The 288,358-nt window shown below is 38.6% G+C and overlaps 4 protein-coding genes across 12 annotated transcripts in view; 2 read left to right on the plus strand and 2 right to left on the minus strand.

The window, feature by feature from the left end:
- USP9X (ubiquitin specific peptidase 9 X-linked) overlaps positions 1 to 41,068 on the minus strand; it is a 165,222-nt gene extending 124,154 nt beyond the window's left edge. The window contains exon 1 of the mRNA XM_087967535.1: positions 39,988 to 41,068. The gene's annotated coding sequence lies outside the window, so the exon portion shown is untranslated. The remainder of the gene's footprint in view (positions 1 to 39,987) is intronic.
- Positions 41,069 to 88,590: 47,522 nt separating this feature from the next.
- On the plus strand, positions 88,591 to 195,041 carry MED14 (mediator complex subunit 14). 9 transcript variants are annotated; one of them, XR_015749830.1, is made up of 31 exons: positions 88,591 to 88,961; positions 89,718 to 89,744; positions 98,780 to 98,885; positions 102,103 to 102,276; positions 103,160 to 103,289; positions 104,041 to 104,169; positions 104,459 to 104,566; positions 106,329 to 106,461; positions 107,939 to 108,089; positions 108,606 to 108,717; positions 111,071 to 111,196; positions 129,182 to 129,260; positions 133,217 to 133,376; positions 135,858 to 136,052; positions 137,004 to 137,138; positions 138,814 to 138,890; positions 140,677 to 140,837; positions 140,921 to 141,067; positions 143,924 to 144,015; positions 146,885 to 147,037; positions 147,713 to 147,982; positions 150,260 to 150,394; positions 160,836 to 160,947; positions 161,265 to 161,396; positions 163,803 to 163,985; positions 189,344 to 189,579; positions 190,690 to 190,869; positions 191,228 to 191,348; positions 191,447 to 191,560; positions 192,182 to 192,371; positions 194,478 to 195,041. XR_015749830.1 is itself a non-coding variant. In XM_026674060.2 (31 exons), exons 1-31 carry the CDS (start codon positions 88,780 to 88,782, stop codon positions 194,549 to 194,551), a joined length of 4,323 nt encoding a protein of 1,440 aa, XP_026529845.1. In that variant the 5' UTR covers positions 88,591 to 88,779; the 3' UTR covers positions 194,552 to 195,041. The 9 variants fall into 9 exon arrangements, 7 of the variants coding, with proteins under 7 accessions (XP_026529845.1, XP_087822944.1, XP_026529846.1 ...); XM_026674060.2 differs by having other exon boundaries at positions 191,228 to 191,335; positions 191,435 to 191,560; XM_087966818.1 differs by having other exon boundaries at positions 191,228 to 191,335.
- Positions 195,042 to 195,899: 858 nt separating this feature from the next.
- C5HXorf38 (chromosome 5 CXorf38 homolog) lies at positions 195,900 to 205,097 on the plus strand. Its single transcript, XM_087967536.1, is given in 7 exon segments — positions 195,900 to 195,944; positions 196,471 to 196,701; positions 196,703 to 196,765; positions 198,314 to 198,358; positions 198,360 to 198,449; positions 201,105 to 201,263; positions 204,846 to 205,097. Coding segments are annotated over 7 exon segments (885 nt in total).
- A 6,990-nt stretch (positions 205,098 to 212,087) lies between these two features.
- ATP6AP2 (ATPase H+ transporting accessory protein 2) lies at positions 212,088 to 231,627 on the minus strand. Its single transcript, XM_026674062.2, has 9 exons — positions 231,503 to 231,627; positions 229,319 to 229,449; positions 228,879 to 229,007; positions 225,535 to 225,630; positions 225,239 to 225,376; positions 224,871 to 224,924; positions 215,623 to 215,772; positions 214,377 to 214,493; positions 212,088 to 213,007 (listed from the first exon to the last, which is right to left on the minus strand). Exons 1-9 carry the CDS (start codon positions 231,549 to 231,551, stop codon positions 212,813 to 212,815), a joined length of 1,059 nt encoding a protein of 352 aa, XP_026529847.1. The 5' UTR covers positions 231,552 to 231,627; the 3' UTR covers positions 212,088 to 212,812.
- Positions 231,628 to 288,358: the final 56,731 nt, after the last annotated feature.

The following is a 288,358-nucleotide window of genomic DNA, read 5'->3' on the forward strand; positions in this document are numbered from 1 at the left end:
ATTTATCTAAGATTAGAACAGGAAGAAAGCAAATGGCACAGACTTTGTCAAATACATCATTAGTGACCTCAAGTCAAGAGGTCGATAAAAGAACTATTACAAAGAGATAGGTCCAATTCGTTCAAAGACTTACAGGCTATGATGCAGTCAATGAAGGAACCCATGGAAACCATGAAGAAATGAAGAGAGAGATTGGGGAGGTACAAAATGACACTGGCGAACTTAAAGAAAAGATACAAATGATAGATGGGAGATTGGAAATGATGAGAGATTGGAATCCTTTCAATAACAAATTATGAAAAATGAACATAAATTACAGGAAATGAAAGGAAAAATGGAAAGAGAAGAAAAAAGAATGGAAGAAATCAACGAGAAACTGACCAGGACAAATAAAGAATTAGAAGCAATGGTTATGGTCTTAGAATCCGAAAAAGCAGCCCACTATTTACATTTTCAAAACATAAAAGAAGAAAAAGGAGAGGATTTACCTCTCCTTTAATGGTGGAACTATTGGCGAAAGCTTTGAGAATAGGAAAGGACAAAATGCTGATCAAAATGGACAAAGTTTATTGAATGCAGACTAATTATGGAAGATGCCACAACCTACCAAAAGAAATTCATGTAAAATTCATCAAAAAATCAATCTGAGACAAGATCCTCCATAGAACAAGAGATTATCTGAGTACAGAGGGAAACAGCTAATAGTATTGAAACAAGTGCCAAAAAGAATCAGGGACCTTCAGAAACCATACCAATTTTTGACATCTAAACTGACTAGGCACAATATTAACTTCAGATGGTTGACCCCAGAGGGAATAATGATTTTTTTGGCAGGAAAAGAGGATTAGAATAGGTACCCTGGAGAAGACGGGGGAGTTTTATAAAGACATTTTTAGCAATGAAGAAGTAAAAGAGAAGCAGAAGGAGAAAGAGAACAAGAATTAAGAACACTGGCCAGAGAAGAGAAAGAATTACAAGTGAGAGAAAGGGAAAAGGGAAAAAACTGAAAATAAAGAGAAAGAAAAGACAACTGAGAGAAGTACCAAGAGAAACCAGAACAACAAGGGGTATTAAAACTAGATGCAAGAAAATGCAGGAAGAAATACGGATGTTGTCCTTGAACATAAATGGATTGAATTCCCCTCAAAAAAGGGAAAAAAACTTTTAACAAACTTAATAAAATGAATTTGGATATAACAGGGATCCAAGAAGTACACATAAAAGAACAGCACAAATACCTATTGAACTACCCCCAAATTGGGGAATGTGTTTACATCATTAGCGCAAAATAAAAGAGGGGTAGTAATATAATCAAAAAAGCAATCTCAGCTAGGCAAATTTACAAAGATAACGAAGGCAAGATACTGATTGTAGAAACAATATTAAATAAAAAATGTGTGATGCTAGTAGGAATATACGCCCCAAACAGTGGGTTAGAACAATTTTATAAGAAACTATATAACATCATTCAAGAGATAGAACGTGACAATATCTGTATTATGGAAGATTTTAATGTGATTACTAACCAAAAGGAAGACTACAAAAGTAACAAAGAAAGAAAAAGGGATTAGAAGAACATTACCTAAAATATTTTTTAAGATGGCAGAGGAATTGGGAATCCGAGATAGAGGAATCAAAAGAGGAATCAGTACACATACTATTCAAGCAGGCACTAGTCACGGTCCAGAATTGACATGATTTGGATGTCGATGGAATTGCAACAAGAGGTAGAGGTGCCGGAAAAAGATACCGATCTATGGGCCGATCATAACCCATTAAAAATTATATGGAAGGGAAAGAAAAAGAGAGGTAGATAGACCCTGAAAAGATCGATCCTAAATCATACTAAATCAAACTGAAAATGGAAGAACAATTGAGTTTGTTCTTCCAATAAAATAAAAAAGATAGGGAACTTCCGGTTGCAAGGCTTCGGCGGCGGCAGGATTTCCGCCTTTCTGTGTGTCCCTGCTGCGCTCGCCGCTGAGGTACCCCCGATCCAACTGGATTTGGGGGTTGTCGCTACCCCGGAGGGGCAGCGGAAGATAGAGGAGATCCGGGCAGGGGTCTGGGGATATCGCAACTCCTTTCCCCAGCCGGCTAGACTCCTTTTTCCTGAGGCGGTGGAGCAGCTGTCAGAAATGGCAGCCACAAAGGACTCTTCAACTGGATAAGATTTGTGCAGGAGGAAGAATCAGAAGAAGTTTTCTTGGCTGAACCGGGACATTAAGATACTTTTAAGTTGTTAAAACGGCAAAAGTGCTGAAAGTTCACTCCCCTTCCCTACGGAGAATGGGCGTTGGTTCTTACCTGACACGCCATTTCTCTGGAGCCGTGAGGATCATCCAGAGAGTGGGAGGTGCTTCAGTCTACGTCGTTGATGGCTGAGCTCAATCACTGAGGAACGCTCCGCCCTCCATCACGTGGCTCTCTTGCGTTCCCCAGTTTGCGTGAAGACGAAGGTGAAGAGAAGGACGTTGCTCTGCTCTCCCTATGCTAAATAGGTCATTGGCCGAAACAAGGCCCCACCAGACGGCAATTGCAGGGGGGGCTGGATGATCCTCACGGCTCCAGAGAAATGGCGTGTCAGGTAAGAACCAACGCCCATTCTCCTGAGAGCCGCTCGGATCATCCAGAGAGTGGGACATACCAAAGCTTGGCTGTCCTACGGGAGGGACCCCGTCTGGTCCTGCAATCTCCGAGGTTCCCTGAAGACTCGCTGGAGGACTCGCCTACCAAACGAAGCCTCCGCCGAGGCAAAGGTGTCAATCTTATAGTGTCTAATGAAAGGAGAGGGGGATGCCCAAGTGGCTGCCCGACAAATATCAGAAATTGGAGCCTGGGTGGCCCAAGCCGCCGAGGTGGCTGCACTTCTGGTGGAGTGTGCTGTGATCCCCTGGGTACCGGCAGTGCCTGGGACAAATAAGCCTTGAAATGGTAGCCCTAATCCAGCGGCCGATGGTTGACGGGGACACTTTGTGGCCTAAGGATTTGGGCTGGAAGGAAAGGAAGAGAGATTCTGACCTCCGGAAGGGTTGGGTACGCTTAATGTAAATGCGTAGGGCCCGTCTTACGTCCAGTGAGTGCCAAAGCTTCTCCCTTTCCGGCGAGGGATTGGGACAGAAGTTCGGGAGTATGAGTTCTTGAGCCCTGTGAAAGGTCGAGTTAACCTTGGGCAGGAAGGTAGGGTCCGGTCGGAGGACCACCCTATCGGCATGAAATATGCAAAGGTCCTTCCTTACCGACAAGGCTGCTAACTCCGATATGCGGCGCGCCGAAGTAATAGCTACCAGGAATACCACTTTGAATGTGAGGAATTGGAGAGAGGTTTCCCTGAGAGGCTCAAAGGGTTGCTTAGTCAGAGACACCAGGACCTTGTTAAGGTCCCAGGTAGGGTATCGGTGTATGGTTGGGGGACACAGGTTGGTGGCCCCCCTGAGGAATGCCCGAATACGGGGTGGTGGGAAAGGGAACACAGGTTATCACAGTCAATGACTGTGGATAGCGCTGCGACCTGACGCCTTAGGGTGTTGGGGAAAGCCCTTTCCTCAGGCCCTCTTGGAGGAACTCCAAGACCTGAGCTATGGAAGGTGACAGCGGGTTGATCTGAGACCATGACACCACTCGCAGAATCCCTTCCAAGTGGCGTTGTATATGCGGGTTGTTGAAGGCCGCCTGGCGGCTAAAATGGTCTCAATAACTTGGTCGGAAAACCGTTCTTTCCTTAAGCGCTCCCGCTCAACCTCCAAACGGCTAACTGGAGCCACTGAGGGTCTGGGTGTTGAAGGGGCCCCTGGGAGAGGGATATCCTGGTCGGGGGATTCTCCAGGGAGGGGCCACCGATAAGTTGCGGAGGTCCGCAAACCAGGGGCGCCTGGGCCAGAAGGGTGCTACTAGAATCAGCTCTGCCCTCTCGGAGATGAGCTTCTGGAGAACTCTGGGAACCAGGGCTAGAGGCGGGAAGGCATAGAGGAGCCCTGTGGGCCAGGGGCAACGGAGGGCGTCGTGATTCTCGGCCCCGTGGGAGGGGTACCTGGAGAAAAACCTGGGGAGTTGCGTGTTGAGTGGGGAGGCGAAGAGGTCTACTAACGGGAGACCGAACATTCTGGTCGCTTCCCTGAATAGTGACGGGTGGATGCGCCATTCGGACTGGTCCACCGTGGTCCTGCTTAGCCAATCCGCTTGGGTGTTTGAGTCCCCTGAGATGTGTTCGGCTCTGAGGGAGAGGAGATTGCGCTCTGCCCAACGGCAGAGGCGTTCGGCCTCCCTCATCAAGCGGATGGACTGTGTGCCCCCTGACGGTTGACGTGAGCCTTGGCGGTGACGTTGTCCGTGAGTATGAGGACATGCCGCCCGCGTACTTGGGGAGGAAACTGCGCAGGGCCAGGAAGATGGCGTGGAGCTCCAGCCAGTTTATACTGCACCCCGTTCTACCTGAGACCATGTGCCCTGAGTTGAGAGCGAGAGGATGTGAGCGTCCCATCCGGACAGGCTGGCATCTGTGGTAAGGGTGAGGCGATGCGGCTCCTTGATGAAGTGACCCTTGTTGATGGTGGGGCTGGTCCACCAGAGGAGAGATGTAAGGACTTTTGGAGGTACCTTGACTGTGGCCTTTGAGTTGCTTCTGCCGGTCCGCTGGAATGGGAGCAGGAACCATTGTAGGGTCTAGCGTGTAAACGGGCCCATGGAACAATGGAGATACAAGAAACCATTTTACCCAGTAATTTGGACAATTCTAAAATTGTAACCTTCCTGGAGCGTCTGATATGCCTGACGGCTTCCTGGATACTAAGGAATCTCTCGGGGGAGAGGAACACCTTACCCTGCACTGAGTCAATGACAGCCCCCAAGTGGGAGATCCTTGTAGATGGGGATAGTTGGCTCTTTTGCCAATTAACTAGGAAACCATGGTCTTGGAGGGCCGAGATAGTAACCCTGATGTCCCTCTCTGCTTGGGGTCTGGAGGGAGAGAGGATGAGGATGTCATCCAGGTAGCAATGGAGGCGGACCGGGAGATTCCTGAGATGAGCCGCCAGGGCCGCGAGGACCTTAGTGAAGGTCCTCGGGGCAGAGGCTAGCCCAAAGGGAAGGGCGACATATTGGAAGTGGCGGTGGTTGTAGCAGAACCTGAGGAATTTGAAATGGGAGGGTCGGATTGGAATGTGGAGGTAGGCCTCGGAGAGGTCTATGGAGGATAGCCAGTCCCCTTGGCGGATGCTGAGGAGGATGGACTGCAGGGTGTGCATCTTGAACCTGCGATAGACCAGATAACGGTTAAGGCGTTTAAGGTCCAAGATGGCCCTCCATCCTCCGGAGGATTTGGGGACTACAAAAAGGTGGGAGTAGAACCCCTGCCCCCGCTGGGAGGGTGGGACGGGTTGAATGGCCTGTATTTGGAGAAGATGATGGATTGCTGAATCCATTAGGTTGCGTTTGATGGGGTCCCTTGAGGGGGACGCCAGAAAGAAGTCAGGGGGCGCTCTTGAATTCGAGCGTGAGGCCGAGTCTGATGGTATCACGGACCCAGGTATCAGAGGTGGAAGAGTCCCATCGGTCGGCAAAGTGCTTGAGGCGTCCGCCGATGGGAGGGGAGGGACGGGATCTATCTACGCCGGAAGGGCCTCCCTCCTGAGCCCGAAAGGGCGCCTGTAGCCGCTGCCCCTCCTGTTCCTATCGGCCGGATCGGTTCGATCCTGGGGCTGGAACGGTCGGGAGGAGGGGGTCTCGAGTGCCTTGGCGGGAAGGGAGACTGGTAGAAAGGGCGGGAGGAGCCTCTCCGAAATGGCTGGGGGCCTCTAGACTCTGACCTCCGAAACAGAGGAGGGAGAAATTTTCTCTTGCTCCGGGTTTCAGATAGCAAGGGGTCCAGAGCCGTGCCAAATAGTTTGTCCCCTTTTATGGGGGCAGTAGCCAGCTTAACTTTGTTTTTAACGTCCGCCTGCCAGTGTTTAAGCCAGAGCAGGCGGCGAGCAGTGACATGGGACGTTATTGCCCGGGCAGAGAACTTGACCGCATGGAAGGTGGCGTCAGCGGAAAATTCCGCCGCGGCCGTCAGTTTTGCTATGTCCTGGTGAGCCCTTGTGTTGGAGGGGGAACATGTTGCTTCAGTTGCCAAAGCCACCGGATCGAGGATCTGGTGAAGAAAGAAGCCGCAGTGGCTGATCTAATGGCCCAGGAGTCCGCTTGGTGAGCTCTCACGTAGGGCGAGCTCGGACCTCTTGTCCTCGGGTTTCAGAGCCTCTAGGGGGTCACTGGGGAGGACGAGGAGGCCAACCCAACAATGGGCTCATCCACCTCGGGGTGTTGAGTAAGTCACAGAAACTCGACTCGAGGTTAAAGAACCTCCTGTCCAGGCTGGATGGGGCGGGAGGGCCCTAGTAGAATTCAGTTGATTTGAGACCAGGTCATGAAATAGGGGTGGAGCCGGGATTACCTCCGCCTCCACCACGGGTTGACTAAAGATGGCGTCCTCCTGACCTTCTGCCGGGGAGGGGAGAGCTGAGGAGGTTTGCACCGACAGGCCAGAGATGTTCCTGGCTTTGAATAAAAGGGATTTAAACATGTGGGGCTTGAACAGGCCCGCAACAGTGGGTTGGTCCGGGTGAGACCCTCATCCTCGGACATGTCCCCTCCATAGGATCTACCTCCGATAGGGGCTCCTCTTGTTGCATAGACCCCCATTCCATTTCCTCTTCCCCCCAAATTGGTCTAGATACTCTATATCCTCCTCCGGGTCCCTTTCTGGGAGAGGACTGCCCCCTTGAGAAGGTACCTGACCACGAGAAGGGTCTGATCTAGGCGAGGACCTCATTGATGGTGGGTCGTGTTCGGGCGCCAGTGAGGGGGGAGTAGACCTGGACATCTGTTGAAGGCCCTCTGCTATCCCCTGGCGAATGGCCCGTTCCATCAATGCCTGTATGTGCGCAGGGATCTCGGATGAGGGGGCCTCCTCCTGGCGAAGACCAGCGGCCGTGGGCGTGAAAGTAGCTTCAGGAGGTTGTCTGGTTGATGGGCCGGGAGCCTGGTGTCCCTGGGATGGGCTGCGCCTGGAGACGGAAAAACAATCTGGAGGAGGGGGGGGTCTGGAGGTAGAAGGAGCGGAGGGTGCTGGAAGTACCGGTTGTGTCTCTGTGGACCGCCTGTCAAATTCCCTCTCGAGAGCCCTGTGACGTCGTAGGGCGTCTCTCTGAGAAGACTTAGAGGTCTCTTTAGGTGTTTCCTTAGGAGTTTCCTTAGGAGTTTCCTTAGCCTGTTTGCGCAGGTGGTAGGATTTGGATTTGGCCTTCAAAGAAGGGCCTTTGGTGGGAATGTCATCTGCCATTGTACAAGAAAGGACAGTAATACAGTTAAAGGCGGTTGGCTCGCCAAGGGTTCGACCTACAACAAAGGTCGGGTGTCCTTTCAGCTGGCCCACACCCCCTTTTGGAATTTAGATGTATAAATTCTGTAATATAGATGTTGAAATAATTCTTAATACTTATCTGCACAAGCAGGATAACAATCCAATGAGACTTGGAATGCTAAGGTACAATATCAATAAGAAAAAAATTACAGGAATAAACTCACTCAGGTCTATCTATATGTGAGTATAAATATAAACCTATATATGAGGAAATATCTAGACCTGCATACAGGCAGATATTCCAATGTCTATTAGAATTAGAACTATTGTTAATATTCTTGTTCTAATATTATTATTAGTAATATATGATTATTATTAATATTATTATTATAATTATTATAATTGTAATTATTAATATTATTATTATTACTCTATTAATGAAAGATTGCCAATTATCCGAATTAAACGCCTGAGGCTGGAAGAGAGGCCTCTGGCAGCTGGAGCTCCCAGGCAACAACCGGGAGGGATAGGCTGCAATCACTTGCCCTGAGCGTGCTGCGGGAAGCCAACAATTACTAAATTGTACCAATTAGCAAAGGCCCTACAGGCTGAGAGGCCTGTGCTAGGGCCGGTTACTTCGCAGCGCTATGAGGCCTCAATCTTTTTATTTTATTTTTTTAAAGATGGCGCCCGCCACGTGGGGCGCCCTAGAGGCGATCGCCCACGTTGCTAAAGTCCCGGGCTGCTCAGGGCAATGGAGTTTTTACTTCTCCGGCCTTAAAAGAGGCCGAGGAAGCCAAGCAGTAAGTTTTCGCCCCTTCTTAGGGCGAGCGGCGTTTGCGGTGGGGGGGAATACCAGCAGCACTTATCAGTGCGATCAGTAAAGCTGCTGCAAGCGCAGCGAGAGAAACGGCAGGCAAGAGATCAAATTGGGGGAATTAGCGCCGAAGCGCGAAAGTCGCCTGCTCTACAACCCCTGGGGGCGAAAGAAACGCGCTCCCCTTAAATCCCCAGTCCTGCGCCAGAAGGCTAAGGAAAATAACTTGTTTTTCTCTATAAATATTTCCAAACCTGAGAGCAAGTCTTGGATCGGCCAAGGAGTGAGAAATGCACAGCCTAACTTGACGACGGCTGAGCGCAAACTGGGGAACGCAAGAGAGCCACGTGATGGAGGGCGGAGCGTTCCTCAGTGATTGAGCTCAGCCATCAATGACGTAGACTGAAGCACCTCCCACTCTCTGGATGATCCGAACGGCTCTCAGGAGAATGGAAATTTAACTATATTATAAATTTATTATTATTTTTATTTTAAAATGCAACATGTAGAATGTACTAAGCAGAATCAGAACGGAAATTATGTATTACTTTAAGTGTTACTTTAGGGGAAAGATAGAAAGGCGTCACACTTTAAAAGTGATTACAGGGGAATTTTTTTTGTTAAAGAGAAGAGATAAATAGATAATTGGAAAAGAACGGACAAAAGATACAAGTATAATGATTTTAAAATAAGACGAAATAAACAAAATATAATTAAGAGAGTGAAAAGAAGGGAGAAGTTATATAGAAAATATAGAATGGTAAATAAGATAAGAATGGTATATAAGGTGAGCATGAATTTGATTTAGGTCTGTAAAAAAAGATGTAACCCGGGGCTAAGCCACTTTTCAAAAGAAGTTTTATGTTTTATGTTTTGGTTAGCTATGTTTGATTGAGAATTAATAAAACCTTGGAGGAATAGAACTAAAGGGAGAAATAATGAGAAATTTGGAAAAGACATGTATAAATGATAATTAAGGTTTTATGTTTTATGTCTTGTTTTATGTTTTGTATTTTGTGTGTTCATGTATGATTGAGAATTAATAAAACCTTGATAGAAAGAAATATAATTGAATAAAAGTGAAGGGAGAAACAATGAGAAATTCAGAAAAGATATATAGGTGTTTAAATGGAAATGTGATAATTTGGAACTATGCTGTATAAATGTTTATATTTGATTGAGAATTAATAAAACCTTGATAGAAAGAAATATAATTGAATAAAAGTGAAGGGAGAAATAATGAGAAATTTGGAAAATATATATATGTGCTTAAATGGAAATGTGATAATATGGAACTATGCCTTAAAAAATAATGTTTTATCTGCCTTGTTAAAACTTATAAGTAATTTTTTTAGAAAGGAGGTTTTATACCTTTATGTCCTATGTTTTGTTTGTCTTTAAAAAATCAATAAAATTTGTTTAAAAAAAAAGAAAATAAAAAATACAAATATACAAAACCTATGGGACACTACAAAAGCATACATGAAGGGAGTGGCTATAGTGTATATGGTGAAAGAAAATAAAAAGAAAAAACAAAAAAATAATTTAGAAGATGAATTTAGAAGATAAGGAGAAAAATTACAATGAGAACCACAGAGAGGCAGCCTAAAACAACAAATGGAACTAGTCAAGCATAAAATGAACATTCTTGAAAAAGGAGAGTTGGCACAACAAATAAAATAGGCGTTGGCTTACTTGAACGCGATTTCTCAGCATGCCTTGGGAGAATCCACACATATGGGCTGAATCTGACTTTTTGCCCAGAGACTGAGTCATCAATCTTTGCCATGCCTCTTCCTGTCAGGCCAGGAAGTCCCCAGTCACAACGAAGGCGCAGCCACCTGATGATCTTCTTTAGTGGCATTGACTCTGCCTCCCACCTGGACACTGGACCATATGGTTGCCAGGGTGGGAGTGGATTCTTCCAAGGCATGCTGAAAAATCGCCAATGCCTACTCTCCAGCATGCCTATGGGAGAATCCACACATATGGGACATACTAAAGCTGGCAGTCCCTATGGGTGGGAAGAAGTCTGGTCCTGTGAACCCCCGTCTGTATGTACTCATTGTAGCATTCTTCTGCCGAAGGCCACCTTTGCTGAGACATAAGCGTCCAGTTTGTAGTGCCTTACAAAAGGGGATGGGGAGGACCACGTCGCCACCCTGCAGATGTCATCAAATGAGGCTTGTGTTGCCCAGGCCGCTATGGTAGCTACACTTCTTGTTGAATGGGCGGTTACTCGTCTGGGTACAGGAAGAGCTTGAGTCTCATAGGACTTGGCTATACACGCCCTTATCCAACGGCCTATGGACAATGATGAGATCTTGGAAGACAGTTGAAATGAAACAAACAGGGCTTCAGACCCGTAATACAATGATGTATTTAATGTACCTGCGGAGTGACCACCTTACGTCCAATGTGTGCCATCTGTGCTCCAAGTCATGAGATGGAGTAAGGCAAAAATGTGGTAGGATAATCTCGAGCCCTGCAGAAGCGGGAGTTAATTTTAGAGACGAAGGAGGAATCCAGGCACAGAACAACCCTGTTTGAGTGGAAGGTGCAGAGGTCTTCTCTGACCAAAAGAGCTGCCAGTTCTGATATGCACCTGGCCGAAGTGATGGCTACTTAGAAGGCAACTTTCAATGTTAAGTAGCGCAGACTGGTACTGCAGAGGTTCAAATGGTACCAAAGTGAGAGCTTGCAGGACTTTAAGATAGGTCCCAGGTGGGGTACCTATGAATTGTAGGTGGTGTGAGATTGACTGCTCCCTTGATGAAGGTGCGAACCACCAGATGGTGGGCTAAGCAGTCTAGGTCTCCATAATTCAGCACCGTGGACAGGGTGGCTACCTATCTGCGTAGGGTGCTGGGTGAGAAGCCTTTATTGAGTCCATCCTGCAAGAAGTCTAAGATCTGCAGAATTGAGACCATTGTGGGATCCATTTCTTTTCTGGCACACCACCTCCAGAGCGCTTTCCAGGTAGCATTATATAATCTATTGGTGGAAGGTCTCCTGAAAGCTTGGGTGGTCTGTATCATTTTTCGTGAGAAGTTGTCCTTCCTCAGGATCTTCCTCTCAAGTGCCAGGCAGTCAATTGGAGCCACTGTGGCTCCGGATGTTCCAAGACCCCCTGGCTGAGGGAGATCCTGTCCTGTGGAATCCTCCAAGGATGGGACACTGACAATCTTACCAGATCTGTGTACCATGATTGTCTGGGCCAATGGGGAGCGATGAGCAAATGCCTGTTCTATTATTATTACCTTTACTATCAGTGTACAACATGTATACAATGAGATTGGCTGAGCCTCCCTTCATACACCCCCCCCAACACAACTCACAGTGAGAACAGAAGTCCCTAACTTCTCACTCATTCATTCACTCACACTAGTAATACTATTGCTAAATTTGCAGATGATACAACAGTGGTGGGACTTATCTCTGGGGGGGGTGAGTCTGCCTACCAAGATGAGGTGGACCAGTTGCTTTCGTGGTGTGGAGACAATAACTTGGTCCTCAACACCAATAAGACCAAGGAGCTTATAGTGGATTATAGAAGGAACAGTTCAGACATCCAGCCCTTGCTTATCAATGGAGACTGAGTGGAGCAAGTGGTCAGTTTTAAGTTTATGGGTGTTACCCTAAAAGAGGACCTGACCTGGGGTGCCCACATTGCAGCCCTGGTCAAAAGAGCCTAGCAGAGATTATACTACCTGAGACTTCTCAGAAAACAACTGAATGAAAACTGCTGGTGACCACCTACTGCTGCACCATAGAGAGCATTTTAACATACTGCACCTCTGTATGGTTTGCCAATTGCAGTGGCAGATAGGAAAGCACTCCAGAGGGTTAATGTCGTTGCCCAGAAGATAATTGGTTGCCCTCTCCCCTCTTTGGAAGAGTTTTATAGCTCCCGCTGCCTTAAAGTTCAAAACATTCTCAAAGATCCATCTCATCCTGGGAACCCTTTTTTTTTAACTATTACCATATGGCAGACGGTACAGAATAATAAAAACCAAGGACTAATAGGCTGAAAAACAGCTTCTATCCCAGGGCAGTAGCTCTTTTGAATTCTGTTGTATAGTGCAGTGATGTAGTGTTGGGGATTTTCGGTTCAATGTGTGAAGGGTGAAGGATGTGTGTTTGTGTTTATTTTCATGGTCATGGTCATGATGTGCACTGAAGATGGTGTTTGATTTCGTTGTATGACGTGCAATGACAATAAAAAGTAAACTTAACTTAATCCTGTCCCAATCTTATTACAATATGTGACTTTGTTGCACAATGCGCCAGCCCCGGAAGTCTGTTATTTTCCATTCAGAAGTCTGACAGCCCATGGGCAGAAACTGTTCTTCAGCCTGTTGGTACAGCTGGCTATGCTTCTATATTTCCTACCCAATGGTAGGAGAGTGAAGAAGTGCTAACTGGGATGCAAGTCATCCTTGAGAATTTTCCTCACTCTTCTAACATAGCAAGCCCTAGCGATGTCATCCAGTGGTATCAGGGAACAGCCCATGATGTTTTGTGCTGTGTTCACCACCCTCTGTAATGTCTTTCAAAAGACCTTGCGCTTTTCCTTATTTTCTATCAGGAATGGATTTAATGCATCTCCAAGGAGAGAAGTACTCAAATAAGGAGTGGAGGCAAGTCTCCATTTTGTTCTGGCATCCGCCTGCCACTGCCTGAGCCATAGCAGGCGGTGAGAGGTAATGTTGGAGACCAGTGCCCTGGAAGAAAAACGGGCTGCATGCAAGGAGGAATCCGCTGTGAATTCAGCAGCTGCTACCAATTTATTAATGTCCTGGTGCATCCGAATCTGCTACGGAGCAACCCTGGCCTGTAATTGTTGAAACCAAAGAAGGGACATTCAGGTAAAGAAAGAAGTGGCCACTGCTTTTACAGCCCATGCATTGGCCTGGTGAATCCTGTGGAAGTTTAGTTCCGCCTTCCTATCCTCTGTCTTGTGGGCCTCTGCTGTCTCCTGATAAAGCAGTGGGAGAGACCAAGGAGGCCAATGGCTCATCTAATGTGGGTAATTGAAGTTCCTCTGCAAGAAGGGGAGCCGTGCCTGGTTGTAACCATGGTCTTTGCACCACGTTTAGGAACAGCTTGGGGCAAGGTATGTCTTGTTCTATAGGAGTGGACTCAGAGAACACTTTATTGTTCGGGCCCTGGTTGTCGGGTGACACTGCTGAAGGAGAAGGTTCTGTGCCTATCTGAGCAGTGGTTCTCAATTTATGTAATAAGGACTTAAAGAGGGCTGGGCTAAAAAGTCCAGTAAATTGGGGAGGGTCAAGGGTCATCTTCTGAGAACCCCTGTTCTCTTTGATCTTCCTTCTCTAGCACACATGCCCTGTCCCTAACAGAGCGGGCGGGAGACTCTTCTCTTTGGTGTCTAAGGGGCCTCCATAGGAACCCGGTATTGCATTGCCTGCAATGGAAGCTCAGATCCCAAGGAAGGGGGGTGGCTTCTCCCCTGTAGGCCACCCCATGGGAAATGGCCTGGGCTATGAACCTTAATTCCTCAGATAAACCAGGTCCCACTGAGTCAGGTGATCGAAGACCCACAGCAATAGGGGTATAAGTGGCCTCTGGAACTCTATTTCTCTCCCTTGACTGTGATTCTGCAGGATCAGGGGTTAAACATGCAAAGGGAAAAGATTCAGTTTGAATCTCCCCTGCTGAGGGTAGATAAACCTGCTCACTATCCCCCTCTGATGATCAAGCTCCTTGCATTGCAGGCAAGGCTTGTAGCTTCTGGCTGGAGAGAGGGGGAATACCTCTCCTGCATAGCTTGCTTCTCAGCTCTGGAAAACTGCTTTTCAAGAGCTTTTTGTCTTCTGTTTGCATCCCTTTCTTCTGCCCTGGTAGGTTTTCTGGAGTAGTTAGCTTTTGCCCTTATTTTGTCTGCTTGCAGATCTAGCCTTCCTGGAAGATTTCTTAGCATGCTTGGGCTACACGCTATCTGCTGAGTTATCAGCCATTGTGTAGCTTGACCCCTGAGACTGCCTTGGGAGGAGAGGCTAATGGTTCAATCCTCCTTAATCCTCCAACTGGAGGCAGTCCTTGTCCCAGGTCTTTTCCCCTGGGTTGTGGCAGTGGTGGCAAGACCAGTCTCCTGGGGTAACCTGCACAACTCACAATGCGGTCGCTTCCAAAATAGTGGCCACTAGCCCTGACAATCAGCTGTGGGGCGGTAAAAGTGAAAATGGCCCTACTGGAGTTACCTGGGCAAGCCTAGGCACACAATGGGCGTGCAGGAGGATTTTGCGGCTGTGGCTCTTCAGTGCACCCCGTAAGAAATAGAAATTAGTGAAGAGCTGTCCCCTCTATGCCTGGCTGTTGGGCCCTTATTGGTGATGCAGGGGAAGTTGCGCAATAAACGGGGCGAAGAACAGGCTTTGAATCCAATTGTTGCCTGCCTTCTGTATTTCAAATCTTTTGAAGAATCCACACAATGAAGAATGCTGCTTTTCCAAGATATCACTGGAGACTGGGGACTTCCTGGCCCAACAGGAAGAGGCATGGCAAAGATTGATGACAGAAAGGTAGATTCAACCCATATGTGTGGATTCTCCCATAGGCATGCTCGAGAAAGAAACAATCAAAACTTCTTTGAAAATGCCAACAAAGCAGGCTAGCATATAAATTAAAAGAAAAACAAAAAGGCTGGATTAGTAAATTACAGAATGAGAAAGCAACTATGTGTTTTCAAAGTGAAGAGAAAAACAAAATAGTTCAAGAGTATTTTGAAAAGCTATACGATAACGACAAATGCCCCATAGAGGAAAAGCTAATACAATATCTAGAGAAAGCAGAGCTGTCAAGAATCACAGAATAAATAAATATATTAAATGCAGAAATAAAAATGTTGGAACTAATTGAAACATTGAAAAAACAGAAGAATAAAACGACAAGCCCTGACAGACTACTGGTTGAAATATATAAAGAATTCCAGGAACCATTAGGCCAAATATTATTAGAACTGTTTAATGCAGTTTAAAAGAATTAAAAACACCAGCATCATGGACCGAAGCAAACATAGCATTAATACCAAAAGAAAGTGTGGATGGTTAAAAATTACAGATCCATATCATTATTGAATTCAGATTATAAAATATTTATGGCAATAATTGCTGAAAGACTTAAAAGACTCCTAAACGAATTTATACGTGTAGATCAAAATGGGTTTCTCCCAAAAAGATAAATATGTAATAACTTGAGAATGATATTGGACATTTTAGAATATTATGAGGTTCACTGTGAAAAACAAGTAGCATTGATATTCCTCGATGCACAGAAAGACTTCAATAACGCAAATTGGAATTTCATGTTAGAACAATTGAACTATATGGATTTTGGTGAAAATTTTATTAATGTAATTAGGGCTATATACAGTAAACAAGAGGCGAGTAAATGGAGAAGTTACACAAAGTTTTAAAATCAGGAAAGGCACAAGACAAGGATGTCCATTATCACCATTATTTATATTGTCATTGGACGTGTTAACAAGAATTATTCGAAAAGACAAGCAAATTAGAGGACTAAATATTAAGAAACTTACAAATTACAGGCATTTGCAGATGACCTTGTATTCATTATAGAGGAACCATTGCAATAAGACACAAGGCTTATGGAAGTACTGGAGGAGTACGGGGAAGTAGCGGGACTAAAAATAAAGATAAAACTAAAATGATAACAAAAATGGAGATGCAAAAGATGTCTTGATATTGATAACAATGTATAAAGTTTTATTCTATGTTTTTAAAGTTTGAAAACTTAATAAAATTTATTATAAAAAAATAAAAATAAAAAAAATAAAATGATAACAAAAACATGACAAATTCACAGAAAAAAGATTTGGCTGAGAAGATAAATATTCTAATAGTGAAGAGAGTAAAATATTTGGGAATACAGCAAACAGCAAGGTGTACATCAATTAAAGAGGATAATTATACTAATTTGACAAGTTAAATAAAAAAAGAATTAGAAAAATGGGGAAATCTGCAACTCTCCTTTATGGGGAGAATTGCAGCAATAAAAATGAATATCCTACCTAAAATACTTTTTCCTTTCCAAAATATACCAATAAAATTAGAGAAAAAAATACTTTTAAGATTTGAATAAAACAATATTGAAATTTATTTGGCAGGAGAGGAAACCGAGAACTAAATTAAAATTATTACAAGATGCCAAAGAAAGAGGGGAATTTGGTTTACCTGATTGGGAGCTGTATTACCAAGCCGCTGCATTAAATTTGGTGCGAGAGTGGATAAAATTAAAAAATAAGAGGCTACTAACATTGGAGGGACATGACCTACAATCAAGATGGCACGCTTTTTTATGGGATGAAAGACATACAGTCCACTTTCAAAGGCATTATGTTAGACATGCTCTACTTAAAGTACGGATAAAAACTAAACAGCAAAATTACATAAAGACTCTGGTATGGCATGTGAAATGGGGGGGGGGGGGACTTGCCATTAGGAAAGTGCCCCGAGGCTGACATCCAGGCCGCCACCGCACACCCGCTGACCCGGCAGGCCAGCACCATACCCAGGTCTGCAGCAAAGGCACTTTGTGGGGGTAGGGAGCCCTCCGCGCTCCACTATGATTGACCATTAGGAGCAGCTGGTGTCGAGGCGTGGCTGCCCACGGGGCGCTCTTGGCAAGGATGTGGGGGGGAGAAATTAAGTCAACCCCGAAAAGATGGCCTAGTCGTTTTTTTGGCGGTCAAAAGAAAATAATGCCCGGCCTTATTTTCTCAGAAACACGGTAGAACAGTGGTTCCCAAAGAGGGTGGTACCACCCCCTGGGGGGCGGTGGGATGACTTGGGGAGGATAAGAGGCAATGGGGGTGGCAGAGGGGTGTTGGAGGTGGGCCTCTCACAGGGCGCAATTCAGCTTCCCCCCACCCCGCTTGCCTGGCTTGCTAGTGGCCGAGAGGAAGGCGAGCCAGTGCTGACGCTTTGCCGTTTGGGTCCCACCTGGATTCTCTGCAGCTTCTGGGCCTTGCCTGCTAGGAGCGGGGGGGGGGCGACCAGGGAGCACAATGCTATGCCTCCCACATCAGCCCTTGCCTGCTCCCCCTCCCCTCTGCTGTCCACCAGCCTGCGCGCTGTGGCTGAATGTGGGCCGCCGCTGTGAGAATGATGTGAGTCAAGCCTTGCGAGAGCGGATCTTCTACCCACAAAGCTTGCATAGTGGCGGCCTGCACTCGGCTAAAACGCTCGGGGGGGGGCTGGCAGAGGGGCGATTCAGGCAGCGTAAGCCTCGTGCTTCCTGGTTGCCTCCTGCACTCCCCCTCAGTAGCCGCAACCCGCGAGCCCCAGCAGTTGATGAGATGCAGGCTGGCGGGGAGCAGAGTAGTGAGCCCAAACCGCTGACTACCTACAAACTTACCTTCCTCCCATGACTGGTGGTAGAGGGAAAGGTGAGCCAGTCAGGGTAGACTGGTTCACCTTTCTTGCAGCTCAATTCTCCCACAGCTCCTGTGGTGGGTGAGGCTGCAGCCTCACTTGAAGTTCCCAGTCCTTTCCCCAAAAGAGGGAGGGGTGGAAGTCCCACCTGTGGCCCCTTTGTTGGACCCGGAAGCCTTGCCTGCTGGCTTTTCCGGGCAACATGGGACTGGACGTAAATGGACAATCGCGCCCGGTCCCTGGGAGACTTGTCACAAGTGACGCTGCCGGGTGACTACCTTGTTGGGAGAGAGAGAAAGAGAGAGAGAGATTCAGGTGGGTCTTCTAGCTTAGGAGGAGAGAGTGAAGGAGGAAGGGAAGGGATGGAGAGAGAGAAAGAGAGAAAGAAAAAGAAAGAGAGAGAAGAGGCAAGAAAATAAAGAAAAGGGAAAGAAAGAAAAAGGGAAAAAGAGAAAGGGATAGACAAAGAAAGAGGGGGGATGGATGGAAGGGACAGAGGGAGGAAGGAAGGGAGGGAGGGAGGGAGGGAAAGAAAGAAGAATGGGATACATGGAGGGAGGGAGGGAGGGAGAGAAAGAGATGGAAGAGAAGAAAAGAAAGAGAAAAGGGAAAGAAAAATGGAGAAAGGAAGAGAAAGGAAGAAAAGGGATAGACAAAGAAAGGGGGATGGAAGGAAGGGACAGAAAGAAAGAGAAAAAGAAAAGAAAAGAAATGGAGGGAGGAGAAAGTGAATGAAATATCTAGTCCAACCACCTGCTTCAGCAGGGTTAGAAGGGTGTGTGTGTGTGTGTGTGTGTGTGTGTGCGTGTGTGTGTGCATACATGGCTGGCAAAACTCCAAAAACAGGTCAAGTAGCTCTGGGGAGGTCAGTCATAAATTAGAACACGTGCTAAGCAATCGGCCATTAAGCGAGGACCACTTGTATTTGATTTGCCAGTCACATGGCCACTTGGCCCCGCCCACCCAGTCACATGACCACCAAGTCACGTCCACCCAGTCACATGACCAACAAGCCACACCCACAAATTAGGCCACACCCACAGAACCAGTTGTTAAGAAATTTGAATCCCACCCCTGGGTGGGGGGCACTGAGGATGAGTTTGTAGCACTAAAGGGGCAGTGGACTGAAAATGTTTGGGAACCACTGTACTAGAATATAAAATGGAGGAGAAAGAAATAGTGATAAAATTGGCTCAAAATTTCGGTTACAAAATTGAGTTAGACAATTGGCAAAAGTTATGAGAAAGAAATAGAAAATTAACATTGGCAACTTCGTATAAAGAGAACCAATATAAAATGTTTTACAGGTAGCATCTTCCTCCAAGTAGATTGGCCAAAATTAGTAAAAGTATATAACCACATTGTTGGAAATGTAACACAGAGATAGGGACCAATTATCATATGTGGTGGAAATGTATAAAAGCAAAAAAAAATACTGATGGAAAATAAAGGTTTGTATTGAAGAGATGGTTAACCAGAAAGTAAGAGTTCATACCAGAAACGTTCTTACTGGGAATTATTAATGAGAAATACAGTAAAGGAACAATATATTTAATGATACATATAATAACAATTGCGAGATTGGTGTATGCCCAAAACTGGAAGAATGACGATACCCTTACAGAAAGTGAAATAATAAGGAAAATATTAGTCTGTGCAGAGATGGACAGACTAACTTTAGAAATCAAAGATAAGGGTGAAACAAGAGTATTATGATGTCTGGAGTAAAATGTATCAATGGCTAGAGTCAAGGAAAAAGAAAGAAAGATTTGATGTTTTATAGGAATGAAAGTTAAAGTTTTGTAAACCAAAGAAAATATAATGGACAAATATGAGATGATGCAAATGCAGTATAAAAGATGGTTGTAAATATGTATATAATTGCATATAAATGTAGATAAATGTAAATAGAAATATGCAGCTAGCACTATACTAATAACATAAGGGAAAAAGGAAATTAACTATTATGTGTATCTCTATACCAGTGGTGGCTAACCTTTTTGGGCTCCTGTGCCAAAAATTGTGTGCATGCTTGCACGCTCGCGCTCGCATGCCAGCACCCAGAAGGCAATGTGCACCCCCCCACCATGCATACGCAATCCCCACCCACCTGCCACCCCCTTACCTGCACTGTGCTTCACAGCTGATTTTTGGCTGGTTTGAGGCATTTTTCGGCCTCCCAGAGGTTTGAGAAAGGCTTCTGCAGGCCGAAAACTAGGCCCGTTTTGTCACTTCTGGTGTTTCCGGGAAAACAGGAAGTGATGAAATGGGCCTAGTTTTCAGCCTGCAAAGCCTGCAGAAACCTTCCTCAAGCCTCTGGAAGGCCAAAAAAGGCCTCAAACAGGCTGAAAATCAGCTGTGAGGTGCATGCATGCGCAGTGAGGTAAATTTGCCTGCAGCTCCTGTGCTGATACAAATGGCTCTGCATTGCCACCTGTGGCACGCGTGCCATAGGTTCGCCATCACGGCTCTATATTATAATTTGTTCATGGAAGAAACACATTTGCATACATAATTTTTAAAAATGTCTATTTAACACATTGTTATAAGTTACAAATGCAGTTATGATGTTAAATTAAATATTAATAGCTTTTAAACTTTTAATTTAAAAGTTAACTTTAAAATGTTAGTTATCAACCCTGCCTTGCATAAAAACCTGAACAAAACTTAGGATTTTTATGTATAAAGCAGACACACATACAGTACAATGAAAAATAAGGTTGAGAAACACCATTTTAACATTTCTTCAATAACTTCAGTTATATCTGCTATCTTACAATATTTTAGCCTTCTCAAGCCATTTTTACTTCCTTTCCAACATTTTTTTTCCTTGGAGATTATTTATAGCATTCACAACAATTCTGCCCTTCAACGCTATTATTCTACAAACATTAAATGTCTCATTTTCTTGGAGTCCTTTAATACTCTTTGACTTCACTCAATAACCTTTTCTCCCCATACTGATAGTATCTTTCAATCTAATTTTTTGCAGCGATCGTTATTGTACCATATATTTTTACTCCATTTCCAGCAGTTTCAATACATACAAACCACATTCATTTTCATTCACTTTGTTAGGAAATCAATCTCTATTCTAATACTTTTTCATAAGACTTAAACTTTCTCTTCCTATAGTTATCTAATGTTACTTTAGTTTTTAATGACTTCTTTTTCTTCAGTGAGCACTTTTTTCTTATTCATTTCTGACACTAAGAAAAAAGGGTAAATCTCACATTTAAAACCTCATCACTCCTGTATCATTCACGAATTCTCTCAATCTTTGATCGTAATATTATTTGTTTTAGATTTAGTTTTTTATCCCTTTGCCGTGTGCTCAGACTTTCGTTAAACCATGTATTTGAAACATGTATCTCCTTGATAAAATTGCAAATGTCTAAGATAAAGGTAATATGGGAAATGAACATAGAAATAAGATGAGAATCCTAGGTAACATTGTAAAATAAGATATGAGAATATCCTAAGAAAAATGAAATAAGTTATAATATGAATTGGATAAGATACTTTTAATATCTAATGCTAATAGGGATAATGTGATATGAAATTGAATAAATAAAATGAATAAGTAACTATGGTCATGTTGTATTGAGATGTGACATCTGGAACCACACTGCTTGCCAAATGAGAATTTTTTATTTAAAAAAACAAAACAAATTGGAGAGGAAATTGAATAATGAAATTACTACCCTGTTTCTCCAACAATACGGCCTCCCCCAATAGGAAGTCCCAGCGTGTTTTATAGGCATGAAATGAAATTAAGCCCTTCCCCCCAAATTAAGCCCTATATTAAAACATGTGAAATGGGGGGGAAATGGCGGGGGGGCTTGCTGATAGGAAGTACTTTTGTTGCACACCTGGATATGGTGCTGCCTGCGTTGACCCTGATACGAAGTGCCCCACCAACGCCGAGGTCAACATCCAAGCCGTCACCGCCCGCCCGAAGATGCAAGGGGGGGGGGAATTAAGTCACCCCCGAAAAGATGGCCTAGCCATTTTTTCGGGGCTCAAAAAAAAATAAGACCCAGTCTTATTATATGAGAAACACGGTAGGTATGTTTAACTGATAGGTTGGCATTAGGAGAGAGTATTGAAATGTTATAAATAAGCAATGAAGGATTATTTAATGTGTATATGTGTATTAAGAGATATGATTGGTATTATTAATTTTGTCTATAGTAAAATGTATGATATATTGATGCCACACTGTTAATGTATTGTTGTGTATACGCACAATACATATATGTGTATATGTGCATATGTTGTGTATAAAAAAACTTGATTACAAAAAAAGAAAATTAACACATATCTCCTTTTCTATTCAGGTACTCACCATTTATTTTGTTTGTTCTGATTCATTCATTTTTGAAACAGCAAAGTAATTCTGCCCTAGACTACATTAATTCAGAAAGCTGAACAATTATTCCTCAAACTCTTATATAGTTATTTTATTGTCATGCTCACCAGAACTAACATGTAGCAATCACCAAACTAGAAACTTTTTTACAGTCTTGATGCCCATTAATTCTAACACACAATTGTTTTCATTTTTAATTAAACCAATTATTTTCACATTTTTCTACATATTCATTGACTCTACTCAAAATCAGGTCACCTTCATTCAGATCTATTATGTTCTTTTAGTTTCATATACCTATCTTTTTTAATTAACCCCAACATTTACCATTTATTCCTTTTGTAACACAAATTGCAATTTTTCATATACCAGTTATCACCAGACCAGCATCTATCTATCTATCTATCTATCTATCTATCTATCTATCTATCTATCTATCTGTCTGTCTGTCTGTCTGTCTGTCTGTCTGTCTGTCTGCCTGCCTGCCTGCCTGCCTGCCTGCCTACCCACCCTAACCATCACAATTCTAATCAATCATACTTTCACAGAAACATTTTTGAAATATTGAGAAGCTATAGATTATTTCACCAGCCTTAATCACATATGTTCTACACATACAACTCTGTATTAACAATAAGGATAACAGTAATAAATGTTGGGCAGTATGCCACAAGCATAATTAAAGACCAATATTACCCTAAGCAAATGCTCACTGTGTTATCAAATAGGAAATCTATCTCTTTTTACGCCAGCATATTGTTCCCTATATTCCACCAACCAGTATATAGTGGGAATGGGTGTCTTAAACAGGGTATGTAATAAAGGGGGTGTGTGTGTCAATAAGTGATGGATAAACATGCACTGAATATAAAAATGACTGACTAGTTTGTTGAGGTAATTTGATTATATAGAATCAGAATCAATCCACAAAACAAATATATGAAAAAAATAGCTGGATGGATAATGTTCATGAGAACCTCAGAAAGGGAGCAATGAAAATTTTTAAAAACAAAAGGTAGTGTAGGTAGTCATGGTCAATTTAAGGCGAAGAACCTTATCTGCTGTGGCCCCTGCCCTCTGCAATATCCTTCTGTTGAAGATATGATCCACCCCCTCACACTTCTGGCCTTCTGGCGGAGCCTGAAAATCAGCGCAGAGTCACAGTGAGAAGGGTGACATAAAAATTTAATAAATTTTCAAAAATAGAACGGTATGAAGAGATACAGTAAATTATATATCACAGTGGTGGCTAACCTTTTTGGGCTCCTGTGCCGAAAATTGTTGATACATACATGTTGTTCCTTGATCTTTCAGTGATTTCAATACTATTCAATACCTGATTCTAGACTGGTGCACTATTTGTGTGTCCTCCTGGACTTGCAGCTTCTGCTCAATGAGCAACAGCAATGGCCAGAAGGACTTTTCCACAGATTGTATGCCAGTTCTGTCCTTCTCTTTACCAGGAGGCCTTCAGACAGTCTCTCATGCTCTGGTTAGCATGTAACTGGAATATTGCAATGCTCTCTATATGGGGCTATCTTTGAAGACCACCTGAAAAATACAGCTGGTCCAAAACACAGCACAAGCAATAACAGGTGCTTTATATTATATTAACACAGCATAAACGTTTTTCCACTATTTAAAAAGAAATCAAAATGTTAGGCTTTATATAACTGCAAATTAAAATGTAACTGATATTACACTCATCGAATTTGATGATTTCATAGTTCTTTAAAATGTTTATAATTTTAGGCATACTCAGGATGTAGATATAGAACTTCAAAATGGATCCATGTTTTCCCTTTAAATTAAAATAGAATGCATGAACAATATATACAGAATTCTAATATAGGAACAAAAAATTATCAATTTTAATATTAACTGTATTGTTACATTTAAATCACTTTAAGTATGCTTTGTTTTTGAGAAAAAGAAAAACAGCTAAAGCATTTTCTATAAACAGTTCTCACTGCTCATCATATAGTAATGCATAACACAGCACATCTCAAATCCTAACTTTTAATTAAAATCAGGAACAATACTAAAAATATAAAGGAAAAGGGGGCATTAGTATATTTACCTGAGAATGGCCTTTCTGTACATGCTGTGAGAGTCCAGGAATGGGTAAGACTCCTCCCTCTGACGTCATCGAGCTGCCAAAGTACAAAAGCCAGCCCCTGCTGCTGGCCCAAGCTTTTTCGGCAAAGAAACTTGATAGATATAGCGTGTCTCTGGAAAATAAAACAGTGAGAAGAACCCTCCCCAACCAAGACCAATACAGGGTGGGGCTGGATTCTCTCACAGCATGTATAGAAAGGGCATTCTCAGGTAAATATACCAATGCCCATTCTCCTCCACGCTGCTACGAGAGTCCAGGAATGGGACATAACAAAGCCTATATGTTCAAGGGAGGGTCATCGTCTGGTCTGCTCAGCCCGACATTGGAAGAACCTTCTGAAGCCCCCTTCTGCCAAATGACACTTCTGCAGAGGCAAAGGAGTCCAGACGATAGTGCCGGATAAATGGAGAAGGCAACGCCCAGGTAGCCCCCCTTGTAGATCTCCTCAATGGATACCTGGGTAACCCAGGCTGCCGAGGTTGCTGCATTCCTAGTAGAGTGGGCTGTGAGCTTCTTGGGAACCGGGAGAGATAAGGTCTTCTAGGCAGTGGAAATACAAGCCCTAATCCATGTGCCCATCATGAATGGGAAAGCCTTGCTCCCCAAGGAAGCCAGTTAGAAGGACACGGACATCACTTCTGTCTTGTGAAAGGTAGCAGCACGTTTAACATAGATACGAAGGGCTCTCCACACATCCAATATATGCCACTTGTGTTCCAACTCATGTTGAGGCTTAGGGCAGAAATCCGGTAGGACTATGTCTTCCTAGTAGCTGGGACAGAAGAGACAGAGGAACTGTGTGCTGCTGTCGAATCAAGTTGCATCAAGTTGCATCAAGTTGTTCAGACTCTCTCAGCGATCCGGGGAAAGAAAAATCTCGCAGAGGTTCGTGTCGATGATCGCCCCGAGATGGAGACAAGTCGTCGGATGCAGATGATTTTTTTTTTTTTTGAAGTTTATGGAAAATCCGTGGTCCTGCAGGAGCCACATCGTGGTCAGAAGATTGTGATTGGCAGAGAGGGTTAAAGATGACTAGATCAGGACATCGTCTAGATAGCATTGGACCCTCACAGGTAGAGCTCGAAGGGACTCTGCCAATGCTGCCAAGACCTTGGTAAACACCCTGGGGGCCGATGAGAGGCCAAACGGAAAGGCCCGGTAGCAGTAGTGCCTGTTGTTGTAACAGAAGCGCAGGAACTGGTGATAAGGGGGCCAGATCGGGATATGGAGGTATGCCTCCGTGAGGTCTATGGATCAGAGGTCACCCTCCTGAACACTCTCCAGAATAGAGTGGGGGGGACTGCATCTTGAAGCACCTGTAGGGAATGAACTTGTTCAAAGACTTGAGGTCGAAAATTGCTCTCCCCGAGGCTTTTGGGATCACAAATAGCCGGGAGTACAACACTAACCCCCGTTAATCCACTGGAACCGCCTGTATGGCTCTTATGTTCACCAGATATTGAATGGCCAATTCCATGAGGGCCTGTCTGGACCTGTCCTGAGATACTGGACAGCAAACAAAAAACCTTAAGGGAGAGGAGAGGAACTCGAGTTGGAGACCCGACCTCACAGTCCTGAGAACCCAGGGGTCTGACGTTGACTCCTCCCATCTTGAGGCAAAGAAAGCCAGACAGCCTCCGATGGGAGGGGAAGGAAGGCAGTCACTTGGAGTGTCAGAACGAACAGCCTCCTCCTCCTTGAAAGGGCCATTTACCAGAAAACTGCTGTTGTCTGCCCACTCGTTCAGGTTGCTGCTCCTGGCGAGGAGGGAACACCCTCTGGCCCCGAGAGAAATGAGTGATGGACTCCGGGTGAAAGGAGGAGGGTCAGAAGCATGGAGCCTGATGAAAATCTGACCTCTTGCCTGCCAATGAAAGGATCTTTCTTTTGTCCCTGGTCTCTACCAGGTAAGGTTCCAGGGCCTACCCAAACAGACTCTTGCCTAAGCTAGTTTCCATTTGCGACGGGAGTCTGTCTGCCAATTACGCAGCCACAGGAGACGTCTCACCGCCACCGAGGACGCCATCACCCTTGAGGCAAATTTTGCCAAGTTTAATGTGGCGTCAGCTGTAAATTCTGCTGCAGCGATGATCTTATTCAAGTCTTGGTGAGACCTGGAATCACTGGTTGGCAAATGATCCTGCAGCTGATGCAGCCGGCACAGTGACGACCTTGTAAAGAAGGAAGCTGTGGTAGAAGCCTGGACCGCCCAAGCTGCGGCCTGATGAGTATGCTTGAGGGTCTGTTCAGACCTCTTGTCCTCAGCTTTGAACACATCTTCCGGCTCTGTTGGAGTGCCAGATGTGGAATAGGAGGCAACCACCGGGGCGTCTACTGGAGGCACTAGAAGGGCATTGGCCAAGGGCCCACATTATAAAAATGCCTGTCCTGAGCTCAGGGGCGTGGCCCCGAACCTGGAGAAGCGCACTGGTTGCACACAAGATCTAGGAATAATAGAGGAGATGGAAACACCTCAGTTTAGACAATTGGTTTTGAAAATAAGGAATCATTCTGGACAGAAGATTCCGCCTGAGGTTCTGGTGCCACCTCCTCAGGTCCTAATTGAGCGGTGACTAAAGCCTTGTGCAGGAGGGGTTTGAACAAGGATGAAAACAGCAGCAGAGGTGGGATGCTCAGGCCTCAATCTTTCCTCTTCTAACAGATTAGAATCCCTAATCTCGCCTTCCTCCTCCTCATGGAGTGATTATGTTCTGAAGGATTCATAGAGCCCCTGTCCTCATATTCCCCCCATTCAGAATGAGTGGAAGGAAAACTACATTCATGGGGCCTAAAAAGCCCCCTCCGGACAGGAGGGACTACCTGAGAGAAGGCTGGGAATAAACCTTGGCCCCCTCCAGAGGGGCATAGGAGTTGTTGAAAACCCTCAGCAAACCCCTGCCTAATGGCCACCAAAACCATGTCCAAAGCCCAGGCTGATCAGATTGGGTCAGATCGCTCTCCATGCTGCAAAGGACTCGACACAAGAGGCACTTGCAAGCATCCCCTGTAACATGTTGCCCTAATGTGAGGGCCAGGTGAGCTGGTTTCCCACTGTGAGGCCCTAAGGCTCGACACAAGAGGCGCTGCAAGCGTCCCCTGTAATGTGTTGCCCTAATGCGAAGGCCAGGTAAGCTGGTTTCCTGCTATGAGGCCCTAACCAGCCACGCAACTCTGAGGCCTGTACAAAATGGCTGCCCGCCACATGCTCTGGGCCTTGGATCAAAATGGCCACCTACCTAATGAAACCACTCTGCAGGCCCAGCAAAGGAGAGTGAATCTCCGCACAGATTCACAGAGTGAATCTGGCACAGCTCCACTGGATCCCCGGGAACTGGGCTGATGTTATTTTTTGTTTGCTTTCTCCTTTCGATTTTGAGATAGTTGCTGCTAAGTAGCAAAAACTCCAGAGACACTTGCTCTTGACGCTCAAGGAGCTGAGTCAAAAAGCTGGGGGGCCAGCAGCAAGGGCTGGCTTTTATACTTTGGCAGACTCAGCTCGATGACGTCAGAGGGAGGAGTCTTACCCATTTCTGGACTCTCATAGCAGCATGGAGGAAATTAAATAAGTCTGTGGAGGGGAGCAACAAGAAATTGAATTACAATGACCACTGATATATTTCATGAATGAGTGCAATGAGAATACTGGAAATTGCATATGTAGAAACCTTACTAATCAATTTATTTTTATCTAAGTTTTTCTACACTTTAACCAAATGAAATTCAAGTTACAACATAATATATATTTAAGAGTTTATTCCCGTGCCAACATTAATAAATTGATATTTAGGTAACTTTGAAACAAAACTGTTATCTTACTATACAGGTAGTCCTCAATTTATGACAGCTGAGCCCAAAATGTATGTTGCTAAAGTGAAACATTTGTTAAGTGAATTTTGCCCCATTTTACAACCTTTCTTGCCCCAGTTGTTAAGTGAATCACTGCAGATGTTAAGTTAGTAACATGGATGTTAAGTGAATCTGGCTTCCCCATTGACTTTGCTTGTCAGAAGGTCACAAAATGTGATCACATGACCCTGGGACACTGCAATTGTTATAAATATGAGTCAGTTACCAAGCATCTTAAGTTTGATCATGTGATCATACGGATGCTGCAACGGTCATAAGTGTGAAAAAGTAGTAACTTTTTTCAGTGCTGTTGTAACTTTGAACAGTCACTAAATGAACTGTTAAGTCGACTATTAGAAATAGATGCAATTTTAGCAGATACACAATTATATAGCATCTAATATAATAAAACAAAAATGTCATTTGAACTTTTTTACTAATCCAAAAGTAAAGGCCTTTAAAAGTAGTTTGCTCCCTCCAGTGGCAGTCTAATAATAAACAATATAACATTTGGCTTAAAATGTTTTGTAATAATTTTTCTTTTAACAGAAAAGCTGACTGATCCCTATTAATTTCATTGTTATAATATCAACAACATATCTGAATTACAGAATTGTGTTATGTTATTGTAACACTGTAGCACAAAGGGTGTCAAATTCAATTTCATTGAGGGCCAGAGATGGAGGGTGTGGCCATGGTGGTCACAGCCAACTGAGCATAGCCCAGGGGCCAGCTTGTAGTCTTTGGATCTGAAGTACCCCTGTCCGCGCACAGGAGCCTCTTTACAGAGCGATGGTTTGTTGGGTGAAGTCTCTGCCACCACCCCCTGTGCCACCTCCTCCAGGCTTGTAGGGGAAGGTCTCTGTGGGAGAGATGTGGTGGGTGGGACCTGTCATTGGGGGTTGGTCTGCCTCACAGGGTTGTTGGAAGCAGGACCTATGCAGCTCTGGAGGGCGATGGATGTGGGTCCCAGGCTCCTCTCACCTCTGCTTTGCCCTCCCAGGCCTCCCGCAACGGCACTTGACACAGCTGAGCTATACTTTCTGGGAACGCCAGCCGAGCGGGGAATTTGCCTGCAACCCTCAACTCGGAATGGAGATGGGGGGGGGGGGAGCTGCAAGACAATAGACTGCCTTCATACAAATTACAAGCCTTCCTTGCCTGGCAGGGATGTGGACAAGCCCTCCCTGTGTTGCCTTTGCGAGCCCCTGTGATTGACAAGGCAGCGGGAGCTGGATGGAAGCTGCTGCTGTGGGCAAGCCAATGGGAAAGTGAAAGCAGAGGAGAGCGTGAAGCCCTCCTGAAGCCTGCCTAGCCCTCGTTCTCTGGCCAGGTCAAGCACAGCCACTCCAGCCACAGCCTCAGGGCTCCCCAGCAGCTGCAGCACACCCCAACTCACCCTCTCCCTGAACTGGGGGCTGCCGCTCCTGCCGGGCGTGGAACAGCTGGGTGAGCATGAAGATTGCAGGGCAGCGGCTGGAGGGGCAGACCGGCCACCTAGGTGGAGGGCTGGCACAGTGGCAGTAAGGTGTTGGCTGCGGGCCTCCTCCTCCTCCAGGGGGAGTGGGCCGCTGACAGCAGGGGTGGCAACGGCTGCATCCCCCTCATCCGCGAGGAAGTGGTCGCGGTGGAAGAGTGAGTGATGGATGAGGTAATGCTGGACCGCCGCCTCCTGTGCACATGCCAGGATGGCGTGGGCCAGGCTAAAGCGACACAGACTGCCCCCTACAACAGTTTACGTTATTTTGAGGGGACAGCACATTTACACTGTTATACAAGCTGCATCCTCACTACTTTATATTGTAGCCAAGTGTCATTTTTTCAGTATTGTCACATGAAAAGATATACTTAAATATTTACAAAATGTAAGGGGTATACTCACTTCTATGATATACTATATTATAGAAATCTGCAACAGCACTCAAGCAAATCTTTATTCGGGCTTTTGAAAAACTGTAACTGATGCAACATGGAATAGAATAAGCTATGGTCATAAAAAATTCAAAACTGGAAAAATTGGACTTTGGACATTTAGTCACTCTTTTTGGGTATCCTGCTGGCATCAGATGGCCAATATGGAAACAATGCTGGACTGTATAGACCTGGCCCAATCCACCAAGATTCTTACATTCTTTTTATTAATCTTAAACAGCAACCAACGGACCCAGATCTCTGCTACAATTATGGCATTCTATATAGAAAAGAACTGGTACTTTCTATCCTTTTGCAAGCAATTATTCATATAGTAAGATGTAGAGCATATATCAATAGTTGCACAGAACTTAAGAGCAGGATTCTTATATATAATCTACACCTAACAAGAAAAGGTGCACAACCTTGTTAAAAGCAATTACAGGTCTAATGATCACTCATTCAGTTATAGTGGTACTTAAATAAATGATAGCTATGTCTGATCCATAGTTATAGTCCTTGCAGCACCCCTGCGACCACATTTTCAAAATTCAAATGCTTGCAAGACTTCCTGCACTCCTGACCATAGGGAGAATTTAATTCCCCTCATACCTTTATCTGTTCCCCATTTTGCCCTTTTGTCCCGTAATCTGCCACCCACAGCTAGCCTTTGTCATGTTCTTTTTCTTGCTACTGACAAGGCATTGCCAGCCTAACCCTTTGCAAAGGAGCTGCTGGCCACATCAATTCTTCTTCCTGAAGCTACATGTCATTTGGACAAAGCACAGCCATATGCAGCTTTTTCACAGGTTCTGAAACCTTCCAAAGCCTCGTGAAAAGGCTACGCACCATTTGAACAAGACAGAAAAATAGCCTGGTGCAGCTAGCAACTGCCTTGTGAAGGGCCAGATCAGGCATACCTTGTCAGCTGCAAAAGAAGTGGCAGAGTGCATGGTGGCCAAATGGCACAGGTTGGGGGGGGGAGACAAACAGTAGGGAGAATTGAAGAGAAGGTAGTCCCTTACCTTACCAAGGTTCAGGAATGGAAGGGACCAAGCCATCAATGACTTGGATCTGAGTGTTGCCTAATGATCAGGTAAGTTTTAGTTAAGTCAGCAATGGGGACTGCCAGGATTGCCATCACTAAGTGATGCACTCATGTGACAGTACACTTTACATCTGTGTAGTTGAACACAAATTCTCATCCTGATTACTGTTGTTAACCAAAGGTCACCTGTATGAATAAACATATTCTAAAATAATATAGAAACTGGGAAATACTCTATTTTCAAGTTCTTGCCATCGTAAAACTCCTAGAGTCACAAATATTTACCAATCTTTTAAAAAGTTACCAATAGACTTAAGAATAAATCAGGATGAAACACTAGTTTTGGAATTTTGCTTTTCACTAATTACATTAAACAGACACAACTGTAGTATGTTACACATTATGGTACCAGAAAGTAATGACATTTAATGCCACTGAAATAGCATATTATATATTTAATCTGGTTTTGAATTAAAACTTATTATAAGTAGAAATACTACTATGCATATTGCAAGCTTTGTAGATTAAAAATGCAAGTTACAATTTGTATGGTTTTAGGAGATATAAACAAACAAGCCTTTCACAATATTAATTGCAAAACTAACTTTTCTGCATACCTATCTATAAATAAAATGTTCAAGAAATGTTCTTGCTATAAATTGATTTAATATTTCAAGACATCAAGGAACCAATTAAATATGCAACAAGATGAAATAAATACATTTTATATCTATTCTCAATTGCCAAAAGATGAGTTTTGCCTTGTTTGTTAAATGCATTTATAGTGCCAGCTATATGGAAATCCACATCTAAAATTATAAGCATAAAACTTGTTTTTCTTGCAGGAATACAATTATTAAAAGTGATCAAATAAAACTTACTGAGGTTCTCATATTTGGATCTTGTTTCTGATTTATCATCTGTGCAATTGTTGTAGTTGTTACAAATACTGTATTAAATAGTAATGAAACTGTTTTGGAAGCATGATTAAATGTCACTGTCAATAATAAATTAGCAAATATGCATCACCTTGGCATTACTACTTAGTGCTTTTGAACATTATATTGAAATAACTTAATGTTTTATTTAAAATATCCAGTTTTGATAAGATATAAAACAATATTATTAAATAACAAAATTTTAAAAATATTACAATAATGTGACAAACAACAGTTCATTTCTGAATAAGAAATTAGAAACCTAGTATGAAACATTTGACTTATAATATCTAGGATCAACTAACAATTCAGTATACTTTACATTGTGCTTTCAGAACGCTTTAGGAAATGCCAGTATATTTTTGTTTTTTTCCAGAGAATATTACAGAAACAGATCAAAAGGCAATGGGCATTCCCTGTACTTAAATGACAAAAATATTAAACATCCAAATAAGGCTTACATTAATTTATGCTGGCACTCTAAGAAAGCAAACTGCCATTCAGAGTGGATGCATGATTCTCTATGCTGCTTATTAAATCTTTCAATATTTTTACTGATTTTAAACATTGAATTTTAAAACATTCAACCTTTTACACGTTATTATGCATAAAAAGCAGGAAATTTTGCATAACAAATGGCATTATTTCACATGAATTACAGGCAGCTTCCATAAGATTCAAATGAGCAAATTTTCAGCCATTACTACTATTCTTCTTCCCACATGGAAGAAAAGATAGTTCTGATCATTATTTAAAAAATATCTGTCAGCTCACTAGAATGCCAAACATTAAACACATCTCTGTTTTCCATATTTCCAACAAAGTCAAAATATTACGGTCTCAAAAAATTTCAAGAATATAATGGAAAATATTCCATTTGTTGTCAAGGTTGACCTCTAACTAAAAAGAAATTAATTTTCTTATAACACGTACATAAGATTACTAAGAAAATAGCAGCTCTGGAATTGGGCCTGATTGGATATGCCATACTCTAAACAAAAGAACAAACCCGCTTGGAAGATAATGTAGCATTGTGCTAGTACAAAATTATGAAGGATCTTTCAATCTGAATAATTCTCTAAAGTAAATGACACAATCAATTCACAGTAAGATTCCAATGGACAAGTATCAGGAAGGGAGAAAGCAAATGAACCATCATATTAAAATTATAATCTGGAGAGTAAGAACAACAATAAATTGTATGGAATAGTATTTAAAGTGTGGGACTATAATCAGAAGACCCAAGTTCAAGTTTGTCCTCTGATATAGAATAGAATTCTTTATTGGCCAAGTGTGATTGGACACACAAGGAATGTGAGAATATGAAAGCTCACTATACAACAATGTGCCAAACATTGAGTTTAGAGAGTTGTTATGGGGAAAATTTTGTAGGAGGAAAGCTATTAGAGCTTCTGGAAGAATCAGGAAATATAGAGTTTTAAAACTGAATGGCAATTTAACCCCTGGTCAGTTTTTTGCCTGTATGTTTTGTCTAAAATCTGAAAACAATTTTTTTTTAAGTTTAAAAAATATTTTACAAACTTCTATCATGATTGAAATATAGAGCACTAGTATAGCATTCACTGGTATCTAGAATATGTTACCACAAAATGAAACAAAAATATGTGCATATGAATCAAAACTACTCATAACTCTTTATATTTGAGTAGCGCAATCCTATTTTCAGGGCAAGTCACTTGTACAGCAGGAGTACTTGGCCCAAAATTATGTTCAAGAGGTTTTTTTTAACCATTTCGCATCTCTTCCAGCATAAGAACAAAATCTAACACCATCTAAATCAGTAGTACAAACATTACAACTTAGACCAGTAGGGGCTGACATTCATGCGCAGCTTGACGTGCATAAGTAGTGGACCAGTGCACATGCAGCTCGACTTGCGCAGGTTGAATTGCATGCATGCTGGCCAACTACTTGCAAAAGTTAAGCTGCATCTGCGAGAGTATACACCAGCCTACCACTTGCAGGGCCCAGTTCCGAATAGGCCACTAATCTGTTTAACAGAGGCAACATATATATCATATATATCAGATATCTACACTATCTTTATGAACTCTGCATATAACATATAGGCTTGGACTTCTGCAGACAGCTAACAATAAAGTTAACAAAGCATGTAAATATCTGAAAAAAAATCTAAACACAAATCAATACCTGCATTATTAAAGGCAGATAAAATTAATAATTAAATATTTCATGAAATTTGACCAAAATATCTTGAGTACAGACTGAAACAAGTTTTGGAACCACAGGGAAAAAAAACTATAGATTTGAAAGATAAATATAACATCAATGCTTCAGATGATGCAAAGCAGAGCCTCTTCCACTATATATAAATGGAGATTGTGTGGAAAGAGTTCATAGTTTTAAATTTCTAGGATCTCATATTTCCGACAACCTTACTTGGTCGGTCCACACTATGGCCACTGCAAAGAAGGCCCAACAGCGCCTGCACTTTCTGAGGGTGCTGAAAAAGAGTGGTCTGGGTGAGAAGTTGCTGTTTACTTTTTACCATTCTACCATCGAGAGCATTTTGGCATATTGTGTAACGGTGTGGTATGCTGGATGCTCTATAGTGGATAAGATGATGCTCCAGAGAGTTATAAACACAGCACAAAAAAATAATCGGTTGCTCTTCTTCTTTGGAAGAGATTGTGAAGACCAGACTCCTCTCTAGAGCAGAAAAAAATCTCCAGACTGTTCTCATCCTGGTCATTCATATTTCGAATTGTTACCATCAGGGAGACATTATAGATGTCTTAAAATGAGGACTAATAGACTGAGAAAGTTTCTTTTCCAAGGCAATAATTGTCTTGAATGAAACAGTACATTTGTTATTTAGTTCTATGTATAAAGTGGCATTTTTAAACTATCTAACTTAATATATGTTTTAAATAGGTTTTAGACTAGGTTTTTAATTATTATTATTATTACTTTAATTATTTTACTTTTCAAATACTGTGTAGTGTGATTGTGATGTGGTGTTTGGGGCACTATGCTGGAGTAGCTTTCAAATTTCATTGTATTTTGAATACAATGACAATGAAGGTATTCTATTCTATTCTATTACCAGACTTTTTCACCAACTGTCTGTACAAGTAGTCCTTGACTTATGATCACAATTGAGCCCAAAATTTCTCTTGATATACAAGAGAGTTAAGTGAATTTTGCCCCATTTCATAACTTTTCTTGCCAGAATTGTCAAGTGAATCATTGCAGTTTTTAAATTGAATCTGATTTCCCATTTAGCTTCACTTGTCAGGTCACAAAAGGTGATCATATGATCCAATGACACTGAAACAGTCATAAATATATGCCAGTTGCCAAGCGTCTGAATTTTAATCACATGACCACGGGGATGCTGCAGTGGTCATAAGTGTGAAAAATGGCCATAAGTCACTTTTTTCAGTGCCACTGTAACTTGTAACAGTAATTAAATGAATGGTTGTAATCAAGGATTATCCCTACTACCTGTAACATTGCAACAATAGAGCAATGGCAGTTTGTTCTATTATGGCTTAACGTATTCTAGGAACCCTATGATTATAGTCTGTATTCTAGTAGTACAAAAATAGCCATGAGTCCTAGAAACAATTTTTAAGGTAAATAACTTAGTACAATATGTGAACCTCTAAAAAAAAAGAGTTGGTAATAGAAAAGGTTAAGTAAACATTACTCAAGCAGACAAATCTTTGCCAAGATGGGATATAAATCTAATAATAATTTCTCAAATAATCATAGCATGAAAAAAAAAAGATCTCTCAATTTTTTCATCATCAAAGGAGGTATTTATTTGGAGACATTTATTTTAACTTTTTAAACACAGGCCATTCCCAATATTGCTAGATAATAGGTAGAAATAGTAAAAACACAAGTCTGGTATACAGCAAATAATATTGAATTAAAAAGAATTTATTATGCCAAAAATTAAATCTGGTTCCTATGCTTAGCAACAGAAGTTCCAGCCCCAACTGTAGTCGTGAGTTGAAGATTACTTGTACATTGCTAGATATATTATAATTCTATATCACTTATAAAAGATGGTTCAGAAGTCAAAAACTGGGAAAGAAAGGCCATGGCAGAAGGAGAATATTTTGCACTACCCTATGCACATCAATAGCACTATTACCCTTACAATGATTAAACAATATAACCAAAATGTGTGTATTTCAAACTCTAGGTGCAAGCTCCTGTAGAACACAGGCAATATGAAGTTATTTACATTTATATAACTATGGATCACAATATAGATAATTGCAAAATAAATGTACAGACAGAACACTAGATCATAAAGTATAGTTCAGCAATTTTTATCTGCTGCCATTTACCATAAAAGAAATATAAAAGCAGCATAATCAGTTTTACTTTAATGTTATAGAACAAATAATATGATTATTGTTAAAGATAAGCAATTACTAATATACATGCAACTTCAATTCTTCATAAATTCAGATCTGCATGCAGTAGTAGGTACTTCATAATTTTAGAAATACAGGTAGTCCTCAACTTACAGCAGTTCATTTAATGACTGTTAAAAAGTTACAACAGCATTGAAGAAAGTTTTCACACTTACAACCATTGTATAAATGACTTGATAATCCCTACCATCACGTGATCAGAATTCAGATGCTTGGCAGCTAATTCATATTTATGATGGTTGCAGTGCCCTGCACCTTTTGCAACCTTCTAAGAACCAAAGTCAATGAGGAAGCCAGATTCACTGAAGAACTGTATTACTAACTTAACAAGTGCAGTGATTCACTTAACAACTGTGGCACGTAAGTTGTAAAATAAGGCAAAGCTCATTTAACAAATGTCTCACTTAGCAACAGAAATTTTGGGTCCAATTGTGATCATAAGTCAGGGATTAGGTTGAGGACTACCTGTACTAGGTAACTATTTACTAAGTAGTTACTATTATTTCATGCAGATCTGAAATTATAAAAAATTCCTTGCCCAAAGCAATAACATTTATTCAGAGAGAGTGGGAAAGAGAAAATATTGATGGGTTTGATGTTGTTCTATTACCAAAAGAATGGCTTAATTTAAACAGTGTATATTGCCCCAATCCAAACTTAATATATAGCATTAAAAAACTTACTTTCAGCTAGTGGTGTTTTGGATCCATGTCTCAATTAGCCTGAGTCCCACTGTTCTCAACTAGAGAAATTGCAAAAACTGAATACATAATACTCAACTGCAATAATAGAACAAAACAGATAAATACAAGAAAAATCAAACTGATATATGGTAAATAATGCAGACATACTATTTTTATAAAGAGGGTTGTTTTTGGAAAACACTAAGACTACATGGATTCCAGAATTTTACATCTAAACCTATATATGAACTAATTATATGAATTTGACAAGCACTCCAAAGACAAAAATACAAAAGAAAACAAAACATTCATCACTATGAAGTGTTATGCTTGAAAAAATATATATATTTTCAATATATATATAATAAATATATATACATATATAAGAATATATATTATATATAATATATATATATATATAAAATATATATAAATATATATATATACATATATAAGAATTTTTACGAAGGCACTTCAAACACAGTAAATTATTTCAAGAACAGGTTTTAATATATCTGTATCCAGTGTATTTTCTATTACCAGTGAAGTGCTTTTAATTCAAATAATTTCAATTTAGTGTTACTTTTTTGAAACAAAATCTGCTACATTTTTAAACTTTAAATGCTACCAGCTCACACAAAAGAACAATTGCTATATACTCTTGACTATAAATACCATAATAATCACCTGACACAATTTTTTTCCCTAATTACGTTTGGTATAATAGCCTTGTTATATCTGTTTTCCTATGAATATTTAAGCTAATTAACACATTTACCTAAAAGTAACATGACCCTAATTTAAGATATTTCTTGTCCTCAAATAGCAGAATCTTCCTCCACATTTTTTGTTTGTTTTTCAGTGAATCCAAGATGATCCTGTTTCAAAGGTAAATTAGTTTTGGTAAACTAGTTTTGGTAATTTTCTTTCAGTTAAATAAAGTGAAAATCTATAACTTTTCCCCTTAGGATCTCTATCTCATCCTTCCTTTTCATAGAGCATTACTGTAAAATGATTGCTTTTGTAAAAGTAGCTCAAGAAACTTATTTTAAAACTTTTTTTATTTCTTTTCAAAAAGTAAATTATAGATTCATTAAGAAATATTCAAACACACTGAATGTGAGAAAGCTAAAAGTGAACTAATGACAGAGTCACTTGAAATTTTGTGTTTGCTTTATGACCTATATTTATGAAAGGCACGGGGAAGGAAATCAAGTGAACCAAGACACTATAATCTTGCTTTTATAGTACATCCTAGGCAATATTATAAGCAACTGAAATACATCCTATGCAATACTATAAGCTATAATTGATTTCAATGATATACTTCTAAGCAAACATACACAGTATTATGGGAAAAAACACTAGTCTTAGATCAATGTGGTTTCCATGTTTGAATAGAAAACTTGCTAGTAATTTGTTTTATAAATAAATGAAAAAATAGGATGGCATCTTATTTCAGATTTTATATTAATAACTGCATTAAAAGCAATTCATAACTTTCAGTGATATGCCATTCTTAGGTCCAGATTTGGTATGAGAGTATTTGTATTTGTCCAATTTTCTTTTCCATTATTAAAAAAATAAAAACACAATATATACCTCAACAATGTAAGGGATTATTAAAAGTGTCACAATCTATTTCCAAATCATTCATTTTCTGAAATGGAAAACGTTTTAATATCCCTACAACTTTTATAGTACTGATGAATTCAATACTGACAAAAGATTTTTTGTAGCACATAACTCAGTATAATATAGGAAAACAGAAAACCAATTAATGCATATATGCTAACATACATTGCACTAAGACATGTAACTAGGCCATGGCTGATTATGCACTAAATAAAAGAAACCACACCCCCTGATTTCACATTTCTATCAACACAAAAGTCCACCCAAACAATCTGTACCAGAAGCATAGTTTAAAATATGTTGTGCAAAATTAGGATACTGACAGAATAGCCCAGCACTGAGATTTCAAAGTACCTTAGAAATATGAGAATAATGTACCATTACTATAATCTACCACATACATATTAGAGCTTCACTGTCATTACTTGACTTAGCAGTCTTCACAGAATTACAGCTGTTTTTTCTATTCATACTTAATACCTATTCTGCACTGTATATCAAACTTATTAGTTTGTTAACATTAGTTTGTTATAGCCATAAGCAGACTGTGTTAAAATCAATGGGAGTTCTTCCACCAATTCTTTAGAAGATAAAATTCCACTTTACAAATTTCAAGTGTCTTACAAAAGAACTCTGTGTGCTCAGGAAAGTTAATTTTAAAGCCCATACCTATCTTGTACCTAGATTCATCAGTTTCATATATAAAAAATTCCAGACAATACTTACAACGTAAACTCTGTCCAATATAAAAATGATAAAACTCACATATTCAAAGAAGCAAACTACGCTCAATGTTAAACTTAACGGAGAAGAGATACTGGTAAATCCTATAATATCGCAGCTTTACTGGAAACAGTGCGTCCAGCCATGACACAGCCCACCTGCACCCATGACAATAATGTTTACAACGAACCGCTGGGCCGCAACATCCGAGACCGGATTTAGAAAGAAAGAAAAAAGCTTGTGTAGAGCCTTATTTCCTGGGTTGGACTAGGCCCACACGATTCCAATCACTCCACCTCAATAATGGCGTTTGCTGAAGTGGAACGAAAATCAAAAGGAAGTAAACGCCGAAGGTCTACCGGGTACTCCTTGTACTGTCTTCTTCGCCAGTTTTCTTCGCTATTTAAGGAATGGCCAGACCAATAGCCGGCCAGCTCTGCAGGTTGTCTCTCTTTCTTCCCGGGACTGCGGACAAGGGGTGTGCGCGCCCCATTCTCCTGCAAGGCCCAGTTCAGGCCGGGCAGAAAGAATGAGGACTGAGTCGTCAGCCATTTTCCCTCCACGACACTGACACACGCACGAACAGACAAGATACGCTAACTCACGAAGAGATGAGATACCCAGCGAAAGTCCCCCCTCCTGGAATTTACCCCTTTGTTTGCCCACAGAATGACCTTTTCTTTCCCCTATCCCGACTCGCTTACCCCCACACAGCGTCGCCTTTTCCTGCTGCTACTCTTGGTTCTAATGCCGAGGCCCGCTCTGCTCCCGAGCGCCGCTGCCAATGGCGATGCAGAGAGGAGGCGGCTGCGGCGGGTGTGGCCGAAGACTTTCTCATCCCAGGCGGCACAAGCCGCCGCCGCAGCAACCAACAGGACTGCGTCTCATCCCTAGGAAAATCCGAGTGGCGGTGGCTGCTAGAAAAGCCGGCTTTCCTACGCCGGGTTTTGCCCGAAGGGGTCCCGTGTCGCTTTCCTGACTGAACTTCCTTTGCGTGCCACCTTTTCTTGTATTCTCCTTTTAGTTTTGCGTCACCAGCTTTTCGGCGACCGCGACAGTGCCAGCGTTGCGTTGCGAGGCCCAAGCGGGCCGACGCTCTTTCTCGTCCTGTAGCTCCGTTAGGCTGAGCTAGGCCTCCGGGCTGTTCTACCTCATCCGGGGAAATCGGATACCTTCAATCCCTGGAGAAGGGAATAGAAGAAGAGATAGGAAGGAGGGGCTGGGCTGACAAGGCCAGCAGCGAGAAACCTACGAGAATGCCGCTAGGAAAGGAAAAAGAAACCCGTGCTGCGTCTAGGAGCAAAGTCGCGTCGGAGACGGCAGCACCAGCAAAGACTGAGAGTCTGAGTCCCGGGCAATATGGCGGCTATAGGAGGGCTCGGCTCACAGCTTATGCAGCGCAGACTCCGACTCAACGTAGCGGCGCCGGCCAGCCACCCAAACAGCGTTCCCGGCGGCCAGCGTGACTCCCTCCCTTTCCTGATTGTCAGACAGTCAATCACTCCCACAGCCCAGTTCCGTGCCCAAAGCAGCAGCACCCACTCACGCCTTGCTTTTTGTGAGGCTAGGGTCGCCGCCGCGCAGTGGCAGGGTCTGCTTGGTGTGCCGTGTGTAGCCGGTGGGGGAGGGGCCAAGGCCTGACAGCGTTGGTGACTGGGCTGGATGTCGACGGCGGCCGAGCGGGGCCCTAGTTAACGAGGCCAGGCTGCGATCATTGAGGCGGGTGACTGGCCGGCCGTTTCGTTTCGGTTGAGCTCCGTTTCGACTCCATTGTTGACCCGCAATGAGAAGAGCCCGGATAATGACGTCATCTTTCGTCTTTGGGAGGGGAGAAGAGGAGAATTGATCCTCCCCTTCCTTTCCCCTCCATCCCAGGGGCCAGCCAAAGGCTGACGTACGGGTGGGGCGGGAACGAGGACTCGGCAGCCAAGCTGCTGAAGAACAAGGCAGATAGCGTTGGCTTCCAGGGTTTCATAGAAAGGCCTTAGCCTATTTTCCCTTGAAACTTTGGCTTTGTGTCAGTTTGAGAAGTATGCATTGTGCATTGTTACTATCACGAGACGAACTTTATCTTATACTCCTCTTTGATTTGGAATAAGCCTGCATTACTATTAATCTTCTCATCACTCCTTATCGCCCATCCCCTCCCACTTGTGACTGTACGACTAACTTCGTTGCTTGTATCCTAACTATTTTTATTTAAATCTAGTATGATTTGATAGTTTATTGTACCCTATGACTATTATTAGTACTTCAGTACTTCAAGGTCAAGGTTGACTCAACCTTCCATCCTTCCGAGGTGGGTAAAATAACCCAGATTGTTGGGGGAAATATGCTGACTGTAAAACGCTTAGAGAGAGGTCTGTGAAGAGCACTGTGAAGCAGGTCTAAGTCCTTATTGCAGTAGAATGACAAGTTTCAGTTTATATCTATTCTGTAATTTTTTTTCATCGTTTCATATGACTATCATTTCATTTGTTGGCTTCCTGAAATAAAAGATCATAAACTGATAGAAGGGTGGTAACTTAACAGACATGCACAAAGCCTAGCGTTTATAGTCAGTAATTTTATCCCAGTTTCAATTCAAACTATTAAAAAAATACAAATCATAATTAAACATAAATGTGCACGTTCCAATATTTGATGATTGTTATTGAAAGTACTTATGGTTTTCCAGATGATAATATTACATTAAAAACTAAGCAGCATCAGGTTTGGGCTGGACCAAACCAATTGTTGGCTAACTTGGGAAGTTGCAAAAACATCCCACAGGAAGGCAGAAGCAAATCATTTTAATGCTGCTATAAAGAAAACTGCATTGACATATCCATGAAGCATCTAGGAGCAAAGACTGAGAATGGAACACCTTTTAGACAAATGTACATCAAAAAAGATTAGGGGGAAAAAATTATTTTGGTTTTTGCTTAGAATTATATTCTTATTGTCACAGGAAAGTAATTCCTCACTAAAATACTGTGCATGTTTTACATTATTTCTTGCAGATCCTGTACCATTAAAATGAACATTTTTTTTCAAAAACTTTCCTTCTTGATAAACTTTTTTGTGATTATGAAAAATATGAAATTTACTTTTAGTGACTATAATATCACGTTTTCAACACACTGCGTGCATTTAATAGGAGCTGATTTTCATTTGTAGTCCATGTTTAATGCATCTCACTGCAGTGTCTAACAATAGTCAGCCAGCACTGATGGATTCCAGTTGCCCTGATACCATTTTTCCAGTGTGGCAATGTCCTGGTGAAATTTTCACGTTTGTCACTAACTACACCTAGAGTTTCATGAAAAAAGTCACAAGTGTGAATGCAGAAAATGAATCTTCAGTAACATTTTTTTTTATTTTTTTATTTATTTATTTATTTGATTTGTCAATTGTTTACAAGATAATAAGTACAAGTGTATACATAGTTGTGAATATATGAAATGGGTACATATAAGAAAAATAAGAGAATAAGAGAAACAATAGGACAGGGACGGTAGGCACGTTGGTGCGCTTATGCACGCCCCTACAGACCTCTTAGGAAAGGGGTGAGGTCAATAGTAGACAGTCTAAGGTTAAAGTTTTTGGGGTTTGGGGAAGAGACTACAGAGTCGGGTAGAGTATTCCAGACATTGACCACTCTATTGCTGAAGTCGTATTTCCTGCAATCAAGTTTGGTGCGGTTTACTTTGAGTTTGTATCTGTTGTGTGCTCTTGTGTTGTTATGGTTAAAGCTGAAGTATTCATTGACAGGGTAGGACATTGCAATGTATGATTTTATATACCATGCTTAAGTCGGACCGAAGACGGCGTAATTCAAGGTTTTCTAGTTTTAGAATTTCGATTGTTGCACTTCATGGTTTGTTTGTTGCACTTCATGGATTGTTGCACTCCATGTTGCACTTCATGGTCTTGTATGCTGTAACAAGTTTGTCAATAGCTGAACTTAAGTTTGATGGTCTGTGGTTGCCAAGAACATTCTCAACAATATCCTTGAATGTTTTCCAGTGATTTTCTCTGGCCCCAGTAACCGACTTTTCCACTTTTTGTCATTGACATATCTGATCTGATCTACAGATCAACAAAAATGCCTTCCTTAATCTTGGCATCAGCTTTTCTTGGAAATAGCTATCTCAAATGAAGAAAACCTCCTCCTCCTTCATCACTTCCACAAAATTTTTCACCTGTCTTGAGTTTTATGTGAAGTGGAGACAAAAATATGGGTCAACAAATTGTTCATGTGCCATGTTTGTCTGTCCTGGAATCAAATTCTTTCATGGTGGCCATTTCTTTTTAAGTATAATGTGACTGGCTATCCTTTTCACATATGAGTAAGGACAATATTTGGTATATCCAAGCTGCATTGCAAGTAGCAGATCCACTACTTTTAGATATATTCCAGTTGTAGTGGATGGGCTTGAATAACAGTTCCATGTTTCTGTATATTTTTTAATGTGTGCAGCATAGCCAACAGGTATTGAAAAGTATACATTGCCATTATGTGAAAACAGAAGATTTCTCTAAAATGGTACATGATAGGTTACGTTACAAATGTTTGTGATTAGCAGCCAAAAATCTATAAAATACATTCAAAAGTGTTCAGAAAACAAAGTCTTTGTTGTCCAGTGTTATTGAATGCTTCTTTCCTTATCCATATCCTAAAATCCTAAGTTCATTTTAGATAAAAATTATATGTTTGGTTTATTCAAAATATTCAAAATAATCAGACAACCTTTTTTTTAGAATAGAATAGAACAGGAATAGAATAGAATAAAATATAGAATTCTTTTTTAAAAAAATTTATTGAACAAAAAACGTTTAAAAACAGTGAATGTGGTGTAATCATCCTGACACACCTAATTGTCTTACATAGCTATTTTGGATAATAAATGATACATATTTATATAATATGTACATCAATATCAACAATTTTTTATACTCCTAGTCTGTCATCTTAGCATCCTTATCTCATTTTAATTTTAATTTTAAATCCTTCCTTTCTCCCAACCAGTGGTAACTTTTCCCATACTTTATAATATTCAGATTCATCTATTTTTTAATTCCAATGTTAGTTTATCCATTTCTGCACATGTCCATATCTTTTTAATTATCTTTTTTTGCCTCTCCAACTGAGTCTAATATAACAATGGTCCAGCCATAAATTTGTCTCTTTTTCAATTTCTATTGTTCTTTTGAGATCCATTCCAGTGGTGGGATTCAAATATTTTTACCACCGGTTCGGTGGGCGTGGCTTGGTGTGCACGCTTTGCGTGTGCACGCACACCAAACGCAGTTTGTGCAGGCACAGAGGTGTTTGCGCAAGCGCAGAGGCGTTCTAACTCACCTGCAAGCCTGCACAATCCCAGTTACTTAAAAAGCTGCTGCACAGCACTCTTCTGTGCCGTGCAAAGCAGTTGCGCTTCAAATTCAGAGGATAAATGTGAGTATGGGAGCCTGGGTAGGTGGGCCCAACAGCAGAGCAGTTTGGTCTCTGCTGCTGATCGCTGCTACCGCCTCAGCAGAACCGGGCTGAACCAGTAGATTACCACTACTGATCCATACCATGTCTAACCTCAACCATGATCGGTGTCTATTACAGTACAAAGTCTATTGCTTTTTCCCTTTGTGTCTTTCTTTCCAAGTATCTCACCAAGTACTTACATCCTTAACCAAGTCATGAAAAGTTTTGGGTAGTGTTTTTTTCCCTTATGTTATTACTTTTATAGTCTAATATTTTGTCAATAATTGCATTGAAGGCAAATTTCCTCATATTGTATATCTTTAATTTTATTATGTAATTTTTGGAAGAACTGTGCCTGTGGTCCATTTGGTGCATAAATTTCAACCGATAATATTTTTCTATCTTTTAATTCAATTTCCACCATCAATATCCTACCTTTGTCTTTATATATTTCTTTAGCTGGAATCCAATCTTATATATATAATACCACACCTCTTTTTTTTTTTGCTCATCTAATGAAGAAAATATTTTCCCTAGCTTTTTATTATCTAGCAATTATTTCTGTTTTTCTTTTATATGTACTTCTTGTAAAGCTATTATATCTGCATTTAAATGTCGTAAATTACTAAAAAAATATTTCTTTTAACTGGGGAGTTTAGTCCATTTATATTCATCATTACCATCTCACATCTTTCTCTTCTCTTACCTATTTCTTTGTCTGGTACTTCTTGTCGGTCTAATTTCTTTAGGTTCTTTATCTTTTCTTTCACATTCTTCCATTTTTCCACATCTTCCATATCGTCTATCTTTAATATTTAGTGAACTTCCTTCTATGTCCGTTGTTTCTATTTCTCTTTCTTCTATTGTTTCTTTTTCTTCTACTGCTTCTTCCGACTCTTCTTCATTGGTGAAACATTGATCATGAAAGTCTTCTGCTTTATCAACTGTATCTAATCAATATCTTTTCTCCTGCCAGGTAACCATAATGCCCTCCGGCGTCAGCCATCGAAAGTTCACATATTTTATCAATTTCGACGTTAAAAAGTGATAGGGTCTTCTTAAATCTCTTATCCTCCTTGGTACCTGTTTCAAGATAATAATCTTTTTTCCTCCGTAATCTATTGGGTCGTCTCTTGTTCTATGTAATATTTCATCGCAAATTGATTTTTTAACAAATCAGACATGTACTTCTTTGGGGAGATTATGTCTCCTTGCGTAGTTAGTCTGCACCTTATACAGTTTGTCCATCTCTGTCAGCATTTCTTTTTCTGTCCCCAATGCTTTTGCGATCAGATTAGCCATCATGTCCCCTTTTCTTCCTTCACGTTTTGAAATCTCAAATAGTAAGCTGCTTTTTCACCCTCTAAAAAGATCACAATTGTTTCTAGCTCTTTATTTGCTTGTGTCAATTTTCTGGTTAGCTCATCGACCCTTTTTTCCTCCTTATCCATTCTTGTCTCCATTTCTACTCATTTCTGTTGATTTTTCCACCTCTTGTTGAAAATTCTCAAACTTTTTGTTCATTGTTTGTATTTTTTCTTTTAATTCACTACTCACTACACCTATCTCTTTTTTCATGTCTTCATGATTTTTCAGCATCATTTCTTGCATATTCAATATTAAACTCTGCAGATCTTTTATGGAATTTGCTCTCTCTTGTGGTAACATTTCATCAATAGATTTCTATATGGAGGAACTTGCCAATATTGCCATTGTCATCGTTTGTGTGGGGATTTTCTTTCCCGTTCCTATCTTACTCAAGTTAGTGGTGCGAGTCATATTTAACAATCTTGTCACAATATTACTTTTAGTCCACCACTCCCACTTCTTTTCTCCTTTTCTTAAACCCTCCACTTCTATAAGTCTTCAATTTCCCTTAGTTTTATAGTACAATATATATCTTCTTTCTATTTTAAAACAACAATAAAGAGGATAGGTTTAACCTTCTCAATCACACCTTTTCTTATATTAATTTTCTAATAATAATGAGTTTCCAATAATTCTCTTGATTTTTCCAATAGTTAATAATCAATAATCTCTATTTGTTCAGGTATTTTCCCACGTCATTATAGTTGTGCTTTTAAAGTTGTAGCAACGTTTCGGCAGAATCTCATCTGCCATCATCAGGCTTCATATATATATAAGTTACTCCGAGAAGCACAAAGCCGAAGACACAAGCCTGAAGATGATGAATGAGACTTCATCGAAACGTCACCTAGATACTTCCAATTTTACGCAGGAGAAAACCCGAATAACCAAAGATAGATCTATCTATCTATCTATCTATCTATAAAAATTTATATTATCATATGATCCTTACTCAAAAATTATTAATCAAAACTAGAGTAACAGTAATATATATTAAGTATACTAGCAAAGTTAGATAAAAAATAATCTATGATAATATGATATAATATATAATAATATAATAGTACCAATTTTGAGTATCAGGAACCTTAATATCAAATATATAAATCTAGAAACAAAAATAGTACAACAGTATCTTAAAGGGCATAAATAACTTTCTCCTCCCCCCCCACCCATCACCTTTACTTTTTTTTTTAGATTGTTACTTTTTAATTTCAAACCAATGTTCTTTCTTTCGGTGACCAGCAGATGTCTCTCAAACTCCTCCACTGCGTCTCTTTCTCTGATCTTAAACATGCTGTGTCACTGTATCTGTAACATCCATTTTAAATCCAAAGTCCCACAGTTTAAGTATTGTCAGTTTTCAATTCAAAAGAATGTCCAGTCCAAGTCTGTTGCAATTATCAGCTCTCCAAGTTTACTATTCCAAATCTTCTCTCTGCTCCAGTTCTATATTTCTTTCCAGTAGTCTATCTCCTTGGCTTCTTTTCTATCTTCCTTCCAATCTTTTCCGCCTGCAGTTTGTCTCGCTGCTCCTTTCGCTGCTAGCTAGGGATGGCTCAATCTGCCGAGCTTCACTCTGTTACCCCTCTGATCGCACTCCGATCTATCTCATTTTACTCACTTTAAAGTTGGATGTTAAATTCATCAGTTCTGACTTCACCTTTGTTCTGCTATATCACCGCTAACGTGTCCTGCTGTCAGCCTTCATGGACGGCCATTGCTGGTCCTTCCTCCATCTGCTCGCTCTGGGTTATCTTCCAATCTCCAACACGAACTGCTGTCTGCATAGGGTCTTCGGAACCCCCACAATTTCTGAAAGCCCTACAGGTCTCCCTTTGACTCCGAAGAGTCCCCTGAATGGAGGTAGAGGGTCGTACTCTGCAGAGAACTCTCGCTTGCACATCCACTCTCCCTGACAGCCAGCTCTGCCCTTAGAATAGAATTCTTTATTGGCCAAGTGTGATTGGACACACAATGAAGCAATTTTAAGATTTCTGCTATCTATTTAAAAGCAAAATAAAGTCTGATTTTGTCTGAATTGAGTGGGAAAATATAGAAACAGTTACATGCAACATTAAACAATATGAAATGTGTGGATGTCAGAAAATCTAGTTTGCACCCCTGCAAACTGTAAAACATGTCAATAAATCTAGAAATATCCAAAGTCAAACTAATGCCAATATTTTTCAAATGAAATATAGAGTCTGTATATAAAGTGCTATATATGTAAAAAGTACTTTGTATGCATGAACATTCTATATAATTTCTTCATAATGTATTTATTTGATTTAGATGTTTTACAAAAATTGGAAAAATTTCAAAATGAAGGATGTTGGTATATACAAAATTATTTAAGAGTAGAAGTACTGCAGTTCAAGTTCTTATGCAAATGCCTTCAAACATTCAATGCATTTTTTTTACATTTAATTTCTTATTTCTATCCATCTATAGTATAAGAATTCTGCTAGATCAGATTGAAGTCCTACATAATCCAGAGATAATTAAGGACCCACTTATTGCTGTGTTCTCCCTATTAACTGGTATGGAGAGGAACACTGATTCTAATTACATTAAATAAACATGTGAAAATGAATGTCCCAAATCTTTATTTCAATCATTGACCAGTATAACATTGCATAAAATGAATGCCCCGTTTTAAATACTATATTCAATATATGAAAAAAAATGTTTTGTATACCGCTGATCATTTAATTGGATCCACAATCTGGAATTATGACAGAAGAAATAACTTTTTCCTTTATTTCCCCCCCATAACTCTGCCTATTTACTAACTGTTCCTAACTTTTATTAAGAACAAAAGTTTTTAATTCTTATCACAACCCTTTCCACCCTTTTTCCAAAGGAAAGTGTCTCATATGTCCACCACAACTTGTTTTGAAATAGTTATCTTTTGCCTACAACCTTGCTGCAAAGCAAGAAACAATCTCATAATATTTATCCAATTTATTTTTTTCATATTTCCCATTGCAAAAGTACTCAGAAGAGTTAAAAATTGGAGTTTGTTTATTTATGGGCTATACTTCACCTTTCTATGTATTTGGTAGTACATAAGGTTACAGTAGCAATAATACAAAATGTAGACCAAACAATATGACCAAAAGATAAATAAATTACAAATGTTAAAATTAATGCTGTAAAAGCTCAATGAAAAATGCTAGGCATTACAATATCACCAGACTGGTCTCTTTAACTAGAAGTGGGTAATTAATTTTCCCAAGGGGCCATATGAGAAACTGGGACTGTTGGGGAGGGCAGAGCTAATAGGCTGAAGCTAATTCTGCTCAATATTTTATCACTTTATAAAAAGCAGTAAATTATATGGTTTTGATTAGCTGCTACTGGTAAGAATATGTGTTACATCTTATTTGCATTTGAATTCTAATTTCTGACTGACCTCTCACAGGCCAGACAGGGACAGCCAAAGGGCCAGAAGTAGTGAGGGGGGTGGGACAGTAAAATGCCCAGGTCTGCTTTAGACATAATGGGTATTGCCTTCAGTATCATAAAGAGAATGGGTCTGAAAAGAAGCCTCATTCCATGTTTAAACATGGAAGTTGAATCAACAAGAGAGTTCATGCTCTCTTATCATACATGCCATTGTTTTCAGTTCCCTATTAAATCAAGGGATTTACTAGAGCAGGGGTATCAAACTTTATTTCATTGAGGGCTGCATCAGGGTTGTGTTTGACCTCAGGGGGATGGGTGGGTGTAGCTAGGGTGGGTGTGGCCACCTCAAAGTCACTCGTGTTGGGGTGCCTGTGGTGGCCTGAGTGCCAGCGAAAACTGAGCTTGGGAGGGCCACATGTGGCCAAATCTAAGCACCCCGCAGGCTGTATGCGGCCCGCAGGCCTTGAGTTTAACACTTCTGTATTCGAGGGAAAAGGCATTTTCAAATAATATTGTGAAGTCTGTAGGCCACCTCAGTATTCCATAGATTGACCGGAGTTTCAATAGATTATTGAATTATCAAAAGGCAGGAATTTCTCCAAGCATATTCAGAAAATTATCTGAATCCATTAGGGGTCTAGGTCAGACCATTTTAGCTGATCCTCTATCTATATAACCACTAGTTTAAAATCTTCTAGTGAGTGATCTCTCCATGAAAACAGAGTTACAAACAATTTCTCCATTTTCTTATCCCCAGCTCCAGCCAAAGAAAATACCAAGTCCAATGCATGGCCTGCCAAATAAATGAGGGTAGATAACATTTGGTGCAGATTGTCATAGCAAATATGAAGTCTTCAGCCATTCCTGATTAGGCAACCTCAGCATGAATGGTAAATTCCCAGGATAAGAAATTTTGAATATTATTGTGTCATGCAAGAGATTACTCCCAACTACTTTAGGAGGAGTCATATATAGCAGGGCATATAGTACACGAAACTCCCTGCTAGTCCTGGCCCTGAAACGTTGCAAATAGTAAAAACTAGCAAGGTAGTTTCTGCTCAGTAACATAGATGCTAATTAAATTTTATCTTAATTTTTCTAAGAAGTCTACAACTAATAATGAAAAATGAGCATATACATATTGTTCTGCTGCATGTTATTCTTTATGAATAATATGCTACATGAAAATATGATAGTAACAGTATAATATAAACTATGATTCCTGTATGTAGAACAATAGCTATGAAAACAAGGAAAAATTAATGGATCTTTTACATATATAAATTTTGAATATAAATTTATAAATGAAGATGGCATGCTATAATACTTTCTCTTGGATCTGTTTCCTTTAATCAGCTTATAGTTACAATGTATACCCTTTACTCATCTAAAGATGAAATGTTCTTTGAGATGAGTTCTAGTGATTTTATGGATATGTTCATGTAGGGTTTTTGGCAAAAATGAAGAACTAGTTTGCCATTGTTTTTTCTGCAATATTTGTTGACTTCCCAATCTAGATTACACATGTAGAATTTCCTAATGATCACCCAACCAAATACTAACCAGATGTAATTCTACTTACCCGTATATGTACAAAATTGACCAAAGCGTTACCGACCTGACCATGCTCCCTACTTCCCTTGTTCCAACTGGTTAACAGGCAGGGCAAAAATGGCAGCCAGCAAACATACTATTCACATGGCATCATTCTTCCCTCGCATTTGCTTTCTGCAACAAGAAAAAGAAAACAAAAGCCAACCACTGTGTGAAGGACCAGCAAAATGGTTCGTCAAAACAATCAAAGATAGGAACTGCTGCTTGACTTTGGGAAAGAAGAACCATAAAGACACTGCTGCTGAGAGGGAGGTGGATTTGGTGGGAATTTATCTGTGCTGTAGATCCAGAGAGAACACTACAGAACTATTGGAATTGGCTATTTTCTAAAGTATGCAATAAAATCAGTATAGAGAGAAGTGTATCCCTGAATTGTTGCCTGCAGGATTTATTGTAGTAGTATCAGAGAGGAATAGCTCTTCCCTGCAAAACACTACTTTGCTATTTTCATTTTCATGTCCATATTCCTAGTTATATCATACAATTGATCTGTAAAGATTTTCTGTGATTGATTCTGGAACTAAAAGCCTTAAAGGCAGTAATTCAAGGGCATAGCTTTTTGATAAGTTAGGTTTATAGCAAAGAGTGGAAAACAGTTACTGAAGAAATCTGATAACTGCAGACTGCAAGACGCAACTTAATCTCTCAGAATCTAACTTCAAAATTTATACATTCGCAGGCAGAATGGGCTGAGTGTATATGACATTTAGGTTGATGCAATAATTGACAGCAGTGTATTATCAATAAAAATAATTGGTCTGGTCCCAGACTCTAGCAATAGCCAATAAGATAGCATCATATGAATATTAATTATATGTACATTATTGACCTCAGAATGTCATGAAAAGCATTTATTGAACCATTTTTTATATTTGTAAATTAATAATCAAGGAAATCACATAATCTTACTCTTTACTGATGTTGAACTAGTTGCTAAACATTCCATTTATGCATACATACATTGTTCTACCATATAATTCTTCTTCTTGTTAGTTGCAAAGTCGTGTCCGACCCATCGCGACCCTGTGGAAAACATTCCTCCAGGCCTTCCTGTCCTCTACCATCTTCTGGAGTCCATTTAAGCTCACGCCTACTGCTTCAGTGTCTCCATCCAGCCACCTCATTCTCTGTCGTCCCCTTCTTCTATTGCCCTCAATCTTTCCTAGCATTATGCTCTTCTCCAGTGAGTCTTTCCTTCTCATTAGGTGGCCAAAGTATTTGAGTTTCATCTTCAGGATCTGGCCTTTCGAACAGCAGTCAGGGTTGATTGCCCTGCAGTCCAAGGAACTTGCAGGAGTCTTCTCCAGCACCTTAGTTCAAAGGCCTCAATTCTTTGGCGCTCAGCCTTTCTTATGGTCCAACTTTCACAGCCATACATTGCAACTGGGAAAGCCATAGCCTTGACTATACGCACTTTTGTTGGCAGGGTGATATATAATTCTAATCACATTCAAAATCCAACTTTAAACTCCATACTAATGCAAATTTTCCATAAATCAATAATTGAACAGTCTATTCAGCATCAGATACATTCTTTAAATCAGCAAATATGAATAAACTTTACATTCATGCATTTCTCAATGAGCTGCCAAAGAACAAAAAGAAAAATCTAATCTGCATATATCTCCTTTATTTTTATTTTTTATTTGTTTGTCAAACATGTACAAGATAACAAGTACAGGTATGAACATAAACATGAACAAAGGAAGTAAATACAGATAAATGGGGACAGTAAGACAGGGACAATAGGCATGCTGGTGCGCTTACGCACGCCCCCTTTAACAACAGAGTCGGGTAGAGCATTACAAGTGTTAACCACTCTGTTGCTGAAGTCATATTTTCTGCACTTGAGTTTGAAGCGGTTTACCTTGAGTTTGTATTGATTGTTTGCCTGTGTATTATTGGGTTGAAGCTGAAGAAGTCATTGACAGGCAAGATGTTATAGCAGACAATTTTGTGAACTATGCTTAGATCGGACCGCAGGTGGCACAGTTCCAGATTGTCTTAGATCATTTAAGATAAGTACTTTTAGGTCCTTGACGGAGTGAGGGTCATCTACGAGATCACTTCCGCCTAACTTGTATTTGGTGTTCAGATTTTTTTTTGCCAATGTGTAAGGACAGAGCATTTGTTAGTTGAAATTTGGAGTTGCCAATTGTGCGACCATTCTGACACATAGTCAAGGTCACTTTGTAGGGCAGCAGCATTGTCGGTGGTGTTAAATAATTTTACATTATCGGCAAAGAGGATGCAGTTGCTTTTAATGTTGTCAGGTCATTGATGTAAAGCAGAAAGAGTGTGGGTCCTAAGATACTGCCTTGGGGGATACCACTATTAACTGGTGCTGGATTTGATAGGGCCTTCCCTATGTTGACTGTTTGTTGCCTGTTTGACAGGAATGTGGCTATCCACTTGTGCAGGAGTCCAAAGATGCCGTAAGAACTAAGTTCCAGCAATAGTTTGTCACGCACCACTGAATCAAAGGCTTTGCAGAGTCTATGTAAATTGTGTCTATTGCTTTACCCTGGTCTAGATATGTGTGCCAGGTGCTTCTGGAGTGTAGGAGTTGCAGATTACAGGACAAATTTTTCCTGAAACCAAACTGCTTGTTAGAAAGTAGGTTGTTTGTTTTTAAGTGTAGGGTGATGGATTGGTTTATAATTGATTCCATTACTTTACAGGTGATACAACACAGTGAGATTGGCTTGTAATTTTCTGCTAGACCAGGGTCTCCCTTTTAAAAAATAGGTATGACTGTTTTTGGAACTAACTCAAAGCCAACAAAAAAAAAACCTTGGATCATTGAAAACAAAGAGGATTTATTAAAAAGAAATAACAGATGGATTGCAAAGCGCCAGTGGTCTTTAGAACCTCAACAAACAGGTTTAAATCAAAAGCCACACCTCTGAATTCCAAAACATACTTTATATACAGTTTCATCTCATCACCCAAGTTCCCGCTTTCTTGAGACTCATTTCTTCCCAACTTCAAACTCATTGGATTTGCTCTCAGGTGTTGCAGCTAATACTAGGATGTCTCCAGGGAAAATTAACTCCTTCCGTTATGTTCTCATCCATACCCCTCTGTACCTCTTACTTTGGCTGCCCACGTGGCATCTTCCTTAGCGTTAAGAAATGTAGCATCCCCTCATCAGGACCTCTTTCTAACTTCTGAAGATACAATTTTTAAAAGCTTATCATATACCATTTTTCCAAAGAGATTATACCCCCCCCCCAAAAAAAAACCATAATAATATAAAAAGAGATATTATACATAAGATAAAAATATAAAAAGGCTTAACAATGGAGCATGTCAAAAGTATAAAAGCAAAGTGGCTGCCTTGAAGACGGGAAGCTATCCAGGACTTAAGTGTGTGCTGGAGTAGTGAAGTGGTGAGCGGCGTGTGACCAGGCAAAATATTTTTTTTCAAGACAACCCTGAGAAATAGAAGGAAAGAGTCTTTGTTTAAGATTGTGGCAGTGGCAAATGGAAGGAGGAAATTATAAGGTAAATAAAACTAGACTATAAAAGGACTATAACGGAATCACAGACTAAATTTGGAACAAGATACAGAAATTAGCATCAATTAGGCATTGGCTAGAATGCTGGACTTCTTGGAATTGACTATATTTCAAAGATATAATAGCTAATGATTGAAAATTAGCGGAATTAATACAAGCAAAAAGGAAAGAAAGAAAAAGCGCCACCTCATGGTTAAAGGTACTTTTTTTTCTTATGATTTTATAGAAAACTGGTCTTGCAAATGCATGAAAGGGAAATGAAATGAATTAAAAGACTATAATTAACAATAACCCTGGAAGCACGCACACACACACACACACACACACACACACAAACGAAAGGATCACAGCAAAGGGACAAGCAAAGATAATATCTTGGGACTGTTTGGTGGACTGGGACTGGGATAAGGAAACAGAAGGATAAATAAGAGAAATTGAGATAAATGGATATTTCTGGTAAATATTAAAATAGAAGACATTGGCTTTTAATAAAATAGAGAATAACTCAATTGATTAAGTAAAATGAATGAAATGTGCGAAGAACTCAGATTGGAACTGGAAAATGTGAGGGGAATGATAAAAGAAAGTATGGAACTATGGGATACATTGGCAGAAAAATTAGACATGGCAATGCAGTTCACAGAAGAACAAAGAAAGTCCAAAGAGGAGGAGTTAAAGAAAGAGGAAATTAGCTCAAGAGAGCAAAAAGACCAATGGACATTGCAAAAAGACACGAAAGGAATTAAAATTAAGACATTGATGATAGATGTGATAAACAAACAGGGAAATACTTCCAAGATTAAACAAAAGAAGAAGAAGCTGTACAAGGAGAAATTGCAAAAGAGAGATCAGGAAAAGGAAGGGGAAAAAAACAAGTGAATGGGAGATGAAAATAAAAATAATATTAGGAGAAAAAAGAGGAGCTAAGAGAAAGGACCGGAAAAACTTAGAAAATGGAAAAATAGCTAAAATGAGAAGAAACTATACGGCCTAGAGATTTAGAGATGATGGTTAAAGATAAAGTAACATGGAAATGTACTTTGTTTTTTGTTTTTTTTAGAAATATAGACGGGGGAGTTTTGAAGTGTAAAGTTTCTTGGGAATTATTTTTTTAAAAATAAAGAAATGTCTAATTGGAATTAAAGGTAAATAAAACCTCACTGTAAGATTACTACATAATTATATACGAGAAAAATGATAAGAGTATGCAAAATTAAGATTGGTTTTATTGTTATTAAATCCTTTTTTACGTGTATTGTATTAAATGAAAAATGTAATTGATTATATAAATGATATTAGAAAAACAAAATGTAAAACTAGAAATGATTATGCTATAAAGTATTTGCAATGATATTGTTATATTATGATTAATATGATTTTTTTCTCATTTTTATTTTATACATATTATATTAGACATTAAATAGAAAATGCAATTGATTATACAAAGGATATTAGAAAAACAGAAAATATGCTAAACGAGAAATGATTATACTGTAAAGTAAAGTATTTGCAATGAGATTATTATATTATGATTAAAAAGGTGCGGAATGAAAACTTAATAAAATTCCATAGGTAAAATTTGATTAAACGGAAACAAAGAGGAAATATGAAATGGTTATATTAATATCTCTGGAATAAATAATATTCATTGTAGATTGGGGGAAAATACCATGTGGATTCTGAATATATTAGTTTTATTTTATTCTTGTTTGTTGTTGTTGTCTACTATACATCAGCTTTGAGAAAGTTAAAGAAGATAATACGTAAAATAAAATAGGTGGTAAGCTGGAAATGAAAATAATAGGGGATAAAGAGTCAAAAATATGTTTGAGGATGAAATGTTTTTGTTACTGAATTAATGAATGGAAAATATGAAGCGAAAATTTATTTAAAGATTATTTGAATAGATAATGATTTGATATGAAACTAGATAAGAAAGCTAGAAATGTAACTATGACTATATATGTATGTAACCTGGAACCACATTGCTCACTTGAAGAGATGTATACAAAATAAAAAAAATTCTTTAAAAAGTATAAAAGTAAAGCATATATATACAGGGAGATATATTTCATTTGATAACAGATTAACAAAGAAGGTCATCTAGTCCAACCCCCATATGTGAAACCTTTAAGCATCTTATGTACCATTTTATTTTTGAATTTACTTATTTCTTGCAAATCCACCCTTTCTATTTTTCATACACTTCATAAAACATTACTTCTGTAATTCTTTTTCACTTCTACAAACCCTCCTTTTCCATCAATAGCCATACTAAACCTTCCATCTTCTTTTCTCATTCTAATCCTCCACAGGCTCTTTTTTATTTAAATTTATATATATTTAAATTTATAGCTTGGCATGCATCAAATGTAAGATTTATCGGTTCCAAGTCCTTTACTAAACTGGCTGTTATAATCGATGTTCTGGTGTAATGGAATAACTGATACCTATAGTTTGTTTGGCCTTTGACATTAGGATCAAAACACAGAGTTAAACCCGCTATAGTACAGGTAGAATAACTTGTCTTATTACGTGCACAGCTACCCTTATAATATGTATGGTACTTTAAAGTCTGTGTGATCTTAGAACCCGTTTGGTAGTAGTTATAAAGAAATTGCAACTTTCCTCTTATGCATTAGTCTCTTAAAACCGGTAAATGTTCTCCCTGCAAAATATCTTTTAACATTTTCTCCAGTTTCTCACTGCTCACATTACATTGGTAACAAATATCAGCATGAAAATTTCTTAAGAGAGAGATGATTTAAAAAAGTATTTTTCCCAACCTCTATTTCTGCTTAATAAGATTTCCTCATCACCATATGTCCTGATAGTTTTATAAATCTTATTTTTAATTTTTAACACCATGTATATGGGTTTCCACTCCTGGTCCCAGCTCCGGGCTTTACTTCTTCCCTGGATTTGGACTCACCACCTCTTTTCCACTCGAGTTTGGAACCTATAGGGGCAAATCTCATCAGTTATTAAACTTGTATAGTTTATTGTTTCTGCAAGGTTAACTTCAGTGGGTTCCCATGAGGAATACTGGCCTTGGTGGTCAGTGAAGACAAAGGGCCTTTTATGCGGGTGTAGTGCGTTAAACCTCGGCTGTCCGGATTGTGGTTTCGGAGGTGAGTAGTACTTGGAATGGTCCTTCCCACTTCGGGGTCAACTTCTCCTTCTAGCTCCAGATCAGCACCCAGTCACCGTGGTGGAATTTATGGACTGGAAATTCCAAAGGTGGTGTTTGAGCCAAAAGTCCTTGTTTCCTGAGGAAATAAAAATATCTGGACACTTTATCTACATATTGCTTCCAATGTCTTTTCCAGATTGGTTCTGTATTCTCAATAAGGCTAAAGGAAGACATTTAGTCTTCCTTTAGCATATGTGTTTCCAATATTAATTTGATCTAACAGTACTCTTGATCCCACTGTTCTTGTAGCATTATTACTGCAGGGAAAAGCTTCCACCCACCCTGTGAGGTGGTCTACTATGACCAATAAATATTTTACCCTCCCCACTTTTGGCAACTGTAAAATCCACTTGAATACACTGAAAGGGTCTTAGCGCTGGTGGCCTTCCAACCATCTGTTGTTTTCTGACAGCTTATCCGTTTACCTTTTTACAAATTAAACATTTATCTATAACTGATTTTGCCACAGGGTATAATCCAATACAACCATAACATTTCAAAAGTTCATCTACAATGGCTTCAATTTCCCCATGACTTCCTTCGTGTAGCTTTTCCAGCAATTCTCATGTAATTGGTTTGCTTATTATTTCTCTTCCATCTGGGAGAAACCACTTTCCCTTCTCCCCTTCCTGTCCTCCTATTTTTTGTAACTCTTTCTGTTCTTTCTCAGTGATCACATGAATTTCTCTTTTTTTAAAATAAACTTTATTGATCTTTTATAACTTTAAAAAAACAAAAATAAGTAAAACAAGTAAAAAGTAAAAGTATCTTAAATTTGACAAGTTGTGACAATTTTTGCATACTACTATTTTGTGCATTATTTACAGATATATGCAGTTTATGCGACTATAAACATTTAACGTATATATTGCTTATCCTTAATTCATCAACCATTTAACTATCTTTGTTCAGTCCAGTCATACCATTTACCCCAAATTTTATAGTATTCGGTCTCCTCTCTCTAACATCAAAGTTAATTTAAGTATCTTTTTAAATTAATTTATTCATACTGATCAAAATGGATTTCTGCCAAAGAGACAAATCAAAGACAATGTGAGAATTATTTTGGATACTCTGGAATATTATGAAGCACACCCTGAGAAGCAAATGGCCTTGATGTTTCTAGATGCACAAAAAGCCTTTGACAATGTGAGTTGGTGATTTATTTTACTGCAATTGATACAAATGGGCTTTGGTAAAAATTTTCTCCAAGCCATTGAAACAATATACCATGAACAAACTGCAAAGGTGATGGAGAATGGAGAATTAACAGAATCTATAGATATAAGAAAAGGGACACGGCAAGGCTGTCCATTGTCGCCTCTGCTGTTTGTGTTAACATTGGAAGTGTTGAACAGGAATATTAAAGAAGAAAGAGAAATAAAAGGAATGAAAATTAAAAAGGAGGAATATAAATTGCAAACTTTTGCAGACGACCTGGTATTTATATTAGAAGACCCTCTCTTTTTTTTGCATTTCCAGCAATTTGGACTCATATTGGGGTGCATCTTCGCTAATCTCGAAGGAGGAAGGTGCCATCTATAAAACATTTTATAGGCGTTTTCTTTGTATGCTACCGATTTTGTAATTTTATTATTTCTACCCCAGACCTTTTCCCATTCTGTTATGGTGATGCTACGTCCTATATTCCTACTCCAGGCTATCATGTTCCCTTTTATAATTTCTTCTTCTAATTCTACTTCTAATAAATAATTATAAAATTTTGTTATATTTTTTTTGCCTGATCCTAATAAAATTTTATCTAATTGCTGGAGTTTATTGTTAATTCCAAATTCTTTCTTGTCCTGTTTATATCTACTTTGAATTTGAAGATATGCCCATTGATCAATTTTTAGTCTCTGCTCTTGAAGTTCTTGCCGCGATTTCAAATTTCCTTGTGTATCTAATAGGTCCTTATATTTAATCATTTTAGTGATATCCAGATTATTTGGGTGAATCATCGCCTCCATTGTTGAAATCCAAATTGGTATTTTTAAATAGTGTTTTTTTCCGTATTTTCTTCCAATTAGTTAATAATGAGTCTCTGATTAGGTGTCTGTGAAAATATTTCTGGCTAGTTTTCCCTACATCCCATAAAAAAGCATGCCACCCCCTCTGCAAGTCATGGCCTTCTAAGAATAATATTCTCTTATTGGTTAAATTCACCCATTCCTTCAACCATACTAAAGAGGCTGCACTATAATACAACTCCCAATTTGGAAGTGCCAGCCCTCCCCTGCTCTTCATATCCTGCATTGCCTTTAAATTTATTCTAGGTTTTTTCCCTTGCCAGATAAATTTTACAGTTATTTTATTAAGTTCTTCAAAAAAAAAAATTGTGTACTTTGATTGGGATTGTCTGAAATATATATAGGAATTTTGGAAGAATATTCATTTTAATAGCAGCAATCCTGCCTAATAATGAAAGTTGCAGCTTGCCCCATGTTTCTAAATCCTTCTTTACCTGTTGCATCAATTTATCATAATTATTTTCCTTAAGTGTCTTACAATGTGCTGTCAACCATATTCCTAAGTATTTAACTTTCTTTATCACTTGTATTCCCATAACTTCTTCTAGTTCTATTTTCTGTTTTTCTGTTAAATTTTTAATCATTAATTTTGTTTTCTTCCTATTAATTTTAAGTCCTGCTAATGCTCCAAATTCATCAATTTTTGTCCTCTTTCTATTGGTTCCTCAATGAAAAAAATCATATCATCCGCAAACGCTTGCAACTTATATTCTTCTTTCTTAACCTTTAATCCTTTTATGTCTGGGTTCTGTCTAATTTGCATTAGTAATGCTTCTAATGATAATATGAAGAGCAGGGGTAAGAGTGGGCACCCCTGTCTGACTCCTTTTTCTATTTTTATTGGGCAGGTATATTCCCCGTTTATTATAATATTAGCCTGTTGTGTATCATAAATGGTTGTTATAATATTTTCAAATTTGGTGCCTAAATTCATATTATAAATTTTTTGGATTAAAAATTGCCAATTTAAATTATTGAAGGCCTTCTCTGCATCTAAAAACATAAGTGCAATTTGTTTTTCGGGGTGGGCTTCGTAAAATTCTAAGACATCTGGTATTATTCTTAAGTTGTTCCTGATTTGTCTGGTCAGGAGAAATCCATTTTGATCTTCATATATATGCTCATTTAACATTCTTTTTAGTCTACTTGCTATAATAGAAGTGAATATTTTGTAATCAGTATTTAACAGTGAAATTGGCCTATAATTATGTATATATCGGGGATCCGAATCCTCCTTCGGGATCAGCGAAATCAATGCCCCCCTCCATGAGTCCGGCATCCTGGCTGCCAATAAGACATCATTAAAAACTTCCACCATAAGAGGTCCTATTTGTTCTGCTATTGCCTTGTACAGCTCCCCTGGAATCCCATCTGGTCCCAGGGATTTATTGTTTTTCTGGTTCTCTATTGCTGATTTCAATTCAAACCAAGTAATATCTTTGTTTAATAATTCTTCCATTTCTTCCCCAATTGCTTTATCCTTCATTTCATCTAAATAGTTTCTTATTCTATCTTCGTTAACTTCTTCCTTTTTATATAACTCTTCAAAATACTTATGGGCAATTTCTTTTTTCTGTTCTATCTCCTGTTGTATATCCCCCTTTCCATCTATTAGCTGGTATATCAATCTCTTTCCTTTCCTTTTTTTTAGTCTATATGATAGCCATCTCCCTGGCTTATTAGCATGCTCAAAATAAGTTTGTCTAGTTGTATTCAAATTTATAATCATTCTCTCTTGTTCAATTAAATTCAATTTATGTTTAGTTATTATTATCTGATTTTGCAATATTGAATCCTTTGGGGTACTCTGTAATTGAGTTTCTAATTCCTTAATTTTTTGTTGTAATTTGTTTTGCTGGGCGTATTTTTCCTTATTCCTCTTGGCGTTATAAGAGATTGTTATACCTCTTATTACTGCCTTCATTGTATCCCAATTGTTTTGTTTCGTAGTTGCTCCATTATCATTTTCCTTTAAGAAATAATTTAATTCCTCCTTGAGTTTGTTGGTGTATTCTTTTTCTCTTATTAACTGAGTATTTAACGTCCATCTTTTCTTGGGTTTTTCCCTATCCTTCCATATTACCTGAATTGGATTGTGATCTGCCCATTCATTAGGTAAAATTTCAATCCCTTTTATCTCATTTGCTATTTCCCCATTCATCCATGCCATATCAATTCGTGTCCATATTTTATGAGGATTTGAATAGAATGTAAATTGTTTTTTCTCGAGATGTAATATTCTCCATATATCAATCAAATTTAACTCCTTCATCATTTCCATACATATCTTGGGAAGCTCTCTTTTCCCCCCCTTTGTTCTTCCCCCCATTACTGTGGTCTTTTTGATAATCAGCAATAGAATTAAAGTCTCCTACGATACAAATATTTCTTTTTTCCAATCCTACTATTTTTCCATAACGATGCTTAAAAAACTCTGTTTGATGTCCGTTCGGGACATAGATTACCACTAAGAGAATTGGGATGGCATTAATCCAGATCTGCAAAACTAGAGTTCTTCCCTCAGAATCCGACCATATTAAATCTGCTTTCAAATCCTCTTTAACATATACTGCAATCCCTTTCTTTTTCCCCATGTCTGCTGGTGCGGTAAATAGCTTCCCTAATTTCGGACATTCTAGGTATTTTTCATCTGTTTTCTTTATATGAGTTTCTTGTAGGCATATTATATCAGCATTTTGTTTGATTAGTTTAGCTATTATCCTTTTCCTTTTTATTGAATTTAAACCATTTATATTAATTGATAGTAGTTTCTTTTCTTCTTCCATTTAATTAATTCTGTTTCGCTCTTTGTCTTGTAATGGCTCCGGTCTCTCCTTGTTCCTGAAGATGTGTCCTACTTTCTTCTCTCTCCTGTTGTAGATGAGTATTTCCTTGATTTCCTAAAGTTCCATCTCTGTTCTTATGATAGCCTTGATCTTCCTGGGAGTTTGTTTCCAGTTCATCCTTACTGCTCTGGTCTTCCAGACCTACCAATCGCTCATAAAATTCCTGGGCCTTTTCCATGGAGTCTATTTTAATTTTCCTTTCGTTCCAAAAAACTAACATCCTCTCTGGGATTAGCCATTTAAATACGATTCTTTTCTGATTTAGGTAAGCTGCTAAGAACTTGTAGTCTCGTCTTTGTTGTCTTACTCTTCTTGGTATTTGTTTGAGAATCAAGACTTCTTTGTCTTTATATGTGATTGTTTCATCTCTTGACATCCTATATATGATATCCCGGACACTCCTTCTCGCAAATCGTATATAGACTTCTCTTGGGCATTTGTGGTGTTTCGCATAATTAGTGCTAATCCTGTAAACTTCATCAAACTCCCTTAAGATGTCATATGTGGTGGTCCTGTACAGAAGCTCAAAAATATTGGCAGAAAATTAGAAATTGGCTGGAAGAAATGACAAGAGAACAGATCGAATTCAAACCAGAGTCCTTTCTGTTAGGGATCTTTGATAAACAAATATCAAAAAAGTGAAATATATAATAATACACATTTTGACAGCAGCCAGATTGGCTTTTGCACAATGTTGGAAGCAGCCTCATGTTCCATCAGAGGAGATGATCATTCAAAAAATTTCAAGTTGTGCAGAAATGGACAAATTAACTTTGGCATTAAAAAATAAAGACACTTCAATATACTAAAACAGTTGGAACTGCTGGTACAAATGGATAGACCAAAGATAGACTTCACACTAAAAGGCAAAAGAGGATAGGATAAATCCATAGTAGTGATACACAGATATATGTAAGGATTAGGTGTGTGTATATGGCATAAAATAAGGATAAAAAAAGGTCTTACAAACTGTTGAAGATGAGAATGTTTTTAATTGTTTTCTATTTTTTTCTTTCTATTTTCTTCTCCCTTTCTTCTTTTTCTCTTTCATTTATGTATGTGTTGTTGGTTTGTTTTAAGTGTAAAATCAATAAAATTTATTTTAAAAAATATATTAGAAGACCCATTGGAAACAGCACCCAAATTAATAGAAAAAATAGAAGAATATGGAAAAGTAGCAGGTTTGAGAATAAATAAAGACAAAACAAAGATATTAACAAAGAATATGTTAGCAAGACGAAAGAAAGAGTTGGAAGAAATTTAAAAAATACAGGTCACGAACAAGGTTAAATATGTATTTAGGGATACATATTACACGAAGATGTAGTACACTGAAGGAAGATAACTATGTTAAACTCAAACAGCAGATTGCGACAGATTTGATAAAATGGGAAAAACTGCAACTATCATTGATTGGGAGAATATCTACAATTAAGAAGAATATATTGCCTAGAGTTTTATATTTATTCCAGACAATTCCTATTCGACTAGGGAAAGAGTTTTTTGAAGATTTAAATAGAATTGTGTTGAAATATATTTGGCAGGGTAAAAAAGCAAGAATAAAATTAAAACTGTTACAAGATGCAAGAATAAGAGGAGGGTTTGCGTTGCCCAATTGGGAGTTATATTACCAGGCGCCAAGTTTGATGTGGGTAAAGGAATGGATAACACTAAGGAACAGTAGATTACTGACTTTAGAAGGCCATGACTTGCTGTTGGGATGGCATGCCTTTCTCTGGTATAAGGGAACTAAAACACAGGGGTATTTTAGAAGACATTATATTCGAGAGGCATTGTTTTTGAACTGGGAGAAGATAAAAAGACAATATTACTTAAAAATTCCAACATGGATATCAACTATTGAAGCTTTTTCTTATCCAATAATATATAAGAAGGAACAAACAATTAGATATGGTGAGATATTGAATGAAAATGGTGAATTTAAATCTATGCAAGCATTGGAAGAACAAGGTGTAAAAATGAATTTCATATTTGCAAATACAATCTAGGTTTGATAAAGACTCTAAAGCAGAAGGTATTTATGATAAGTTGATTGATTTAGATAAAATTTTGATGGGTACTGATGAAAAGGTAATTAAAAAACTTTATGGACATCTATTAGAATTTAAATTGGAGGAGGAACAAGTTAAAGAAACGATGATTGCTTGGGGGAAAAATTTTGGATATGAGATTGATTTAGAAAAATGGCAAAAATTGTGGTCTCAAAATTATAAAATGACAATGTCAACTGCATATAAAGAAAATTTGTATAAGATGTTTTACAGGTGGCACTTACCCCCGACAAGACTTGTGAGAATGTTTAAGAATACATTGGATAAATGCTGAAAATGTCATCAGATACCTGGTTCATATTACGATATGTGATGGACATGTTTGGACGCAAAGAAATATTGGACTAAAATCCACATATGGTTGGAAAAAATGATAAAACAACATATAGACTTTAAACCAAAGATCTTTTTATTGGGAATCATATCAGACATATACAATGAAGAATTGAAATATTTGATTGTAAATGTTTTAACATCGGCTAGAATTGTATTTGCAAAGAACTGGAAAAATGACAAAATACCTATGCAGTAGGAAGTTATTAAAAAAATTATGGACTGTGCTGAAATGAGTAAACTGACATTTGAAATTAGAGAACAAGAAGACAAGCAATTTTATATGATATGGGATTTGTTTTATCAATGATTGGATAAAAAGACATGGTAAGGTAACAGAATAAATAATTTTGTTATAGAAGTTTAATAGACTGATACAAAATATAATGTAGACATATATAACCATTGGATGACAGCATAATATAATATTGATGGAATAAATAGCAGGATAATTAATAATTGATAAATAGATAAGCATATGTTAGTTTGACAATGTGAGATTGATATAAATTGTGAACAATGATTATGAAAGGATCGCACAAAAGATTCTAAACCAACTGACACACTGTATGTACAAAATGGAAGATGGTTTTATGTTTTTTTTAGGCAAACACATATTGTGTATGTTTGTCTTAAAATAAAAAAATAAAAAAATGTATATATAAAAAAGTTAATTTATCCATCTCGGCACATGACATTATTTTCTGAATAACCAGTTCATCTGGAGGTATAGATGAGTGTTTCCAGCATTGGGTGTAGACAATTCTGGCTGCTGTCAGGATATGTAATATTATATATTTTATATTTCTCCTGTATTTCTTCTTAAATATCGCCAATAAAAATAATTCTGGTTCTAATTCTATTTGGACTTTAGTAATCTCTTGCAACCATTTTTTGATTTTTAGCCAATATTTTTGAGTCTCTGGGCATGAACACCACATATGATAGAATGTACCTTTCTTTTTCTTGCACTTCCAACATATCAGATTCATATTAGGATGCATCTTCGCTAATCTTGAAGGAGGCAAATACCATCTGTAAAACATTTTGTAGGCATTTTCTTTGTATGCGGCCAATTACGTTAACTTATAATTTCAATTCCACATGCTTTCCCATTCTATCAAATTTATATTATACCCTATGTACTGAGCCCAAGCTATCATGCATCCCTTCACAATCTCTTCCTCTAATCCACCTCCAGCAAGTACTTATAAATTTTTGTAATATTTTTTTTGTCTGGGCCTATTAAAATTTTATCTAATCGTTGCGGTTTCAAATATATTCCAAAATCCTTAATATCTTTTTTGTATCTTTTTTTTTTAACAGACTTTATTCAGTTTTCCACATTAAAAACAAAAATCTCTTTTTAGTGGACAACATATTTCCGGGTCATCATCTTTACATATAAATATGACAGAAATTATACATTGATATATGCATACTTAATTCTATTATTACCTTTTCCATTCCAAATTTTCAGTAAGGAGAGAAACAAACACATTAATTCTAGCCTCTTTCATTAATCTCAATCAATTTTGTTTCATTTCAATTATTTCAAATATAATCCTTTAGTATTTGTTTTTAAACATAAAGATAAACAATATGTGTTTGCCTAATAAATAATAATAAAGTTTAATTCTAAATTCTTTCATTAATCTCAATCTAAACATCTTTTTATTTCATTTCAATTATTTCAAATATAATCCTTAATATTTATTTTAAAAATAAAAATAAACAATATATATTTGCCTAATAGTGGTAATAATGAAGTTACCAATGCCTCTCCTTGCTTTTAATAATCTATATTAAACTTATTAATTTAGCTGGTTCTTTAGTCTGTCATATTCCCTTTCCATTACACATTTTTTATGAATTCTAAATTAATACAGATCTTAACACACCCACACAAAAAGAAAAAAGAACAAGTATAAGTTTCCCCTCTTTTACTATTTTGAGTGTGACACCTTAATGATTAGAATATACCTTTATTCCCTCATCTTAATTCCCAATAAACCATTAGTCATTACATCTTTTCAATTGGATTCCACAGCATATTCCCCCCCCCTTTAATAAGAGTTATCAGTATCTATATTACCCTATTTTCTAAATATTTTTAATTGCAGAGATATTCTTATTACCCCTTGTCACCCTGCAGAATCCCCTTTTTCATTCATCAACCATTATCTCTGAAAAAGCAATTTCTTTTCAGTATTTTACTAGTTCTGTGTTTCTTTCTTTCACATGCCTGTTCCTTACTGCTTCTCCTCCCCCTCTTTTCCCCATGTCTTTTCTCATTCCAATTTATCTCTTTCTTAATATCTTCCTTTCCCCTTTTCTGCTGAGTCTTTCTGCATTTCCTGACTCCACAAGTATTCCTTCTTTTAATTGTAAAGAAACGATTTCCTTTCAACATTTTACTAGTTCTGTGTTTCTTTCTTTCACATGCCTATTTCTTACTGCTTCTCCTCCCCCTTTTCCCCATAACTTTCTCGTTCCAATTTATCCCTTTCTTAATATCTTCCTTTCCCCTTTTCTGCTGAATCTTCCTGCCTTTTCTGACTTCACAAGTATTCCCTCTTTTAATTGCTTTCTTGAAACTCAACTTTTTAACCTTCCTTCTTTCCCCACTTCTTTGTAGCGTTCTTTGTGTTAATTGTCTATTTAAAATGTCTTCTCCTTGAGTCGATTCCTCCTCCTCTGAGAATCTTTCTTCTTGTTCTTCAATCGCCATTTGCATTTTTTCTAGCACAGAGCAAAGTGATTCGCCTCTTTCCTGTAGTAATTCTCTCATATTTTTAAGTTCCATTTTTAATTCCCGAAGAGATATCATCATTCTTATATTTTATGATCGTTAAAGTCCACAAAAAGAAACCACTTTTACTTTCCTTCTTTCTTCTTTCAGTTTTTTAAAGTTCTCAGCTATTCCAGTCCAGGGTTTATACCAAAAACATCAATCAGTCCCACAAACAATCTTTCCTTCCTTGCTTTTTCCTTTATTCTGGTTCTGCTTTCACTTTCAAAAATTCTTACTTTGTTTCACTATTTCTGTAATGTTATACCCACACCAGTTCATTCAAAAACAAGATGCTTTCCCTTTTATTTGAACTAAATTTTTATCAAAAGGTGACACTCTCCATTATACAAAGTCTTCACTTTTCCCCCCTATATTTTTATTTAAGGTTTTTCGAACCTCAATATGCCAACACAATCCAGTCTCCAATTTGTAAACTTTGTTATTATTATTCTTTGACAATCTTAAGTCCAGCTTTAGTTTTATACTTGTTTATTCCCAAATTATTTTAGTCCAATTTCATTAAATCTTTAATTCCAGCTTCTTCCTTTCCCGGTTCGAAGCCCCATTTAGCTGTCAAAAATATTTTTCTTTTTTTCTCTGTCCCTTTGTAATTTCGCCGCTCACTTTTCTTTTCTTAAAAATTCTATGTTACCTTAATCCCGGGGTACTTTTATTTGGTTATATTGCCCAGTTGTCCCGGTTCAGATGTTATCCACCTCTTTCTTCCCTCCTGCACAAATCTTAGTCAAGCTGAGTCATCCTCTTCGGGATGGCCATTTTAGACCATCGCTGCAGTCGTCTTCAGGAGGAAAAAAAAAACCAAGCCGAGGGGGGAGGAGATGCGGCTCCCCACAATCAGGCTTGCTGCTTCCTCTTACTCCGCTGCCCCTCCAAGGCAGTTTCAGCCCCTAATCAGGATGATTGGGGCTCTCCGACGAAAGAACACGAACGATAGCCGCAGAGGGTTGCGATCTACCGTCCGTCGGTGAGGAGGCTCCGCCTTCTTTCCCTTTTTTGTATCTATTTTGTAGCTGAACAAATGCCCACCAGTCAATATGTATCCCTTGCTTTTGGAGATCTTGCATAAATTTCAAGTTTCCTTCAACGTCTAATACATCTTTATATTATATCATCTTAGCTAAGTCTAAATTGTTTGGGTGGATCATAGCCTCCATTGTAGATAACCAAATTGCTATCTTCATATAGTGTCTTTTTTTTATTTTAGTCCAATTTTGTAACAGGGAGTCATTAATTAGATGTCTATGAAAATACTGTTGTTTCTTAGTTCCTGTTTCCCACAAAAAGGCATATCATCCTCTTTGCAGGTCATGGCCTTCCAGATTTAGTATTCTTTTATTGATTAAATTGACCTAATTTTTCGTCCAGATTAACGCTGCTGCGCTGTAATATAACTCCCAATTCAGAAGACCCAATCCTCCTCTGCTTTTTACATCCTGTAATGATTTTATTTTTATTCTAAGTTTTTTGCTTAACCAGTTAAATTTCAGTGTGAGTTCATTAAAAAAGGATTTATCTAGTCTAGTAGGGTTCGTTTGAAATAAATATAAAAATTTGGGTAAGATGACATTTTTATAGATGCTACTCTTCCTAGTAAAGATAATTGCAATTTAGCCCATAATTCAAAATCTTTTTTTGTTTGTTTTAATAATTTATCATAATCTCCTTTATTGTTTTACATTTTGCGGTCAGCCATATACCTAGATATTTAATTTTCTTTATTGTTTGTAGTCCCATTATTCTTTCTAATTCTATTTGTTGTGATTCCGTTAAATTTTTAGACAAGGGTTTCGTTTTCTGTCTATTAATTTTCAGACCTGCTATTTCCCCATATCTTTCTAATTCGCTAATTAGCTCCTTTCCTGTTTCTATTGGGTCTTCAATAAAGAAGACCATATCATCTGCGAAAGCTTGTAATTTGTATTCTTCTTTCCTGACTTTTAGTCTTTTTATTTCCGGATTTTGCCTAATTCGTCTAAGTAGAGTCTCAAGTGATAATATAAAAAGCAGAGGAGAGAGTGGGCAACCTTGTCTAACTCCTTTTCTTATTTCTAAGCTCTGGGTAATTTCACCATTCACTATAACTTTTGCCTTCTGATTGGAGTATATTGTTATCATGTGCTCAAATTTAGTTCCTAAATTCATATTATAAATTTGCTGTATCATGAATTGCCAGTTCAAATTGTCGAATGCTTTCTGAGCATCCAGAAAGACAAGTGATATTTGTTTCTCCGGGTGGGCATCATAATATTCTAAAATATCTATTACTGTCCTCAAATTGTTCCTAATTTGTCTGCCTGGCAGAAATCCATTTTTGTCTGAGTGAATGTATTCATTCAGAAGTCTCTTCAGTCTATTCGCTATGATGGTTGTAAATATTTTATAGTCGATGTTTAATAACGATATTGGTCTATAATTTTGGATTTGTCTTGTGTCCGTGCCCTCCTTCGGAATTAGCGAAATAAGTGCATCCCTCCATGTATCTGGCATCTTAGCATCTATCATAACCTCATTTTCTTTCTTTCTATTGTATGATGGTATTCTCCATTTTCATCTTGTGGTTGGTGGATGATTCTTTTTCTCTTTCTTTCTTAAGTTTATGAGAGACCCACCTTCCCAGTTTGTTAGCTTGTTCAAAGAATGTTTGTCTAGCTATTTTTAGATTTTTCACCATTTCTTCTTGGTCTACTAGATTAAGTTTGTGTTTAGTTAAATTCAATTGTTCTTTTAATTTAATATTTTGTGGAGCATCTTGTAATTTAGTCTCTAATTTCTTAATTATTTCCTGCAACTTATTTTGTTGAGCAAATTTTTCTTTGTTTCTTTTTGTTGTATATATTATGATCCCCTGAGTAACTGCTTTCATGGTATCCCATAAATTCTGTGTTGACATGTGTTGTCTATTATTTTCCTTAAAGAAATATGTTAGTTCTTCTCTCAGTTTCTGAACAAATTCGGTCTCTTTTAATATTTGAGTGTTTAGAGTCCACCTACGTCTTGTTTTCTTTCTACCTCTCCAGCTTATTTTAAGTGGGTTATGGTCGGCCCAACAATTTGGTAAAATTTCTATGTCTTCCACTTTCTCTCCTATTTCTCCTCCCATCCAGGCCATATCAATATGTGACCATGATTGGTGTGGATTGGAATAAAAAGTGAATTGTTTTTTTTTCTTGGTGTAGTTTTCTCCAAACATCTACCAAATTAAATTCTGTAAACATTTGAAGACATGCTTTTGGTAGTTCTCTTCTTTTCTTTCCCTTTTTCTTTTCACCTTTAGTCTGTTTTGTGGTCTACTATTGCATTGTAGTCTCCTATGGTACAGATATTTCTTTGTTCTAATTCAATAATTTTTTAATGTAAATTTTGTAAAATTCTTGTTGGTTTTCATTGGGTGCATAGATTACTACTAATAATACTGATTTGAGAGCTATCCACACTTCCATCATCAAAATTCTTCCATTGGGATCTGCAAAAATTAATTTCGCTTTTATCTCCTCTTTAATATATACAGCTATTCCCTTCTTTGTTCCTTTATCTGCTGGAGCAGTGTATAATTTCCCTAATTTGGGATACTCTAAATATTTTTCATCCATTTTTTGAATATGTGTCTCTTGTAAGCATATTATATCTACTTTTTGTTTACGTAATTTTGCTAATGTACTTTTCCTCTTTATTGCTGAATTTAAGCCATTTATATTAATTGATAATAGATTTATTTCTTCTCCCATTCTCTTAATTGTACCTAATTCCTTGTGTTCTGATTGCCCATATCTCTCTTTGTGTTCTGGTTGTTGTTTTTTGGTCTTCTTGTTCCTGTTGTTGATGATCTGTCGTTCTCGTTCTTTGTTCTTCCTCTTTATTCTCTTGTTGCTGATATTCCTCTTAGGTATTTGATTCAAGTTCCTCCTTGTTGCTCTGATCTTCCAGGCCGACTAGCTGGTCATAAAAGTCCTGTGCCTTCTCTGGGGTATCAATTTTAATTCGCTTTTCTTCCCACGTAATAAGCATCCCTTCGGGAATCAACCACCGAAAGAGAATGTCCCTTTTGTTCAATTGAGCAGCAAGAAATCTATAGTCCTGTCTCTGCTCCCTCACCCTTCTCAGGACCTGTTTCAATATCTGAATCTCCTTTCCTTTATAGACAGCAGGTTCATCTGTCGATATTCTATAAACAATGTCTCGTACCTTTCTTCTTGTAAACCTTATGTGTACTTCTTTTGGGAGTTTATGTCACCTAGCATAACTCGTGCTTACCCTATACACATCATCTAATTCGTTCAGTATTTCATTTTTGTCTCTTCCTAATGTATCTGCTAAGATTTCGGCCATCACCATTTCCAGGTCTTCTTCCTTGGTTTTCACCACATTTTGGAATCTAAGATACGATGCTGCCTGGTCCATCTCAATATGAATCAAAGAGTCTTCCATTTCTTTGTTTATTATTTTCAATTGTTGATCAACCCTTTCTAATCCTTTTTCAGTTTGTTCCATTTGTTTTTCAACTTCTTTTATTATGTGTTCATTCTTTTCTAAGGCTTGTTGGATTGAGCCAACTTTCTCATCAAGTTTAGATATGTCCGATTTCATTTCATTTTTTTAGTTTTCCCATTTCATTTATATCTGCTCTCTTTTCTGTATGATTCTTCATCATTGTTTCCTGAAGCTTTAGCATCGTTTCCTGTAATGTAAATAATGTAGATTGTATGCTGATGCTAGAAGCAGTGTTCTGTTTTTCAGCCATTAGCATCTCATCAATTTTTTTTTTGTATCGCAGGTGAAGCTACTGTCATTGAAGTTGTTGCCACTGGTATAGTTTTTTTTCCCCAGTCTTCAATGTTGTAGTAGTGATGCTTGTCATTTCTTTTAGTATCTCAGTCTGCTTTCCTAAAATACTATACACATTATCCCAAATTGGCATTAACTAATATGGATTGTTAAAATTATTATTAGTATTTATAAAGTTACCAATATAATTTTCCCAATTCTTGAATGCTTATTTGAGTGATTATAGATTTTCCAGTTCTTTCACAATCAGCAACCCTCTATTAATAACTTAAATACACAATTTATCTTATCCCTATATATATATCTAAATGAATCAGTATATAGATATATAAAAATATACATAATGTATCAACTATAAGTATGATATGATAGATATATAACAATCCCCCCTTTTTAATTAAGTAATCTATCTGTTCAAATATATCTATGTTCAAATATATATATATAAAATCTATATATATTTATATATAAAATATTAAAAAATATAATATATATATATAAAAAATATAAAATCTATCTGTTCAAATATATATAATAATATATGTCAATAGGTATTAATTATAACTCTACTAGATAGGAGTACAATCTCCTAAGTGTTAATAAATATGCTATATTGGATACAATTAAATACAATTAAATACAATTAAATGAATACAATCTAAATTAATATAGAAGTTTATATACAAGTATAATCAAGTCTTACTAAATTTATCTACTCTTAATTTCTCTAGGATAACTTATAAAAACCATTCTCCTAGAAATTTGTATAAATATAAACACTTATTTCATTAAATCTCCTGGTTAAATCTCTTAGGTTTTTATAATCAGAAGAAAGAAAAAGAGAAAAAGAAAAAGAAAAACATATGCGGACAAAAAAATGTGTTAATAATCCAACAATTCACCAGATAAGAGTCAAAATGCTGACTAATAGTTGTTCTTTTCAATGGACGTCTGCTGTCTCTTCAACTCCAGCCTCTTCTTTTAAGTTCGTCACTTCCTTAGCAGGGTTCAATTATTACTGTCCAGATTAACACAATCACATTCTTTTGTTCTTTTAGGTTGAAGAAATTTCCTCAGATCTTCACTTTCCCTTTTCTTTGCCCCTTTTTGGTTCATCACAATTTTTTTTAATACCTCTCTCGGGCAGTCTGTTGCTCTGTTTCTCTCTGATCGCTCTCACCTCTGCTTGTTCGCTGCCTCTGGAGCTCCAATTCTTCTTTTCTTGTCTCCTTCACCCTCTGCAATTTATGAACTTTCTTCCAAACTATTCCAGTTCTCCGCGTACTCTCTGTGCTGTCCAAATCAATCTCAGCCGCAGCCTGTCTCCTATATTCCGTCTTCCTTACAGCTGGGCTGTTAGGACCTCAGGACTGTCATTCACACACACTCTATTGCATGCTGGGCTCGAAGGTTTCCTCTTCGTCGCGAGGGCTGTCGCCCACCACCGCTTCGCTCCTAGAGTGTCCCCACACCATCACGATTCTCTCCAGGATTCGTGTTCCCCACAGGATCGCTCCAGCAACAAGGAAAGGGGATGAAGGAATGAGCCCATTCTTTGTCTCCTCTCTTTGCCCCGATGTCACCACCAGAAGACCTAACACATTAATTTCTTCTACTGATTCTCCTTTTTGGTGTGCATTCACGTGTCACTGCTATTTTTCTAGGTTTTTGTAAGGAATTCATTATTTTGTTTATCAGAGTTTCTAGTATGTTCTTCTAGTGTGTTCTCACCAGAACCACATGTTCTTACTTGAACAGAACTACTAACCCCTAGGTCCATGCATGGAGTTGTACTAGTTGTTTTCCCTTGCTATTTATCATTCCTCTTTCCACCCAAATCCGCCAAAAGTATGCACTATCCCATAAGCATATTTGGAATCTGTGTATATTGTCCCTATTTTTCCTTCCAAAATGCATAGAGCTTGATTTAGTGTATACAATTCACAAGTCTGAGCAGACCAGCTTCGAGGCAGACCCCCTGCTTCCAGGATCTCTTTACTATGTCCATTTATAATAGCATACCCATTTTTTCCGTGCTCCCCCTCCCCCTAGAAGAACCATCTATAAAAATTGCTTCAAAAGGCAGTGTTCCTCCAAATCAAATCTTACTTCAGTTTGTCAGTCTATTACTTCAGAACAATAAGGTTCTAATCCATATTGATCCTCTGATCTAGTGTTAGCTAAGAACATTCAAATTATAAAACCAAATCTGTCCTGCTGCATCAAAATCGCAGCAGCAATCGCTTGAATTCATAATGGCCATCCTCTTATAACTGGATCCATTATTTTTGACAGGAATGCTACGGCTTCCTTTGTCCTGCCCAGTCCTGAGCCAACACGCCTTGTGCAATTCCATTCTCTGTGTTTACAAAGAGATGGAATGGCTTTTCCAAATTTGGCAAACTTAATACAGGAGTTTTGGTTAAAGCTTGTTTCAAATTTTCAAAGCTTCCCCTTTCATTTCCCTCCCATTTCAAATTCCAAGGTTCAGATTCCATTAGCTTTGCATACAGAGGTTTGGTAAGATCAGAATACCCATCAATCCAGAGCCTGCAGTATCCCAGCAAGCCTAAGAATTTCCTTAGTTCTTGCTTGTTTTGGGGTAAGGGGTGGAGTGCCACCCCTTCTATTTTTCTATAGAAATTGAGTACTGTTTTTGCTTAACTACTCAGTTTGGATTCTTGAGTGTTATTTTAAGTAGATTTCAAAACCCTCATAGGAATCGTCTTTACTGGCCCAAGTTCAAATTTCAATTGAAGATCTGCCAGGGAATCCCTTCCCAGTAGATTAACACCTGCTTCTGGTGTGTATGTATGTATGTATGTATGTATGTATGTGTGTGTGTGTGTATATGTGTGTGTATGTATGTATGTATGTATGTATGTATGTATGTATGTATGTATGTATTTATATATATATATATATACACATATATAAAATTTCTATCTCTTTCTTTTTATTTTGTCCTTTTACTCCTAATTGGAGGGGCATTAATTTGGATATTTCAAGTCCTTCCCTTTTACTTCAGATACTCTAATACTTTGTCCACTTAATTTCATCTCTTCAGTTAATACTGATATTGAAGTTCTCGCTGCTCCAGTGTCAATTAAAAACACCACTTTTTCTTCCTTAGATCCCACTACTAAATTTATCAAGGGGTCTCCCTTTTGATTCTCAAAAGGGAATCGCCCCTGACACCCCTAGTATTGACTTTCATCTTATTATACACTTTCACCTCCCTTCTTTGGATATGGCAGTCTTTCCTGAAATGTCCAGGCTGGTTATACCCAAAACATCTCCTCACTCTGTCCTCCCTGCCCATACCACCACGTCCTCTTCCCCTTATCACTTGGTTCCACCCTCTCTTTCTCTCATTTCTATTGACCCATTTTCTCTAACTCCTTCTTTAATCCTTGATAGATAGGGTCTAGCATTTTGGACAAAAATGCCACTGGCTGTTTAAAAGCCATTCCTTTATCTGTGTAGCACTAGGCTTTTCTTCTAGTAGTTTTGCATACAAGTCTTTCACAGCCTACAATATCCAGGCAATCCTAAAAATTTTCTCTCTCTTTCTACATATTGTAATTTCTAATTCATCTCTGTAACAATTCCTAAAAGGGCAACAATTTGTGTTGTGAACAAACAAACAAATGAGGTATTTTGAGTCAACCCTCTGAAATATATTTGGGTCAAACATTAGTGCCAATTTTCTGCTTTGAGCAAAATATGGATTAAGAGCATATACAGAGTGCGCCTGGTTTGACTTTTGATTCCCTTGCTGAGCTGAGCTCCATTGTAACTAAACTGGGAGCTGACTCAGTGCAAGGATCTTCTCTAGTTAGTCTCAATTTGGTAATTAATCTTCTATAGCAGGGGTCCCCAACCGCCGGTCCGCGGACCGGTACCGGGCCGCGGAACAAGCCTTACCGGGCCGCTGGTTGCTGGGCGCCGCCATCTTTTTGGTAAAAGTGCTTCCGGTGAGCTTTTCCGGTAGAAAGCCATTTCTACCCGAAAAGCTCACGAGCGCTGGCGCCACCATCTTTTTGACGAAAAGTGCTTCCGGTGACATCACCGGAAGCACTTTTTCGTCAAAAAAAGATGGCGGCGCCCAGCTGATGCCCGGAACCGGGCCGCGGCGCTCTAAAAGGTTGGGGATCCCTGTTCTGTAGAGTGGTTTTCCCCATCCTTCAAGTAATTGCCCTAGGGGACTTGAAGTCTCAATTTTTAACTTCAGGTTTTTCTGAATCTTCTTTACACACTTCTTTTGGGACCCATTTGAATTGTCCATGGCTAGTTACCAGACTGGAATAATCCTTACCAACTTGTTCCAGTGAGACCTTCACAGTTGGCACTGGGCCAGGGCAAAAGACACCCTTTACTGCCACTAAAGTTTTGATCTGTCTTTGCCCTGGAGAATCTGAATCTCCCAGCAGACGCTGGCTTATTTTAAAGATCCAAATTCTTTTCTATCAACTTAGAATCTCCCAGCAAACGCTGGTTTATATTTAAAGATCAAGATTTATAGAGAAAATCAAAAGTCAGTTCCACACACTTCTCACACAAGTCTCAGATTCTCATAGCTCTACCTAACCTTCCCAACTGCCTAAGGGCAGTGTGTTCTTGCCAGAACCACGTATTCTTACTTGACCAGAACTACTTACCCCTAGGTCCATGCATGGAATTGCCCAGTTGTTCTGGCAATCTAATCAACCTGGTCCTTCCTTCTCTTTTTCAGTTTTCAACCGATCTCTATTTAAAGCAAGGATCTGTGTCTTGTTCTGTGCTCCTGAACAGCTGACCCGACTGTGGACCTTTGTAAATCAACAGGGCATGCCTTCCTCACCCGACTCTGCTGACCAGGACCTCAGAAGAGAAAAACAGATTGCCTGCATTCTCCAGCAATTGTTGGAACTAACTCAAAGTCAACAAAAAAAAAAACTTGGATCATTGAAAACAAAGAGGATTTATTAAAAAGAAATAAAAGACAGTTTGCAAAGTGCCGGTGGTCTTTAGAACCTCAACAAACAGATTACTAATGGTGGAAATAATGGACAATAATATGAAAACACTCATGATTGCAATCTATGCCCCGAATGACAATCAAGAAGAATTTTATAAAAAATTACATATGAAAATAATTGAACTGGACTATGATAATATAGTTATGATGGGAGACTTTAATGGAATTGTAGATAATAAATTGGACTATACAGCACAGAAGACAACAAAGCAAAACAGAAAGACTCTCCCTAAATCTTTTTAAAAAATGATAGATGAAATAAATTTAAAAGATACATGGAGAGAAAAAAATGCTAAGACTAAACAATACACCTTCTATTCAAATAGACATTTATCATGGTCCAGAATAGATATGATATGGATGTCAACAGAATTGCTAGCTAATATTCAAGAAATAAATATTGAAACAAGTACTTGGGCAGACCACAATCCAATGACAATTAAATGGAAAGGACAAAGAAGAAGATCTAGATGGACGTTAAATAATACTATATTAAAGGAAAAAGACTTCACACAGTGGATGGAGAAAGAACTGGCTTTCTTCTTTAGAGAAAACAAAAAAGAAGATACATCAATGCAGAACGCATGGGATACAATGAAGGCATATGCCAGAGGCTTGATAATAGACTATACGAGGAAAAGAAAGACCAAGAAAAGACTAGCCTCTAAGGCATTAGAGGATGAGTATAAAGGACTTGAAAAAGAGCTACAGAAAATGCCACAGAAAAAGGACATTAAGTTAAAAATGGATATAATTAAACATAAAATGAGACTAATAGAAAAAGAACTAGCACAGAAAATCAGAGGTGCTAAACAGAACTACTTTGAAGATGCAAATAAACCAGGTAGGTGGTTAGCATATAAATTGAGAAAGGAGAAAGAATCAAGGAAAATATTGCAATTAATAGATGATCAAGGCAAGTCTGCTATGGTAGTAAAGAGAAGAAGGAAATTATATGAGACTATTATGGGAAACTATACACACAAGAGAATATTGATGAGGAAAGAGTTAAACAGTACTTACAGAATGCTAATCTACCCCAGATACCTAATGAGATTGAAACAATGTTAGAAAGCAATATAACAATGATGGAGTTAATTGAAGCACTCAAGAAGCAAAACAATGGAAAGGCACCAGGCCCAGATGGACTTCCGGCAGAATTTTATAAAACACTACAAGAATCGTTGAACCTTCCATTGCTAGAAGTTATGAATGAAGTTATGTTAAAGAAGAAGATACCCAAATCATGGTCAGAAGCTTATATTACACTTATCCCAAAAGAGGAGGCCGATCCATTACAAATCAAGAACTATAGACCTATTTCCTTACTAAACACAGATTATAAAATTTTTGCTTCAATATTGGCAGAAAGACGTAAAAAATACTTAAACAATTTTATCCATCCTGATCAAACTGGATTTCTGCCAAAGAGACAAATTAAAGACAATATGAGAGTAATCTTGGACACTTTGGAAACTACGAGGCACACTCTGAAAAACAAATGGCTTTGATATTTTTAGATGCACAGAAGGCATTTGATAATGTGAATTGGTGATTCATGTTAGTACAGCTGGAACATATGAGCTTTGGTAAAAAATTTATTCAAGCAATAGAAGCCATATATCATAACCAAACGGCAAAGGTAATGATAGAGGGAGAACTGACAGACTCTACTGATATAAGAAAAAGAACAAGACAAGGGTGCCCACTATCACCTCTGTTGTTTGTGTTAACCTTGGAAGTGTTAAACAGAAATATTAGAGAAGAAAAGGATAAAAAAGGGATGAAAATTAAAAAGGAAGAATTTAAGTTGCAAGCATTCGCAGATGATCTGGTTTTCATTTTAGAAGATCCACTTGAAACAGCATCAAAATTGATAGAAAAGATAGAGTTATATGGCTGGTTTGAAAATAAATAAAGATAAAACAAAGATCTTGACAAAGAATAGACTATCAAGACAAAAGGAAAAACTAGCGGATGTATTGAAAATTCAGGTCACGAATAAGATCAAGTACTTGGGGATACATTTGACAACAAGATGTAGTACACTAAAAGATAATAATTATATCAAACTTAAGCAGCAGATAGCGCTAGATTTGGCAAAACGGGAAAGTTTACAACTGTCATTAATAGGGAGGATATCAACAATCAAGATGAATATACTACCCAGAATTTTATATTTGTTCCAAACAATTCCAGTTAGGCTTGGAAAAGATTATTTTGAAGATTTAAATAAAATTGTGTTGAAATATATATGGCAAGGTAAGAAAGCGAGAATAAAGTTAAAACTTTTGCAAGATGCCAGAATAAGAGGAAGATCTGGTTTGCCTAATTGGGAGTTGTATTACCAAGCTACAAATTTGATGTGGGTTAAGAAATGGATAACATTAAGAAATACTAGATTGTTGACATTAGAAGGACATGATCTATTGTTGGGGTGGCATGCTTTTCTATGGTATAAAGCAGTGATCCCCAACCTTTTTGACGCTGCGGCCCGGTACCGGCATCAGCTGGCGCCGCGCCCGGTGCCGGCATCAGCTGGGTGCCGCCATCTTTTTGATGAAAAAGTGCTTCCGGTGACCTCACCGGAAGCACGCTTTTCATCAAAAAGATGGCGGACCAGCCTCGATGAGCTTTTCCGGGTAGAAATGGCTTTCACCCGGAAAAGCTCACCGAGCGCTGGCGCCGCTATCTTTTTGATGAAACGTGCTTCCGGTGAGCTTTCTACCCGGAAAAGCTCACCGGAAGCACTTTTTCATGAAAAAGATGGCGGCGCCAGCAAGCCGCGCCCGGTAGGAGTTGTTCCATGGACTGCACGGTCCGCGGACCGGTGGTTGGGGACCCCTGGTATAAAGGAACTAAAACACAGGGGTATTTTAGAAGACATTATATACGGAAGTCTCTGTGGTTAAACTGGGAGAAGACTAAAAGGCAATGTTATTTGAAAATTCCAGTCTGGCTATCGACTATTGAAGCATTTTCGTATCCTATAATATATAAAAAGGAACGAACAGTTAGATATGGTGAAATATTCAATGAAAATAGTGAACTTAAATCTATGGAAAAATTAGAGGAACAAGGTATAAAGATGAATTGGTTTTCATATACGCAAATACATTCAAAGTATGACAAAGATTCTAAAACAGAAGGTTTCTATGATAAACTGACTGACTTAGATAAGACTTTGACAGGTACTGATGAAAAGGTGATAAAAAATTGTATGGATATTTATTAGAAATTAAACTAGAAGAATAACAAGTTAAAGAAACTATGATTGCTTGGGGGAAGAATTTTGGATATGGGATTGATCTAGAGAAATGGCAAAAACTGTGGTCTCAAAATTATAAAATGACAATGTCAACAGCATGTAAAGAAAATTTGTATAAGATGTTTTACAAGTGGCATTTTCCCCCAACAAGAATAGCAAGAATGTTCAAGAACAAATCTGAAAAATGTTGGAAATGTCATCAGATACCTGGTTCATATTACCACATGTGGTGGACTTGTGCGGATGCTAAAAAATATTGGACTAAAATCCACACGTGGTTGGAAAAAATGACAAAAAAGCATATAGACTTGAAATCAGAAATATTTTTCTTGGGAATTTTACCTGAAGTATATAGTAAAGAATTGAAATACCTGATTGTAAATGTATTAACAGTGGCTAGGATTGTATTTGCCAAAAACTGGAAAAATGAAAAAATACCATTACAGGAGGAAATAATTAAGAAAATATTGGAATGTGCTGAAATGAGTAGATTGACATTTGAAATCAGAGAACAAGATGATAAACAATTTTATAAAATTTGGCGGACTTCCGGTTTGAGCTTCTTCAGCGACAGACCAAAACCTCGTCTCTGCGAGGCTTTGATCCGTGCTCACCACTGGAGGGCCCCGAGCCGGCTGGTTTCGGGGCTAAGCCACCCCGTAGAGGTGGTGAAGAAGGGGGAGAATGCCTGCAGGGTTGAGGAGAGCTGCATCTCTCCTCCCCAGCTGGCCATTACTCCCTTTCCCGAAGGCGGTTGTAGCGGTGGTCAGAAATGGCCACCACAAAGAAGAACTCGACCGGAAAAGAATGTGCAGGAGGAAGATAAGAAGAGAAAGTTTTGGTTGACCAGGTCAAACAGCAAAAGCACCAAATAAGGTACCCTGGAATTGAAACTATTAAAAAAAAACAATAACATTGTTTCCTAAGAAGATTTTTAAGCTGCGAAGGAGAGAGAAAAGGGAAAAGATTTGGGTTTTTTTTCTCCTTTTCCTATACTGACAGCTAAGAGACTTAAGCATTTAATGCTGAAAATAAAAAGTCAAAGGGATAATAAAGATTTCTGGATAATCAAAAGCTTTTGAAAACAGGAAAGGAGAGAAAAAGAATAAAAGGGCAGGATCTGGAAGGGAGGAGACTGCCTGGAATTAAAAAGAACTTAAGCAAAATCTCAACAAGACTTCCAAAAGATACATTTTAACTGAAATATCGCAACAAAAACCCCAGGAAGAGAAAGTCGAAAAAGAAATAAGAAGATATAACTTGGGACTATTTGGATTACTTGATGATTTCTGGATTTTTGGTTATTGTATTTGAATGACTAAAATCAATCGGGTGGTTGTTTAAAACTGTTTAAAATGGCTCCACTTTTAGAAGAACTGAAAATGGAACTTAAAAAATACAAAGAAGATGCACAAGAAGGGAGAGGTTCTTTTGGCTTCGTATTTCAGTTTTTAGAAATGGAGATTTGGAATTATGAGAAACAACAAGAAATGCCTGCAGAACAAGAAGATTGCGACAAAGAAGAAGCCATCTTTAATGAACAAGTAATCTTAGGTGGGGGAAAAAAAGGAAAGGGGGGAAAGAGAATGGAAAGTTTAAGATTGGGAAAAACAACTCCAAAAAAAAATATAGAGTGGAAAATAAGTATAAAATCAGAAAGCAACAGAAGAGGGAAATGCAGGAGAGAATTAGAAGTAGAGAGACAAGGGGGTAAAAAGGGGAGGGAGAAGATGAGAGGGAAGAAAGAAAGGAAAAGACGTTATAAAGGACAGAAACAAAATATAGAGAAACAGGGCCTATTTAGAGATAATGGGTGAAAATTTAATGGAAAAGGGGATTCTGCAAAGGTACATAAGATAGTATTGTTATATTAGAAACAGAAATTATTTTAGAAAATATGAAACAATGATTAAAATGTTTGATAAAATAGCTATTGTAATTCAGTGGAATGCTTGTCAATAAACAAATGTAACAAAATGAATATTTAATGATTTACAAAACATATGTGAAGAGAAATAAAGGAAAAATTAATTATGGAGATTATATGTGTCTTTAAAGAAGTATGATATTTAATTGAAAAGAAGTGTTAAAGATGTTAAGATTTTAATGATTATTAATGATAGAACTGAATTGGAATGGAATGAGGCTTTATAATTACATATATTTATAATCTTTTTTAAAAAAGAATATAGTGTGTATTATAAGAATGTACCAAGCAGAATTTGATTGGAAGTTATGTATTATGTATTATATTGAAGGTCATAACCTTAAGGTATATATTGAAGTTTAAATAAGAGTTGAATGGATGTAATTAAAAGATATAAAGGTGTCATACTCCAATTAGTAACTATAGGAGAAAATTTGTTTAATGAGAAAAGATGAAATTGAAACAGAACAGACAAAAGTATAAATATAATGATTTGAATTGAGATGAGATAATCAAAATAAAATTGAGAAAATTAAAAGAGGGGAAAAACTATATAGAAAATGTAGAATAGTATAAGATATGGAATAGAACACAAAAAGGAGCATGAAATTGAGTTTTGTTTCTGTATAAAGAAGTTCAACCCGGGACCATGCTATTTTCAAAAAAGATATTTTACTTGTATTTTGTATGTGTGAAAACCCAAATAAAACTTTATTTTTAAAAAAACAATTTTATAAAATTTGGGATCTATTCTATCAATGGTGAGACAATAAAACATGGTAATGAAATATGTAGATTCTTAGAAAATAATAAATATATAAAAATGTATTCTTTTTCTTATTATATCTACAAAATGTTTGTAGGATAGATTTGAGATGATAATATGAACTGTCATAAAACAAATTAAGTAAAATATGGATTATTTACTAAAACATGAATGCATAAAAGTATAGTCAAATGATTAACAATGATATTAATGTATTTAATATTTGATTGAAAATATGAGAATATACAATGTAATTGTAATTGAAGACTACGAAATGGAAGCACAAAACAATTTTTAAACCAACCGACACACTGCATGTATATATATGGATGATGGCTTGATGATTTTATGTTTTGTTTGTCTATGTTTGTCTTAAAAACCAATAAAAATTTAATAAAAAAGAAAAAGAAAAAAAGAAATGGTACAGGGTATCCTGCTTGAGCACGGGGTTTGGACTAGAAGAACTCCAAGGTCCTTCCAGATCTTGTTTCTGTATGACTGTAACTTTGTTGCTTGTATCCTTATGATTTATATTGACTGTTTCCTAGTATGATTTGAATGCTTATTTGTACTCTATGACTATTATTAAGTGATGTACCTTATGATTCTTAATGAATGTATCTTTTCTTTTTATGTACACTGAGAGCATATGCACCAAAACAACATTCCTTGTGTATCTGATCCAAGGGTCTTCAAGCTTGGCAAGTTTGGGACGTGTGAACTTCAACTCCCAGAATTCCTGAGCTAACATGACTGGAGGAGGAGTTCTGGGAGTTGAAGTCCACAGGTCTTGAAACTGTTAAGTTTGAAGACCCCTAGTCTAATCACACTTGGCCAATAAAGAATTCATTCATTCATTCTGTTCTGTTCTGTTAAAAAAAAAACAGATTCAAATCAAAAGCCACACCTCTGAATTCCAAAACATACTTTATATAAAGTTTCATCTCGTCACCCAAGTTCCTTCCTTGAGGCTTATTCCCTTCCAACTTCAAACTCATTGGATTTGCCCTCAGGTGTTGCAGCTAATCCTAGGTTGTCTCCATGGAAAATTATCTCCTTCCGTTATGTTCTCATCCATACCCCTCTATACCTCTTTGGTTGCCCACGTGGCATCTTTCCTTAGCGTTCAGAAATGTAGCATCCCCTTATCAGGGCCTCTTTCTAACTTCTGAAGATACACTTTTTAAAAGCTCATCATATACTACCATTTTTCAAAAGAGATTATAACACCCCCCCAAAACATAATAATAATATAAAAGAGATATTATATATAAGATAAAAATATTAAAAGGCTTAACAATAGAGCATGTCAAAAGTATAAAAGCAAAGCATGTATATACAGGGAGATATATTTCATTTAATAACAGAGTAACAAAGAAGGAAGGGACCCTGCAGGTCATCTAGTCCAACCCCCATTTGTGAAACTTTTAAGCATCTTATATACCTTATATATACTGGTTCTGAAAGATACCTCATAGATTGTGCTTAGAGGTTTGGCTGGGGCAGTGGCAAGCTTTTTCAAAAAGTAGGCACATAATCCATCAGGGTCAATAGATAGGGATGGCTTTAGGTTATGTAGTGCTGTTTCAACGTGAACTGCTGCAAAGTCAATATGCAGTAAATCGTTACAATTTGTTGTGTTGTCCTTCCTACATTATGTCAAATTTTGTTCTTGACATCCATCATAATCAGAATTCTGTCACTTTCACAGATATACTTATCAAATTAATCTCTCTTGGTTTCTTTTATTGCTATTTTTTGTATTGATCAATTACTGAACTTATTAATGAGTTTTATTTACCAGTGCAATCCAAAAATATTCTAGGTAGTATAAAGGCACAAACAATAATAAAAACCACAATACAACATTATTAACAATCAGTTAATAACCAAATCCATTCATGTGTCAATGATTTCACATGGCGCTTTTCCAATTGTGAAGCACACGTCTTTACATAGACATTAAGTTGCAAAGCAAGCCACTTGCATATTTTAACATTTACATTATGTACAATTGCAGTCTTACCATTCTCGCAGAATATATTACTTCTTTTTCATTATTTTTCTTGCATTACAATTTATAGCATTGAGTTCCAGTCTTCCAATATATCTCTATCACATAATAATATCTAAAATATATTTACAATTCTTTGTAACTGTATTTTTCTCTCTATGTGCATTAAACAATAGCTTCCTCTGATCCAATTTTTTTGCAGAAATCATTCTTAGCTATGCATTTTTTCTCCCCCACCGTTCAATGGCATTTTCTATGCCTGAGAATGGGAATGATAGTTTACAAAATACTTCATTTCAGGGTCAGAGCATTTAAGTTCCTTATCAGATAAATGGATAGCAGAATCTTCTGTGTGAAGACACAGGTACAAACCTAGGTCAGAGGAATCAAAGGGGCTCCACCTTTGCAGTTTTGTTTGATAAACGGGTGCTAAAATATCCATAATCAGTTTTCAAGATTCTGCAATTTTCTTTTTAATAAATCTGATTGAGACAGTGAGAATCAAGCTTTCTTTATTGTGAGCAACTTTAGGAGCTTGTCAAACACCCTTTCCCACTTTGTTATACCACCATGTATCTTTTTATACTTCCTATTAATGTAATGTCCACAATGTTCTGTGGTACTTTCTAACATTGTTATGGCTGTGATCAGTTTGAGACTTTAAGATAGTTCAATGAGTTTATCTGCATATCTTGCAGCTGTTGATCATGGTACAATCTGCTCCTTTAACCATTTTTAGAGGACATTTAAAGTTGATTTTGGCTTCAATGCATCCCCAACATGCTGGAGGTAACTCAAAATCATAGACAGCTATTTGAGTTTTAAGTAAAGGTTTTGGTATTCTTATAGAGGTTATCAGTGGTGGGATTCAATTTTTTTTTTACTACCAGTTCTGTGGGCGTTGCTTGATGGCCGTGGCAGGGGAAGGATAGTATAAAATCTCCAGTCAGAGGTGGTATTTGCTGGTTCTCCAAACTACTCAAAATTTCCGCTACCGATTCTCAATAACTGGTCAGAATCTGCTGAATATCACCTCAGCAGGTTATGCCATATAAATGATCTATAGTGCATCACTGCTAATGCTGCTGATGAAATAGCCAGGGGCTGGAATCAGTCTTGCTCTAACTAGTTACTTAGATTGTGATTGGCATGTCCTTTCCCACCCAGTTATTATGTATTGCCTTTCATGCATTCTTAAGATTCTACTACTGGAATAATACCTGACCCAAATCCCCAAGTTGCAAAAGTTCTACTATGAATTTTGTATGGCCTCTGCAGGCTTCAGGAATAGGCAGTTTTGCCTATTACTGTTATGCCTCACCAATGTCCTCCTCTTGCTCCTGGGATGATCAATATAGGTGTCCTTCCATCAGGCTTCAAGCACCTTAGCAAGCAATAGTCAGTTGCTTGGTTGTTCTTTCAGTAGCAAACATCAAAGGGACAAGATAAAGACAGGGAGACAGCATGATGCTATCTGGCAGTAATATCTTTTATTTTTTGCATTTTTTTCATGTTATTTATGAGAAGTGTTTGTTAGTTCAAACTTGAGTTTTTAAGATTCCTATGTGGAACAACTAGACTATTCTGATTCTTATTTTTGTGGCTGAGGACAACAAAAAGTGTGTGGGCATTCATGCTTTTCTTTTTATATATATTATTTTAAAGGTGTTACATCCTCAGTTTTTTTGGAGTCATACAGCCTTCAATCAATCAATCAAATTAAGTAAGATGAGTGAAAACTACCAATGTGGAAGTGCCCCAAGTCTTCCAATACTGTACTACCAGTACAGTACTGATCAAGCCAAGGAAGTAAATCTACTTCTTACTTCCTTCACTTAGTATGCTGTATACCATAGGCCACCATGATAGTTTGTTTTACAAACCATAATATAGAGTGATATGTAAACTAAGTCAATAACTTTTAGGTTGTTACTACTTAGTTTAATTGCTTTGGGGAATAATTATAGGAACTTTATGAATACCATCTTCAGTTCTAGATGAAAGGTGGGATATTAAACTAGTAAATTAAACAAGCAAATAATTCAGTTAGACAAACAAGTCTAAAACCAGTAAGTTTAATTAGACTGAGTTTGTTGTAAATGGAACGAAAGAGACATTTCCAGAAGTTACATTTGCTTAAGGCTGCTACATCTGGCTAGCAGACACTGAACTGACCAATATGTAAAGCAGATTTAGAATTTTCTGTATTTCTGCTATTATTTATTGATAGACCAGATTTAGCAGCCTCAGGCAAGATTACTTTCTGAAAGATTTTATCTTAACTTTATTTCACTTGAGACATTTTTAAAACAAGTAAGCTCTAGCACACTCTATTTCTTACAGTAAATTAATGTGATACTGACACAATATACTGCTCCTCGTAATGTTTAATTTACTATAACAGCAGAAAACACCACCTTGCAAAATTCCAAACGATAACTAGTTCACCACAAAGAGTTACAGTACTCTAGTTCTTTGCTGTCCTCTAGTGAACGTTTGGAGTTTTGCAAGTCTTGTTTGCTAGTCGTACGGACGGATGCCTTCATGAAGTCTGAAATCGAATTCGAGTCGAGGGGGGTCTTTACAGCTTATATAATGCAATAAGTTAAAACTGAATTATGACATCTACGGTCTTATGATAATACAACATTACGAGTTTTTTTTCTACCTTAAAATGGATTTGTTTTTGTTCTTGCTCCCACTTCTTGCCCCTGAATATCAAAACCAAAGATTTTGAACCCGGAAGCTTGGAATTATTGTTGAAACAAGACAAAAGAAAAAAAAGAGAAACGATCTATGATACATAATAGAATCCCAGACGGGATTATTGCCTGTGCGTCACTTTCCCCGGATAACTTCCGGCGCAGTGTTCAACCCCGCCCCTTTTAGCAAATGGCGGTGTCACTGTCGCCAACTATGGCGCTGGCTGGGCAACGGAGTGCGCTGTGAGCACTTTTCTACACTTGAAGCTTTGCCAGCGGGTGCCTATCTCTGGGGTGCGAAAGGGCTCTGGCAGCGCGAGGGGAATTGGTTGGTTTCTTCTCGTTTTGCAGCAATGGCGCCAGTACAATTGGAGAGCCATCAGCTGGTCCCGGTGGGCGGTGGGCACGCTTCGGCTCCGGCCCCACCGCCCCCAGGGACTGCGACTGCGGCGGCTAGTCCTGGATACCGACTCAGCACTCTCATCGATTTTCTGTTGCATCGGACATACGCCGAGCTCACTGTCCTGGCCGATCTGTAAGTCTTGTATCATTCTCCGGCTTTGCTTGGGAAAATCCTTGCTGCTAAGACAGTTCTTGTTCTTTTTGGAGGAGGGTGGTGATCTATATTAACTGAAAGTTAGGGAGAAAAGAGCAGAAATTAGTGATGCGTAAGCTTTCGAGTCTGCTAACGAAACTGATGAGTTTAGCTGCCTAACAGACCCAGTCCATTATGCTATAATGTAAATTTAAGTGTGACAGTAAAAGTTTATATTATGTGAAGCAATTATTGGGAGACTAGGAATAGGAATTAGAAGCATTTAAATTGCAGCTCCCATACTGGGATTATATTTCATCAGTTTAAATTTGTATAAATTTGGTAAGAATGTCCTTTTGCATAGTATAAACATTTTAGATTCAATAAACATGTATAAATGTGTTTTCTAATGTGATTGGATGCTGCATGTTTTTAGCTAAAGATGTGCAGTGTACCTTTTTCAGTTTTATATATTCTGTATAGAGATTATCATAAGAAAATGAGTCATTTATTGTTGAAGCTTTAACAATTATGCTTATCTGATTGTATATGTATTTATTGTTTGTATACTTGAGATTTCTTTTATAAACAATTTAAATGTCAAGCTTCAAATGTAGGCTCATAATACATTGGCATTTTCATATATTCTGGAATGTAAGGCAATATACCGAGAGGCTACTTTTCATAGTCTAAAATTTAATATTCTTATAATTATTTATGACATAGTATTTGTTTTGTTTTTCTTTTTAAAACCAGATTACCTAGAAAAACTGATATGGAAAGGTGAGTAATGATCGTTATGATGGTTGTACAAGTCAATGAGAAATGGTTGAACTTTGTTGAGCTATAGAAATGTTGCTATAGAGCAATATTTTAATACAAAGTTTGAAAATCAAAATACATTTGACTGCTTTACACATATGACAGCTTGATTCTGTGGAAATAATCTGCTTACAGTGCAAATCCAAACTACAGTTTGGTATTGCCTATAGATCATAACATTGGTTTGTGCTTATACTCTATTTAAAGATTATTATGTTTAAAAAGTTTCTGCGGCTATCGAGGTAAAAATTTACTGATAAATTACTATTTTAAAAGAATCACATTTGATGAAGACTTTGCGGATTTACAAGAATTTATCTGATGGGTGGCATAACATTTCTTTTTGATAACAGCATAAGTTGCTAGTTTTATTTACAGGAAGTTCAAGTATCATTTCATTAAATAAGACTTTTTCCCACTCTTTTGCTTCTCTACAACTTTTTTCATAAGCAATATAAAAACAACAAACAATTATTTATGTGGCTAGGCAAACATTTGAAAATTAATGATTTCCTTATATAGGTAGTCTTCGACTTAAGACCAAAATCAAAAAAATTATTTTGCTAAGCAAAGCAGTTAAGTGATTTTTGCCCCATTTTACAACCTTTCTTGTTACTACTGTTAAGTGAATCACTGCAGTTGCTAAGGTAATAACACGGTTGATAAGTGAATCTGGCTTCCATGTTGCCAGAAGGTCACAAAACGTGATCATATGACCCTGGGACTCTGCAACCATCAGAAATATGAACTAGTTGCCAAGCATCCAAATTTTGATTGTGATCATGTGGATGCTGCAGTAAGTCATAATTGTGAAAAATGGTCATAAGTCATTTTTTTCATTGCTGTTATAACTTTGAACAGTGACTAAATGGTTGTAAGTAGAGAACTACCTGTACTAGATATTTGTTCAGTCTACCATGTTGACTAAGTGCATGCAGTGCTTTCTAAATTCCATTTGTACTTAAGAGTTAAATAACAGGGTTAATTCTGCAGATTGGCAATCTCTTTTTTTTTAAACAACTTTTATTCAGTTTTCCACATTTTAAAAACATCTTTTCGTGAACAGCATGATTACAGGTTTCACATACAAATATGACCATAGTTACATATTCAGTTTTTGTATTCAACTTCTTATCTTAACAATGCTTTTATATGTTTTCTATTTTATTATATTATTCCAAATGTTTGCCTCTTATTTAATTCATCTATGTTAATTTTATAATTATTATACTTTGATACTTTTAACTGTCACATTTATATATTCCATCTTAAATTCTAATTAGATACACTCCTAATAGTTTCCCCCCTGAATTATCAATTTAAGTGCGCCACCTCTAAGTACTACATATTCATTAATTCTTCCCTTTTAAATCCCATTAAACATTTAACTTTTTATTACCTAAAACATTAAAATTAACCCCTTTAAAACTACATAGCACATATAAATCAGATTCTGCATGGTTTTTCCCATCTTAATTCCATAAGATTTGTTTACAATTTCAAAAAAGAAGACATATTAATCTACTCATTTGATCCTGAACCCTAATGTTAATTCCATTTCAGCTCTCCTATATAATTTCATTTATTTTAGTATCTTTAATACACATATTTCTTAAAATTATTTCAATACATTTAATAAACATATTCCGTTAGTTATTGCAGTTATCTCTATACATGAAAGAAGAGCTTAAATTCCAATATCAAAGAGTAACAGTTCTATTTCCCATCTTGTCAGTCAATATGTCCCTATTTCATAACTTTAAATTTGTTTATGCTACCCCATCACCTTGCAGAATGCCTTTTTTAAATATTAATCAGCCATTAACTCTGTGTTTTTTAATTAAGCAGTTTTTTCCATTTTTTTTCAATTTCCATATTTCTTTGTTTCCAAATCCTGTTTCTTATCCCTTCTTTCCCCTTCCATTTTCCCCTTTATTCTTTCTCTCCAGTTTTTATCCCCCTCTCTATTTATAACTTCCTTCCGCCCTTCAACTTTCTGCTGATTCTTTTTACCTTTTTAAATTTTCCAGATATTCCCCTCTTTATTTAACTTCTTACATCTATACTTATTTCCCACTCTTTTCCTCCTCCTTTCCAGAATTCTTTGTTCTCGGTGGTAATTAAAAATGGCCTCTTCTGTAGTCCGCTCCACTTCCTCTTCTGTCTTTTGTCTTTGTTGTTCATATTCTGCAATCACGTTTTCCATAAATTTTAAAGCAAAGCCCAATGATTCATCTCGCTCTTGTAATGTTTTTTTCATGTTTCTAAGTTTCGTTTTTAATTCCAGAAGAGATATTGCCATTTTACACCTTTCTGGCTAACAAATTAATCCAAATAGATTATTTTCCAACAGTCAGCTTTTGTTTTATTCCTCTTGGGTTTTAGTCCTCAGCTAATCCAATACCAGATCCATGCCAGATTCAACAGTTAGTCCAAGAATCTTCCTGTTTCTTTGTTTCAGTGTTTCAGTTTTTCAAAGTTCTTGTTTTATTGTTTCAATTTTCCTTACAATTTTTAAGAAACAGTCTTTTAGAAAAAAAACAAGTTAGATTTAACCATTAGATGGCACTCTGTGTTATAACAGATCTTCATCCCACTTTTTTTCCCAACTATTCAGAGCTTTTTAAACCACAATTCCATAGTCTTCCAAGAAAAAAATCAAATCCAATTGGTATTAAATTTCCTTTGACAATCTCTAGTTCATCTTAATTAGTGCCTATATAGAATCAGAATATACTTATCCAAATTAATTAGATGCTTTCTTCTAGCTACTACCTTTCATGGTTCAAAGCCCCGCTGCTGTCAAAAGCAATTCACACCTTTTTTTTCTCCTTTCTCTTTACTGCTTTAAACCCTTTCTTAAAAATTAATCCTGGAGTTCTTTCCATTTAATTATAGCGTCCCATTCCTCCTGCTGTCAGCTTCTTTTCTCTCTCCTGCACAATCTTATTCCAGCTTAATCTTCCTCTTCAGGGTGGCCATTTTAGACCACTGCTTCAGACGTCTTTGGAAGGGAGCAATTGCCAAGCTAGGGAGGGGATTTGTGACTCCCCTCTACCTGGCTGATGGTCTCCCCTTCCTCTGCCGCCCCTACGAGGCGGCTTCTGCCCCAAATCTAACCGATCAGGGCTCTCCGACGAAGGACGGACCAAACCCACAGACAATCGCGGTCAGCGGTCCGTCTTCGGGGACGTTCAAAACTGGATGCCAGCAATCTCTTGAGCTAGTATAATGTGCTCCTCCTCGGTGTCTTTCATTTTCCATGAAGCTGTCTATATTAGGAATTCTTAGCTTCGATTTATCAGAGTTTTTGGTCCATCTATCTTGTTTCAGTTTTTTCAAAACTCAGCCTGCAACAGGCTAATCTTCAGCAGCGTAACTTGCACACACCATCTAAAAGTTGCTAGTCAACTTTTCTCCTTTCCAGATGTTCATTTAACTATTTCAAGTTTGACTAATTCCTCCCTCCCCTTTGTCAGGATAGCAACAATTCCTCCTGTCATTTTCTGTTTTCCCATATCTGAACAAACAACATTCAGACTAATTTGCATCACATAAAAAGGTATTTAAAGGCCAATGTTATGACAGATGAGCACAATTCAGAGTGCACTGACGATGTCTCCTTGAATAGTGATGAAACATTTGCAACCAAATTGCCAAGCTCAGGTAACAACCCGAGCTACTAATAGTCAAACACATTTCAACCATTGGAAAATATTCTCAGCAAGGCCTTGCCCCTTTCATTGCACATAACTGACAGATTATTAATAGATGTTGGTAGTTTATGATAACTAAGTAAGCTGGATCTTTAGCTACATCAACAACTGGATGTTCTTTCTAACCCAACCATATCAGTGTTGCTACTGTACCCAACATCTGCTCTTTATTAATGGTTCAGAGAGCTTTTTACATGGGATGGCTTATATAGCTTATGTGGACATTTTAATTGCTGTCAATATCTATTTAGCTTCCTTAAGAGAATACTCAGTTTCCATTTAATTCTCCAATGAATTCTATTTATCTACATTATAGAATGTAGCAGTCACATGACTTCATTTCAGGCACTTGGCAACCGATTCATCTTTATGGCTGGTTGCTGCAATTTGTGGTAATGAGGTGAAATTTACAAACAATTTTTGCTGGTTTCTGCCCTTTTTGGCTGGTTTCCAACAAAAAAAATTCACAGGAAGACAGTCATTTGATTAACAACCACTTAATGTTCCTAGTGTTTGCTTAATGTCTGCTGCAAAAATAGTCGTTAAACCAGGTTCAGTCATGCAGGTGCCTCATCTTACAACCATCATGACTTACTATAGAAATTTGGAGCTCCATTATGATCATAAGTCAAGGCCTACCTAAATGGTAACATGCCTTGAACAGTGTTTTATTTAATCATTTGTGATCAAGTATTGTAGCTCATTCCAATCCATTTGACATTACTCATTCCTGACAAGTTAATATTTCTGCTTTGACGATTTCAAGTTCTCTTTTATTTATGCTTTTCATGATTGGATATTTCTGATTCCATAATACATTTTCATAATTTAATATGAAATCCTTGTTTAAGCAGCCCATATATTTTGAATGTATATATGTTAGTGGCATTTTTTATTTTTTGAATGTATAGGTTTTTAGCTAATACCTTTATGGGTATAATTAGAATGTGCTTTTTGTCAACTGATGAAGCTTCCCTGACCTGCTTCCGAGTTGCCATAGGCAGGGGGATGGGAAATCATGCCTTGTAGCTGCACCAAGGAATTTACTTCTCGGTCATAACAAGATGCAGTCTGGCCAAGCAAGTCAAGGCCATCTCCATGGATACCAGCAATGGCTGGAGGGAGGGGCTTCTACAACCAGTGAAATTACCTCATTGAGGAATGTGATGGGTGACATACTTTAGAGGGGGAAACAGGGTCAGAGGCAAGGCGCGAAAGGGGTGAAGTCAAAGTTGTCTTCACCTAGGTAATGCTGATATGGTGCTCCTAATAAAACACTTATTGCCAGATGGCTTGAGACTCTTAATTGAGTTAGAGCACTGGTCGGAATCCTGACACTTTTTTACATCAGCAGCAGGAGTTTCTATGTACAGTACCTATATTGTGCTGAAATTGCACTAGGGTTGTCCATATCAGTATATAGATAAAGTTGTTTTTAATTTAAAAAAAACTATTGAACATATTTTCATAATTAAAAACACATTTCCACTCATTACAGCATGTTCATAATGGTGCTCACTCATATGGACATATTTCTGGATGTGTAGATTATTTCTAAGTATTATTACAATTATTTCTACATTAAATTTAAGGCATATATTCACATATTTATTTACATAATTATTTATACAGTTATACAGTGTTATTTCATCTTACCATAATTCCTACCTTTCTTTCATCTATCTACTTTACATCTACCTTCTAACCAGTTATACCATAGGTTCCAAATCTCATGGTATTTTGTTTCCTCTCTTTCAATTCCATCGATAACCTATCCACTCTGCGCATTCTAGAATCTTTTTTATTATCATGGTGTTAGAAGGAGTATTATCACATTTCCAATTCTGGGTGTAGGCAATTCTTGCCGCAGTTATTATGTGAAGTATGATATATTGAAATTTTTTGGCCATTTTATCTCTTAGTATACCCAATAAAAATATCTCTGGTTTCAATTCAATTTTTTGTTTTGCAATTTCTTCTAGCCAATTCTTAATTTCAAGCCAATATTTCTTAGGTTTAGGGCAAGTTCACCACCTATGGAAAAAAATTCCCTGTTCATGATCATACTTCCAACAATTTGCCCATCTATTAGGGAACAGCCTTGCCGGAGGTAGGTGCGAGCAATAGAACATTTTATACAAGTTCTCTTTATAGGCTGCTTATAGTATTAATTTGTAATTTATTTCCCATAATTTTTCCCAATCTTCCAAATCAATGCTATAGCCAAAGTTTTTCACCCAAATTATCATGGTCTCCTTTACTGTTTCTTCCATTCGAAATCTTGAGAGATAGTTGTACATTTTAGTAATCATTTTTTCCTCTGTCCCCTGTAATATTTTATCTAATTCCTGTTGATCTTTGTATATCCCATATTGCTCTATATCTTTCTTATACCTTGTTTGGATTTGTAGATATGGCCATCAATCTATCTTTATTCCTTGTACCTTCAATTCTTAGTTTGATTTTAATTCTCCTTGCTCATCTAACAATAATTTATATCTAACTATTTTATTTAGGTCTAACACATTAGGATATACCATTGCCTCCATAGTTGATAATGGAATTTTCATATAATGATTCTCTTGATTTTGTCCCAAACGGCTAACAAGGTGTCCCTAACTTGGTGTCTCTGAAAGTATGAATGCAATTTGTTTTTCTCCTCCCAAATGAACAAGTGCCATCCAATCTGTTAGTCGTGTCCCTCTATTGTTAACACTCTTTTATTATTTAAATTTACCCAATCCTTAAGTCACGTCACGGCTGCGGCCTGATAATAAAGTTCCCAACCCAGGAGACCAAACCCTCCCTTGCTTCTACTATCTTACAAAAGTTTCAATTTTATTCGGGCTTTCTTCCTTAGTCAAATAAATTTTATTATTGTTTTGTTTAGTTGTTCAAAAAAAAAAATCCCTAATTTTATTGGAATTGTTTGGAGAATAAACAGTATTTTAGGCAGTATGGTCCAGGTGTTTTATTGCTTTTTTGTTTCTTAATTGCCTTTTTCATCTCATTGTAATTTTGGCATTTGGCATTTCCCTTGTAAGATCTGGAATTGTGGGTACACCTCTGTCATTTAACTATTGCTTAATATTTTCTTCTGGTATATCGTCCTGTTTATATAATGTGAAAAAAATTTGGGGAATGGTTTTCTTCTATCAAATGATGTGGAATCCCATTCTCATCCTGTAACTTTTGTATTAATTTTTTTCTTTCCCTTTTTTTAACTTATACGCCAGCCATCTTCCTGGTTTGTTTGCGTGCTCAAAGTAATTTTGTTTCACCATTCTAAGGTTTCACACCATTTCTTCTTGTAAAGTTAAATTTATTTTATGTTTGACCACATCCCTCTCTCCTTTGATTTCCTCATTTTGGGGGTCTTTTTCATTCTAAATTCCAATTTTAAAGTTTTTGCTGTAATTCTATTTGTTGTTTCATCTTATCTTTGTTCCTTCTCGCTCTGTATGTTATTGTTAATCCTCAAATATAAGCTTTGGTTGTATCCCATAAGTTTTGTAGCATTGTTTGTTTGTTTGCGTTGTCTTTGAAACACAATTTAAGTTCTTTTTCTAACATTTGCACATAATTTTTATCTTTCAAAATTCTCTGATTTAAAGTGCACCTCCCTTTCCTTTTTTCCCCTTTCCATTTCAGTTTTAATGGGTTATGGTCTGCCCAAGTATTCAGCTTTATTTCTATTTCCTCTATGTCTTTTCCTATTTCGGGGTCCATCCACGCCATATCGATCCTTGACCAGGAGCTATGTGGATTCGAGAAAAATGTATACATTTCTCCTGCATGTTTAATTCTCTCCATATATCTTTTAAATTTAATTCTTGCACCATTTTGTGGAATGTAATTGGTGGTGTTTTCCTCCTCTTATTTTTTTTTGCTGTTTGTATAATCTTTTTCTGTATCTACCACGGCATTGAAGTCACCTATTATACATACATTTTCCTGTTCCAATTCTGTTATTTTCCGATGTAATTTACAATAAAATTCTGTTTGGTCTGTATTTGGTGCATATATTACTATCAACAACATTTTTTAAAATTTGACGTTATTTCTACTATTAAGATTCTTCCTTCTTCATCTGCAAAAATCTGATTTGGTCTCAGCCAATCCTTAATGTATACTGCTGTACCCCTTTTCTTTTTATGTGACAGGGCAAGGTGTAGTTTATGTGATTCTAAGATATTACCATATTGTTTTTTAATATGCACTTCTTGCAAAGATAAAGTTGTTAATGACATGTCACTATGAATACTTGATGTTAAGAAAATTCAGTTGGTGCCTACATTTCAGTTTAGTACTTTGGGGCATATTTTAATTAAATAGTAAATGTCATTTGGTGTATACAATGCTGTAGGAGCATTGATTAGTCACTTATGCCAAAAATTCTTTAGAATATAAATATTATTATAAAATATTATACATTTATTATTTCTATTTAAAATCAAGATGAGGAGGAGTTAAACTTTACAATAGTATTATCAAGAAAATGGAAAAATGCAGCTTAAAGTTTAAACTATTTATATCTTGGCAAAAGAAAACATGTTTGTTTTCTACTACAGTACTAATAATGAAATGTTCAGCAATTCTCTTGGGGAACTAGTTTAAGAGATGTGGTGTCACTATGGAAAAAGCTTTGTCTTAAGCCCTGAAGATTTTACTTCAGAGAAACGAGAAACATCAATTCCAGTTATACACAGAAACTGTTCAGAGAAACAGGCATAGCTAATGCAATAGTGGTAATGGATTTTATGTGCTTATTTTCTTGATACTTGTGCTGTTATGTAGGAGAATTGTTTATGTTAAAATTTGAACAAACGATATGATGCAGCTAACTTTTTGATGTTAGCGGCAAATAGTTCTTGGTCTGATTTATTACGAATACATGACAAACTGATATTACTTTTGAAAGCAGTTTACTAAACCCATCTTTACAATAAAGTTGTAGATAAAGAGATAGATTGAAGATAAAATAAAAAAGAGATATTTTTAACTATATATAATAGATCTTTTGGGACAATTTATTAATAATTCAGTCTTTGAATTGAATTAATCCAGTAATGCATTTACTTAAAATGCTTATTGTATTTTACTCCAACTACATTCACAGTCCAATGATGAGCATTAATTTTATCTGGTCATAGTTATTTTCTAATATGTTCTTCTAGAGCTGTTGTAACTGATTTTGATCTTATTTGATCTTTATTGTTTTTCAAACTAATTTAACTACATAGCTTCTAAATGAATTTTTGTGTGTCTTTTTTTTTACAGGAAAATAGAAATAGTGCAGTTTGCAAGTCGTACACGGCAGCTGTTTGTCCGATTATTAGCCTTGGTAAAATGGGCAAATAATGCTGGGAAAGTTGAAAAATGTGCGGTAAGTTTGAATGTCCATTAATAATGGCCAATGAAATAATGGAAGCAAGATATTTTCTACAATTCTTCTACTTAAGGTAGTTGTAGTATATTGGTTACCAATATTTCAAATGCTAAAATACTCTGAACATTATTACTTTAAAAAGATTTTAGCTGGTGTCACAGATAGATAGGAAAATACTATTTCCTACAGAAGTTTTGGATTTCAGCTAATGTTTGAGGAGGTCTTGAAAGGTGTATGCTGTCATTCCAAACACTTTTTCAGAGGTCCAAGTGTTGCATATCCTGTAATTGTATGTGAGATTGACCTTCGGAGACAGGGCAACAAGATGTAGCCAAGGGAATGGTCAGATAAAAGGCAACTTAGTCCACAGCAGGAATGTGGGTGGAGCAAGAAACTAAGAAAACCTCCCAATTTTCTTGGGCTGCAAAAGAAGGGGGAGAAGATAAATACTTTCAGAATTGCAAGATTTTATTAAAGTAACCTTAGTTCATTTGGTAGTGTTTCCTGTCTGGTCTAACCTACTAATGCTGACACATCCCTACTTATTTCCAACCCTTGAAATGCTTAGGCTGACCTGATTATTTTTTAAAATCAGTTACAAAATCAGTTATTTAAATAAACCTTCTGGAAATGTCAAATCCAAATTTCCCAGGGCAATGCTTCAGATTCCTAAGATTTATCAAACACCTTCCTGAAATTGGGTCCCCATGTAAGTTTGGCTTCTCTAACAATCTTAGATAAATTTCATTCATCCTGTAACTAGACTATTTGGGTTAATCGCAGATCTCTGGTTTTGCTTCAGACTGTTTGCTTTCTGTAGATTATGACTAAATTAGAATGCTTCTTAAAGAGAAAAGCATGGCTTTCACATGGGGAATTAGTTGAATCTGGCTCCTGTCAGCTTCTAGTCTAATCTGTGGCTCGCCAAATGTTGCCACCCTAGTACTATATTGCTTACAACATTGCAGTGGCATTTCTTACTAGTATCCTCCAATTATTTCTGCTAGAAGGCAGATTTAGTAAGATGACCTATATATAAAGAATGTGTCTAAAATTGTGCTTAAGGGGTGGTTGAAACATGGGAGCGGGTTCTGCTATTTTATGAGTTTGGTAGTCATCTGAACAATAAACTTCTTTTTTCCTGTTGGTAAACTTTCCAGGCCATCCAATGATGAATTCTTGCTTGTGTGTTTACTATTACCTGTAAGGTGGCAAAATTTTGTATAGCATAGAGTGTGCCAACAGATAAGCAACAGTTGCCAAAATTGGTTATCCATCACCCTTAGCGTTTGTAGCAATTAATCTCTCATTGCTTTTTTATAACTATTTGTTCTACTATATATATTATTCTTATATTGTCTGGATGTTTTACACATTATTTTAAGTTACTGGTTTTTGACTGTAAAATAAATATTCATTGTTCCCAAGTGATCTATGCCTCTATGATTTTTTTCTCAGGATTTTCGCTTCTAGTTTTAGACTAATAACATAGGTGTTGGCAGAGGAACTGAGCACTGTAATATTATGATGCAAACTCTTCCTCTTGGATATGTTTGTCACAGGCTTTCAAACAAGCACATAAGACCAGGAACTTTAGTTATGTTTGTTTTATCATGATAATCAGATTCTGCAGACACATCTTGTAGTTTGTATCTATTCTTAAATTGTATACATGTTTGTCTATAATTGCACTTTAAATAAGTTCTAGGGTAATAGAATTCTATGTGCAATAATTAAAGCTGCAAAATAATACATACAGGTAGTCCTCGACTTACAACAATTCATTTAGTCACCATTCAAAGTTACAGTAGCACTGAAAATGTGATTTACGACTGTTTTTTCACACTTACAATCATTGTACCATCCCTACAGTCACATGATCAAACTTCAGATGCTTGGCAACTGAGTCATACTCATAACAATTGCAGTGTCCCAGGGTCATGTGATCAGATTTTTTAACCTTCTGACAAGCAAAGTCAGTGGGGAGGCCAGATTCACTTAACAACCGTTAAGTTACTAACATAACTGCAGTGATTCACTTAACAATTGTGGCAAGAAAGGTCATAAAATTGGGCAAAATTCATTTAACAAATGTTTCACCTGCCGTAGCAGCAGAAATTTTGGGCTCAATTGTGATTGTAAGTTGAGGACTACCCGTACTATAAATAAAGATACCACAATAGCATTGGTTTATCTACCGTGTTTCTCATACAATAAGGCCGAGTCTTTTTTTTTTTTTTGAGCCCCCCAAAAATGGCTAGGTCGTCTTTTCGGGGGTGACTTAATTCCCCCCCCCCTTGCATCTTCGGGCGGGCGGGCGGTGACAGCTTGGATGTTGACCTCAACGTTGGTGGGGCACTTCATATCGGGGTCAATGCAGGCAGCACCATATCCGGGTGTGCAACAAAAGTACTTCCTAACGGCAAGCCCCCCCACCATTCCCCCCCATTTCGCATGTTTTAATATAGGCCTTAATTTCGGGGAGGGGCTTAATTTCATTTCATGCCTATAAAACATGCTGGGACTTCCTATTGGGGGAGTCCGTATTGTTGGAGAAACAGGGTAGGCTTTTGTTTTTGATTTCAGCTTCAGTGCCCACTTTCTAGACACACTTTTTCTTTCTTTCCACGCTTTGGCAAACTCATATATTCCTGGTTTGACTGTCTGTTTTGCTAGAAGCCAAGGTTTTCTCAGTATGGAGTTCTCTATACTTCTCAGTTTAAGCAGTGAGCTTGTCACCTGTCACAATTCTGTGCCACTGCTTCCTTGATTTCTTAGACAAGTCAACCCATACATGAATAGTAGTAGTAGTACTGCTTGGACAAGCTGTACTGCCAGATAACTATACAGGTATTTCTTTAATAAGTTGTTATTTCTCCTTTTTCCATTGTTGTTCAATAACTAATTCCCAAATTGTCTTGCAAATGCATGATCTTGTGCATCCAACTACTGCACTTTCTTAATATGATTTATATAATATGTAAGATTAACATTAATTGTAATGTATTTTCTTATAATGATTCCAATATTTATTTCACCATAAATATTGGCTTTTGGAATAGGTGACTTATAAGTAGTTGTGTTTCATAGGAACTTTAGAGATAAGTTAAGAATAAATAATTAGAGAAATATTTCTCTCTCTCCCTCCCTCTCTCTCTCCCTCTCCCTCTCCCTCCCTCCCTCCCTCCCTCCTCCCCTCTACACACACACACAGATGATATCAAGCTTTTTAGATCAACAAGCTATTCTGTTTGTGGACACAGCTGATCGGTTAGCCTCACTAGCCCGAGATGCTTTGGTTCATGCCCGTCTGCCAAACTTTGCTATCCCATATGCTATCGATGTGCTGACAACTGGGTCATATCCACGATTGCCAACATGTATACGGGTAAATTCTGCAATTTTAAATGATTTTAAATGCCCTTCCCAAGTTATTGCAAATGCAGTTTTCTTCATAGCTTTGTGTCATTTTAGGTATAGCCTTTTTGAATTAGTTTTATTAGAATGTACACTAATTGAAAAATGTAGGCCAAATATTTCTCACTGATTTTAAGACACCTTGCTGGAATACATGATAATTGCCCACTATCAAATACAACATTAATATTGTTATTAGGCCAACTTAAAAATAAGTTTTTAATTTTTAAAAACTATTTTAATGTTGTAAGTTGCCCAGACTTACTATATATAAGTTGGGCAGCCATATAAATTGTTTAACCTATAAATAAAATAGTAGTTTTTAAATTTCTCCAGAACTTTGTATTAGGCTAGATTTAACAACATATTCTAGTTATTGTGGATGAATAGTTTAAGGTAGCTTCATTTCTAATTATGAAAGCATTTGAATAAGATTATTGCTTTGAGCATATTAGTATTCTTCTATTAAATAATCATTCTATTATTATTTAGTTGTTAATTATGTTGATTGTGATTAGTTAATTTCTAATTAAATGATTCAGTTTTATGATATGATGTGCTTTGTACCAGCTTAGATGGGTTTACAGTTCTGTAAACTCTCAGGCTCAGTATATCCTAATTTCTGTATTTACTGGGTCTAATAACAGTTCACTGAATTTCTCTTGTTCATTTCAAAATTGCATGAAATTGTAAATATTTTAGCTAAGCCTAGAATTAAACTCATGGAATTAAACTCATAGTAGCCAATAATATGAATGCCAAGGTTTGTCCTTGAAGTTTTATCATATGTGTTTTCTAATGAAATGCAGAGTAAGTTAAATTGGTATGATTTTAAATTCTCTTATCTGCAACAGGATAAAATAATTCCTCCTGATCCAATAACAAAAATTGAGAAACAAACAACCTTGCATCAGTTAAATCAGATTCTCCGGCACCGACTAGTAACCACAGATCTTCCACCACAGCTGGCTAATCTTACAGTAGGTAAGAACTGAAGTTACTGATTTATGGCTATACAGGACAATCTCTGAAAAATGCGAAGGTTCAGGAGAATGAACCATGACTAAAGGATATGTGAACCTTTATTGATATCTGTCTCCCAAATTTAATGTCAAAAATAATTTGTTTCTTTCTGAGTTGATTGATTGCTGACTGATGAGTTTTATGAAAATAAAAAATAGACAAATTGGATATAATAAATAATGCTTGAGGATGAATGGCCTTTGTAGTCTTGGAAAAGTAGCAATATATGCATCTAGCAGAATCTGTTTACTGCCTCTGTAGGTTTTTGGATCCAAACTTGGTCTAACTTGACCAAGTAGTGGGTGTGGATATGTGTCTCAAGTATTGACTATAATCTTGGAGAACAACATTATTCCACTCTTAATTATTAGGACCTTTGCTTTGGCTAACTTTCCTTTTAATTTCAAAACAAGTTGGAAGTGGGTTAAAGGGAAGCAATATCTATAGTGGTAAGGAAATTAAAAGGGAACAAAATTAGATAGAAGTTAGATAAAGAAAGACGGGAACTCAACAGGAAAAGAAGATCTATTTAGACATTATGAAAGAATTACATTGTCCCCAGCCTGCAGTATGATGTTGGCAATCTTGCTTTTTAGCAGCCTCTTCTGTTAACCTTTCTCAATTTAGAGAAAACTGTTCTTAGGACTTTTTAATCTTTTTTTCTTTTTTTGCTTTTTATCTTGTTATTTACTTTATTGAATTTTGTTTTTAGCTAATGGTCGTGTAAAGTTTCGTGTGGAGGGTGAATTTGAGGCCACCTTAACTGTGATGGGAGATGATCCTGATGTCCCATGGCGCCTTCTTAAATTGGAAATTCTGGTTGAAGATAAAGAAACTGGAGGTAATGCCAGAAGACATTTCCTGATCAAAAGCTTATTTCTGAACATTTGTCCTTCATTAATCTTTCAATAAAAATAAAATTTGATGATTCCACAATCATCTCAAATGCTTCTGTCTCTGAATGTTCACTCTTAGTTTTCTTGAAGGGTGTGCTGTATTAGTAGCCACTTTTCAAACACTAATGAAATTGTTTTATATTCCTATAAAATATAGGACTTAAACCAACATTTTAAGTAATATAAGGTCATATTTTAAGAATATTTAGCTTTTTTATTTTATTTTAATGATAGATGGCCGTGCCTTGGTTCATAGTATGCAGATCAATTTCATCCATCAGTTGGTCCAGTCCCGGCTGTTTGCTGATGAGAAACCTCTGCAGGACATGTACAGCTGCCTACGTATCCTTTCAAGAGACTTGTTCCAAATTGATATGGATCCTGAAATATTTTTAGTGGAAAAATATACTTTAAACACACAATTTAATGTTAAACAAAGAAAAAAGGTGTCCATTAAAACAAAATGTCCATTCAAGCCCAAAAGGGATTTCAAATATTTTATTTTGTCATTCATAAAATGGGAATGCAATTTTATATGTGTGTAAACTGAATGACCAGAAGTGCTTAATATGTAGGCAGATTTTACCAATTGCACCTGAATCCACTACATCAAGATCTGTAAAATGGAGGGATTTGTCTATTATTTTGTAGTGAAAAATTGTATTGGTTAAGAACAGGTAGTAAAATTAAATGAAAAAAGAGCAATTCAGATATTTAATGTACAATGTCTTTATATGAAAGTTAAAGACATGAAAACCACAGAATTATGGTTCAGTAAAAAGAAAATATATTTCTGTGAAATTAATGAAAGAAGTACAACTTTCTTTCTAGTTATTCATTTGTTTAGACTCCATACATATTGAGGTTTCCACATGGGCAAAGACCTGCAAAAATCAAGATAATCTGAAAAGGATGTTTATTTCACAGTTTTAGTTATATTTAGGATTCTCAAAATATTTTAAACCAGTTATTATGAAGCATATTCCTCTATGTAGATTTTTAATATGCTATAACATTCTTCTTAATAACAACTTTCTATTCTGTTGATCAAGAATAGTATAATGGTTTAGAACAGGGGTTGCCAATCTTTTGGATCTCAGGGACCACCAAACTCATAATTTTAAATCCCAGGGACCACTAATATGAATTCAAATTTCTTAACAACCAGTTCTGTGGGTGTGGCCTGATTTGTGGGTATGGCTTGGTCATGTGACTGGCTGGGCATGGCTTGTATGTAAATATAAAAAATTATGAAAATATTGAATTTTTTATTAAAAAAGAGCAACTTTTATCTAAAATCAGGCAAAGCAGGCAGGCAGATTGAGTTGCTCATTAGAGATCTATGATTCTGCAATCGGCTATCTGGGTCTGTCACATAAAATTTACTTGCAAGCAAACCCTTAAAATTTGCTATCAAGCAAACTCACAAAATTAACTCACACCACACCATGTATGTAAATATTGATTTTTTTTATTAAAAAAGAGCAACTTTTACCCCAAATCAGGCAAAGCAGGCAGACAGATTGAGTTGCTCACAGAATCACAGATTCACTTAGAGATCTATGATTCTGCCATCAGCTACCTGCACTGAATAATAGAACATTCATTCCTAAGGAAGGGAGGTTTGGCTGTGCTTAAAAGCCTAGCCAAAGATCTAAAGATTAGCTAGAAAGTAAGAAATCCAACAATTACCTGCTTTCTAGCTAATCTAAATCTCCCGGCACAGCAGAACAGCTGATGGTTGGACAAAGAAAAATAGCAACTTAGCAGGCAAGTTTGCCAGGTAAGGAGTGAGTGGGCGGGGAGGATTCCCATGGGCCATATGGGCGGTGCAGACTTGTGTTCCCGCGCAGCCTGGATTAATTGCTTTGGGTGGTGCTCTGGGGGTGACATTTCTCTGTGGACCACCAAAATTTTCTCACGGACCATCAATGCTGCCCACCGGTTGGCAATCACTGGTTTAGAAGGGATAGCAAGTTTTAGCTATAATGTAAGATTGAATTTTTTAGCAAATTTGTAGCAATGCATTTTATTTATGCATTTTTACTTTGATAATATTCTCTCTTAAGAAACTCAAAATATTTACTTAATCAGACCACTTTAGATTCCTTCTGCCTATCCCTGCAGTTGGAAGTTTTACATTCACAGACTCTAATGCTGATCCGAGAACGCTGGGGTGACCTTGTACAAGTGGAACGCTACCATGCAGGCAAATGCCTGTCCCTCTCTGTTTGGAAGTAAATAAAATCACTATTATCTGTAGATATTCTTAGAATCAATGCATACACAATTCTACTTATAATTATTATTTGTTAAGCAATTTGTATCTTTCCATGTAACAATATTATATTGTTGGAAACAAATATAATGAAAACTCTTGTATTACGATAATTTGATATATAGTATGTAGTTTGTAATTTAGGTTGTATGGACTTCAAGGGAAGTACACTTTTTCTTAAATAAATTATATACAATTGATTTCTGGAATGAAGACAAATAGTTAACAAAATGAGAGCAAATATCCTGACCTGAAATTAATATATTAAGTTATATTAATGGGGATACTTTAGAGTCACAACTTCTAAAACAGATGCAAGGGTAGTTACAATAGTCAAGTTCTCTTCCATAGGCAAAGATTTCACAGTACAGTATTATTGCTTTTGGAAATGCATGCCCTAGAAAAGCTAGACTATATAATTAAATAAATATAAAAAATAAAAGCTAGATTATATAATTAAATAGGCACACATTTGAAATCTACAAAATCTTCCTAATCTTTGCAGTTGGTGCAATTTTATGAGTCAAATTTCTTGTCATTGAGGTCTGTGTGTGTGTATGTGTGTATGTATGTTCAGTGTAGATCAAAGTGAGAAGTTGCAACTATCTGTATTGGTGAAATGGAAATGCAGTTTCTGTTTCTGTGCATTTATTTAATGGTTGGCTTTTATTTAAGAAGTTAGGACCACTAATCACAGCTACTTGAATATATAAACGTGAATATTTAATGGTATTATATACAATGAGAAGTTGTCTTTAGAGATGTATGAATATGGTATGGTATTTCCAGGGCAGCATACATATCTGAAATTTAAAAAAGACATTAATGCTTTCCATCTATTATATTTGTTCTTCGTGTTTTGTGTTGAATGTAAAATATTGGTATTGGCTTCGTCCCTTGTTTAGGGCTTAGAGGACAGATAACATTTTTTTAAAACCCATGTAGCCTAGCTCATGATCTGAGATTAATCTTGGAGTTCAGGCTGCTTGTTCACTTGCCAGTAAGAATACATGAGAGTTTTAGGCCACAAACCTAAACAGTAATAAACAGTAACACATAGTCATAGGACTTTAAATGACTTTTACAACTTATTTGACTCAAACCATTCCTTTAGTCAATGCTTTTGTGATACTGATCCCTGAGGTAGTTAAATGAGCCTTATATACTGTTACAGTGGGTCTATTAGTGGAAAGCAATGAGCAAAAGTGAACAGCAAAGCTGAACATGGTATATTAGGCACAATTGTCAAGAATTTGAAACAACAAAGAATTTTTAAGGTTGTGATTGTGTGCCTGTTAGAAAAGTTTGAAAGAGTTTCTTGAACTTTATACAGAAAACAGTTACATTCTTGTTTAATATAGAAATAATATTTTTACTAATTGATCTGAATGTTCTACAAAAATAGATTTTTATTTAACATAGTATTTCTTTATTAGCCAACAAATTGTTGGGAGAAAAACTGGAACAGCATCTCTTCATAAAGTTACCATTAAGATTGATGAGAATGATGTATCAAAGCCTTTGCAAATTTTTCATGAACCTCCCCTTCCAGCATGTGATTCTAAACTAATTGAGAGAGCTATGAAGGTAAATCTCTTCAGTTTAAGTTGTCTCAGTTTAAAAAGATATTTTTTAACCCATATGTTTATTGTTAAAATATTGGGATATAAAGAAAATAGAAAAAAGTAAATATTGAAATACAAAAAAGGTGTTACAACCCCCCCCCCCTTAAAGGCTTTTAAATGGTGGCAATATAGAAATGTAAAATTATTTTGCAAAATGGTTTGCAGGACTGGAAATATTTATACATTGTAAAATTTATAGCATGAAATATAAAAATTTACATAAAATATATAAAAAGAGTCCTGACATGGACAGATACTCTTGTTCCATTACCTGCATTGTATCAGTAATTATATTTAAAAAAACTTGCTTGATTTAAGCTAAGATTTTAAAAGACATTTACAATGGACCTGCTACTTAATTTAGATGAAACTAAATCATAATACCAATGCTTGAACTGCTGCACAATAGTCCCTTATAACTGCAAACTTTTCAGAAAGTTTTGTTTTTTAATAACTGATTTTACTTTGATTTTTGTAGATAGACCATTTGTCAGTAGAGAAGCTTCTAATAGACAGTGTCCATGCAAGAGCACATCAGAAACTCCAGGAATTGAAGGCCATTCTTAAGAACTACAACACCAGTGACAATTGTATGTGGCTGTATCTCTATAATCCTTTCTTATCTTACTTCAAGATAAAAGACTAGATCCTGAAGTAAATGAAATTACTCTGCCAATTTGCCTCTGGCTCAAATGATAATACAGTAATAATAACCATAATAATTTTAATTATTTAATTAAATTATTTTAATTAAAAATAATTTAAAAATGTCTGAAAGCTTTTTTTGGCAATCTTTGCCTTGAATAATAGAGAAGCAATTAAAGAATTTTAAAATTGGGATTTTGATATTTTAACAAATTGTCGGCATTTTAATGAGAAAAATGAAATGATATGAATATTGTTTAGTATTTTTATGCTAGAGGTTATTTCTTATATCTTTTTGAATTGGTTTTGAGTATTTTCCAAAATTTTATCACCTAACACACATTTTCAGGGTTTAAAATATTTTTAGCGATTGTTATATTTATTTTAATGTGCTTATTCAAGAGGGGCATACATTAAATTATTGTACTAAAAGTTACCTAAATCTGAGTTTGGGTGATCCCTTCAGGCTCATACATCCAAGTCCTTTCCATTTAGGCAAGTTTGCTAACCTTTTCAGAGGTGTTTTGGGATGGATTATAGAGAATAAGAGAGATTACTTTATTATTATAACTCATGTAATGCTTTTTTTCTTTAAAATGAAGTATTTTGATTAAAATCTATTACTGGAATCAGGGTTTGTGCTTACTTGTTTTATACAACAAGCTGTTTCTATGCTCCCTCCTGCACCTAGTTATCTAGATGGTTTGGGTCACTAATATTCATTTATGGACCTATAACATATAGTTTAAGCTGTTTTAATCATTTAATCTATGTTAAGGAACAAAAATATTCCAGAAGGATTGAATGAAAAATAATGCCTCAGATATTATAAATAACTAGATGGCAACATTGATGCACTAGAAGCTGATACGTTCTTTATTATCTTATATTTCACTTCAATTGAGGGGAATTTGCTGTGGAAGAAGTTTGTGTTACTGATTATGAAATTGTAGCCTACGATGCAAACTTGTTTCTTGAAAATACTTTAAGCAGCACACCAGATTGAATTTCTAATTGCCAAAGGACTTGCTGCAGTTGAAATTCACTGTGGAATTCATGTTGCTTATGGTAATGTTTGTGTTGAAATGTATATTGTGCATTGCTGGGCCAAAACATGTAAGGATGCTGATCCAGTAAGAACTGGCTTATGTGATCAAGACTAAAGTTGATGACCTGTAATACAGTAACAACTTTCATGTGAGAACAGTTGGGGAAATGATTAACAGTTGGGTGATCTTAAAAGATAAATTGCTGTCAAGCTTGGCATTTCATAGGACTGTTTATGCAAGGTGGGTTCCTCACATGCCAATGGCAAAGGTGAAAATTTCAAGAGTTGATATTTGCCAGCACTACTTGTTACACTACAAAAATGAAGGTGAGTAATTTTTTTTCATAGTATTGGGATGGATAGTGAAGCATAGGGTCATTGTTATGATGCAGAAACGAACTGTTAGCCACTGGAATATCATTACAAGACTTTGCCTATGTGGTGGTGGTGGGGAGATTCAATTTTCTAGCTTTGGCAGCAAAACTCATGGTTGTACGTTGGGGATGAAGTTTGTGTTAGTCACATGATTCCTTTGAATCTGATATCACTATTCAGTGGTACATTGTAATACTCAAAACTTTGAAACAATGATTCAGCAGACTTCAGAAGCAAAGAAGGAAATTATGCGCAATAGAATAGGCGTTACAGCTATCAAGCCACCGAAGAGTCAACTTCAAAGTTGAATCTCATCATCTTACTCCCTCTTCCATACAGTTCATACTTGGTATCATGAAATTACTACTTTTTCCGAACATGAAAGTATACCTTTGCAGCTATATCTGACTCAGATGACAAAGAAGAGGAGTGTCAGGACATGATTGAATAGAGAAGATGTAAAGTTCTTTCATGATGGGTTTAAGAAGCTTGCCAATCTTTGGCAGAAGTATATAGCAAATGGTTGCAATTATATGGAGAAGTAAATATCGGTAACATTTTAAGGATTGTTCTTAAGATTTGTTTATTAAAATACCCTCACTTAGACTAAAGTTATGGATGGAGGCATTATTTTCCATTCAATTTTTATATGTAGAAACTAAAAGAAATGTTGGTAGCAAAATAACATTCTTTGAAAATACAATTTTATTGATGCTCTAAATTGAATGTAATTTTACTAAAATAGTTCTATTGAAACAGGATTTGTTTTGATTATTTTCTTGTGATTGAAGCTTGAAGATGTCCAAAGTTGCATTTAATCTAGAAATTTCTATAGTCAAAGCTCCATCTCATCTCATGAATTCTCAATTCTTTAGCTTTTATAGAAACAGCTCTCCCCACACTTGTTATTCCTATTCTGGAGCCTTGCGGGCGATCTGAATGCTTACACATATTTGTAGACCTTCATTCTGGGATGTTTCAGTTAATGCTTTATGGAATCGGTAAGTTAACAAGAGCTCTCTCCTCATTTAAAATTCACTTCTAATGATTATATTACAACTTGCAGAATTCAACTGTTTTTCTTTGGACTGGAAATTAAAAGTAAAGGTTTTTATCATAAAATTTGCCAGTGTATTAAAAAAAGTATTCTGGTGTAAAATATAGATCTATAGGTCATTTTGTCAGTTAGCATATAGTAACTTGCAACACAATGCAGTGAAAATTGAAAAAATTATTTGTCAGAGAAAATAAGGATTATTGATACTAAAAGGAATGGGGAAATTCTGTTTAACAAATGAAATGGCTTGATCATTATCATAGTTTGGCATAATACACAAAGCTTTTCCTCCTAATAATATTTAAAATAATTTTCTTAAAAGTTACATCTCAAAATAAAAAACATAAAACTTATGAATACAGTTCAAACAAATTTATCTGTAAAAGTCTAAATAATACAAATTAGCAACTAGCATGAAATCTTTATGCAGATCTGTCTCTGTCATCTACCCACCCACCTACCTACCTACCTATCTATTTTATACATAGCCCATCTCACTTTTGAAATGGCTCCGAATAGATTAAAAATATATTGTCCAGTACAACGATTGGAGAATCCATAGCTGGGTTGACACATGCCATTCTGCCTGGAGACTGAGTCCATAATTTTAGCCACACCCCTTGTCAACTGTCACTTTCCCAGTTCACGACTCAGTCTTGCCTGAGGAGGTTGTGGCTTGATTGGCTCCTCAATCTCCAGACAGAAGTGTGGATTCTTCAATTCGTTCATTCTGTGCTATCAAGTTAGGTTTTGTAGCGCTTTAAAATGCTAAAAGGCTTTTTTTTCCTTTTTTGTTGTTCCTTAGAGTTCCTGTAGCTTTCCTTCCTTGAAGCTGCTTTCTCTCAGGAGGGCGCTGCTTTGCTAATGAGCTGTTTTCTCACCTTTTAAAAGTTTTTTTCTTTTTTCGGCTTAGCGGCTTTAACGGCTTTAGCGATCTTTGTGGTTTGTCTTTTTAGCACCGCTTATGTTAAGGAGACTAGTCTGGAAGCTTCCTTTGGCTTGGCCATCCTCTGCTGTCAGTTTTGCCTTTTTCCTGACAGCTTCAGACTTAGAGCTACAGGGACAGTGTGCTGGCTTGCTGCCACAGCCCAGCCTTCTTTAGCCCCATTTAGCAGCAGTCAACGAAGGGGCTAAAGTGCTGTCAAGAGAATCAGTTTCTGACGGCCAACAGCATGGCTGGGCAGGAAGCCTTTTCTTCTTCACCTCCCAGCAAAAGAGCCAGCTCCAGAAGAGGCAAATCAGCCAGCCAGGAGGCTGTTGGAAAACTCAAGGCGAAAGCCCTTCACTCCAGAAAACCTTCCAGAGCTGAAGAAAAAAGATGCAGACAGGAGAATGAGAGCTCTGGAGAAACAAATTTCCAGAGAACAGCAGGAAAGTATGCCAGCTGTTTCCTTGCCTGAAGCAGTTCCCCCTCCCCCACAGCCAGTTTGCAGACTAGTGTTGCAGTTCCTATGAGCTGGTCACCAGAGGGTGATAGGGAACATTTTTCTATATTTTCAACAGAAACTTTGATTCAAACTGAGCAGTTTCCCTTAGACTGTAGGGCAACTGTAGGCCTTGATCCCCAGTTTAGGCAGAGATCTTTAGCCTCTGAAGCTAACTTTACTCCAACTTCGGCAGGTCTCCCCCAGCTGAGAGGCATGAGCCCAGACTATCTGAGGAACTTAAGGTCCTCATTTCATGTGCTATCTCCCAAGGTGTGGCCAATACCCTGCATCTGGGGAGCAGGGCTGCTTCTGTCTCTTCTGAGACACATTCCCAGCAACCTCACCATTATTTGTATGCTAGAGAGGCTGAGCAATCACATAGGTCTGCATCCCCAGTCACTTGTTCAGGGATAGAGCCTCTGTATTAGGGGAGGTGGAGTTGAGTCAAGGTTTCTCTGATGATGAGCTTGAGATGGTTCTTGATGCGCCTCCTTTTACTGGACTCTTCTGTCCAGCGCTGTTCAGGTCCCTCCTTCATAAAGCCAAGGCCACTGCCCAAATTGGGACCTTTTTATCCACACCTGTGGAACGTTCGGGTCCTCAGGTGTTAGACAAGGCTGAGTTCTCTGAACCAGTCATTTCACAGGAGAACATCCCCTGTCCCAGGTTTTTTCTTGAGGTTGTTCAAAGGCAGTGGAGCCAGAAAGAAAGGCCAGAGGATCATCCACTGAGGGTAACTCCAAGGTATCTGACAAGGAAGGAGCCATATTAAAGTGCCTCCTATCATTACTGCCTAGTTTGGGAAAAGTCCCAGGCTGGCTCCACTGCCTTTGAACACCTCCTGGAGATCCAGGCCATTGAGCTAGTCCCAGAAGATCAACGGGGGCACGGATTCTACTCAATTGTCTTCCTCGTTCCGAAGGCCTCGGGGGGATGGAGACCAATTCTGGATCTCAAAAGGTTAAAGGTCCACTTGACGTACAAGAGGTTCAAGATGCACTCTCTGCAGTCAATCTTGGACGGCATCAGAGAGGGTGACCTTCTGTCATCAGTCGATTTGACGGAGGCTTATCTCCACATCCCCATCCATCCCCGGCACCTACAGTACCTCAGGTTCTGTTACTCGGATCTTCACTTCCAGTACAGAGCTCTACCGTTCGGTTTAGCCTCAGCTCCCAGGTCATTCACAAAGATCCTGGCGGCACTGCGGCGCACCTCAGGTCCATCCCGGTGCGTCTCTAGTGCTACCTGGACGATATTCTCATCCAATCGTCCTCATCGCAGCTTGCCCAGCAGGATCGAGAGACTACAATCCGTGTTCTTCAGGAACACGAATTCTCCATAAACTTTCAGAAAAGTCACCTGGTTCCAACCACTCGACTGCTCCATTTAGGAGCAGTGATAGACACCAGGCTGTGCAAGGTCTATTTTTCCCAGGAGCGACAGGACAGTATCAAGTCCTTGGTCACTCAAATCAGGACGGAATGCTTGGTTCCATTGTTAGTTCTCTCTCAACTCCTGAGAAAGATGGTCTCTTGCATAGCCATTGTTCCAGGGGCCAGATCGCACCCAAGGACTCTGCAATGGTCCCTCCTACAATTCCAGAGGAAAGGGAGCAGCAATTCCAGAGCCAAGGTCAGGGTTCCCATTAGAGACTCTCAGGTCCCTCAGGTGGTGGATGTCCCCAGCGATAGCCAGGGGAACATTATTCAAGGAGCCCAGCCACCTGACCTTCACCACAGATGCCAGCCTTTTTGGATGGGGGTCCATCTCCAACAGCATTTGGCTCAAGGACAATGGTCTCAGGCAGACCTGAACAACAACATCAACTGGCCGGAGCTCCAAGCCATCCACCTTGCCCTTCGTCACTTCAAAGCCACAGTAGAGGGACAACACCTATTGATTTTGACAGACAATGTGGCTGCAAAGCGCATATTAACCACCAGGGGGGCACCCATTCGAGGTCTCTCATGCGCAAGGTGGACCAATTATTTCTCTGGGCAGAGACTCACCTGAGTTCCATCAAGGCGGAACACATCTCGGGGTTGGCAAACGTGCAGGCAGACTTTCTCAGCCGGAGCACAGTGGACCACTCGAGTGGCGACTGCACCCGAACATCTTCCAGGAACTCTGTCAGAGGTTTGGCTGTCCAGTCTTGGACTTACTTGCCACCTCGATGAACTCACAACTGCCCAGATACTTCACGAAATTTCCAACCCCGGGTGCAGAGGGGGCCAACGCCCTCAGCTGTCCTTGGCCCAGGGACTTGTATGCCTTCCCTCTTCTTCCCATCATACAGGGAGTAATCCAGAAACTTCTCGTGGAGCAGGCGGAGCTCTTGCTGATGTCACCCCATTGGTCCAGACAGCCATGGTTTGCAGACTTGTCAGTCTCTCAGTATCCCAGACTTGGAGAATCCCTCAATACAGGATCTCTCAGCCAGGGTGTCTTGGTCCATCCGGAGCCTCAGTGGCTCCAACTGACCGCCTGGCACTTGAGAGGTGGCTCTTGACAAGGGACAACTTCTCAAGAAGGGTGATTCAGTCGATACAGGCTTCCAGGAGGCATTCCACCAACAGAATTTACAATTCTACTTGGAAGGCCCTCTGTAGTTGGTGTGTTAAGTCAGGTCTGGATCCCACAGCAGTCTCCATCCCTCAGATTCTGGACTTCTTGCAAGAGGGTCTGGATAAAGGGTTAGCCCCAATACTATCCTAAGACAAGTAGCAGCCTTCTTCAGTATTGACTTATGGGGATTTAGACTCCATAGGGCACCATCCTATCCTTCTTTTTTAGGGGGGCGGCTAATTTAAAGCCACCTGTTGTTCACAGGTATCCAACCTGGGACTTAGCTAAGGTTTTACATGGCCTTACCTTACCACCCTTCGAACCTCTCAGGTCTACAAGTCTGCGGTTTTTGTCCTTTAAAGTCGCCCTTTTAGTCACCATCACATCAGCCAGGTGAATTTCAGAACTAGCTGCTCTCTCTGTAAGAGAGGAACTCTGCACCTTCCACGCAGACAGGGTGGTTCTACGTCTGGACTCCTCCTTCATCCCTATGATCAACTCCTGGTTCCACCAGGCCCAGGAGATAGTCTTGCCCAATTTCTGTCCAGTTCCTTCACATCCGCTGGAATGGAGGTGGCACACTCTGGATGGGCCTTACGCAGGTACATAAGACAGACTTTGCCTCACCAAAAATCCGAATCACTGTTTGTCTCATTTCAACCTTCCTCTGGGTTCAAAGGTCACTCCATTGACCATAGGCCATTGGATAAGAGCGTGTATTGCAAAGGCCTATGAGACACAGTCGATTCCAGCCTCCAGATGATTGACTGCTCACTCGACTCGAAGTGCTGCCAGCACAGCTGCATGTGCGACACAGGCTTCAATCGAGGAAATCTGTAGGACAGCGACATGGTCCTCACCATCTCTCTTTCTACGCCACTATAAGTTGGACACCTTTGCCTCTGCTGAGGCTGTCTTTGGGAGGAGGGTACTTCAGCGAATACATGAAGCTGGGGGGACTCAGGACCACAATCCCTGCCCATAGGGACACCAGGCTTTGGTATGTCCTAGCTATGGATTCTCCAATCATCATGCTGGAGAAAGAGTGTTGTCTTACCTGAATGCTTCTTCGCATCACGACGATGGAGAATCCATTCCCTCCCTAGGAGGCAGTCCTTCATCCAGCATAGTAACACTGGAGGAGCCAGCGCCTTCGTTGTGAACTGGGAAAGTGACAGTTGACAAGGGGTGTGGCTAAAATTATGGACTCGGTCTCCAGGCAGAATGGCATGTGTCAACCCAGCTATGGATTCTCCCATCATCATGATGAGAAGAAGCGTTCAGGTAAGACAAAGCTCTGTTCATACAAAAGACAAAATTTAAAGGCAGAATTAAAAAGACACAGTTAGAAGGACAAGTTAAAAAGATGGAGGGTGTTATGTCTCACCTTTCTCCTTTCCAAGAAAGATGAAGAGTCCAAACTCGAACAAACACAGCCAGGCAAGAAGACTCGGTCTTTACAGAGTTAATTCCTTTATACAGATTTATACTTTATACACACGCTGCCTGCCAAGTCCGAAATGATAACCAAAAGAATTAATCACTAAAGCTTCCAACGCAGACCACAAGAAACAATCACACCGAAGCCTGAAAGAAAAGTAAAACTTTGTCCCATACAAAGTCTCCAGAGAAAACACACCCACTTTTATCCCCTGTGGGGTGTGTCTCAATGACTCAGCTCACTCTCTGATTCGCCCACGCCTCCTACGTTGCAGCTCACACTTCTTCCTACGACGCTGCCTAGGCTCAAGCCAACATTCGTCTACTTGATTCCCTGTCAGAGGCTGCTCCGATATGCACCCCTCCTCCTGATTAATCTCAGGCTGTTCCTCTCGGTTATCTGCTGAAACCTGAGGTATTATCAGGGAGGAAGGCATTGCCAAAGAGGAAGGTCCTGGGGAGGAAGGCATTCCCAATTCCTCTTCCTCATCTTCCGAGTCCTCTTCCTCTAACAACGCAGGCTCAGGAATCGGAGCCACAACAGAGGGAATGCCCACAAGTCATCTGTTACACCAATGATTGCAAATTCTTGGTTAAGAGACATGTCTTAACACTTTTCCAGAAAAATAGAAGGGTGGAGTATCGTCTCACCTCAGGCAGAAAAATTACTACAACTTAAACAAGAAACCGAATCTTGGTTATTTGGAAGTATATTGCCTGGTCTTTCCTGTCTCCAAAAAAATAACTATTCAAAACATGAAATATTCCAGCTCTTAACAATTCAACTTTTAGAACTTAGCAGGCACACAAATTTTCAGGATCGCACAATCATCATTTTTTTTATATAGTCCTCAACTTACAATGTAATGGAGCTTGGGATTTCCATCAAGAACAACCTGATTGTCAACTTCTAATTGAACCTGGCCTCAGCCATCTTTCTGTTCCTCAGTTGCCGCACAGAGGGGAAAGTGGGGGGAAGGAGGTTGGAATGTTTTACTAGACACAACAAAGAGCTATCTCATGAAAACCAAGGTCATCTCTACCGGCAACAGATAAGGTTGGGGAAGAAGTGCCTGAAGAGTCCGTCAATTAACCTAATTGGCCAACATGACCTGTGACACTGGGGGATGAGTTTTTTCCCTAGTTTAATTATACTTTAACCATGGGAAAGATTTAGATTTGGTTTTCCATTGAAGCTGTGCCAATATGACCTTTGAGAAGGAGCCAAGTCTCAGAGTTCTGATTTGTTTGAGTTCATTAGTCAGAGCCTTGACATTAAACCAAATCTCATAAACCTGTCCTGGGGTCTTGATCCCTGACCGCCCTTCCGACAACACCAGAGGGGTGGAAAAGTCTCAGGGAAGTTCAGAAAGGGAGAACACAGGGGAAGTCACAACTAAACCTAGTGCTGCTCTGGCCGGGGTCACACTGCATGCAAGTCGCTCTGGTGAGAAGCCCCTCTCACTGGCGGCCAGACCGAAGGTCCATGTGGAAAAGACTGAGAAGCCAGCAATGTGGGAGGAAGCCATAGCCACTGAGGACCTTTACCAAGCAGAGGTGGGTGCCAGGCACAAGTGTGCCAAAGGGCGTTGAAGTGGAATTTCCCTTGAGGTTTCCTCAGTTGCTGGTCACATTCTCGAGTTGGGAAGCAAAGAGGACCGTTGAGTGAGACGAACACAGGAATGGAAGTACCTGACCGCCCTTCACAGCCCATTGGTAGAACTGCTGAAGGAGAGGTTCAACTATATGGAGATCCAAGGAGTGGAACCAATCTGCCGAATGGATCATCTGTGGTGACAGCAGCTTGGCCAGCTCAGCCGCTGCTGATCTGCCAGGGCCAGAGCCCAACACTGGTGGCACGAGCGGCCAGCCCACCTCCCCAACCAGCCGGGGCAGCAAGTCCAAGCCAAAGGCAGAACTCCCAAGGTAGCAACCTGCAGCAGGTTCGGTGGGGCAAGCTCAGCCTCCTGGATGGTACGGGTATCCACTGTGGCCTTACTATCTAGGGCCAGGCTATTACCCTGGCCCTTGGGCAGCCCTTCCTCCACTGCCAGCAGATCTGCCACCCATGAATGTCACATTTGACAGAGACCCAGAGAAATTGGGGTTCTTCCTCAACCAGGTGTGGACCCACCTGGACTGCTATGCCCCAGCCTACCAATCAGATGTGGCGATGGTGAATGCCGTAACCGTCAACCCCTAGAGGGGGAAGCTGAAGAATGGGTGATGAAACTCCATGATGCGCCAGAGTTGGGGAACGTCAAAGCCTTCATGGTGGGGCTGAGAGCCAGATTTGAGGATGAGTCCCAAGCCTTGTAAGCAGAAGCCAAAATCTGAGATCTAAAGCAGAAGGGCCGACTGGTGAAGGAATATATGTGGGAATTCTGGCATGCTGAGAGATTAGCCAGACCAACTATTGGTCTACTACTTTAAGGAGGGCCTGGACTGAGAATTACTACAGGTCTGCATTTGCCAAAGGGTCCCTGAGCGAATTCATGACTGGTACCGGATGGCGATAGCAATGGATCTTGAGCTCAAGCATTGCAAGAAGCGCAGCATACCTGAACTGAAGCACAAGAGAATCACCAGTTCAGTTGCTGACCTGTAGCCACTCCGCCCACTGACTAGCCCGAACCCCTGTCAAGTGATTCAGATTGACCAGCAGAGTCATTGAGCTGCTAAGTGCCTTGAACCAACACCCCAGCCAAAAGTGACCCTGGCTGCATCGTCTACGCCGAAAAAGTTGCTGTGGAAGGGTCGGGAAAAGTCGAGCTTGGTGCTCCAAGCCATCGAGGTCTCTCCCCCCCTTCAAGTGAGGCAGAGGGAACTCTGACCCCAAGGGACCAACAATCTGCCCCCTATGACAGCGACAATGAGGGGGAAAACAACCTGAATGGTAGGTGAAGCCATCGGCCCCTTAGCCATCCTGCAAAAATCGTGGTGCCAAAGTCAGGAATCCAGGGAGAGGTGGACACCCTAATAGAGTAAGGCTGCACCAGGTACATAATTATCCTACCAACAGTGCTGAAGCTAGGGATCAGAGCGAGGAGACTGCTCCGAGTCATGAGGTTCGAGCAAGTCGATGGATCACTGATAGGAGGTTCCCCCGCAACACTTCACTGAGCCGGTGCGGCTAGAGATGGGCTAACATTGGGAGATCATCTGATTCATAATAGTCCCGAAGATGACAGAAACAGTGATTCTGGGACTTTCCTGACTAGACAAGTGGGGCCTGACAATCTGATGGGAAGAGGGAGAGAAAAATGAGGCTAGGAAGAGGCCCTCTCCTTACTCAAGGCAGCCAGAAGGGAGGAGCTGTCAAGCACTAGGCAGAAATTGAAGAAATGAGCTCCTTAAAGCCACTTCTGAACAACTACCAGGAACCCAGCTAATCCCCAAAGAATTGTGAGACCTAGTGGGGGTGTTCAGCGAGAAAGAATATGACATACTACCTCCTATCATCCCATCGACTGTGCAGTTGAGATCCTACCAGGTACAAAGCTCCCTAAACCAAAAATGTACTCCATGATCCCAAAGGAAATTAAGGAGCTAAGGGAGTACAGCAATAAAAACCTAGTCAGTGGCTTCATCCAGCTGGCAAAATTCTGGGTGGCTGCTTCCATGCTATTCAAAGAGAAAAAAGACAGGACGATGAGACTGCATGGATTTTAGAGGGATAAATGGTGTGTTTGTGGGAAACATGGACCCCCTCACCCTAATGAAAGACATGCTGGCCGATCTAGCAAACGGGAAGATCTTTGCCAAGCTAGACCTGAGAGAGGCATACTACGTGGTGAGGATCAAAGAGGGGGATGAGTGGAAGACTGCTTTTAACTTCCCACTAGGCAGTTTCCAATTCAAAGTAATGCCATTTGGACTCCAAGGGGCCCCTGCGATCTTCATGCATCTCATAAATGAAGTGCTGCATGAGCACCTGTACAGGGGGGTTGTCTCAAAGGGCTATTTGTGGAGAAACTGGTCCTAAAGCACTCAAACTCCAAGGAGCCATTCATAATTCAGGCAGATGCCAGTGATGTGGCCGCAGTCCTCCTGTGGAATAACGAGGAGAACCTCCAACCATGCACCTACACCTCCAGAAAACTCAACAACACTGAACAAAGGTGGGCTATGTGGACAAAGAGGCTTTTGTGGTCCATTGGACACTATTAACTTGGCACTTCCTAGAAGGGACCCAAGTGCTCTTGTGGAATATGGACTGGTCACAAAAATCTGAAGGCTCTTAGGACCACTTGGAAACTCTCTCCCAAACAAGTTCCCAAACAAAATTCTGGATTCTAGATTGTAGAAGTGGAGGTTACAGTATTTAGTAAAGGCTTTCAGAAGCCACTTGGGTGAAGTGTCAAAACGTAAGAGCAGACAGGCTGATCAGAAAATTCCCTGAGAAAATTCACCAGAAGCCAGAAGGTCAGCCGGATGGTGGCAGGGGTGGATAAGGAAAAATTAAAGTCTGCATTTATTTTCCACATACTCCTCATTAACTAGGGTTGAGAGCGGCTGTCTTCTAATTGAACCTGGCCTCAGCCATCTTTCTGTTCCTCAGCTGCCACACAGAGGGGAAAAGGTGGAAAGGAGATTGGAATGCATTACTAGACACAACAAAGCACTTTCTCATGAAAACCAAGGTTATCTCTACTGGCAACAGATAAAGTTGGGGAAGGAGTGCCTGAAGAGCCCAATTGGCCAAGGGCACCTGTGACACTTGGGGATGGGGTTATTTCCTAGTTTAATTATACTTTAACAGTGGGAAAGATTTAGATTTGGTTTTCCATTCAAGCTGTGTTGATATGATATACTTGTTAAATGAGACCTTTGAGAATGAGCCAAGTCTCAAAGTTCTGATTTACTTGAGTTCTTTAGTTGGAGTCTTGACACTAATGTTATGATTTTTTGGGTGGTGGTTAAATGCAGTGGTCATAAAATGAATCCATTGTCCACAATAGCTATTCTTTGCCAGAAGCTGGAAGTAAAAACCCATTTCAAGCAAAAAATGTTCTAAATCATGGTTACATGACTGCAGGATACTACATATAGTCGTAAATGCAGGCCAGTTGCAGAGAGCCCAAAATACAATCACATAACCTTGGGGAGGGGGGCAGTAACTAGAACTTCGAATCTAGGTTATGTGTCTTTTTGGGGCCCTGTTTTACTTGACCAGTTGCTACGGTAATTCTAAATTTAAGGGCTATTGCCATTTTGTAATACAGTAAAGGATACCTAAATTCTCTTACAAATTTGTATATTCTTTAAAAATGGTTGATATTGTTATGTTAATTTAGCCTCTATAAAAGCATTCAAAGTTACTGGAGCCTCAGTGGTTAGTAAAGCATCTGAATCTTACAGGTCCCCATTCACAGAATAACTTCATTAGCTAAGTGGTGGCTTAGACAAATTATTGTAACTAACTGGGTTCTTAAGTCCTATTTTATAAAATAATTGAAGGAGAAAGATGGAAGGTTGAAGAACAGGGAATACTGTGTTCTGCACAGCAATCAGTGAGAAGTCCTTGCAGTTACTAAGGTTTTGAAATACTGGACCATGAATTCTTAGCAAAATAATTATTTCTTCCCATGGAGTGTTTTAAAATCTGTTAGTAGATTTTATGGTTGGTGCACATTTTTTTATAAACTTTATTAATCTTTTATAACTTTTTAAAAAATAAAGAGTACAAATATCTTAACTTCAACAGTTTGTGGCATTCGTCTTATACTACTATTTTGTGGGTTATTTACAAATATATATAATGTATGTGAATGTAAACATCAGCTTATATGTTGCTTATCATTAATTTTTTCATCATCCATTTATCTGTCTTTGCTCAATGCAGTCATACCATTTTCCCAAGTCTTATAATGCTCGGTCTCCTCTTTCTCTTGTAACATCAGAGTTAATTTATCCATCTCATCACAAGTCATTATTTTTTGAATAATCAATTCATCTGGCAGTATACATGTATGTTTCCAGCACTGGGCGTAAGCAATTCGGGCTACAGTTAGAATATGTAATACTATATATTTTATATTTCTCCCAAAATTCTTTTTGGGACAAATAATTCCAGTTCTAGTTCTATTGGCTCATTAATAATCTCTTGCAACCATTGTTTAATTTTTAACCAATATTTTTGGGTCTCCGGGCAGCACATGTGATAGAATGTACCTTTTTTCTTTTTGCACTTCCAACATGCCGGATTCATGTTGGGATACATCTTCGCTAATCTCGAGGGAGGCAGATACCATCTGTAAAACATCTTGTAAGCATTCTCTTTATATGCAGCTGATTTCGTTAATTTATAATTTCAATTCCACATGCTTTCACATTCTGTCAAATTGATGTAATGACCAATATTTTGGGCCCAGGCTTTCATGCATCCTTTAACAATCTCTTCTTCCAATTCTACCTCCAACAGATACTTATAAATTTTTGTAATGTTTTTTTTTGTCTGGGCCTATTAAGATTTTATCTAACTGTTGTGGTTTCAAATATATTCCAAAATCTTTTATGTCTTTTTTGTATCTATTTTGTAACTGAAGAAATGCCCACCAGTCAATATGTATCTTTGTCTTTGGAGGTATTGCATTGATTTCAAATTTCCTTCTGCATCTAATACATGTTTATATTTTGTCATCTTACCGAAATCTAGATTATTTGGGTGAATCATGGCCTCCATCGTAGATAGCCAGATTGGGATCTTCATATAATGTCTATTTTTAATTTTGGTCCAATTTTGTAATATAGAGTCCCTAATTAAATGCCTATGTAAATACTGTTGCTTTTTAGTTCCTGTTTCCTACAAAAAGGCATGCTATCCTCTTTGCAGGTCATGATCTTCCAAGTTTAATATTCTTTTATTGGTTAAATTAATCCATTCTTTCGTCCAGATTAATGCTGCCACCCTATAGTATAATTCCCAATTTGGAAGCCCAAATCCTCCACTGCTTTTTATATCTTGTAGTGATTTTATCTTTATTCTGGGTTTTTTACCTAACCAAATAAATTTCACCATAATTTTATTGAGTTCATTAAAAAAATATCTCTAGTCTGATAGGGATTGTTTGGAATTAATATAAAAATTTCAGTAAAATAGACATTTTTATGGCTGCTATTCTTCCCAGTAATGATAATTGCAGTTTGGCCCATAGTTCTAAATCTTTTTTTGTTTGTTGTAGTAATTTGTTGTAATTATTCTCCTTTATTGTTTTGCATTGTGCAGTCAGCCATATACCTAAATATTTAATTTTCTTTATTGTTTGTAGTCCCATAACCCTTTCTAATTCTATTTTTTGTAATTCTGTTAAATTTTTGGCTAAAAGTTTCATTTTCTGTCTATTAATTTTCAGACCTGCCACTTACCCATATCTTTCTAGTTCGCTAATTATCTCCTTCCCTGTCTCTATTGGATCTTCAATAAAAAACACCATATCATCCGCGAAAGCTTGCAATTTGTATTCTTCCTTTCTAACTCTTGGTCCTTTTATTCCAGGATTTTGCCTAATTTGTCTTAATAGGGTCTCAAGTGACAATATAAAAAGCAGAGGAGAAAGAGGACAGCCTTGTCTAACTCCTTTTCTTATTTCTAAGCCCTGGGAATTTTCACCATTAACTATAATATTTGCCTTTTGGGTAGAGTATATTGTTGTTATTATGTTCTCAAATTTAGTTCCTAGGTTCATATTGTAAATTTGTTGTGTCCTAAATTGCTAGTTCAAGTTGTCAAATGCTTTCTGAGCGTCCAAAAAGACAAGGGATACTTGTTTCTCCGGGTGGGCATCCTAATATTCCAAAATATCCATTACTATCCGTACGTTGTTCCTAATTTGTCTATTTGGTAAAAATCCATTTTGGTCTGAATGAATATATTCATTCAGGAATCTGTCCAATCTATTCGCTATTATAGTAGTAAATATTTTATAATCGGCATTCAGTAGAGATATTGGTCTATAATTTTGGATTAGTCTGATGTCTGTGCACTCCTTCGGGATCAGCGAAATAAGTGTATCCCTCCATGACTCCGGCATCCTGGCTTCTATCAAAACCTCATTATATATATCTAACATCAGTGGCCCTAGTTGTTCTTCCATCACCTTATAGAATTCTCCTGGGAGACTATCTGGTCCTGGTGTTTTATTACTTTTGTGGTTCCTAATTGCCTGATTCAATTCTACTATGGTTATATCTTTGGTTAAGTTTTCCTTCAGATCTGCTATTAATGGGCCTCCTTCCTCTCTCAGATATTCTCTTATCTGTTCTTCATCTACCTCCTCTTTTTTATACAAATTTGCAAAGTATTGATGTACAGTCTTTTTCTTTCTTTCTATTGTGTGATGGAATTCTCCGTTTTCAACCTGTAGTTGATAAATTGTTCTTTTTACTCTCTCTTAAGCCTATAGGAGAGCCATCTTCCCAGTTTATTTGCTTGTTCAAAGAATGTTTAACTGTCTTTAATTTTTTCACCATTTCTTCCTGCTCTATTAAATTAAGTTTATGTTTAGTTAAAGTCAATTGTTCTTTTAATTTGATATTTTGTGGGGTATTTTGTAGTTGAATCTCTAATTTTTTAATTGTTTCCTGCAGATTATTTTGTTGAGCCCATCTTTCCTTGTTCTTTTTTGCTGTATAGGATATTATGATCCCACAGGTAAATGCCTTCATAGTGTCCCATAAGTCCTGTGTCGATGTATGTTGTCTATTATTTTCCTTAAAGAATAATGTTAATTCTTCTCTAAGTTTCTGGACAAATTATATATCTTTTAGTATTTGGTTATTTAATGTCCACCTTTGTCTTGTTTTTTTCCTACCTTTCCAACTTATTTTGAGTGGATTGTGGTCCACCCAGGAATTTGGTAATATTTCTATATCCTCCACTTCTCCTCCTATTTCTTCATCCATCCAGGCCATATTGATGCATGACCACGATTGATGTGGATTGGAGTAGAAAGTGAATTGTCTTTTTTCTGGATTCAAATTTCTCCCGACATCTATCAAATTAAATTCTGTAATCATTTAAAGACATGATTTTGGTAACTCTCTTCTTTTCTTTCCTTTTTTCTTTTCGCCCCTATAATCTTTTTTGTGGTCTGCTATTGCATTATAGTCTCCTATGATACAAATATTTCTTTGTTCTAATTCAATAATTTTCTTATGCAATATTTTATAAAATTCATGTTGATTTTCATAAGGTGCATAGATTACTAATAATAATACCAGTTTGAGGGCTATCCATACTTCCATCATCAAAATTCTTCCATAGGGATCTGCAAAAATTACAATCGTTTTTGTTTCCTCTTTGATGTATACAGCTATTCCTTTCTTTTTGTTTAAATCCACTGGAGCAGTATATAATTTCCCTACGTTGGGACATTCTAAATGGTTTTCATCTACTTTTTGGATATGTGTCTCTTGTAGGTTGGTGCACATTTGAGGATCTCACAAAGTAGAACGGAAAAAATGGAAGGTCAATTATAGTGGATATTGGATAGAGTCCATTGAATTGGATTAGAGTCAGATTTAGTCTTCCTTATTATTTTTTCTGACATTAATGAGAATTAAAGTAGATATAATTGATTTTCCATGTGTCAGTTTGAAGCATAATAATATCTAATTCTAGACTTCTGACAATAGATGGCTTGGGACCAAATTACCTGAGGGATTTCTTTATGTCCATCTTGATCTAGAAAAATAGGCATGCTTCAGATCTTATCAGCCAAACAGTTCACTGTCAAGAGATTGGAAGACGGTCTTTTTCCGCAGTGGCCCCTGTTCTACTAAACATCCTCCCTTTGGAGATCAGAACACCAATCCTGTTAGCCTTTTGTAAGGCCCTAAAAATCTGGCTGTGTTCCCAAGCCTGGGATGCTGAATTGCATCAAGGGCCCTGTTTCCTAGCTGTATTACTAAGTGGCCAAGTATCTCAGCTGCTATGTAATATTTTTGATGTTTTTAATCATTGTTATTTATTTTAAAATGTTTTACTATCTTAATTGTAGTGTATTTTTTAGATTGTAAGCTGCCCAGAATCATAGACTGAGATGGGTGGCTATAGAAATTGAATATCAATTTACTCAGTGGTGGGATTCAAATAATTTAACAACTACTTTTCTGCAGGCATGGCTTGGTGGTCATGTGTGGCTTGATGGTCATGTGACTGGGCAGGCGTGGCTTGGTGGTCATGTGACTGGGTGAGCATGGCCAATTCAACATCACTCACATTGAGGGGCGTATCACTTCTCCCAGCCTTTCCTTCCCATGCCTGGCCCCGCCTCAACCTCCAATCCCAGCCAGTCCTTGTCACACCCGGCCTTGTGTCTCCCTGACTTACAATTGAGCCCAAAATTTATGTTGTTAAGTGATGACTTTTCTTGCCACATTTGTTAAGTGAATCACTGCATTTAAGTTCGTAACATAGCTGTTAAGTGAATCTGGCCTCCCCATTGATTTTGCTCATCAGAAGTTTGCAAAAGGGGATCACATGACCCTACAACCATCATAAATGTGAGACAGTTGTCAACTATCTTAATTTTTATCGCATGACATGGGAATGCTGCAATGGTCATCAGTGTGAAAAATGGTCATAAGTCACTTTTTCAGTGCCATTGTCACTAAATGAACAGTTGTAAGTCAAGGATTACCTATAAAAAAATAAAAAAGCTGCTTTGCTTGCAAAAAGCTGCCCTAAATACCAATCATTAGGTTAAAATGGGGGAATACACACTGAAGTTCAATGAGTCACAGTCATCATGGAAAGCTAAACCATTCAGTCTGAATACTTTACTTTTTATTAGCAATACCTGCAGCTTGGAGTTACAAATCAAGCTGGTGCCAGAGCACCTTGAGGAATTAAAATAGTTAAAATGCAATGATAACTATCAGTAGCCAACTCTTGCTCATAAAGAGTTTAGCAGGGGCTGCCACAAAGAGGAGGGAGTCAAGCTATTCTCCAAAGCACATGAGGCTAGGACAAGAAGCAATGGGTGGAAACTAATCAAGGAGAGAAGCCACTTAGAACTAAGGAGAAATTTCCTGACAGAACAATTAATCAGTGGAACAACTTGCCTCCAGAAATTGTGGGATTGCCCCCTCCCACCCTTAATTGGGGATGGAGGAGGCAAGGAGCAGTTTCAGCCATGATGCCACTTGGGAGGGGATTCAGCCATGTTGGAAGTACATACCAAAAGGACAGTGCCAGGAACCACTAAAGCAGTGTAAAAAGCTTTAAAAAACCCATCCCCTTTTAAAAAAGTCAAGCCCCTGAATAAAGGGGGGAAAAAACTAGGGAATCCGCTCAGGCTACAGAAAGTCCAAGACTTTGCCAAGAACCATTAACAGATGTTACAATGTAACAGCTGTAACTGCAGAGGCAGTTTCTGAAAACAAGCAATAAAGAGAAGCAGGATTAGACTAGAAACAGTGCACAGAGGCAGACTAGAATGCCTCCTTCCTGACAGGATTAACTCCTTAAGGTGGGGGAAAACAAAAGGCTGCTGGAAAGAGATTTCTTCCAACAGCTGGTTCTCCGAACTGCTCAGAAAATTAACAACTGGTTCTCCCAAACTGGTGAGAACCTGCTGAATCCCACCACTGAATTTATTTCATATAAAGCAGATGAATGCAAAACATTTGGTTAAGAACCACACAGAATCTTTGTGTTATATTTTGTAGTATTATAGGAGTCTGAATATAATACAAATGAAACAATCATATTTTGTTTTAATTGGATTATAATAAAAATAGGATATAATTGATATTTTTACGTCCATAGAGAAAATACTCTCCTTGAGTGGGATGGGGGGGGGGGGGGCTTTAAAGAGGTCCACGCAGTCCTAAGGCTATAGAATTCCAGTACAGTTTACAAAGGAATAGCCTTCACTGATTTCTATGGCAAACTTTTGCCTCCTGTGATAGGATGACTGTGTCATGGTAATCCTCTCTTTAGTAACCTTCAGATTGGATTCCAGGAGGATGCTGTTAATTTAGAGGTTTTCAATTCGTGACCATTTTGTCCTGGTAAAACAAGGCTACTATAGACCTTAAAATACAGGCTTCTTCTTTACTCCCACGCCCAATGAAAAATTCTGCATTTTAACATCCTCAATAGATTTGAAGAAGTGCTGCTTCTTGCATTATGCTACATTCATTAAATCTTCATAAGATTCATAAGATTTCTCCATGTACAATCCAATAGGAAAAATTCACTATTAGTTTACCAAATGATATTTCCCATTATTGTCACAAATATACTGTAATGATTGAATTGAATAAATTTGTATAGTTTTTATACTACTACTGTTGTTTGATTAAAAAGTATTTGTCTTTTTATAATATATGCATTACTCTGGAATCCCTTCTGTATGGAGATTGATTTATGGGTTGTTTAAAATAACAGGGTCAACAAAAATCTATTTTGACTTAAAATCATGTATTTTATTCAAATATATGTAAAAATTATATTGTAAATAATAACTAATACCTTTTCTTTGTAGATCAGCAGATCCTGGATGATATAGAGAAGTCCATCAATGATGATATGAAGCGTATTATTCCTTGGCTTCAGCAGCTCAAGTTAGTAAAAAGCAATACCAGGAAATGCACTTTTTTGTCATTGTAAAAACAATTTCACTTTTAGAATAATTTTCTATGATCTCTACTTTGGCTGCCTGTTAGTAACTGCAACAGGGGAGCTTTGTTGTTTATTTGAAAGGATTAGATCTATAACTCCTAACATGTTGAACAGCATAGATTTTTATTAGCAAAGATCTAGAAAAGTCACTTTTCTTTTGTTTAATATACAGGTGAAACTCAAAAAATTAGAATATCATGCAAAAGTTCATTTATTTCAGTAATGCAACTTAAAAGGTGAAACTAATATATGAGATAGACTCATTACATGCAAAGCAAGATAGTTCAAGCCGTGATGTGTCATAATTGAGATTATTATGGTTTATAGCTCATGAAAACCCAAAATCCACAATCTCAGAAAATTAGAATATTGTGAAAAGGTTCAATAGTCTAGGCTCAAAGTGTCCCACTCTAATCAACTAATTAAGCCATAACACTTGCAAAGGGTTCCTGAGCCTTTAAATGGTCTCTCAGTCTGGTTCAGTAGGAATTACAATCATGGGAAAGACTGCTGACCTGACAGTTGTGCAGAAAACCATCATTGGCACCCTCCATAAGGAGGGAAAGCCTCAAGAGGTAATTGCAAAAAGAAGTTGGATGTTCCCAAAGTGCTGTATCAAAGCACATTAATAGAAAGTTATGTGGAAGGGAAAAGTATGGAAGAAAAAGGTGCACAAGCAGCAGGGATGACCGCAGCCTGGAGAGGATTGTCAGGAAAAGACCACTCAAAAGTGTTGGGGACTTTCACAAGGAGTGGACTGGGGCTGGAGTCAGTGCATCAAGAGCCACCACACATAGACGGATCCTGGACATGGGCTTCAAATGTTATATTCCTCTTGTCAAGCCGCTCCTGAACAACAAGCAACGTCAGAAGCGTCTTACCTGGGCTAAAGAAAAACAGAACTGGTCTGTTGCTCAGTGGTCCAAAGTCCTCTTTTCTGGTGAGAGCAACTTTTGCATCTCATTTGGAAACCAAGAACCCAGAGTCTGGAGGAAGAATGGAGAGGCACACACTGCAAGATACTTGAAGTCCAGTGTGAAGTTTCCACAGTCTGTGTTGATTTGGGGAGCCATGTCATCTGCTGGTGTTGGTCCACTCTGCTTCATTAAGTCCAGGGTCAATGCAGCCCTCTACCAGGAGATTTTGGAGCACTTCATGCTTCCTTCCGCAGACAAGCTTTATGGGGATGCTGACTTCATTTTCCAGCAGGACTTGGCACCTGCCCACACTGCCAAAAGCACCAAAACCTGATTCAATGACCATGGGATTACTGTGCTTGATTGGCCAGCAAACTCGCCTGACCTGAACCTCATAGAGAATCTGTGGGGCATTGCCAAGAGAAAGATGAGAGACATGAGACCGAACAATGCAGAAGAGCTGAAGGCCGCTATGGAAGCATCCTGGTCTTCCATAACACCTCAGCAGTGCCATGGGCTGATAGCTTCCATGCCACACTGCATTGAGGCAGTAATTGCTGCAAAAGGGGTCCAAACCAAGTACGCTTATACTTTTCAGAGGTCCGATATTGTTCTAAAACAAATCCTTGTTTTATTGATTGCATGTAATGTTCTAATTTTCTGAGATTGTGGATTTGGGGTTTTCATGAGCTGTAAGCTATAATCATCACAATTATGACAAATCATGGCTTGAACTAGCTTTGCATGTAATGAGTCTATCCCATATATTAGTTTCACCTTTTAAGTTGCATTACTGAAATAAAAACTTTTGCACAATATTCTAATTTTTCGAGTTTCACCTGTAATCTTGATTGGTCAACATGAATTGTGGTTAAAGACTTCTTGATTCCTGAACACTATTGGGATCAGTTAAATATTGCCATACGTGTATCTGAAATGCAAAGTTGAGTATTTAATAATAATGTGGAGTATTTAATAATGCACATTCATTTGCCAGTTTCAGGCTGCTAATCTAGTAATTACTAGTGTAATAATAATTCTGCTTATGGATCAAAACTCGTTAAGAAACAAAAGAATAAATAAACTGATCTTAAAGTAGAAAAGAGAGTTCCAAATTTCATCACAACTATAAACAAGTTTGGTAGCTTTTCACCCTGTATAAGGTTACAGACAAATATATCTTATTCTCACAACCCACCACTTATCTATAAACAAATTGATATGACTTTTCAATCCTGGTGTCAGCAAAAAGTCCATAAAGAATTGCCAGAACTTTACAAAATTTTACATTTTTATTTTAACCTTGATCAAATAAACCAACTTTATATTTCTTCCTTTTACTTCTGAAAATCTTAATCTTTAATTCATTCAAATATTGTTGTAGAATTTGATCCATTGCTAGGGTTTCTTCAAGTCCCTTTTGTAACTCTAGTAAAAGGACACTATCCCGGTCATTGTCTTGGTATCATTTGTATTTTTCCTTTGATTTTTAAAACCTCAGCTAGCTTTTTTTCCAATATTCCGTAAAAAGTCCTTATCCAGATCGTTATCTTGACCTTCCACTTTTATTTGCACTTTAAATGCCTTCTCTATCTTGTAATCTACACTTTTAAAAATCCATTATTTCTGATTTTACAGTTTCACATCTGTTATCTCTTCATTAACATCTTTGGACAGTCTGTCCATACAAGCAATCATCATTACTGATGTTGATATTGTAGTTACTAAATTCTGGCCTCATTTTTCAAAGATCTTTAATATTTCAAATATTACAGCATTTTGTTTCATTTTGTAATTTCCAGTACTAATAAAATGCATGTTTACACTTTTTTCTTTTTTCTTTCTTTTGTTCCCTCTAGTATTCAATTGAAATAACAAAGTCTCTAATCTTTGTTATGACCTACCTACAAAAAATAATTTTGGTTCCTACTATATTTTATATAGTTAGTTCCAAAATCCAAAAAGATTTTTTTTCAATATTCCAAATTTGTCCGGCCCTTAATTTGTTTATAACTTTCTTAGTTCAAAATCTTATTTAACTTTCTGCCATTTATTTCAAATTCTTTAAGTTCTTAAACTTACAGTTAATTTTTATTTTGTTCAGAAATAAACATAGATGCACCAGGTGGCTTTTCAGAACTGCTGTTTCAAAGACTATAGTAACTTTAAGATACTTAGATAAATAATTTCTGAAGGTGATCAGAAAGCCAGATTAGTAAACTCAGTGTTCTTTAAAAGGCTTTGCTGCAATTGTGAGCTTGATGACTGATTCTCTCATCTCTCAGTGTTCAGATCCATAGAAGATTGTTGTCCTGCAATATCCTTACAAAGATCTCCCACCTGGAGCACATGTGAGCGATCTCCTTTCCTCTCTTTGTCCAGAGAAGTTAAAAAGAACTGGTTCTTTGGAACTTTGCCCAAGTTGCCATCTCCACTGTCCTGGAGATATGTTTAGGTCACCATGCCTCACAAGTTGCAGCCAGACTTCATTAACAAATTAACTTATTAATTTACTCTTACATGTATTTTTATGTACATGTGTACACATACCCACATACATGAGTATATGTATACTCTGTGTGTGTATGTAGGCCAGTTTGATATACTGGCTAGAGTGACGCCCTAGAACTCAGGAGAATGTGAGTTCTAGGCCTCCCTTAGGCATGAAAGCCAGCTGGGGACTTGATCTGGTCACGCCATCTCAGCCCAACTTACCTCACAGAGTTGTAGTGGGGAAAATGGGAGGCAAATATACAGGTATGTTTGCCATCTTGAGTTACATATAAAAAGATGGGATAAAAACACTATCAGTGTTTTCTTGGATGTGTATCTAAATACAGGAATTTGTTCAGTGGCTTTTGAAAATGTTGCTTTTTAGTTGGAAGCTCTTATCCTCATAGTTGAAGCCAACACTATACAGTAAATAAACTTTGTTCCAATGAATACTACTATTCTTGCATGTTCTGTTGTGTTCACTTTAGGTTTTGGCTTGGGCAGCAGCGTTGCAAACAATCAATAAAACATTTGCCTACAGTTAGCTGTGAAACATTACAGCTAGTTAACCATGCTACTCATCCTGTGGGAAATCTTTCCAGCCACAAGCTTTTCATTAAGCTTACCCGACTTCCACAGTATTACATTGTAAGTAAATGAGATTTCATCATAAGAATGTGGTCCTCTGAATAAAAAAACATAAGTTTTTGTAATGTGAAGAATGCATTAAGATAGGATCAGTGTGATGGCTTAATATGATGAAATAGTTGCTCCATTAAAATGCAGACAGAAAGTTAACTGGCCACTTACATGGAAGGAAGGCAACTAGTAAAGAGAACTTGGAGAGGTTTAGTGAAAAGAGAAAGATTGCACAAATGGAGATGGTAAAAAGGAAAGAAAAATGATGTAACGCGGTGCTTCCCAAACCTGGATAAATTACTCAAAATTGGGTAAAAATGATTTTTCTTTGAGTAACGACATATAAACCCATTATCCAATCATAATAGGATCATTTAAATTGATTTAAATATTTTACCTTTTTTGCTAAGCAGTTGTGGGGTAACGAACGAAAATGTTTAAGAAGCATTGATGTAACTAGTAAATACAGGTAACCCCCGGGTTATGATGGGTCCCTTAGTGAACCTTCGAATTTACATGATAAGCGTCCCCTACCGTTTGCGAACAAGGCACAAAACTACGAATCTTGCAGCACCACAGCAATTGTGTGACCTTACGAACAACCGCAGAGTGTCTGCAACATTTGTCCTGCACGTTGTCGGCCAAATGGAGCTTCTGAGGGGCGGACCCATCCCTCAGAAGCCCCTATGGGCATCCAGAGGCCTTCCCTGGCCAGTTGCTTCTGAGGGGCAAATCCAGCACCTGGAGACTCCATTTCAGCCTGCAACAGCCTGGGGGAGACCCACAGAGGGCCAAACGGAGCCTCAGAGGGCTGAATCCAGCTCCCAAAGGCTTCATTTTGGCCAGCAATCTATGAGGAGACTGCTTGATAGATCTTCACAAGGTAAGTGATCTGGCGTGGCAGGTTGGGGGGAAGCAATTGTGGGGAGCATGTGGTATTCGATTAGCGAATGCATAGGCGAAAGGAGGGAGTGATCTCGTTCAAGGTACAAGATTCACTTCCATAAATCCTTGGGTTATGAATGGAATGGGCAGGCTGCATTACATTTGTAAATTGAGAACTACCTGTATAAAGCAAAAGAAAGGTAATAACGTGGCACCCTTTGTGACAATCATTAAAGAGTTAAACAATCATTCTGTAATAAAACCATAAGATGTTTTGAGGGTATATCTATTTGACAGAACCCAACTTACATCCTATGCTTCCTGTTCATGAAGTGTTATTTTAAATAAAACCTTAATTGCCAGTGATTACTTTCTGTAAATAAATGAGAGACAGTATATCGTAATCCTTTTCTACATCTAAGATACTAAAGTATCATAACAAATAACAAAGGTATTAATATAACATTGAATCTCAATATAAGTCATTAATTTACTTCTTTGGGTGGAAATGAGATTTTGAAAAATATTTATATCCCAAATTTTCTAATTGTTGCCCAGTTAAATTCAGGTTTCATCATGCTTATTGCTTTAATATAAAGGTGTTTGCAGCTTTTAATTAATTGTGTCTTTGAGCCACTGGATTTCTACAATAAAAAAGGTTGTAGCAGTCTATAAGACCAGGAGCCAGCAGATGTCTATGTTCTTTGTTGAATGACAGGAGGATTTCATGGAAACCTAAATATATATATTTTGAGTAGAATACAAAGTGTTACACAATTTAAATATTGCATAATCATTTTAAAAGATGCTTGTGTGAAAACTGAAAAAGGAAAATATATGCAGTTGTGGAATACACCAAAAGTTACTTCAGTAAGAGTTTTCATGATTCTTATAATACTTTGATTACGTTTTATAGCATCATTAGGGACCAGAATTGGCAGAAATTAAACTTGCTTCAAGGATATTAATTGGCCAAGTAAATATGATGCTCAGTGAATGATATCTTGACTAAGCCTTAAGAAGGTTATTTTAATGACATTGGTTTTTATGTGTATGATTCTAGATTTTTAAATTTGTATTTTTTTTAATTAGCAGTAAATCTTACATTTTAGAATGCTCACTCATGTCAGTTTCAAAGTGTATTAATATAAAACATTGGAATAGAATACATATTGAGTACTGTTGAAGAATTTACAATCTTAAGCCCAAATATTTTTAATACAATCTGCTTCATTGATTTGAAGCAAAAACAATTGATTTGCTTTTTCTTCAGTTATGTAAAAAAGATTTCAAAAAATAATTGCTGACTACATTGTAAACATATCATTTGATATGGTATGTAGTTTGCTCTATTTGTGATAATATTCATATATTGAAATTTAAATTTAGTTTTATTTGGATGCATTGATATCAGTAAAACTCAACTTAGTCTTAACCTAACTTAAATCTAATTTATTTCAGTATGATTTGCTCTGAGTAAATTAAATCCAAATTTCTCTGATGTTGGTTTAGAAAATCTGGATTTCTTTGAGGTTTGTATTAATTATGATGATATATTAACTTGGAGTATATTTCCAAGCTTAGTGTGACTTTTCAACATTCTAGGTAGTGGAAATGTTTGATGTTCCCAATAATCCCACACAAGTAGAATACAAATACTACTTTCTTTCTGTGAGTTATGCTGAAGGAGATGATAGCCCTGCTACTGCAGTTTTACTCCAACAATATAAGCCAAATATTGAAGAATTGGTTTTGGACACAAAAAGTAGCAAGCAAGCAAAAAGTGGCGCAAAACGCAAGGTATGGATTTGATCACTAGCATTTACTACTTTCAGTGGATAAGAGATAATTTATTTCTCTTAGCTGAAAATAAAAGGCTGAATAGTGCAACATTTTGCTTAATTAGATAAATGAGTAGTTTATGATGACAAAGAATAAATCTGCTAAACTGTATATTTCTTGTACTGAGACAAAATAGAAAATGTGTTTGAAGCAGCATCTCATGTAATTATTATATGAGATAATATTTAAGATGCTGCTTCAAACACATTTTCTATTTATTGTTGACTATATTTCTAGTGTCTGCCATTTTGCACTTTTTAAACAGAAGTTAATACTTTCTTTATAAACATGTACTTTCAGGTTATTTTTAGCACTATATGCATCTATAAAAACTTATAATTGATTAGAACAGTTTACACTCTAAGTGCTGCAAGCTTACTTGTAAAGTTCTTTCTAATATACTCAAATTCAAAATGAGCACAATTGAATCGACATTTAAATTAATGTTTAATATTTGTTTCCAAATACAGTGGAACCTTGGGTCACAACTGTAATCCGTTACAGGACTTTGATCGCAACCTGATTTGGTCATGACCGGAAGCACTACTGACTGCGTATGCGCAGACAAAAAAAAAAGGCGCCAAAGGGGAAATTGCCACAATAAGGAAAATTGCTGCGGCTGTGTTTGGTTGCCACCTGAAGATGTCTTTGTGATCAGAAGCAATTTTTTTAAAAATTTTTGGTCGTCACTTGATTTGGTCGTGGACAGAAGCATTCATGACCCGAGGTTCCACTGTAGCTGCACATATAGAAGTAGAGTCTAAATATAGTGGGCGTGAATTCTGAATAGTTTATATGAAACAGGTGAATTTCCTACTATGATGTCTACTACTTATGGTTTAGATTTTGTTTTTCCTTTGTGTTTGAACGAATGCGTATCTTTTAAAATATTTTTCTGCTCTTTCGTAGTTGTCTGATGAACTGGGTCCCACAGAATCCAAAAAACCCAAACAGTCTGGAGAAATATGTGCATTCAATAAAGTTTTAGCTCATATTGTAGCAATGTGTGATACAAATATGCCCTTTATAGGACTCCGTATGGAGGTAAGTAACAAATAGTTTTTGCTGAATTGGAACATTTACAACAGGGATTGTCTATGAAGTACCTAACTTAAAAAATAGGAAGAAATAAGATTGGCCTGTCATTTATTATTAAACCATAATATAATTTAACTGTTTGATATAGTATAATATGGAATCCAAACTTGACAGTAAATCAGGCCATAGTGGCTTGATAAACAAAAAATCTTTGTTCAGTATTATACGTCAATAAGGTTACAGCAGTTGTGACATGAGATGAAAGAGACCCTTGACCTACACTTCTTAAATATGCTATCTATTGGTTTAAGCAAAGATTTAGGTTTTGATAAGAATGTGAAGTAATTAAACACAGACTAAGGACATGTGTTTGTGTGTGAGAGAGAAAGAGTAGATAATTGATTACAACATGATTGAAAAAGGAATCTAACTTCTGCCCAACCTTTATCAGCTGTTGCCATTGGAAACAGTTGTGCTTTCTTCTGTGTAATGAAGTAACATGCTGTATCTACCTATCTATCTATCTATCTATCTATCTATCTATCTATCTATCTATCTATCTATCTATCTATCTATCTATCTATCTATCTATTGTATTTTTGTTCTCACCTATTGCTGCATCCATGTGTGTATGTGTGCATACAGGAAAGCCTACCCTGAGTCATAGGATTGAGATTTTGGGCCTTCGAATGGAGGAGTCACCAGTATTCCAAACTATTGCCCAATTACTTCTCCCATAGGGAACTGTTGAGAGAACAGGGGGAGGGATTTCTTCTTAACCCCCAGTCTGACCTAGCCTATTTTTTTAACTCTGTCATGGTGGTTTGTCCCTCCACACACTGAATATACCCTATCACAATTCAATAACCACTGTTCCTTTTCATTGTGCCTTTGTTTAGGTGCCCATCTGACTACATTAGCCTTCTTTGATATAATATTGTCTCATATTATAAATATTGTAGATGTTAAATGTTAGGTAACTATTTTATCCTATAGAGCAGGGGTCCCCAACCGCCGGTCCGCGGACCGGTACCGGGCCGCGGAACAACCCTTACCGGGCCGCTGGTTGCTGGGCGCCGCCATCTTTTTTGGTAAAAAGCGCTTCTGGTGAGCTTTTCCGGGTAGAAAGCTCACCGGAAGCGCTGTTTCATCATAAAAGATGGCGGCGCCAGCGCTTCGATGAGCTTTTCCGGTAAAGCCATTTCTACCCGAAAAAGCTCACCAGAAGCGTAAGCGCCATCTTTTTATGACGAACAGCGCTCGTGACGTCACCGGAAGCGCCTTTTCGTCATAAAAGATGGCGGCGCCCAGTTGACGCCGGTACCGGGCCGCGGCGCCCAGCTGATGTCGGAACCGGGCCGCGGCGTCGAAAAGGTTGGGGATCCCTGCTATAGAGAATAAAATACAAAATTTAACATTGTCCCTTATGTGCATTATTTATGGTTTTATGTGATTTTAGTATTGGTTAATTAATGTGCTGTAACAGAAGCAATTGCTTCACTCATTTTATGTGTAAAAACGATTATGCGTTCTCTGGTTAGGTTTTATTTCTTTCTGTACTTACTATTAACCAAGCTGAAAGATTCATATATAATGTGACAAGTGATACTGTGTAGCTTGAATTTTAATTTGCTATGAAAATATAAACCTAAATATACTAAGTTTTTTTTTTTAATTTCAGTTATCCAGTTTGGAGATCCCACATCAAGGTGTCCAAATTGAAGGAGATGGTTTCAGTCATGCTATTCGTTTATTAAAGTAAAAAAATTAATGTAAAATTCCACTAATGCTTAGAATATTATATATGGATCAAAAGGAAATATTATATTTCAAAGAATCATTTTGGCATTATTTCCACATTAGTATTTATATTGTGAATTTGTTCCAATGATAATTGTACAGCAAAAAGCCCCATAAGAATGAAAGAGAGGAAAAAGAGAGGGAAACAAATGAGAGAGGGAGAAGGAAGAGAAAGAAAGAAAGAAAGAAACAAACAAAGAAAGAGGAAAGGAAAAAGAGGGAGACAAAGAGAAATGAGAGAAAAGGGAAGAAAAAGAGAAATGGGAAAATGATGGAGGGAGAGAATGAAAGAGAGGAAAAAGAGAAAAATAAGAGAGAGAAGGGGGAGAAGGAGAGAAATGAGAGAACTGGAGGGAGAGAAGGGGGAAAGAAAGGAAGAAAGAAAAAGAAACGAGAGGGAGAGAGGGTGGAAAAAGAGAAAAACAGAAATGGGAGGGAGAGAGGAAGGGGGACAGAGAGAGAGAGAGAGAGACCCATTTCCCACAGAAAACCAGGAGCAACAAAACCGTGGGTAGGCATGTCTGGGGGGGGGGGGTCATGTGACTGGGTAGGAGTGGTGTTGAGTTGGCCACGCCCACCCAGCCACGCCCACCCAGGCAGTCATTAGGGCACAGAACCCCTTACTAAAAAATTTGAAGCCCACCCCTGAGTAATACCTATACCTAAGTGCCAAGCTTGTATGCATGTTCTGTTTTCCTCAGGAAAAAAGAACAATATTCTTATTCTCTCCCTCCAGCTCTCTCTCATTTCTGTGTCCCTCTCCCTCTCCCCCTTCTCTCTCTCCCCCTTCTCTCTCTCTCTCTCATATTTCTCTCTCTTCCTCTCATTCTCTCCTTCCATCATTTTCTCCTTTCTTTCTCTCGCCTGAGCCGACACGAAGGGGACCATGACTGGCACTGAGCTGCCCACAAAGGATGCGGAATCGCAAATTTAATGTCGGCTCAGGAAGGAAGAGCAGCTGCCCCCGCTGCCGAATGCAATGAAGGAAGAGCTCTGGCTCTCCTGCGGAGCGCAGCCAGCTACTCACATGAGCGTGCAGTCGTGGCAGTGGGAGGAGGAGTCACCATTGCCGCTGCCACAATCCCGGGCCAGGAGGGTATCCTGCTTGTGTGTTTGTGCGCACGCACAAAAGAGAGAGAGAGAGAAGGGGAGAATTCTCTCTCTCCTCCCCCCTTGTGTGTTGGGAAGCGAAGGCTGCCTTACGCATAAACAGGGCCGCTTCACTCCTGCACTAAGGCTCTGGGGTGGGACGGGGTGGGTGGGGTCAGCCAGGAGAAGGATTTAGGGGCTCACCGAGCCCCAGAGTCTTAGCTAGGGGATCGCCAGAGCCCCTGCGAGCTCCCAGCAGCCCACCCCTGGTATTACTCAAAGGTATTATTAAGCCTAATGACTTTCAAATTTTAGCTGGCCATTTTGACAGGTTTTCATTTTTATATAAACACTACACAGGAAAGCTAATCTGAAGCTTTTCAAAATGTTCCCAGAATTTAATTTTGTTTAGTAGGCTGCAAATTCTGTGTAAATTTATTCTACTGTATATTGTAAGCATTAAAAAAAACAACCAGCTTGCATTAAAACTTCCAATTCTACCATACCTTATATATTAGTAGTCATAAATGCATTATTTAGATTGAAAAAAAACTAACTTGAATACTTGCATTTCTTAAATTGCATGCTTTCTTTCAGAGTTTGAAAGAATTAAATAAATCTCAATAAATTGTTGTATCTTGAACTTTTTGCACAGAATTCCTCCATATAAGGGTATTTGTGAAGAGACCCAGAAGGCTCTGGATCGTTCTCTTCTTGATTGTACTTTCCGATTGCAAGGTAGAAATAACCGTACATGGGTGGCTGAATTGGTGTTTGCAAACTGCCCGCTTATCAGCACTTCTTCCAGGGAACAAGGTTAATTTCTCAATTGTTCTGCATATTGCCATTCCTCTTATACTTTCTGAGTATCAAATTGGCCTCTTCCTTTCATTTTGCAGGACCAACTCGTCATGTTTATCTGACATATGAAAACCAGTTGTCTGAACCAGTTGGTGGCCGAAAAGTAGTTGATATGTTTCTAAATGACTGGAATAGCATTGCCCAATTATATGAATGTATGTTGGAGTTTGCTCGATCTTTACCAGGTATATAATGTCTTATATACATTATATTCTTGTTCATTCTTGTATTGATATAAAAAAAAAGCAGGCCACTTTCTGTTGACCTATTAGCATATTTAGAATGAGAGTGTCCTGTGAGCAGTCACACAGCCATGAAGCAACTAATATATTCATAAAATGACTGCCATAGAAGATGTGGTCAGTTAGCAATACTTGATTTTTCAAAGACAGCCCAGTACATTTTTAGCCCAGTGAAAATTTCTTTAACAATTTAAGTTATCTTGGTTGTTTTTATGAGAAGCAGATACTGTATGGGCAGACTTCCAAACAAAACACCACACTATAGTGATTAACTGCTTTTATTTTCTGAAAATGCATTTGAGGTCCTCGTGAATCTTGAAGGTGTCCTTGAAAATAAAAAATTGTTTAGAAGCTGTTAGTTGTAGCAGGAGGTAACATCATTCCTTTTCTGAATTTGGAAGCTAAGCATAATCATACCTGGCTAATACTCAAAAGGGACATGTCTGAGGTATAGGCTAGACCACAGGTGTCAAGCTTGTGGTGTCACATTGCTGTCACGGGTTGGGTGGGGCCTGTGCGTGACGCATCCAGCCTTCAGGCCTCCAGTTTGACATCCCTGGGCTAGACTAAGAAAGTGAAAAGCTAAACAACTTATTTCATTGTCCTGCTGCCTAGAAAACTTAATCAATGTGCCTTTGAGTCATTGGGAATTTTACTGTACAGGAAGGGGATTATAACCTCTAGGAACTACTGTTTCGTTTTAAATTAAAAGAAACTAAATATCATTTAAAGGGCATCTACATTTTATTATTTTTCAGGAATCATTCCATTCAGGTTTTCAGATAGTTAATTGTTTTGATCACTACTGTTAAAAACTTGGATCATTGTTTTATATGCTTAGAGTTCATTGTTTCAGATAGGATTATTTATTTATTTGTTTGTTTAATTTATATTGCTGCCTATTTGCCCATGGCAACTCGAGGTGACTTACACAATGTAAAACCATATTTAAAACAAAAAATAAAAATAAAAAACAATAAAAACTAACAAAAAGAATCAAATAAATTAGTAAAGTATAGTAGAATAAAATTTGGGGGGCGGGAACCAACTCCATCCCCCACCCCGACGACAGCAGATCACACTAGCCATTTAATGGGCTCCATCCCTCTCTGGGTTCCCCAGGCCCGCTGGCAAATCCAGGTCTTCAGTGCCTTTCGGAAGAGTGCTAGAGTGGGGGCCATTCTAATCTCTGGGGGAATAATATTCCAGAGAGAGCCACCACGGAGAAGGCCCTTGTTCTGGGTCCCACCAGGTGTATCTCCCTCAGTGGTGGGACCTGCAACATTCCCTGCCTCTTCGCTCTAATGGGTCAGGTAGATGTGACTGGCAAGAGTCGTTCCCTCAGATAACCCAGACCCAAGCCATGAAGGGCTTTAAAGGTGACAACCAGCACCTTGAATTGCACCTGGAAGCAAATTGGCAACCAATGCAGCTCCTGTAGGAGAGGTGACACATGTGCACACCAGGGTCTGTACAAAACCATGTGGCCACTGCATTTTGTACCAACTGGAGCTTCCGGATGCTCTTCAAGGGAAGCCCTATGTAGAGCGCGTTGCAATAATCAAGATAGGAAGTGACCAGGGCATGAGTGACTGTGAGTAGGGACCATTGATCCAGGAAAGGGCATAACTGTTGCACAACCCGCAGTTGCGCAAAGGCCCTCCTGGCCACGACTGCCACCTGCTCTTCGAACAGGAGTTGTGAGTCCAGGAGAACCCCTAGATTATGCACAGGGTCTATTTGCGATAGTGCCACCCCATCCAAGACTAAAGGTGGTAATTCTCCCTGAGCCAACGAACCCCAAACCCAGAGCCACTTGGTCTTGCAAGGGTTTAGTTTCAACCCGTTGCTCCCCATCCAGCCCCTAACAGCCTCCATGCACTGCGAGATGGAGGACACAGCAACACTTAACTCACCACGGGCCGAGACATACGGCTGAGTATCATCAGCATATTAGTGATACCTCAGTCCATTATGCATTTCAGAAGCCAGATGTACAGCCTGGAAATACTTTCGACCTTCAGGTCTCAGTGAAATTACATGCGGCAGTTCTGGTAAAGAACACCTTTGAATAATTATCCCAGCTGCAACACATCCTGACTTGATCAGAACAGATCCAGTCAAGATATAGCAATGGCTACCCACACTGTGGTCACTGCAGTGCACTCCATATGAGAAGTGCCTGGAGTTGTAATTGATGCAAAATGCAGCAGCCAAAACAGCTGAAAGATCTGCTCCATTTTAAAATTGCTTACCAGGCACAATTTAAGAAGTTGGTATTGACTTAAAGCCATAAATGGCATAGAAACCTAACCATTTAAGGGCCCTTCTCTTCCTTTATAAAACTATTCAATTCTTTAACAATCCCTTATGAAGATGTTTCTGCTGTCAGAAGCTCTTCTTCTGGCATGTTGAAGAAGACTGTTTTCTCCTTTGCTACCGATCACTTAGGACATGCATTTAACTCTTTCACTGTTTAGAAAATCTGTATACATATATCATTTTCACCAGGATTTTAATTATTGCTAAATAGTTTAGGGGCCTATTTGATTATTACTTTTAACCTGCATTTTTAATTAATTTAATTTGATTTGGTTTTTTAAAAAGTTAGTATCCTTAAGTGATTACCAGATTAGAAAATAAGGAAAAAAGTTTTTGGATGCCGAAGAAATGTTCTTAGAAATATTACTTTCCAGGAGTGATAGAAACTGTACTAAGTTTAATACTTTTTCTCTTTTAAATATATATATATATATATATATATATATATTGTCTCTCCTCCCCCTTTATATTGTTAAGAAATACCAAGCCATCTAAATGTTTTCTCAGAAGTTCGGATCTATAATTATAGGAAACTAATTCTTTGTTATGGGACTACCAAGGGAAGTTCTGTAAGTATCTTTGATCTTTCTCTTAAAGGTATGTTAATACTGTATACTTATTATCTTTAAGTATAGTGTATATTTATATTTATAGTGTATATTTTAAACACAGTTATTAAGTGGCTACCATCTATGCTAACTGTGGTCTTGTCTATATTGTAGTAGTAATTTTCTTTTTTTCCTCCTTTAGCTTAGTGTTAAGATGTTTTCCCATATTAATGTTTGATGATAGCTAACTATGTACGTTCAATTCGAACAGGGGTGTGCTGTCAAACTTGATTACATTGAGGGCTGCATCAGGCAGGGTTGTGTTTGACCTCGGAGAGCTGGGGGTGGGGCATGTCTGGGTGCATGGGCGTGATTGGGGTGGGTGTGGCACAGGGCTTGTGGGGGAACCACCTGTGGTGGCCAAGTGCTAAGGCAGGACTTCCCTGAGACCCTCCCTCACTCTCATTATACAGGTAGTTGAGTAACAAATGTAATAGAGCCTGCCAATTACATTTGTAACCTGAGGATTCGTTTGATTGAATCATGTTAAATGAACGTAATCACTCCCTGCTTTCCCCAATGCATTTGTTAATTGAATGTGCAGGTCATTAAATGCACATGTTATATCTCACAGTAGGAAAGAGCATGCAGGACCTAGTGCTGGAGCAGGCCATCCAAGGCCTCCTGCAATCGACTGAGATACCTCATGCTCCCCTGGAGTCCCCACAATTTCTCCCCCCCCATCCTGCCTCGCTGACTCTCCACAGACTGGGCCTGCTTTGCTAGCATCCAGAATTCCACTTACTCCTCCCCACCCCATTTCCCATGGAAATTTTTGAAGAAGCTGTAAGGACATGAAATCTAAGGAAACCATTTTCACCAGCTTCTGCTGGTGCATCAGGGTTGTGTTTGATTTGGGGCCATGTGGCCAGCAGGCCTCTGGTAGTTGAAGAGGCCTGGACTGTGCCACAGCAGCCTCCTGCTTCAGGATTGAGGCAACAGTAGCAGCCAATCAATGAAGAGTTTTCTTCCTTTGTCTCATCGGGCTGAACTGTAAGTTCTTTGTTGATTGGCTGCCATGCGGCTCATGGAGATTCCATTTCGGCCTGTAACAGACCGGGGGAGGCCCGAATAGAACCTCAAAGAGCCGGATGCGGCCCACGGTGACTACATTTTGGGTTAGTGAGGCCCTGCGTGGCCCATTTTTGGCTGGCAGAGTTCTACTGGAGGCCAGGGAGGCCAAAAATGGGCTGCGGGGGGCCACGTGTGGCTTCACCGTCCCTGTTTTGGACGGCAAAGGCACCGCAGGCCGAACCTTTGATATTTCCATGCCAGCCCTGCGAGCCAGATTTAAGCACCCTGTGGGCCGAATACAGCCCGCAGGCCTTGAGTTTGACACCCCTGAATTAGAATCCCAAATCTTCACTACTGTATTTCCTTTAATAATATTATTAAGGTCAGGGGGTTGTAAAGAAAAGGTGTGAGTTATGAACATGACTAGTCAGAAAAGAAAGGACAGAAGTGGATAATAGTTTGTGTGTTTATGAATAAACTTCAGTCTCTAACCTCATTTTACATATTCTTCTCTATTAAGTTTATGCCACAGGTTATCTTTTAATCAAATCAGAAAACTGCTGTGCAACAGACCAGATATAGCTTACCATGCAAAGCATGGGAGGAAAGGAGTTTAGAGCTCATTCCTATAGTTCAGGGGTGTCAAATTCAATTTCATTGAGGGACACATCAGGGCTGTGGTTGATCTCAGGAGGCTGGGTGGGCATGGCTGACTGGCTGGGTGTGGCCAACTGGGTGGGCGTGGCTAGCTTGATACCACTCCCCAAACTGCTGGCAGATTTCCTCTTCGCATTGATTAGACCAGGCCGAAGCTACAGTAGCCTGATCTTTCCTCTTCACATTGGGTAGACCATGACGGCCCCATGGGCCAAATCCGACTGCCCGCGGGCCTTGAATTTGAAACCGCTGCTATAGTTCCATAATGATGTTCCATAACTTCTGTACTACTTAAGAACCTCTGATACATTAGGAGTTTTATTTTTCTGGCACTTTCCAAAAATATGTCATGATTTGCTTAAAACCTTTTTTGTGTTAAAATAGTTAGATTTTCACTGACGTATAAGAACTAATCATTGATACATTGATACATTCACCAGCCCAGTGAATTCTTAGTACTCAGGTAGCAAATATTATAACAAATTAGAGGTAGCCTTGCAAAGAATAAAAATATATTTCCTTACCTTGGTTATATTCAGTTTTAAATAAACATGGAAATATTCATTTCTTAAATTTTAATATTTCATTCAATTCTCAAACTTAAGCTAGAGAAAGACATGGTGTCTATAAGATACTGTTTTATCTCCTATGTCCTCCCTATCTCTCTGTAAAGAGGAAAACATTAGAACTATGGTGTCCAAATTTTTCCCAACTACAATTCCTTCACCTTGAATGGAAGAAGTGTGTTTTCCTTTCTGCAACTTTGGTTTTCCTGGAGTGTGCAGCACGTAAAGGCTAGGATCACTAACCGCCTGAGTAGAAACACACAGTATTGACTGATTCAAACTGTTTTGTCTAGTCCAGTCTTGTCCATTTTGACTAATGTAGTTCTCCAGGATCCTCTAATAAGGAGCTTTATTAAGCGAGATCCTTTTTGTAACAGAGATTGAGCTCACTACAAAATCTGTAGTGCGGCACTGAGCTGATTACATTAAGTTAAATATTTACTAGCTAGAAAATAATTTGATTGGAATATAGAAAATAGATACATCTCTGTATCTTCTCTCTGTCTCTACACATATACACACATACACACTTACTTAAAAACAATGTTCCTTGCTATCATTGCATAATTTTCTGAAGCTTTTTGTATTTATAGATCAGCATTCAATGGAACTCTGTGCACCAAAAATTCCACATATCTCTTGGAACCGTTGGACCAAGCTCAGGTTGCAGTAATTGTCACAATACTATTCTGCATCAGCTACAAGAGATGTTCAATAAATCACCAAATGTTGTCCAACTATTACAGGTAACTTCTTTTGTCAAAAGAGAGGTTTGAAATAAGGAAAGCATTGAAAGGATGATGCTTTTGCATATGAGATCATAATACTTTATATGGGAAATACTGTAGGAAGAACCTTACTAGCAATTATACTTCTGTTTAGTTCTACATTGTTACTATTATAATATAGGTAGCCTTCAACTTACGACTACAGTAGAGCCCAAAATTTATGTTACTAAGGTTAAGTGAGTTTTGCCTCATTTTACAATTTTTCTTCCCACATTTATTAAGTGAATCACCACAGTTCTTAAATTAGTAGCACGGTTAAGTGAATCTTGTTTCCCCATTGACTTTGCTTGTCGGAAGGTCACCAAAGGGAATCACATGACTCCAGGACATAGCAACTGTCATAAACGTGAATCAGTTTCAAACATTCAAATGTAAATCGTGTGATCATGAGGATGCTACAATCATAAGTGTGAAAAATGGTCATAAGTCATTATTTTCAGTGCTGTTGTAACTTTGAATGGTCATGAAATGAATTGCTGTAAGTTGAGGACTACCTGTAATGCCATTTCTTCATTTGGTTGGTATGAATAGAAGCATAAAAGCAACCAATAATATTCTTTATTTCTGGAGGGTCAATACATGTGCCTACCTGTCATACAGTTATAACTAAACAACTGTTGCTTTTACTTGCAGGTTTTGTATGATACTCAGGCTCCATTAAATGCTATCAATAAACTTCCCACTGTGCCAATGCTAGGACTGACACAGCGTACTAACACTGCTTACCAGTGCTTCTCAATTCTGCCTCAGTCGCCCACACACATCAGGCTGGCCTTTAGGAATATGTATTGCATAGACATTTATTGCCAGAGCCGTGGAGTGGTGGCAATTCGTGATGGAGCATATAGTCTTTTTGACAACAGTAAAATTGTTGAAGGCTTTTATCCTGCACCAGGATTGAAGGTGACTGTTCTTTATGTATTTATTTTGTAGTTCAATTAGAATATTGACTGGGCTCATTAATATTTCAGATAGCTTCTATAAGTGGTGAAATTATTTGAAGGTGCTTTCAAATACATGTTTAATGTTGAAGCTTCTAACACATTCAGTGGTAAGGAAATAAAGATAATATTCACTTATTATCTATTGGTCTTTGGTGGTTCAGAATTGTGTTCTGGCTTTCTAGAACCTTTGCCTGAGTAGATTATAGTTCAGTAGTTTCTGGCTTCACAATTTAAACATTCTGGTAACAGGATTAGACAAGACAGATGCCAGAAATTTTGAAGAAATGTTTTCAGGCACAGCACAAGGTTGAATGAATCTGTGATTAGAATTTTTATTAATCATTTTATTAAAACTTTGTTTTTAAAAACTTCAAACAAATGTGAGTTCTGATAATGCAGCTAACATCACAATATTTTCAGTAACCTGGGTTAAGTCATACTTTTGAAATGGTAGAATGGTTTATTTCAATGGATCTTCATAAATGAAAAAGATTATTGATCCTCGTGGTGAAAATCAACAATCACAGTAATATGTCTTTTCTGATTATTTGTAACATACGATTCACATATTAACCTTTGGAAACCTAGCAAGACACTGCTGTAGATATGTGAAATATTAATAATTTAAAACTGTAGCATATTGCTATTGAGATTAATGTATCTTGAAAGTTTTAATGACAATATACATTGTTTTATTATGATATTGTAAACCTCTCAGAGTCACTCATGAGATGGGCAGTGCAGAAATTTAATAAATAATTAAATAAATGTTGTCACAAGGTCCTTTTGTCTATACCCCATTCAGTGGGCTCCCACATCCCAGAAGGCCCCCTCCAGCCTCCCTTGCCTTTAGGCAACCTACACACCAGCAGATCCTTGTCTAATAATCCCAGTTTGTTTTCACACCCCTCTCAGGTCTACCACTGCATTTTACTATCAGGAGTAAGCTACAGTTCTCCTAATCTGACGTTTCCTATATAGAATAGTGAAACCCACAACCCTTCTCACTCCCAAAACTCTTCAACACCAACTACTCCACCATAGCAACTACAAATACCATCACACTACTACCACACCCAGCTGCTTTGCTGCTGATCTTCTATAACTGCTCTCTGCTAAGTAGCTGGACTGGCTGGGGAGAGGTCTTAAAGAGGCAGGGCACCATCAGCCCCATGGAGCTAGCTAATCTCAGGCAGCCTGTCCTCCCACATACACACCCCTTTTAATAAGGTAAAGGTAAAGGTTCCCCTCACACATATGTGTTAGTTATTTCCGGCTCTAGGGGGTGGTGCTCATCTTCGTTTCAAAGCTGAAGAGCCAGCGCTGTCTGAAGATGTCTCTGTGGTCATGTGGCTGGCATGACTAAATGCTGAAGGCGCACGGAACGCTGTTACCTTCCCACCGAGGTGGTCCCTATTTTTCTACTTGCATTTTTACATGCTTTCGAACAGCTAGGTTGGCAGAAGCTGGGACAAGTAACGGGAGCTCACTCCGTTACGCAGTGCTAGGGATTTGAACCACCAAACTGCCAACCTTTTTGATCGACAAGCTCAGCGTCTTAGCCACTGAGCCCCCCCCCCACATATACATACATACATACATACATACATAAATCAGACATGTGTTTGTGTCCCTCATCTTCTGTAACCATGGTCGTTGGCAATTACTATGAATTCCCAAACCCTCATCTTCTGTAAGCTGGTCGTTGGCAATTACTATGAATTCCCAAACCCAGATGTACCCACACAGAGCATTGATCACCCATTTCAATGCATACACCTCTTTCTTTATGATACTATAGTTCTGTTCTCATGGAATGAGTTTTTTCGATAAATAAATTACAGAATGCCTGTACCTTCGTGATTTTGCATCAGTGCTGCACCTAAACCGACATTGGATGTGTCTATTTGTACAACAAGAGGTTGGGTAAAATTCAGTCCTCTCAGCACCGATTTTCCACATAGACCATCCTTTATCCTTTCAAATGACCCCTGGTATTCTTCTGTTCACCTTATCTTGGAGGGCTCTGTTTTCCTGATTAGGTTCATTAAGGACTGGTAATTGTGGAGAAAGTGGGGGATAAAGGGTTCATAATATCCTGCCAACCTCAGGAAAGAATGTACTTCTTTCTTTGTTTTGAGAGTTTTTACTTGTCTCAGGGTCTCCACCTTCCATGTTTGTAACTTCAGCCTCTTATACACGTCTTCTCATAAATTCAAAAACTTTGAATTCACAGACCTTCCTGAACATGTTCGTTGACAGCAATCAAGATGCACGAAGACGATCAGTCAATGAAGATGATAATCCACCATCTCCTATTGGAGGGGACATGATGGATTCATTGATATCACAACTGCAGCCACAGCAGCAGGTAGCAAATATGCATGCACAAATTTAGTATTTGAGACAAAATATTGTTAAATTGATCATTTGGGACAAATGTCTATTCTTACTCTAATCTGGTAAGATAATAAAATGGAGAAACAATAAGAGGAAAATCTTAGCTTGGTAACTATCAAATACCATTAGTACCATTCTCAAGAAGAGGATATATTAGATTTCTGTCTAAAATCCTCGAAAGATGACATTCAGTTTAGATAACAGAATTGGTGATGGATCATTGCTGCAATGAGACAGGAGGAAAAGCTACTTGTTTTTTTTTCCAAGTTTTTTATTTTTTATTTTACATATACATATCAGTGAGTGAACAGTGTGGCACCTGGGTATCATACATTTTAGTACAAATAGAAATAGTAATATTAATCATATTTGTTACATTCATCAAGCTTATATTGTATCTTTTCTTTTATGTACACTGAGAGCATTTGCATCAAGACAAATTCCTTGTGTGCCCAATCACACTTGGCCAATAAAGAATTCTATTCTATTTTTTTCTATTCTATATGATTCTAATGGTGATAGACATTTATATTAAGCTATAGTCTTACACTATTTAATTATTCCATGTTTTAATGTATTATTTTAATGCCAATCACAATGCTATTTAAACATACCTAATAATACCATCATTTAATTTCTAAGCTTTCCTCTTGTTACTTTTATCTTGTTACTAGCTCAATACCCGTGCTTCACTATAAAACTATATGGTTGGGCTTAGTTTTTGGGGAGGAAAATAAGGGGGGGGGGAATTCTGCCTCTGCCTACCAGTATCCATTGGTATTCATCTGGCTAGCTTCCTGTCAGTGTGTGAGAATTGAGGGCTTTTTGGAAACTGAAACAGTATTTGCTAAGTGAGCAAGAAGGAGACAGAAAGGAGCCTGGGCGTGGCTTACCTCAAGTGTTCTCAACTAAAGCTTCTTGGTGCTGTGAAACTAAAACTGAAACTCCTCTCTTCTGCTTGTGTTTTGCATTTGCAGCAGATTTGTTTTCAGGTGGGGAGGGGAACTCCTTAGCATCAGAGCATGTTAATAATAATATAAGAAATACTAATGCTCTGATGGTCATTTTGAAAAATCCTTTCTTAGTGAGCACCTAGAAGTCAAGAGGAACATACGTGCCAAATTTCAAGTTTGTAGGCTTTACGGTTCTGGAGATTTTGTGATGATGCATGAGTGGTATTTCACTTTTATAGAGAGAGATATAGAAATGTGTATACTAATATCCCCCCTTTATTTCTGTTTCTATTCTGACTTTTATTCATGCCATCATTATATTAAAAGACATTTCTTTTCTATCCACTGTCTCTTATTCACTTTAATACTTTAATTCTTGTTCGATTTTTAACTTATCTCTCGTATTTCTCTCTTACATCTATTTGTCTTGAGATGCAATTATTCATTATTTAATTATTCAATGTTTCAATATACAATTCTAATGCCAGTCATAATACTCTTTAAACAGACATAATAATATTAATCGTATTTGTAACGTTCATTAAGCCTATATGGAAACCATTATTTAAACATACATAATAATACCATAATTCAATCTCATTTTTCCCTTTTATTATTGCTTTTATTTTATTATATAAAAGTGTATATACTAATATTCTTTTATTCTCTTATTTCTACCTCTATTCTAGTTTTTAACGATGCCACCTTTATATTTTTTTAAAAAAACCTTTCCTTTGCATCCATCGTGTCTTGTCCACTTCAGTGCTTTGATTTTTTTTTTTTTAAACTTGCCTCCCATATTCATCTCTCAGATCTTTATCTCTATCTGTGTCTGTATCCTGGCTATTCAATCTAGGTATATCTCCCATCTCTACTCTTATCCACTGCCTAGGCTTCAAAATATCTGCCCAGACCCCTATCTCCCTTTCAAAAGTACCTTCCTGCAGTTCTCTTTTTAACTCTCTTTGAGTATTTTCCCTCTGGTTTAATTCATCAGTCATTGTTATTTTTATTGTTGTAGCCTTATTTTCTTTTGATTGCTGGTTTATCGGTTCTATTTTTCCCTTCCTTCCTTCTGTTAGCTCCTCCCTTTTCTGGGCACCTTGATCTTTTCTCATTGTCCCTTGTATAATATTTTCAATTTTTTCCTCTATGCCATGCATTAGTTCCATAATCTCCTTGTGGTTTGTTTCCATAATGTCCTTTATGCTTTGAAACATCAATGCCATCCCTTTCAAAGTTCTACTCATTTCCCCCTTATGGAGCATCTTGTCCTGTTTTAGTAGATCCAACTCTTATCCAATAGTCCAAGAACCCTGTATTCGAGCTTAAAGTTGCTCTTCAGAAAATACACTGATCATAATTATTTATGTCCCATAATTAATCAGTCCATTCCATTTAAATAGTCCAGGGAGTTATCCAAAGGCTCTTTAACTCGGCTTTGTAAATTCAATCATATATCATAGCATTCAGGGGGCACTTTAATTAGATATCTTCCTTGTTCTTGAGTTTAAATCTCCAATAGTCCTGGGATAGATGCATATAGTACAATAGGTATTGTCACAATCCTTCAAATGGAAATTCCCAAAGTTGTAAAAAATATATTGTATCTTCTTTTCTTCAGCAGGTGGTGCTTTCAGCTTAAATTTCAATGTTATCACGAGTCAATCTGGCTTTGATTGCTTTAAATGTAATTCAGTTATACAAGCAAAGTTAACTTTTTAGGTAAATAATTCCAGCATTTTAAAAATGCCTTCCCAATACAACGCCTTTTCAATTTAAGAGTCCAATTTCCTGTATTTTTTTAAAAAAAATGTTTTATTTTTCTCCCCTTGATTCTTTTCTTTCAGTTCTTTCCTCAAGGTGCCTAGTCGTTGCTTTAGCAAATAGTTGTGAGCCTCTCTTTTCCTGGTTTCTTCTTTTTGGGGTTAGGTTTTAAATAAAAAGGAATCCTCTCACCCAGTTCCAAACACTGTTCACCAAACTCCGCTCCAGCATTAGTCTTAGCCCTGGGTCAGGCAGGAGAGTCGCGGCTCTCCACGACCTCACAAGGCACCCTTCTTTGCTTCACTGCCCCTACAGGACAGTTTTGGCACCTTTCGGAGCGCACCTCCTCGTGTCTGATCTCGCCGTGATGTCAGCTAGAAGTCTGAACAGCTACTTGTTATGCTGCTCTAGGTTGATGCAAATTTGTCTCAGCTATTACGTTATTTGTATCATGGTATTCTGCAAATTGATAACTTGTACAGCAACTTACTGCTAGTGTTGCAATAACACTGCTGGCTGTTTGAAGAATTCCCCGAGGATCAGAAGCCATTTCCAAAATTCCTAGGGAGATGTTCTGCCAGTGCTTGGAAGAGAGTAGGATATTTGCAAGATTAATGACAGCCTTGTGAGGTAGTCCATACACGAAGCACACCCAGAAGTACTAGTAAAATTTTTTTTGGTAAAGTTACATTAACAGAATCTTTGCAATCTTGCTTTTACAGTCCCTAAGGAGGGTCCTTTCTGAGATGTTACTATGCCTCCATTCTTTTTGTGGATTCCTTGTCTAACCATTGTCTAGTTTGAGTTCTTCCTCCTTTCTCCCCCACATACCATTACAGTTGGGTCTGATGGCTTGGTATAAGACAGTTGCCTTACACCTGAGCTGGTACTTATGTGGTATATCCAAAAAGAGTTGTTTTTAGAATACATTTGAAGGGATGTTAATTTTCAATGTTTAAGCAGTATGTTTATTACTGGATGAAATGGAAAAGGACATGGCATATTAATTTGGAAATTAAAAGAAAAAATGACTAAGAAGCAAAAGCTGATGGGACTTGAAGAATGGTAGACATGATAAAGTACAGGATATGATAAAATCATTTATATTAAAAAATGAGGAAAGTGCTATTCTATAGAAATAGACATGCATGTTTTATTTATTCAGCTGACTGTCAAAGTCTGTCAGTGGTTTATGTAAAAATAAATTTCATATCAAGCCATTACTTGTGTGTAACAATTTTGTCATTGGGTTCAAAAATGTTTGCCTATCAACCAAAACTGAAGAAAAGCATTTTGTTACTTTACTTTTTTTTAAAAATAATTTTTATTGTACTTTTCCACAATTATAAGTCTTTCTACATTCATACAACACTATGATATCAACATTTTCACTTATATCTATATACATACATATATACTTTTAATTCTTATTTCTTTTGTCTAACCAATTATACTACTTATCCCATAATATTCTGATTCCTCCCTATCTTGCAGTTCCAGTGTAAATTTAACCATCTCTGCACAGTCCAACGCTTTCTTTATTACCATACCTTTGGAAGGGGTACTGTCCAATTTCCAATGTTATGCATAGGCAATTCTTGCTGCTGTCACTATATGTACTGTATTTGGCTTTTTTTAGTAAATTCTCCTCTAATTATTCCTAATAAAACATTTCAGGTTTGAGTTCAATTTGAAGACCTATAATTTTCTGTAGCCAATTTTATAATTTTTACCCAATATTTCCTTGCTTCGGGACACAACCACCACATAAGAAAGAAGGTACCATGTTTTTGTTTACACTTCCAGCAATCTGGACTCATGTTTGGATATATCTTTGCCAATCTTGCTGGTGCTAAATGCCAGCGATAAAACATTTTGTAAATATTTAATTTATAAGCAGCGGACATTGTTAGTTTTTTTGTCTGATCTGCGATAATAAAATTTCTATTGAAAGGATGAAAAGTAGAGGTGACATCGGACATCCCTGTCTCACTCCTTTAGTTATATTGAATCTCCCTGTTATGTCTCCATTTAGTATCACACTAGCCTTTTTTGTGGAATATATTGCAGATATCATTCTCTCAAAGTTTGGTCCAAAGTTTATATCCTTTATTTGTTGAATAAAGAATTCCCAATTTAAATTATCAAAGGCCTTTTGTGCATCCAGAAAGATCAATGCACTTTGTCTCTCCGAGTGGGCTTCATAGTATTCTAACACATTTATTATTATCCTAGTATTGTTTTTAATCTGCCTTTTGGGTAAAAATCCATTTTGGCCAAATGTATAATTTCGTTTAATAACTTTTTCATTCTTTCAGCTATTATAGTAGTAAATATTTTATAATCTGCATTCAACAACAAGAGGTCTATAATTTTTAATTTGTTGATGGTCTATACCCTCCTTTGGTATTAAGATAATATAGGCCTCAGCCCACGATTCCAGCATTTTAGCCTCTATCAATGCCCCATTGTATACTTCCAATATTAATGATTCCATTGATTCATACATAGTCTTATGAAATTCCCCTGGAATTCAGTCTGGTCCCGGGGTTTTATTACTTTTCTGTTTATACACTGCCTTTTCAATTCTGTCTGAGTTACTTCTTTATTTAGCATTTCTCTTTTTTTTCATCTGATATTGGGGGTAGGCCTTTATCTTTTAAATATTGGTATATACTGTCATTTACGATTTCTTCCTGTTTATACGGCCCTTCAAAATATTTTTATGCAATATTTTTCCCCCTTCCATATGGTATTGAAGAGCTCCGTTTTCATCTTATGGTTGCTGTATTAGTCTTTTTTCTTTCTCTTTTTTAAATTTATATGACAACCATCTTCCTGGTTTGTTAGCCTGTTTGAAGAAATTTTGTTTTATTAATTTTAAATTTTGTACCCTTTCTTCCTGTGTCAACAAATTTAGTTTATGTCTGATTAAATCCCTTTCACTTTTAATTTTATTGTTTTGTGGATCTTTTTGTAGTGCAGATTCTGATTTTTTAAGATTTTCCTGTAATATGCTGTTTCCGTTTTTCTTTATTTCTTCAGGCAATGTACACTATCGTAAATATTCCACGTAATATTCCACGTAAATATTCCACGTAAATATTCTTTGGTGGTATCCCATAGATTCTGTAACGTTGTATATTGATTCATATTTTCTTTAAGGAATAACTCCAGTTCTTTTTTAATCAGTTGGGCATATTCTTTTTCCTTTAGAATCTGTGGGTTTAGTGTCCATCTTTTTTTTTTCTTGTGGCCTTTCTAAATTAGTCTCAAGGGATTATGGTCCGCCCATGTATTTGGCATAATATCTATTGATTCTATATTATTTCCCGATTCATCCATACTATGTCAGTACTCGACCATGATTTGTGAGGATTGGAATAGAAAGTATACTTATTCTCTTTTGGATTTAATTCTCTCCAACTGTCCTGTAAATTTAGTTCATGTGACATCTCAAAAAATGGTTTTGGTAATATTTTCCTCCTCTTCTTATTTTTTTAATTACTTATGTAATCTTTTTTAATGTCTGCTACTGCGTTAAAATCCCTCAGTAGGCAGATATTTTCCTGTCTTGTTTGTATTATTTTTCATACAATTTGCTATAAAATTCCTTCTGATTATCATTTGGGGCATAAATTACCACCAATAACATTTGCTTTTGCTGCATTTTTATTTCAATCATTAATATTCTTCTGTTTTCATTGGAATAAATTTGTTTTGCTTTTAATCCTTCTTTAATATATACTGCTATTCCTCTTTGATCGGCCAATGATACATATAATTTCCTAGCCTTGCATGTTCTAGGCAGTTCTTATATTGCTTCTTAATATGGACTTCTTGAAGACATATTATATCCATCTTTTGCTTCCATAAATTTGTAAATATTTGTTTCCTTTTTACAGGAGAATTTAATCCATTAATATTCATTGTTATTAACTTAATCTCTTCTTACATTTTATTGTTTATAAATTTGTTTCTGTCTTCTGTTTACCCTTGTGTCTCTCTCTGCTCTTGCGTTTATCTCCTCTCTTTCACATTGGTCAATTTCCTCCTTGTTTTTTTCTCTTCCTGTTCTGTCTCTTTTTCCTCAGGTTATTGCTCTTCTTGACTTCTGCTTTCTAGTTCTTCTTTACTGCTGTATTCTTCATCAGTTGCCATGAAGTGATCGTAAAATTCTTGTGCCTTGTCTAAGTTATCAATTTTTAATCTTCTTATCCTGCCAGGTGATCAACATTCCTTCAGATATAAGCCATCTAAATAATATATTGTGTTTAACCAGTTGTGTCGCCAAGAAACGATAATCTCTCCTCTGCTCTCTAACTCTTCTTGGCACTTGCTTTAATGTTTGTATTTCTTTACCCTTATATATCATTGGTTCATCTCTGGTTAGTTTGTAAATATTGTCTCTTGTTCTTTTTCTTGCAAATCGGACATACACCTCTTTTGATAGTTGACTAACTGGTGTTTTTAGTGTGAACTCTGTATACCTCGTCTATTTCACTCTGGATTTCCTGTCTATCTCTTTGTAGGGCTTCCACTATCAATTCTGACATGATATTTCCCAAGCCCTCTTCTTTATTTTCTACCACATTTTGAAATCTCAGGTAAAATGCAGCTCCTTCCATTTCCAGATAGATACACAATTGATTCCTCTAAATCTTTGTTTACCGCTATCAGTTTTTGGTTCACCAATTCCAATTTCTTTTCCATTTGCTCTATTCTGGTTTCCACCATTTTTATTTTTTGTTCTTTTTTTTTGATCGCCTGTTATATCATTCCTATTTTATCGTCAGATTTGTGTATATCGCCTTTCATCTCCCCGATTCTCATTTTTTATTTCTTCAGGGTTTTTTGACATTGTTTCTTGCATCCTCATCATTGTTTCTTGTATTGCTAGCAGTCGTCTGCATCGTCTGCATATTCGATGTGTTATTTGATTTTTTGGCGCTAAGCATGCCTTCTATTGATTATTGGCCTGATGGTGATGGTATCGTCAGTGATGGATTGGACGGTGTTTTTCCCCCCACTTTTAGGATTGACGTCGTACTTGTCATCTTTAAAATTTTATAAATATCTTCCCACGCTACCATCCACTGTATATTGTTCTATTATTTTAATATTCTAATCACTACCTATAAGTTGATTCTAATCAGCCCTTAATTCATTAAGGTTTATAAATTCTACTCTAAATCAGTTTGTCTCCCAAATCAATTTACATAATCACCTCTTCCTTCCACTGTTATTATCTATCCTAAATATAATCTATATGATAATTGTCAGTATAATAAATGTATAATAAATAAATATCTAATAACTCCTTTCTATTACCACAATACTAGACCAGTGGGACAAGTTAGGGTAATAACGTATTATAATAATATGGTATTATCTATAAAGTATTACTTGGCACAACTAATAAACTATATACTTTAAGGTAAGAGGAACAAGCAAAAGAGAAGAAAACAAGCTCTAATAGGAAGCAGCAATTCAGATTAACAATTAAAGAATAAATAACATAGATATATTTTAACTATAATTCAATTTCATATGAGATATTATAAATTAATTTCAGAGTATATAATCGGTAATCAACTCCTTAATAAATATCCCCTCTTATCTATATTCTAATTTTATATACAAATATTCTTAATAAATCTATACGCAAATCTCTATAGTTATAACATATAATATGTTAACGCTTAATAAAATTACACCTATTTCAGTCTACACACCACCTGTTGCATCAGCCAGCAAATTCCTTTTTTTTACTTCCTTTTTCTTTTCTTTTATTTCCTCTTGCTATTCACTATAGTCCTGTAACAAAGTCCTGTCTTCACACTGAATAATTTTCTCTCACAAAGATGTTTAAACGTCCGAATTCCTCTATCCAATATCAATTCAGTGCAGCTCTAATCCTGATTCAGCAGCCATGCATGTCTTCCTTATCTTTAGATTTTGTCTTAGATGTATATTTTATCATCTTCCCTTCTTCCACTTCTCTCGTTTGGTTACAATCTTTTTACTGTCTCAAAATGCTCCTCTCACCGCCAAATCACTGCTAGCACTGAGGTTTCCACCACCTTCAGTTAGAGAGCCACTTTTAAACCATAAGTATATCGGGACCTTCTCTCCACCACTGAATAATTTCTTCTTTCTAAGGCACTAGGTTCCTCTGCTTTTGTTGATGTCTTAATCTGTTGTCTCAATTCTTCCTTCCTTGTCTGTGTCTGGCTATCACAACCACGAGTCAGCCATCTTCGAGATGACTGTGCTATTCCACATTGGGCTTGTGGGGTATTCTCTTCGTCACTGCGAGTGGTTGCCTTCCGCCTCACTGCTCCCTGAGCTTCCCCATTTGTGAATCCCTCCAGGATCAATGTGCCCTCGGAGGGCCTCCAGATGTGAAAAAATGGATCAAGGGACCAGAATTCCATTCTCCTTTCTCGGTACCGTTGTGACATCACCACCGGAAGTCATTTTACCTTTACCTTTACCTTTACTGTCATTGCACCTTGTACAATGAAATTAAATGCCACCTTCAGTGTACATTATATAACTATCAACATAAAACACAAACACACATCTTTCACATTCTATACAATTGAATTGAAAACCTGATATTGCATTAATATTGCACAATCAGAGTAAAATTTAAGTTCAGATACATCCCCAAACTCTTCTTTATAGAATGGTGCAATTCCATTCAGATTAGGCAGATTTACCAACTTTCTGGGATTATGATTCCTCATAATAAAAACCATCATTTCATCTGAATTCTGTTCCAAGTTTATTAGGATGAAGATTAGCCAATTAATAACTGCAGAAATGTATTCAGGATAACTTCCATTATTGACAACATACTGGTAACACCCAGGTTCAAATCTCCTGATGATTTCCTACATATAAAAAGCACTGGAGACAGAATGAAACCCTGAAAGACATGTATAATAATTTCTGTTTTGAGGGTCCCTGTTCTGGAGGCCATACTATCCAAACAATAGAAATAGAAGATTACAAAAGCATTCTCCCTTTTCCCAAATCTCTCAAGCAATCCGGAAAGATAGCATGGTTGATGGTATTGAAAGCTGCCAGGAGGTGAAAAATAACAGTGGAGTCACACTCTCTCTAGCAGTCCCCAGATGTCATCAATAGGACCAACCAATACCATGGTCTACCCTTAAACCTACTTTGAAATAAATCAAGATAATCTGTTTCCTTGAGACTCAGCAGTTGAAAAACTCCCATTTTCTCTTTTGAATAATTTTTATTAAAGATGTTGGTTACACTACTAAAAACAAATACAAATTAAATTGAAAGAAACCACCTTATCCAAACATGTTAGTTAATTGTAATAAAAAGTATGGATGATCATGGGGGACTAGGGAAAGAAATGCAGTCTAGAGAACAATTAGACAAGATCTCACAGTTGCTTAATAGTCAGAGAAAACAACCCACCCAAACTGATCAGATAGCTAATTTTTTCAATGGGAGGTTTGGAAGAGCCTGTTAATGTTACAGTAAAGCAGATTTAGTTCATCTAATTGTGTTTCCTTTCAGGATTACTGACAATAATTATCTTTCCTTGAGAAAGAATAATTGCGAGGAACAAATTGTTTCAAATATTAGATGTTGAGGAAGAAAATATTGAATCTGTATTTTATTATATATCTAATAATATGTTTATATCAGCAGTCTTCAAAACAGACAGGAGCACCAGCAGCCTATCCTTTGACCTCTCCTCCCACATCCTATCACAACACTGTTACTCCTTCACCTTCAATGATGCTTACCCAGTCACCAGGTAAAATGGCTTTTTGGGTTGGCTGGATTGGTGTGGTTGCAGCTTTGTTAATTTAAACAGGATCAGTGAACAAAGAAATTGTAGTTACTAAAAATGTTTTAGTTGTTTGTTCAATATATTTTAACTTATTAGACAGAGTTATGATTATCCTATCACAGCTTTTGGCAACAGTATTGAGTGACTATTTCCCTTCTTAACAGTCTTAGTTAATGAAAAATGCCATATATAAATTATTATCTCTTCACATATTTGTATCCTTAAAGTTTAAAAGGAATGTTTATAAAAAAAATTGCTTGTTATTTGTATATTATATTTAGGAACTTTACATGCTGCAAATTCTCCGAGTGGAGCATTAAGAGCACCATCACCAGCATCATTTGGCCCAACTCCTTCTCCTTCATCTCTTGGAATCACAATGGGACAAAATGCAAACTTTGCTAGCCCCCACGGTAAGCCCATTATCTCTTTGGATATATATTGATCAAAAGTTGACACTTCAGATGTCACCAAATGAACTACATTATTCTTTGTTGGCTGGAATTCAGATCTTGAAAATATACCAATGTATTCTCCATCATATTTGCCCAGGTTGCCCTGAGTAAAAAAAAGGTTTTACCCAACTGTAAACATAAGCAAGGCAGAAATTCCAGAAGAAGTAGACTTTTCAAGGAGTTAGTTTCCAAATCTCTTGATTTAATATGTGTTCCTATCAAACTAAAGAACACTTACTACTTATATTACTGATGATTATATTGCTTCCAACACGTTGCATGTGAATACCTTTGAAAGGGGAACTATCCCTCCCTCAGAATACAACAGCAATTTGCTGGAGTGGACAGGCTGTGCCAGTAATAAAAGAACACCTATGGTTTTTACAGGAATAAAGGTAAAGGTTTCCTCTGTCTATATTCTAGGGGGTAGTGTTTATCTCCATTTTTTAGCCAAGGCAGCCAGTGTTATCTGAAGACATTGCTGTGGTCATGTGGCCAGCATGACTATGCTGAGGTGTACGTAATGCTGTTACCTTCCCATTGAAGTAGTACCTATTTATCTACTCGCATTTTCATGCCTTCGAATTTCTAGGCGGGCAGGAGCTAGGGCAAGTAACAGGAGCTCACACTGTTGTGTGGTGCTCAGATCTTGAAGCCAGTCAGTCAGCTTTCCAGCTGACAAGCTCAGTGTTTAACTGCTGAGCCATCATGCCCCCTACCTCTTATGGGAATAGACCTTATCAAAACTTTCCCCTTGCCCCATCTTCTGACAAAGTTACAAGGAGATAGAAGATTAGTGTATACTAAGTTCAATTTGTCTGGCTTTTTTAATGTTATCTACAAAATCCTGTTGTTTTTTTCTAGTCAACAAAGATAAGATTGAAAGCATCTGCTTCTGTTTTCATTTGTATGCAGTTTATTGTTACAGCCAACATTTATGACTAGAACAGGTAGTCCTCAACTTACAATCGTTCATTTAGTGACAGTTCAGAGTTACAACAGCACTGAAAAAAAGGGACTTATGACTGTTTTTCACACTTAACGACCATTGCAGCATCCTTAAGATCACACGATCAAAATTCAGGTGCTTGGCAACTGTTTCATATTTATGATGGTTGCAGTGTCCTGGCATCATGTAATCCACTTTTGTGACCTTCTGACAAGCAATGGGGAAGTCAGATTCACTTAATAACTGTGTTCCTAACTTAACAACTTCAGTGATTCATTTAACAACGGTGGCAAAAAAAGTAATAAAATGGGGCAAAATTCACTTAACAAATGTTTCACTTAGCAACAGGAATTTGGGGCTCAAGTGTAGTCATAAGTTGAGGACTATCTATAAACAATTCCTGTGGCTTGCCTTCAGTGACATATTGCATTTCATGGCCTTGTATGCTGTAAAATGTTCAACCAGCTGAACTTAGTTTGGTGGTCTGTAGTTGCCAAGAAAATTCTAAATGACATACTTGGAATGTTTTCCGGGTGATTTTCCCTGACCCCACTAACAGATAAATCTTTGAACTGCTTGTCATTGATGATGTATTTGATTTGTAGGCCAACAAAAATACCTTAATCTTAGCATCAATTATTCTTGGAAACATCTGTCTCAAATAATGAAAACCTTCACTTTCCTTGATCATTGCTTTCACAAAATTTTTCATCAGTCTGAGTTCATGTGAAGCAGAAGCAAAAATAACTTTGCTGGGTCAACAAGTGGTTCATGTGCCATATTTTTCTGTCCTGGAACCAAATTCTTTTGGAGTGGCCATTTCTTTTTAATGTAATGTGTGTCTCATGCATGGCTGTCCCATTTGCATATGTAACAATGGTACTTGGTATATCTGAAATGCATTCCAAGCAGCAGAACCACTACTTTTATATCTCCCCAAATATTTCAGTTGTTCTTGGTGTACTGGATGTACTTCAAGAACAGTTCCATGTTTTTGTATATTTTTTTCATGTCTACAGCATAGCCAGCAGGTACTGTTGTTGTGTTGGAAGCATCCAGGAGTTTCTTGGGTGAAAGGATTAGCTGGTGACATTGCCATCGCCCAGAATACACCCAGTTGTAGGTTATTTTTCTCCTTGCTTGTTTCAGTAAACCATGGTTTAAACAAACCTGAATTCCTAATTCATATGTAATGTGTGACAAATTGTAGTTAATTGAAGGAAGTGGGTCCTTCCAATTTCTTCCTCTTGATTATGATAGAGTGAAAACAAGTAAGGCAGGAGGTTTTATTGTATTTTGGTATCCAGGTTCAGATAGACTGTGGCTGTACCATTCTGATATTCTTGTAGCTTCTCAATTCTTTTACCATATTACTCTCTGAGAAAACTGTTTTCAAGATGTTGGAATTTTCACAGGCACAATAGATTCTAGTTCACCATACACAATGATGTCACCCAGTCAACGTGCCGGGAATTGGCCAGGTTCACCTCAGGTTTCGGGTCCCTCTACAGCATCACGTATGCCTGGAATGTCACCAGCCAATCCTTCCTTACATTCTCCAATACCAGATGTATCTCATTCACCACGAGCAGGAACAAGTAAGTATGAGCAATAGCTGGTTGCATAAGCTGCTATCTGTTGCGTTAAAAGAAGTAACAATTCAATCGTACTCAGTATTTCTTTACAATCCATATCAGTTCCCTTGCTGATGTCCATAGTAATAGAATTAATAAAAGGCTGGTGGAATTTTATTTATTGACTTGTTAGCCAATTCCAAATAACTTAGCCTAGTGCAGTCATCAATCTTCTATTGAAATATAAGTAAGTTCCAAGGTATGTGTTTCTCATGATGTACCCATCTCTCACTTCCAGTGGGCAGAAGCATGCTCTTACAATCATTTTCACTTCCTTTGACAAACATTGATTCATTGCAGTAGACCACATAATTCCCAAAGCTTTTCTATATCATTTTCCCTGAAATTTCTTTGTCCATTTTCCCATCTTCAGTAAAGATTCTATCAAATTACACTATCTATTTGCTCTAGTTTTTTGCCATTTATATATAGCTTGTATTTTGTTATTCAATTTTCTCTGTCAAATACAATTTCCTTTGACTTTTATAAGTCATTTTCAGATCCATGTTTGAGCCATATTTATTTTTGAAAATATTTTATTTTATACATACAATAATTCCCTCTTTTATTTCAAACTGTGTGTCGACTGGGTACATATATCTTGTGCTTACAATTATATTTAATACTTTTCTTACCAATATAACAATGATCACATTTTCTATTTCTAGATAATATTTGATATATCTGTTATTATTTAACAATCTTAACTTATTTCTCTATATATTCATCTAATCCATTTTAATTTGTTCTATTTTCCAACCATTGATAAAATAAATCCCAAACCATGTAATATTCCGTTTCTTCTTTTTCTTTGATTACCGATGTTAACCTATTCATCTCTGCACATTCAAATATTTTCTCAATTACTTTTCCTTCTATTGGTATCTTATCGCTTTTCCAATTCTGAGCAAATACAATTCTAGCTGCTGTTAATACATGTATAATTAAATATGTTTTTTCTTTACTGTAACCTTCAGGTACCATTCCTAATAAAAATATTTCAGGTTTCAAATCTATGTGTTGCTTTATCGTTTTTTTCCAACCATCTGGTTTTTTTGTCCAGTATCTTTTAGCTTCTGTACAAGTCCACCACATATGATAATATGTTCCAGGTGTCTGGTGGCACTTCCAGCATTTGGCTGATTTATCTTTGAACATTTTAGCTAATTTTGCCGGTGCAAAGTGCCATCTATAAAACATCTTGTACAAGTTTTATTTATATGCTGTCAATATCGTTAATTTATAATTCCTGTCCCATAACTTCTGCCACTTACCTAATTCTATAGCATATCCAAAGTTCTTTGCCCATGCTATCATTGTTTCCTTAACTTGTTCTTCTATTTGAACACCTAATAAATAGCAATACAATCAACTTATCTTCTGTTCCTGTTAGTATTTTATCCAATTCTGTCAATCCCTTCAGCTTTAATATCTTTTTCATATCTTGATTGTATTTGCGTATATGAATATCAATGCATTTCCAACCCTTGTTCTTTCAATTCTTGTTTTGTTTTGAACTCACCCTTTAAATTTAAAATATCTTTGTATCTAGCAATAATTCCCATTTTACAAACATTTGGATGTATAAGTGCTTCCATTGTTAATAGCCAGACTGGGATCTTCATATAATGTTGTTCTCTGGTTTTTTCCCATGCTAATAACAATGTGTTCCTGACCATAGGTCTTTAGAAATACCCATGCATTTTACTTCTCCCGTACCATAGAAATGCATGCCACCCCAATTGCAAATAATGCCCCTCTAATGTCAACAACCTTCTATTTCTCAATGTAATCCATTCTTTCATCCAGGTTAGTACCGTGGCCTGATAATATATTTCCCAATTAGGTAGCCCAAACCCTCCTAGTTCCCGCATCCTGTAATATTTTTACATTAATTCTTGCTTTCTTCCTATACCATATATATTTCAGTACTATTTTGTTAATGTCCTCAGAATATTTTCCCCCCAATTTTATCGGAATTGTTTGAAATAAATACAACACTTTTGGTAATGTATTCATCTTAATTGTTGAAATTCTTCCTGTTAATGATAGCTGCATATTGCCCCATTTTCCCAAGTCTATCTTAATTTGTTGTTTAAGTTTATAATAACTGTCTTTTTTTTAAAAATTTTTAATGATTTTTAAGACAAACATAGACAAACAAACATAAAAACATCAAGCCATCTTCCATATATATACATACAGTGTGTCGGTTGGTTTACAAATTGTTTTGTGCTTCCACTTCGTAGTCTTCAATTACAATTACATTGTATATATTCTCATATTGTCAATCAAATAAAATACATTAATATCATTGTTAATCATTTGACGATACTATTATTTATTCATGATTTACAAGATAATCCATATTTTACTTAATTTGTTTTATGACAGTTCATATTATCATCTCAAATCTATCCTACAATCATTTTGTAGATATAATAAAAAGAAAAAAATACATCTTTATATATTCATTATGTTCTAAAAATCTACATATTTCATTGCCATGTTTTATTGTCTAACCATTGATAGAATAGATCCCAAATTTTATAAAATTGTTTATCATCTTGTTCTCTGATTTCAAATGTCAATCTACTCATTTCAGCAAATTCCAGTATTTTCTTAATAATTTCCTCCTGTGATGGTATTTTCTCATTTTTCCAGTTTTTAGCAAATACAATCCTAGCCGCTGTTAACACATTTACAATCAGATATTCCAATTCTTTACTGTATATTTCAGGTAAAATTCCCAATAAAAATATCTCTGGTTTCAAGTCTATATGCTTTTTTGTCATTTTTTCCAACCACGTGTGGATTTTAGTCCAATATTTTTTGGCATCCGCACAAGTCCACCACGTATGGTAATATGAGCCAGGTATCTGATGACATTTCCAACATTTTTCAGATTTGTTCTTGAACATTCTTGCTATTCTTGTTGGGGGAAAATGCCACCTGTAAAACATCTTATACAATTTTTTTTAATATGCTGTTGACATTGTCATTTTATAATTTTGAGACCACAATTTTGGCCATTTCTCTAGATCAATCCCATATCCAAAATTCTTCCCCCAAGCAATCATTGTTTCTTTAACTTGTTCTTCTTTTAGTTTAATTTCTAATAAATATCCATACAATTTTTTAATCACCTTTTCATCAGTACCTATCAAAATCTTATCTAAATCAGTCAGTTTATCATAGAAACCTTCTGTTTTAGAATCTTTATCATACCTTGAATGTATTTGCTCATATGAAAACCAATTCATCTTTATACCTTGTTCCTCTAATTTTTGCATTGATTTAAGTTCACCCTTTTCATTCAATATTTCACCATATCTGTTTGTTCCTTTTTATATATTATAGGATAGGAAAACGCTTCAATAGTCGATAGCCAGACTGGAATTTTCAAATAACATTGCCTTTTAGTCTTCTCCCAGTTTAACCACAGAGACTCCCGTATATAATGTCTTCTAAAATACCCCTTGTGTTTTAGTTCCTTTATACCATAAAAAAGCATGCCACCCCAGCAACAGATCATGTCCTTCTAATGTCAACAATCTAGCTTTTCTTAATGTTATCCATTAACATTAACATACCCACATCAAATCAGGACCACAATCTCCTTTTCTTTATATTTCAATGTTTTCTCTCTTGCCACTTGCAATATTTGCGTTTTAATGGCTTTCTTTGTAAATCTAATGTGAACTTCTCTTGGTAAGCTATTTCTCATTGCATATCTTGTGAAGACTCGATAAACCTCGTCTATTCCATCCATCACCATCTCTTTGGTTATTTCCAAAGCTTCAGCCAAGATTTCTTTCATTATCTCAGCTAGGTTTTGTCCCTTTTCTTCCTCTGTGTTTTGGAATCTGAGATAAAATTCTGATCTGTCCACCTCCCATCTTAGCATCCCACTTTTATCTTGTTCAACCACAGTTAACCTGCTATCAATACCTCCAATCTTCTTATCTCTTTGTTTATCTTCTTCAATTTTTTGGAATCTCTCATCATACTTCATCATCATTTGTTGAATGTTCTCCACCTTTTCACCAGTTTTTCCTGTTCTTTGTTCAATGTTCTCTGTTCTCTTTTCAATATTCTCTGTTCTTTTTTGTATATTTTCAATTCCTTGCATAATCATCTGCAGCATCACCCTTTCCTGTTCTTTTTCTTATTGTAACATCGTCTGTATTGAGCGTTGTCCTCCAGATGGTGAAGAGGAAGAAGTAGAAGTTGAAGAACCAGCCGCTGTTAGTTTCCTACTCATTTCAGACAATTCAAAATCTTCAGGTTCTTCTAGACCAGGGGTGGGCAAACTTTTTGGCTCGGGGGCCGCATTGACTTTTAAAATTTGACAGACGGGCCGGGTCAGCACAAGATTTTTTGGGAATCGCCCCCCCTTCCCCCCCTTTTCTCCTCCTTCCCCTCCCCTCGGAGGCCCCCTGAGTCAGGAGTTGCTACCGCCGGCGCGGCTCCACGCGGCTCCAGTCCCGCGTTGCCTCGGGAAGGGAAAGGCAAAAAGGAAGAGCCGCGGCGGTGCTTTGCAATGGCAGCAGCGGCACCGGAGGCTCAGGCTCAGCGGCTCCTGGTTTTGCCTTTTCCTTCCCAAGGCAACGAAGGACTGGAGCCGCGCGGAGCTGCGCCGGCAGTAGCAACTCCTGACAGCCCCAGCCGGACACCTGAGCGGAGCCCGGGCGGAACTGCCTGTTGCTGCTGCCAGAGCACCGCCCGGTCGCCTCCTCCAAGCAGCCCGCCCGCCCGCCGGGCTTCCCCTCCACCACGCGGCTCGGGGCCAGGCGCGAGCGCCCGCGAGTTAAAACGAAGCCGAAAGTTGCTGGGAAGTTGCTCGGGTGCTGGGAGCAGGCTTTTAAAGTGCCACCCGAGCAGGACCGCCGAGCCGGGAAACGGGGCACCAAGGCAAGGCAAGGCTCCACCAGCAGCGGCCTAGCTTTAGATGGCTCCAAGCAGCCCACTCCAAGCAGCCCACCAGGCGGAACCCTTCCCGCTCCTCGGCGGGAAGACGCTCCAGCCTGCAAGCTTTGCCTTTGCAAAGTTTAAGCCTGGAAGCCCCGGAAAAAAAAGGGGGATCGGCGGGGACTCACCTTCGGAGAGGTCGCACTCGAAGGTGATTTCGAACTCCCAGCCGAGGCCTTTGCAAATTTCTTTTCTTTCCTACCCCTAGATCGCTCCGCACTGTTTTGCATCTTTGGGGGCCACACGGCACAGGGCAATACGCCACGCCCAGCGATTTTTTTTCAGGGGCGGGCCGGATTGGACAGACCAATGGCAGCGATTTTTTTTTCAGGGGCGGGCCGGATTGGACAGACCAACGGGCCGGATGTGGCCCGCGGGCCGTAGTTTGCCCACCCCTGTTCTAGACCTTAATCCACTAGTGAAATAGCCAATTGTAATTCCAAGTAAAAATAGTGGGGAAAAAAGAAGCCAAATAATAGTAATAATAAAAAGAAAATTTCTTCAGGTTCTTGTATACCTTAATCCAATCAATTGGTTAGATAGCAGAAAAAGCTCAAAAAAGGAAGAAAAGACCATAAACAGAAAAAGGAAAAAATTGTTAAATCCTGGAGGAGGCGGAAAAATAGAAAATAAAAAACTAAAGAAGAAAAAAAGAAGTTCTTCAGGTTCTTCAACACCTTAATCCAATTAAGAAGTCTCAGGTATAAAAAGATGTACAAAAAAAAGGAAGCCACAAAAAAATAACCAATATGGAAAGTAATAAAAAATACAGGGGAGGGAGAGAGAAAAAAGAAAAGAGACTACTCTCTTAAAAGAAAAAAAAGAACAAAAACATTAATACTAAAGCTTTTCCTTTAAAATAAAATGCAAACGTAAAAATTAGACTTCAAAAAAAAAAAAAAAAAAGGACTAAAACAAGTTCCAGAAGGCCAAAGATCCAAATAGCTATTACAAAAAGTAAGCTAGTGAGGAGGAGGTTTGTTAAAGTAAGAAATAGCCCAGCTTAAAAAAAAGTAGAAAGAGCACACTGCACCTTATTTAGTTATCCAAGGCTTTTGTTAAAATTTATAACTCTCTTCTCTCAAGTCTTATCATCTTTTTTTCCTGTAAACTTCAACACCAGACTTCAGCTACTGATAGAAATCCAGAAGAGCACCTTCAATAATACTCTCCCATGCTTTTCCCTCTATCTTATCAAACAGGCTCAAAGTCCTTGAGAAGAAGTCTCAGATCTTTCTCAGCTTTGTCTGGTCAAGAGAAAAAAAAAAGAGATACAATGTTTCCAAGCCTCTAGTTGGCAGTGTTGCAAAGTTTCTTCTGCTTTCACTTTCCCCCTCCTTTTCCAAACAAGATATAATAAAAATTAATTAAAAAGGGAAAAAGATATTTAAAAAGATGACTAGAAGGGAGTCTCTAGCCTAAAATGTTATAAAGTCAAAAAGGAGAGAAAAAATAGGTAGAAAAAACCTAGTCCAGAGGGAGGGCGGAGCTGGCATCGCGACGATAGGGCATGCGATCTTGGCGGTCTGAGATTGCTGCCGATATCTTTGCTCCTGGATGGTCCAAATGGATCTAAACCATCCCGAAGAGACGGTGAACGTAAAGAGTGCATCCTGTCGATCCCAGGGATATCGCAAAGTCCCTGGTAGATCCAGGAGAAGCTCTTTTTGCCAGCAGCAAAGAGGCAGCCATTAAAGCTGCTGATGTTGGGACAGCTCCCAAATGGAAGGGAATGGAAAGAGAAAGTGTGCTGCTTTGGTGAGATTTTTTTTTTTTTACTTTAAGATTTGAAAGGACACCCTAAGGAAAAGAAAGAATCTGTAAAATTTTAGACAGAAGTGATTAAGCGGCGATTTTAAACAGAAAGTCAAAGTAATTTTTCTTTTCTTTGCTGGACTTTTTACATATGATTTTATATTTTGAAACTGGAATAATTGTCTTTTTTAATTGTTCCACATCTTGTTGTTAACTGAATTCCCAAGTATTTAACTTTCTTTGCTATCTGAATATCTAAACTCTTCATCAATTCTTTTTTTCTGTTTCTCTGTCATATTTTTTAGCAATATCTTAGTTTTCCCTTTATTTATTTTCAATCCTGTCATTTCCCATATTCCTCTATTTTATTTATTAACTTGGGTCCTGTTCCTAGACTTTCTTCTAATATAAAAACAAAATCATCTGCAAAAGACTGCAATTTATACTCTTTTTTTCTTATTTCCATCCTTTTTATCTCCTTATCTTTCCTAATATTTCTATTTAGCACTTCTAATGTTAATACAAAATATAATGGCGACAAGGGACACCTTTGTCTTGTTCCTTTCTCAATATGATTTTTTTCCCGTCAATTCTCCATTTATCTTCACCTTTGCATATATTGTAATATATTGTCTTAATCATTTTAATAAACCTTTCCCCGAATTCTATTTCTTCCATTTGTGTCAACATAATTTGCTAGTTCACATTATCAAAGGCCTTTTGTGCATCCAAGAATATCAACACTATCTGTTTTTCGGGATTTGCTTCATAATATTCCAAAGTGTTTAAAATTATTCTCATATTGTCCTTTATTTGTCTCTTAGGTAAAAACCTGTTTTGGTCTGAATGTATACATTGATTTAAACATCTCTTTAATCTTTTAGCCATTATTGAAGCAAATATTTTTTAGTCAGAGTTCAGCAGTGATATTGGTCTATAGTTTTTATTCTGTTGTAAATCAGTATCATCTTTTGGAATAAGAGTGATGTATGCTTCCATCCATGAATTAGGTATATTTGCCTCTGTCAATATTTCATTTACTACTTCTAATAGTGTATTACTTAAAGAATCCTGTAGGGTTTTGTACAGTTCTGCTGGTAGGCCATCCGGTCCTGGTGCTTTCCCGTTAACTTTTAATCACTTCTGTTAGTTCCATCATTGTAATTCTTTCCTCTAACATTGTTTTCATTTCTTCTGGTACTTTGGGTAGTTCTGTTTTTTTAAAGATATTCTTTTATTTCTTCTCTTCCCACTTGTTCTTCTTCATAAAGTTCTCTGTAGTATTTTTGGATTATTTATTTATTTTTCTTCATTTCTATGGCAGAGGTTACCTTTATCGTCCATTAGTTGGGAAATCCTTTTCTTTTCCTTTTCTTTTTTCAATCTATGTGCTAACCACCTTCCTGGTTTATTTGCATTTTCAAAGAAATTTTGTTTTTATTTTTTTATTTTTTGTGATAGTTCTTTATTATTTCCATCTTGTGCTTTGTTAATTCATTTTATTTTGTATATCCTTTTTTTGCGGGTTCTTTTGAAATTCCTTCCAACTTTTTATATTCGTCTTCTAGTATCTTTTGTGCCTGTGTTTTCTTTCTGTTTCTCTTTCCCGTATGTTATTGTTAGACCTCTTATATCAGCTTTTGCTGTATCCCATACATTTTGTAGTGAAGTTTCCTCTTTTCTATTTCTCTCACAGAAGAATTTCAATTCTTTTTCCATATATTTAATGTACTCCTTTTCTCTTAATATTAAATTGTTCATTGTCCATCTTGACCTCTTCTTTTGTCCCTTCCATGTTACTTTGATCGGATTGTGATCTGCCCAAGTGCTTGTTTCAATACTTATTTCTTGTATGTTAGTAATTAACTCTATTGTTGCCCACATCATATCTATTCTGGACCAAGACAGATGTCTGTTCGAGTAAAATGTATATTGTTTATTTTGGGGGTATCTTTCTCTCCATACATCTTGAATTGCTAATTCATCTGCCATTTTAAAGAAAGATTTTGGTAATGTTTTCCTGTCTTTTTGTTTATCTTTTGTGTTTTATAGTCCATTTCTGCACCTGCTATTGCGTTAAAATATCTTATAATACATATATTTTCGTATTCCAGCTCCATTAATTTCTTATGTAATTTATATACAACTCTTCTTGACTTTCATTTGGTGCATAAATTGCCACTAATAATGTCTGTTTACAGTTCATCAATATTTCCACCGTTAACACTCTGCTGTCATTATCATTATAGATTGATTTCACTTTTATAGTGTCACTTCGTTGTGCCAGGGAGGTATGTAATTTCCCATTCTTAGGATAGTCCAGTATTTTCTCATGTTGTCTTTTAATATGTACTTCAAATTATATCCAATTTTAGTTTCTCTAATTTATTAAAAATCCTTTTCCTTTTTATTGATGAATTTAATTCATTTATGTTAATTGTCATTAATTTTATTTCTTCTTCCATGTCTTTATTTATAATATGGCTTTGTTGCTCTCGTCACTCTCATCTCCCTTGGTTCCTTCGGTTTTTCTTCTTCTCTGATTGTTCTCTCTTCCTGTTCTCTTTTCTCTCCTCTTTGTAGTCTTTCACTCCGTCCTGCAGCTTCTTCTCTCAGTTTTATTTCTTTAATTTCCCTCCTTTTTTTCTTACTCTTGTTCTCTGAAATAATGGTCATTGAATTGCTCTGCTTTCTCAATTGTATCTAATCTGTATTTCTGATCATGGCATGTCACCATTATTCCCTCTGGTATCAGACATCTAAAACTAATCTCTCTTTTAATTCAGCATTTTGTCAGAAATTGATATTCCCTCCTCAGACATCTAATTTGCTTCAGTACTGTTATCCCCTTCCCTTTGTATTTTAATGTGTCATCTCTCACTTTTTTAAGTATTTCTGTTCTTGTAGTTTTCTTTGTAAATCTGACATGTACTTACCTTGGTAACTTATTTCTCAGTGTATATCAAGTCTGGACCCTAAATATTTTGTCTACATCAGTTATCACTTATTCTTTTGTTACCTCCAGGGCCTCTGCTAGTAATTCTGCCATTATTTCAGCTAAGTTTTCATCCTTTTCTTCCTCAGTGTTTTGGAATCTTAAATAATAGTCAGCTTTATCCATCTCCAGCATAATTTTTCTTTCCTTGCTTTGATCTGCTATTGTTAATCTGTAAACCATTTCCCCTACTTTTTTCTGTTATATCAGCTCTCTCCTCTATTTTCCCCATCCTCTCTTCATTTTTCATCAACAGCTGTTGAATGTTCTCTACTTTTTCTTCTACATTACCTACTTTTCCTTCCACATTACCTATTTTTTCATCCATTCTCCCTATTTGCTCTTGTAATGCTTGTAGAATCGTTTTAATTTCCACCTGCATTATAACCACCTTTTCTTCTTGTTACATCAAGTAAATGGATCTCTGTTCTCCAGGGCTAGAAGCCGCTGATGAGGAGGCTGAAGATGGGGCAGATGTTGTTGCTTTTTTCATTTTTTGATATTTGTTGTCCCTTAATAATCTCTTTGTAATCCATTTTGTATTCAAAGTCAATTTATAATCCACAATGTGGACTTTCTCCACATTTCTTTCTTCAAGCTCTTCTATTCCCTAATCCAGTAAATTCCAAAGGGGGGAAATCTGTACTGTACAAATCCAGTGAGAAAATCAGCAATTTTAAGACAAAATCCAAAAAGAAGGAAAAAGAGAAAAAAATATATAAGGAAAAATATGAGAAAGAAAAAAATAAAAAAATATAGTAATATCCACAAGGTTATTCTAGTATTATGTCCCAAGAAATTAAAAAAATCAGGAAGGCATAGTTTAATTATCCAGTTGTAATCCACCTTATAATCCGTCTCAGCATCCAGCCTTCAGTTGTTTCCCTGTGTTAAATTCCACAGTGCATCTTTGCCAATGCAATCAAAACAGTTCAGGAGAAAGGGATTTAATCTTCTGTTTCTTTGTATCTCCTTTGTTTCTTATAGTTTCCAAGAATTACTCTGTTTTCAATATAAGTTCTCAGCGTAGCTCTCTATGTCTGTCAACAATGTTTCTTTATCTCCCCATTGTCCAGCTGTCAAGGTCAAACAGCCAAATAATCAAATAGTCATTTTTTCCATTCTCCCTCTGTCTTCAAATTCTTCTTCCCTGTAGATGGCACTGTTGCACTGTTTTTCCTTTCAACTTTAACAGTTTTTAATCCTTTAAGATTTATATTTAAATGCAAATGTTTAAAAATTAAAAAAGTCAGGAAAGAAAAATAGAAAAAGAAGTAAATCCAAATTTATTTTCTTAATCCCCTTAGTTGTCCAATAGATTTGAAAAATCCAGTCCAGTTTTTAAAAAGGTTTTCTGTTCTGTAATCCTTAATTAATGGCTTCCTTTTTCTATTTGTGCCCGAAACCACTTTCTTCACCGCTTTTTTTCCAGGGGGGGGGATATTTACCCACCACCACCTTTTAATTTTCGCTTTCTCTTTTCCCTGTTCTTTCCAAGGGCTCTTCATTTTATGTTTAAAAAGTTTAAATTTCTCACCCAGTTCGATCATACTCTTCCTTTTCTTCTTTCCATCGGAAGCTGCCCCAGTCTTGTAGACCGCTTTCCTTTTCAGTTGGCTAGAGAGGCTATTTCTGGATTTACCAGGGATATTGCAGTATCCCTGGGATCTACAGAGTGTCCCCTCCTCAATGATCATCTCTCCAAGACAATTTAGGTCCGGGTGGACCACCGGCGATCAGGATTTTGTCGGGTCACCCTAGGACCCCTAGGGATTCTGTTATGTCTCCGTGGTGTCAGCTCCGTCCTCATCATTTTGAGCCAGATTTTTGTTGTTGCGTTGTACAAGCCTAACATTTTCTGGAAATGATTCTCCAGTGATGTCATCATCATCATCATCTGCATATAAAATACACATGCCATTATATCCCCAACTAACTTCTAACATCACCAATTTTCTGTAAATACCGTGTTTCTCACATAATAAGGCCGGGCCTTATTTTTTTTTGACCCCCGAAAAACCGGCTAGGCCGTCTTTTTGGGGGTGACTTAATTCCCCCCCCTTGCATCCTCGGGTGGGCGGGCGGCGACAGCTTGGATGTTTGGGAGACCTTCCGCCACCGTTAATTTCCCTTCTCCCTTGCTGCCGTAGCGTTACAGCAACGCCGCGGCGTTTGGCGCAGCCACGTGCAGCCAGTCAGGGCTCCTCCCTGCAACCGGAGCCCTGAGGAGACACTTGCTTCAGGCGCTCCTGTGGCGCCTTCCCTTTGCCTTGATGGTAAAGTGAATTATTTTAAAAACCTCCGCTCATCCTATCAGGGCCGTGCGAGCTGAGCAGAGCCGGGAAAGCAAGCCGCGGGTGTTTCCTGGTTCTGCCCAGCCCGTACGGCTCTGCCGCGGCCCTGGCGGGATGAGCGGAGGTTTTTAAAATAATTCACTTTACCTTCGAAGGCAAAGGGAAGGCGGCCACAGGAGCGCCTGAAGCCAAGTATACCAACAACAAAAGGCAAATCCTCAAGGTGGGCTGGAGGGAGGTGGCTACGTGCCCCCCGGGCTGCTTCAATGCAAGGTCCTGACTTGCAGCATCCTGCCGTTGCCGCCGCGTCCTTTTCGCTGCCGCCTCCTCCCTCTCCGACTGCGAAACTCGTGTGCTTCGCCAAACGCTCCGAGCGAGGCGAGCTCTTTCATACATAGAGAGAGAGGGAAAGACGCCGGCGTGCTCCGAGAGGCTGGCTCTTTTCTCTAGCCGAGGCTGACAGGAAGTGCCTCCAGGGCCGTGGCAGGCAAGCCGCGGGTCTCCCCAGCACGCACGGCTCTGCCACGGCCCTGGCGGGATGAGCGGAGGGCCCGGCGGGAAGGCACTCGTTGCCTTGGTGACATTTCGGGTGCCTCCGCCGCCTCCTCGCCCATCGCAGGTGGCGGTGGCGGCGGCAAGCGGCGGCGCTTCGCTGAGGGAAAAAGAAGACAGCGCAGCCACCTTGCTTGCTTTCCCACCTGCCCGCCCCAGATGGCCTCAGGAGCGGCGGCAGTGGCAGCAGGCGCGCACACTCCTGCCGGCGAAGGAGGAGAGGCGAGGAAAGAGAAGGGAGTGCGGCAGCAGTGGCTGTCACAGTATCGTCTCATAGCGGGGCAAGGCTGGCAAGCTGAGGTGGCCGCACCAGAGAGCGTCACTGCCGACCCCGTCGTGAGGATAAAGGAGCGGGATAGAGATTCAGTCAGAATCGGCTAGATAAAAGGGGTCGGCAGTGACGCTCTCTGGTGCGGCCACCTCAGCTTGCCAGCCTTGCCCCGCTATGAGACGATACTGTGACAGCCGCTGCTGCCGCACTCCCTTCTCTTTCCTCGCCTCTCCTCCCTTCGCCGGCAGGAGTGTGCGCGCTTGCTGCCACTGCCGCCGCTCCTGAGGCCATCTGGGGCGGGCAGGTGGGAAAGCAAGCAAGGTGGCTGCGCTGTCTTCTTTTCCTCAGCGAAGCGCCGCCGCTTGCCGCCGCCACCGCCACCTGCGATGGCGAGGAGGCGGCGGAGGCACCCGAAATGTCACCAAGGCAACGAGTGCCTCCCCGCCGGGCCCTCCGCTCATCCTGCCAGGGCCATGGCAGAGGCGTGCGCGCTGGGGAGAACCAGGAAACACCCGCGGCTTGCCTGCCACGGCCCTGGAGGCACTTCCTGTCAGCCTCGGCTAGAGAAAAGAGCCAGCCTCTTGGAGCACGCCGGCGCTCTTCCCTCTCTCTCTATGTATGAAAGAGCTCGCCGCCGGAGCGTTTGGCGAAGCACACGAGTTTCGCAGTCGGAGAGGGAGGAGGCGGCAGCGAAAAGGACGCGGCAGCAACGGCAGGATGCTGCAAGTCAGGACCTTGCATTGAAGCAGCTCGGGGGCACGTAGCCACCTCCCTCCAGCCCACCTTGAGGATTTGCCTTTGTTGTTGGTATACTTGGCTTCAGGCGCTCCTGTGGCCGCCTTCCTTTGCCTTGAAGGTAAAGTGAATTATTTTAAAACCTCCGCTCATCCCGCCAGGGCCGCGGCAGAGCCGTACGGGCTGGGCAGAACCAGGAAACACCCACGGCTCGCTTTCCCGGCTCTGCTCAGCTCGCACGGCCCTGATAGGATGAGCGGAGGTTTTTAAAATAATTCACTTTACCATCGAAGGCAAAGGAAGGCGCCACAGGAGCGCCTGAAGCCAAGTGTCTCCTCAGGGCTCCGGTTGCAGGGAGGAGCCCTGACTGGCTGCACGTGGCTGCGCCAAACGCCGCGGCGTTGCTGTAACGCCACGGCAGCAAGGGAGAAGGGAAATTAACGGTGGCGGAAGGTCTCCCGATATGAAGTGCTCCACCAACGCAGGCAGCACCATATCCGGGCATGCAACAAAGTACTTCCTAACGGCAAGCCCCCCCGCCATTCCCCCCCCATTTCGCATGTTTAATATGGGCCTTAATTTGGGGGGAGGGGGCTTAATTTGATTTTATGCCAATAAATCATGCTGGGGCTTCCTATTGGTGGAGGCCGTATTGTTGGAGAAACACGGTATATTAGGCATGTTAAGGGAACATCACACAAGCTTTTTTTTAGTGTGAAATCATTTGCTTAAACATTCCATCTATTCTAACTCAGGTTTTATTTCCATTGTATTATATTAGCACATTCAACAGCCAATCTTGAATTACATATTAATGCAAATCATTTACCAATCCACACCCATTCACTTTATCATACACTTTCTGTAAATAAAAAAATATACAAAGAACTTCCATTATCATATATGCATATTTTTCAATAATTTGCTAAAGAGCATAAATTTGATATGCACATTCTGTGCCTTATATAAAGCCTTACTCCTTTTCCCAGATTTTGTTCATTATCACCTCTTGTCCTTTGAATTAAAATTCTGCCAAATACATTCCCAGGCATGTTAGCAAATTAATTTTTTTTTTTAGTTTTTGCATTCACTCTTGCTATCTTTCTAATTATAGTAGAAAATAGTAACATCCTTCCAGTTGTTAGGCAGATGCAGTCTTCGAATATATATTATATAATTTGCACTTATTTACTTCAATTTAGAAACTGTAAACTGACTCTGGCTGGCTTACAATATATTAAGCAATTAAACATAATATGAAACAAAACAAGGAAATTGCTCACTTAATATAAATACATATACAAAAATACATCCAACAAAAGGCTTCATTCATTCTACCCCACAGCCTGGGAGAACTGTCAGATGTTTAGGGCCTTATGAAATGCCAACAGAGTGGGATCTACATTAATTTCAGAAGGGATCTCATATCAGATGGCAGGTGCTGCAACAGCAAAAGCACCAGTTAGGTCCAGTTAGATGGCATTGTTTAATCAAGGGAAGCTGCTGTGTATCAACTCTTATCTGTATCAGTTCACCAGATTTGTAGAATCATGAGATAGGTGATTTTCAAATAACCTGACCCTAGGCCAAAGGGCAAAGTTCGGCTGGGCAGAGCATAGAGATAGAACAGGGGAGAGGGAGATAGAGAGATAGAAAAGGGGAGAGGGAGTTCAGAGGAAGACCCAGGCCCACCCCATCTTCATCCTAGGGCACGCAGGGAGGAATGGAGGAGAGAGCAATGTGGGTTGCGTGGCTTATGGGGGAGGAAAGGGCCCTGATTCCCTTCATTAGCTACACCTGGGAATGAGAGCTTAAAAGAAATGCACGCTGAGTGCGGCAGCTGCTGAGAGCAAATGTGAGTTTATCTTGTGTTGACTTTGCTTATCTGTGTTCCTGGCGTCTTCCCAACCACCATGTTGAGTTATTGCTATGCCTTCACATCTGGAATTCTTGCTCCTTCCCTGCTGAACTAATTACCTTATTTTGCCTTGATTGGACTTATAGTTACAGTTTTTGTACCATGTTTTGGACTTGATTCTCTGCAGCCAAAGGCTGTTCCTGGAGAGTTTTTCTCCAGCCAGAAGGTAACCAGGACACTGGAGAAACATTTGGAGCTAATAAAGGGACTCCTACTGATTATCTGACTATGTTGCCTTTGTGGCCCCCCTCATGTGACAACACACTGATGATGCAAATTTGACACCCCTGACATAGCCACTCCATTGATAGATCACACCCTGGTTTACTTCTATTTTCTTGCAGTCTATCTTGCAGTCTTTCAATATTCTATAAATAGGATTTGTGGCTTTCTTTTCATTGGATTTTTCTTAGGCCCTTTTATAGTATTATTTTTTTCCTTCAACATAGCACTATAAATTACTATAAAATGAAGTGAAGGAATGCTGAAAGGTTTTTTTTAAAAGAAATCTTTCCCTTACCATTTTCATCCCAAACTGCATCATTTGGGATGTCTGAAAAACACTCCTCAAATATTTGAGAAGTTTGATTTGTTACAAGTTTCCATGTTTTTCAGTTAATAATTTAGATCACTTCATAAAAGCCAGAGCTTTTGTTATATGGTAAGTAGTCCTATAGCTAGATAGGTGGCAAATAAATAAAATAAAATAAAAATAGTCCCCCCCCCTTCTCCTTACACCTGATCCTGTCTTCCTGACACCAGAGCAGTTGGGCTGCTTCCCTTTCCCCCCCACATACCTGATCTTGCCTTCCTGACACCAAACGGGCAGTTGCGTTGCCGTGGCTGGACCTGGACAGCTATCCAGCATGGTCCCTATGGCTATGGGATTACTGTCTTTAGATTGGCAGTGGCTTAGCAAACATGAACCAACCTACGCACCTACCATCACCAATGATGAGAAGAAAACAACAAAATTCCACACCAGGTCAATCATCACTCGGATCAATAAGGGCCGTATCAGATGCTATGGCTCCTGGACATCTCTCGAAAAATGGGCTATAGAGCTCAGTTGTTACTATTGGGGAATCAGAGCGTGCAATTGCAAAGCAACTGGAACAAAAACGCAAAACCTGGACAACTGAAGAAAATCGAGAAATCAAATGTTACTACCAGGCAGAACCAACAACCAGGGGATTTCAAAAAAGAATGATGCAACTGTGGAAGGAAAAACACCTGGAAAGTGACGTAACTGAACAATGATTAATGGAACAAAGACGTTTCATCATCCGTAAAAAAGTTTTTACAGATGCGGAAATGCAACATCTAGAAACATTGGCTAAAAAGAAAACCAGTAATGATAAACAGACTGAAGAAATTGTTCCAACGCCTGAAAAAACTGACCAACCAGCAGAAGAAACGAACATACAGGATGAAGATCCTCCTGTGCAACAACTCAAAAGTGTAGAGCTAAGTGATCTAGTGAAAATGTTGAAAGAAAAGATTGAAAACCACATCAAAGAAAACACAGAAAGAAAATGACTGCCTGCCATTCGCAAAGTGCATAGCAAATCAATGAAATATCTACTAACTGCTGTGAACGACATTTTAACTTCCATCCCGTTCAGCACACTTTGTGAAACAAACCAACTAATGTATAGCACAGCTGCTATTATAACTGCAGAATTGGCAAATGCCAAAAAAAGAAACCCACTGAAACACCAAAGTGGAAAATTCAACTTGAAAATAAAAAAAAACTACAAGGAGATGTCAGCAATTTGAAATATTTGAAAGAAGGAAAACTAAAGATGAAAAGTTGAAAAACAGTTTATGCAAAATACAACCTGGAGGAAAAAACAATAACAGAAATCATGGAAGAACTAAAACAATGTGTAATAACAACAACAAAGAAAGAAGATACAAAAAACAAATAAAACAATATGGTGAAAATGTCCATTTCAGAAGAAACCAACACATCTTCTACTGGTTACTTGATAAAAATCAAGTCCAAACTCTTCCAGTTTTGCGTGGCTTCGGCGGCGGCAGGAATTCGCGACTCTCCGCGATTCCTGCTGCGCTCGCCGCCAAGGTGCCCCCGATCCAAATGGGTCTGGGGGATATGGCTGCCCTGTAGAGGCAGCCGAAGAGAGAGGGGATCCGGACAGGGGTTTGGGGGTGTCGCAGACCCCCTCCTCAGCCGAAAAAACCCCTTTTTCCCAAGGTGGTGGAGCGGCGGTCAGTAATGGCCGCCACAAAGAAGCCTGCAGCCGGGTAAGATTTGTGCTGGAGGAAGCAGGAGAAAGTGAAAGTGCTGGCTGAATCGGGACAATAAGATCTTAAATATCCTGGAAACTGAATTGCTTGAAGGATACATTGTTTCCCAAAGAAGATTGGAAAGCGGCTAAGAAAGCTGTCAAGTTTTTTTTTTTCTTCACTCTCCCTTCCCATAGAAATAGCAGACGGAGATCTGGAAAATCTACTTGGGCACCGAAGGTAATTCAATTTGAAATTTAAAGCCAAGGGATGAAGGATTTCTGGACATTGGATTTAAAAACTTAAAATTCTTTCTATTTGTTACAAGGGGAAGGGAAGAGATAAAGACTTATTATAAAATTGTACTGAAGGAGACTGCTTTGAGCCTATAAGAATAGGAATAAAAGACATTAAGACTTCTAGAAGGTCATCTTGGAACTGTGTATTTGAATTCTACCCTAGGAGGTGAAAATATAGAAAGAAGAAAGTGCTAAATGAAACTGTTTGCTCTGATTTGGTTTGCTTTGTGACTTTGGGATTTCTGTGATTTTTTTTTTTTAAAAAAGGGACTAAAGACATTAGGGTTGTTTCAAAAAAGAAAGAAAGAAAAAATGGCATTATCTTTTGAAGGACTACAAATGGAATTTCAAAGACTGAAAAAGAAGATAAGGGCTCTTCTGGACCTATTTTTCACTTTTTAGAAATGGCGATCTCTACCTATCAAGAAATACGACAACGACAGGAAGGCTGGGATGAAGGAGAAGAAGCCATCTTTAATGGACAAACACACTTAGTGGAGGAAGAAAAGCGGAAGGGGGGCAAGGAAACGGTGAACTTAGAACTTATAAAAGCAACCAAGAAAAAGAAAAATGAGATGAAAAAGCGATATGATGTCAGAAAGCAACAGAAAAGAGAAATACAACAGAGAGGGAAGACTAAGAGAGTGAAATTTGAGAGATGGGGGTGTCAAAAAGCTAGAATGGATAAGAAAGGAAGGGGAAAAGGAAAGAAGTCATAAAGGCTTTAAACAAGATGCTAAAAATGAATTTTTTTCAGAGATAAGGGGTAAGATAATTTTATAAAAATGATTCTGCAAAAGTACATAAGAATGTATTGTAGACATTAGTATTTGAAGCTGAGTTAGAAAATTAAAATATTATATGAGTTAAAAATGTATTAAAGGGAAGCCATGATTTAATTATAGAGTTTAATTTCTTATGAAATATTGTTTTTATTGTTTAAGAATTAATAATAGAATCTAATTTCCTATGAAACATTGTTCTTATTATATTATAAATTTAATATTCCTTTTTCATTTTTTTTAGTTTTATTATTACTTATTAAATCCAATATTATTTGTTTGTTTTATTATTTTGAAATGTAATACTTAGAATGTACGGAGCAGAATCAGTATGGAAAATATGTATTATTTTAAGTGTTATTTAGGGGAAAGATAAAAAGTTGTCATACTTCAATCAGTGTTTACAGGAGAAATATTGTATTAGATAGAAAGGATAAATAGGTGATTGAAATAAAACGGACCAAAGATGCAAATATAATTATTTAAATCGAGATGGAATAAATAAAATAGAATTAAAAGAATGAGTAGGAGAGAGAAAATATATGGAAAATAGAGAATGTTAAATAAGATATGAGATAGTATATTAAGAGAGTATAAACTTTGATTGATGTCTGTATAAAAAGAGTTAACCCGGGGTAAGCCGCTTTCCAAAAAGAAGTTTTATGTATTTATGTTTTGTGTAATGTTTGTTTAAGTTTGACAGGAAGTGGAAGAGCACTAATGAAATTATATTCAATGAGTATATAACTTCAAGGCAGAAGAAATATGATTAAATAGAAGGAAAGGGAGTAATAAAGAGAAGTTTGGAAAAGATATGAAGTTGATTAGATAAGATAAATATATATATTAAATTATAGAAATGTGATAATTTGGAATTATCTTCTTTTTAAATAAGATGGTTTATTTGTTTCTTTTAGAAAAGATATTTTATGTTACTACATCCTATGTTCTGTTTGTTTGTGTATTGTATTTAAAAAAAAACTAATAAAGTTTGTCCAAAAAAAAAAAAAAAATCAAGTCCAAACTAACGTTCACCCATGTAAAGAATTTTTTTTGAAGTTTTGGAAAGAACTGTGGGAAAATCCAGTGGAACACAATAAAACTGCCTCCTGGATCAAAGATATTAAAAAACAGGCAAAATGCACTTAAATAAGATAACTATACTAAATTAACAAATCAAATAAAGATGGATTTAGAGAGCTGGAAGAACCTTCACATTTCCTTAATGGGTAGAATAACTGTAAATAAAATGAACATTTTACCAAAGATGCTCTTTATATTCCAAAATATTCCTATAAAATTAGAGAAAAGCTTCTTTAAAAATTTGAATCAAATAATGTCAAAATTCATTTGGTAAAGAAAGAGACCGAGAATTAAACTGAAATTAATGCAAGATGCCAAAGAGAAAGGAGGATTCGGCTTACCTGACTGGGAGTTATATTATCATGCTGCAGCACTCACTTGGATAAAATAATGGATTACATTAAGAAACAAGAGGCTACTAATGCTGGAAGACCACGATATCCAAGCAGGATGGCACGCTTTCCTTTGGTATGGAAAAGGCATAGCACATAAATACTTTCAGAGACATTACATGAGACAGGCACTCTTGACAGTTTGGAACAAAATTAAGCATCAAAATTACATGGAAACTTCTATCTGGCTCTCTACATTAGAAGTAAATATGATATTTGATAAATATGGGGGAAATTGTGGTATATAAAGATATATTAAGTTAGAAAGGAGAATTGAAAACCAGATTAAAATTGATAGTAAAAAGGTGTAGAACTGGAGTGGTGGTCATATTTACAAATACAGTCGTGGTATACATAGGATGTGAAAACATGGGGCATTAATAGAGAGTTAACAACATTAGACAAACTGTTGATAGGGATTGATGATAAATTGATCAAGGTGTTACATATATACTTATTAGACGATAAGGCGGAAGAAGAGCACGTTAAAGAGACAATGGTGGCATGGGCCAAAAATTTCGGACATAACATTGAATTGGCTAGATGGCAAAATTTCTGGGGAAAAAATAGGAAATTAACATTGGCTACATCATGCAAGGAAAATTTATACAAAATGTTCTACAGGTGGCATCTTCCTCCAGCAAGACTTGCTAAAATGTTTAGAAATTTATCACCAAAATGCTGGAAGTGTAAGGATTTACCAGGTACATGTGGTGGACATGTAGTCAAGCAAGGAAATATTGGCGACAGATTCAGACATGGGTAGAGCAAATGGTGGGAGAACATATCCAATTTAAGCCAGAACTATTCCTCTTAGGAATAATGACAGAAGGTCATAGCAAAGGCATAACATATTTAATAATACATGTACTGACAGTGGCGAGAATGGTCTATGCACAATATTGGAAGAATGAAAATACACCACCAGAAAGAAAGATAATAAGAAAAATGCTGGCTTGTGCAGAACTGGATAGACTAACTCTAGAACTGAAAAATAAGGGGGAATCAGAATATTACGATACTTGGAATAAGTTTTATCAATAGTTGCAGAAAAGAGGGGAAGGTCGGAACAAAATTAAGACAAATACACCTAGATTTTTTTTTGAAGTTTTTTATTTTTCTAAACAAACAAAACAATACATAAAACATAAAACCATCTTTCAATTACATACAGTGTGTCGACTGTTTGCAATTCTTTTGTGCTACATGTCCATAGTCCTTCACAAATTCTCATATTTTCCATATTATGTATATATATAAGTATTATTATCATTATGGTTCTTTCATTTGACAATAACTATTTGTTCCACCACTTCATATAAGATAGTCAACATTTTAAACCAATATGTAATGTAACTTCCATTGCCACTTCATCTAATAAAAAATACATTCTTATATCATTTTCTCTTAAATTCTATTATTTTTATATTGTAAAGTTATCTATAAAATATATCATTTCCACACTTTTTTTTCTAACCATTGATAAAATAAATCCCATATCTTATAATATTGATTTTCTTCTTGTTCTCTAATTTCAAATGTCAATTTACTCATTTCAGCACATTCCGCTATTTTCTTAATCACTTCCTCCTGTGTTGGTATTTTCTCATTTTTCCAATTCTTTGCAAATACAATTCTAGCTGCTGTTAGTACAAAATACACTTAGATTATTATATATTGTATATTGTAAATATTATATTAATAATATGAATGTTAATGGTTTAGTAATATCTTTGTATGTATGGCAGAATGATGCCAGAACAATTGCACTGTGTTTGATATTTATAGTTGTAAAATATATTAAAAAAAACAGGCAACCTGAAAAAAATGGTGAATATTGTTATAATAACTGATATGGTTGCAAAACAAGTAAAGAAGGTCAAGAACTGGAGTGCACCTGATCTGGATGAACTGCATGGATACTGGCTAAAACACCTGACCAGCCTCCATCACTGCATGACCACTCAATTTGACAAAATGCAACAAGCAAAGAATAGTTCACAGCTGGCCGAACATACTTGATAATGAAAGATCCAGAAAAGGGCACAGAACCAAGCAACTACCGCCCAATTACTTGTCTGCCAACAATGTTCAAACTTTTCACAAGAATACTGGCAAATTCAGTATTCAGTCATCTGATGGAAAACAATTTATACAAAATGTTCTACAGGTGGCATCTTCTTCCAGCAAACAGTTTGTATCCGGTAGAACAAAAACAAAATTATAAAAAAATCAAGAGGACCAAAAGATCAGCTGCTCATTGACAAAATGGTACTGAAAAATGCAAAACGAAGAAAAACAAATTTAAATATGGCATGGATTGATTACAAGAAGGCATTTGACACATTACCCCACAGCTGGATTAACGCCTGACTGGAAACCTTTGGAATCAGCAAAAATATTTGTACATTTTTGAAAGCAAATATGCAAAAGTGGAAAACAGTTCTAACAGAAAATGGGGAGAACATTGGTGAAGTCAACATCAGACGAAGAATCTTCCAAGAGGACTCAACTTTCGCCACTACTGTTCAACATCTCATTAATTCCACTGACAATAATCCTACAAAACACAAAACTGGGATACCAAATCTCAAGCCAACGTGGCAAGATAAATCATCTACTATACATGGATGATTTAAAAATCTATGCAAAAACCCCCACTGAACTTAAATCAATACTTAATACAGTTCAACTGTTCAGCAGCGATATCAAAATGAACTTTGGACTTGAAAAATGTGCTATATTATCCATGCAACGAGGAAAAATGGAACAAAATAGAAGGAATAGAACTGCGAAATGGAAGCATAGTGAAAGGATGATGGTTACAAATACCTAGGCATATTGGAAGCAGATAACATCTTGAATGGAAAAATCAAAGAGTCAACGCAAAAGGAATACATCAGGAGGGTCTGCAAAATATTAAAATCAAAGCTGAATGCTGGAAATATAATTAAAGCATGGGCAGTTCCAGTGATATACTAACTACATGGGCAGTTCCAGTGATATACTAACCAGCTGGAATAATCAACTGGACTTTGAGTGAACTGGAAAACTTGGACCGGAAAATGCACAAACTTGTGAAAACGGAGAACATTATAAAAACCACAGAAAAAAGGTAGAATATAAGGAAAAACGGGTGAATGATAGATTAAATGGACGGAAAACTAAAGTTTTGCATGGACAGCACTTGAACAACATTGAAGGAAAATGTTATAACTTGACATGGGCATGACTTAAGATAGGAACCATCAAGAAAGAAATGGAAGGTTTAATACTTGCTGCTCAAGAACAAGCACTACAAACTAATTCCATGAAAGCGAAGATACAAAACACTGACAATCCAACTGCCGACTTTGCAATGACAAAGTTGATACTTTTTCACATTTAATATGTGAGTGCAGCAAAATCATGCAAACTGATTACAAAGCTAAATATGACCAAGTTGCTAAATTAATCCACTGGTCATTATATAAAAAATACGACTTACCTGTATCCAAAGAGTCATGGGAACATAAAATGGAAAAAGTTGTCGAAAATGAGATGGTGAAGATCTTATGGCACTTTCAAATACAGACAGATGGTCATTTGGAACACAACATGCCAGATATCACAGTTGTCGAAAACTGAAGAGTACAATTTATTGATATCGCTGTACCAGAAGACGCCAGAGTTGAAGAAAAAGAACTGGAAAAAAACACAAAATATTGCAACCTGGCCATTGAAACTACGCGATTATGGATGAAACATGTAACAGTGATACCTACTGTCATTGGGGCAAGAATTTTATATTGTCCAAGAATTTTATAAAATACATCAAGAAATTGCAGCTTCCTGCAATAACACCAGCAAAACTGCAAAAAACTGCACTACTCAGAACCTCATACATCTTAAGAAGATACTTGATTGATACCTAGAATGTTGGCAGAAACCGGTATTAATCATTAGCGCCAATCAGTTATATTTGTGATACATTTTAAAATGTTCAGTTGACTGAGTTTCATGTTTAATGAATATGAGATAACAACAACAGCAGCAGCAGCAGCAGCAGCTCTGCATTTGAAGTTTTCTCAAACTTAACAGAACAATCATTTTTTTCTGATGGATAAGCTGCCAGTTTAGAAGTGAATTTAGAAGGCTCAATGGAACTAGTGACAACAACAAAATATAACAAATGTGCAATTTCCAAACACCTAGAAAAAAATAATGTACACAAAAGTAGAGAAATTGTGTGTTCATGTTTATACTTTTGGAAGTTAGAAAAATGCTAAGCAGTTTAGAATTTCAGAAATACTTATTTACTTGTGAGTGTGACTTCACAATCACCAGGAGTCAATTCAGCAGTATTGACTCCTGGTGATTGCCTAAACAAGTCCCTACAGCTTTCTTGGCAAGATTTCAGAATTGGTTTGACATTGCCCATTTTGGCTAAAAGAGAATCACTGGCCCAAGGTCACCCAACTGGCTTAGTGTCTAAGGTGACATTAGAACTTATAATTTCCCAGTTTCTAGCCACTACACCAAATTTGCTCTACTCACTTAGTTACTGGATTTATCTTCCACCATAGTCAACAAGCTCTCAGTAGCTTACAAGGAATACAACAGTGATAATCAGAATATCCATTTAAAATAACATAAATGGCAACAATAAGTAAAGGAAATAATATAATAAATGGTGTGATTTTTTTAAAAAAATCAAGAAAATGCTCTTACAGAAATAGTATTTGATTGTACATTTACATTCTGTTCAGCCTCCAAAGTTTAAAATTTGTTGATAAGGTTTTCATCATTTTGGTTATATACAAAATAATACCAGGCTGTTATAAATATGAAATCTTTAATTGTTATTGTAATAATTACACAATCATCCAGATTTTTAGTATGTTTGGGTAAGACTGGGATCAAACTGAAGAATTGCTGGTATTATAGGACCCTAGGCAAAATCTTATTGAAATTCACCAAACACTGTGAGTCTGCAATTCCTCTATCTAAGAGTAGGAGGAGTAAGATCTTCTTTATTTTTACTAGGTTCTCAAGCAGTGCCAACCAATATGCCTCCACCGCGTAAACTACCTCACCGTTCCTGGGCTGCATCCATACCAACAATTCTCACTCACAGTGCCTTAAATGTTTTATTGCTGCCCTCACCAACCCCTGGACTCATGCCAGGGCTTGCAGGAAGTTATCTTTGTTCACCACTTGAACGTTTTCTTGGATCGGTTATTATGAGGAGGCATCTCCAAAGGATTATTCAGCAGGAAACGGTACCTATAGTATTAAAATTTTTAATTCCATTAAGCAGTTGCTGAAAGGCAAAGCCCCATTTTTCTCCTACCATAGCTTTAGTATGCATGGAAGTAGAAATTGTATTTTTGCAAAACATGTTTTTAATAGTTTGTAAGCATGTGAAACAATATGTTTATCCCAAATGTGGCTCATTCATTACTATATTATCAGTCCTTTTATTGAAAAATCCCAAAGTTCCTAGGTATGCAAATTTGAAAGCATCTTGTTTAGTGTTTTATACAGGTAGTCCTTGACTTACATCAGTTCACTTGGTGACCATTCAAAGTTAGAATAGCACTGAAAAAAAGACTTATGACCATTTTTCACACTTATGACCATTGCAGCATCTCCATGGTCACGTGATTTACATTCAGACTCTTGATAACTGACTTACATTTTTGACGGTTTGCAGTGTTCTGGGGTGATGTGATCCCCTTTTGTGATTCTCTGCCAAGCAAAGACAGCAGGGAAACCAGATTCACCTAACAATTGTATTATTAACTTAACAACTGCAGTGATTCACTTAACGTGGTAAAAAAAGTCATAAAATGGGGCAAAATTCACTTAAACAAATTTCTCACTTGGCAACATAAATTTTGTGCTCAATTGTGGTCGTAAATTGAGGACTACCTGTATTTGGAAACATTTGATCCAAATTCTGACTCCTCCATGAACTTGTTTGTTGCCCATGTCTGTTCTAATTAGTAGCAAAATAAAAATCTTACCGAAGATACATTTCATATTTGAGGAATTGAGGAAAAAAATATGAGTTGCTTTGTTAAGATATCAAATAGACAATGCTCACTGCTAAGATGCTATCAAGTATTTTTTTTTTGTGGTAGGAGTACAAAGCAGTATGCAGTGCTTCACAGTTCAAATAAGTTATTTTTGTAAAGCTACTATACTGATCATCCAGCAACTTATTAATTATTGACAGTAGAGAAGAACCTGTTAAATTTCATCAGCTAGTAGCAATGATGCCTTTCATTTCCATTTAAATAAAACTTTCTGTTCTTGTTCAGACCATAATAAAGCTTGGATGAAAACTTTCATTTCAATCAGATATCTTGGCTTTTTTAAAAAAACAGCTGCAGCTAATCAATTCCAATGAACCTGGAGTGATCATGTTCAAAACAGATGCTCTGAAGTGCAGAGTTGCCCTTAATCCCAAAACTAACCAGACCTTGCAACTAAAAGTAGCTCCTGAAACTGCAGGCCAGTGGAAGCAAGAAGAATTGCAAGTTTTGGAGAAATTTTTTGAAACCAGGGTATGTATTTGTTTCATGTTATTGTAATGTAACTTAGGGCTTAATAAATAAAGTAGTTAGGGTGCTGTGATTATTCATGGGCAGTCAGTAAGAGATAAAAGGTCTTTGAACTAATTTTCATGGAAAGAGCAGAAGCCACTGTTCCATGATCAGGAGCAGAGAAACATTGAAAAAAGATTTTTAAAGCAGTATCCAACCATGGGCATCTGATCTAGCTTTTCCTAGTTTCGTGACGTTCCTTTGAACTAAACTATAACTTTCACAATATTACTAATTAGATAAATTACAATTTATTCTGGAGATAAAGCCAGGGAAAATTTACCTAAGAAACATTATAAAAATACTGCATTTATTGCAGGTTGCAGGGCCACCATTCAAAGCCAATACTTTAATAGCCTTTACCAAGCTATTAGGAGCCCCTACGCATATTCTTCGGGATTGTGTACACATCATGAAACTAGAGCTCGTAAGTCCATTTTGTTTTTCATCATTATTGCAAATATTTTCTCTAATTAAATTGAAAGTGGATTATTTATCTATTTCAATGGCATATTTTATTAATTAGTTTCCTGACCAGGCAAGCCAGCTGAAATGGAATGTACAGTTTTGTTTGACAATTCCTCCAAGTGCTCCACCAATTGCACCTCCAGGAACACCTGCTGTTGTGCTGAAATCGAAAATGTTGTTCTTTGTAAGTAAAATAATGGGTGCTAATGCTGATGGTTCTATTTGGTGTGGTCTTTAAGAACACATGTAATAAAGTTAATTCACTGCTTTATCTGAGCTTAAGTATGACTAGTATAACCTATATTAATAACATCTTTTGAAAGAAGCATAAAACCTTTTTGGAACTCGTCTAGTTTCTTAGATTTAAAAAATAGTTCCTATTTAATTTGTTATGATTAGCACATACATTTATGAACAGCAACTTCCAGAATTCCAAGCAGCAGGGGGAAAAAAACGATTAAATGGCACCTATTTTCTTCTGAAATATAGCCTTTTAACCTCATATATGCAGACGTAGCTATTATCAGCAACTATAACAAGCTCTAACAATAATAAAATGGCACCTGCATCATGATGCAATTGATACAGATACAAATGATACAATTACATACATATATTGCATCATTTGTATGAGATTATGGTGCATGTATCATTATTTGCTCATCTGGCTTTTCCATGAACACTTGTGGTAATTCTTTACTAGAATTATTCAGTTATATATTCAAAATTAAATGTATGATCTTAAAACACTGTATGGATGCAGAATTACTATGGTAATCATTGTATATATTATTCTGTTTGGCAGCTTCAGCTAACACAAAAATCTGCAGTCCCACAAGAAGCCATGAGCATAATCGTTCCAATCATTTATGATATGGCTTCGGGGACCACACAGCAGGCAGACATTCCCCGGCAGCAGAACTCTTCAGTTGCTGCTCCCATGATGGTTAGCAATATTCTAAAGAGGTTTGCAGAACTGAATTCACCACGGCCAGGTACTGTACACGTGCAGTAGGTCAAATCATCTGCATGCTTGAGTTGCTAGAGTCTCAACAATCACACTTTAAATATTGCACTTTATCATGAAATCTTGCTTTGCCTTCATTGGTTTTATTAAAGCCTGGTTTTAATTAATGCATGTACATGATAAACTGTCTGAATATACTACTCTGTGGTGTCAGAAGGGTTGTATTATTGACATGACATGGACTTTATATTATTGACCAAGGGAGTGTAATGCACTTGATGATTTGACTTATACTACTGTGGTCATAGTTACACTATTTTAGGCATTATCATGTGACTTTCTATATGTACTTATGTAAAAAATGGCACTTGTTAGTCATCCTGCACTATAGGAATATATCTTCCCATTTATTGGAATTTATTTGTTATGAGGCTGGTTGCCTAACTTGTTCTCATTCGTACTCTTTCAAGGAAAGTTGGGGAGCTAGCAAGATGGACCGATTTATAAATTATTTATAAAACACCATATTATAGTACTAGCTTTATTTTCTGTATTTCATAACTAACATCTTGCCTTGATTGTATTTCCTCTTCTGTGCTGCCTTCTTTGTTTCTGTGAGATGCTTTTGTATTCCATTTATCTTTTTCCCTTAATAAAAGTGTTAGAAACTTTTGAAATGCACTTTTTTCAACAGTTTTATTTTTGGGTTTGCAGTTTCTGCCCAAGACAATAATCTCTCAGATGATTTCTTCTTTTCTTGTTAACTGCTTTTGGGCTTGGTTTGAAATTACAAATAATTATATTGGTTTTATAGGGTAGTATTATCATACTAATGAGCACTGATTCTAAAATTACATTATATACACCACGACTATATGCAAGCAGTTTATAGGATTGAGGTGTTATGAATGGTGCCTCTTCAAATGCTTGCCTTTATTTTTGGTAATACTCCATCTGAACCTCTGATCGTCATGGAGGTAAATGACTTTGGGACAGTTAGCCATATATTTCCATCAAGGTATATGGTTCAAGGTGAATTATCCAACATTCATGCATGCTTCAGAGAGCAGCTTAACTGTGAGTTACTTAAGCAATGATGCTTTTGGGAAGGGAAATGTGGTTATAGTTTGTAATTGAACAATTAGTGGGGCATTGGTCCCCTGACACTACATTTAGGGCTTATCCAAAACTGGAAAAAAATTAATGCCTTCTAAATGGAAGCTTTGAGACAACTCCATGGCTACTTTTCATTGCTTTATCATTTTGAAATAGTAAGTTGAAGTCCAGTGTACATTTAAGTAACATACATACTCTCTGCTAGAAACCTTCCTATGTTATAAAGGCTTCATGTATTGTATTGCTTAAAGGGTAAACACAGCATCACTTTCAAAAGCTGTGGACATACAGTTTGTGGATTTTTTGCCTGGTTAAAAATAAAAAAAGCATTCTGCTTTGAGTTATCACTTTTGAAATTGTGGATTTCTTTCGTCTTTGAGACTCTTGTCAAGAAAAGTGTTGGGATTCTCCTAGAGTTTTTTTAATGGTTTGTATGGTGTTGATATAATTAATTCCAAATACTACTGACTTCTTATTCTGATTTAATAACTTTTTCATTTGAAGATTGAAAATATTAGAGTTTAATAGTTAATGTAACTATTAACAGCAATGCCAGCAGTAGCTGTCAAATTGTTTCACACTTTCTAATATCAAAAGTACTATTCAGTATTATTAGTATGAATTGGTCATTCTTTAGCAATATCGTTTAGTGTTCACATTTCCTTTAAGGAGCACAGGATATACCTGGGAGACTGAGAAAAATATTTAAGCCAAACAGAATTTGGTTTTTGGCTCTTTTAAATGCACGATCTTTCCTGCTCATGGAAAATCTCATTAGCTTGGTTAGGATGATATTTGTTCATATTGTGTATTATTGGTATTTAAAAGACATACCTTATGTTTTCTATACCGATTGGACACTTTCTAGTAAGTTAGAACAAAGCAGTAGTATAGACCATTAGAATTCTGTTTATGGTGCATAAATTGTATATTTGTTATTGTTACAGTTGTTTGTATTTTGTATTTACCACTGCCATAATGTCTCTTCTCTAACTTCTTTTTCTTTCCCTTGTTCTAGGTGAGTGTACAATCTTTGCAGCTGTTCGTGATTTAATGGCTAACCTTACATTGCCCCCTGGTGGGCGCCCATAGGCTTTTATACAAAGGGTAAAAATGAGATGAAATGGAAAAACTCTGAAATAAAGCCTTTGGTTACTTAGAATGGAAGAGACATTTTCACATGTCACAATTTTAAAAGAGCTGATACAATGGATTGGCCTACTTTCAGGGATGCACTTTCATCAGTTTTTTTTCCTTGGTACAGCACTCTTAAAATGTTTTAAGACATTTCAGACTCATAATAAATGTATGTATCCACTTACAAGTAAAGAGTTAATATTCTGTTTTATACTTCAAAGATTATGAAAATGCCAAATTGTTTATTTAAATGTTTTTTTCTGATGTCTTGGTGTAATAGTCTTTTTTTAAAGCAGAGCTGTCATTTTTTGAATACTGTAAAACTATGAAAAACTTTATATTGAAACTGTATTTTAATATTACTGCTTTGAAATGTTAAAATGGACTTGTTATAAACTTGTCCAAAAAAGCAATATTTAATAAACTAGATTTTTTAAAAAATAAAGGGTTATTTTTAAAATGCATTTATATAGGGAAAAAAATCTGGATGGCTGTTCTTTTCCTCAACTTTATTGGTCTCAGACAGTACCTTGCTGTCAGCTATCTTGAGTTCTAGTACCCAGTGCACCTTCTGTCCAGCTTTTTAAATTTATGCAGTAAATGATAGATGAATTTTAAACAGATCCTTTTTAAATAGAGCAATTTTTTTTTATTGGATATGAGGGAAAAGGTGAAAATCATATTCAGTATTGCTAAATGAAAACTAAAAATATACTGTGTATGGGTCATTCATCCAAGGGGAATAATAAGAAACCTGTTTGAAATAGCATCTTAAAGTGATTGTTCCATATTGCAGCTGTATTTTGTCAGTTCATTTATTGTGTCCAACTGTTGGACATCTTAATGGCATGAAAATCTGCATGTGTATTGAATTTAGGTTTACCAGATATCTACACAAACACAGGAACAATGGAAAGATGGACAAATGGGAGAAGAAGGCACACTCTTTCTTGCCATCTGTTACAAAAATTATGGTGAAAAACTGCAAAAACAAAATGTATTTAGGTCTACATGTATATGAATATTTTCCAGCATCATAAAGCCTGGTTTTTGAATTGCAGGAATAGGCGAGATAGGCGAGAGCCAGTTGGATGCAAAAGCTTTCCACAGTAACTGATTTAGCTGGCAACAGGGTACTACTAATCAAGCAATAAAAGTCAGCGCTGAGTTTGGTAACTTTCAGTTTCTGCTTACTAGGGAAGCATGCCTCACCAAGAAAAGCTGCTTACAAAAAATATACCTGTTAAAATACTCAACACACTGGACAATATTTATTTTTAAAGCTGCCTGCTGAATATAGGACATGAGGACTAAAAAGAGAACATACCCTTCTGTTGCTAGACGCCAGGTAACGCTAGTTGAACTCAAGAACTAAATTAAAACAGTACTGTAATTTCCTAAAAAGATGGAAGTGGACAAGATCTCTACATCAGCCTGAGTAAGTGCTGGTGCAGAATGCAAAAAGAAAAGCCAGCTTTTTACATAGAGAGTAAATGAAAGCCACATACATTCAGAATGGAAACATGCCTGGAGGGTTAGAGAAATCAAACATCCAAGGAGGACATCGAATTAGGGAAGGCTGTGCTTCAGTAACTTTGGTGTTCTGTTCTGTGTAGGGTACTATTTTCCAGATAATTACTTGGACAGGGAATTATCCTGAAAACGTAAAGGTAGAATGCAGTTCCCCTATTGGGTCTCATGCGAAAGAAAGATTGGATTGCGGAGAGATGACTGCTAAATCTTTGAGAATCGAGTACTGGCTATTTTCTTGAGGAACACTATGAAGTAACTATTCGAGGAGGACAAGGGAATCTGAATGCGGATTGTTAAAAGATTGCCGAAGGCTTCCGGCCTTTTTCATGAAATGAGGACAGAAATCCGCCCCGCTTTTTCACAGCTTAAGTCTGGCTATTCCCTGGCGACGCGAATACAGGCTGGTTCTGGTGGAACTGGCTCCGCAATTCAACTGCGCCGAATATAAAAACTAGTTGAAGGCCGGACACATCCGCCTCCTGTTGAAAGTTGCTCTGCAGCGCTTCGCCAATGAGCAAATTCACACCTTCCACCGCCAGATTATCGCCAGCGACTCAGCTCACTTAAAGTCCTTCAGGTTTTCGATGTGGTGGGCAAGCAGGTGAGGCTTCCCACCCCGGACCCAGAGCTCTGGCTGTCGCAGGAGCGGGTGGGACATCGCGCTCCGTGGCCTCTGCAGAATAGATTGTCCCCAGTTTGCACTGAATTTGCCTGGGTTGGATCCTTCTGGGACGTAGACTCTTTCGGAAACAATCGACACCCGTTCGCTAATTCATTCCTGAAGAATACTTGCGCCTTTGTTTGCCACCATCGCAAACTTGCATCTTTCCTCCATCTGCTGCTGGGAAAGATGCAAATCCTGTCCAGCAACCTCCAGGAGCTTGAGGGGTCTTGAGGGAAGGCTGCATTAGCCATTTTAATTCCAATTCTGCCTTTTATTCGGCGGCTTTCTTCTTCATCCTTTTTTCATTGTTAGGAATATACTCTTCTCCCCGAGAGAGGGGGATTTTGCGCCTCTCGCCACTCCTCCTCTGCTCTGCTTCATTCTTAACCGCCTTCTCATGGCGCCGCCCACATAAACACATGGGAAGATGGGGTAGGCTTGCCAGAGGAAGTCTGGGTGGAACAAAGAATTTGGCCCACCAACCAGTGCCGCCTCTTGTGAAGGGAGTAAAAAGCTTCCTCCCGCTAAATATTCACCATTTGCCCTTTCCTTTTACATAGCATGTGGTAGATTCTCCATAATTAATTAGAATGGAGGGCAGGTTCTCTAACTGGCCACTAGTTTCTGGACATGATTTCCAAGTTACAAAACTGAAACTCATTTTAATTCCTAGCCCTCATAATAAATATTTAGCTTAGCAAATTCTATTTCAGCAATTCCAAAATTAGTGCAAAAGACATAATAAAGACATGAATATCTCTTATGTGAAAATATCTAGAAAAATTATGTAATCATATTTTTAGGTCAGAATTGACACAACAAAACATACACAACAGTAATGGTAAGAATACTTACTATTCTTTTAGCTATTGTTTTTTTTAAGGACCATTGAAAAGATTAAGTTGTTATATGCCAATTTATATTCCATGGCAGTTTTTCAAAGTGTTCTTAACTATCATCAATGTGAAAGCCTTCACATCTACTCTTCTTTATTCAGCAGAATCACACAAGTTTTTTTATACATCCAAATGCAGGTTATGATTTGCATTCAAAGGTGAGTTTGCAAGTGCATTGAAGTATGCAGAGATTAAACATGATTTGCTGAAGATTTTTATCACAGTGTGATGAATCGATGGACATTTTAAGATATAAGACTGGATGCACTGAGTTAAGATTGAAAGATTGAAAGACATTTAATGGCAATTTTTAAAACCAACTCATTTTTGGTAAAACAAAACAATTTTCAACTGGTAGTTTGTCATAAAGTTTTAGAGACATTTTCCACAGAAATATATAGAGGACCCTATTGGATGCCAGTGTGGAACACGTACGAGTAGCCCATTAAAATTACAGATGTTTGTTGCCTCAGCACCTTTGCCTTTCTTTTTCTTTTGGAAATATTTTTTGTCCTTTCAATTGAAAAAAAAATCTAAAATAGTCTTGGTGATTTCCTTGGGTAAAGGATTGTAAGCATCTGAGATTGGATAGTTGTTTATATTGGTGTTTATTTTGCTTTGCAGTTTCAACCTATCTGCTTCTTATGTAAAGAATGGAAAAATGAGATTTTTGAACCATCACACAAATAAAATGGGGGAGTTTTATTGGGGGAACTGCAGATCTTGGCTCTGGCTTTCTAATTCATGGGAGCTGGCAAAGGTAATACAAGATAGTTATCACCACATAATATAAATTTCAAAAATGGAGCAATTGGTGTGTGTGTGTGTGATTCTTTTCTGATACTCCCAAGGAGAGATTAAAATACACGGGCATTGATGTAAGATTGTTATACAATTACATTCTTAGCTATGGATAGTATGTGCATTGCCACATCGTGCTTTGGAGCTTCTTTCTATTAGAAGATGTAACAGCACCTGGGTGTCATACAGTACAATTTGTAGTAAAGATAGGTTGATGTAGTGCTCCAGATTTAGTTCAGAAGGTATTTCAAAATGTGTAGGAGTGCATTGTAACATCTATGTGCCCCTCATTAGAACAGTCCATTTGTTTTGAAGTGCTCCTTTGAAGTGAATCCAGAGGGTTGCACAATTTAATATTATAAATACACCAGAAAGTCTCCAATCTTCCTGGATATTGCTACACTGATACCCTGTGTGTTTAAGTGCAGAGAGAGAAAGATAAAGCCCAAATATGTTAGCCTGCTCTGCCTACTGACCTTTGGAATATAATTATGTTGGATTTCAACCTCCTATAATTCTCAGCAATATGAAAGACCCACAAAGACTGTCAGTAAGATTGTAAATAGGAAAATGACAGCTGCAAAAATAAATTGAGGCAAATCCACTTTTCTTGTGAACAAGAAACCTAAGATTACAACCTGTTATTGCTACCTGCATTCATTTGATTAATCTTATTATCTGATATAAAGCTCAGTTATAAAATTGAGAGGGTTCCAAGTGTTGGAAATTACTTAAGCCAACAAAAACTTGGATCAGTGAAAACAGAGTTTTTACTTTAAGCTTAAATCAAAGCATAAAAGAAAAAGCTATTTGCAAAGAGCAGTGGTATCTCAGCTGACCTCAATATGAAGTTTGAGCCAAGCCAACACCTTAGATTTCAAAGCATTACAATTTATTCATTTCTATCCCAACGCCTCCCTGCCCCTCCTACATCGGATCCATTGGCCGGTCACAGCTAATCAGAGTCGCTTTTGGAGACAACAGTATCTCCTTCTTTGTTCTTTTTTTTATTTTCTCATATTACATTTCCATCAACACCTCCCCATAAACATAGTTTGCCTATGTGGCTTTTTCTTAGCTTCTTGGCATAACGGAATGTCCCCTCAGCCTGGCCTCTTTGCTAGCAGTCCTAGAACAAAGGACTATTTCTAACACTGCTACATTTTAGTTTTGATCTCTCTCTTATTCCTTACAAATGTAATACACCTATAGCAAACAGGACTACGAGGCAAGCAGATTCCTCAAATATTAATTATATTGGACATATATTGGCAACAGCTGGTGAAAACCAACTCTAAATGTTCCTGCTGTTTTCACCTAATTAAAAATAACCCCCCCCCTCTTCCCAAACAATTAATCCATCCAAGTAAGAATTTATTAGAGAAGTCATATTGGCACATCTGGGGAAAACCTGAATCTGAATTCACACATTTTCCCCTGCTACACTAAAACTCACACCCAGCCTCTCTTATTGATGATCCTCAAGTCACACTCTCCAATCTACCTCAATTCTGAATTCCTGCCAAGTCCAGTCACTCCCCTCCAAACTCCAGCGACTCGACCTTGAGCTCTGGTGACAGAATGTTGTGGCTATCCTCCCTTCTCACTACTCTCTCGTTCCCACAGTTACCCATCCCCTCTTGTGACAGCCCCAAATCTGAATCAAGATGGATCCGGGGCTGACAATTAGATCAATGTTGTGAGTTCTTATCCCTGCTTTAACCCACATGGACATTTCAGGTTGTCTTTCAGGAGAACCTACACTGTGGTTAAAGTTGCGATGTTAATTAGTTGATTAGAACCCTCCCCTGATGGCATTGTTGCCTGAAACTGACAAGACCTTAATCAGTTTCACATCGATTGTCAATGGTAGGAAACTTAATCCTAAATGTGCACATTGATCAGAAAATTGCTAACTGAGGTAGCCACTAAGTGAGAAGTGGCAGTGTTTCTTCCTCGTCCTAATGTTTAGATATAAATAAATAAAATAAACAATATAATCAAATCTTGAACTGAACCTTTTGAAATAAAAAAAACCCAATCTTTTTCTTTTGTAATACTATGGTATGGAATGAAAAGTAAGGGACCGCAACATGAACACTTTACTTTCAATCAGATAATTTGATTTGCTAGGTATAGGTTTAAATCTGATTTGCTGTAGGATTTTCATTTGCATGCTTTGAGTTGGGAATGTTTCCTGTGGAGTGCTATGCATATTTCCTTGGGCAAAGATTATGGATGCAATCTAGAAAGTTTTTACTTCTTTTTTTATAATTATACTTTAATTGAACTTTTTTCTAAATTATTCATATTTTGTGAAAAGATGTAACATTTCTTTTCAGTAGTTTGTATATGCGTATAGATGTCAAATACCACATAGTATAATAAATGTAAGATTGATTTTTTGTGTGAGAAGGATCACTAAAAATAGTATCTTCCTTCATGGACTTTTGAATATATTTTCCACATGGAATTAGCTGGTAATATTGACAGCATTATGTTGTTCTGGCATAAAATTTGTGTAACTTGGAGCTGTAATTTAAGAACTGGATCTCACTTGCCATTGCCCATAGCAGATTTACAACATGATTTTGCTATATATTTATACCTTTAGGTGATAAAATGCTGCAATGAGCTAATGCATTCTGCAAATATGAAAGTCTCTTTTTCCCGGAGGAAAGAATTTGGAAATCATGTCCAAAATTTGCTGACTGAATTCTACCAGGTTCCCGAGGCTCAGACAGCTTGTCATAGGATAAAAAAGATAATAGTTGTAGATATTCTAACATTTTACATGGCTGCAATTATTAATATTTATTCCTTAGTTTGGCACTCTAATAAATATTGGACAAAATGACACTTGTATTTTATGGTCTAAAACAGTTTTTATGGCAACCTTTTTTCAGGACATAAAACCTGTTAGTTAACAAATTCCTAGAACCTCTGATCCTCAAAATAGCAGCTCTGGCTATTTTTGTGTGAAACAAGAGTTATCTTTTCCAGTGTTTCTTAGAAAAAACACTTTGGATGCCCTGGCTGCGTTGAATTGGTTTGTCTGTTTCTCGGTTGCCTAGAGTTGCCTGATGGCGAGATCAATGGCATATAAATTTAATGAATAGTCAATCATGGAACCCCTTAAAGTTCTTGTAGAATCTATTCTGTGGAGCACAGCTGGAAAAGCCCTAGTCACATGATGGTGAACCTATGGCATGCGTACCGGAAGTAGCACACAGAGCCATCTCTCCAGGCATGCCAGCCATTGCCCGTTGCTCTTCTGGGTTCCGGCGCACACAGGGGTGGGATTCTACCAGTTCGCACCTATTCGCTAGAACCGGTTGTTAACATTCTAAGCAATTTGGAGAACAGGTTGTTAGGAGAAATTACTGTCCTAATCCTGTAAGGAAGGCAGGAAGGAAACATTCTGGTGTTGCTTACAGAAACTGCCTCTCCGTTAACCCTTATTACATTCTTGGCAGGACTAGACTTCCTGTCTCCGGACCTTCTCTGGAGTTTTTTTTCCCTTCCTTTGCTGGTACTTTGCTTGTGTGGAGTGACCATTCAAAATTACAATGGCACTGAAAAAAGTGACATATGACTGTTTTTCACACTTATGACTGTTGCAGCATCCCCACAGTCATGAGAGGCCAGGTGAGGAGATGCGTGCCTTGATGTGAGTGATGTTGAGTTGGCCACGCCCAGCCAATAACATGACCACCAAGCCATGTCCACCAATTTAGCCACGCCCACAGAACCGATTGTTAAAAAATTTGAATCCCACCCATGGGCGCACACATGCGTGCCAGCCAACTGGTCTTTGCGTGCAGAGGAGCGCTGGAAACCGGAAGACCACCACTGCTGGAGTTGCAGGAGGCAGGAGTTCTTTCCCAAAGAGCAAAGAGACAGTGGAGCTTGGAATGTCTGGTGGGTAGGAAGAGAGCAACTCTCCTTAGATATAGTCTATTTATAGTTATTGCAGATAATCGCTTTAGTCTAGTAAGATGTTGGTTTGTAAGTGAATAACAAAGGAACTACTCAGGAGTAACTCCACATATCATTCTTGGTTCTTTGGGCCTGACATTTTTTCATCCATTGTTCAGTCAGACCATCTTCATTAGGGAAAAGGAAATGTTATGATAATTCCAGTGCCAAACAATCCCACAATTTTCAGTTCAGTTCTATAAAATAAAAAGGAAGGTAGGTTGGATTCTTCTACTCAAAATCCGGAAATGCAATTTTGATCCAATCCTGAAAGGCAGCTGTGCAACTGCAGTCTTTCACATGGGGATGTTTTAATGAAAAGTTCTCTTATTAAATCATTGAAGCCAAAGCTCTCTATAAAATGGAATATATAGGGGAAAGAGACATAGAAAACCACATCAAATTGGTTTAGTACAAAAGGCTAATAACACAAAATTCTAAATAATTAGTAAAACCAGTCTAACAAAATTAGTCATTGCCTCACTGAATAAATTCATTGTTTGGATACACTACAGATACACATGCCCTTCTTGCTCTTCTTTCTTCAATGCTTATCCTCAGTTTTACAGAATACAAAAATAACTAAAAGCCTTCGGGAAAGGGAGTAATGGCCAGCTGGGGAGGAGAGATGCGGCTCTCCTCAACCCTGCAGGCAGTCTCCCCTCTCTTCACCACCTCTACGGGGTGGCTTAGCCCCAAAACCAGCCGGCTCAGGACACTCCAGCGGCAAGCACGGATCGAAGCCTCGGAGAGATGAGGTTTCGGTCTGACGCCGAAGAAGCTCAAACCGGAAGTGGACTTTTGACTTTTGAGCCATACCATTCCATTCCATTCCACTCCATTCCTTTTTTCTTTCCCCCTTTATTTCCCCCTTCTCTTTCTCCTTTCTTTCCCCTTCCTATTTCTTTATTACCTTTATTTTTTATTTTATGCCATGATAATCTTAATAAAAATTAATAAAAAGGAGCCTTTTGTTTTAGAAGAGCTTCTTGTTCCACAACCGAAATAGGCAAATTCCTGGTGGAAAAAAGCCCATCACAATTCCACTCTCCACCTGCACTTTTATACTGGCAAAATTTCTTCCTCACCCACAGAAATAGGGATGGTTCCTTCACATTTGGGGTTGAGGGGCAGAGAATTGGAAGGAGCCGGTTCACACAGATGTTCTGAGCAAGAGAGACACATGTTTCAAGGAAGGAAATTGTGTTTTTCTCCCATGAAGCAAAGCTACGCCTTTTCCGAGAGTGGAGGATTCCCTCCGGAAGGAAGGAGGAGGGCTAGGAGGGATCCCTGAAGATCCTCTTTGCCTCTTCCTGATTTAGCTTCCCTTCGGATTGGGGGGAGTCTGTGACCCCCCCCAAGTCCTTGCTGGCTGTGGGGCTTCCCCTCCCCCCTTGTCATCCAGTGCAACTGTTCCTTCAGCAGAATCTTCCTCTGTGAAATGAAATGTGTGTCCTGGCCAGATGCTTCCAGCCCCAGAGAAGGAATCTGTGTTTCTGCACTGGGGGGAGGAAGCATTTATCTCAGACTTTGGAGGTGGGAAGGGGCAGAAACAGTGGCAGCACCAATGGGAATTCTCCTGGCTTGAGCATCATCGGTCTCTGGGCAGAGTCCTTTGTGACTTCACCGGAAGGAGGGAGAGTTCTGGGAAGAGAGAGAAGTGGAGAAAGTGGGAGGGGGGAATCTTGGCTTGAACTTGGGATTTTGTGCGCGGAACTCTCTCCTGCACTGGGTGAAGTCAACGGACACTATGCCTGGAGACCGATGCTGCTGCAAAAGGGAGAATTTTCATTGGTCCTTCCACTTTTCTGGGCATTCCTTATTCCGAAGTTCTCTGAAGCCCCATTCTGGGCTCTCTCGCTTTGCAGAGAGAGGGAGCCAGTGTGGAATTGGTCTGCCTGAGGATTTTTGAGACACGTTTTCTCAGCGGGGAACCTTCAGGAGGGGAGGGGTGTGTGGGGGGGGGCAGGCAAGGAAGGCCAGGAGGCCTTGAATCTGCTCTGTAATTTTGGTCTTTTACTCTGGTTTCCCAGAGTTTCTTTTATAAAATGTCTTTCCTATTTCCACCTCTGATAAGTGCAAGACAATAAACAGTTAAAGGTCACAGGCCTCCACTGGATATCAAATATTCCTTTCCTCCTCTGAAATTTCCAGGAGTCTAGGAGTCATTCTACCTTTCATCAGTAGATGGTGCTCTCAACTTACTTTTCAAAATAGATCTCAGAAGCAATTATTTTCGCAGCTTAAGCAATTATCTTTTTAGACTCTCTTATAACGGATTTTTTTATTTTCCTCGGGGTTAATTTTTAAGTAGAAAAAGAATCATCTTGCCCAGAAGCAATCATTGTTCATTCTCTTTGCTCCTGCATTTTCTTAGGTGCTTCGGCTGCCCCAGCTTCATGGCAGCCTCTTGACTGCCACTGCTCCTTGTCTTCAAATGAGGGGGATTTTCCAAACCAGGGAGATGTGGCTTTCCTCAACCTGCAAGGTGCCCTCTTTACTTCATCACCCCTACAAGGTGGCTATGACTTCTTTTGGAGCCCTCCGACAGGGAGAGCTGAGTGGGGCCGCAGAGCCTGCGGTCCTCACCTCCGACGCCACCAGAAGCATAGCCAGAAGTCCCATATAGTATTATTCACAATGTAATTTGGGATTAGCATATCTGCAACCATAACTTGTAAACTATGGGCTTACTTACAAATCACAATTAAAAATCATGATCTAATAAAGTGCCAAAACCTGGTTATATCCTACTTCTTTGAACCATTTTGTCTTGGCAAACTTTTCAACATTTCTTCCTGTATATAGCTCTTCATTAATAAAATTTTGTCAGAAGTCTCTTCTAGATAATTTCCTTTATGCCATTTCCCTCAAGCATTGTTTCTAATTTGTGTTTCCTTCAATTTCTTCTTAATTCACTAATTACTGAACTTATTTTAGCCGCCATATCCAACTTCTTCTTCTTAACAGTTTTTTATGCCTCAGCTTGTCTTCTCGAGCTGCTGCTGTCATTCAGCAATCTACTTTAAGGAGTGAAAAGTAGTATTTTCCTGAACACTGATTGTTCTTGGATTAATCAATAGAATCCATCATACAGAAATTCTTTACACTGAAGATAGTTCTGATTGATTGTATGTTTAGGGCTGTTGTCCTGCTGCAGAATAATTAAAATTCCCTGATGGTATGGCATGATGGATAAGTATCAATTTTGTTAATTGATAAAAATAACCTATTAAGACTTCTATTTCTGAAAGCATTCTTAATTTACAGCATTTTTGCACAACTGCCTAACACCTTTGCAAAATTTGCATTAAAAAGGACAAAAAACAGAAACACGTATACATATATTATTGCCCCAGTTGATTACTGATAAATATAATGCAACAATGTTGGTTTCTCCCCCTTGCAAAGCAGGCCAACAATTTATAAACGTCTACATCTATTTACAATCAACTTGGTCTGTCCTCTATATACTATATGAGAAAACAAAACTAGTTAACAGCTAAGTCACTAGCAAAGTTAAACTTCAAAGCCCTTTGTTAACAATCTGTTATTGTATTTAGCTCATAGAAAGTCTACAACAGCTTATCTGTTATCAAATTACCATAGTCATGATCTCTGATCCATCCAGGATCAAATATCTTCTTTAATAAAACTTTCCTTTAAAATTTTTATCGGGGCCTTTCTCAACGTTACCACATCTTCCAAAATCCTAAACCTCTGTTGCAAATATCTCCACCACATCCATGGTTGAGACAGTCTCTCTATAAACTAAAATACAAAATTTCTTATCAGTTGTTATCTGGTTATATATAATGCCCTGGGCTGCAATATGGAAAGTGAAAATAGTTCACAGCAAAAAGGGGGAAAAAACAGTAAAGAAACAAAAGTTGACCTTAAAATAAAAGAGCAAGCCTGTCAAACTGGCAGCCTGTGGGCCAGATACGTCCCACACAGGCCACACCTACCCCAGCTCCACAAAGGCAAAAAACATTCTTGATACATCACGATACTGGCAAGTGATGCGATCGGGTTTGACACCCCTGGGTTTATAGCAAATCAGCCTTCAACCAATCAGTTAACTTTCAAAATTAGGAATCTAAATAAGAGAAAAAAAAACTTTAAAACTTGCAGTTAAAAGGCAAGGCATCCTTAAAAAAACCACAGTTGAAAGATGGAGACTAGACTCCCACCGCTCCTGTCAAGAATTGCAACCTCCAGGATTCCTCTTCCTAGGAGTGTCCAGTCATCTGAAAATTGTCTTGGGTCAATCCTAGCTGCTCCCATTCAATCTAGGAAGCTGGCTACCAAAGAACCCGCTTTGACAGCAAAATCAGCTATTCATCAGTAGGAGGAACAAATCTCCCACACTGCTTAGCATCCATCTTGAAGTGTTTGGATTCTTCCACTAACCCCAAACACTTTAACCTGACTGTCTACTGTTGACCTCACCCCATTCCTAAGAGGTCTGTAAGGGCGTGTATAAGCGCACCAACGTACCTAACCATCCCTGTCTTAATGTTCCCTTTTATTTGTATCTATTTCATGGATTAATAATAATGTTTATAGTTATATATTATCAAATGCATGCTTGACTAAATAAATAAATCTTGGAGAACCATAATAGCCATTTTTTTCTGTTTTTGGTCGAACTATAGCAACATGGAATACTTTATTATTTGATTATAAAGGGGAAAAGTTCTAGACATTTCAAAAAAACTTTCATTTTGGATACATTTTATAGTTTGCATTATGGAACAAATGAAAGATATATTACTCTCCTAGTATTACATCTTGGAGGCCTCAAAGTTTAAATGGGCTGCTTTCCAGCACATAAAGGACTACAGTCTGTTTGTATAGAGAACATGGCTTTTTTTATTTAGCGATTGAAATATTCGGAACCCAAAGAAACCAAGGGTCCATTGCAGTTTAACAATAGGCTCAGTAATTGCATATATTTCTCTTTGTTTTCCAAATGATCGATTGAAACTAAAAGTAGTATCTAGCAGGTAAAGGGCTGTAGTTTTCTCCATAATTATATAGGAACAAACCCTCTTGAACTAAGTAGTATTTTTTCCCAAAAGATTGAGAAAAACTATTTCAGTATTGGATAATTATGCAGAAAATAAATGGCATACCTTTACTTTAAGATTGCCTGAGTCTGAATATAGAAGAGCGTGTTAATAAAAAAAAAATTCTTTATGCTACCAACAGAAATGCTATAAAAGATCACATGATTCAGAAATTTAAAAATTAAATACCCCATAATGCATGCATGATTATTTAAAAGTCGCAAGCAGAAGCAGACATTTCAAAAGATTCTATTACAGTATAGGATTAATATTTAGAGGAGCAATATTTGATTAAGTTCTTCAAATTTCAACTGTAAAACTAAATTCTTGAATATGAATGAGTACATTTTGTTCTTTCAAACGTTCCTTTATACAGTAATTTAGCCCAAGGTGATAATATTTTGGTGTCAGATATGCCAAACTGATCTTCTCTGTTGTTGCAATAATACAGCTAAATAGTATTTTATGCTTAGAGTTTAAAGCAGATGTTTTATCATATCCAAGGTTAATATTAACTTATTGATCAATTCTATTAGTAATGAAATAATTTATTTCACATGTGGCTTAAATATATATTTCTTTTAATTCAAATCTCATTCAAATCTTACATTGTCACTCTAGATCAGGGGTGTCAAACTGCAGCCCATGGGCCACACCCACCCCAGCTCTGTGAAGGGAAAAAAGTCACAATACATCACATGATGGCAGTTTGACACCCGTGTTCTAGATGAATTCTCAGAACCTATAGACATCGCCTCTAACAAATCTTTTTTTTTCCAAAAAGTGTTTTAATTTTTACACATCTCTCTATGTGGGCAACGTGTTTCCAAATTATAACACTTGTACATAATCATACTTTCATTTCCACCAATCTTATATAATATCGTCTCATATCATTATCCATTTCACTTACCACCTATTTTATTTAACATTACACATCATTCTTATCCTTAATTTTCCCTAAGCCAATTATATAATAAACAATCTAAAAAAAGCAAAAATAAAACAAAACCAATACATTTAGGATCCACATGGTATATCCCCTCAATCTATCTAATTTAATAATTCATTCCCCAACTTTAGACATATTAACATTAAATAATCAACTGTATATTTTAAAACATATATATTTTAAGGTATCCCCCCCCCCCAAATCGCTAGAATGACTTCCTAATATATCTCATTTCATCTTCACTTTTTTTTAAATCATTAATAATCGTATTTTTTCTTTCTACTTAGCCAAAATTTATATATTTTAATACATTTCACTTTTCTTATAATCATTAATAATCATATTTTTTCTTCCTTACCACTTATCCAAAATTTATCTATATATTTTAATACATTTCCATTCCTATTTGATACTCCAATATAAGGGTTCATAATAGCATAATTCATATAGTTTTATATATATATATAGTTATACAATCCTAAAATAATTTCCATCAAGTTTTAAACTAAATGCCAATATACATTCCCATGTGGTATCCCCCTTGTACAATCCCTAACCCTTCTCTCTAAATCTCATAACTTTATCATTCCTTTTAATTTTGGCTAGGTTTCCCTTTTCTAAATTTCCCCAATCTTTCTTCTTTTTTCCTTCTGGTTTTATTTTTATTTCCCTCTGCCTGTCAGCCATGCTCCCCCCTTTTCCAGTTCTCTTTTTTGGAGTTGTTTCTCCTCCTCCTCCTCCTCCTTGATCTTGGGTGTCTTATCTTTTATTTGCTGTCTCTGTTCTAAGTCCTTTTATGTCTTCTGACAATGGTCCTTGTTCTTCATATTCATCAAGGCTGTTATTTTCTTCTTTTAATTCGTCCTCTCTGAGCTTCCTTTGTTCTTTTGCGAGCTGTGACGCCATTACTTTACTCAGCATTATCTCCACCAGTCTCACTTTTTCTTTAAACATCTCTCTCACAGTTTGGAGATCCGACTTAAATTCTTTGTTTATTTCTTCCATTTCTTTGGTCTATTAAGTTATTCTTTATTTTATTAAAGGTCAAGTTTTTCTGTTATAGTCCTTGTCAAAAGTCTCTGTTTATCTCACTTTCTCTTTCTTCTGTTTTCTTGTCACAATCAACCTCCAACAATCCCAAAGTATTGCATTCTTTTATATTTTATTGTAATCCCTTCTTTTTTATAAGCTTCCAGGGATCTTGTTTATACAACCAATAATTTTCCATAGAAACATGAAAGGAAATCTTTAACCTTTAGGTGGTGCTCTATATCACTTTCTTCTTAGAATTCTTTTATTTTAAATCACTTTTCCGTAGTATTAATATTAAATTGTATCAGTTCCAAGTAAGTCCAGCATTTTATCTAATGCCTGATTAATGTCCAATTCTGTATGTTGTTCCAAATTTAATCTCTAATGCTGTATAATTCTTTTATTTCCGTTTTTTTCTTTACTTTAAGTTTTCCTCTTATTTCTCGTTCGCCGCTACCACTCTTCCAAACGAGGGCTCCTTTCCACTTTTTCAGGGTTTTCAAAAAGAATGTTCAAAGTCTTTTATCCAGTTACACACCGCTCACCACTTTCACTCTCCAGCACAAAACTTGTGTCCCGGCAGCTTCCCGTCTTCAGGGCAGACATTAAAGACTGCCGCTTCTTCCTGTCTTCTAGGAGAGTTTACCAAACCAGGGAGGGGAGGTGCGGCTCCCCGCAACCCAGCTGGTGGTCTCCCCCTCTTCCCCCACCCCTACAAGGTGGGTCATATGGATCTGGTTCTTTAAGGACCCTTCCAACAGGGTAAGCATGGATCAAAGCCGCGCACGATCGCAGTCTCTGATCCGTCGACAAGAATGCCACCAGAAGTTCCCTCTAACAAATCTTTTTATTCATATCAGTATTGAACAATTTATAAACTGACACTACTACAGGGAAACCAGTGGCTAATTCTTGACCCTATCATGCTATTATTGCTAGTGGCCTACAGTATTATTTTTAATACTATATGATGTTACTGATGTAATGGTAGTACTATTACATCAATCCATTACTAGCCAGTTTTCCAATTGGAATTTGTTTAAATACATCAGTTAAAGATTAAATATTTTTATTTTCTCAAGCTTTAGATTAATTTCAGATCTGCAGACCAGCTCCCTCATTTTTCCAATAAATACTGTGAAAAAAATTGTTTTTTTTAAGGTGGTCAGATTCATCAGGAAGAAATTGTAACTCACCATTCTGAAGCAAAACGAAACAAAAAAAAAACCTGTTTTTACAATGGGAAAGATTGTCCCTGCTGGAACTAGAATTCAATTATTTCCAGTTGTGTGTACTGTTGTGAATTTTGTTTTACCTATATGTGTTTACATTCACTAAAAATACACCTGTATAGTTTAACTAAATAACCAAGACCTAGCATATTCATAGTGCCAGCTACAAGATCTAGAAGAAAGTTGGGTATCCCTATTATAGTAGTTGAATATCAATGTACCAATGCACTAAACCTCTTAAATTAAACAGTATTAATGTATACACTAGTATAACATTTAATTAAGTGGAGTTACAAATGGAATGCTTGTTGACTATGATAAATATCTCATATTCCCTGTAGTAGAACATCTGTTCAGTTCCTCACAGTAAATGAATCTGTGCAGTGTTACCAATACAACAATCCAGGGTGGATAAAAATCAATGATTTTTTTTAAAATAAAAAAATGGGATTTTTAAATTTTAAATTTTTTTTTTTTAATTTTTATCAAATTTATTTTAATAAAATGGTTTTGGAGTAAAAATCTACCTAAAGATAGTTTTCTATTTAAGATAAATTAATAATTTAGTTTATTCAGCATGAAATGGAGCTTAGTTATGTAGCATGAGGCTGTATATTCAGCAATATTTACATTTTTTGTAAACTCAATGAATCCAAGCTCTGCAATGCATGGATACATTCACACAATTTCACAGTAACCATGAGATAAATCTTAAAGCAAAGTTCAGGAATATTCCTTTATCCCGTTGTTTTGAAAATCTATGTACACTACAAACTGTATGGTTGTTTGAAGAGAATTGCATCTGTACCACCAGGCTCTTAAGTGTGAGGAGGAAAGGCAAGTGGTAAAAATGAAAGTGAAACCTTCTAAGCAGATTATAAATTAAAGAGCGCCTGTCTTTTCAGATCCATCATGGCAGCGCCTGTTAGTGGGCATCCACTCACCTGCTGCCTGCCATATCCCTCACCTTGTGTCATTGCCGCATCACTAGCCATCCCATTAAAGTGAATGGGACTATTGGTGAATCAACAGTAGGTCAGAGGAGAAGCCGCTGTGGGACAGATATGACAGTTGCTTTTTAAAAATTATGATTTAAATCAAGCTGATTTAAATCAAGCCTTTTTACTAGTGATTTAAAAGACGAATTAAAATCGACTTGATTTAAATGAAATCCACCCTACAACAATCTTTCAAGCATCTCAAGCCATTACATTTGTTTAATGTTAATTCTGCACTGCAAGCAGATTCTATTTGATGTCAAGGCCTATGCCATCTTCAGTGCTATGGTTATACCTAGCATTTGATGCTCAATAAAACATTCCACTCAAATATCAGCCTTTTTGGGTTTTTTCAGCGTATGTCAGGAACTGAAATGCATCATGTCAAGTACAGAACACAGGCCACTATGTACCATTTGTTAACTGATCACATGACAAAAGAACATGGAATATAACTGACTTTTTCATCAGAATTCACTACTCATAAATACCACAAGATCCTACATTCCTACAATTATTAATACAGATGTTGCACCACTATGTATTTCTCTTCTTTCAGATAATTTCATTATTTTAAGAAACACAGTAACTTTGAATAAACATTTAGGGTGAATGTACAGCAAGGTTGTATTTTAAAAAGGTACCTTTGCTTAAAGAAACTTTTACATTGGATAATCAAGCTTAATAGGATTAAAATCCTAAAATTTGAAATATTTACATCATGAATTACTTTATTCATCTATAACATAATTCAAGAAAACATTCTAAAGTTTCAGCATAAGAACACTGATAGAATATTAATCATAAGCAATATAAACAAGCACAATGCACACTGCAGACACAGGGTAGAATAAATATATATTTCAATTGGAATTAGCTCGTGGTTGTGTAGTACTAATTTTCAACTCTGCACATTGGCTACACCCACTATTACCCTTTAATATATCCTCACAAAACAAATGTATACTTCATAAAAATATTCACACTATGAAGAGTCCATATTGAATTTTGCCAGAATACTGAAGAAGCATTTCTCCTCTTAGATTTGCATTTGAAGGTTAATCCATTCTAATTTTCTGGTTGGTCATTCTATAAATGATGCTGTCATAACCTGGATCCATATTCCACAGATTGTAGGAGATAACAATCACAGCTATCACTAATCCAAGCATGATCCACAAAATTATATTGAAGATAACAGCATAGTTAAAGTTGTATGCATATCCTAGGTTATATGGATTTTCTGGCTTGCTCTATAACAAGAACAAAGGAATGAGTAAGCATATACAATAAACCATAAAGAAACACAAGGACTAGTCTAGAAGATTAATTGTAAAACAATGTGCAATTTATTCAGTGTAAGTTTGTTCCTAGTAAGTTATTAAGTATCAGTTGGAAGAATCTTCATCTTAATCCAAATGAGGAATCTACTAAATAATCCCTGACCAGTCTAGCACCTATATGAAAATTTTCAAGGAGGAAATTTACAACTGCTTAGGTAGATTGTTCCACTGGTTAGTAGCTTTTACCCTTACGGAATTCATTCTAATGTTCAGCCTTAATTTCTTTCAATATCAACCTTTTGGTCGTTGTCCTGCCTCTTTAACAGAGAACAGTCTGCACAGTAAAATCTCCATATAATCTTACCTTTTGAAAGTATAATACATCCAGTCCCTCATCTGGGCTAGTTTCCAGACCCCTCAATATCCCCTTAACCCTTCTCCAATTTTTTCAGGCCCTTTTAAAAACAAGCTGCCCCTCATTAGACAAAGGAAAATGTCTGGTCTAAACAGCACAGTTATTTCCTTCTGTGATCTGGATGCAATGTTTCTATAAATGCAGCCCAAGACTGTATTGGTCTTCTAAGCAATTGCAGCACATTGCTTATTCACACTCAACTGGTGGACCACCAGGATTCCTACAGCTTTCTCACATGCACTGCTAAGTGATGAAGTTCCAATGCATCTGATTTTTTTCCTACCCAGATTCAGCTTTATACAGTATTTACCACTGCCGAACACCAGTCTGTTGGATTTAGCCCAGTGTTCAGGCCTATTGAAGTATTTTCAACATAAAAAAACCAAACAACCTTTACAAGCCAGTGAAATTCATGGAATTAAGGGCATGTTTCACCTAATGAAAAATTTCAACAAAAAGTTTGGAAAATAACAGATATGTTTCTATATTTTATAGGTTCATCAGTAATCTGTGATTTTAGATTATTTTTAAATTTGCTTTAAACTTCACAGAAGTAATTTGGAAATCTAGCTACAAAGAATTTCAGTAAATCAAGTGTTTTCCTAATTTATGAGGTTCAAAGAAAAATGCTGTAATTGTTGTCAAATAATTAAGTTACAAAAATAGAAATGATAGACAAATTGAATAATTATTCAACTTTTGCATTATATTACTCTGAGACTCAAAGTGGCTATACTCAAGTGCATTTACAACTATGTTTTTTATTCCAAGACTTATGGCTAAAAAATAAAGAATAAAGCCCAGAGTAAACAGGTTATCATGAATACTCTGCATTTTTCTGTTTAGTTACTCCACTGAAATGCATGAAATTTTCAAATAAAGATTTATTATCCAACTACCAAAAAATTTGCAAGTTTGTATTACCTCTGTGGATTGTAGAATAGATCTGGATTTTCTCACAAAGGGAGTATCAAAAGTCTTCACAGTTACCACTTCTACAACTGCATTCCCACTGTAGATGTTGTACATCTCATCTGCAAACTGAAAAAGCCCAAAATTCAGAATTTGCCAGTTGAAATTAGATACAAATGAGAAAAGGCACACAACTCAAATATTATAATCGAATAGAGTTGGAAGGGACCTTGGAGGTCTTCTAGTCCAACCTCCTGCTCAAACAGGAAACCCTATACCAGGACTGTCCAAGTGGTGACCTGCGGGCCGGATACGTCACACGCAGGCCATGCCCAACCCAGTTCTGTAAAGGCAAAAAATATTGGATACATCACGATCCAGCCTGTGACGCGATCGAGTTTGACATCCATGCCCTATACCATTTTAGACAAATGGCTGTCCAACCTCTTCTTTAAAAGCTGCAGTGATAGAGCACCCACAACTTCACTGATTGATTGTTCTGTCAGGAGATTTCTCTTTAATTCTAGGTGGGTTCTCCCCTCCACAAATGAACAGGACAAAATGGTGGCAACAGTAGAGCCACCACCACTACACAGGTTCAGGACAAACTGCTGCCTTACCAAAGTCTGCACATTGCTGCAGAAACTTTCTGCAACATTGAGAAGCTTCTGTAGCACTATGCAGACCTCTCTAAAGCAGCAGGATGAAGAATTTCTCTAGTGGCCACAAATGGGCAGGACAAAATGATTACATTTGGATTCCTGCCACACAACCCAGGGACAAATGGCCTGCTCTCCTTCCACAACATGAACTCCAGATAGCTTCAGAAGCTAAGTGTGGGACATGATGGGTATGTGGAGAGTAGGCAATGCTGCAGGGTTCCAGAAAGGTGGGATGGGGGAAGGACACTGCAGCAACCTTTTGGTATATCATAAGGGAAAACAACTGCATGCCTGCTGCAATAACTTTGAAATAGGGTCAGATGTAGCTTTTTTTTGGTGGGGGGGGTGTCTGTCATAATTTCAAATGTTTATGTGGCCTGTTGTACCTCAAGGATTACCTGTACTTATGACTGAAGAATGAATTAATACTATATCTTTATTTGGCCAACAACTATAAGCTGAAGAAAATTTTATTTGAAAAGAAAAAAAACCAAACAGGTATCAGCAATAAAGCATTGCATAATCTATTCATACCTGTTTCTATATTCTAAATTAAGAAAAATTACATTATTTACCAGCATTTTTGCTCTACTAACCTTTTGCAGAGAGTCTGCAAGAATCTGAGTAGCATCCTTGAACTGCTGTGAATCTTCCCCATACCTTTTACCTATTTCTTCCAACCCAGAAAGTTCTAGAGAATATAGATCTGGTGAATGATCTTTGGCCAGATGTTTGTGTCTAGAAAGCTTGGGAAGTGATAGATAAAAATAATTACCAGGATATCAAAGTAAAAAGTAGGCATTTCAATTTTAGAAAGCAATATTTTAACTATTTTAAGTAATTGTTTTCTAGAACCTGGGGTGGAAGTTAACGTTAATGGTTGATTTTAATGACAGGTGCACTGGTGCAACATAAGACATGATTCTTTTTGGACAGCCCCCAGAGACAAGACAGAGACCTCTTAGCTGGTAGAAGCAGCTTGCCACATTCTCTGTTGGCTTCCCCACTGACTGTCTGGGAAAGATAGCAAAGATAAATGCAAATGGAATCACATGTTCACAGGGCGCTTGGCAACCGATCATAAGCACAAAACAGGTTGCTAAACACTTAGATCATGGTCACAATACCGTGGTGGGGGAAGGTAGATTTGACATTTTGCATGTGATCAGAAGTGCTCTACAGGACATAAAGCACCCTTTCTCAAGTGGTCATTAATTCAGAACATTAGGGATGGTCATAAGTCAAAGATACCTTTATATACAAAAAGTGAAGAGCTAGAATCATGGCAGCATGACATTCCATTTTAGTGAAAGTGCTGGAATATACTGATACATTTTTTATCCCATATTCTGCTTCTCCAGGAATTTATCAAGAAGTCCAGTTTAGCGATTTTAGTCTCTGTGCTCCCACGCCGAGTTGGAGGGCTCCGAAAGGAGCTAAAGCCACCCTGTGGGGGTGGTGAAGAAAAAAGGGGTGCCTGTAGGTCATGGAGAGCTGCAACTCTTCCGCTCAACTCAGGGCTTCTTCCCTCTCATCCATGATGAGAAGAGGGAGCCATCATGGCTGCCATGAACCTGGGACAGCTGAGGCAACAAAGAAAGTGCAGGAGTGGTGTAGATGGATAGTGACTGGAGCTGGGTGAGAAGATTCCTTTTTTATTTAGACCCTAACTTAAAAAAGGGGGGGAGGGGAGAAAATCCAGAAAAAGAGACTCTTAGAACTGTTTGCTAATGCAGAGAAAAATTCTAGACACGAAAGAAAGAAACTAAGGGGAGAAAAGCTAAAGACTTTTTAAAACATAGAAAATTGGACTTTCAAACTGGGTAGGCGTTGTTTTGGAAAGGCATTTTAAAACACTGGAACTATCTACCTGAATAATTTACTTTGCTTCTATAAATTGAATTAAAATTGGATTAAATAACTTGTTACATTTGAAACAACGCTGAAACCTAAGTTGAGGGCGCCACCTACTGATGAATGGAGGAGCACGGAGAGTTACGGGTGAGCACCGGAGGGTCAGAAGACACACTCAGACATCTCTCGGGAAGTCCTCTTGTGTGGAGGCTGAAGGAGGGGGGTACTGTACCCAGAAAAGCTTGAGCTCTTGCCTGCACAAACAGCGATGAGGCAAACTATGGGGCTTCTAAAGCACTCAGCTCAACCCAATCCAGAGTTCCCATCGGTCCCGTAACAAGCCGGCAGCGAAGGTCAGATTGCCCAGACCAAAAGAACGCTAAGGAAGACAGGATCCTAATAACCAGCCTGTTTGTGCGGGAGAGAGCTTGAGCTTTTCTGGGCTCGACACCCTTCCCTACAGCCTCCACACAAGAGGATTCCCCAAGAGACGTTGGAGTGTGACTTCTGACCCTCTGGCACTTGCCTGCAACTCTCTGTGCTCTTCCAAGCCCAGCTTGCTAAGTAGGGGGAGCAGCCCTGACGTCTCTGCTGTCCCCCCATGGCCCTAGCCATCGCTCCCCAGGGAAGGCACAGGAAAAGAAAGCGAGCAGGAACATTAACTCTCGCTGGGGCGAAAGAGCGGAGATTGGGGAAGGCACAGGCAACAGAAAGTGACACTTTTCAAAGGCGTCAGCTTGTGTCTTCTGTTGCCTGTGCCTTCCTCATCTCAGCTCTTTCACCCCAGTGAGAGCTATGTTTCTGCTCACTTTTCCTGTGCCTTCCCAGCAGCGATGGCTGGGGCCATGCGGGGGAGGCAGCAGAGCACCGAGAGGGATGAAAAAACTGACACAGACGCTGATGCCCCATTCCGGACCTACAGCCATTGAGGAAAAGTCCAGGCCAAGAGAGACGAGCTGGAAGGTGTGGGAGTGCCACACAAATGCAAGTAGCATGGTGCTCCTGCACCTTCCAGCCATCTCCATTGCCGCTTCAACCCGCCTGTGCCACCAGTCCCCTCTTGCTGCAACAGCACCATTACCTTATCCTGGCTGGCGAGGGCTGCACAGCTTTTTGCATATTGTTCCACCCGCAAATTTGCACATTACAGGTGCCACCCCCTATGGTGGAGATTTCCAACCCCAACACAGGCCGGTCTCATATTCCAGAGCTGCAGTAGTCACAAGACTGGCCCTTTGGTCATCCCAGAGCAACTCATCCATGGCAGGCCGGTGTCCAGGCGAGTCCTGTAACTAATGCAGCTCTGGAATATGGGACTGACTTTCCCACCAAAGTCAGCAAGCCATTGTCAGTCAAAATTCGTAATAATGGTCTGCGGGATTTGAAATTATGAGTTTGGTGGTCCCTGAGGTCCAAAAGGTTGGCGATCCCTGCTCTAGAGGCCTGGCAGCATAGGAGGATAGAGATGGGAGAAATGTTTAGACTGAACAGTGAAGACACAGATGTAGATAGAGATAAGAATCCAAGAGAGGAGTATGGGAGGAAGCTAAAAATGAATAAGAATTGAAGTATTAAAATGGATAGAAATTTTTAATTGAGCCTTGGTGACGCAGTGGTTAGAGTGCAGTACTGCAGGCTACTTCTGCTGTCTACAATTTGGCAGTTCAAATCTTACCAGGCTCAAGGTTGACTCAGTCTCTCATCCTTCGGAGGTGGGTAAAATGAGGACCCAAAATTATTGGGGGCAATATGGTAACTATGTAAACCACTTAGAGAGGGCTGTAAAGCGGTATATAAGTCTAAGTGCTATTTATTTATTTATTTAATTTTATTTATATTGCCGCCTATTTGCCCATGGAGACTCGAGGCAGCTTACAGAATATAAAACCATATTTAAAACAATAAAAACTAACAAAAATAATCAAATAAATTAATAAAGTACAATATAACACAATCCCCCCCCCCCACAACTCCCACTCCCTACCCTGATGACAGCAGATCACACGAGCCATTTAATGGGCTTCATCCCACTCTCGGTTCCCCAGGCTCGCTGGCAGAACCAGGTCTTTAGCACCTTCTGGAAGAGTATTAGAGTGAAGGCCATTCTAATCTCTGGGGGAATAATGTTTTCCCTGCTATTGCTATAATGATGGCTTGATTAAAAACTAGAATAGAGGCAGAAATAAGAATACACATTCTTTTATCAAGTTATAGCTAGATGGAAAAAATAGAGATTGAAATATGGTATTATTAAGTATGTTTAAACAATATGGTGATTGGAATGAGAATGGCACATTGAAGCATTGAATAATTAAATAATGAAGCATTACATCTTAATATAAACATGTGTGTTAACACTAGGATTAGTCGTGGTGGCCTGACTAGAAGCCAGAATAGAGGTAGAAATAAAAAATAAGGGGAATATTAGCACACATATTTTTATATAATAGAATAAAAGTAATAACTAGAGGGAAAGATTAGGTTGAAAGATGGCATTACTATGTAAGCTCAAATATCATTGTGACTGGCATTAAAATGGAACATTGAAATATTGAATAACTACAGGGGTGGGATTCTACTGGTTCAGACCAGTTTGAGCATTTGGCCCCGCCCACCTGCCCCTGCTGTTTCCTGTACTTTATTTCCTGTTTTTTTTTTTAGCACAGCTGATTCTTGTGGCTGAGTGGTTTGCCACACATCAGCTGTTTTACTAACAGGGGATGCAGCAGAGGGTAATTGAGTTGAAAATTGGGTTTTTTAAATATAGAGCACCAGTGCGAAGCATGCTGTCACCGAACAGATTGTTACACCGGTTAAATTGCACCACTGAATAACTACTTTAAAACAAACATGTATATTAATATTAGGATTACATAAGTTTGATTAATGTACTATTAATATTTTTATTGCCACTTGTCCCAAAATGAATGATACCCAGATGTTACACTGTTCATGTATTGATGTTGATGCCACCCCACACACAAAAAGGAGGAAAAAGTAGTTCAGTTTAGCCAGTAAATGGGCGTTGGTAAATTTACCTGAGAACGGCCTTTCTATCTATGCTTTTAGAGAGCCCAGGATGGGTTAGACTCCTCCTGAGGACATCATCAAGCCGAGTCTGTCTTGTATAAATGGAGCAGCCTGTGGGAGTGTCCCCAGCTTTGGCGAAGGTACTTGACAGACTTTAGTGAGTGTCTCTGAAAGCCAAAGAGAATCTTGAACAATAACATATCTTACCATAGTCCGGACGAAACAAGGGAGGGGCTGGGCTCTCTAGCAGCATAGATAGAAAGGGCATTCTCAGGTAAATTTACCAACACCCATTCTCCTCCATGCTGCTGTGAGAGCCCAGGATGGGACATACCAAAGCCTGCATGTCCTTGGGAGGGTCTTCGTCCGATTAATCACTCTGAAATTGGAACCACTCACTGAAGTACCTGTCTGCCGAAGGCTGCACTCGTTGAGGCATAGGAGTCCAGATGGTAGTGTCTGGATGTCCATATAGCCGCTCTGCAAATCTCTTCTAGGGGTGCCTGGGTGGCCCAGGCAGCTGAAGTCGCAGCACTTCTAGTAGAGTGTGCTGTTAGGCCCTGGGGCACCATGAGGGCTCTGGCTTTGTAGCCCTGTGTGATGCACGCCCTGATCCACCTACTTAAGGTGGGAGGTGAGGCCTTATTTCCCCGGTGGGAAGGGGAAAAAGACACAAACATGGCCTCTGTCTTTCTAAATGTCGAAGTGCGTTTGATGTAAATTCTAAGCGCCCTTCTAACATTTAGGGTGTGCCACTTGCGCTCTAGGTCGTGGTGCGGAAGGGGACAGAAATCAGGTAACACTATGTCCTGGGATCTATGGAACACGGTATTAATCTCAGGTACAAAGGTAGGGTCTAGACGGAGAACAACTCTATTGTTGCCTTATTCAGAGAGCAGCCAACTCTGACACCCTTCTAGCTGATGAAGAAAAGAAAATGAAGAAAACCACCTTCAGGGTTAAGAATTGAAGGGAAACCTTTCTGAGGGGTTCGAACGGAGGTTCTGTTAGAGCCTGGAGTACCTTGAGAAGGTCTCAGGATGGAAACCTGTGTACCACAGGAGGGCAGAGGTTGGAAGCCCCTTTTAGAAATCTCTGTACTGAAGGGTGGTGAGACAAGGAAGGAAATGTGTCCCAGGAGAGGACTGAGGAAAGAGCCTCTACCTGATGGCGTAAGGTGTTAGATGCGAGACCCTTCTCTAGGCCGTCTTGAAGGAAACGGAGGACATCTGCTACCTCAGCTAATGTTGGAGTGAGACCCTCTTTTTGACACCAATGACAAAAAAACTTCTAGGTGGCATCGTAGATGGTTTAAGAGACACCTGGACAGTAAGGATGACCCTTTCTGGGAGATTAGCCTCTCTTAACAGTTGCTGCTCAATCGACACACAGTCACTTTGAACCACGGGGGATCCGGGTGCAGCAGGGCTCCCTGATGAAGGGAGATCTTGTGGTCTGGGATCCTCCAGGGAGTGGCTATTAACAGGTTCACCAGGTCTGCAAACCAGGGTCTCCTGGGCCAATGGGGGCCAGGAGAATCAGCTCTGCCCATTCCTCCAACATCTTCCAAATGACTGCCGGAATGATGGGAAGAGGGGGAAAGGCATAGAGGAGACCAGTGGGCCATCTGCTCCAAAGTACATTGGTCCCCTCCGCTCCCTGACAAGAAAACCTGATGAAGAACCTGTTTACTTGAGCATTTTGGGGAGAGGCGAAGAGGTCTACCTTCAGGGTCCCAAACCTGAGGGAGATCCCTGAATAAGGACTGGGGAAGAGACCATTCTGCATGGTCGACTAGGCTCCTGCTCAGCCAATCAGCTTGGAAGTTGTCGATTTCTGAGATGTGGTCTGCTGTGATAGACATCAGGTGTCTCTCCGCCCACTGCCCCAACCGTTCGGCTTCCTTCATAAGGGCCCTGGATCTTGTTCCCCCTTGCCTGTTGACGTGCGCCTTTGTGGCCATAATGTCCGTCAACACTAGCACATGGTATCCAGCTATCTTGTCCCTGAAATGTTTCAGTGCTAGATATATGGCTCTGAGTTCAAGCCAGTCTATAGGGCCGGTCCTGTCCATCCGGGACCAAATCCCTTGAGCTATGTGCCCTTCCATGTGGGCCCCAAAACCCAGGAGACTTGCATCGGTGGTGATGAGCAGTCTGTCCAGTTCCTTGAACAGGAGTCCCTTCCAAAGGGCCAGGAAGAGCCACTTTAAGGAGCGACGGGTCTGTGGAGCGACGGGTCTGTGGACCCTGGCAGATGTGTGGCTGGTTCCTGCTCGTTGAAAGAGGAGCAGGAACCATTGTAGAGCTCAGGAGTGTAGCTGTGCCCACAGAATGATGCCGATGCATGAGATCACTTTCCCTAATAGTTTGGACAACAGTGACAGGGAGATAGTGTGTTGATGCTGAACCTGTTGAATGATCTCGGTAAGGTTCTTCCCTCAATCTGGAGACAGAAAAACTTGGCACAGAGTTGTTTCGATGACAGCCCCCAGGTGGAGCAATCTGGTTGTGGGGAAGAGATGGCTCTTCCTGGAGTTGATGGAAAAGTCATGGTACTGAAGACAATAGAGTGTGATTTGTAGATCTCGATGGGCGGAGAGGGTGGAGGACAACAGTATCAAAATGTCATCCAAGTAACATTGAATCCTTACTGGAACAGACCGGAGCAAAGCCACCAATGCCGCCAGTATCTTTGTGAAGACTCTTGGAGCCGATGAGAGCTCAAAGGAAAGGGCTCGATACTGGTAGTGAGAATTCTGGTATCAGAAACGGAGAAACTGGCAATGATGAGGCCAGATGGGAATGTGGAGGTAAGCCTTTGTGAGATCAATGGAAGAGAGAAGACCGCCCTCACGAATGGTCTCTAAAATAGAATGCAGAGTCTGCATTTTAAAGTGCCTGTATGGGATAAACTCATTCAGCAGAGGCTTGATGGTTATGCTTAATGTTTGTTCGGAGCACTTGTCTTCTGCCTTTAGTACGTCCTCAGGCTCAGTTGGAGTGCCCAAGGAGAAGGAAGCCACGACTGGGGCATCTACCAAGGGAACTGAAAGAGCAGTAGCTAGGGAAGGGCCCACGTTGTAAAACTGCCTATCATGGGATGATGGGCAGGGGCCTGCAGTTGGGGAGGCAAATTGCTCCTTGACTAAGTCCAGAAAAATGATGGGGGATGGAAGGACCTCCGAGTGAACAATGGGTTTGGAGAAGAGGGAATCCCCATGCCCCGATTGCACCACTTGAGGTTCGAGGACAGCTTCCTCCGAGGACAACTGGGCTGTGACCAGTGCCTTGTGGAGGAGGGGTTTAAATAAGGCAGGTTTGAATACTGCGGCTGAGGGAGATTGATTGGGTCTCAGATCCTCCCCTTCCTCTGAGAGGTTGGGGTTCCAGATTTCTCCCTCTTCCTCTTCAGATGCAGGGGAGGGGCTATGCTCAGATGGTTCTGCGTAGTCTCTCTGTTCGAAATAATCCCATTCTGCATGGGTAGGAGGGGCCCTGTGCTCCACAAGGTGAGGTAGTCCCCTTTTGGGGATCTGGGCCTGAGAGTAGGCCGGAAAAGTGGGCTGGGATCTGTCTGAAGGCCTAAAGATGTGTTGAAGTCCTTCTGCAAAGCCCTGTCTGAAGGCTATGGAGACTACATCGTGGATGTCAGAGGGCCTGCCACTCGATGGAGGATCTGGGGGCCTGCCACTGTTGGGGTAAAAGTAGCCTCTGCTCTAGGTCGAGAGCTACTTTGGGCTATAGATGGCAGAGAAGAGAGGTCCCAAGGAGCCTGTATGAAGTTGGGGCCCGATCTGCTCAAGTCTTGAGGCTGAATTGGTCCTCAAGCCTCTCTGGGGACCAGGACTGGAGGTGGCTAACAGGGGCTGGAGTTTCCCCCACCCCCCTGGAAGTACCTGCCTGAACCACCAGAGGATTGGCTGGCTGGGAAGCCTGCTGCAGTTGTCCCCTCATTTGCTCAATAGTCTTATTGAACTGCCTCTCCAAGGCCGCATGTCTTCATTTCTCTGCTTTTAGTTTGGCCTGGGATGTTTTCTTGGGGCCCAAGTCTTTGGCCCTGATCTTGGCCGTTACCTCCCTTTGAACAGATTGAGAGCATTGTCTCCTTTTTCTTTTGGCAGTCTGGAGGTCTTGGGTGTCCAGGCCCGAAAGCTCTGCGTGGATCTTGTCTTGATCCATAGTTGGCATAAGCAAACACAAGAGGTGCTGGAAGCGACCCTTGCTATGTGTTGCCTATGCAGTAACCTTAATTAGGGCCCTTTTGGGGGACAGGAGCAGGCCGTTGGTAGATGAAGCCACCTAAAATGGCCGCTCGCCACGTGCGTTGGAAGAGGTAGCTTTCAAAATGGTCTCTCGCATGAATTGCAGGCTACAATGGCTGTTAGTCGCTCCCTAGGTTGGAAACAGGCCCGAGCAGCGAAATCAGCTAGAAAGGGAAAATCACGGCTTTTTCAATCAGCTGTGAGGCATGGTTATCGCCAATACGATCTTTACTATCGCGGCGGCCGAAATCGCAGAGAGCTGTAGGGGAGGGCCAAGGGCTTTTCCCTTACTTATAGTCTCCCTTGGATTGAAAACGTTGAATCCTCGGCGTTGCAGGAGAGCTGTTGAAGGCACAGCTGCACCGGGTCCCTGGGAGCTGTGCCAATGATTTAAGATCGCTGTTTGACTTTTGCTGCTGACTAAAACTGCTTTCAAAGACACCAGCTCATCGAAAGAAGCTGAGTCAAAGCTGGGGACACTCCCACAGGCTGCTCCTTTTAATACAAGACAGACTCAGTTTGATGATGTCATCAGGAGGAGTTTAACCCATCCTGGGCTCTCACAGCAGCATGGAGGAGAACTACACATTCTCTGTTCTTTCTAATTTAAAATGTTTTAAACCAGCTGAAGAATTACACAGTCAGAAAATACCCAGTCAACCACATAGTAGAATTTTGTTTGCAGAATTTGCTTACCAAGCTTGTGATGTCATGCAAAACTTGCAATTCTGACAGGTAGAGGAGATCAACCTATGAAATAAACATGTAGACATAAAAACAAGCAAAACAAAAAGATGAATTGAAAAATCATTTCAATTTATAATAAAAATACTCAAAATCAATTCTGATATTAATTTAGCATGCATAACATATGCAGGACTTAACCATACATTATCTTAACAAATGAATCACTTAATTAAAATTGAAATAAAGTAATAAATACTCCATGCCCTGAAACAGATCTTATCTAGAATATAGATTTGACAAAATGGGACTCTATAACATACATAACATCAATTTAAAATAGTTGCCAAAAAAGACAATATGAATGAGTTTTACCTTACCTCATTGTTTCTGCTTAAGGAGTTGAGGGGAAGGAAAGCAAGAATGGAGTTATCCTGGAAAAGTCTATTCCGAAGCTGCCGCAGTGTGACAGAAAGATCTTCGAATACAGAATTTGCTTTTCCCACCATATAAACTCTCTGAAAGAACCATCATTATGCGTTATAATCTTGCACTGTGATAAGAGTCTTCAACTAACTCTTTCCTAATATTGAAAATTCAAAGAAAAATCTCTACTGAAAAGCATTTAAAGGTCATAATTTAATTTTTGATGCTTTTTTTTTAAAAAAAAACTTACTTCTTCACTAGGAGCTAATTGAACAACTACTGGCGTTTCCTCAGAAAATAAAGTATGTATTGAATTTGCAACCCCATCCAGGCTGAAGGGAACTGCCTAAAATAAAAGAAATGATAGTAAATTGAAATCTGTAGAAAACAGGAAAATAACTTTCAGCATATACACTGCTCAAAAAAATAAAGGGAACACTTAAACAACACAATGTAACTCCAAGTCAATCACACTTCTGTGAAATCAAACTGTCCACTTAGGTAGCAACACTGATTGACAATCAATTTCACATGCTGTTGTGCAAATGGAATAGACAACAGGTGGAAAGCATAGGCAGTTAGCAAGACATCCCCAATGTGTGGTTCTGCAGGTGGTGACCAGAGACCACTTCTCAGTTCCTATGCTTTCTGGCTGATGGTGTGGTCACTTTTGAATGCTGGCAGCGCTTTCACTCTAGTGGTAGCATGAGACGGAGTCTACAACCCACACAAGTGGCTCAGGTAGTGCAGCTCATCCAGGATGGCACATCAATGCGAGCTTTGGCAAGAAGTTTTGCTGTGTCTGTCAACGTAGTGTCCAGAGCATGGAGGTGCTACCAGGAGACAGGCCAGTACATCAGGAGATGTGGAGGAGGCTGTAGGAGGGCAACAACCCAGCATCAGGACCGCTACCTCCACCCTTGTGCAAGGAGGGACAGGAGGAGCATTGCCAGAGTCCTGCAAAATGACCTCCAGCGGGCCACAAATGTGCATGTGGCTGCTCAAACGGTCAGAAACAGACTCCATTAGGGTGGTATGAGGGCCCGACGTCCATAGGTGGGGGTTGGGCTTACAGCCCAACACCGTGCAGGACATTTGGCATTTGCCAGAAAACACCAAGATTGGCACATTCGCCACTGGCGCCCTGTGCTCTTCACAGTTGAAAGCAGGTTCACACTGAGCACATGTGAAAGGCGCGACAGGGTCTGGAGACGCCGTGGAGAACCTTCTGCTGCCTGCAACATCCTCCAGAATGACCGGTTTGGCAGTGGGTCAGTAATGGTGTGGGGTGGCATATCTTTAGGGGGCTGCACAGCCCTCCATGTGTTCGCCAGAGGTAACCTGACTGCCATTAGGTACCGAGATGAGATCCTCAGACCCCTTGTGAGACCATATGCTAGTGCGGTTGGCCCTGGGTTCCTCCTAATGCATGACAATGCTAGACCTCATGTGGCTGGAGTGTGTCAGCAGTTCCTGCAAGACGAAGGCCCAGCTCTTTCGCTTGACAGGCGGGCACGCACCCGCAGCTCGCTTTCCCGGCTCTGCCCAGCCCACATGGCTCTGGCGTGGCCCTGGCGGGATGAGCGGAGGGCCCGGTGGGGAGGCGCTCGCTGCTTGGCGAGAGCTCTGCCGCCGGGCAGGAGGGCCCGCCTGTCAGCTGCGCTGGGCGCCCCAGGTAAAGCTCTTCGTGCTCTGCCCGGCGGCAGGCAGGGATGGTGGCTGGGCGCTTCTCCCGGGGTGGGCCGATCCTGTGCTGCAGCCCCGGGAGATTCACCTCCCCACGTGGGGTTGGGCTGCCCTCTCGTGCAGGGGAGACTTTGTCGTACCAGTAGTAGGGCGTCGTTTTTAAAAGAATTGGCTTTGCCTTCGAAGGTGAAGGGAAGGCAGTGACAGGAGCGCCTGAAGCCGAGTGTCTCCGCCGGGCTTCAGTTGTAGGGAGGAGCCCTGGCTGGCTGCACCAAACGCCGTGGCGTTGCTCTAAACAGCGCGGCAGCATGGGGAGAAGGAAAAGCAATGGTGGTGGAAGGTCTCCCAATACGAAGTGCCCCACCAACGCCGAGATCAACATCCATCCGTCGCTGCCTGCTCACCCGAGGATGCAAGGGGGGAATTAAGTCACCCTCAAAAAGACAGCCTAGCCATTTTTTCTGGGGTCAAAAAAAAAAATAAGGCCCGGCCTTATTTTGTGAGAAACACGGTAGTTTCCTCATTGACTCTGCTTGTCACAAAAGGGGATCATATGACTCCAGGACACTGTGATCATCATAAATGTGAGTCAACTGTCAAGCATCTGAATGTAAACCCCGTGACCATGGGAATACTTCAATGATGTGAAAAAGTGTGAAAAATGGTCCTGACTCCTAAGTCACTTTTTCAGTGCCTTGTATCTTCGAACAGTCATTAAAGGAACTGTTCTAAGTCAAGGACTACCTGTAGTGTCCCAAGGAAAACAAAAAATGACATGAAATATATTTATGAAGACTTTTAATTGCATGTTACTAGCTTTCCCCAAAATAAGCATGTAGTTCTAAAAAGTAATGGGTTACTAGAATGCATAAACTTGTAATTATCTGAAGGAGAGTAAACATTAGTTATATTTTCATTAGGGCTATCTTAGGATCTTTTAAGATTAGCCAAACATTTCTTTCATGGGAAATAATGAAGATTTCAGAATCTTCAAGCAACTTATTTTGAAGAAACTGAAGAACACGTAACAATGAGAAATAATGCATATTCAAATAAGGTAATCCAAATTAAGGTGTACAGCACTAGCATTCATATTAAAATGGATACAAATTATAGAAAAATCATGCCCAAATTATATAAGCCACTGTTTTTATGAAGCTTTACTTTCTAACTGTATATAGATCTTTCCATATAAGAGGTAATTATTATTAGATAATCTAAAAATACCTGTTTTAAAGGAAGAAAGTGAAACTATACTCAAATAAAAATGTATTATTTAAATTGGCCTTAGCTTGTATATATCTCCTGTCTAATGTTTTTTCTTTCATTTATTGCAGTGTTAATCAGTAGAGAACTTTCCAAATGTTCTGAACTACAGTTTTTATCCTCCCCTCCCACTAAGTAAGTTTTCTGGGGTTCCTGGAAACTGCAAAACATCTGGGGGGCCCTAGGTTGTCTCACCTCAATTTATTATATTTCCATGTGCCAGGTTGATTTTTTACTTCAGTATATACATTTCCTATATTCCTCCCAGTACGTGAATAGTTTATTCATGGGGGGAGAAAAAGCAAAAATATGTTAATCATTAAGAAAAAAATTACTTTCCACTACAGCTGATGATATAAAGAGAAAGGAAAAAGTTCTGTATTTTCTCCAGCACAGATGGAAACATCTATATCATTTTCATACAGAGATTCTAGAAAGAACTGCTGTATAAATTTACTGAAATACAAATATTTTAAATGTTCCAAGAAAAAAAAAATGTATCTTCTATATGACTACCAAAATTTACATTCTGTATCTGTACACCAACTCATAACAAAAGCATGCAGTCTCAAAGCCATACTTTCCCATTCTCCGTATATAGAAGTTTAGCTACTAATACACTGGAATCTATAATGTACTTACATTTTCAATCGGGTAAGATATTCCATTCTTAGGCATTGTTAGCTTGTCTATCCCCATTATAGTAACAAGAACAGTAGCTCGCGGACGCCGAAAGAGATCACCTACTGCTAACCCAGGCCAAGAGAGATCCTGTAACAATGCAATTTTTCTTTTATAAAACATTTTATATTTTTAAAAAAATATTTTATGTGAATTTATGTATAACTTAATATGGGGCATTAGAAACTGTATCAATGAATTCATTACACTATTTAAATGAAAATAACAAATGCAATACTAACAATTCACTATTTTGGTAAACATGTTGGACATAATTATAAATAAATCTATAGCCCGATTTTGAATTCCCCTAGATAGTGCCGGAACACAGATCTGCAACAGTTTTTAAAAAAGGTAAGGAATACTGTGGCTGAAGAAATATACAGTAACGAGTCACATACTTCCTCAATAGAGAAGCCCATGGATAAGGCTGCCACATCTGGGATCCGTTCTCCAGGAATTGGCCAATTTCCTTCTTGAAATATAACAGATTCAGGAGTTCTTAATACACTGAATTCATTGGCAGAAACAACTGAAATAAGAATGCAGTATGATAAAATCATTTCCACAAACATATAAGGCAGAACAAGTAGTCCTCAACTTACAACCATTTATTTAGTGACCATCTGAAATTGTAACAGCACTGAAAAAAGTGATTTAAGACTGGTCATGGTCATGTGATCAAAATTCGGATTCTTGGCAACTGGTTCATATTTATTATGTTGCAGTGTCCTGAGGTCATCTGATCACCTTTTGCAAACTTTTGACAAACAAAATCAATGGGGAAGCCAGATAACTTTATAACTGTGTTACTAACTTAACAACTACAGTAATTTATTTAATAACTGTGGCAATAAAAGTCGTAAAATGAGGCAAAACTCACTTGTCTTGCTTAGTAACAGAAATTTTGGGCTCAATTGTGGTCATAAATTAAGGATTACCTGTACATAAGTTCATTCAACTCAGGCTACGGGGGTTGATAGCACTTGAATACAGTGCCAGTAAAAGAATAATACCTATAGGAAATTTTTTATTTATTTTATATCTGCGTACATTTAAACTATTTGAGAGAACAATGACAATTGCTATTCCCACCCAGATTTCAAAATGCTACTACAGCATTCTGATACAGGAAAAGACAAGATGTCGGATTACAGTAAATATGTTATGATTTTAAATAATCTATGGACAAGATGTTCCTGAAACCTGTGCTAAAGTAGCAGAATGCACCCATATTTGTAAACATACTGAATGACCAGCTATCAAGTGGTTTCTACATCAGGCACTTCAAGAAAGGATCCATGGCTGAGTATATAATTTATTATATAATTTTTAAAAACAATTTCAGATTTACTCTAAAGCATTTCCATTAAGTTCATTAGAAAATATCATTGGCCACAACCGTTTTAATCCTCTGCAAAAGATTAGGATAGACAAAATATAGAGAATCTTCTAATATTTGTTCAAGAATTTTAATTCTGTGTTGGCAATTTAAAGGCTAATTTACATACTTCAATGGGCAAGATTTGGCCCAAATCTCAGTTTTCTTATTCCTGTTAACCTGCTGTGAAGGAAACAGATCCTCCTTTGGAATCCCACACACAAACCTGCAGTTAGTATAATTTAGTTCTTGTAATTTTGACCATGTTAACCTTGGAGGGAGGTCAAAACTACATCCAAGGCTGTATTAAACAGAATACGTATTGACAATAAACACACAGGATTCTATAATACTAATTTACACCAACAGTACAGTATCAGTAAATATTGGCTAACTAGTATGTCATTTGAATTTGTAATGTAGGACAAAGGATCCATTTCAGAGTGTCCACAAAAAATTAGATAGTTTGCTATAATGATTAAGGTACTATGGTGGCTAGAAACCGGGAGACTGAGTTCCAGTCCCATTTTACACTCTTAAAAGAAGCTTGCTGAACTATTTTAAGCGTTCAGAAAAAGTAATCACACATTATCCACATTTAATCTGTTAACTTAAAACATTGTCCTCTAGCGTAGTAAAAACAAAAGCTGGGAAATAGATAAGTCTATGTGGTTTCAAAGATGAAGCAGCAGTTAAGGACAAACCAACAGCATCTAGTTTCATCTGAACAAAACAAGTCACCATGACATACAGATCAGTTTATTGACAATAATTAAATCCAATGCCAAATCTGCTCAACAATTGCTTAATTTAAAACAGCAAAGTAATCCCACTATAACATCCGTCGCCGCCATAACAGCCGCCTTCCTTAGCCAGGCCTTCCAGTAGGAGCCACAATTCCCATCATCCCCTGCCATCAATTCTAAAGATGACAACTCAGAAAAACGGTCTCCTTCGGCTATCGGCCTCCGAGTTTTCACTATCCTCCGGGCCTCCCCTTAAATATTCTGGGACGCTTCGAATTGCTACAGCCCGCCCTCGCCTTCTCACCGGTTCCCGTGACTGACAGGAAGCTCTCCGGACCACGCTCAGTCGCCCCCGGAAAGGCTGACCTTTCCGCCTTTCAGCTTTCGTCTTTGCCCGAAGGGCGACTAGAGCGGGCTGAGCTTCGCCAGTTCCGCTGAAAACAACCCTGGAACCTTACCTGCCAGAAGCACTGAGGCGACCCACAACACTCCCCTCCGAGACGCCATCACCTTCTCGTCTGCCCCAACCGCCGTTCCAGTCAGGGCCAAGAAAAAGCATCCGGCGTCCAGAAGCGGATGTCCCGCCTTTCGTCGTAATTGACCTCATTATCAACCACTCAGAAATCTTATATCATGAAGGCGGCTGAAAAAAGATGTGGTCACTTTCTGAACAGCAAGCGGGTGTTGGCACTATAGTGCTGGTGAAAATCCTACCATCGCGGCGACTTCACGCTGTCATGCGAATGAGGGAGGAGATTTAGCTCGAGTGATTGACGGCTTGGCCATTCACGACAAAGAAGGGGTCTTTCAGAAAAGCTCAATAAATTCCAAAGGAAAAGAGAATCACAGGACACTGTCGGACCATGAAGTTCGTGTACATCGACAGGAAATACTGCAAGCATCTGGGAACAGGAAGGAAAAGCGGGACCCGTGCAATCTAGTGACGAGGCATCGGGCAGTCTCCCAGACCTAAATTTTTGCGGAAGACAGGCTGAGATAGCCGGAATATCTTTGGGTCAAATTGACAAAGAAACTAGCCAACAATCTGGACAAGCCGCTACAGCGTTCTGATTGACTGTAGGGCTGGAGGGGAATGAAGGGAGGTCGAGTGACAGACAGACAGCTGATAGTTGACACATTTGCACGAAGCGCTTATGAAAGAGGATTTCTTAACCAGCCTTTGCCAAATTTGCCAATAAATACAAGTAAGAGTCAATTTGGGCTAGTGCTTGGCATCAGGCTAGAAACAGGGAGATCGTCAAGAAAGCCAGGGTAATCTTTGCATACGAGGGAGAATCACGAGGCTGAGCAAGTTGGCCTGGTACCTCACTTTTGTCAGTTTATGCACGCCTGGAATGAGGAAACCAGTCATACTTAATAGGAGAAGCCATAGGGGGAGTTCTGTGAACAACAATTGGTACTTGCAGGATGGAACATGTGAATTTGCAGTTCTGCCAAGTGTTATTGCAGTAGAGAAATGCCATCAAAATCCCATTGGTTGCACTCCAGCAATATCTTAAGCTGCTTATTCACTCCCTTTTCTGAATTTCTACAATTCAGTATATTGTAACAGCCAAATGGGCTGGGTTTACCTAGCAAACAAGCAAACAAAAATAGTTTAAACTAGCTACACTAGCTAAGATTAGCATGTTGGAAGAAATGTCCACCTGGGTTCAGTTCTAAGTGGGAAGAAAGACACTGGAGACATAGAGGCTGATTTGAAAGATGGTTTAATGGTGAAGCAGAATCACCAAGCACATGTGATTCTGGGTAGCTGACCACATGGAGTGGAGAGTGAATGTTATTTATACCCTCTGTTGGGCTTTGAACTTGCTTCCTGTTCTTGTGGCAAGAAATGTATCCTGATTGGTTGTCAGACTCCCATGGGCCCATGCAGGGGTAATATTTTAGGTTGTCTGTGTGCTAAGTTTGGCTGAAACATACTGGGTGATTCAATGAAGGGCAATCAAATCGCTCTGCCTGAAGGAGGTAGAACTTTGTTATGTAGAATAGACTGGCCCAGGCCTTAATGGCCCATTAACAAAGGAGGGGACTGAGTTTCTGCTTCTCTGAGTTTTTACTTCTCTTCTAGGGGAAATATTCTGCCTTTTTAATATATCCTAAAATATTTCATTTTTCTAGGAGAGAGGTGGGTTTTAACTTTCAACAATTCCCCCTCTTTTTACCAAAACATTTTTCTGGCAAAAAATTAAAAATTGATCTGATCAGGGAGACTTGATGGGTGCTTTTTAGTTTTTCTGATGCAAAGGTGAAGACATTGATAAGAGGCAACAGAAAAGGATTCCTTCAGTGGCTCGGTCCCAAAAGCTTTCAACCATGAAGGTCTAGCAGCCAGGGGAAAAGTTCTGGAAAGAAATTTACAGTATCCCATTTTCTATGCCAATTATTTTCAGATGTTTGATGCACTTTCTGTGAGCTTACAGTCAGGTTTCAAGCAAGCACAAGTCCAAAATTCTTCACAGCCATGGTTTTCCTTTAAATTACAGGCTGCCCATTTCCAAGGGATGGTTACTAAACATGTCCTAGCTCTTAGTTTTGTAAGGTCAAATTGAGGTTAGCCATTGTGCAATCGAGGCTATTTTTAAAATTACACACAATGAGCCTTGGGATTCAGGAGAAAAACACACAAAAAAGGAAACCAGGAGCAGCTTTGTGTGGAAGTAGTTGAATTAGTCCTCTGTCTAATTTTAAATGGTGTGTCTCTCTGTGTGCACGCATGTGTATGCAGCTACTTTCACAATACAGACAAGATAAACATGCTGGACAAATTTTCCTCCCACCAGACAGAAGTCCAAGGTGTTCAGAACTTGCTGTGGCAACCACTCTCAAATACAATCCTTACATGAATACATTAAACTGATTACAATATAAATGAGACAAGAAAGAAAACATTACAATGAATTTCCACCCTCCCCCATAGTCTTTCTAGCTGTCTTCTGGGGATTGAAAAAGTCTTCACTGGTCCATCTCAGTATCCTCTCCTTCATGTCTCTGGGTGGCATTAGGCTTGGCCTGATGGTGTGGCTGGTCAGCCAGCTTGGCAAGGTTTGCTTCATGTTGTAGAGTCATCTGTAAGAGCAATGGTAAAAGCAGGATTTGTTGTAACCTTTCAGGGAGATAAATGTTTAATTGAAAAACAGGGTAAAAGTATTACTGCAAGATTGGATAATGGTTTGTTTATTATACATGATAATCCATTAATTAATGCTAACTCAGTCTATGAGAATAAAAAGCCTCATGATGAATCTGCTCCATAGACGTATGGGACATATAAATTTTAAAATGCTAAAGAAAACTGTTGAGTTATCTAATGGTATCAAATTAAAACCTTGTACAAAGTATTTAAATTGCAATGTTTGCAATCAAGAAAAAAGCAAGGTAACTCCTGCAAATAGGGTAAATTGATTCAAAACCAGTGAACCATTAGAGGTTGTTTTTGCTGATATTGTTGGACCTAAGAAACCTAGTTTAGGTGGAGCCTGTTACATATTAAGTATAATTGATCATTTTTCCAGATATGGTTTCTGTTATTTAATGAAAACGAAGACAGAAACATACCACCATTTTGTAAACTGGCTAAAATTTGCTGAAAGGAAAAAGAAACAGAAAGTTATTAGCTTAGTAACAGATAATGGTACTGAATTTACCAATAGAAAATTTGAAGCCATGTTACAGAAAGCTGTCATTGAACATAAGTGTTCTGCTCCTTATAGACCACAACATAATTCATATATTGAATGTAGAGGACAAACATTACAGGCTATGGCTAGGACTATGATTTCGGATTCTGGTTTATCAGAGAAACTTTGGGGTGAAGCAATAATGTGTGCTAACTATGTTTTGAATAATGCAGTGAATTCAATGACTGGTGAATTACCATTTACTCGTTGGAATGGGAAAAAGCCAGATCTCAGTTATTTACATACATTTGGACCCCCAGCATGGGTTCATATTCCCATGCAAGTAAGGCAAAAGGGATAACATAGAGCGAGACAATTATATTTTGTAGGTTATGAAGCTTATCATAGATCATTTAGATTTTGGGAGCCAGGTACTACTAGTGTATATTGCAGTGCAAGTGCTAAATTTCTGGAGCATGTTGGCTGGGGAAAGCTTGAACAGGAATATAATAAGGTACAGGATAGTGTTGTTGTTGAGACTCCATTGTTTACCGATAATTCTTATGATAATATTGATGATAAGATAGTGGAGGAATCCTCAATGGAGGAATCATCAATAGAAGAACCCTCTATGACTGTAGAAGACGAGGATTTGATAGGGGAGGTAAAGGAAGAGGACATGCCAACAACATGTACTGAGTTGCCTAGGAGGTCAACTAGGGAGAGGCGTCCACCTGACAGATTTCAAGCAAGCATTGTATGTCAGGTTAATACAGAACTTTCTAACTTCAATGAAATAAAACTGTATCCTACAAAGGATCAGGTAGCTTGGCAGGAAGCTATGAATAGGGAGTTAAAATCGTTAAAGGATTTAGAGGTGTATGGGGATGTAAAGTTACCACCAGGTGAGCGTGCAATAGGTTGCAAATGGGTGTATAAGATAAAGACTGGTGTGGATGGGACTATTACCCATAAAGCAAGATTAGTTGCTCAAGGATTTGCTCAGTCAGATAAGGACTATGATGAAGTGTTTGCACCTAGTCTGAGAGCAAATACATTGAGAGCAGCGTTAGTTTGGGAAGCTAAGAATAAATGTAAAATAAACCATGTAGATATTGAAACTGCATATCTACATGCACCTTTACAACATCTATATGAAAAAGCCATTAGGTTTAAAGGATGATGGAAAAACTGATTATTGGAAATTAAAGAAAAGTCTTTATGGTCTAAAGCAATCCAGTTATGAATGGAATAAATGTATTGTAAAGGAATTAGTTTTAATAGGTTTTGAAGCTGGTATAGTTGATCCTTGTTTATTCCGAAGAGAAAAAATGGTTTAATTTCTCTATTACTGTTATTTACAGATGACATAGCAATTATAATTAAAACTGAACAAGAAGCAAATGTTATTGTTTATAGATTACAGAAAAAGCTCAGGATTAGAAATTTAGGGGAAATTAAGCATTATTAAAGTCTTGATATAGTGAAGACGAATAAAGGTTTTAAAATTTCGCAAGCCAAGAAGATTAGCCAATTATTAAAATGTTATAACAAGGAGCATTGTAAATCTGCTAAGACACCAATGAGTAAGGAATTTACACATAGTGATATTAAAAGTCCTATGTTTGGTAAGGAAATATATCAATCCTTAATCGGTAGTCTATCATATCTGAGTAATTGGTCTAGTTCAGATATATCTTACAGTGTAAACCAATTGGCTAGATATAACACTGAACCAAATGAAAGACATTGGCAAGCAGCTAAGTGAATAATTAGGTTTTTAAAACACACAATCCATTATTCATTATATTTAGAACCAAGTAATGAATTAGTGTTAACTGCATATGCTGATGCAAGTTTTGCTACTGATATAATGACTCGTAAGTCAACATCAGGTATAGTGGTAATGTTGGGTAATGCTTTAATAGGATGGAAGTCTATTAGGCAACAACATATTAGTTTATACACTATGGAAGCAGAATTCTCATGTTTATCATTAATGTGTACAGAATGGATATATTATAAACAATTGTTGAAGGATATTGGAATTACTGTATGTGGTCCATTGTGTATGAAGACAATCTGCAATTAGTATGGCTACTAATTTAGCTAAACATACTGATTTGAGATATTTGAACGTTAACAGTGTGTTCAAAATAAATTAATTCTGTTAGAATACTGCATGACTGAACATAATATTGCAGATCATTTCACGAAAGCTCAAGGTGCAATTAAGCATAAAGAGTGTTGTGAGAATTATGGTTTAAAGATGTAATGTATTATATATTGACCTACCCAAAGGGGAGAATGTTAGGAATCTGTCCACCAATTAGTTGGGTTGGCAATATATAAACCAACAATGTATGTTTGTAGCTTTAAGACAAAATCACTGTATTGATTTATACCATATTCTGATTGGTTGATTATATTGCAAATTACCATAAGAGGGAGCTAGAGATCATAGCTTGCTCTCTCTGACATTCTGTCTCTCTGACATTCTGTTGCTATCTAAGGTTCTCTGTTGTATTTATGCTGTGCTTATACTTTGATATTTTTGTTTACTGTAAATGACAAAGGCAACCGGTAAGAAGACTTTGTAATTGGATATTCTTTGGACTGTTAAACATATATGACCTGGACCGTTTATTGGACTGTGCTATTTCTTAAAGTAAACTTTAACTCAATTTAGTGTATCTGTGTGTGGCTGAATAATTATTCATAACTAATCTCATAAACGTTTCTATGTGCATATCCTTGTTATTCAAGGGTTATTCTGTATATATCATAACAACATCAGTATTGCAGTTACTAAACAGATAAACTGATAACAATATGGGAATATCACAGATGAGAAAAGGGAGCTAGATTCACATGCTTCAGGAAAGAGATGAACAGGTAAAACCATTTAAACACATACAGTAAGTGCAAGACCAATTTTTTTTTTCTGTAAATGAATTTAAAACATCCCCTCATAACCTTGGCTTGTTACTTTAAGGTACAGAGAGGGAAGGATGAATTTTAACAGAGGTTTTTTCCTTCTCTATCTCTTTCCTCTTCACTCAGTTTTGTAGGCCTAACAAAATGGAGTGAAAGCAATTTCTGCCAGTTTACTTTTTTCTTTCTTTGAACAATTTAAAATTCTTGTCTTTTTGGATTGGAGACATTTTACAGTTACAATTACCTTGAGGGTGCACAATGACTTAGACACACATATATACAAGGACAAGGAGAAAGTAAGAGGGAAAAACAGAACTCTCAAATTTACACACCCTGGTCATTCCCACCACAAATCAGTTAAATTAGGGAAGGCACAGATCTTAACAAACATACCACATGGTTGCATAGATGGAAGACAGAGAAAGAGGCAAACAAACCAAACACCCTTCCCCCTATGTTCCTATTGATATATAATCTGATTTCTTTCAGTGTTTTAAAATCAAAAGTACCATCTTTTGGCCAAACTTGCCTCCCTGTCCTGTCCTTAATCTGAGCCCATTCCTTGCCAATTACCTTTGCTTTATTCTTTTTCATACTGGCAAGGACAGGCACTAGCCTCTCGTCCCATGCCATTAACATATTACCTAGTGAGGATTCAGGTTTGTCACTCGAGCTGCAGTTTCCCATGACCCTCTCTGATATGGAGCTCATTTTGACCTAGCTGGGCTCTACCTGCTGCAGCAGCTGCTGCCTTGGCCTACCAGTTTTCAGGCAAATCCGCCCCAGGGGGACTTTGCCTTCCTGGCAAAGTAAGGACACCCCCTCTCTTGGCCTACAGTTTTCAGACTCTTCGGTCTGGGAGGACTCTGCTTTCCCCTTTGCAGAGCAAGGGCACCTCCTGAAATGGAGTCTAGCTAATGGCAGTTTAACCAGGAATTCCTTTTCCTTTCACACTATTACATTTCTCTACCCACTCAGCTTCCTCTCTTTTTTTTGCAGAAGGTCCCATGCTCCAGTCCTCCCGCCTTGATTTCCTGGGTCCTGTAGATCAAGGCTTGGTAAAGCTAGCAGCAGGCTGGGGGGTGGCTAGAGAGAACATGGAGTAGGATCCAGCTGTTGCCAGAGGAGCTGTTGCCATGCATGTACACACACACATTCTTTCGCTCTCTAGGTTATTAAATTTAAAGTGACAATTTAGAACAATGGCAGAAATTATGGTCTCGAAACTATAAAATAACAATGTCAATGTTGCAGAATATGACAAGACTCAGACCTTGGAATCAAAAGAAGTTGCTTTTATTTGCACAAAGGTTCAGAGCAATATAGCCAAAGCAACATCTGAACAACTTCCTATAGATTGACACTTACTCACTTCAGAAGCAGCAAACCATGGAAATATAACTTGTCAATCATTCATTGGTTACTTTGAATTACAGCCCCATTGTTGCTAGGCTAAAGTACCTTCCCCTCTCACTAATCTATGTCAAAGGTGTCTTGCCAGAGCATCTAGTTTCCGGCAGTACGTTCGTGGTTTTGTTGCAAGCGAGACATATGCGGTTACCTATATTGAAACTTCCTGCTTGACACATATGAGTGACCGACAGATGAACCTGTGGTCTGACACTTTCCATTTTCCTGTTCTTTCCTCTTACCAATACACACATTTCACTATCTAGAAGAATCATGTCAATATTTAATATGTTTCTTCTTTATGTCCTGCCTCATCAACAGCATATAAAGCGAATTTGTATAAGATGTTTTACAGGTGGCATTTACCTCCAGCAAAAGTAGCAAGGATGTTCAAGGACAAATCGGCAAAATATTGGAAATGTCATCAGATACCTGGATCATACTACCATATGTGGTGGACATGTGTGGAAGCCAAAGGAGACTGGACTAAAATTCATATATGGTTGGAAAAAATGACAAAAGAATATATAGACTTGAAACCAGAAATATTTTTATTGGGTATCTTGCCTTAAGGATACAGTAGAGAATTGATATATTTGATTATGAATATTTTAATAGCAGCTAGAATTGTATTTACTAAAAACTGGAAAAGTGAAAAAATTCTGATAGAAGAGGAGATGATAAAGAAAATAATATGTGCAGAAATGAGTAGATTGACATTGGCAATTAGAGAACAAGAAGAATAAGAATATTATAAAATATGGGATTTATTTTATCAATGGTTAGATAGGAAAATAAAGAAATGAACACATAATATAAATATAAGTAAAGATAATACAATGAAATCATATATTATAACTTATTATTATGGAAAGAATTAAAATTTGCTCAAAAAGAATGAAGTAAATTTGTAATTAAAGTCTAATGATGATTTAACAATAAGATAACATGATATGGATAGGATTTTTACAATATTGATTTTAATCTAAACCTAAGAGGAAAAGACTATTGATATTATACACAAGAAATATGTACCAACGGACACACTGTATAATTGAAAGAAGGTTTTATTTGTTGTTTTGTTGTTTGTGTTTGTGTTTGTTTATGTTTGTTGTAAAAAATTTTTTTAAAAAACATTTCTTTGCTATAGCTTGAAAATAGGAAATGCATTCTAGTTTGTTTTGCATCAGTGAAAAGCATTCATAAATGTCAATGTTATATATTTGAATGTTTGAATGTTCCGTTCTGATTGGTTCAGCCAACGGTGGGAAAATTGAATAGCCATCATTGGCTGAGAGCCGCGAGCAGCCGCTATAAAAGAGGCTGCCGCAGCTCCGTTGTAGTTCAGTTACCGAGAAGAAAATTAAAAGCAACTAAAGAGTAACTGGTCTCGAGTCATATTTCCCACAACTTAACACTGGCGACGAAGGTGGGATACTGAGACAAGGAGACCAGTTGAGCACGTGGCAACGAGAACCGAGCTAGACGAGATGGCTGGCAACAACTCGCCACCCGCACCATTCAACCCAGCAACGGAAGACTGGGAATCGTACATCGACCGATTCCTCATGTTCCTAGAAGGGAACGAGCTCCAAGGAATCTCCGACAATAGGAAGAGAGCCGTTTTCCTCACCCACTGCAGACCCACAGTCTTCAAAATGGCAAAGGCATTAGCGTCACCCCACGATGTAAAGAAAATGGCGTGGCTGGATTTAGACAAGTTACTACGAGCCCATTATACACCAACCGTCTCATGCCTTATCAAGTGACACGAATTTTACCAGCGCGACCAAAAGGAAAACGAAAGCATCGGAGATTTTGTTGCAGCCCTAAGAGACATTGGAGGAGCGTGCGAATTCCTAAACATGGACGAGGCTATGAGGGACCGCGTGGTTCTTGGATTAAGAGACCTTACACTACAGAGCCTACTACTGACCAGACCCAAAATAACATTGCCCGAGGCAATAGAAGAAGCCACCACAGCAGAAGCAGCACAAAGATCAGCAGCCACCATGTGACAGATGAATAAAGTAACACAGGAAACCCTGAAAGACACCAACCAAGCTCAAAACAAGAAGTAAGAGGAGACTCAAAAAACCACCACCATGACACACCATGAGGACATTGAATCCCTATCTGAAACTGATGAGGAGGAAGAAGAAGTAAATCAACTTCGGTCGGAGAAAGGCAGACGGGAGCGCAGGGAAAGAAAGTCAGGGTTTTGTTGTGCCGGGTGTGGAGGGGACCACCCACGTTCCGAATGTCGTTTCTTCAATGCTATTTGCAGGCATTGTGAACGGCGGGGACACATAGCTAGGGCATGCTGAAACAGAAATAATTATAGCCCTAGACGAAGAGGAAATACCCCCCCCAAGAATGAGAGAAAGACAGACAGGGGGCTGTTGGAGCCAAGACAGCAGAAACAAGCGGTGGAAAGAAGCCAATAGAAAAGAAGAAACACACCAGACAATAACTATTGGACACTCGAGCACAGTCAATGCGAAGAAGGTACAGGTACAAGTCACCATAGAAGACCAACCATGTGAGATGTCAATGGTATCATGGAACACTCTCAAAAGCCTGATACCCGACATGAAAAGAAAGGAACTAGAAAAACAAAAACTCAGACTACCAGGGAAACAGAATTCCCATAGTTGGAACCGGACACTTCCAGATCAAATTTAAAAAATACATGAAAGTCCTTCCATTGACCATAGTCGACCGGGATCGCCCCAGCTTACTGGGACTCGAATGGTTCGAACCGCTAGGAATCGGAGTGACCGGAATAAACAACATCGCTGAGACAGACTGGGAAGAGAACCTGATGAGAGAATTCCAGGACGTCTTCAATGGAGAACTGGGCAAGTACCGAGGGTCCCCTATCTCATTTAATTTGGATCCTAAGATAGCCCCAATAAGGTTAAAGGTGAGACGAGTCCCTTTTGCATTAAAACCAAAAATTGATGAACAATTAGATAAACTTATCGCACAAGGGGTATTAGAACCAATAGACCACATAAGGTGGGAAACCCCAATTGTGACTCCTATCAAACCAGATGGGTCCGAACGCATCTGCGGAGACTACAAGGCCACCCTCAACCATGCGTTACAACAAAGTGCATACCCAGTTCCGGTGGTACAGCACCTGTTACACTCTTTGGGGGGAGGTACAATTTTCGCGAAATTAGACCTTGCGCAAGCTTATCAACAGTTGACAGTTGACTCAGAAACCGTGGAAGCACAAACAATAGTGACTCATAGAGGGGCATTCAAATGCAAAAGACTACATTCGTAGTTAGATTCGTAGTTAGCATGGCCCCAGGGGTATTTCAGAGTCTAATGGAGCGCCTACTGCAAGGAATTAAAGGGGTAGTGCCATATTTTGATGATGTGCTGGTATCAGCCAAGGACGAAAAACAACTCGAAGACCGTTTGAGGGAGGTCTTACAAAAATTTAAAGAAGCGGGACTTAAAGTTAAAAGAGACAAATGCCAATTAGCCACCGATAAGGTTGAATTCCTGGGATACCTTATAGATAAAGAAGGGATCCACCCCACTGAAAAGAAAATCAGAGCAATCAAGGGAGCTCCCAGACCCGAAAATAAAACAGATTTACAGGCTTTCTTGGGACTTATTAATTTTTACAATGTATTTTTGCCGCAGAAGGCAACGATAGCAGAACCGCTACACAGGTTGCTGGATAAGAAAGCTACCTGGATCTGGGGGCGACGAGAAGAAACCGCATTCCAGAAAATCAAAGACTTAATTACATCAGACTAATCCAATATAGCGAGACCCTGCCACTAACGTTAACCTGCGATGCGTCACCCTTTGGCGTCGGGGCCATACTCAGCCACATATTACCCGATGGAAGAGAAACAACGATCGCATTCCATTCAAAAACTCTATCAAAAGTGGAGCGGAACTACAGCCAATTGGATAGAGAAGCGCTGGCCACAATAACAGGAGTTAAAAAGTTCCACGAGTACATCTATGGCAGGAGATTTTCACTGGTCACCGATCATAAACCTCTTTTAGGAATACTCGCAGGAAACAAACCCACACCCAACATATTGTCACCACGAATGACAAGGTGGTCCGAATTCCTTGCTGCATACAACTACGAATTAATCTACCGGCCAGGAAAGAACATAACACACGCTGACGCCCTGTGCCGTTCTCCCCTACCTGAGTTAGAGGATGATCCTGCACCAACCACATCAACACTGCACATCAAGACGCTGGCAAACCTACCCATAACAGCAACAGACATTGCGAAGGAAACTGCGAGAGACAGAATCCTGGCGCGGATTTTAAATTTGGTAGGTAAAGGGTGGCCAGAGACCGAAAGCAACAAGACCGTTAAACCATTTCGGCACAGACAAACTGAGCTGTCAATTTTAAAAGGATGTGTACTGTGGAGGGATAGAGTGATCATACCAGACAGATTGAGGGAACAAATACTTAAACTATTACATGAAGGTCACCCAGGTATTGTCCGAATGAAATCCCTGGCTAGGAGTTATGTATGGTGGCCAGGGATGGATTCGGATATAGGGAAATGGGTAGCAACGTGCAAACGATGCCAGGAATCTAGACCTGCACCCCCTTCTGCACCTGTACTTGACTGGGAAAAACCTAGGGGCCCATGGTCTAGAATACACATTGATTTTGCTGGACCAACAAAAGGGCATACATTCTTAATAGTAGTAGACGCTTACTCAAATTGGCTAGAGGTAAGCGTCATGCATTCAACCACAACAGAAGCTGTTATTAGACAACTAAGAAAGCTTTTTGCAACGCATGGATTGCCGGATTTAGTTGTATCTGACAATGGACTGCAATTCACTGCACTAACATTTGAGAGGTTCCTAGCCGAACTAGGTATAAGACATGCTTTAACAGCGCCGGGTCGGCCGGCTACAAACAGACGGGCGGAATGCATGGTCCGTTTTACCAAAGAAACATTACACAGGCTAGAAGCTGGAGATATCCAGGAAAAAATATATAAATTGCTAACGATACAGCACATCACGCCAAATGCCACGACTAACAGCAGAACTATTGATGGGAAGAAAACTAAGATCTAGTTTAGATAGACTACACCCCACATATAGCACAGAAAAACCAACAGACTCCTCCAGTAAGTGCCGTATATTTAAAACAGGGGACCTGGTCTATCCAAAAAACCTAACGGGGGAGCCACTATGGATACCAGCTAAAATAATCCAAGTAACAGGACCCCGGTTATACAGGGTAGAGACAGATGATGGAAAGAGCTGGAGGAGACATATAGACCAACTCAGATCAAGGGCCATATTAAGAAACACCAACAACCAAAGGGAAGAAGGGGAAGAGCCCACACAAACACAAGAACCAAATAAAACTTTAAACCAAAATAATAACCAAACCAGAGAGGAGGGAGACCCCTCAAATATAAACGAGAGGGGAGGGGGAGACCCTCCACAAACACGAGAAATAACAAAACAAACCCTAACAACAACACAACAACTAACAGCACCATTAGCCCCCAGGGGAAATCAAAATCATGTACCTGGAGAACAAGAAAACTTCGGAGGACTGGAGCAGGCATCGGAAAACCATCACGAAGCCGCTCCTGGCAGGAGCAGCCAAGCCGACTCAACCAGCCCGGAAAGGCCAGGTGGGAGCGGCATGGCTGACTCCACCTTCCAGGAGATTCCACAGAAGAGGACGGGAGGAACAGCGAACCCATCCAAGCAGTCCGAAGACAACACCACAACTGAATTGCGCAGGTCCAGTAGGAACCATAAAAGCCCCACCTATTTATGTGACTACGTAACATAGGGGTGGCCTGATTGGTGGGGCTGTACCACATAGGGAGGGGTGTTATATATTTGAATGTTTGAATGTTCCGTTCTGATTGGTTCGGCTGACAGCGGGAAAATTGAATAGCCGTCATTGGCTGAGAGCCACGAGCAGCCGCTATAAAAGAGGCTGCCGCGGCTCCGTTGTAGTTCAGTTACCGAGAAGAAAATTAAAAGCAACTAAAGAGTAACTGGTCTCAAGTCGTCTTTCCCACAACTTAACAGTCAATAAGAATTCGATTACATCCACAATTTATGTAGAACCTTAATGTTATGGTTTATTATTAAAAATAGGGATTAAATGGTACATTTAATATTGAAATCTCACTGGCTTGATTTTGGGCAAAAATACCTTTTCATTCTACATGCAAATTCAAATCAGAAACACTCTTATTTCTAAGCACATATTTAAAATAATTGATGTTTTACATATGGTCTGTCCATAGAGCTCTTTTTCATAAAGTAGGCTCAGGGCTGGCTCTAGACTAAGGCTGAATAGACATGGATCTAGAGATGCCAAATTTTAGGGAGTGCCAAAATTGAAAAGTCTTCCCCAAAAGCCAATAAAAAAGTGAAAAGCAGTAACAGGCAGTCTGTGAGCCAACACATTTGATTAAATGTAAGTTTGCAGAATGGTTGCCACATGACAATAATATGTGCTGATATAATTAAAAATACTTAATGTGTAAATAGGATGAAAATATCAAAGAAAATAAAAAATATTGTTCCAGGGCTGAAAATGTTAAGTATAAAATTCAAAAGCCCAAAGACCAAAGAGAGTTTCTTTTTAAAATTCCTAACAAAAACGGAAGATGAGCCAAACAATAAGGTACAATTTTGCCTAAGGTGCCAAAATGTTTAGACCTTGCTCTGGATAGGTTGGACTACTTAAGGTTTTGCTTTTAGGGAACCACCAAAACTGAGAAAGAAGAATATGCACAGCTATTAAACTTAAGTTCATGGATAAGGAAGCAGTGAAGTTCTAATCCAACTCCCCCAAGATATATTTTGACTACTTCTCACAGGGTAAGAAAAATAGTAGCATTGCTCCAGGTGAACATGGGGAAACATCACAGTTGTAGAAAAGAACTGCAACTGTTCTTATATAGTGCCCCCCACCTTTTTTTTTACTTATCAGTACTTTTTTTAATAAAAAGAAAAAAAGAAAAGAAAGAGGGGAAGTTAGAATCTTCTAGCACTGGTAAAAGAATGTGGTGCCTTCCAATGCCTGAACCATATGTAGCATTTCACTAAATTTGTTCATTTTAATTACTTTACATTTTACTTTATTGTGAAGTAATTGTTATTAGGTTAATTTATAATAAGTTAAACATAAAATAAAAGTATAGCAAATGTTCTTTGGCCACTGAAAGTAAGATGGGCAGTTTAGAGATAGGAAATATGAATAAATAAATAAACTTTACCAGGTGCTGCTCTGTCATTGAAAATGTCCAATTTGGGGAAGATCAATAAATACACTTGGTGTTTTAAAAAAGGTGTTAGAATTGCACTTGAAGAGGAGTGTCTATAGAGATTCTCAGTCATCCAGGTCATGGTTGTCCCAAAGGTGCTTTTTCGAAAGGCAACAGGCTTTGTTTTTTTTTCCTTGAAGGCATTTCACTTATCATTCAAGAAGCTTTTTCAGTTCTTCTTGGATGAGAAGCAAAACGTCTTCAAGGAAAAACAAAGTCCAGTTGCCTTTGGGACTTGAAGAGGAAGGCAGCAAGCAGGTTAAAGAAGTGGGCAGAATCATTAAGAACATAACTTTGGTATTGATTTAAACGTTATTGAAGTGCTTTAATAAATGATTGCTCTCCCTGCATTTAGTAATTGTTTTCTTCTGTCAAACTAGAAATTGAAAGGGGAGTGGCTTTGGCACTGGTGCAAGTTCTCTTTTGGGCAGATGAGTTGGCCAACTCAGAAAGCAGAAATTGAACAGGCGGTGATGAGTAGCCGATTCAGTAGTTCCTCAATTATTCTCCCCAATGCCCTCATCCATTCCTAATTGTTGAAGGACAGAATTGTGTGTGCAACACTGACACATATCCTGCTTCCTGTAAATTGGCTTCTGCCCAAGGCAATCAAATTCACAGAGTATCCTCTCCTATTGCCAGCACTGTATGGCCAGCAAGTGTTTGGATGAGATGTATCTTTCGCTTTAAGCAATAAAATATTTTTGGTCTCCTCAAAATAATTTCCCTGTTCTATATTAAGGATTACCTCCTTTCATGCTAGTGCAGGAAAGATAGGGAAAAGTAAAATGCTTTTGAAAAATATGTATTAACAACAATGAATGTGATTAGTCACTTTCTCTTGAATTGAAAGCAGCTCTAGATTTTGACTATGTTGATGAGCTGGGCCCCTTAGTGTCAGCTACACTGAGATGAAGATGAAACCATTCTAGAGCTTCAGGTGATATAAGGGCAGTGGTTTTGTGACAGGAGGAATGCTGAAGAAAGTGCCAGCCAACTTTATTTTCTTCCTTTCCTAGAATTGATTATGTGCTATCAAGTTGTTTTTGATTCCTATGACCACATAGATAGATTTTCTCCATGACAAATGAATTTTCTCTATTCCTTTCCCAAAGGGCAATGTTTTTCAAACTTGCCAATTTTAAGATGTGTAGAGACTTCAACTCTCAGCATGCTGGCTGGCGACTCCTCAGAGTGAAAGTCCACACATCTTAAAGTTGCTAAATTTGAAAAAAAAACTGCAGTAAGGAAATGAAATTTTTGTTGCTGATTGATTTGCAGCATTTCTTTGCAGGGCAATTGTTTTCCTACTTCTTTCAGCATTTCAGATTAGCAGAGGTGAAGACAATATGGGTTGCCTTCAAACTGTTTCTAAGAGTTTGGAAAGAGAAAAGTGTAAGGTTCGGCAATGCGCTTAAGTCAACAATAAGCCAAAAGAAGAACTTAAGTGGAGGCTTGAGAAAAAAATCAGTGTTTAATTTCATCAAAGCAAAGAGTTGGGTAAACCTTTCCAAACATATACAAAAGAGACATGTAAGGAAGGCCACACCTTGGAGAAGGTATGGTGTCCTTTTATACCTTCAGCTTAGTATTCAATTCTGCCCCCCTGACCCATGCCTTCTTTGTAGCTCTGCATTGGCCATGCAGCAAGGAAAGGGGGGTGCTGGATGCTTAGCAACACAGGTATTTGCCCAGTGTAACCCTGTCAAGTTAGAATGCATTCCTTTCCAGGTACCAAGTTATACCAAAAAAAAAAAACCCAAAACCAAGAATTAGCAGGAATTAGATCACTGGTAGAAGCAAATGGCAGAGGCAGTTCTAATTCTTACAGAAACAAATCTATTCTTACAGAAGCAAAATAGCAAGTTATTCTTATGTCCCACTAATTCTACCTATTCTACTATTATGTCCCTTCATTCCTCCCTTTTCTTTTAGGACAGGATGTGTCCTGTCAATGGTGGACTAGGGCAGTATATTTAATGGGGACAGTCTGGAGGACCATGATACTTGCCAGTGTATTGGGAGGGGTAGCAGACACAATGCGCTGGATTAAAGGGATGAAACAGGGGAGGAGACAGAGACCTCCAAAGGTTAACAACACTGGAATCCAATCCTGCTGTTTAGTTATTAAATTGAAAGCAATAACAGTTTCATTAGTTATTATTTCAAGCACTGCCTACAGGGGTGTGATTCTACCAGTTAGGACCAGTCCTTTTTTTTAAAAAAAAAAGTTTTTTAGTTTGTATTTACAATAATTCCATCTTTCATTTCAAATTGTGTGTCAACTGGCTACATATATCTTGTGCTTACAATTATAATAAATACTTTTCTTACCAATATAACAATGATCACATTTTCTTATAGCTATTATTTGATATATCCATTATTATTTAATAATCTTAACTTATTTCCCTATATATTTATCTAATCCATTTTAATTTGTTCTATTTTCCAACCATTGATAAAATAAATCCCATACTATGTAATATTCCGTTTCTTCTTTTTCTTTGATTACCAATATTAACCTAGTCATCTCTGCACATTGAAATATTTTCTCAATTACTTTTCCCTCTATTGGTATCTTATCGCTTTTCCAATTCTGAGCAAATACAATTCTAGCTGCTGTTAATACATGTATAATTAAATATGTTTTTTCTTTACTGTAACCTTCAGGTACCATTCCTAATAAAAATATTTCAGGTTTCAAATCTATGTGTTGTTTTATCATTTTTTCCAACCATGTGTGTATTTTTGTCCAGTATCTTTTAGCTTCTGTACAAGTCCACCACATATGATAATATGTTCCAGGTGTCTGGTGGCACTTCCAGCATTTGGCTGATTTATCTTTGAACATCTTAGCTAATTTTGCCAGTGCAAAGTGCCATCTGTAAAACATCTTGTACAAGTTTTCTTTATATGCTGTCAATATTGTTAATTTATAATTCCTGTTCCATAACTTCTGCCACTTATCTAATTCTATAGCATATCAAAAGTTTTTTGCACATGCTATCATTGATTCCTTAACTTGTTCTTTTTTAATTTAACACTTAATAAATAGCAGTACAATTTTTTTTCAACTTATCTTCTGTTCCCATTAGTTATCCAATTCTGTCAACCCCTTATAAAACCCATCAGCTTTAATATCTTTTTCATATCTTGATTGTATTTGTGTATATGAATACCAATGCATTTCCAACTCTTTTTCATTCAGTTCTTGTTTTGTTTTGAGCTCACCCTTTTCATTTAAAATATCTTTGTACCTAGCAATAATTCCCATTTTACAAACATTTGGATGTATAAGTGATTCCATTGTTGACAGCCAGACTGGGATCTTCATATAATGTTGTTCTCTGGTTTTTTCCCATGCTAATAACAATGCATTCCTGACCATATGTCATGTTTCCATATATTGGAAATACCCATGTATTTTACTTCTCCTGTACCATAGAAATGCATGCCACCCCAATTGCAAATAATGCCCCTCTAATGTCAACAACCTTCTATTTCTCAGTGTAATCCATTCTTTCATCCAGGTTAATATCATAGCCTGATAATATATTTCCCAATTAAGTAGCCCAAATCCTCCTCTAGTTCTTGCATCCTGTAAAATTTTTACATTAATTCTTGCTTTCTTCCCTTGCCATATATATTTCAGTACTATTTTGATGTAAGCTTCCATCCATGAATTAGATATTTGTTGCCTCTGTCAATATTTCATTTACTACTTCTAATAGTGTATTACTTAAAGAATCCTGTAGGGTTTTTGTATAGTTCTGCTGGTAGACCATCTGGTCCTGGTGCTTTCCTGTTATTTTGTCTTTTAATCGCTTCTGTTAGTTCTACCATTGTAATTTTTTCCTCTAGCATTGTTTTAATTTCTTCTGGTAGTTTGGATAGTTCTACTTTTTATAGATATTCTTTTATTTCTTCTCTTCCCACTTGTTCTTCATATAGAACCAGTTGTTACAATTCTGTGCAGTTCAAAGAACTGGAAAATCATGCCACTGGTGGGCCCCTTCCCTCCCCACCTGCCCCTCCCTGTCCAGTCACTTCTTACCTCACATGCATGCCATCCAACTTGCCTGTGTTGTGCCTTCGCCTAATTTTTGGTGAGTTGCTATTTTTCCTTTCTTTTTTTCTGACAATCAGCTGTTCTGACTATCAGCTGTGCCACATGATTTAGATTAGCGAGAAAGCAGAAAATTGTCAGATTTCTTGATTTCTAGCTAATCTAAATTGCTTTGTACTGCTTCGCCTTCAACCAGGAGGCTTGTCTGAGGCCCAGTCAGGGGTGGTATTCAGGGGTTGGGGGGGTGGAGAAGTGACCTGAGAGCAGAGCTGAACCTTCCTTAGGACTGAAGCTTCTATTTTTCAGTGCAGACTCAGGCAGCAGATTGCAGAAAGATAGATCTGTGAGTGACTCTGTGATTCTGTAAGCAACTCAATCTGCCTGCCTGCTTTGCCTGATTTTGGGTAAAAGTTGCTCTTTTTTAAATAAAAAAACAATATTTACATACATGGTGTGTTGTGAGTTAATTTTGTGAGTTTGCTTGCAAGCAAATATTATGTGACAGACTCAGGCAGCAGATTGCAGAAAGATAGCTCTGTAAGTGACTCTGTGATTCTGTAAACAACTCTGCCTGCCTGCTTTGCCTGATTTTGGGTAAAAGTTGCTCTTTTTTAATAAAAAAAATTCAATATTTACATAAATATTTACAATATTTACATACAAGACACATCCAGCCAGTCATGTGACCACCAAGCCACACCCACAAATTAGGCCATGCCCACAGAACTAGTTGTTAAAAATTTTGAATTTCACCCCTGACTGCCTATAACCTTATAATTATAATCAGCAAATAAATTGTTCTATAACCATACATACCATCTTTTGTTCAAATGGCTGGTTCATATATCTGACTTATTCTTTCTAAGGCCACACATCATCCTGTTTCATAAACAGGTACACCCAGTGGGTCACCTTGTTGTATTGGCAGTAAAAAAAGGGGGGGGGAAATAGGTTTTACAGTGCATAACACACATACTCCATACCATTGGCCAGGCAATTGCACATAGGCAGACTTTCCACATATTCATTATAAGCCATCTGGAGCGTGCCAATTAAGAATTACCATATCCGTCCATAACCCACTCAGTCTAGTTATATTTTCAAATGGGTTACTAGGTTGTGTCAGGGTAATTCCAGATTGAAAGGTGACATTAAGTGAAGAAAACACCCTTGCTTATAATACATGATTTTTCACACTTATCATTGCATTATATTCTCCTCCTATTAGTCCTATGCATAAGAAAATTATTCCCAAATATTGAACCATTGCATTAAATCAATCCATTCTAGATCTTCAGGGTTTATGATATCACTATCTCTTAGGACCACTGTATTCAATTCAGGTTGATCTGATTCAATGGCTCAATATATAGAGTTTATATGGGAGCAATCCTTTGTACATTTCCACAATCACAATATCCCACTATTCCTCACAGGCATGTATCAGTTCACAATCACAACAATAATAACAACAACATTAAGTGATACAGTTACAATCATAGAACATACACAATCGGTAGAGTATGAAGTTGCACAGCTTCTAAGTAAGTATTCAAAATCAGTGTGTTGGATTCAGATTCCATTCAGATGGAATACCACCTCTGACCTCATGGACCACCAAACTCATAATTTTAAATCCCAGGGGCCACTAACTGGTTCTGTGGGCGTGGCCTAATTTGTGAGTGTGGCTTGGTGGTCATGTGACTGTCTGAGTGTGGCTTGTATTATAAATATTATAAATATTTATATAAATATTGAATTTTTTATAAAAAAGAGCAACTTTTACTCAAAATCAGGCAAAGCAGGCAGGCAAATTGAGTTGCTCACAGAATCACAGATTCATTCAGAGATATATCTATCATCAACTAGCTCAGTCTGTCACATAAAATTTGCTTGCAAGCAAACACATAAAATTTGCTAGCAAGCAAACTCACAAAATTAACTCACAACACAACATGTATGTAAATATTGAATTTTTTTATTAAAAAAGAGCAACTTTTATCCAAAACCAGGCAAAGCAGGCAGGCTGATTGAGTTGCTCACAGAATCATTCAGTGATCTATCTATCTGCCATCGGCTACCCGAGTCTGTCACATAAAATTTGCTTGCTGTGAGTCTGCACTGAATAATAGAACCTTCAGTCCTAAGGAAGGGAGGTTCGGCTGTGCTTAAAAGCAGAGCCGAAGATCTAAAGACAGTTACAGGTGAAACTTGAAAAATTAGAATATCGTGCAAAAGTTCATTTATTTCAGTAATGCAACTTAAAAGGTGAAACTAATATATGGAATAGACTCATTGCATGCAAAGCAAGATAGTTCAAGCCATGATTTGTCATAATTGTGATGATTATAGCTTACAGCTCATGAAAACCCCAAATCCACAATCTCAGAAAATTAGAATATTACATGCAATCAATAAAACAAGGATTGTACAGAGAACAATATCGGACCTCTGAAAAGTATAAGCATGCATATGTACTCAGTACTTGGTTTGGGCCCCTTTTGCAGCAATTACTGCCTCAATGCGGCGTGGTATGGAAGCTATCAGCCTGTGGCACTGCTGAGGTGTTATGGAAGACCAGGATGTTTCAATAACAGCCTTCAGCTCTTCTGCATTGTTAGGTCTCATGTCTCTCATCTTTCTCTTGGCAGTGCCCCATAGATTCTGTATGGGGTTCAGGTCAGGTGAGTTTGCTGGCCAATCAAGCACAGTAATCCCACGGTCATTGAACCAGGTTTTGGTGCTTTTGGCAGTGTGGGTAGATGCCAAGTCTTGCTGGAAAATGAAGTCAGCATCCCCATAAAGCTTGTCTGCGGAAAGAAGCATGAAGTGCTCCAAAATCTCCTGGTAGAGGGCTGCATTGACCCTGGACTTAATGAAGCACAGTGGACCAACACCAGCAGATGACATGGCTCCCCAAATCAACACAGATTGTGGAAACTTCACACTGGACTTCAAGCATCTTGCAGTGTGTGCCTCTCCATTCTTCCTCCAGACTCTGGGTCCTTGGTTTCCAAATGAGATGCAAAAGTTGCTCTCATCAGAAAAGAGGACTTTGGACCACTGAGCAACAGACCAGTTCTGTTTTTCTTTAGCCCAGGTAAGACACTTCTGACGTTGTTTGTTGTTCAGGAGCGACTTGACAAGAGGAATACAACATTTGAAGCCCATGTCCAGGATCCCTCTGTGTGCGGTGGCTCTTGATGCACTGACTCCAGCCTCAGTCCACTCCTTGTGAAAGTCCCCAACACTTTTGAATGGCCTTTTCCTGACAATCCTCTCCACGCTGCGGTCATCCCTGCTGCTTGTGCACCTTTTTCTTCCACACTTTTCCCTTCCACATAACTTTCTATTAATGTGCTTTGATACAGCACTTTGGGAACATCCAACTTCTTTTGCAATCACCTTTTGAGGCTTTCCCTCCTTATGGAGGGTGTCAATGATGGTTTTCTGCACAACTATCAGGTCAGCGGTCTTTCCCATGATTGTGATTCCTACTGAACCAGACTGAGAGACCATTTAAAGGCTCAGGAACCCTTTGCAAGTGTTATGGCTTAATTAGCTGATTAGAGTGGGACACTTTGAGCCTAGACTATTGAACCTTTGCACAATATTCTAATTTTCTGAGATTGTGGATTTGGGGTTTTCATGAGCTGTAAGCCATAATCATCTCAATTATGCTACATCATGGCTTGAATTATCTTGCTTTGCATGTAATGAGTCTGTCTCATATATTAGGTTCACCTTTTAAGTTGCATTACTGAAATAAATGAACTTTTGCACGATATTCTAATTTTTCGAGTTTCATCTGTAGAAAGCAAAAAATCCAACCATTTCCTGCTTCCTAGCTAATCTAAATCTCCCAGCACTGCAAAACAGCTGATTGTCGGAAAAAGGAAAAATAGCAATTTAGCAGGCAAGTTTGCTGGGTAAGGAGTGAGTGGGCAGGGAGCGTTCCTGCGAGCCATATGGACAGTGCAAGCCTTGTGTTTCTGTGCAGCCTGGATGAATTGCTTTGGGGGGATACTCTGGGGGTAAGATTTCTCTGCAGCCCACCAAAATTTTCTTGCAGCCCACTGGTTGGAGACCACTGCTCCATGGGATCTTTCTCATTTCTTTTTCTTACAAAAACTTACTTCACAACAATAACAACAAAACCTTGCAACTTACTGTTTCTTTATATGAAAGGGAATCTCTCTGAGGGGGGATCAACACACAGGCATTCACAGGTCTCAGAATCACTTCACCTTATCATTTCTTATGAGCCTCAGGGCATCTCACGCAGACACTCACATTTGTACTGCAATCAGATTTTTTGTGTAAACCAATTTCACATACAAAAATTTCATTTCATTCTTTCTCCATGCAAACCAATCATTATAATTATTTCAGGGAGCTTTTACACAAGCCAATGAGCTCCATTTTCTAAATAACTTTTTGTGTACTATTAGGGGGTCTCATCCTCCCTGCAGGTTTGGAAATGATTACACACAGACACAGACAGACACATATCATACATTTCCAGACCTGTGGAGGTTTTGTCCCTTCAAATTTTCATTTATTTTTCTTTTTAAAAGGCATTTTTAAAGCAACTTTTACTGCCACAAGAAGTTTTTTTTAAATTTTTATTTATATTCTTTTTTTCCCCACAACATGTTTTTAACATGTTCCAGTGGGCTACTACAAAGCTGAATGGAGAACACAGCCCTATTCTTTTTACTAGGTTATTTGTTCCATACAGGCTACTAATATTGTTGCCCATATTTCTTAAAGGGATTTCTCAGGCCTTTCCGTCAGCTTGAAGTTGGTCAGAACCCTCCCCTGAATCTCATTCCATCAGTCACACTCCTTTCAAATGTAGGCAAACCTCTAGTAGGTATTTCCCACATCTCAGTCACTCACACACACAAGGCAATACTCCTCTCCCCTCCTCTCCCCAAATTATACTCACCTAGAAGAGCTCAGTTCCACAACCCCTGGTGCAAGCCTCCTTGATTAAGGCATTGAGGTTTGGCTGGAATCGAAATCTGCCAGCAAATGACCAGGTCGAAGTCACCTGGGGTCAAATTTGCTGGGAGTGCTCTTGACTTTGCTATTGATCCCAGCTGGTTTCTTCCATCTGCCATAATGAAGGTCACTGCACTTCAGGGAGTTCAGCTCGTGAGGAGCTGAATGCAGCCACCTTGAAGGAACAATGCCTTCGAGCCCTACGTTTGGGCACCAAAAAATGTAAGGTTCAGCAATGCACTTAAGTCAACAATAAGCCAAAAGAAGAACTTAAGTGGAGGCTTGCGAAAGAATCAGCATTTAATTTGATCAAAGCAAAGAGCTGGGTAAACCATTCCAAACATATACAAAAGAGACATGTAAGGAAGGCCATACCTTGGAGAAGGGATGGCGTCCTTTTATACCTTCAGAGACATCAGCTTAGTACTCAATTCTGGCCCCCTCGCCCATGCCTTCCTTGTAGCCCTGCATTGGCTGTGCAGCAAGGAACTGGAGGTGGGGGTGCTTAGCAACACAGGTATTTGCCCGGTGTAACCCTGTCAAGTTATGATGCATTCCATTTCAGGTACCAAGTTATACAAAAAAACCAAAAAAAACAACAACAACAACCCAAGATAGCAGGAATAAGATCACTGGTAGAAGCAAATGGCAGAGGCAATTCTAATTCTTACAGAAGCAAAGCTATTCTTACAGAAGCGAAATAGGAAGTTATTATGTCCCACTAATTCTACCTATTATACTATTATGTCCCTTCAATAGCATGTGGTGCATGTGCTGTATTATACGCTCATTAAATAAGAAAATGTAAACAAGCAGTTAATGGTATGTTCAGTTTTTCTCCCTTCTCTAAAAACCTACCTAGAGTTGCTGGATAGTAAGATGGGTGGCATATAAATTTAATTACTAATAAATAAGAATTGGGTCCTTGATCACAGATTTGGAAAGGTAAAAGCAAATTTATACCATACCACATCTATATCACATATACCCTACCCTACCTATCTGTAAAGTCCTGAGTGAAAATTAAATATTTCTGTTAAAATGAGTGCCTCCTCTGATTCCAGCTAGCTTTGCCAACTTCAAAATATTTCACAAGGTTTAGTTTCACGTTTTAGAAATTAATAGTTGGCAGTGATAGAGGAGCATATGCAAAACATGACCATTCAGAGAAGGAAACAATATTTCAAGTAATCATTACAACACTATTTGAAGCAAGCTATCATTAGAGTTAGAAAGAGAGAGAGAGAAAGAGAGAGGGAGGGAAAGAGAGAAAAAGGGAGGGAAAGAGAGAGAGAGGAAGAGAAACAGAGTCAGAGAGGGAGGGAAAGAGAGAGAGAGGGAAAGAGAAAGAGGGAGGGAAAGAGAGAGAGAAAGAGAGTGACAGAAAGAGAGTGGGAGAAAGGGAAAGAAAAAGAGAAGGAGGAAAAGAGAAAGAGAGAAACAGAGGGAGACAGAGAGAGGAGAAAGAGAGAGAGATTAGAGAGGGGGAGGGAAAGAGAGAGAGGGAAAGAGACAGAAATAGAGGAGGAAGAAAGGGAGAGAAAAAGAAAAATTATATTACAAAAGTTTTTTTTTTATTGTTGTTAAACATAATATTTCAAAAGCAGGGGAAAAATGAAGGAGCATAAAAGCCCTGTCATTGGCCGCTGAGCCGCCGGCCGGCTCTATAAGAAAAGCCGCGCTGAGCGCAGGTCCTGTACCCAACTGTATATTCTTCAATAAAGAGCTGAATGTGCACTTTGAGTCTCGCGTCTCCATGTGGCCCGATCTACTCGGGACCGAGCTACCCGAACCCGATCTCCCAGATCTAACAGGGTGGTACTCCCTAAGCCCGTTACTCACTTAATTCTGTAATACTATTGGTAACAGGGCATTAGAATATATTTCTTTCAGAAAAACAAAAACTCTCTTCCGAATTCAGGGATCTATTGAATATCCTTACAATGACTTCTGCTTCTATTAGTCACTTGCTGTTTTTTCTAGGGGATCTAATTATTGTACAACAATAGATGTCAAATAGCATGGCAGATGAGCAAGTTTACAAAGAATAGTTGTCAACTTACCAGGGTAAAGGTATAAAAAAAATCTTTGAACTATAGGAAAGTAGCTTTTAGTGGTATTGTAGAAATAAAGCATATTTTTAGTTCAGGCAAATTACAAATCAAAGCACATTGTTTTGTAAAGATTCAGGACTTGTCTGAAGTGAAGCTTTTTCCTCTGATTTGAATTGGGGTTTCCCTAAAACTTCAGGGTTAATTTAGGCGGCTATAAGAACAGAGCAACCTTTTGCTTGTATTTGTCACTATTCCTAAATACTGAAAGGCTTCTGCTGTTCCTCTAGTTAGGTGGGTAGAATATTCTATGTGCATTTGGCAAACATCTGGCAAATAACTGATTGCACTCACAGGCCTATCCATAATCTGAAACTGTACATTTTCCCCCTCTTCTGTTCACTTGTGTCCAATACTTAGAGATGGCCTAGATAAGTCCTGCAGTTTTTTTGACAAAGTTTTCCAGAAGTGGTTTGCCATTGACTCCTTCTTAGGGCTGAGAGAAATGACTCACCCAAGAGCACGCAGCTGGCTTTGTGCCTGGCCTGCACAAAGCCAGCTTATATCTCATAATATACTGGTAGCTCTCCCAGCAATGGCATGGTTTTGAGGGCCCTCATGATTCATTTTGATAGTTAGGTTGGTACCTACTAAGATACAGTAGGTACCCACTTCAATATTGGGGTCACAAACCATTATGAATGTTAAATGGTATTAATATATGGACTTCAAGATTTTAGTACTGCAGAATCTGTGTTATGGCATCTCTAAAGGTTTTTCTAGATAACTTAGTGCCAGATTTTACATTAACTGCAATTTCAGAGTTGTTTTCTAAGAGCAGATCTGCATGTAGTTAATTGCAGTTCTCAAATAGGAAGTTATCAGAGAGCGTCAACTATTCTACCCTGTCCATCTCTGACCAAGAAGAGCTGTAAATCACCAGACCAGACACAGCTGATTGAATTTACTCCAGATCATCAATATCACCTTGGACTTAAATGGTAGGTATAAATCTGGACACATACTGAGAGTATATGTCCGTTTTTTGGAGAGAGTACAGCCCTCTCTAAATTAAAGACATTAAAATTTTTAAGTTAAAATGCTTTAAAAGTTTACTTAAGACTTTCATCTTTTTGTTTAAATCATGTTTCCTTTGTCAGTATAAAATTGCATGAAATAAGAAAGTTATTGGGACTGAGGATACCCTTTGATATTGTAATTCAAATTAAAATGACTCCAAATAACAGCGCATAAGAAAGATAATAAGATGTGGACTTGCACTGTATGGAAAAGAGCTACGTTTTCATAAGATAAAAAGAAATATAAATCAGGGCCAAGGACAAGATCAAGGAGCCAGTCTCAAGGCTGGGTCCAAGGCTGTGAAAATTGTAACCATGAGGTGCAATCATAAGTAACTTTTTTCAGCATTATCATAACTTCAAATGATCACTAAACAAATGTTGTAACTTGAAAACTACCTAATTTAGGGGGTGTAAAAATTTTCAGCTTTCAATTTCCAAACACTAGAAGTGCTCAAGAGTTGTGACATGCCTTGGGGATTGTACAGATATTTTTGTTACTTTAATATAATTTAGATGTGCTTGGTAAATAACTACATAAATATAACTTTTTAACATTTTGTTTCATTGGAGATATGTTAATAAACTTTGTATTAGATTTCCATTGCTTTGTTTCTTATCTCAGTGGATCTCTTTTTTTTAACATGATAGAAATCTGTTCAAATCTTGGATCTATGAGCAACTAATCCATTATATTTCATCTTATTGGGATTCAGCTTCAGTGTATTATCTCTTATCCAGGATCCAATGCCTGCACCGGCACTATCTTAAACTAACAATAGAAGTATTACTGGGTGATATCAGTACAATGAAGGCACCAAACCTTAAACCCATAATGACTTACTTGCTGTCATTTGGGCTCCTACATCTATCACACCATTATCTTCTGGTCCTTATCTACTATCACATTGTCTGGTTGATTGGTCAATCACATTGTCTGGTTGATTGCCTGCCTGAATCTGGCAGTCTTACATGGTCTTAGCTTTCTCATTCTCCTTTTTAATATTTATATTAAATTAAGTAACAAACTATCACATACATATATAAATGAACATTAAAGGAAAATAAACAAAATAAATAAATAAAATAAATAAAACCTTACTTTCCTTTAGTTAAATCTATTAATGATCTCTGCTTAATTTTCAGAATTAGCAGTGGGCATTAGAAGTTTCAAGGTGACATAGTCATGTTAATTCCTCAAGAAGTACTACAGAGTACCACCTTGAGGTAAATCAAACTTTCCTCATACTTCCTATCATGAATTAACTGTGGATTAGTTTCTTCCAAAATAACATTATTATCATTGTGAAATGTGGCAATTTGTATATTTTTTTAATAGCCAGGAGAAAATCATAAACCTGTGTCATGTGTGTAGAAGGGAAGGATACAGCAGACACAAGAGTTCAGGAAGATGGGGGACTTCCGGTTTGTCGGCTTCGCGAGCGGCAGGGATTCGCGAAGCTGCGCGATCCCTGCCGCGCTAGCCATTTTTGGGGCTCCGATCCGGACGGGTGCGGAGCTAGGCTGCCCTGCAGGGGCAGCTGAAGGTAGGGGGATCCGGAGAGGGGTTTGGGGTGTTGCAGACCCCTCCCTGGCCGGCAGAACCCCTTTTCCCAAGACGGTGCAGCGGCGGTCCGTAATGGCCGCCACAAAGAAGCTGGCAGCCGGGTAAGAATGCGCAGGAGGAAGTGGAGAAAGTTTTCGAGAGGAGAAAGTTTTTCTTGGTTCCTAGGACTCTAAGACATATTTAACAAAATTCCTGAAAAGTATGACTTTCTGAATGATACCTTCTAGAAGAGGAAAAAAGCGGCAGTTTGATGGTGCTGAAAGGAAAGCTTACCCTCTTTTCCTACGGAATAAATAAGTGAATATTAAGAAACCTATTTTTTTTAGGTGAAAACTGGCTTTAAGCGATGAGTGGGAAGAGAGAGGACTAAAAAAAAAAATATTTGTATGCTAAGACTTTGTTGGAGGAGATGCCTTAAGGATTTGAAGACTAAAATATACTGCAATAAGATTTTAAGAAACAGATTTGGACTTTCTTTTTCTCTGATTGATACTACCCTAGGAGGAGAAAGTGAGAACTCTGCCTTGGTTTGGACTGATTGATAACTTTGGGACTGTTTTATTTTTTCTTTGGAATATTCTAGTTGTTGTAAGAAGAAAGAAGGGGAAAAGAAAAGAAAAGATTTATAATGGCTCTTTCTATTGAGGAACTGAGAAAAGATTGTGAACAAGCAAAAAAAATGGTAAAGCTGGTTTGAAAGAAGCCTTCCTTTTTTTAGAAATGGCGCTTATTAACTATCAACAAACATTACAACAGATGAAGACAGCAGAAGAAGAAGAAGGAGAGGAAGCCATTTTTAATAAATCTCAGAACTCGACCAAGAAAGAAGGAAGAGGGAAAGGAAGAGAAATAAAGGACTTAAGATTTAAAAAAACACTTAAGAAAGGGAAAAATAAGGTGCAAAATCAATATAATGATAGTAAACAAAAGGGAAAAGGAATACGACAGAGAAGGGAAGCCAGTAAGGCAGAGGCTAGAAGAAGGGGGGGGGTAGAAGGGTTTGTTGGGAGAAGAAAGAAAGGGAAAAGGTGGAGAAAAGCTACAAAGTTTTGAAATTAAATGGGAAAAAAGGAATCTTTTTTAGGGATAAAGGATAAAGTATAATTTCTTCAAAGAGATTTTGCAAGGTACATAAGATATATTGTAGTATTGTATTAGAAATAGAAAACTTAAATGGTTTAAGAGTTGATAAGAGATTAAAATGTTGAAATGTTTAATAATGATTGGTTTTAAAATTTAATAATATGAGGGGAGGTTTAGAATATTGAGTTTTAATTAAAGAGTTTAATAAGATTATGGTATTGATGTTATTATAAAATTTCTATTATAGTATTTGTTTTTAATATTTAGATCTATTGTTTAACTATGTATTTAATTATTCTGGATGTACTATTCAGATAGAATGTACCAAGCAAAATCGAATTGGGTATTGGGCGTTATTTTAAAGGTTAATTTGATTAATTTAGTGGGGAGATAGAAAGGCATCATACTCTGATTAGTGATTTCAGGAGAAATTTCTTTTTTTTTATAAGGAACGAGACAAAGGGACAATAAAGAATGGAAAAAAGATACAAATATAATGACTCAAATTAAGATGATTAATTAAGATAGAATTAAGAAGAGTGAAATATGTGGAGAAGTTAATATAGAAGACTTAGAATGGTAAATAAAATAAGTAATGATATGTAAGATGAGCATGAATATAATTGAAGTCCATGAAGAGAGAGATACCTGGGTCCAAGTTACTTTCCAAAAAGATCTTTTTTATGTTTTGTGTGTTGTGTGTATATGTTTTTTTTTTTTTTGGGGGGGGAGAATTAATAAAACCTTGTAGAAATATAGAATGAGAATAATGGTAACTAAGTCAGAAAGAAATAGATGAAATAATAATAATAAAATTGAATAAGAGTAAAGAGAAATAAAGAGAAATTGGATAAGAGGTTTTTGTATGTTTATATGGAAATGGTTTAAAACAGAATTATAGTTTATCTGACTTGTTAAATTTATAATGGAAAAAGGTTTAAACATGTAATGGATAATGATGACTTGTGTGTTTTGAAAATTAATAAAACTTGTTTAAAAAAAAAAGAGTTCAGGAAGATGGCATGCAGATGTTGTGACTTGTTGAAAGAGGAAATCCACTCTTCACACCCTTTTAGGTTTAGCTAGATCCTACTTTAAGGGCAGAGATGGGGATTCAATTTTTTAAACAACCGGTTTTGTGGGCATGGCTTAGTTGGTGGGTGTGGCTTGGTGGCCATGTGACTTGTGGGCATGGCCAACTCAACATCACTCATGTCAAGGGGCGCTTCTCCTCACCTGGCCTCTCATGACAGTGGGGATGCTGCAATGGTCATAAGTGTGAAAAATGGTCATGTCACTTTTTTCAGTGCCATGGTAACTTTGAATGGTCACTAAATGAACTGTTGTAAGTCAAGGATTACCTGTACAAAAATATAAAAAGCTTCTTTGCTTGCAAAAAGCTGTCCTAAATACCAATCATTAGATTAAAAATACCTGCAAGCTGGAGTTACAAATCAGACAGGATGCCAGAGCACCTTGAGGAATTAAAATAGTTAAAATGCAGAGATAACTATCAGCAGCCAACTCTTGCTCACAAGGTGAAACCCTCTAGCAGAGAGGTCATTTAAGCTCTCCAGAAAAAGCACACCCAGGAAAGCAATCCTTAGATCTATTTGCACCACTTAAAGATACCAGCTGGTTTCACTTACCTCACAAGATATCCTAAGGAAATCATCCAGATTTAAGGAAAAGTCACATGCCCCCCAGAAAGGCAATTAAAAAATCAGTGCCAAGCTTGCGTCCTGCCTCTTGGAAGTATACCCCAAAAAGACAGTTCCAGATACCACTAAAGCAGTGAAAGATAGCCCCCTCCCCAGATAGAAAAAGAAACCATGAGGCAGGAAAAAATTCAAACACAATACAAATAGTTAAATCACAACAGAAGCTGTTGCTTGTTGAAGCTGAATAGGGAAAATTATCCCATCAATAAACACAGGATTAAAAAACCAGTTTTAGACCAAAACTCAGAAAGAGTATGTAAACTCACGTTTGAATGTCAATCTTTCTAGCTAGCCAAGAAGCCTTGCTGAATGTCACTCATCTTGGTTCCCTGTTATTAAAAGCTTCTTTCTGACAGCTCTGTTTCATTATTCAATTATTTCTTCAAAGTGCTGATTGTACAGGGAATTATTTCCTCCCAACAGCAGTGTAAAAATCTTAAAACAACCCTTCCCCTTTAAGAAAGTCAAGCCCCAGAAGCTCCGGAGACAGGAAGTCTAGGCGTACTGGCAAGAATGTAATAAGGGTGGAAAAAAACAAAAGGAGATTGCTTCTAACTATCTGTTCACAGAACTGCTTAGAAAGGGGTTCTATAGAACTGGTCAGAACCGGTAGAATCCCACCCCTGCTTAAGGGCCTATTGAAGTCCAGGCCATGGGTAGAGTTTGCCTGTAATAGTACATTCTAACCACTGTGCCACCAGGGCTCCCTCTTTTTTTCTGTCAACAAATGTAAGTGAATAGACATGTATCTCATAAATTGTGCCTATTATTTCATTGATTGGTAAGATCATTCCTTTAATAATAAAAAACATAATCTTCCTATTCTGAAATACTTAATGCCTGTTTATTGCATAAGAATAGGTCATTTTGAAATATGAAATATGTACCCTTTCTTTTTTTGCATTACATTAACAAAATTACAATGGGAAATCACACTAATTTGTAAAGTGTAAGTTAATAGACCCCAAAACAGCTTTTTAAAACAACAAAAAAAGAGATACACTGAAATATATACGTATTATAATGTTAGTTACATAGAAATGCCTGGATGTAATTGACTCTTTCATGGCTGACATATTCATGTCATCAAGTTATGTCTTTACATAGTTATGACTTTAAAGACTTAATCTACTTGTCAAATGTTTGCACAAACTACTGCAGTTAAAAATATTTACTTTCAAGGAAACTTCTATTTTTTGGAGTTCTTAGTTGCAATAGTGATGACACCAACATCATTGTAACTGATGAAATGCAGTGTTTTGAAGCATGGTGTTCTATATTAACATACTTGTAATCCTGCAATCTGATTGGTCCACCAATACAGCCTGCTGATTGGCCCGTTTACCCTATTCTGATTGGACCATAGGTACTACCTGACGATTGGTCCGTCTGGACGGCGGGAGATTCAAGGAGCCGTCATTGGCCGCTAGCCACGAGCAGCCGTCATAAAAGAGGCTGCCGCGGCTCCGCGGTTAGATCAGATTTTAAGAACTAAATAAAGAGCTGAAAGTCACACTGGTCTCAAGTCTCTTTTCCCGCGATCTAACACTGGCGACGAAGGTGGGATCCTGAGACAAAGGAGACCAGTCAAGCACGTGGCAATGAGGACTGACCAACCGACGAGATGGCCGGCAGCAACTCGCCACCTGCACCGTTCGACCCAACTGCAGAGGACTGGGAATTGTACATCGACCGATTCCTCATGTTCCTCGAAAGCAACGATCTACAGGAGATAACCGATCAGAGGAAGAGAGCTGTATTCCTGACACACTGCGGGCCCGCAGTTTTCAAAATGGCCAAGGCACTGGCCAAGCCTCAGGACATTAAGCAGATGGCGTGGCCAGATCTGAACCGGCTACTGAGAGCCCATTATGCACCGGGCGTCTCCAATCTTATCTGGAGACATGAATTTTATAAACGAGACCAGAAAGAAGGTGAGAGCGTCGGGGATTTCGTAGCAGCTCTAAGGAACATCGGAGGTGCGTGTGGGTTTTCTAACATGGACAAAGCCATGAGAGACCACGTGGTTCTCGGACTGAGAGACCTCACTTTGCAGAGCCAACTGTTGACCCGACCAGACATCATGGTCACCGAAGCCATCGCTGAGGCCACCGCCGCCGAGGCCACGAAAAAGTCAGCAGCCGCCATGCAACAAATGAATGCGGTGACCCAGCAAACACCGACAGAAACAAGCCAACCCCAGGAGAAGAAGCCAGAGGGCACCCAAAAGGCCACCACCACTACCGCGCACCATGTGGGCATTGAGTCCTTATTCGAGACCGATGACAAGGACTCCAGTCAGAACGGTACAGACGAGAGAGGAGAGAACGTAAGTCGGGGTTCCAATGCGCCGGGTGTGGAGGGGATCACCCCCATTCCGAGTGCCATTTCCTAGACACTGTTTGCCGGCACTGCGAGAAACGGAGACACATCGCTAGGGTCTGCCAAAATAAAAAGAGCTACAGCCCTAGGCGACAAGACAGCATCCCCCCCAGGACCAGAGACAGACAGACAGGGAGCCATTGGAGCCGTGAAAGCAGAAGTAAGCGGCTCAGCGAACCCTACCAGAAGGAAGAAACCAAACGATAACCATTGGGCATTTGAGCGCGACCGATGCCCAAAAGGTACATGTGCAGGTCGACATCGAAGGCCAACAGTGCAACATGGAGGTAGACTCCGGATCATACCTTTCTGTGGTATCCTGGGACACTATAAAGCACCTAATACCCAGCATACGGAGAAGAGAACTAGAGAGCCAAAGACTCTTGAAGGACCTTGAAGGACTACCAGGGGAACAGGATCCCCATAGTCGGAGTCGGACATTTTCAAATAACATTCAACAATGTTATTTATTTACGCACCAACGTGCCTACCATCCCTGTCCTATTGTTTCTCTTATTCTTTTATTTTTCTTATATGTACCCATTTCATGTATTCACAACTATGTATACACTTATACTTATTATCTTGTAAACAATTGGCAAATCAAATAAATAAATAAATAAATAAATAAAATAAACAACGGTTGTATTTACTAAGGATTCTTAGGAAACAACAACTGGCTGAGAGTCTACTGACTACCTTCTATCGGAGTTCAATTGAGAGTATATTATCCTACTGTCTCTGTGTATGGTTCTCGAGCTGCACAGTGGCAGAGAAAAAGGCAATTCAGAGGGTGATCAAGACGGCCCAAAACATCATTGGCTGCTCACTCCCCTCTTTGGAAGAACTGTATAGGAATAGATGTAAGAGGAAGATACTTAATATATTGAATGACTCCTCTCATCCGGGACATCAGCTCTTTGAACTATTACCATCGAGAAGGAGATTTAGGGTATTAAGAACAAGGACGACCAGATTTAAGAACAGTTTTTATCCAAGTGCAGTTTTGAGTTTGAATGCAGGGTCATAACATTTTTGTGGAATTTAAATGGCTGAGAGAAATGGGGTATTTACATTTTTAAATTGCATAGAGATTATTGTATGGTTGGTTGTGTTTAGTTCAATTTTTTTTCTTTTAGTGGTGTTTGTCCAGTTTTACTTTGTGGAAGAGCACCTCATTTCGTTGCACCCGCTAGCGAGTGTAATGACAAATAAATTCTTATGTCTTATGTCTTAAAAAAAAAACCACTCAGAAATCCTTCCATTGACAATAGTGGACAAGGATCGCCCAAGCCTGCTGGGGCTAGAATGGTTCGCGCCTCTGGGGATCGAAGTGACTGGCATAAACAGCGTCACCGAGACAGACTGGGAGGAGAGCCTGATGAGGGACTTCCAAGACGTGTTCGACGGGAAGCTAGGCAAGTACCGAGGGTCCCCTATTTCGTTTAATTTGAACCCAAACATACCCCCAATCCGGTTAAAGGCAAGGCGAGTTCCCTTCACACTCAAACCGAAGATCGATGAGCAATTGGATAAGCTCATCGCACAAGGGGTATTGGAGCAGATAGACCACGCACGGTGGGAAACCCCAATTGTGACTCCGATTAAGCCAGATGGGTCCGTGCGCATCTGCGGAGACTATAAGGCCACCCTCAACCACACGCTGCAACAAAGCACATACCCCGTTCCAGTGGTGCAACATCTGTTACATTTGTTGGGGGGAGGAAAAGTCTTCGCAAAGCTCGACCTAGCTCAGGCATACCAGCAATTGCCCGTCGATGCCGAAACAGTGGAGGCACAAACCATTGTGACTCACAGGGGGGGCATTTAAATGCAAAAGGTTGCAATTCGGAGTCAGCGTGGCCCCAGGTGTGTTCCAAAGCTTGATGGAGCACCTATTACAGGAAATTAAAGGGGTGGTGCCCTACTTTGATGACGTGCTGGTATCCACTAAGGACAAGAACCAGTTGGAAAGCCTCCTCAGGGAAGTCCTACAAAGATTTCATGAGGCGGGACTCAAAATAAAAAAAGAAAAATGCCAGCTAGCCACTGAGAAAGTTGAATTCCTGGGGTACCTAATTGACAAAGAAGGAATCCACCCCACTGAAAATAAAATAAAAGCTATTAAAGAAGCCCCCAGACCACAAAACAAAACAGACCTACAAGCATTTCTGGGACTCATTAACTTTTATAATGTCTTTTTGCCACAGAAGGCAGCAACGGCGGAACCACTGCACAGATTACTAGATAAGACAGCTACCTGGACCTGGGGCCAACGGGAAGAAGCTGCGTTCCAAGGAATAAAAGATTTGCTGACATCCGAATCGGTACTCATCCAATACAGTGAAACCCTACCACTGACCGTGACCTGCGACGCATCACCATTCGGCATCAGGGCCATACTCAGCCACACACTATCAGATGGGAGAGAAGCGCCAATCACGTTCTACTCCAAGATGCTGTCCAAGGCAGAAAGGAACTACAGCCAGCTGGACCGGGAGGCGTTAGCAGCGATCACCAGAATAAAACGATTCCATGAATATCTCTACGGTAGGACTTTCACACTTATTACTGACCACAAACCACTCTTGGGGATACTCGCAGGGAACAAGGCCACCCCAAACATATTGTCAGCATGGATGACAAGGTGGTCCAAGTTCCTTGCCGCTTACAATTACCAATTGATCCACCAGCCAGGGAAGAGCATATCACACGCTGACGCCCTGAGCCGTTTCCCCCTACCTGAACTGGAAGATGACCCGGCACCAACCACATCCACACTACAAATCGAGACTCTACCAAACCTACCCATCACTGTGTCGGACATTGCGAAAGAAACCGCAAGAGACAGACAGCTGGCGCAGGTTTTAAACTGGGTAGGAAAAGGGTGGCCGGAAACGGATAACGGTGAGACATTTAAACCATTCCATAACCGGCAAGTTGAGCTCTCGATTTTGAAGGGATGTGTACTATGGGGGGATCGGGTTATCAAACTGGAAAAACTATGGGAAAAAGTGCTGGACATGTTGCATGACAGACACCCGGGTATAGTAAGGATGAAATCCCTGGCCAGGAGTTACGTATGGTGGCCAGGGATGGACAAGGATATAGAGACATGGGTGGGAATGTGCAACCAATGCCAGAAATGCAGGCCTACACCCCCTGCTGCACCGGTACTCGACTGGGAAACACCAAGGGGACCCTGGTCGAGAATCCACATCGATTTCGCAGGGCCGACAAAGGGACACACATTTTTAATAACAGTAGACGCTTACTCAAATTGGTTAGAGGTAAGCACCATGAACACCACAACCACAGAAGCCATCATCAGACAACTGAGGAAGCTGTTTGCAACACATGGGTTGCCGGACTTACTGGTTTCAGACAACGGGCCGCAATTCACGGCATTGACATTCGAAAAATTCCTAGCCGAACAGGGCATAAGACATTCCCTGACATCGCCGGGTCGGCCGGCGACGAACGGGCGGGCGGGCGGAACGCATGGTTCAGTACACGAAAGAGACTCTGGAGAAACTAGACACAGAGGACATCCAGGAAAAAATCTGTAAAATGCTAGCCATACAACATATCACACCCAGCACCACCACAAATAAAAGCCCTGCCGAACTGTTAATGGGCAGGAAATTAAGATCACACCTTGATAGACTACACCCCACATACAGCCCTGAAAAACCAACAGACTCCTCCAGCAAACACCGCACATTCAACATGGAGGACCTAGTCTATGCAAAAAATCTCACGGAGAACCGTTGTGGATACCTGCCAAAATAACACAGGTAACAGGCCCCCGATCATATAGACTAGAAACAGAGGACAGAAGAAGCTGGAGGAGACACATAGATCAGCTGAGATCACGAACACTCGAAAGAAATGCTAATAAAACCAGGGGTGAAGGAGAAGAACACACACACATGCCAGAACCTCACCAAACATTAAATAATAAAAACCAAACCAGAGGGGTGGAAGCCCCTCAAACACAAATAAAAGGAGAGGGGGAGACCCTCCACTAACACAAGAAACAACACAACAAACTCCAACAATAAACTGCCAACCAACATCACCCACACCCCCAGTAAGAAACCACAACTACTTACCTGGAGACGACTTCGGTAGAAAGGAGCAGGCAGCGGAAAACCATCACGAAGCCACTCTGGAGGGGAACAGCCGAGCCGACTCTACCAGCCTGGACAGGCCAGGCGGGAGTGGCATGGCCGACTCAACCAGCCGGGGTAGACCAGGCGGGAGCGGCATGGCTGACTCACCCTTCCAGGAGGTTCCACAGAGAAGGACAGGAGCAACAGCGATTCCGTCCGAACCGGCCGAAGACAACAACGCAACTAAACTGCGCAGGTCAAGTAGACACCCTAAAAGCCCCGCCTACTTATGTGACTATGTAACGTAGGATGGACTAAACCAAGAGGGGAGGGGTGTTCTATATTAACATACTTGTAATCCTGCAATCTGATTGGTCCACCAATACAGCCTGCTGATTGGCCCGTTTACCCTATTCTGATTGGACCATAGGTACTACCTGACGATTGGTCTGTCTGGACAGCGGGAGATTCAAGGAGCCGTCATTGGCTGCTAGCCGCGAGCAGCTGTCATAAAAGAGGCTGCTGCGGCTCCGCGGTTAGATCAGATTTTAAGAACTAAATAAAGAGCTGAAAGTCACACTGGTCTCGATCTAACACATGGGGTGTGAATTTTGAAGTTTATTATTCAAATCTTACATAAAGAATTAATACGTTGGTTGAAAGCCCTTTATTTAAGGAAAATGTTCTCTCTGAGCCTCTCTTCCCAGTTTGCAGTACTGAAACAATAATACAGATAGTCCTCAAGTTATGAATGTAATGGAGCATGCTGGGGGAGGTCTGTGAAAGCCTAAGTGGGGTGTTAGAGGGTGGAGCTGCCCCTTGGAAGCTCCATTTCTATTATTTCAATGTGCAGGATGAATGTTCCAGAGCCTCTGTGGTTGTTTGTTTGGGCTAACAACTGCTGTGGTGCTGCAAGATTCATAGTTTCGGGATATGTTTGTAAATGCTAGGGGGCTCTTATTGCATAACTTCAAACATTCACTAAGGGAATCCTTGTAACTTGGGGATTACCTGTATTGCCCATCTTATAGGATTTTTGTAAGGTTAATTTAGACAATAACATGACATGCTTTAGATGCTTTGAATTACTTAACTACTTAATGTAATTAATGTAAATAGTAGATTTTATCCTCTTCTTCTGTGTGACCAGAGCCATCTCAGTCTCATTTTATCATGACCCTTGCTACTTTGGTGTGACGCTTAAATAATATTGAATAAATATGTATTTGAAAGAGAGTCAGGTTGCAGAATGACATACTTTACCAGCCAACAAAATATTACTCAAATTCACTGTCATTTAACAAGCCAGATTTGATCCTGTTTGCTCTATCCCCCTGGTGGCGAACCTATGGCACATGTGCCAGAGGTGGCATGTAGAGCCCTCTCTGTGGGCATGCACGCCATCACCCCAGTACAGTATGCCATAGGCCGGGTGTCGGCAAGCTATGGGCTCCCTCCGCTGAGGCTCCCTGTCAGGTGATCCCACCACTGGCTAGTCCTGCCCCTCGCCCTGCCCTCCCAGTCACCCCAAAGGAGTCTTTGAGGTCTGAACGCTGAGAGGCATGGATTTCCTCCACCTTCTGCATTCCCACCCTGTGCTGAAGTGAACCAAATGGGTCAGGGTCTGTCTCCCCACTAAGCGACCCCACCAAACCCATTTGCAAACTCTGCCCAGCATGGCTCCAAATGTTCAGCTTGCGCGTTCCTCCCGACCAGTGCCGGTGCAGCAGCGGGGAAGGTACACACCCTACCTGCTCTGTGTCAGCCCCAGATCCATCTTAATACAGATTTAGAGCTGCCACAAGTGGGGTTGGGCAGCTGTGGGAACGAGAGAGTAGTGAGGAGGGAGGCTAGCTGCGACAACATTCTTTCACCAAAGCCAAGGTTGAGATGCTGGAGTTTGGAGTGGAGTGACTGGCCTTGGTGGGAGTTCAGAATTGAGGTGGACTGGAGAGCGTGACTTGAGGATCATCAACAGGGGCTGGGTGTGAGATTTAGTTTAACAGGGGAAAATGCGAGAATTGAGATTCGGGTTTTCCCCAGCTGTGCCAATATGACTTCTCTAATAAATTCTTACTTGGATGGACTTTATTTCTGAGTGCTGAATTTGGGATGGAGAGCTTGGTTGGAATGCTGACACTCCGCTCTTGCCATTCAGAGGTGGGGCTCTACACTGCTGCCTCCCAGACGGAGTGCCATGTTTGTTTGCTTGCTGGTTGCCTCTGAGAAGGGATCTGTGCTCAGGCCACCCAGCCCCCTGCCATAAATAGATAGATAGATAGATAGATAGATAGATAGATAGATAGATAGATAGATAGAGAGAGAGAGAGAGAGAGAGAGAAAGAGAGGGGGGAAACAGAGGGAAAGAGAGTGAGGGAGGGAAAGAGAGAGAGAGAAACAGAGAGATATCAGAGAGAGAAAGAGAGGGAGAGAAAGAGAGAAAAGAGAGAGTGGGGGAAGAGAGAGAGACAGAAAGAGAGTGAGAGGGAGGGAAAGAGAAAGGGAGGGAGAGAGAAAGAGTGGGGGAAGAGAGAGAGACAGAAAGAGAGTGGGAGGGAGGGAAAGAGAAAGGGGGAAAGAGATAAAGAGAAACGGAGAGACAGACAGAGGGAAAGAGAGAGGGGGGAAGAGAGAGAGGGGGAGAGAAAAGGAGAGGGGGAAACAGAGGGAAAGAGTGAGGGAGAGAAAGAGAGAGAGAAAATTGAGAGATATACAGAGAGAGAAAGAGAGGGGGAAAGAGAGAGAAAGAGAAAGTGAAAGAAGGAGAGTGGGAGAGAGGGAAAGAGAAAGAGAAGGAGGGAAAGAGAGAGAAACAGAGAGGTGGGAAGAGAGGGAGGGAGGGAAAGAGAAATGATATTACAAAAGTTTTTCTTTTTTATTGTTGTGAAACGCAATATTTCAAAAGCAAAACCCCCCCGAAGGGGCATAAAAGTGCATTTATCACATTTTTCTTAGAACAATTAGCTAAACTCTGCCTTGTTTATCATTATTTTAGGTAGTAAAACCTCATTATTCAAGCTAAATTGTCATGTTGGCACTTTATGATAAATAAGTGTGTTTTGGGTTACAGTTTGGGCACTCAGTCTCTAAAAGGTTCGCCATCACTGCTATATCCCAATCAGGTAGTAATTAAAAGCCCCAGAATAATGTATTATTGTGCTATCATAGGGTTTCTTTAGATGTCCCCATACACAACCGATGCCCTTCTAAGTGGTCTTTCCCCCCCATCTTTTTTTGTATTATTTTCCTCTCATTGTTGGGGGCAATATGCTGACTCTGTAAATCACTTACAGAGGGCTGTAAAGCACTGTGAAGCTGTATATAAGTCTAAGTGCTATTGCTATCTCATCCCTACCTCACAGTGAAAGCAGCATAATGCTTTCTTTTTAAGCTGTTCTGGTTTTAAAGTTAAAGGCTTCCCTCTTTTTCCAATACAGTTTTTGCCATGTTTTATCAAAATATAGTTTTCAGGTCAGTTCCTGCTGAGTTCCTATGGTATATTCATAGTGGGCCCCTGTGGGCAGCCTACTCTGGTTGCCGAGCAGAGGCCTCCAGAGCCCCTGCAGGAAAAACAAGATGCCTGGCTGGTTTCTGCAAAGGCATATCCCACAGAAGACCTGACCTGCTTTTCCTGAAGTTCTTGTCTAATCTTAAGCAGGTCCCTTTTAGATACCAGTTTAACATTCTACTAATTCTCTTTTAAAAAAGACTTAGATCTGTGTTTAAGAGGCAAAACTAGTACTCCAGCTAGCATCAATGCTGCCAAGAAGGCCAATTTAAACAAGAAAAAACCTGGTCTGGGCCAGCTGCATACTGTTCCTTCACCCACCAATGAGTGCATTACAAATTTTCCACTGCTTCTGCTCACATGATGTTTTGTGTGGCTGTACTGTTTACTGTTTTCTGTTTTTATTACCTAGGAGCAGCTGTGTCCTTTTGCCTGCTGTGTGGGTTGCTTCCAGGTGTTGCTGGCCATGGCTGCTCCCTACCAGCATTCCCATTCCCTTGCAGCCCTAGTTGGAGCGCTTGCTTGGTGTCCTTTCCTCCTGCTTCACCCTGGGCCCTTCTATCACATTGAGGCTATCAACAAAAATAGCCAAGTTGACAAGAAACAGGTGCAGAGCCTGAAACCTGTTAGCTGGACAACTTGATAGGTGGCTAAGTCAGACTTGTCCAGGCCTATCCTCCTACATGTTACATGGCACAAAGGTGTTTGATGATAAACTAAGGTCTCACTGTGCTTTCAGAAATTGAGTTTTTTCTTCCAGGGAATGAGTCTTCTTCCTGTACTGCTGGAATGCATTGTTTGTAGGGAAAATGCCATCTAAGGAGGTACATTCTTCAAATTGAACCAGGGAAAGATTGGTAGATCTCTCCCTAAAGAAGGGAAGCTCACAAAGTACTGGTAGCAGCACAATTCCAGAAAAATACATGTTGGAATGAGGAGGTACCAGGGGCATACCTGCCCTTTCCAAAGGATCTTTTTTTGCTTCAAATTCAAAGCATTCTTTTTCCCCATTCAGGCCACCCAATGAGACATCACTTTTTAGTCTACATTTAAAGGTTATCAGTGTCACATAACAGGAGTCATGCTTGAGAAGCCAGAAGTAGCTATTGGGAGTGGGAGAAAGAATCGATACCAGACAATCTTAGTATGGTTCTTGTATTTCCATCAAGGTCATCTTCTTTGCCCTCTACATCTTTGTTCATATAGTATCATAACTTAAAATAATTCCAACAGTCTTGAATACTGGACCTCTAAACACATCTAAATAACTTGGCAAGGCTGGTCCTGTAAATACCTGCTACTATATAAATGACTAAATGACCAAAGATTCCAGCAAAGCTATGTTAATGAACATATGTGCTGGACAGAAAACCATTATATCCATGATGCAGCATCTAACCAGTTGGGTGGGGGTGTCTAAAAATATATATACTCTAAACCAAGTCAAATCTAGTCAGAACCAGGAAGTTAAAGACAATAACACACAAACAGCCAAGGCACACTATTTCAACACTACTGTCTAGAAAACTCCATACAGTTATCAAGAGATGAGCTCAATTTTGAAAAAAAAAACCATCAGATTAACCTTTATTATGGTCATAGGTCAGCTTGGAAAATAAATGTTAGCTTTTGTATGAGTCCTAGCTTAATCAGGAATATTTTTCCCTTGCTTCAGCTTTTGAGTCTCCTTTGGGTGGTGTTTCTTTTCTCCCTTCTTCTTCTTTTTGCCCTATAATAAGCTGTTTAAAAAGCAGAACGTATGTATATATTCCAATCAGAATGGAATAACAAAGAATGCCTTTTAAACTTTTACATTAAAACATTTAGGGCTATTTAGTTGAAATAGAAGAAGTATGAAAATCCAAAGTGTGATTCTCTCAGGAGTCAACTGATATTGTCCAGTTCCTTTGAAGTCCATGATACCAGCTGTCAGCTCCTCAGTTTTTTGCCTACATATCTTAAAGAAACATGACTTCCCTCTTTTCAAAATATTATACTATACTCCATTAATATAAAATAGGGAAAATGCAGTGAAATAGAGAAAATAAGACATTTACTGTTTTTCAAAATTTTCCAGATTCCAAAATCTCCCCTAGATTCCAAAATATAGTGATCAGATAAAAAGCAAGAATATATTGAAAGAAACAGCAACAGTTTGGAGAGTTGATTGTGAGAGATACAGATATCCAGAGAATTTTTTTGTTTGGATATGTCATTACAGAAAAAGTTTAATCCTCCAGAAGATTTTGTCTATACTGCCTATCACCCAGAACTATTGATCCTGTAATGGTGTTGATGGGAGTTAGAATCCAATAACACCAGCTACTTCTTTACTTTGAAGGCTTGTCTTGTAATGGCCGAGTCCATTTTCCCTGAAGTGGCAGAAGTCCAAGAGGGGAAAGAGAACTAAACCTGGCTTGTTACAAAGGGGCTGTATGTAATGTTTTTGCCCACAGAGGAAATAGAATTCTAGTCACATTTTCCTTATTTCCCTAAATAAAAAGTCTGTAAAGTTTTCAGGCTTCAAAACGCTTCACTTCTGCAAATCCTAGTCATTCCATGTTACAATGGCACTAGTACTCTAAGATCAGTTTGACAGTTCCCATTATGTCTGGCTCATTGAGTGAGCAAATCTGAAGGGGGCCTCGCGGGACTAGGAAAACAACTGTCACACCTGTTCTTGTTGCTAGTGTGATCCAGCTGGCTCTGCCTGGCTCTTGGGAATGATACCTCTCTCCCTGTACGGCACACTACTACAACAGCATTTTTTCCCCAGTGCACATATTGCCTGGTTAACTGAAACAGCATTTCTGGTAGAACTTATAAATCTAGCAAGGATGTGTATGAAATGTTTGCTTTTGTAGTAACTACAGTCCCTCTCTTAATTTTCTTCTCTTTTTTCCTTCTACATAATATGTATAAATAGTTTTGATGTTTATATTAACATTTATTTGGCTTGGGCATTGCTTCTTTTTCAGCTAGCTGGAACAATTAAGAATAAGCATTTATATCTTCTGTTTCTTAACTTCTATATGCCTGGAAAATAAATGTACAGAGATAAAGTAAGGGGAAAAAATGGCTTGGATTATCAGACCATTTTGTAGTCAATAATAACATTAGGTATTATTTATATTCAGTGTAAAATGATGACTCTGATGCAAAAGCATCTAAAATCACTCCTCATTTGTGATAGATATTCTGAAAGAACAGAAACTTGGGAGCAATTTCATATGCAATTAAATTAATGATAGTTTTAGAATAACAATTATAACATCTGTGCAACATTTCCTGATGCAAACCTATAGTCTCTGGGACCTTCTCCCAAGATGAATGGGCTTTCTCCCAAAGTTCAAAGACACAGAAAGGGAATCTTGCATGTCCATCAACTTTTTGCTGTTCCCATCCTGACCTCAAAAAGTCTCTGCCTTTGTACCATCCAGACAGAATCTAAACCACCTGATGGCTATCTGAATAAGTCCCCATCTCTTGCTTATAATGAAAAGGAAACATTATTGTTAGATCATGGGTAATAAGATGCAGAGGACTCCAGCTCTTCAATGTTTCCTTTATTTGCTTCTACAGAACTGGTGCTCGCAGCTGCGGCAGCCCCTTTTACGATGGAGCTGTCCGTGGTGTCCACCAGTGACGGCTGTTCACTTTCCCGCTTCCGCAAATCAACCAATCATAGGTGAGTATGTAAATATCTAACACCCCTCCCCACTGGTCTGGTCTCACCCAATCCTGTCTCACCTAGAGTACATAGTCGCATAAATAGGTGGGGCTTTTATGGTTGTGACTGGACCTGCACAGTTTAGTCATTGGCTGGTCTTCAAACTGTGCGGTTGGATTTATCATTTCTCCGTCCCTTGGCTTGGGACCTCCTGGAACCTTCTGGCTGGGGCGGCCATTTTGTTTCCCTTAGAGGTCGCTGTTTCGATTCCTCTGTGGGCCTTTTCCTGTCCTGCCATGCTGCCCTGCCTTTGGACTACAGGTATGTGTTCGCTTACTTCGTTCGGTGCTATTGTTAATTGTTGAGGTTGTGCCTCATTAGCTGCTAGGGCCTGTTCTGTTTTTTTTGTGTGTGTGTGTGAGGGGTCTCCCCCTTCTTTTCTAATTGTGTTGCACCTATGTGAAAGGTCTCCCCTACTTTCTTCTCTACTTGTGTTGGGTTGTTGTGAAGGGTCTCCCCCTTCTTCTCTACTTATGTTAGGTTGTTGTGAAGGGTCTCCCCCTTCTCCCCTAGTCCCCTGGGCCCTTAGTTGATCTATGTGTCTCCTCCAATTTTGCTCATCGATTGTGTCAATCTTGTATGATCGGGGTCTGGTTACCTGGGTCACCCACGTGGGTATCCAGAGGGGCTCCCCCATTAGATTTCAGGCATATACTGGGTCACCCGTCTGGAATGTCCGGCATTTGCTGGACGAATTAATTGGGGTGTCTGGGTTATAAAGGGGATGTAGTCTATCTAATGGTGACCTCAGTTTCCTTCCCATCAGTAGCTCGGCAGGGCTCTTATTAGTCGTTGCGCTGGGTGTTATGTGTTGTATGCTTAACAGCTTGTCTAACTTAGCTTGGGTGTCTCCTGGCCCCAGTTTGTGGAGGGTTTCCTTCATGTATCGTACCATGCATTCTGCTTGACCATTCATGCTGGGGTGCCCTGGTGCTGTTAATGCATGCCGTATCCCGTTTTAAGCTGGGAACTCCTTGAATTGGGTGGCTGTGAACTATGTCCTATTGTCAGATATGATTATGTCCAGCAGGCCATGCATTGCAAATAATCTCCTAAACTGTCTAATTACGGCCTCTGTAGTGGTAGATTTCATGATGCTTACTTCCAACCATTTGGAATATGCATCTACCACTATTAGAAATGTGTATCCCTTCACTGGTCTGGCAAAATCGATGTGCACCCTTGACCACGGTCCCCTTGGTGTTTCCCACTCGTGTGTGGGTGCTGTCGGAGGTGCTGGCCTGGATTCTTGGCAGCATTTGCAGGTTGACACCCAGGCTCCTATTTCTCTGGCCATCTCTGGCCATCACACATAGCTCCTAGCCAGGGATTTCATTTTTACTATTCCCGGGTGCCACTCATGTAACATTTCTGGTATATTCTCCCTTAAAACCTCAGGTATAATCACCCAATCCCCCCAAAGTACACACCCTTTCAGGATTGAGAGTTCTGTTTGTGTGTTTCTGAATGGTTTGGTTTCATTGGCTGTCTCAGTCTCTGGCCAACCCCTCCCTACCCAGTTCAATATTCACGCCAGGGTTTTGTCTCTTGCATTTGCTCTTGTGATGTCTGCCGCTGTTGCCAGTGCTTTCCCTAAAGTCTCTATCAGGAGTGTAGATGTGGTTGGCACTGGGTTTTCTTCTAGGTTGGGTAGGGGGCATTGACTGAGTGCGTCTGCATGGTCTATGTCCTTTCCAGGCTGGTGTATTAAATTGTAGTCATGGGCAGCTAGGAACTCCAATCAATGCGTCATTCAGGGTGACAGTATGTTTGGGGTGTCTCTGTTTCCTGCGATGATCCCCAGAAGTGGCTTGTGGTCTGTAACTAGAGTGAATTTCCATCCATAGATGTACTCATGAAATTGCTTGATTCCGGTGACAGCGGTCAGCACTTCTTTGTCGAGTTGACTGTAATTTCATTCGGTTTGGACAATGTCTTTGAGTAGAAGGCTATGGGGGCTTCTTTCCCATTGGGTAGTACATGGCTGAGGATGGTGCCAACCCTGAAGGGTGATGCATCACAGGTTAGGGTTACTGGTAGTGTCTCACTGCACTGGATTAGTACGCGGTCTGATGTGATTATGTTTTTGATTTCCCAGAATACTTTAATGAAAATTTAATTAAGCCAGCAGAAGAGAATGAAGGTAAATATAGTTTCATAATAGACTTCAGAGCTGTTAATCTAACTTTGTATTTCCAGAGAGTAGTACAACAATGCTAATTTCCCCATTTTTCCTTCAGTTCATACTAGCTAATAATATTTATCTCTCCCCTCTTCAGTTCCAACTGCAAAATTACAAAATTACTTTCCTTGCTGCTCTCACTAGTTGGAATTTGTTATTTCTCTAATACAAGGAAAGAGTTTTCTTGTCATTATATCCCATCCAAAGAACACCAACTGAATATACTCTATCTGATCATTGACAGGCAATCCCTCTAAGACGGAACACAGCAATGGGCTTGTAACCTACTGTACAACTCCTTCAAGATATTTTTTCCAAGAGTCCCAATATGCTGCTACAGTAAAGCAACTTATCTACTTATCTGAAATGGGGAGACTGTTTTACCTCAACCAAGAAATTGAATTTATATTGCAACTGTAGGACTATCTATTCAAAAGTTGTCATTGAATCCTTAAATATTTGTACATTTGATATGTCAACTCATATTGCCATCCTCCTGAAAGATTAAGGTACCAAGGGCAGGAAGCATACAATTTTTCTTTAACAGTTGTACGTCATAGGAGTCCCCTTTATTTTTTCCCATATAAAGGTATGGCTGCCATGGTGAAAACAATAAATACTGAACTTTATAGATATGATTAGATTGTAATTCCATACTAACATCATCTTTTTGTTTTTGCCCAACTGTTTTAAATGAAATAAAAGAAATATGAGTTCTAGTATTAGACTCTAAACTGAGCATGCTTCATGGCACATGACTTTGAGAAGCTTATTGACATAAGAAGCATTAGAAGCTGCCAATTTCTGTGATGCTTCCACTGCAGTGGCCTCCTCGATGGCTTCCTTTAGGGTTATTTTGGGCTTAGTCAGGAGGCGGCTCTGCAGGATTAGGTCTCGCAGCCCCAGGACTATGTGATGCCTCATTGCCTCATCCACGTTTAGGAACGCACATGCCCCGGCGATGTCCCTCGGGTTCGCGATGAAGTCGCTGATGCTCTTGCCTTCCTTCTGGTCCCTTCAGTAGAATTTGTGCCTTTTGATAAGACAGGATACTGGCAGGGTGTAATGAGCCCTCAGGATCCATTTCAGTTCCAGCCAGGCCATCGTCTGCACATTGCTGGGTGCCGACAGTGCTTTGGCCATTTTGAAAATAGCAGGCCCACAGTATGTGAGAAAGACTGCTTGCTTTCTTTGTTCCAAAATGTTCATGAGGTTGTTCCCTTCGAGGAACATGTGGAATCGGTCGAGGTACGATTCCCAATCCTCTGTCGTGGGATTGAACGGTGCGGGTGGCACGTTGGTTCCGGCCATTGTTCGGATGTTCCGCTTCGGTTTTTGGCCGCCATGTGCTTGCTGGTCCTGTTTCGTCTCAGTATTCCACCTTTGTCGCCAGTGTTGAATCGTTGGTAATAAGACTCAGAGGATTCCAGCTCTTCAACGTTTCCTTTATTTGCTCCTACAGAACTGGTGCTCGCAGCCACGGCAGCCCCTTTTACAACAGAGCTGTCCGCGGCATCCACCAGTGACATCTGTTCACTTTCCCGCTTCTGCAAAACAACCAATCAGAGGTGAGTATGTAAATATCTAACAATTATCACCCCTCATCACCCCTGCCTCATCATGGTCATTACTACTCTGTCAATTTGCAGCCAAGAGTGGGCTACTAACATAGTTGGTTGTCAGATCTATTTGAGGAAAATTCTGGGTTGTTCTTTCTGGGCCATCAAATAATTGCCATATGTATGTATTCATTTTGATCTTCATAGATTAATATCAAAAAAGGATCATATTGTCAGCTCTATATAGTAATATGGGAAATGTGGCTGAAGAAGTAGCTATTGATGGCTTGTGTAAGGTCACAAGTGGCTAGTCTTAACAAAACTAAGCAAAATCGGATCTGGTTAGAATTGAAATGACAATCCATCCAAAAATCTCAAGGTGTAGGGTGGTAGGGTAAAACCACAAAGAGAAACAAATAGAAGGATCAAGTAGCAAAGCAGCTTCATGTTGTTGCTAAGAAAACAAGGACTGGGAATTGAGCTTGACTCTTTCCTGATACAGCTCAACGATATCTTTGTGACACAATCACTATTTGAATGAGTAATTCCTAAGTTAATCTTTCAGCAACCATATCATATCATACTATATCACTTTAGGCAACACTGCTAATGAAAGCCAGAAAATAGATGATTTAAATTTAACACGTATTATACATTATGCTGGTTTATATTCACTTTTGAGAGGCAAAAAGTGCAAGCAGAACGTCTAATGTCTTTTGCAAAAAGTGCCATGGGGTTAAAATTTTGAACGAACGCTCCAGACTGATCACTGGCTTGTTCTGGAATCTTATGACTAGCAATGCATAATTTTTCCATTAGATGTCTCTAGTACCTTGAAGTTGGAAAAAAAAGGAACAATGAGAAATTAGCAATTTTATAGAATTAAAAAGTGGTGGCTTGGGGAACTAAAATACCTAAGCATTTGATCAGGCCATTCAAAGCATATAACATGAACATTTGTATAGAAAACATTTTCTTGACTATAGATTTACATGTAATTGCAGATAGAATTTGGCTGTCTTTTTCATTTGAAATGGCACAAAACTAAAAAGTTTTCAAAATGCTTGATGGAGGCTGCAAGAAAACTTTTTTAAAAAAACGTTTGACCAGAATATTTCTTCAATCAACAGAATTACTTTTCCTGCTTTTCCTTCTTAAAATTATTGTTTTAAATTCAATCACATGTTAAAGGAATGGCAGTTACTTTGCCAAAGGACTTTTCAAACATTAACAAATGATACTAGATTAGATTCTTTGAGAAATAATTTCCTTAGAAGAGTCAATCTTGTTGTTATTCAGAGGGATTAACAAAAACATTCCAAGGTCACATGGGGAATCAGTGGCAATGTGGCACTGAAATCACAAAAGTCACAGTCTTCAAACCTCACTTCCATGGTGTCCTTCATCTTTGGATGTACAAATGATTTCAGCAATGTGGTGCACTTTGTTCACTGTTCCAGCCAACTAACCAGCCACTTCTATAAATTCCATTCCTCTTCCTTTGTGATATCCAGTCACACATATTAGGTGTAAGCATTATGTAGTATTCTAAGCAATTGATTCTTTTTTTTTAATTGTTGGGGTGGTTATTCTCCTTCAAACAAATCACAAATCACAATGCATATAAGTGCTTCTGCAAATTACAAGGTTCTTCCAAGCTTGCTGTTATTAATCCTGATATACAGTATAAGAAATTCTATTCTGACAATTTAAATAATGTCACTCAATCCAACAGAACCAACATTATCACATGTTTTAGAAATGGTCCCCAATCGGTGTCATTTTAAAAGGATTAGAAAAATTCCTGAAGAATAAAACTAACAGTTATTATTAGTCATCATAGTTCTATATGGGCTAGATCAGGGGTGTCAAACTCATGTCATCGTGGTGGCGTCACATGACATATCGGGACTTTCCACCCCTTTGCTAAACTGGGCCTGGGCAGTGCGTGATGCATCCAGCCCACGGGATGGAGTTTGACAGCCCTGGGCTAGACAATGTTTGTGTCACCACAGCTATACTTGGCTTTGTTTCAGCAAAAGACTGGAGGGAGGGAACATACTCCAAACAGTAAGCCAGATCTAATTTTTAAAAAAGCAGGAGGCATCAGAGCACACCATTAAAAAAAAAATCTAAAATTGAACATAAATGAATAAATCAAACCCATTCATGCCCCTCACCCATTTTTTGCTGACCTTGCAAGATGGCAGGAGGCTTTGATGGTATTGGAAGAAATGTCCATCTGGGTTCAGTTCCAAGTGAGGAGAAAGACACTGAAAACATGGAGGCTATTTGGAAAGATAGTTTAATGGTGGACAGGACCATACGGTTTGAGGTCCTGGGCAATTGACCACATGGGTGAGAGAGAGAGATTTATACCCTCTCTTGGACTTTGAACTTGTTTCCTGTTCCTGTGAAAGAAATATATTCTGATTGGTTGTCAGACTCCCATGGGGCCATGCAGAGGTAACTTTGTAGGTTGTCTTGATTCCCAGGTTTGGTTGAATCGTGGTGGGTGATGATGTAATGGAGGGTTGTGTCCTGAAAGGGTCTTGGGCTCCTATCCTATCATGTTCTGAGGGTGAAGATCTTTTATTTTGTAGATAAGCTAGCCCAGCTTTTTATCTTGTAGATAGGATGGCCCAGTCTTTCTGGGGCTATTAACAAAGGTGGGGACTTCTTTCCAAGAGCATGTTTCTCCTTTTCTCATCCAGGGAGATATAATATTTTGCCTTTTGAATATTTCCTAGAATATTTCATTCTTCTAGGAACAGAGTGGGTGCTAATTTTCTACAATGGCTATCCCAAGGCCTTCTGGATGCCATGAACAGTCCAAAAATTGCTCATTTCTCCTATGCATTGATTCTTCTTGGTATAGATTTCTGAGAAACATAAATGATATGTTTCAGAATGCAACTAGCTAGTTTTTCAGTTCTATAGTAGCAGCAACCTTCTTTATACTTTTACTTTTTTGAATTTGAGTTTGCAAAATAGAGATGGGGTAAAGTAGCATTTTTTTTAGACAACTGACCATTCAATTTAAGCCAAGCAGAATAGAATCTTCCTCTATTATGTGAATTAGTTACAGATCCTATTGTTTTGTTTGTTACCTCTAATGAGCATTGGATTTGAAGTTTCCTCATTCCTGTTTAGTCCACTAACATGGTGCTATTTTTCTGTAGAAGAATATGAAGAGAAAAAAGCTGTATATATTCATTGCTGCTGGATTACTAAAAGTAATTAAGAATGCACATAAATGTTTAAGTGAATGGAGGTCTCTAAGGCAAAGAGACAAGACTAGGAAAAATTGAGAAGCACTAATTATATTAATTACAATCAATTGGGGAGCATTGTCTTCCTCCATGCTTCTAATGTCAATAAGCTTCTGAAAGTCATGTGCCATGAAACATGCTCAGTTTAGAGTCTAATACCAGAACTCATATTTTTTTTATTTCATTCAAAACAGTTGGGCAAAAACAAAAAGATGATGTTGGTATGGAATTACAATCTAATCATATCTATAAAGTTCAGTATTTATTGTTTTCATCATGGCAACCATACCTTTATATGGGAAAAAAATAAAGGGGACTCCTATGACGTACAACTGTTAAAGAAAAATTGTATGCTTCCTGCCCTTGGTACCTTAATCTTTCAGGAGGACGGCAATCTGAGCTGACATATCAAATGTACAAATATTTAAGGATTCAATGACAACTTTTGAATAGATAGTCCTACAGTTGTAATATAAATTCAATTTCTTGGTTGAGGTAAAACAGTCTCCCCATCTCAGATAAGTAGATAAGTTGCTTTACTGTAGCAGCATATTGGGACTCATATTGGGACTCTACTTCTTAAAAAAGCTATCCACTGCCATAGCCGAACCTCTAAGCATAAGCTTTGAAAAATCTTTCACAACCAGCTCCTTGCCAAAACTATGGTCACAAGCCATGGTCATCCCCATCTTCAAAAAGGGAGACCCCAGCCTAGTTGAAAATTACAGACCAATCTCTTTATGCTGCATAACCTGTAAAGTCATGGAATCAATTATTAACCAATCCATTATCCTCCACTTAGAGACAAACAACCTACTCTCTAATAAACAATTTGGTTTCAGAAAAAAACTATCCTGTAATCTGCAACTCTTACACTGCAAAAACATATGGACTACACAACTCGATCAGGGCAAAGCAATAGATGTAATCTACATAGACTTCTGTAAAGCCTTTGATTCAGTGGTACACGACAAACTAGTACTAAAACTAAAATCTTACGGTATCTCTGGACACCTACATAGCTGGATAAAATCATTCATGTCAAACAGACAACAAGTGGTCAAAATTGGGAGTGTCCTAACAAATTTGTATCTGTCAACAGTGGTGTCCCTCAAGGCAGTGTTTTAGGACCAACTCTCTTCATACTCTACATAAATGACCTCTGTGATCATATTAAGAGCAACTGTGTTCTCTTTGCTGCTGATGTAAAGCTGTTCAATACCACAGACAATACTGCTACCCTTCAAAAAGACCTCGACTATGTATCAGAATGGTCAATCAAATGGCAACTTCAAATCTCAACAAATAAATGCTCTGTCTTACATATTGGCAAAAAAAAATATCAGAAAATAAAATACAAGCTAAAGAGTCAAGACCTTGTTGAGGATCCAAACTCTGTCAAGGACCTTGGAGTACTCATCTCTAATGATCTAAGTGCTAGAGCCCACTGTAACTACATAGCCAAAAAGGCATTAAGAGTTGTTAATCTAATCCTATGTAGCTTCTTCTCTGGTAATATCGCACGAATAAGTAGAGCATACAAAACATTTGCTAGACCTATACAGCTCATCAGTCTGGAACCCATATCATGTATCTGATATTAACACAATTGAAAAAGTCCAGAAATATTTCACAAGAAGAGTTATCCACTCCTCTACTCATTGCAGAATACCTTATGCCACCAGACTTGAAGCTCTAGACATAGAAAACCTAGAACTACGCCACCTCTGGTCCGATCTAAATATAGTATATAAAATCATACATTGCAATGTCCTACCTGCAAATGAATATTTCAGCTTCAATCATAACAATACAAGAGCACACAATAGATACAAACTCAAGGTTAACCACACCAAACTTGAGTGCAGAAAATACGACTTCAGCAACAGAGTGGTCAATGTTGGAAATACTCTACCTGACTCTGTGGTTTCTTCCCCAACCCCCCAAATTTTAACCTTAGACTGTCTACTATTGACCTCACCCCCTTCCTAAGAGGCCTGTAGGGGGCGTGCATAAGCGCACTAATCGTGCCTACTGTTCCTGTCCTATTGTTTCTTTTTATTTTTCTTATAAGTATTTATCTCATGTATTCAAAACTATGTTTATTCTTATACCTGCATCTTGTAAGTAATTGACAAATCAAATAAATAAATAAAATAAATAGTTAGGTTGTGACCAACCTACCAATGGGATAATTTCAGTTCATCAGCTGAGCTCAAAACCAAAGATACCAAATTGTAGCTCAGCATGCTGTGCAAATCCCAATTCATTATGTTAATGAGCAATCCTAGTCCAACTCTCTTTTGTACACAGTTAAATGTCTTCCCATGCTTCAATGTCATTGGACTTGTGAATAAAATCTAGGGAACTATTTAAATTGATGGTTTTATTCTTGGCAGTGTTTATACATGTTAAAGCAGAAATATCTTTGTTTAGATATTTTATTCACTGGGCTGTGCCAACTTTAAATCTAGTTAGACTTGTACTACTTATAGGAGCTGCATAGAAAACAAAGAATCATAGTAATAGTGTACTATTAAATGGGGATCGCACGGACGATTTTAAGATAGGCAAGGGAGTGAGGCAAGGGTGTCCAATATCACCTCTGCTATTTATCCTGTCCTTAGAAGTGTTACTAGCCCAAACCAGATGAAACTCAGAAATAAAGGGGATTAAAATTAGAAGAGTATAAGGTCCAAGCATTTGCGGATAACTTAGTATTTATTGTAGAAGCCCCCCTAAATACTGGACATATGTTGTTGCAAGAAATAGAAAAAATTGGGGAGGTGGCTGGACTTAAAATTAATAAGGATAAAACAAAAATGATAGTTAAAAATTGTACTCAAACCAGAAAAAAGAATTAGGAAGGAAAATGGGATTACAGATTGCAAAAAAGGTGAAATACCTAGGAATATGGTTATCCTTCAGATCAGTGGTTGCCAAAAGATGGTCTGCAGCCCACTGGTGGTCCGTAAGAAAATTTTGGGGTTCCACAGAGAAATGTCACCACCAGAGCACCCCCCCCCCAAAGCAATTAATCCAGGCTGCAGGGGAACACAAGGCTGCTCTGCCAACATGGCCCACGGGAACACAAGGCTTGCATTAGGAACAAAACCAGGTAGTGAGGGGAGTGGGGAAAGGGCAGAGGGGGGAACTTGCCTGGCCACTGGGTTGCTTCTTCCACTTCTTTCTTCTTCTGCTTTTGGCTGCAAGCAAAGAAAGCAGCAAAAGTCTTTCTCTCCCCCAAACTCCGCCAGAAATGATTCTTTGGGACCCTGCAAGGCATGCTGCTCCAAGAGGCTGCACCAGCAAAGACTCATTTCTGGCAGAGTTTGGGGGGAGAGAAAGAAAGACTTCTGCTGCTTCTGCTGCTTTCCTTGCATGAAGCCTGAGAATGGAGCTCAAAAGCAGGCTAGGAATGTGGCTGCCTTGGAGGGGGTGGGGGTGTGAAAGAGAGAGAGAGAAAGAGAAAGAAAATCACCAGCCCTTGAGGTTAGATCGGATCTCTCTTTTCCACCTCCCTCTTACAACAGAGCTCAAAAGCAGGCTAGGAATGTGACTGCCTTGGAGAGGGTGAGGGTGTGAAAGAGAAAGAGAGAAAGAGAAAGAAAATCACCAGCCCTCGAGGTTAGATCAGATCTCTCTTTTCCACCTCCCTCTGAGAACAGAGCTCAAAAACAGGCTAGGAATGTGGCTGCCTTGGAGGGGGTGGGGGTGTGTGAGGGATCTCTCTCTCTCTCTGTGTGTGTGTGTGTGTGAGAGAGAGAGAGAGAGAGAGAGAGAACATTACCAGCTCTCCGAGGTTAGATCAGATCTCTCTCTCTCTCTCTCTCCCTCTCCTTTCCACCAACGTCAGCAAGCCACGTTAGTCAAAATAATGAGTTTGGTGGTCCCTGAGGTCTAAAAGGTTGGCAACCCGTGCTCTAGATATTCTTCAATTAAAGAAGACAACTATAGTAAATTAGTAAAACAAATAAAAAAAGATTTAGAATCATGGCAGAATTTACAACTGTCATTATTGGGAAGAATTGCAATAATAAAAATGAACATCTTGCCCAAATTATTATAGTTATTTCAAATGATTCTGATAAAACTAGATAAAAAGTTCTTCAAAGAACTAAATAAAATAACAGCCAAATTCGTCTGGTTGGACAAGAAACTGTGTATTAAATTGAAAATGCTACAGGATAGTAGGAGCAGAGGTGGTTTTGGAGAGTGGGAACTCTACTATCAGGCAGTGGCATTAAATTGGATAAAGGATTGGGTAGATTTAAAAGATAAGAGAATTTTAACCATGACTTCCAGATAGGCTGGCATGCATTTTTATGGGAAAAAAGGCGTAAGATACATTCTTACTTCCATAGACATCAAATAAGAGATTCTCTTATTCAGATTTGGAGGAAAATCCAAAAGAAACATTATATGAAGATATCCTGCTGGCTGTCAACTATGGAGGCCATGATCCACCCAAACAGATTGGATATAAAAAAAATGGTAAGCTATAATGAGCTATTAGATAACTAAGGGAAACTCAAAATGAATCAGGAGCTGAGAGAACAAGGAATTATAATTGATTGGTGGCCATATTTACAAATACAGGATAAATATAAAAAAGACCTAGAGGAAATTGGATTTGATAAAGAACAACAACAATTAGATAAAATTTTAGTTGGAACAGAGGAA

This window comes from Notechis scutatus, chromosome 5, assembly GCF_049901735.1.
Source record: "Notechis scutatus isolate UNSWTSFEM ecotype Mainland chromosome 5, rNotScu1.2, whole genome shotgun sequence".
NCBI classification, from domain to species: Eukaryota; Metazoa; Chordata; class Lepidosauria; order Squamata; family Elapidae; genus Notechis; species Notechis scutatus.

Bases quoted from the DNA above. Each gene is read 5' to 3' on its own strand.
- ATP6AP2 (XM_026674062.2), bottom strand. From the start codon at position 231,551: ATGGCGTCTCGGAGGGGAGTGTTGTGGGTCGCCTCAGTGCTTCTGGCA. The intron at 229,450-231,502 runs GTAAGGTTCCAG...TTCTTATTTCAG, and splicing joins CGCCTCAGTGCTTCTGGCAG to TTGTTTCTGCCAATGAATTC. The intron at 214,494-215,622 runs GTTAGTAGAGCA...GGGCTTTTTCAG, and splicing joins TTGCAGACTCTCTGCAAAAG to TTTGCAGATGAGATGTACAA.
- MED14 (XM_026674060.2), top strand. From the start codon at position 88,780: ATGGCGCCAGTACAATTGGAGAGCCATCAGCTGGTCCCGGTGGGCGGT. The intron at 104,567-106,328 runs GTATCCTTTCAA...AGACCACTTTAG, and splicing joins GGACATGTACAGCTGCCTAC to ATTCCTTCTGCCTATCCCTG. The intron at 189,580-190,689 runs GTACCTATAGTA...TTAAAAAAACAG, and splicing joins GGATTATTCAGCAGGAAACG to CTGCAGCTAATCAATTCCAA.